The sequence below is a fragment of the Balaenoptera musculus genome, chromosome 2, assembly GCF_009873245.2.
Source record: "Balaenoptera musculus isolate JJ_BM4_2016_0621 chromosome 2, mBalMus1.pri.v3, whole genome shotgun sequence".
NCBI lineage: Eukaryota > Metazoa > Chordata > Mammalia > Artiodactyla > Balaenopteridae > Balaenoptera > Balaenoptera musculus.
The window spans coordinates 54122936-54376600 of NC_045786.1; the positions used below are offsets into that span (position 1 = coordinate 54122936).

The 253665-nt window shown below is 39.9% G+C and overlaps 1 pseudogene; it reads right to left on the reverse strand.

The window, feature by feature from the left end:
* Positions 1-669: 669 nt before the first annotated feature.
* LOC118889816 lies at positions 670-151820 on the reverse strand (annotated as a pseudogene).
* Positions 151821-253665: the final 101845 nt, after the last annotated feature.

Here is a 253665-nt window from a genome sequence, read left to right on the forward strand (position 1 = left end):
TCAATAAGCCTTGTTCCCTGCCAGGAACGCTTGTCAGCCTTGCCCTCTTCACCTCCAGCAAAGTCCTCACTCTGAGTGTCTCATCTCCCCTTGAAGTTCCCATTGACAGCCAGGCCTCCTCATGCTCCCATGGCCCCTTGTGCACACCTCACAGGGCACTTTTCATTCTGAATTGCAATGAACTGCTTTCTGACTGTGTTCTCTTATCAGGAGTAACCCACACAAGAACACTGTTCTTTCACCATCAGCACACGAAGAACTTCCGAGTGCAAGAAGTCTCCCTCATAAACACCATCTTGAAGCCTCTGCTCAAAAGTTACTGTTCCATCCAATTTTTGCTGACCAACTACTGAAGCCTCCCTGAACTAATCCTGGAAATTTACAGTCGATCTAAAACTTGCTACCAAGTGAATTGTTTCTACTTCTAAACAAATTCAAAATATAAAAAATCTGGGTTTACATAATGGACCTATTGGCAGGAGGAAACATGATGTACATACAATTATTTTCTTCTCCAAAAGTTCATTCTGGAAGCTTTCTAGGCTACTGTGACACAGCAGCCTGACAGCTTTGTGAGGGAATGGGATATATTCACTCCTTTATGTTTCCCGGAAGCTAGCACAGTGCCCAAGGTGGAGTAGGTGCTCAGTTGACATTTCTGAACTGAATTTAGTGAGTAAGAAAAAAGTGCCTATGAAAGTAAAAGTCCTGTGTGTCGCTCCTCCAGAGAGTAAGGTTGTCTTGCAGCAGCTGCATGAGGAGCATGGAGTCCTTGTAAGAATCCTTGTTTAGAGTGTCCAGCTTGGCTATGACATCATTGAAGGTTGTTTGGCTAAGAGGAAGGCCTGTTTGGGCACATTCTGGATGGCCTAGTAGAACATGGAGAAGTTGAGGGCCAAGCCCAGCTGGATGGGGTGTGTCGGCTGCATATGCTCTTTGTTGATTTCAAAGGCTTCCTTGTAGGCCACCTCTAAAGCTTTGACTACACTATTTTTCTTCTTTCTGGAAGCCACCTCTGCCAGGTAGCGCTAGCAGTCACCCTTCATCTTCAGGTAGAAGAAGTTGCTCTTGTACTGGAAATCACTTCAGTTCTTAATGAGGAACTTGTCCAGCAGAGCCAGCATGTCATCACACACTGCACCAGCTCCTTCTTGATCTTCTTCCAGTTTTGGTTGAAAAGAATGGTGAAGAGAAGCCAGCAAGGCATTTTGAGGACACTGTCAAGGGAAAGGAAACCAATAGATATTATATATTGACTTACTACTAAGAAGAATGAAGATTTACTTCCATTAAATTGGACTACTGCCTAGGTGTCAAAATGCAATCTCCCTTTACCATGAACCTGTGTGCCTCCTGTAATCATGAACATCCCTGAAATGAATGAAAATTGGAAAGCCTCAGCAAAGAAATAGAAACTGTCAACAAAGAAATAGACGATATAAAGAAGAAGTCAATGGAAATTTTAGAGTGGAAAAGTGCAGTAACCAAAATAAAAAAACTCAGTGGATGGACTGAAGAGCAGAATGAATGGGACAGAGGAAGGAATCTGTGAACTAGAGGATAAAACAATAGAAATTACCCAAATTGAATAATAGAGAAAAAAATGACTGGAAAAATATATGAACAAAGTCTGCCTTGGGGACCTGTGGGATGATAATAAAAAATCTAACATTCATATCATCAGATTCCCAAAAGAGAGAAAACAAGGAGGCCCTGAAAGAGTACTCAAAGAAATAATGGCTGAAAACTTCCTAAATTTGGCAAGAGACAAAAACCCACAGATTCAAGAAACTGAGTGACCCTCAAACAGGATAAATCCAAATAAATCTATGCCAAGACACATCATAATTAAACATCTGAAAATTAAAGACAAAGAAAAAATTGAAAGCAGAGAGAAAAGTGACACCTTACCTAAAAAGGAAAAGCAATTCCAATGACAGTGGATTTCTCATCAGAAATCATGGAGGCCAGAGGAATTGGCAAAATATTTTTCCATTTGTGAAAGGAAATAACTATCAATAAGAATCCTCTACTCAGTGAAAATATTTGTCAGTAGTGAAGGGAAAGATATTCTCAGATGAAAGAAAACCAAGGAATCTGTTATCAGCAGACCTTACCTAAAAGAATGGCTAAAGGAAATTCTTTAAACAGAAATCAGTAAAACTGAAAACAGAAAAACAATAGACAAAATCATTGAGACAAAGAGCTGGTCCCTTGAAAAGATCAATAAAATTGACACATCTCTAGGAAGACTGACAAAGAAAAAAATTGAGGACACAAATGACCAATGTCAGGAATGAAACTGTATCAGTATAGAGGGGGAGGAGGAGGGGGAGGAGGGGAGGAAGGAAGGAAGAAAGGAGGGGAGAAGAGGGGAGGAGCGAGGGCCGGAGTGGGGAGGGGCAGAAGATGATGATGACAAATAATCCACAGCAGAAAACTGAGGGAAAATTGTGAAAAAGCACTGCCCGACCCTGATACACCTTTTAACCCCGACTGCGAGGCCCTCCTTATCTACAGCCCTGCACCGGCCCTGGGAGCCAATGCTCCCACTGTGCAGTGATGAAGGGAATAGGCAGGGGCAGTGGGGCAGCTTGGTCCAGGGCTTAGGTCCCGAGTGAGAGCCAGGACAGCCTGACCCAGAGCCGGCACTCTGTGTGCTCCAATGCTTCCTCTGCTCCCAGAGCTGAGCTGTGATTGCCAGGTTCTGGCTTCTACCTAGGGGTTCCAGTCTGCAGTGGAGAGACCACTGTGAAGTCCCATCATGGTGGAAATTGGCTCACCCACCCAGCTCAGAGGCAGAAGAAAAGGCTGGTGAGGTGGCCCCTTTAAACGTCCATGCCTGTGACCAAACTCCCAAGGCCGGCCTCCTCCAGCTCCAGCTGGTCCTGGAGTGGGTGGTACACCCTGCTCTAAGCCCAGGGTGGCCCAAGGCCTGCAGTGGTCTGTGGGATCAGGGAGGAGCAAGTTGCCACCCCCAACTTTTATTTTTATTGAGGTATACTTTTCATACGGTAAAATGCACAGATTTTATATACCCAGTTCTTTAATTTTTTATAAAGACATAACCATGTAAGCACTGTAATCAAGATACAGAACGTATCAGTCAGCCTCGTAGGTCTCCACTTGCCCACCTTTATCAGTGATCTGATTTCTGTCACTATAGATTAGTTTTGTGTGATCTTGAACTCTGGAATCCCACGGTGCTTACTGTTTGGTATCTAGCTTCTTCTCAATACAATATTTTGAGGTTTATCCATGTTGTTAATGTGTATCAGTAATTCTATTCTTGTTGCTGACTTGTGTTCCATCACATGACTCTGTCAACACATGTTTATCAGTTCTCTCACTGGTGAATATTTAGGATTTTTCCAGTTCGGAGCTATGATGGATAACCTCACTAGAAATATTCCTGTGCAACTCTTACTGTGAAAGTGTATTTTTATTTCTCTTGGGTCAATACTAAAAGTGACTCTGCTGAGTGATAGAGTGAGTGTATGTTTAAGAAAGCATCAAACTATTTTCCAAAATGGTTGTACCATTTCACACTCCCACTAGGAGTGTATAAGTTTCCAGGCTGACCCTTGCCAAATTTTGGAGTTATCAGTATTTTTAATTTTAGACATTCTAGTGGATGTGAAGTGGTGTCTTATGGTGTTTTCATTGACATTTTACTGATATGTATGATAGATCACTTATTTATATCTTCACTGGTCATTCGTTTAGTCTCTTCTGTAAAGTGTTTATTCAAGTCTTTCAGTCAATTTTCAAAAAAGAAATTAAGTTCTTTATCATTGAGCTATAATAGTTCTTTATATATTCTGGATATAAGTTCTTTGTCAAATATGTATTGTAAATATTTTATCTCCATTTGTGTCATGTCTTTTCATTTTCTCAAAAGTATCATTTGATGAGCACCTTTTTTTTATACCATAAACCCATTTATTTGCACTATTTAATAATAATAGGGGTATTTTTTGATGTTTTTTTTTTATTTTTATTTTTTCTTATTAGTCATCCATTTTATACACATCAGTGTATACACGTCAATCCCAATCTCCCAATTCATCATACCACCACTCCCACCCTCTGCCACTTTCTCCCCTTGGTGTCCATACGTTTTTTCTCTACTTTGATTTCTGCTCTGCAAACTGGTTCATCTGTACCATTTTCTAGGTTCCACATATATGCATTAATATACAATATTTGTTTTTCTCTTTCTGACTTACTTCACTCTGTATGACAGTCTCCAGATGCATCCACATCTACAAATGACCAAATTTCATTCCTTTTTATGGCTGAGTAATATTCCATTGTATATATGTACCACAACTTCTTTATCCATTCATCTGTCGATGGGCATTTAGGTTGCTTCCATGACCTAGCTATTGTAAATAGTGCTGCAATGAACATTGGGGTGCATGTGTCTTTTTGAATTATGGTTTTCTCTGGGTATATGCCCAGTAGTGGGAGTGCTGGTTCATATGGTAATTCTATTTTTAGTTCTTGAAGGACCCTCCATACTGTTCTCCATAGTGGCTGTATCAATTAACATTCCCACCAACAGTGAAAGAGGGTTCCCTTTTCTCCACACCCTCTCTAGCATTTGTTGTTTGCAGATTTTCTGATGATACCCATTCTAACTGGTATGAGGTGATACCTCATTGTAGTTTTGATTTGCATTTATCTAATAATTAGTGATGTTGAGCAGCTTTTCATGTGCTTCTTGGCCATCTGTATGTCTTCTTTGGAGAAATGTCTATTTAGGTCTTCTGTCCATTTTTAGATTGGGTTGTTTGTTTTTTTAATATTGAGCTGCATGAGCTGTTTATATATTTTGGAGATTAATCCTTTCTCCGTTGATTCATTTGCAAATATTTTCTCCCATTCTTAGGGTTGTCTCTTCATCTTGTTTATGGTTTCCTTTGTTGTGCAAAAGCTTTGAAGTTTCATTAGGTCTCATTTGTTTATTTTTGTTTTTATTTCCATTACTCTAGGAGGTGGATCAAAAAATATCTTGCTGTGATTTATGTCAAAGAGTGCTCTCCCTATGTTTTCCTCTAAGAGTTTTATAGTGCCCAGCCTTACATTTAGGTCTCTAATCCATTTTGAGTTTATTTTTGTGTATGGTGTTAGGGAGTGTTCTAATTTCATTCTTTTACATGTAGCTGTCCAGTTTTCCCAGCACCACTTATTGAAGAGACTGTCTTTTCTTCATTGTATATCCTTGCCTCCTTTGTCATAGATTAATTGACCATAGGTGCATGGGTTTATCTCTGGGCTTTCTATCCTGTTTCATTGATCTATATTTCTGTTTTTGTGCCAGTACCATACTGTCTTGATTACTGTAGCTTTGTAGTATAGTCTGAAGTCAGGGAGTCTGATTCCTCCAGCTCTGTTTTTTTCCCTCAAGAGTGCTTTGGCTATTTGGGGTCTTTTGTGTCTCCATACACATTTTAAGATTTTTTTTGTTCTAGTTCTGTAAAAAATGCCATTGGTAAATTGATAGGGATTGCATTGAATCTGTAGATTGCTTTGGGTAGTATAGTCATTTTCACAATATTGATTCTTCCAATCCAAGAACATGGTATATCCCTCCATCTGTTGGGTATCATCTTTAATTTCTTTAATCAGTGTCTTATAGTTGTCTGCATACAGGTCTTTTGTCTCCCTAGGTAGCTTTATTCCTAGGTATTTTATTCCTTTTGTTGCAATGGTAAATGGGAGTGTTTCCTTAATTTCTCTTTCAGATTTTTCATCATTAGTATATAGGAATGCAAGAGATTTCTGTGCATTAATTTTGTATCCTGCAACTTTACCAAATTCATTGATTTCCTCTAGTAGTTTTCTGGTGGCATCTTTAGGATTCTCTATGTATAGTATCATGTCATCTGCAAACAGTGACAGTTTTACTTCTTGTATTCCAATTTGTATTCCTTTTATTTCTTTTTCTTCTCTGATTGCCATGGCTAGGACTTCCAAAACTATGTTGAATAATAGTGGTGAGAGTGAATATCCTTGTCTTGCTCCTGATCTTAGAGGAAAAGCTTTCAGTTTTTCACCATTGACAAAGATGTTTGCTGTGGGTTTGTCATATATGGCCTTTATTATGTTGAGGTAGGTTCCCTCTATGCCCACTTTCTGGAGAGTTTTTATCATAAATGGGTGTTGAATTTTGGCAAAAGCTTTTTCTGCATCTATTGAGATGATCATATGGTTTTTCTTCTTCAATTTGTTAATATGGTGTATCACATTGATTGATTTGCGTATATTGAAGAATCCTTGCATCTCTGGGATAAATCCCACTTGATCATGGTGTATGATCCTTTTAATGTGTTGTTGGATTCTGTTTGCTAGTATTTTGTTGAGGATTTTTGCATCTATATTCATCAGTGATATTGGTCTGTAATTTTCCTTTTTGTAGTATCTTTGTCTGGTTTTGGTATCAGGGTGATGGTGACCTCATAGAATGAGTTTTGCAGTTTTTTGGAAGAGTTTGAGAAGGATGGGTGTTAGCCCTTCTCTAAATGTTTGACAGAATTCACCTGTGAAGCCATCTGGTCCTGGACTTCTGTTTGTTTGAAGATTTTTAATTACAGTTTCAATTTCATTACTTGTGATTGGTCTGTTCATATTTTCTACTTCTTCCTGGTTCAGTCTTGGAAGGTTATATCTTTCTACGAATTTGTCCATTTCTTCCAGGTTGTCCATTTTATTGGCATATAGTTGCTTGTAGTAGTCTCTTGGGATGTTTTGTATTTCTGCCATGTCTGTTGTAACTTCTCCTTTTTCATTCTAATTTTATTGATTTGAGTCCTCTCCCTCTTTTTCTTGATGAGTCTGGCTAATGGTTTATCAATTTTGTTTATGTTCTCAAAGAACCAGCTTTTAGTTTTATTGATCTTTGCTATTATTTTCTTTGTTTCTATTTCATTTATTTCTTCTCTGATCTTTATGATTTCTTTCCTTCTGCTAACTTTGGGTTTTGTTTGTTCTTCTTTCTCGAGTTCCTTCAGGTGTAAGGTTAGATTATTTATTTGAGATTTTTCTTGTTTCTTGAAGTAGGCTTGTATAGCTATAAACTTCCCTCTTAGAACTGCTTTTGCTGCATCCCATAGGTTTTGGATCGTCGTGTTTTCATTGTCATTTGTCTCTAGGTATTTTCGGATTTCCTCTTTGATTTCTTCATTGATCTCTTGGTTATTTAGTAACGTATTGTTTAGCCTCCATGTGCTTGTGTTTTTTACGTTTTTTCCCCTGTAATTGATTTCTAATCTCATAGCGTTATGGTCAGAAAAGATGCTTGATATGATTTCAATTTTCTTAAATTTACTGAGGCTTGATTTGTTGCCCAGGATGTGATCTATCCTGGAAAATGTTCCATGTGCACTTTAGAAGAAAGTGTAATCTGCTGTGTTTGAATGGAATGTCCTATAAATATCAATTAAATCTATCTGATCTATTGTGTCATTTAAATCTTGTTTCCTTATTAATTTTCTGTTTGGATTATCAGTCCATTGGTGTAAGTGAGGTGTTAAAGTCCTCCACTATTATTGTGTTACTGTCGATTTCCTCATTTAGAGCTGTTACCAGTTGCCTTATGTATTGATGTGTTCCTATGTTAGGTGCATATATATTTATAATTGTTATATCTTCTTCTTGGATTGATCCCTTGATCATTATGTAGTGTCCTTCCTTGTCTCTTGTTACATTCTTTATTTTAATGTCTATTTTATCTGATATGATTATTGTTACTCCAGCTTTCTTTTGATTTCCATTTCCATGGAGTATATTTTTCCATCCCCTCATTTTCAGTCTGTATGTGTCCCTAGGTCTGAAGTGGGTCTCTTGTAGACAACATATATATGGGTCTTGTTCTTGTTCCATTCAACAAGCCTGTGTCTTTGGTTGGAGTATTTAATCCATTCAGGTTTAAGGTAATTATCGATATGTATGTTCCTATGACCATTTTCTTAATTGTTTTGTGCTTGTTTTTGTAGGTCCTTTTCTTCTCTTGTGTTTCCCACTTAGAGAAGTTCCTTTAGCATTTGTTGTAGAGCTGGTTTGGTGGTGCTGAATTCTCTTAGCTTTTAGATGAGCTAATGACATACATATATTTCCAGCAAGACAGAAGCCATTTGGCATCATATCTACCACAAAATCACTGGCCTAACACAAGAAACATTAGGATTATGTAGACCAGTGCCTTAATTTTACAGATGTCAAAAATCCAGAAATGGCAAAAGTAAAACCATGAAATCAATAGATAGTATTTACTAAGAGTTTATTGTGCTTATAAAAACAGTTCACTGGGAGCTTCCAAATTCAAACTGATATGAAGCTCAGGGCCATGAAGTTACAGGTTGGCTTATAAAGTAAAAATGAGGATTGTTTATTACAATGGGGGTTTCCAGATAGCAGGAGATTGGTTAAAAGTGATTATCTCATACCATTTTTAGGAAGATGACAAGTTTCTTTTAAAATTCTCAGAGCCATTTACCAGAAATAACCTAATTAAGATTTTTGCTTTTGTTCATGAAATATCTAGATTTAGTTTTACTTACATGGCTTAAATGACTTTGTCTGCTCAGAGAATTCTCAAGTCTGCTCTCCATTTTGTATTTAATTTTAACATAAAGGAGAGATTAAAGTTCAGAGAGGTTAAGTGCCTTGTCTGAAGTCACACAGCTTTGCAAATGGTGGAGTCAGGTCTAGACTCAAGAGTTTGGACTCCTGGTTTACTCTGAAAAAAAAAAAGAAGGGTGGAAAATAAGAAAACAGAGAAAGAGACAAAAAACCATAAAGCTACATAGTATATGATGAATGGCTAGAAAACTGGGGGGTCAAATAATCTGGAAAAATATGTGTAAAATGAAGTTACCTGAAATGTTCCCTCAGAAGACTTACCACATATAACTGCAGAAATCCATGGGCAAATTCTGAGCAGTCCTGTTCCTGAGCCTGTAAATTGAGCTTTTATTCATATGCTGCATTTATCTTCTGAGGCCTTGCAACGTTTGTCACCTGTGACATTTCTCTAGACTGTACATGCCATGACCCCACATTGCCTGTGACCCCACTGGGCCCTACTCAAGAGCAATCTTGGGCATTTCAGCGATGCATTATGAGAAGGTCTACCCAGTGAAATGTTGAATCATGTCCAAGAGAAAGGGGAGGCTCTCTTCAAGGGCTGGCTTCATTTTGGAACCCACGTGTGCCTGGATCTAGTTCCTGAGAGTGCCAGGCATGAACTAGAAAAACATGTGCTGATGGCAGCTGCACTGCCACTATCGTGGACAGCAGAGCCTATCTGTGGGTTATACAGACACACTTCATGTAGCCCTTCAGTCCTTAGGAAACAAAATCATGTGGGAAAGCTTAATGGCAGAGCACAGAGAAGAGGGGTTTAAGTACTCCTTCATAAAAGTTCCATAGTACCCTCAAGACAATGGTATTAGGAAGTGTGGCCTTTGGGAGGTGACTAGGTCATCAGGGTGGAACCCTCATGAATAGGATTAGTGGCCCTATAAGAAGAGATACCAGAGAGCTTGCTCTGCTCTCTGCCCCCCTCCCTGTCCCACCACCATATGAGGACAGTGTAAAAAGGTAGCTGTCTGCAAGCCAGAAAGAGAGCTCTCATCAGGAACTTTCCATGCTGATACCTTGATCTTGGACTTCTAGACTACAAAACTGTGAGGAATAAATTTTTATTGTTTAAACCACCAAGATTATGGCATTTTGTTTTGGAAGCCCAAGCAGACTAAGATACTAGGTCATATCAAATTGGCTTCCAATTTATATCAATACATCCACCAGAAGAATCCATACTTTTTTTAAGAGATATTTTTCAGCGAAAAATATGGTCTTTTTGATAGTGTTCCCATTTTCCCATTTTGATTGGCAGTTTTTCTGGTCTGGGGTAGTGGGTCTTCCCTCCCTCACCTGATCCCCTGACAAGGCCTGGAGGACCCCTTGCCTGGTTCTCTCTGGGGTAGCCTCCAGGGAAATCACTGCCAAACCCTGCTGGTCATGACTGACACTTGTTTTATTTGTCTCAGGGGCTCTCACACGATGCCTTTACGAACCCAATAAAAGCAACAATTCCTGTTGCTGGGAAAACACACATATGCACACAGCTTTCATTTAATTTCACGAGATCCACAGCCTTCCCAGCCCTACCCCAACTGAATAAGCTGTATTGAGTCTCGAGGAGAAGCCTGTGTGAGCATTTGGCCCTGACTAAAGCTGGGGCTACATTGCAAAGTAAATGATGAATAATAAGTTCTTATGCACTTTTAACAGAGAAGAAATGATGGCAAGATGCAGAGTGGCAGTAGGTTTCAACAGCAGAGCAATCTTTGAAGTATGTTCACTTATTCCATAAAAAGTTACTTCCTAGCTCCATGAACCAGGCACTGTGCCTGGATACAGAGCAGGCTGTGATCAACACAGAAATGGAAGCAAGTGTGTTTCTTTAAGGAGGAGGGCACCAGGAACGCAGCTCCTGGAGGTTCCATCTGCATTGTCTGGCAGTGGGAGAGGTTTTGAGAATAGTGAAGGGTCCTTGCAAGCTAACAAGTTAGCCTGCCACTGTTCATAGAAGCTGAAAGATGACTTCTAGGTCAGAGAAAAAGGACCTCATCACTCATGGCAACTGTTCCCTTTGTCCTCAAAGTCCCATGGGGGTGATGTGATAGGCCCAGGAGGATGCTGCCCACATGGTGGGTCTATATCAGCTGAGGAACTCTGAGCTTAGGAACCTCCCAATCTTATAAGGGGGTTGCTAACAAACTTGCTCAAATTGCATCATTATCCTCTCTTGGTCAGGAAATGAATCTACCCTCTGCCCCAAAGGGAGACACTATCTCTATCTCCCAAAGCTGTTTGTTATACAGACATCTTTGGAGTGATAGCTCAGAACAAAAGGTGATGTAAGATGTGCAGAAATACATGAAAAATTATCTCCTATCAAAAGGGGATGGCATTATGGTTCCCGGATGTAGACAAGGAAACTAGAGTGCAGAGAAGTTAAGCTCTTACACGGGAACACACATTGATGGGCCCTGGACTTGAAGTGGGCCATGAGCCTCCAGAATACAGAGTCTGCCCATTCTAACAGTAAGACTGGGCTGGTTTGGAGTTAAGGGTGGAGGATTTCCCTGGGAGGAGTGGGGTGGTGGGGAGAGAAGGTACTGAGGCAGACAGAGCATGTTCTTAACCATTGCATTAGGAAGTAGGTGGGGTGGTGAGCTGCAGCCGGGACAGTGGGGACAGGGAGATGGGGGGAGGGCAATGGTGGAGGCAGGCGGGAAGCTGGGCCAGCATAACATGTAGAGGGCTAGACTTGATCTCCTGCACAAAGAGCAGGCAGGGAAAGCTGTGCATACACAGCCCTTCACAAGCAGGTGTTCCATGACAGCCATCTGGATCCTATTCCATCTCAGGAAGGTAAAGGTGGAAAATAAGAGAGGTCAACTTTTTAAAAAAGGTGTTATATTTCAGATCACCTTTGAGATATAGGCAAGGAAACACATCTCCTGTCCTGCATCTCTAGTACACAGAGATGAAGGGATCTGAGAGAAACTTCCAGAAACTAGAAGGAACTCTACTAACTACACAGTATCCCAGAGGGGAGGGGCAACTCATTTGACATCAATTGTCTGCTGCAGATGATGGGCACGACTTCTCCTGAGTACCACACTGGTTGAATTAAAGTGATGAATAAACAAGTAAGTCCCCATACAACATTATTGAAATTGAGGACAGTGAAATCCAGACACTTTTTTTCTAGTGTGGGAAACACAGAGAGAACTTCACAGGAATAAACCCACAAAAGCAGTGGGTTGAGACAAATTCTTGGCTGCAGGCTCAGAAGGTCTCTTTGCTTCCTTCTTTGTCTCTCTTTCTCAGGACCACTGGCCAGTGCAGCCTCAGAGGACTGGGTGACAGGACGAGCTAGGTCCCTGGAGGGGAGACTTGACTAGTGGGTAATGGAGAGGGTGAAGCTCAGGACAGTTCTCCAAAAGCCCCCCCCTTGCCATGGGTCCATCTCAATGCTTCAAGAGTAGGTCCACTGGCCGAATGGAAGAGGCGCTGAGAACTATAGTGTCTTCATGGTGAAGTGTGGACAGCATGTGGCATCTTCCTTGCTTTACCATCCATAACTTTCCATATGATCATTGCACTCTGGTCCTGGTTTGCAGATCTATTTTCTCTAGGACTTGCATTTGATTGGAAGGAAAAAGCAGGGATGGATAAACATCTCTGTATTCCTTCTTGGGCTGGTGTAGATGAACACATGTGTATCAAGAAAAAGACATTACTCCCGGCTCTCTGGCCTTTTCTGGGTGGGCCTTCTCTCTTCTCTGAAGACCCTTCTTCTCTCCCCAACACCAACAGTCTCGGAAGTCTGCGGCTCTCTTCTCCCTTTGCAAACAACCTCCTAGGAAACATCTTCACTTGAGTCATGAATACTTTGCTGTGGGTACTAGCAGATCTGTGACCTCTCAGAGGTGTTTTCCATTGAAAACCTTATTGCTGATGATGAACTGTGTTGTTCATTGGTAGCTGACATCATCTGGGGAGGGATGGAGAAATGGTTTAGGACAGGAGCCCATTTCCTGAGAGGCACGGTAAAAGAACAAATCCTTTGAGTCCTTGCTTTGCTTCCTGCAAGTGCTGTGATTTTGTGTGTTATTTAACACAGATGTCATGACATATTCCCATCCATAAATCAGAAATAATTATATCTTTACCTGTTCAGGAGGATTATTGTAAGGATGAAATGAAATAATTTGGAGATGGAATGCTTTGTGTGACCCACACAGAAACTGCTACCAAATCCATTCACCTATCAATCTATCTGTCCCTCTTTCTTCTTGTGTGTATGTGTATCCTTTCATCCATCCATCCATCCATCCATCCGACTCTCCGTCTCCCTACTTACCCATCCACTTAGCCCTCACCATCAGGCAGACAGCAGACCCCAGACTGTGGGATGACATATCAGTTGTCCAATGGCATAACCTGCCACCCATGGTCAGAGGAGTTGCTAAAAGTGGGAACAATATGATTAATAAACTGCTTGGCAGGTTTCAAGGAAAAAGCTGCCTCAATAGATATCAGAACTGGGATGTTTTAGTGGCTCTGGGGGATTCGCTGATGCACCACTTTTCAGTGTGATCGCTTGTCCACAAATCCAGTTGATTGTGTTTTCTCTAGGTGCCTCCAGGGGGGAAATACAACTGCTGATGTCTTGGTTGAAGAGTTCACTCTCGATTGTGGAAGGAGTAGGAGGTGTATGTGTAGAGGCGAGGGCAACGATTCTGTACCTGATGTTGAATTTGGGAGAACCACTGCCAAAGAGGCCTTAATAGATGACAAATCCACAGGCACATTAAAAAAATCACCATATATCACAACTTTTCTGTAATACTTTCAGAATTTATGCTAAAAAAATTAATCCTCCAAGAGAGCACTTATTTAGGAGCAAAGTTGGTTAATTGTCGCCATCCATGTGACTGTGACATTGTTGCAGGGACCAGAAGCCTAGGGCTCTCCTTTCCTTGCTCTTTCTCTGTCCACACCTCTCCCCTTCCTGTGTGGAGTAAGCTTCTTTTCTGTGCACACCTGGCCCCGGCAGAGCTGTGTGTTGTTCCTTGGATCCAGGTGCTTCTCTCTCACTCTTCTCACAGGAGGGAAAAAGCATTCCTTCCAGAGCCCACCTCTTGCCCTATTTCATTTGCTGAACTGTCCTGTATGATCTTGTGTCCTGTCAAGAGCTCGATCAGAGGGCTTCCGTACTAGGTAAGGTCAGATGCTGCCCTGGAAGCTAGTGATTCTCACTCAGTCTTGATTGCCTGTCACAATCACCTGGGAGCTTAAAAATATCCACCAGCCCAGGTGCCCTGCAAACTCTGGGTGGGGCCTAGTGAGTTCCAGAAGCCCTGTCCTTGTTCAGCTCTTCCATCTTTGCGTTCAGCAAACCCTGGTTTCTGTCAACAAGACAAACATGTCCACCATGAAAACGGGGTCGTATTCATTTTTTTGTCAAGTTAAGCAGAAAACAAAAAATAAAGCTAGTGTATAGAATTTTCTCAAATTTAAAATTCCTCCTGTAAGTTTTCTTAAAACTTCAAGGTCTAATATTGCTTATGTGAATTAAAATATAGCCAAATATATTGTGTCTGATTTAGGCTGCATTATATTTTATTATTTTACATGAAATATAAAAATTCTTCATGATGTTAGGACAGAACCCCATGTGCTTTGTCAGTGGAACACATTTGGAATGATGCTGACACTTGCTTCTGGAATAGGATATTCGTCAATGTCCTCTAAAGAAATAGAGCCAATAGGATGGAGGAGGGATGGGGAGGGAGAGAGAGAAATCTGCAGTGGGCCAGCAGGCTAGAGACTCAGGGAGGGGTTGATACTGCAGCTCAAGTCCAAAGGGTGTCTGAAGGCTAAACTCCTTCTGGTTCAAGGAAGGCCAGCCTGTTCTTTCTTGGGGCTTCAGTTGATTGGAGGAGGCCCACCTACATTACAGAGGGTCATCTCCTTTACTCAAAGCCTACTGATTTAAATGTTAACCTCATCCAAATAGACATCTTCACAGAAACATCTAGACTGGTGTTTTGACCAAATATCTAGGTATCGTGGCCCAACAAAGTTGACACATAAAATTAACCATCACAGATGGAACATGCATTTACATCATACATTACAAACTGAGCAACTGTCTTTGAGGAGGGCTAGAAGCGGGAGGGTGTGGCAAGCTGCCGTCTAAGCTGTGGAGCCCATGAGAGATCAGCAGAGCCAGAAAGGTGTTGTGGGGGGGGGGTGGTAAAGAAAGGAGGGCTGCAGCGTTGCCTTGGAGGGGTTATTCAGATACACCAAAGGGCTGTCTTCCCACCCACAGAAGGTGGGCTGTGATGTGCCTCCCAGGAGAGTAAAGGCAGCTCCCTCCAGGGAGGGGCCCATCAGCAGGTGTCATCATGCATCCGTGGGTGGTGTTACTGCTATTTTCATCCCCAACTCACAGGTGAAGTTGCTAAAGCTCAAAGTGAACCCACCATCCAGGTGCACACAGGGACCATGTGAGGAGCCAGGACTATGCCCAGGTCTGCCTGCTCCGAAGTCGGAGATGCTTTCCCACTTCACCATTCAGCCTCACTCCACATGACAGTGAAAAGAGCCCTAAGAACTCGAGTTTGACATGATCAAGACCTTGGGGGGAGGAAGTAACGAGCTGCAGTCTTTTCTCACTCAACACTGGTAGCTCAGCAAAGGAAAGGAAATCTGGCTCTCCAAGCCTGAGACAAAGGCACCCACTTCCATGCTTGTTCAACTTAAGAGGAGGTTCATTTGTCCTTTATTACCTGATAGATTGTGACCTCAGTGAGAAGCATCTGATCCATCCATACTTGATGACTCCCCATTACTGGAATTTCTCCAGCAATAGTTTCCCTTTCTCACAGAGGTCCATTTCTTGTTCTCCGGGTCTGGTTACCTGATTGCCCTGAGAGAGCACGTGCTTGGAAAGGACACGTGTGGTGGCAGCAAACTGAGGGGAGGCTTCCTGGAGCCTCAGGGAAATGGGAGATGCGTGTCCCAGGTAGAGCAGCTTCTCTGCAACCCCTAATTGCCAGGGGAAGACCAGGAAATGTCCTTGGCTTTGAAGGGCCAGCCTCTCTTGTGTTTGCTCAGGGGCTCTGTGGAGTTAGCAGGCCTCGTGTTGCCCTTGACACCTACAAACCTGCACAGGGAGAGGGAAATAGTCCACTCAATTTGGCACTTTAAAAGCTGACAAGGTTCTGGGTCAAGATGGCAGAGTGGGAAGATGCAGAGTTTGCATCCTAATTCTTACAACTGGGGCACCTACCAGGCACTGGTGGGGGACTTCGTACACATAAAGGGATGGGAGGAATCCCCAAGTGACCAGGTAGGACACTGGGGGGAAGAAAGAGGGGAGGAAAAGTGGAGGTGGGACAGGACCAGCACCCCTGGGGGAGGAGAGGGGTTTCCATGCTTGAAAGGGCCCACCCACAGAGAGGGATCAGCAGGGATGGGGAGAGACCTTTGGGGGATCAGGGGATCAGAGGGGAATGAGGCTAGTGTCTCCCTTGACTGCTCGAACCCCAGCAAGGCTGCTGGGGTCCTGGGCCTAAATCTCAGCCCTCTGGGGCCCCCTTGGTCCATGCTGAGCCTAAGACCCGCCCCCATTCCCCCCCAGGGCCTTTTCCGGATGTGTGGGTCTAGAGCCTAGGCTCTGCCCCCACCCAAGCCCCATCCCACCTAAGCCCCACCCCAGCCTAAGCCCAACCCCCCAAGGCCCTTTATGTACTTTTTCTTCATTTCTTTTCTTTGCTGTTGTGGTTCTGTTTTGCCTTGTTGTTGTTCCATTTATATTTTTATTTTTTCTGATATATTTTTGATTTTTCTAATTTAATTTAATTTAATTTTATTTTATTTTGTTATTGTTCTGTCTTTATTTATTTATTTATTTTTTTGCCACACTATGTGGCTTGTGGGATCCTGATTCCCAGGCTGGGGGTCGGCCTGAGCTCATGTGGTGGGAGCACCAAGTCCAAACCCTGGACTAACAGAGAACCTCAGACCCCAGGGAATATTAATTGGTGTGAGGTCTGCTGGAGGTCCTCATCTTGGCACCAAGATATGGCTCTACCCAAATGCCTGCAAACTCCATTACTGGATGCCTCAGGCCAAACAACCAGTAAGACAGGAACACAGCCCCACAAAAAAATATTAGAGGACAAAAAAATATGTTATAGATGAAGGAGCAAGGCAAAACCCCACAAGACCAAATAAATGAAGAGGAAATAGGCAACCTACTTGAAAAAGAATTCAGAATAATGATAGTAAAGATGATCCCAAATCTCAGAAATAGAATGGAGGCAAAGATTGAGAAAATACAAGAAATGTTTAACAAGGACCTAGAAGAACTAAAGAACAAACAAACAGTGATGAACAACACAGTAACTGAAAGGAAAAATACACTAGAAAGAATCAATAGCAGAATAACTGAGACAGAAGAACGAATAAGTGAGCTGGAAGACAGAATGGTGGAAATAACTGCTGAGGAGCAGAATAAAGAAAAAAGAATGAAAAGGAATGAGGACACTCTCAGAGACATCTGGACAACATTAAATGCACCAATATTTGAATTACAGGGGTCCCAGAAGAAGAAGAGAAAGAGAAAGCATCTGAGAAAATAATTTAAGAGATTATCCTTGAAATCTTCCCTAACCAGGGAAAGCAAATATCCACCCATGTCTGGGAAGCACAGAGAGTCTCACACAGGATAAACCATAAGAGAAACACACCAAGACACATGTTAATTAAACTAACAAAAATTAAATTCAAAGAAAAAAAATTTTAAAGCAGCAAGGGAAAAGCAACAAATAATATACAAGGGAATCCCCATAAGGTTATCAGCTGATTTTTCAGCAGAAACTCTGCAGGCCAGAAAGGAGTGGCAGAATATATTTAAAGGAATGAAAGAGAAAGACCTACAACCAAGATTACTCTACCCAGCAAGGATCTCATTCAGATTCGATGGAGAAATCAAAAGCTTTACAGACAAGCAAAAGCTAAGAGAATTCAGCACCACCAAACCAGCTTTACAGCAAATGCTAAAGGAAATTCTCTAGGAGGGAAACACAAGAGAAGAAAAAGACCCACAAAAACAAACCCAAAACAATTAAGAAGATGGTAATAGGAACATACTTATCGATAATTACCTTGAATGTAAATGGATTAAATGTTCCACCCAATGACACAGACTGGCTGATAGATGCAAAAACAAGGTCCACATATATGCTGTCTACAAGAGACTCACTTCAGACCTGGGGACACATACAGCCTGAAAGTGAGGGGATGGAAAAAGATATGCCATGCAAATGGAACTCAAAAGAGCGCTGGAGTAGCAATTCTCATATCAGACAAAATAGACTTTAAAATAAAGACTGTTACAAGAGATAAGAAAGGACACTACATAATGATCAAGGGATCAATCCAAGAAGAAGATATAACAATTATAAATACTTATGCATCCAACATAGGAGCACCTCAATACATAAGGCAAATGCTAACAGCCATAAAAGGGAAATCAACAGTAACACAATAATAGTGGGGGACTTTAACACCCCACTTACACCAATGGACAGATCATCCAGACAAAATAAATAAGGAAACACAGCTTGAAATGACACAATAGACCAGATAGATTTAATTGATATTTATAGGACATTCCACCCGAAAGCAGAAGAATACACTTTCTTCTCAAGTGCACACAGAACATTCTCCAGGATAGATCACATCTTGGGTCACAAATCAAGCCTCGGAAAATTTAAGAAAATTGAAATCATTTCAAGCATCTTTTTGGACCACTAAGCTCTGAGATTAGAAATCAATTACAGGGAAAAAACTGTAAAAAACACAAACACATAGAGGCTAAACAGTATGCTACTAAATAACCAAGAGATCAGTGAAGAAATCAAAGAGGGAATTTAAAAATGCATAGAAACAAATGACAATGAAAACACAACAACCCAAAACTTATGGGATGCAACGAAAGCAGATTTAATAGGGAAGTTTAAAGCAATTAAAGCTCACCTCAGGAAATAAGAAAAATCTCAAATAAACAACCTAACCTTACAGCTAAAGCAACTAAAGAAAGAAGAAGAGGAAAAACAACAAAAAAACCCCAAAGTTAGTAGAAGAAAAGAAATCATAAAGATAAGAGAAGAAATAAATGAAATAGAAATGAAGAAAAAAATAGTAAAGATCAATAAAACTAAATGTTAGTTCTTTGAGAAGACAAACAAAATTGATAAACCTTTAGCCAGACTCATGAAGAAAAAAAAAGGGAGAGGATTCAAATCAATAAAATTAGAAATGCAAAAGGAGAAATTACAACTGACACCACAGAAATACAAAGGAACATAAGAGACTACTACAAGAAACTATATGCCAATAAAATGGGCAATCTGGAAGAAATGGACAAATTCTTGAAAGGTACAACTTTGCAAGACTAAACCAGGAAGAATTAGAAAATATAAACAGACCACTCACAAGTAATGAAACTGAAACTGTAATTAAAAATCTTCCAGCAAATAAAAGTCCAGGACCAGATGACTTCACAGGTGAATTCTATCTAACATTTAGAGACGAGCTAACACCTATCCTTCTCAAACTCTTCCAAAAAATTCCAGAGGGAGGAACATTCCCAAACTTGTTCTAAGAGGCCACCATCACCCAGATACCAAAACCAGACAAAGATATCACAAAAAAAAGAGAAAATTACAGACAAATATCACTGATGAACATAGACGCAAAGATCCTCAACACAATTCTAACAAACAGAATCCAACAACACATTAAAAGTATCATACACCATGATCAAGTGGAATTTGTCCCAGGGATGCAAGGATTCTTCAATATATGCAGATCAATCAACGTGATACACCATATTAACAAATTAAAGAATAAAAACCATATGATCATCTCAATAGATGCAGAAAAAGCTTTTGACAAAATTAAACACCCATTTATGATAAAAACTCTCCAGAAAGTGGGCATAGAGGGAACCTACCTCAACATAATAAAGGCCATATATGACAAACCCACAGCAAACATCATTCTCAATGGTGAAAAACTGAAAGCATTTTCTCTAAGATCAGGAGCAAGACAAGGATGTCTACTCTCGCCACTATTATTCAACATAGCTTTGGAAGTCCTAGCCATGGCAATCAGAGGAGAAAAAGAAATAAAAGTAATACAAATTGGAAAAGAAGAAGTAAAACTGTCACTGTTGGCAGATGACATGATACTATATGTCGAGAATCCTAAGGATGCTACCAGAAAACTACTAGAGCTAATCAATGAATTTGGTAAAGTAGCAGGATACAAAATGAATGCAGAGAAATCTATACACTAAGGATGAAAAATATGAAAAAGAAATTAAGGAAACACTCCCATTTACCATTGCAACAAAAAGAATAAAATATCTAGGAATAAACCTACCTAAGGAGGCAAAATACCTGTACTCAGAAAACTATAAATTGCTGATGAAAGAAATCAAAGATGACATAAACAGTTGGAGAGATATACTAAGTTCTTGGATTGGAAGAATCAACATTGTGAAAATGACTATACTACCCAAAGCAATCTATATATTCAATGCAATCTCTATCAAATTACCAATGGCATTTTTCACAGAACTAGAATAAACAATTTTACAATTTGTATGGAAACACAGAAGACCCTGAATAGGCAAAGCAATCTGGAGAAAGAAAAACTGAGCTGGAGGAATCAGACTCCCTGACTTCAGACTATACTACAAAGCTACAGTAATCAAGACAGTATGGTACTGACACAAAAACAGAAATATAGATCAATGGAACCGGATAGAAAGGCCAGAGATAAACCCATGCACATATGGTCACCTTATCTTTGATAAAGGAGGCAAGAATATACAGTGGAGCAAAGACAGCCTCTTCAATAAGTGGTGCTGGGAAAACTGGACAGCTACATGTAAAAGAATGAAATTAGAACACTCCCTTACACCATACACAAAAATAAACTCAAAATGTATTAAAGACCTAAATATAAGACCAGACACTATAAAACTCTTAAAGGAAAACACAGGGAAAACACACTTTGACATAAATCACAGCAAGATCTTTTTTGACCCACCTCCTAGAGTAATGAAAATAAAATAAACAATAAACAAATGGGACCTAATGAAACTGAAAAGCTTTTGCACAGCAAAGGAAACTATGAACAAGATGAAAAGACAATTCCAAAAATGGGAGAAAATATTTGCAAATGAAGCAACTGACAAAGGATTAATCTCCAAAATACACAAACAGCTCATGCAGCTTAATATCAAAAAATCAAACAATCTAATCAAAAAATGGGTGGAAGACAAAAATAGATATTTCTCCAAAGAAGACATACAGATGGCCAAGAGGCACATGAAGAGGCACATGAAATTAGTGATGCTCAACATCACTAATTATTAGAGAAACGCAAATCAAAACTGCAATGAGGTATCACCTCACACCGGTCAGAATGGCCATCATGAAAAAAATCTACAAACTATAAATGTTGGAGAGGGTGTGGAGAAAAGGGAATCCTCTTGCACTGTTGGTGGGAATGTAAATTGATACAGCCACTATGGAGAACAGTATGGACGTTCATTAAAAAACTAAAAATAGAACTACCATATGACCCAGCAATCCCACTACTGGGCATACACCCTGAGAAAACCATAATTCAAAAAGACATTTGTACCCCAATGTTCATTGCAGCACTATTTACACTAGCCAGGACGTGGAAACAACCTAAATGTCCATTGAAAGATGAATGGATAAAGAAGATGTGGTACATATATACAATGGAATATTACTCAGCCATAAATAAGAATGAAATTGGGTCATTTGTAGAGATGTGGATCGACCTAGAAAAACAAATATCGTATATTAATGCATATATGTGAAATCTAGAAAGATGGTACAGATGAACTGGTTTGCAGGGCAGAAATAGAGACACAGATGTAGAGAACAAACGTATGGACACCAAGGGGGGAAAGTGGTGGGGGCGGTGGGGAGATGAATTGGGAGATTGGGATTGAAATATATACACTAATACGTATAAAATTGGAAACTAATAAGAACCTGCTGTATAAAAAATAAGTAAAATTAAAAAAAAAATAAGTAAAATTAAATTTTTTAAAAATCAAGAAAAAACAAGGAATGAAGTTGGGTCCTTGTAGAGATGTGGATGCATCTAGAGTCTGTCACACAGAGTGAAGCAAGTCAGAAGGAGAAAAACAAACATCATATATGTTAACACATATAGGTGGAATCTAGAAAAAATGGTACAGATGAACCAATTTGCAGGGCAGGAATAGAGACACAGACACAGAGGATGGACATGTGGACACAGGGGAGGAAAGGGGAGGGTGAGACGAATTGGGAGATTAGGATTGACTTACATACACTATCATGTGTAAAATAGATAGCTAATGGGAACCTGCTGTATAGCACAGGGAGCTCAGATCGGTGCTCTGTGATGTCATAGATGGGCGGGATGGGGGGAAGATGGAGTGGGAGGGAGGTCCAAGAGGGAGGGAATATATGTATACATATAGCTGATTTACTTCATTGTACAGCAGAAACTAACACAACATTGTAAAGCAACTATACTCCAATTAAAAAAAAAGAAAACTCCTGACTTTGGCTGCCCCAGGGATTTGGATGTAATTGGGAGGGAGGGGGTGCAGCCTGGTCAGTGGGGTTCTAGGTGCAGCCCACTTTGAAGAGTGCTGATCTGCACCAGGGGCTGTCGCATGGTGCATCCCATGGACTGCAGCATCACACTGCCAAGAGCTTGTCAGCCACACAGAACCCCACGTCCACCCAAACCCGCTGAATCAGTACCTGCATTTCCACAGGTGATGAGTTTGCATGTGGAGTTTGAGAAATGCAGCTCTAACGTGGAGCAATCCTGTTGCTTCTCCAGAAACAGGCGGTAATGAGGTGGAGCTCAAAGCAGGTGCACAAGTAGATTTCAGAAAGTCAGGGAGCACAGCAACACAACCAAGCCTCTTCCCTCCTCTGCCTGTGCCCTGGAGCCTCAATCTTGCAGCCAGCCTCCTCCTGCCATGGGGAGAGCCACGGCCCGGGGATGGGGACTGTGACACCCGCAGGTGCTCAGGCAGAGTCTGGGACAGACACAAGCTCCAGGATGCCCCCAACAGCCCCATCCTCTCCCTCAGCCCTTCCCGTGCTTTGGGTGTAGGAAACATTTTCATTAATTTTTTTTTTCACACACACAAACTGTATTTTATTTTTACAAGAGATAAATAGACTGACACCAAGCATTGTACATGGATGACCACAACAAAAGCAACAATGATTGCAATTACCAAACATGAAACACACTCATACTATGTCATAATATTGACATTCAGTCGAGTAATCCTCCACTGTAACAGCTCCTTTACTTTGCAGTGAAAATTGATTTGTATATTCTTTGCCTCTGAGTCCTTGTGGGATTTTTTTTTTTTAATTCAGACAGAAAGTCACAAAAATTATACTCATCCTCATCAGTTCACTCAGTCCCATGTAATTAATTTTTTTTTCATCTTGATCTTTTGTTAGCACTTTTATGAGTTCATCAGTTTTTCATTAGAGTTCTGAAAATGCTTATTCATTCAGTTCAGCAGTACAGTCAGTTACCAGAAACCTGTACTTGTCAGAGTCTTTTCCATGAATTTCTTGAAGATGAAACCCTTTTATAGGAACATATTTGCAAAATCATCAGAGTACACCCAGAACTGTCTGTAAATGACAAAAGACTTAAAACTGACCACGGTTAAAGATTTGATGAGGGGCTTCCGTGGTGGCGCAGTGGTTGAGAATCTGCCTGCCAATGCAGGGGACACGGGTTCGAGCCCTGGTCTGGGAAGATCCCACATGCCACAGAGCAACTGGGCCCGTGAGTCACAATTACTGAGCCTGCGCGTCTGGAGCATGTGCTCCGCAACAAGAGAGGCCGTGACAGTGAGAGGCCCGCGCACCGCGATGAAGAGTGGCCCCCGCTTGCCACAACTGGAGAAAGCCCTCGCACAGAAACGAAGACCCAACACAGCCAAAAATAAATAAATTAATTAATTAAAAAAAAAAAGATTTGATGAAAGTTCATAATAATGCAGTTTACAAGAAAATTAGTTATTTCTGAGATATACATTTTAAAGTAATAACTAGGATTATTACTTATAACATTATACCAGAACATACAAGATTTTTAGAAATTTCATGTAATGTCTGAAACATTTATATTAACATATTTCCATACAAATAATCCAATGAAAGTTTAGTATTAGTTGTTTTGTTTGTTTTTTTATACTGCAGGTTCTTATTAGGCATCAATTTTATACACATCAGTGTATACATGTCAATCCCAATCGCCCAATTCAGCACACCACCATCCCCACCTCACCGCAGTTTTCCCCCCTTGGTGTCCATATGTCCATTCTCTACATCTGTGTCTCAACTTCTGCCCTGCAAACTGGCTCATCTGTACCATTTTTCTAGGTTCCACATACATGCATTAATATACGATATTTGTTTTTCTCTTTCTGACTTACTTCACTCTGTATGACAGTCTCTAGATCCATCCACGTCTCAACAAATGACTCAATTTCATTCCTTTTTATGGCTGAGTAATATTCCATTGTATATATGTACCACAACTTCTTTATCCATTCGTCTGTTGATGGGCATTTAGGTTGCTTCCATGACCTGGCTATTGTAAATAGTGCTGCAATGAACATTCGGGTGCATGTGTCTTTTTGAATTACGGTTTTCTCTGGGTATATGCCCAGTAGTGGGATTGCTGGGTCATATGGTAATTCTATTTTTAGTTTTTTAAGGAACCTCCATATTGTTCTCCATAGTGGCTGTATCAATTTACATTCCCACCAACAGTGCAAGAGGTTTCCCTTTTCTCCACACCCTCTCCAGCATTTGTTGTTTGTAGATTTTCTGATGATGCCCATTCTAACAGGAGTGAGGTGATACCTCATTGTAGTTTTGATTTGCATTTCTCTAATAATTAGTGATGTTGAGCATCTTTTCATGTGCTTCGTGGCCATCTGTATGTCTTCTTTGGAGAAATGTCTATTTAGGTCTTCTGCCCATTTTTGGATTGGGGTGTTTGTTTCTTTAATATTGAGCTGAATGAGCTGTTTATATATTTTGGAGATTAATCCTTTGTCCGTTGATTCATTTGCAAATATTTTCTCCCATTCTGAGGGTTGTCTTTTTGTCTTGTTTATGGTTTCCTTTGCTGTGCAAAAGCTTTGAAGTTTCATTAGGTCCCACTTGTTTATTTTTGTTTTTATTTCCATTACTCTAGGAGGTGGATCAAAAAAGATCTTGCTGTGATTTATGTCAAAGAGTGTTCTTCCTATGTTTTCCTCTAAGAGTTTTATAGTGTCCAGTCTTATATTTAGGTCTCTAATCCATTTTGAGTTTATTTTTGTGTATGGTGTTAGGGAGTGTTCTAATTTCATTCTTTTACATATAGCTGTCCAGTTTTCCCAGCACCACTTATTGAAGAGACTGTCTTTTCTCCATTGTATATCTTTGCCTCCTTTGTCATAGATTAGTTGACCATAGGTGCGTGGGTTAATCTCTGGGCTTTCTATCTTGTTCCATTGATCTATGTTTCTGTTTTTGTGCCAGTACCATATTGTCTTGATTACTGTAGCTTTGTAGTATAGTCTGAAGTCAGGGAGTCTGATTCCTCCAGCTCCATTTTTTTGCCTCAAGACTGCTTTGGCTATTCGGGGTCTTTTGTGTCTCCATACAAATTTTAAGATGATTTGTTCTAGCTCCGTAAAAAATGCCATTGGTAATCATTAATTTTTAAACTGCCCTACATATTAAATACATATTTCTAAATATGCTGACATAACTCACCTCTGCAATCATTATCCAGATGTGATGATTAAATGACCACTGCAGTGGTGCTTCAAACAGGGGTGTTCTTAGAGGGCTTAGGTGAAGATAAGAGGGAAAGGTGGGGTCAGGAACGGCTGTTGGCTTGTGTTGTATTGTGATTTTGTTGGTTTAGGAGGCGACACTGGTGGAGAAGAGGGTTATACACTGGCTGCAGGTGTGTGATCCTGGGGCCGGCTGGGCACCCACTCCGCTGGGCCTCAGCTCTGAGGGGTGACACTGAGCTGACCCTGCCCTAGCCTGTGGCTGCCCTGAGGCTGTGAGTCTGCCTTACTGAAACCACTAGAAGGAGAACCAGGGGTTCTCAGAGCAGCCAGCGTTGGGGCAGCACTGGCTGCTGGCCATGATGTCTGCAGCCCTATGGACAGGATGGCAGTTCAGTCCCCAAAGGCCATGGTCCTGCTGGGAACTGTTCTCAGGCAGAGGACAGGACCTGTGGCTCTGTGAGCCTGAAGCTCAGCCCCACTCAGGGGACAAGTTATCCTGAAGGAGGACAAACAGGACTTTCATAAAGGAGGGCAATACTCCAAGGACCCCACAACCACACTTGCTTTCTAGTCCAGGAACACCGGACTAGGTTCACAGGAAAGAGGCAGCAAGTACCTTTCCCCACGGTCCTGTGGTCTGGTTGATGGGATGAGGCCATTCAGGGACTCAGGACTCAGCTGCAGATGCCAGCCTCCCCAGGCAGCACTGCTGCTCTCAGTCAAACACAGGAGACCAGGAGGCCTGCCCACATCCGGCGAGGGGCTCAGAGGCCAAGAAGGATGTGCAGGAAGAAAGGCTATCAGCCCTGGGATCTGTCTCCACCCTCCTCGTGGCCACCTTCTAGGATGCAGGCTGTTTGTGGGAGACTCAACCCCACCCACCTGTGGGAGGAGAATGCAGGCTTTCTGGATCTCCAAAGAAAAAGAATAAAAGCATGTTTTAGTATACCCACTGTCTTGACCATGCCCTGTCTTACACCCACACACAACCACATGGCCACATGTGTTCACCCACGCCCACACTTACACACTCACCATGAATCACCCAGATCACTACCTTGAGAAATCATGTGTCATCCCATCCACACACACTTCCTGAGGCCCCCTGTGGCAGTCAGACAGTGAGCGGCACTCTTGGAAGAAGGCAAAGACAATGGCTCAGGTCTCCAGGAGTCCTGCACTCACCCCGTATCAGACCATGGAACCTGGGTCCCTTGTGCATGGAAGCTGAGGGCTCTGGTTAAGGGAGGGGTCCTGGCCCTAAAGGGCTCCCAGCTTGGCCATAGCAGCTCAGCTGCCTTAATTGACACAAGCTGACAGAGAGAGAGAGAATGCAGAGCAAGACCCTTCAGCCATCTAGAAGCTCCCTCAGGCCCTGCTCAGAGAGAGGGTGCTGAGTGCTGGGACAGAGCTGGGCTGGGCTGCTTCCTGGGGGGGTCCCAGTACTCAGCTTTGAAAAAAGTGACTCTTGGGTCAGGTTCAGTGGTGGACAAATTCTGAAACCAGCAGACACTCAACTCCCCTGGCTCTTAAAGGGGGGCACGGGGTGTACTCATCAGGAATGTAAAAGATAAATACCTGTCAGATTCCTATTGCAAAAACAAACAAATAAAATCTATGCAACTTCTTTGCTAGAGTCAGTCTCCCTGGATGACTCACGGGAGGCCCAACTACAAAGTCACAAACACGAAAATGTGGGAGCAGCCAGAACTGTGAGCAATCAGACTCCTGTCCCTTTCACAGGCTCCCCTGAAGTCCCTCCCTTGGGCAGCCCTGCCCTCCAAACCATTCTTCTCAGCTTGACACTTAAAATGTAGATTTAGGGAAATTCTTGGTCGCTTAAAAAAATCTCCTGCTCCCTTTTTGGTTGACCCCAAATGGAAAACCTATCAGACATATCAAGGGCACCAGTGTGACCACACAGTCTGCTGCCCCATTGGTTCCCTGCGTGATGGTGGACATATAGCTTGTCCTGCTCCTGGACTGCAAAGCTCATGCTTCCCCTCCAGGCCCCCGCCCAGTTTGTGTGCTCATGTGAAGCAGGGGCTCATAGAATACTCCCAGGTGATGAGCATCAACACAGCAGATATGCTGCTCTGCATTTTTGCAACAGAGCTGCCCTTTAATCAGGATCTCACTATTGGCCCAGTTTAGAATTTTTCTAAAAGGAGTTTTGCCCTCATGGAAACTCAGAAATTTAGGTTTTACCTATTCTTGAGTTTTTGAGCTAAAAAGAAAAAAAAAATCAAGGAAGGATATTGTCTTTTGCATTGGAGCACCAAGCACTGTTACATCGACACTATTATGGACCAGAAAAGCTAAAATAAGCTCACTGCAAACCTTCTAATCTATTTATAAGGTCCTCCCTGCCTGCCTGGTTGTCACTTCCTATTATTACAAAGTTATCTTTGGTCTCAGTTTGTATAATACCAAGAACTGCCCACCCACAGTTATTGAGTTCTTGATATTGTCCCAGCGGTGACTTTTATGAACTGTGCTGAGGGATTCAGCCTTCCAGAGGAGTGCAGATTTAAAAGGAACTGGAGACACAAAGGGAGGGTGACATCACAGGCCTTTCCTTTGTTCAGAGCTGCCCCCATTCCCTGCCCACCTGGAGGGAAGGCTCTGTCTCCACTCCGGGTCCCTGACCTTTCTCTCATCCCTCCCGCCAGCCTCAGTGCTGTGAGGCCAGTCCTGGTGGGTTTTTACAAAGGAGGAAAAGAGGTCCCAGTGCAACCCTGGCTTATTTCCCCTGAAACAGACAAGGCCTGGGGAGAAGCCCCTGGCCTCACCGTTATCTCCACGCCCCTCCCTTCAGTTGACAGGCAGAGTGCCAAGGCCAAAACTGCCCCCAGGGTCCTGGAGGTCACACCCGGTCAGGTGGTCTCCTCTTTTCCTGCCACCTGACTGGTGAGTCCCCTCTGAGTCTGAGCCGTCTGAGCTGAGGACTGCAGGCCACGCATGGCCCATGGGTCAGTGTCTCCATCACCTCTGGCCTCCATTCCCCCATCCATATTTTCTCTCCCTTCCTCTTCACAGAGTCCTAGTTTTCTTCTGATATTTTATGGAAAGTCTTATACTTTTACATTTTGCATTTAATAAGGTTTTTTTCCCCCTCTTTTCAGTAGCACTATTTAATTTTATCATCACAGAAACATCATCTGTGAGGTAACATGAAAGCAGGGACCCTTACCCCCATTTCACAGACTGGGGCACCTAAAACCAGCAAAGAAGGTAAACATACTAAGTCCACACAGTGAGGAATAGCCTGGGCTCTTTCTTCTAAATCAGGGAAGGAACTATGGGCTGCAGATCTCAGGAGCCCCAGAGTTTCAGGGGACTTCACACTGGTGACAGTCCCTCCTCAGCTTGCACTGCTGTTGTCATGAACATAATGCCCATTCACTCTGAATTCATAGTAGCTTGCTTGTTTTATATTTTCTCAATTGGCAGATAATGAAAGAACAATCACCGTCTAGAGGAAGTGTACAAAATTTTTTCTCTTTTCATTCAAAAGACCTCCTTATAATGGGTTAAGAATCGCTGAGAAGGGCCAGACACCATCACCATTTCCCAAAGTGGGGTGGACATTCTGCTGCTGGTGCACAAGATAATTTTCAGGGCTACACCGACATTTTTTATTTAAATGTGTTAGCCTCCCTTTGTGACAGTAGCATTAAATATTTTTTGGAGAATATTCAAGTAGAAAAGTATTGATAGGTTGATGTAAAGAAAAGGCTTGTAGGTAACTGGCTCATTGGTTCTGGGGACTTGCTAATTGCAGGAGTGAAGGATATTTGTCCAACCCGACACTGTACTGAGCTAGGCAGTCAGGATATTGAAAAGAGAATCACTGGTGAAATGAATCCATTACCAACCATCAGGAGTGAGGTTTCCTATGCCCAGGTATCCGTGTGAGGTGAGGACAACCGTCAGGGGGCTGAGAAAGTCCCTGCCCTGTAATTCTTGCAGCCTTTCCAAGAAGGCCCCCATGAGGACAATGCAGCAAAGAGAAGCCCTGGGACAGTTCTGCCAATTATTCCTCTCCCCGCAGGGATGCCTGCCCTGTGCCCTGGGATCCCCCTGCTCCCACAGGCCAGAACTGGCTCAGGGCCTGCAAGCCCCTGGGGCTGCCTTCCCCAGTGGTCACAAGCTGCTCACCCCCACATCCCCACGTGAGGGCCACATCAAGGGAAAAGTTCTCTTTCTCCTCAAGGACATGCCATTTTCACCATTATCAGGCTTCAAAATCCAAAATTCATTCTCGGAGTTTTGATCACTGTAGGAGCCTCACTTTTCCTTACATTGGAAGAGTTGTAGTCTTCTGAGTGATTCAAAGTTTGAATGCAGATCTCCAACAGTGGTTCCAGTGGATTTCATTCATGTGGACAACTTGATGCTGCTTGGGCCAGAGGAAGGATTAAGGCAGACAGAAACAATAAAAGCAGCTCTGCCTGTACAACCCCACAGATGTCGGCCTGCACAGGTGCAGGTGCAAAGAGTTACAAAGGTCCAGCCCAAAGTAGAAGAGCTGGAAGGACCAACCTGGCAAAAACCTGTGCCCTGTGGTTACAGAGCACAGCCCAGAGGAGCAGCAAGTGGTCCGGGTGAGGAGATGCACAAAAGCCCCAACAGAAGATTCTTTTGCTGCCAGCTGGGTTTCCAGGTGGACTGTGGAAGGTTTGCAGGTTGAAAAAAGAGGCTTGTTTTAAAAAAATTCTTCCTTTCTTGTTTTGTAAGAATAAAAATATGAGGTAGAGCTTTGTTATGAGTTGAATTGCTCACCCCCCCACTCCCCAATTTATGTATTGAAGTCCTACTGCCAGTACCTGAGAATCAAGTCTACAGTGACCCAGGGTGATTAGTGAACATGAGGTCATACTTGAGTAGGGTGGGCCCTCACCCAATATGACTGTTGACCTTATGAAAAGAATGCCATGTGAAGAGAAAGAGACAATGCACACAAAGGGAAGAAGATGGAGAGAGACACAGGGAGAAGGCAGCCATGGGCAAGCCAAGGCTTCAGAAGGAACCAGCCTTGCCCACGCCTTGATCTTAGACTCCCAGCCTCCAGAACTGTGAGACAATATCTTTCTGTTGTTTAAGCCTCCACATCCGTGCTACTTTGTTATGGCAGCTCCTAGGCAACAAATATATGCTCCATGTAAATTCTTTATGCTACACATGAAGAAAAAATTTTTTTAATTTAAAACAGAAAACAAGTACAATAAAAAAATTTGCCTTTCCCACAGTAACCTAGGATCCATTTCTATCATATAATCTAAAATTAAAATAAATTTCATTCCAAAACACCTCTTGATTGAGAAGCTTTATTCTGGTAGATGCTGTGCAAAAATGGATTAGACACAGCCTCTCTTTCGAGAGTTTATTCAGGTATAATTGGTGTACAATAAGCCTCACGCATATAAAGTATACAATTTATAAGCTGTGAAAGCTTCAGCACAACCAGGACAGTGAACAGATCCATCTTTTCCAGAAGTTTCTTCTATTGCCTCTGTAATCCTATTCCCGTCCCCTTCCTTCCTTCTCTCTCCACCCCTCCATCCCCAGGAAACCAGTGATCTGCTTTCTATCCTTGCTAAAATTTTACATAAATGGAATCACAGCATGTCATTTTAAAAAATTTGCTTTGCTTCTTTCAGCATAATTATCTTGAGATGTTTTTCTCCCATGTGGTTGCATGTATCAGTAATTCATTCCTGTTTATTGCTGAGTAGTAGTCTATTGTGTGGCTATGATTGTGTTTATTCATTCACTTCTTGATGGGCATTTGGATTGTTTCCAGCTTTCGGTTATTACAAATGTGCTGCTGTGAACATTTGTGTGTAAGTCTTTGCGGGGACATACGCTTTCTTTTCTCTTGGGTAAATACCTAAGAGTGGAATGGCTGGATCATATGGTAGGCGTATGTTTAACTTTTTAGGAGATTGCCAGATGGCTTTCCAAAGCCCTATACCCTGTTATGCGCCTAACAGAGGTGCATGAGTGTTCCAGTTGCTCCACACCCTCGCCCATGATTGCAGGGTCAGCCTTTTTTACCTACTCTGTTCTCATACGTGTGCAGTGGTGTCTCACTACATGGCCTGGAGGCTTTGGCGTGAGCCATGCCCTGGAACCTTGTAACACAGAGACCCTGTGGAACCAGGGTCACAGGGTAAATGACTGACATGCCTTTGCTAACTCATGAGGGAATAATGAAGATGGTGCTAAAAAATCTGATTAGCCATTTGATTCCTTTCCTTCTGACACACAAAATAAATTCCAGGTGGATTAGACGTGCATTTAAAAAACATCTCAGGATAAACAACAAGGTCCTACTGTATAGCACAAGGAACTATATTCAATATCTTGTGACAAACCATAATGGAAAAGACTATGAAAAAGAATATAATATATATATATAAAAAACTGAGTCGGGGCTTCCCTGGTGGCGCAGTGGTTGAGAATCTGCCTGCCGGTACAGGGGACACGGGTTTGAGCCCTGGTCTGGGAGGATCCCACATGCCGCAGAGCGACTGGGCCCATGAGCCACAGCTGCTGAGCCTGCACGTCTGGAGCCTGTGCTCCGCAACAAGTGAGGCCGCGATAGTGAAAGGCCCACGCACCGCGATGAAGAATGGCCCCCGCTTGCCGCAACTGGGGAAGGCCCTCGCACAGAAACGAAGACCCAACACAGCCAAAAATAAATAAATAAATAAATTAAAAATCCTTCCCAAAAAAAAAAAAAACAAAAAACAAAAAACTGAGTCACTTTGCTATATAGCAGAAATTAACACATTGTAAATCAACTATACTTCAATAAAATTTTTTAAAACTTAAAAAAAAATCTCAGGTAAAAAGTACTATTGTTTGTTTCATAGCAAAAATACATGAATGCATAAAGAGAACCTAACTAAATATGCAAATGTGTGATGCTGCAATCCACACTACCTGCTCCAGCTGCTCCCAGGCTCCTCCCGCCTCCCCTCTAGGCCTAAGGCATGAGCCGGACTCCAGTCATGCAGGGCTGCTGACCATCCCTGGGGACACTGAGCCCTTCCACACATCAGCAGCTTTGCCCATGTGTCTCTGCCAAGAAATGCTTCCCCCTATTATCCACTAGGCAAACTCCTCCTCACTCTGTAGGACCCACAGTGAATAGATACCTCGTCCCTGTGAACCAGCAGCTGCCTGCACAGTTGGACCCTCCCACCTATGTGTTCTTACAGCACCTGTCATGTCGCTTGAAATGAGCAGGTTACAGGTTGGCCTCCATGCACCTGTGAGTCCCTCTTGGGTGAGGACTTTGTGCTTGGGGGACTGTGTTTCCAGTACCCAGCAGAGAGCAGGTACCAAGCAGTGTGTGCCTAGTGAAAGGAGTAAGCATGTGCATCTGTTTAAAACATACACGACGTTGCAGTGGGTAGTCATCCAACTCTGAGTTTAGCTCGCAGTCACAGCCCTCGCAGGAGCCTCCCTGGACCCCCTCGCTGGGCTCTCCCAGCTTCACCTCCCCTCAGCAAATCCATGGGTTGCTGTTGAAGATCCGGGGCCCTTGATTGATCCTTCAAGACACATGCCTCCCTGGAGTCAGCGGCATTGCTGTCTAGCCTTTGTACTTTAATTAAACACTACATAATCCCATGAAATATGAGTGGGAAAAGAGAGTGGTTGTTTCTATGAAAAACAAGTTAAAAACTTTGGAAAGACTCAATAATGGTAAATCATGGGGAAAAAAATGATGTTCCATTATGTGTGCATGGGGAAACTCTTTACAGATGGGCAGGGGAGTAAAAATCCATAAGAATCTGCATTTAGAGTCTTGTGCAAATGTCTTAGTTTCTCACATCACTTTAAATAAGTTGAAACTGGTGTATACATACTGGTGTATATATAGAAAATGCATTATGGCTGTGTGTGTTTTGGACAGGGAATGTGGATTGGAAATCACCAAATCAGATGATCAGCACATACGTCTACGTATTTAGGCTTCAAGTTAAAATAAAATGTTATGTATAGACATACATATATATACATACACGTATGTGTATACACACTCATATACATACGTGTGTACATATATTTGTGTGGGCATGCATGTACACACACACATGATTTTCTGCTTTAAGTGATTTTGGCTATTCACTTATCACCTACTGGTCTCATAGGCGTTAGATAAGAGAGCTCCTACTAAATACATAATTAAGTATGTGTGTATATGTGTATAGATTTTAAATATTTGTTTTCTATACATTAAACATCTGTGTAAATATATTTTGTATATTGAATACTTTTTTTGCATATAGACACATAGTATATAAATTGAACATTTGTTTTTGCTTTTTTTTAAATTTTTATTTTATATTGGAGTATAGTTGATAAACAATGTTGTATTAGTTTCAGGTGTACAACAAAGTGATTCAGTTATACATAAACATGTATCTATTCTTTTTCAACATTTGTTTTTTTAATTTGAATTTCCTCCATCCTTGGCCTTTAAGCATTTCTAGGACAGACGGTTGTCACGACTGGGTTCCCAGGAAGCCAACTCTGAGGTAGAGTTGGATGTTTATTAGGGAAAACCTTTGGGATCATCCCCTGTGGAAGGCAGGACAGGAAGCAGGATCAGGCAGAAAAGGAGTTAGATAAGAAGGAGCGCAGCAGACTTGGCTGGCCCTAGGGGCTCTGAGATTATAATGGTCAGAGTTGTCTTACCTGGATGGAGATGGTAAGACTTGGATCTGCCACAGGATGTGGACCGCCCCAGGGAGGGAGGTCATCCTGGGTGGGAGGTGCTGAGGCCAAGGGGCTGAATGCTGGAGGCCGACTGCCCACTTCTCCCCCAAGGCCAGGCAACGAGCCCTCCAAGGAAGGGACTCTGGGCAGCGCGGCCCAGTATCCACAGCAGGGGTGGTTGGCTTTGCTCTAGAATGAGTTTCCTCCATCACATGGAAGAGATTCTAAAGTACCTACAGGAGCATCTGGATTGAAAACCTAGTCTTTTACTTATTTTCATGGGATTTCTCCTTTCCTTCACCTCAAAATGCCACATAGGACAGATCCAGCCCCCCACGGGTGAGCACACTATAGGGTGCTGTGAATAACTTCCTTCTTACAAAGGGGCTGAGGAATATTTGGACCAAAGGCTCAGCAGTCCCTGTTCACCAGAAACTAGAGCACACACAATGACCCACACATAAACACATACGTTCGGCATCGCAAAGTGGCTGTGCCCTGTTAATGATACACAGGTTCTTAAAGGGGCTAGGAGAAGGTAAATTCTAGTCTTCTAGCTCCCCATCATACTCAAGGATTCCATGAGTCCACAGTCTTAGAGATGGGTGGCTGCTCTACTGTTAGTTGGGAGACAAAACACAACGACAGTGACAACAGGTTACCAACAATGTCAAAAGCCTGGGTATAGGTCTGGGTGGGAATCCTGGTTGCGTGGGACAAGTTTCTTTACCTCTCTGAGCCTTTCTTTCTATTTCCCAGCTCTACACAGTGAACAGTGAAATCACATGTATTAAAGTTCTTGTTGCTCAAGGCCTGGTGAGACCCAACTTTAGAAAAGTAGTAGCTGCATTATCAGCTATCATTCTGTGCTCAAATATGCATAAATACATAAATACGTGTGCACAGAAAACTAAAGTAAATATTGGTATTACTGGATGGGGAGATATGGGTGAATTTTTTTCCATAAATTGTTTTCCATGAATGTTTTAGAGTAAAGAGATACTACATTTGTATTCAGAAAGAAAAATAATTTTAAAAATAAAATTAATTAATGTTAAAAATCATACTATTTTCTACAGTGGGTGAAGTCAACAGAATAGTCAATTTTGTGGCCTGACTGCCCCACCTCAGGAGGGAGAGAGTATCAGGAAGTCAAACTTTTACCAGAAGATCCCAGAGAGGCTGGATTACTTAACTTAGCTCTGGAAGAGTGGTTGACATGCTGTAGAAGACAGGTTAACAACGTTTTTGGCCCCAAGTCATCAGGTAAACACACACTTTTCCCCCAACTCATATATAAATTCCAGCACCCAATTACTTCTCCCTTAATAAAGATCCAATAAAATTTTTTCAAAGAATGGTACCACTTACCCATCACAGAGGAGGTCTGTCTGCTGCTGCCACTGGGATAGTCTGGCCCCAGGAGAGCTCTTCTGGTCATCTTGTGACCTCAGCTGCACTCCCGGCTACTGCCTAAGAGGAATGATTGGTGTTCAGACGGGGCTGCCCAGTTGTGTTGGGAACTCCTGGTGACCTTGAGGTAATGAGGATCATGAGGTCTCATACCCCCAAATTTGGACAAACTTGCCTTGAAGACCACCTCTGTGCTGTGCACATGCAACTTTGCAAACAGCATTCTGTAGCTTGGATTGGAAGCAGCAGACTGTGACTCGGGGTGAGGTTGCCCTCAGGTCTCTGGATGTCCCCACCTTCTTCATAAGGCAATCCATAATCACATCACCTCACCTTCCCTTCTTTTTCTCTTTTAAAAATTTGTGTTCATTTTTCTCCCTTCCAATTTTCCTTATTTTTCTTTTTATTTAACAAAACAAACTTCTTGTAAAAAGTGATCCAGAAAAAAGAAAAACCATAAAGCAAAAGTTAATGGTTCACCACCATCCACATGCCCTCACCATTTTACCCTGAATTTGAAGGTTTGCTCATAGTTGTCATGTCATCCCCAGGAATCAGAGTACAACCACCTAGGCCAACGCATTTTTATTTAATTCATTAACATTTTGTTCCTAGTTATGATGATGAAGCTCTGTTAATTTCCAGTCATTCAGACAGAGAGGGAATCATCATCATGGCAGCATCCCCCCCATGGGTTAAAGTCTAGTCACCCACCCTCTGTGTTTCAGATTTGTGCCACTCGGGACATCTTGAATGATACTTGTTCTGAAGTGGAATAGAAACTCTGTACCGAGCCATGGAGGGCAGGCTGGGGAGGGCCAGGCACACTCCTTTGCTCAGTAACTGTTCACAGATGCAGGTCCTGAGTCTATGGGGATGGCAAGGCCCATTCATATTTATGAATATCTCCTCTGGAAATAGTTTTCTCTGAAACTTCAGCAATGTAAGTTAGAAGAGTTTTCTTAAAGTCATACCACCTTGAGGAGGGAAAGAAGGAAATAAAGAGAACTAAAGTGTGCCCAGACTGTGCTTATCTCAAACCATCATAACCTTTAGAATCTCATGTCTCCCCCTGCCCTACCCTACCCTGGAGACCTCATCTCACTGCTTAGTAAATTAAACAGGCAGGAAAGATGGCTGATGTTGTAAGCCTGCAACTCGCCCTTCAGTCAATTCTGGGCATGGCTGTGGTGGCTCAAATCCACCATCCTGCTGTGCAGGCACCTTCCAGAGTCTCCTTGGACTGGAAGATGGCAGGCCTTCATGGCATCAGCCATGAGCCTGAGGCCACAGAGGTGACCTAATGATCCAGAGTGCCTGACAGGTAGTGGGGAGCTGGCACAAGACCACAGACAACACAGAGCGACATGAGGTGGGCAAAGCAAATGTTAATTCTGCTGAAGTCAAATTCAGCGTGCTTGCCCCAGAGCACATCCTCCTTTTACCCCAGAGCTGAGCTCAGCTGTTCTCCACTCCACCCTCAGTCCCTGAGCCAAGCTAGACCTGAAGCTGAAGACACTTAAACTCACTCATCCCTACCCTGCATGATCCCTCAGCTGTGGGTCCATAACCCCGAGCTCCACTTCCTTCTGCGCAAACTGCTGCTCCAGGTTTCCCTCGCCAGCCTCCCATCCATGTCCTCTTTAGAGTGAGACCCTCCTTTTTCTTGTCTGTCCTCTTCCCAGAGATCGGAGCCCTTCCCTACCACTCAAGACAGCAACAAGGACAACAACATTCAACACAATATGTTCAAGAAGAACATTTCTCTGTTTGTGAAACCACATCGACCTAGAGCTTCATAGCTCAGGGCTGAGCCGGTGGTAATGAGACAGAAAAGCTGAGGGCCATAGCCATCCCTCCCCATGCCACCTGGAAAGCAGGGACCGGCTCTTACTTGCCTTGAGGTGCAGAGCCTGATGCCTTATCCAGAGTCCATGAGCAGCAGAAATAAATGCAGTTGGTACCCTGTTATTCAATCTTTTCTCGTATCTCCCTCCTGGATTGTTTCCAATCATTGCCGAGTTTCTGTTGGCCTGAAAATCTGCCCCACATGTCCAGGCACTGAGGTGGCCTTGCCTATGATGACATGTGATCCAAGTGTCTACCAGCCTGCTCCCAATCAGTCACCAAAAACAATAAATCTGTGAATGTGCCAAGAGCTGTTCTGGTTGAAGTCCCTGTAACGGCACAGTCTCTGTCCTTCAGGACTTGTTGGTCTAGCAACTGGAGAAACCAGAGATAGCCATGGAGTCCCCAAGCTCTAGGTAAGCATGTTCTTGCTGAGGACAAGTGGATGGTGTAGAGAACTTGTGAGTGAGGGGTGCGGCAGAGGGGCCAGCGATGAAGGGTGGCAGGAAAGAGGATGGCCAGGTTGGAAGGAGCAGAAGGCAGGCAGCAGAAGTCAGGATGAAAGAAGGAAGGATGCAGGGCATATCCTGGGACACAGCAAATGACTTCCCCCAGGCCTGTCCAGGGTCACCCATGTGGCCTGAAGCCATAGTTTTGTGCTTCCTTGATTAAGTCCCTGACAAATAGTTGGCTCCCAAAAACATTTGTTGGATTCAATTCTAACCAAAGTAAAAGTGAGAGAAGCTTTTTTGCAAGATAATCACAGCAAAGCAGATGACAAATGGCGAGCATATGGAAATGAGGGTCCTGTTGAATCATGCAGTTCCCCTGTGAGCGCAAATGTAAACCCATGGAAGCAACCCAAGTGTCCATGGACAGATGAATGGATAAAGAAGATGTGGTACATATATACAATGGAATATTACTCAGCCATAGAAAAGAACGAAATATTGCCATTTGCAGCAACATGGATGGACCTAGAGATTATCATACTACATGAAGTAAGTCAGACAGAGAAAGACAAATATGATATCACTTAAAAGTGGAATCTAAAAAATAACACAAACTTATTTACAAAACAGAAACAGACTCACAGATATAGAAAACAAACTTATGGTTACCAAAGGAGAAAGCGGGGAGGGGAGGGATAAATTAGGAGTTTGGAATTAACAAAGACATTAACAGATACACACTACTATATAAAAAATAGATAAACAACAAGGTCATACTGTATAACACAGGGAACTATATTCAATATCTTGTAATAATCAATAATAGAAAAGAATCTGAAGAAAATAGATATATATGTATAACTGAATCACTTTGCTGTACACCTGACACTAACACAATATAGTAAATCAACTATAGTTTAATTTAAAAAAAGTTTAAAAAAAGATGTAAACCCAGACTTCAGAGGCCTTCTGCTGTGCCTTTCACAGCAAAACCCTCAACGAGCCCCTGCTCAGCACCTTCAGTCTGAAAGACCATCTTGCCCCCCTCCTCAGGCCTTGACATTGTCTGTTTTTACACTTTGCCTGCTGTGAATTAGCAGACTCTTGTTTCCCAAAGTATATCCCTGTGACTGCTTGCCCAAGGTGGTTCACATAGAACCTGTAATTGTCAGGATCCTGCAAGACTATTTCCCTGGAAGCAGCTTCAGGAAGCATCCAGGTGTGAAAGGAAACATTTCCACTTGCAGTAGCACCTTCCAAGGAGCCATTCAAACTCCACACCATCTTCCATCACAGCTGGTCCCAGCTGTGAACAGTGAACTTCCCCTCAGCACAAAGGACTCGCCCCAACACTGTGCTCAGAGTCCTAACCAAACTCGCGCCTGGCTCCAGCCCGCACTGGGCCGGTCCCTGAAGGTGACCTCAGCCTCTGTGTTGAGTCTTTGCTCAAGAAAACACAATGCTGCCAAACTGCAAAATGTTCATCATCCCAACCCACATTGCCAAACCACTTTCAGTAATTATTCACTTATCCTTTCTGCAATTTTCCATCTCCTCAGAACCCCCAGTCTCCTTTTTGGTTCCCCAACTTTCCACTTCCCACGACCCCTTTTTGTTCCTTCTTGGTCCTCCCATTAGGTCTTGGCTGGTGTTGAACTCAGTTTATACTGAAGTCTCTCTCCACTACCGCAATAGTCTGAAAAAAATCCATCTTGCTGCCTTTATCAGGTTTCCAGAGCTGTTTCTCTTTGACACAACCAGCCAAATCTGGGCAGACAGACCCTCCTGGGTACTTAATGAAGATGCTTCCTGACCAATGAGCCATGACACTTGGTGTGACCAATCATTTAATCCACCATGCCAGCCTCAGTCCTCATTAACATAACCACAATAAAACTGCTTTCCTGAAACATAAACACTACTGACTCTTTCCTCTTAGAGCCACAGGTGAGCTGACTCCCTCCCTGGTGTGGGCGCCCTTGCCTGCCAAGTAAATGACCCCAGTTCCCACCACCTGTGCAGATAGGAGGAGGTCAGACCCCCCAAGTTCATGATCAAAAACCAGAGATCTACACCAAACTGCAAACCACACCACTCAGAGCTGCCATTGACCGAATTCCTATGTGTGTGCCACACTGCAGGCTATTCACACATCATCTATTTTTGTTTGATCCTGCAAGACCCCCACTTTACCCACGAGGAAACCAAAGGGTCAGGTCATGGGCAGGCCAAGCTCAAAGTTATGTGTTCCTGGTTCCAAACACACGACCAGGAATACTGTCCAGTGGCCCATGAATTCAAGGGAGTGGACATTCGAATAAGAGAGCTTTACCAGATGCACCACAAGGCTCGAAGCAGAAGGTAGGAGCAACTTGAAGAATGAGGCAATTCCGGCCAGGGCTGGCTCCCAGAGACCAGAGGCCCCTGGGTTAGCAGAATGGAACAGGAAGCTTGTCTGCTCCAATAGCTGGTGAAAGGGTCTGCTGCCGACACGCAAGCCAGGATGGAGAGGAACCAGCTACAGAGAGGGTGGGACCTCTAGGAGCTGGACAGCATCCTCAGGGTGGTCCCAGCGCAGCCCAAAGCCAGAGAAAGACTCTCAGGCCCTAGATACGGAAGTATCTCCTTCACACCTGAGCACAGGGCAGAACTCATGGGGGCTGGCAGTGCCTTCGAGGGGGAGCTGGCTGTGGCCAAGGCCTTCTAGAAAGAAGAGAAGGCAGATTGACATGCTTGGTGTCCACCCCATCAGGTCTGCATCCAGGCACAGATGGCTTGGCCTTGCTTCCAGCCTGGGCCCCAGTCAGGGCAGTCTGGGCAAGGTCTTGGCAGATTTGCCACCTCAGAAATTCACTCTTTCCTCCTTAAATTCTAAAAAACATTTAATTTTTCCCATAGCTTTTTAAAAATGTATTTTTAATTTTAAAACTGTGGCAAAATATACATATCATAAAATTTACCATCTGAACCATTTTTAAGTGTATACTTCAGTGATTTTAAGTACATTCACATTGTTGTGCAACCATCCCCTCCAGCCACCTCCAGAAAGTTTTCATCTTCTCAAGCTGAAACTCATCCCCATTCAACACAAACTCCATTCTCCCCTCCCCCAGCCCTTGGCAACCACCAGTCTACTTTCTGTCTCTGTGAATGTGACTACTCTAGGGACCTCATATGAGTGCAATCAAACAGTATTTATCCTGTTGTGACTGGCTTATTTCACTGAGCATAATGTCCTCAATGTTCATCCATGTTGTAACAAGTGTCAGTATTTCATCACTTTTTAAGGCTGAATAATATTCCATAGTATGTATAGACTACATTTTGTTTATCCATTCCTCTGTTGATGGACACTTGGATTGTTTCCTCCTTTTGGCTTTATGAATAATGCTGCTATGAACATATACAGATATCTGTTTGAGTTCCTGCTTTCAATTCTTTTGTGTTTATATCCAGAAGTGAAATGGCTGGATCATAAGGTAATTCTATTTTTAATGTTTTCAGGAACTGCCCTATTGTTTTCCACAGTGACTACAACATTTTATGTTCCCACAAGCAAAGCAGAAGTGTTCCAATTTCTCTACATCCTCACCTATACTTGTTATTTCTGATTTTTTAAAAATAGTAGTAGCCATCTTAATGGGTGTGAATAATGTATATTTTTTTAATCCCTAAATAAAGGAAGTAGGGAAGTGCTTACGCTTAGGGCCAAAGAACTCAGATGAACAGAGTGCTGGGTAGACACAGAAGTACCTTTCTCAGTACAGTATTTCATGTTCCTGAGATACATGCTTGCTCACATGTATTTGCATGTTTGACTCTGTCTCAGACTGAGAAGGCTATGAGGCTTGTCACTGTAATCCCTATATTCCTAGGTCCTAGTAAAGAGCCTGGCACACAGCAGGGGACACTGGGAATGGTGTGTTTCCTGGAGCTCTTGACCCCAGACACGCTTTCTCCAGACACATCCACCTACCACCCCTGAGTCAGCAAGCTCTCCATACCCTTCTCATCCATACATGGGCTTTCCACACAGAGCAGAAAAACCCTTTATCTTCTCTTGCTACATTGCCTCATGAGATTTGCTGTGGACTGCTGGATGAGCCATTTCTCATGTCTGCTGACCAGCTCTATCTCTGCCCTAACTCCCACAGAGATACATAAATAAATCTCCTTCTAAGCTGGATGTTTCCAAATCCCCACAGGCAGGTTAGTGAAAGGTAGGAACGTGTGTTAAGAAAATGAGCCTGGTGTGGAATAGTGAGCTGTGGAGAATGCAGGGAGCACGTCTGAACAGTGACAGGGGAGGGCTGTCTCTCCATGTCTCACATGGCTAATGAGCACTAGTCTGCGCTTTCAGGGTTGATTTTCAAATCAAAGCTAAATAAGTTCAGGAAAATGTCCGGAATAGAGTGTCAGCTCAGATTGTGACTCGTTTCCACTTGAGAGACCTTACAGCCTGGATGTCCAAATCCTCGAATTTCTGCAAAGAAAAGGCTGGTGCTGCCTGAGCAGGGCCCTGGTTTTGAGACTGGAGTGCAAAGAAGCAGTCAGAGGATCTGGGGCTGGATTGGGGGTCCCCACCTGACACAAAGGAAAGAGCAAGTTTGGAGGAGGAGAATTGTAAAACCATGTGGGAAGGCCAAGTTCTCAAATCTCAGAAAAGTGTAGGAGCTAAATGTCCATTGACAGATGAATGGATAAAGAAGATGTGGTGTATATATATATACATACATATATATATATATATGTATATATATATATATATATATATATGGAATGAAATATTACTCAGCCATAAAAAAGAATGATATAATGCCATTTGCAGCAATGTGGATGGACCTAGAGATTATCATACTAAGTGAAGTAAGTCAGACAAAGAAAGACAAATATCGTATGACATCACTTATAGGTGGAATCTTAAAAAATGATACAAATGAACTTATATACAAAACAGAAACAGACAAAACTCACAGAGAGTTATATACAAAACTCACAGACAAAGAAAATAAACTTATGGTTACCAAAGGGGAAAGGTGGGTGGGAGGAATAAATTAGGAATTTGGGAATAACATATACACACTACTTTATATAAAATAGATAAACAACAAGGACCTACTGTGTAGCACAGGGAACTCTACTTAATATTCTGTAATAACCTAAATGGGAAAAGAATTTGAACAAGAATAGGTATATGTATATGTATAACTCAGTCACTTTGCTGTACACCTGAAACTAACACAACATTGTAAATCAACTATACTCTGATGAAAAAATTAATTTATTTAAAAAAATCAGAAGAGTGTAGGTTGGTGGGCATATATAAGCCCAAGGCATGTATCTAACGCAGGGGTGAAGCCCAGAGCCTGGAGTATGAAGTGAGGCAAAGTAAGTGAACCATCAGGAAAGAGGTGTGTGTTGTAGTGTGTGTAGAGGGCTGCGGGAGCACAGTGGAAAGAGGCGGGACTACTGAGCAGACGGCTGGAACATCTACTGATGTTCTAAGTACAGTGGGTTGGCTGGTGCGTGGGTGGGTTGTGTGTGTGAATGAGCACACGAGTGTGCATATGAGTTTGTATGAATGTGTATGTACATGTGAGTGTGAGTGAGTGTGAGCATGTGTGATTTGTGTATGGGTCACATGGAGAGGTATGGAGTCTGGCCTGAATTAAAGAGTTAGGGTTTGAAGGTCTGTGCCTCTTTGGGCAATTTAAGACCCTTCACCTTAGGACAGTTCACAAATCCTTACAGCTGGATTACCTTCATCTTTACATGCCTCCTTCTCAGAATTAGAAAGTCGTATGCACAAACACAACATCTAATTTGTGGTCGCCACCTTCCAAGATGCTCCCCCACCCCACAAGTATCCTTGCCTCCCAGTGTTCACGTCCTGTGTAGTCTCTGCTTATACTGAAGGGCTGGCCTGTGTGACCCATCAAATACAGCAGAAGTGACGATGTGTAACATCCATAAAAGGCTTTGTGGCTTCCACCTCAGCCTCAGGAATCACTTGCTCTGGGGAAGCTGGCACCATGCTAGGAGGACACTCAAGAAGGCCTGTGGAGTGGCCTTGAAGAGGGGCAATAAGGTTTCCTGCCAGTGGTTAGCACCAACCTCCAATCATGTGAGTGGCCAGCTTGGAAGCAGCCCTCTGGCCCCAGTCAAGCCTTCAGATGACTCCAGCCCTGGCCCACACCTGACTGCAACGTCATGAGAGACCCTGAGCCAGAACCACTCAGCCAAACCAACCCCAGATTCCTGAACCACAGACATTGTGAGATAATAAATGTATATTGCTATGTTAAGCCACTAAACTTGGGATGATTTTTTATGAAACAATAGATAACTAATATAGTATTATACAAACATGAATAAAAGAAGGATCTTTGGGAAATTTGTGTTTTCCAGGATAGACTATTCAACGTACAACAAAATAGCGCCATTTATCTTGTATATGGGTGACTACATTTTGATGGTGCCTCTCTAAGGATTGTCAAAGGATAAGAGATAGAAGGGGGATATTAATGGGAATTCTGTATTCAAGGGTCATCTCGTTTAGTTCATATTTTTTCTTTCAGGTCAGCAAAATTTTATAAATCACTTGAAAATATTAACATCACTGCAATTGCATTTTAAAATCACTTATCTGAAACTATGCATTTTTATATGTATGCATAGTTTTTGAACAATGCAGGCACCCAGTGGAAGTCCAGTGGGGTGGCAAGGTTCTTGTGCCCTGGAAGCCCTCCTGGAGACTTCCAAGAAGCCCTTGAGAGAGGGTGGGTAAGGGCAGAGCCAGAAAAACATGACTCCATGGTTGTGAATACCACATAGAGCATCTCTGGCATGCTGCATGCTGTCCACCTCAAAGCACGTGTGGAGTGTTTGTTTTGTAAGGGAGACTCAAAAGAATCGAAATTGTTAGAACTAGACTGCGCTTCCCATGTCGGTAGTGAGAGCCTGGAGTAAAATCTGTTCTGATTAAAATGTGTCCCCTTTGCTCTCATGGGAAGAGCAAGAACAGCACTTGTCATCTCGTGTCCCTTACGTGACAGTTGGCAATCTCCTTCAATAAGAATTAGAATGTGAAGGCTCAGTGCCATCTTGGTGCTCGATGGGTTCTCTGGTTCCAGACATGAGGGGTGTGCCTTGCACCTTTGTCCTGGGAATGACTTGTACCTTGGCTGCTCAGTGACTCAGTGTTGGTGGGAGGGCTGCCCTGAGCTAAGGACAAAGGTGCCAACTCCTCTCATCTCACTTGATAAGGTGACCCCCTCCATGCCCTGGGACTGTGTTGAGAATGTCCTGACATTCAGAAAAGAGTTATGACAAGAGATAGATCTCTATGGCCTACGTCCATCATGGCACGACAGGTCCATCCACATTCGATACAGGCTCCTGCTTCACTTTGGTTACACCTCTTGAAGTTCAAGGGTCTCACAAGGCTAACAGAATTCCCCCAGGTGTCTACAATATAAATTCCAAAAGGTGATGAAATGATGAAAGGGTATTTATTTTGGGATATCCTGACATTCGCAAAAAAATTTTGATTGTTGACTTCAGTACTTCTAAAACTAGTAACTTAACATTTTCCTTAAAAATGTCAACAAACTTTCAAAAATCACTGCAGTTTCCTGGCCTGTCTGAGCTACAGTAAGCTCCAAGGTGGGCCAAGAAGATACACATTGAAGCTGTCTATTGGCTTGTCAAGATTTATCTGATCAAAACAAAGTCACAGGGGCTTCCCTGGTGGCGCAGTGGTTGAGAATCTGCCTGCCAATGCAGGGGACACGGGTTCAAGCCCTGGTCTGGGAAGATCCCACATGCTGCGGAGCAACTGGGCCCGTGAGCCACAACTACTGAGCCTGCGGGTCTGGAGCCTGTGCTCTGCAACAAGAGAGGCCGCGACAGTGAGAGGCCCGCGCACCGCGATGAAGAGTGGCCCCCGCTCGCCACAACTAGAGAAAGCCCTCACACAGAAACGAAGACCCAACACAGCCAAAAATAAATAAATAAATAAATTTAAAACAAAACAAAACAAAACAAAGTCACAGAGAAGACATCCCTGCCAGGAGTCTCAGTGTAGAGAGGCGTGTCTTTGATGGATTCTGTGGGAGAGGCCCTGATTCAAGCTTTTGAGTGCATGTATTGTTTTGGGGAAGTGATGCAGGAAAGACTGCTGGGGGGTGGGGAAGTCAAAAGGGAGGGAAGACAGCCAGCAGGATGGGGGGTGGGGGGGAAGTGGGGTATCATCAAGCAAGTATCCATCCCACTGGAGCTCATCCCACTGGGGGTCTCTACCCACAATGGAGAAGACATCTCAAAGTTATTCCAACGAAGGGACAAGGAAGAATTGTAAATTATTACCATAAATTTTAATGTTCATCTTTATACTATGCAGTGTCAGTTTTAAATGCAAATAGCAGCATTTAACTCATGCAGAATTATCAAAATTATACAATTTGTATTTGGTAGTTCACACATTTATATCTCTTACCAGAACAGTGGCCACACAAAACTAACTCATCTGGTTTTATTTCTCCATAGGTGTCCTTTCCCCCCAACCCCACTCCCCGCCCACCGGCTACCTTTGGCTCACTGGTGAGTAAAGACAGCTTGAAGGGAAAGGTGGGTTGGCCTATCTTTCCCTTTCCTTCTATCTCTTTACTGTTGGCATAATTGATTGGCTAATACAGGGAAGTAGCAAGAGTAAGAAAGGATGTGATAGGGTTTGTTCCCTAGTTGTTTCCAAATCTGCTCTCTGCATGTGAAACAAGTTCTGATGTGATCAGAAAGTGTGGCCTCTTGGGGCTGTTTGCACCCCTTTACTCAGTCATGAATGTGACACACTTACCTTGTGCTCGCTTTCTCCCGGTATCCTGGGTCCCTAAATTCTGGGCCTGTGGGACATTGGGAATGCTCTGTGGGAACTGGGGAGGCAAGGAATGATGGTGGGGGCCACATACATCATGAGAATCTCATCTACTCACACACATGACCCAGGTCTCATTGCCTTCACTTACAAAATAGTAGCCCAAGATAGAACAACTAGAATTTCATGACAAGGACAGCAAAGCATTAACTGAGGCACAGGGCCCTTCTCAATGTGGGGCCCCCTGGGACGCTGGTCCTGGCTGGGGTTTTTATCCATCACAGCCCACTTGTGGTGCATTCATGCCAAGCCAGATAGGGAAACTGAGTGAAAGCCTTGGGCAGAGATGCAGGTGTTGACCACCTTCATTTAGTGTGTAAAGGTGGGTACCGGAGTACATGTAGGGTGCTGATCAGTCTCCAAAGACATCTCTGAGACTTAAACAGAAGAAAGTTGTACTTCAGGGTTTGCTGAGTGCTCTGGACTCACCACTCCCTGTAATGTAAATCAAAGTCAGGAGATTTGTCACCAGGGATTTTTTTTCTGTGTTAGTCCCACCAAAATGAAGGTCACGCATGTTTCCCTCACCAACTGACCCCTTCCTACATTTTTTTAAAAATTGAGGTATAGTTTATTTGCAATATAATATTAGTTTCAGGTATACAACATAGTGATTCACAATTTTTAAAGATTATACTCCATTTATAGCTATTATAAAATACTGGCTATATTCGCTGTGCTGTACGTCACATCCTTGTAGCTGTTTTATTTTATACATAGTAGTTTGCACCCATATGTTTTCGTTTTGCAGCCTGTTTGAGATTGTCACCGGCTGACAGCTGCTTGTGAGGTGCCTGCAGGACTTGGCTGGGTAGAAGAGAGATAGGGGACATTCTCTGTGTGGAAGGAACACAGAAGCAGAGGAGCAGATGGAAGCTGGAGAGGACAGAGCCTGCTGGGTTCCCAGAATCTACCCAGCTTAATTGGAAAGCAGAGCCTACATGGGGAGGAATGGATGTGGCTGGAGAATGTTCTCTCTGTTCTAATTCCAAGGGCTAGAGAGGCGTTGGTGAATTGGGCTGACTGCAGAGAAAGTGTAAATGTTGATAGCTTCTGGGTAAGCAATTTGGCAACATGTATTTAGAATTTTAATAATGTTTATACCCTCTTCCCTGGAATTACACTCTTAGGAACTTATTCTAATACACATTTATTGAAATATCATTTACCTTAGAAAAAAGGTACACAGTTCAATAATGAAAAAATCTTCCAAATTTCCAGATGAAGGAATGCTGTGCAGCTAAAAGATTATTATGCTTTGGAATAATAATTATAAATCTGGCAAAGAGTTTAAAATTAGACTGACATACATCCCCATTTGTCCATTAGAGTCCAGGTCTATGCATGTGACCCTGGGAGAATCACTATGGGTGTGCCTTTCACTGTCACTCCACCATAACATGGCGACTGCACAGAGCTGGCCATGGTACATTACATGCTGATTTAACTGGGACTCTCTGGGAAACTGGCTCTGATTGCAGCATCTTCCAATTTCCATGGTGTAAATACTCCCACTGTGGCCGATTTCAAGCTAAAACAGGAGGTCCCTGAAGGCAGATTTGGGCTGAGATGAACACAGTCGCTCTCCTGAGCCATCCAAGCAGACTCAGCCCACCTCTGGGGAAAAGTGACACTGTGTGGTGGGAACTCCACAAGGACAAGGGTGGCTGTTTTTGTTTGCGTGGTTGGAAGTAGTTCTCTGCTCTTCTCTGTGTGTGGTGAGGGAGTCTGACACCCACTGGGCACCACCTCTAGAGAGGGCGACTCCTGCATTTGGTGCACGTGGGGGTTGGAGGGTCCTGCTGCTCTTTGAGGAGGGGGAGCCTCTGAGTTCTGGCCTCCCTGCCTGCCCATCAGGCGCTCCCCTCCCCACCATGAGCCCCACCTCAGGGCAAGAGGACTAGCTCTGATCTCTGGCTTTGCTCCTAGCCCTCCAGCCTTCCAAGGATAAGAACGGGAGATAGCAGGGACAGACAGACTTGTTAGGAGGCTTTAACAGTATAGAGAAGAGGAAACGAGGGCCTAACGGAGAGGAAGGGCAAGAACTTGCAGAGGAGGGGGAAGCTGCAGGAAGCACTGGATGTTCCTGTGCCCTGTCCTGATGTATGGAAGTAGGGGTGGGGACGGCCAGGTCTGGGAGCCTAGTTTATTGACAAACTTCACCATCCAACGTTTTCAAGGGATGCAGCCACACCATGAATGTGGATTAAGCGGAACACAGTGCCAGCTGGTGGAAACTCCATGAAGAGAGTGGTCACGTGCCTTTCCTTGTCTGTCATCCCCACTGGCTCCTGCCTCGGAGCTGTAGTCACAAAGCCCATCGCCAGCAGGGCCCCACAGCCTCAGCCATGAGCAGGGCACACCTGGATGGGGATCCTTCTCAGTGTGACCAAAGTGTCTGAAGTTATTTCCAAACTCAGATTATATTTTCATACTGTTATGGTCTGAATTTTATTTCTCCCCAAAATCATATGTGAAATCCTAACACTCAAAGATGATAGTATTAGGAGGTGAGGCCTTTGGGATGTGATTAAGCCATGAGGATGGAGCCTTCAGGAATGGGACTGGACTTTTATAAAAGAGCAGAGAGATGTCTCTTCCATCATGTGAGGACACAGCGAGAAGGTGCAAGCTATGAACCAGGACACAGAACCTCAGCAGAAGGAGATCCTACTCATACCTTGATCTTGGACTCTCAGCCTCCAGAACTGTGAGAAATAAATTTCTGTTGTTTATAAGTCATCCGTTCTGTGGCATTTTTTATAAAGCCCAAACAGACTAAGACACATACATTCATTCCCTCATGAAATATTTATTAAGCACCTACTATGTGCTAGGCCCAGCTATAGGCACTCGGGGTACACCAGTGAACGGCAGCAACAAAAAATACATTAAAATCCCCACCTTTGAGGATCTATTTCTTGCAAGGAGAAGACAGACGGTCAATGATGTGGTGTGTTGAACATGGTCAGTGCTTGAGAAATAATAGAGCAGGGCAAGGGGGATGGGAGTACAGTCTGCCCTCAGTATCCACAGGTTCCTGTTTGCAGATTCAACCAAACTTGGATCACAAATATTCTAAAAAAAAATTCCAGAAAATTCCAAAAAGCAAAACTTGAATGTGCCACATGCGTCAACTATTTACATGTCATTTACATTATATCTACAACTATTTACATGGCATTTACATTGTATCAGGTATTATAAGTAATCTAGAGATGATTTATAGTATACGGCAGGATGTGCACAGATTATAAGAAATACCACACCATTTTATAAAAGGAGTTTGAGCACCCATGGATTTTAGTATCTTTGAGGGTGGTGGTAAGGGGGAGAGGGTTCTGGAACCAGTCCCCTGTGGATACTAAGGAACGACTGTACTTGATGGGCACCAGGGAGGAGAGCCGAAACTCTCCCTTAATTCTGGTGCATTTCCCATCAGTCAACTACATAATTTAGTGAACTGATGTGTTGGTCTAATCAATCTCCAGCACAGAGCCCACTGGGTCCTGTCTAACCCCATGTTCACCCTCCTTTGTCTGCATCCGAGTCTCACTGCTTTGGAAATCAAGTCCTCTCTAAGGGATTTACTGGAATGTCCCAATGACACAGGTCACTAAGTCACTGTGAGATATACTCCCTTCATTTGTGAAGGAGACAGAAATCCTGATCCCCAAGGAGCTATGCTTGTGGGGGAAATATGCAAACTGTCCCGAACAAGGGAGTAAGGGGCTGAAGACAGCAGAAGGTTCTGGAGTGGGTAGGAGGGTGTGGGCAGGGGAGGAAAGTCAAGAGAAGTGCTACAGGGGAAGATGAGTGGTCTTCAGGTGGACAAGGGAGAGAAGGACCTTCCAGCAGAGGAAACACTTGAACCCTTTTTCCGTTCTTGTCTGACCATCCCCAGATGGCCAAGTCTCCATTTACCTTACCCACCCCCTCCTTAGTCCCTACAGGATGAGGACACAGCCGGTGCTAGGTAAATACTTATTGTGAGGAAGAAGAGAAGGAAGAAACACAAGGAAAGACCCTTCAGCTGGGAGAGTGGCTCGTCTAATTAATAGACCTGAGGTGGAGAAACCAAGGGAAGAGGTGAAATTAGAAGTTAGGGGAGGCAGATGCAAAGAGCCTGGTGTGACATAATAAAGAGTCTGGGCTTCCTCCTGAAAAGGTGATGGGGAATCTTAGAGTATTTTAAGAAAGAGAGAACACATGATTGGCATTACATATTAGAAAGATTGGTCTGGAAGCGGTAGGCCAGATGGACGTGAGGCAGGGAAGGGGGTTGGAGGGTTGGACAAGGGATGAGGCTGTAGACCAGTGGAAAACTGGGGAGAGCTGGAACAGGGTGGGAACGTTGACTAGGGTGGCCAGGCCAAGCAGGCAGGGGTGGGAGGAGGGCAGGGCAGAAAGAATGCACATCAGGTTGCTTAAAGATGCATTGTGTTTCTTCAAGAATCAAGATTGCACTTTGAAAATATTTTTTCATCCATCCTAATTGGCACTCCCCCAGTTACATTTTTTTCAGTTTAGAAATTTGTGGTAAAGGAAAACACCAGCTTAGCATGTGCAAAAAGACCCCAACAGCAGTGATAGGACTGCGTTAGTTCAGTCCCCGGCAAAATTGCAGAGACCCTCAGCCCTGCACCCTCCCTCCCAGACACTGCCCACAGGAGGGTCTCTCCCCTGTTCTGATCATGGTGTAAGCTCAGTCCCCTATAGATTTTAAAGACAGGGCTCTGGGTTAACGTCTCCTCCCATTCAGACTTGGAGTGAAAGGACAATGAGAGTAACCCCACGTTTCCACACTCCAAATTCTTTTTTTTTTGTTCTGAGTTTCAGGTCTTAACTTGCTTGTGAGCTTCACTTCTCTTGCTTAAATTGAAGCAAGAGAAGTTCATCTTTATGTCAGCAAACAGGTTCTTCAGGAGGCCAGAAAACAAACCTGGACTTGACTACCTAGCAAGGGGTCTGTGGCTTATGCCGACTACATGATTGTAACTTGATGATCAATTTTCCTCCCAAATTTTTATTATGAAAAATTTAAACATAAAGAAGATTTGAAAGAATACTACAGTGAACATTCATATATCCACCAACAATATTCAATATTGCACATTTTGTCATGTGTACTTCTCTACCTAACCTATCTGCACTTTTTTTTGAACCATTAGAAATTATGTTACCTTTACCTTTACCTCTTCAGCATGCATCTCCCAGAAAAAAGAAATTCTCCTCTGTGACTATAATAGCATAATCACACTTAACCTCAATTCCCTAATATCCTCTCTATATTAGCATTTCCCAGTTGTCTCCAAAATGTTTTTTATAGCTCAATTTTTAAAAAATGTAGATACAACCAAGATTCACATGTTGCATTTTGCATTTGGTGGTTGCATCTTCTTAGTCCTTTTTGATCATGACGTTTTGAAGAGACCAGGACAATTGCCTCGTGAAATGTCCACATTCTGGATTTGAGGATGATATCATTGTGGCATCATTTGATGCTCCTCTGTAAACTAGAAGTCAAGACAAAAGCTTCCTTTAGATTTAGTGTAAACATTTTCATCAAGAATACTTTAACTTGACTAAAATATTTCCCAAGTTTTCAAACCATACCAAATTGGGTTTGATAGCTCCAAGAATACGAGGTCATGTTGTAGCCATGTGGAAGGGTCTTCCTCACTCCTCTGTATTTGTCTGGGTGTCAGAACTATGATAAGTTACTTCACTGAATAATCCATGAACATCACCACTGTTAATCAGGTTGCAGATATGGATTCAAAGATGATTTTGAATCAAAATAACCCTGGAGCTTCAGTTTAGCACTTTGGTTCATTGAGCTTTCTTTAACAAGAAACCCTAAATGGAAGACTTTTTCAGACCTCTCCTTTTCACTTTCTTCTACATTGATACCTTCTAAGGTTACTTGAAGAAGTAAAATCAAAGCCAATACAAAACTCACTCTTTTCTTCTGATGTTGCAATAAATACTATAGGCAAATGAAAATTAATTTCCTCCAAACTATAAAAAATAAATCAATTAGGACAAGAGAGTTTCAGCAGTGGCATATTAAACTGGTTGGTAACAGTGGCAAAATGATATAGTAGTTCTTTCAAGATGATGCAAATAAGCCTCATGCTGTGTACACGGGCAATTCTACAGATGAATGTAACCCAGGGTGACTGCAGGCAGCCTAAAAACCTCACATCTAGGTCTTTCCCTTCCAGAGCAAACTCTAGCACTGTAGGTAGAGCATGGTTTAATGTGTATAAATCCAAATTAATTATAATTTTTATTGTGGTAAAATATACATAACATAAAATTTAACATTTTAACGATTTTTAAGTATACAGTGTAGTGGCGTTAAGTACACTCACATTGTCATGTAACTATCATCAACATCCATCCATCTTCCAACTCTTCAGCTTCCCAAGCTGAAACTCTGTATCCATTAAACTACAACTCCCCGTTCTCCCCTCACTCCCTGGCCTGTGGCAACCACCATTCTGCTTTCTGTCTCTACAATTTTGATTCATTTAGATACTTCATATAAGTGAAATTATACAATATTTGTCCTTTTGTGACTGGCTAATTTCACTTAGCATAAAGTTCTCAGGGCTCATCCATGTTGTAGCATGTGTCATTCTATTTTAAGGCTGAATACTATTCCACAGTAGGTATAGACCACATTTTGTTTATCCATTTATCTTTCAACGAACTTTTGAATTATTTCCTTTTGGTTATTGTGAATAATGCTGCTATAAACTTAAATGTACAAATGTCTGAGTCCCTGCTTTTAACTCTTTTGGGTATATACCCAGAAGTGGAATTGATGGATTATATGGGTAATTCTATGTTTTGTTTTAATTTATTGAGAATAACCATAACTTTTAAGTGTGGCAAATAAAAATACGGTGAAATTTCCATATATAATACTAAAGAAATCAGAAGGACAATTTACACATTTCAGTTAAGATCACCCTTTCCTCAGGTAAATAGAACCTATGAAGCAGCTTCTTGCTCTCAGTTTCCAAGACCATCATCTCAGTGAACAGTGCATAATCTTCATTAGGACCCATGTAAACACTTCCAAAGTGGGCCAATCTGCAGGAAATAGTCCAGGCAGATGGACAGTGAATTATAAGAACCAATAGAATAGATGACAAAAACATTCATCAAAGCTTCCAGATCCAGCAAGGTACAAATTCCAGAGATGTTATTAATAGGAAGAAAGGAGGTAAATTTTAGACACTGGTCCAGGTATGCTAACTCAGGAAGAAATCATTCTGGCTTTGAGGCTGTAGAACACAGCTCTCTTTGTTGTACTAGCCATCTTTTTTTAATCAAGGCAACAGAGAACACAGCATGTCAGAAACTGGGCCAGTCTCCTTTTTTTCAATTCTTTTTTTGGTTTTCATTCCTTTCCAAAGTCAGACTAGAAGTCTGAGGAGAATTTACACTTTGATGTTGGTGATAAAATGGTTTCTGAAGAAGAAGAGACAGAAATCTGAAGAAGGAAAAAAACAACAAAGAAAGCAAAAGAAATGGAGGTGAACCAGCAGCTAATGAACAGATGGATAGCTTTACATACATGTGTATATATATATATATATATATTTTTTTTTTTTTTTTTTTCTTATCTGGAATCAGTGGGTTCTGTTGCCAGCAGACACTTAGAAAGCTGTCATTGAACTCTGGAGCAGGAAGGTAGGGAACCATCAGCCAGTCCTCTGAATGATGTGGAGGAGGTCCTGGAGCCCAGGGACAGGAAAGGGAAGGCCAGCAGCCTGTCTCTGCAAATAGGAGATGAATTATTCACTCTGGAAACTAGAGCCATCCAGAGACACTCGGCTTCCCCAGCTCAGGACCTGATCTGAGAATCTGAGGTTGGGATGTTCTCCAGACAGAGTGCTTGGGGAGCTGTTGGTCCACATACCATCCCGATAGAACACTGATTCTCCATGGACAGCAGAAATCACCAAGCAGACCCTGGGTGACTGAGAAGAAGGACTACAAACAGAAGTCACTTCAGCATGAGAGGGTTTTCCTCCTGAGACAAGATTAGATCACAAACACCAGCATGGCTTTCCTCTGCTGTTTTAATTTCCATTCCATTGCCCACCACATGGACAACAGTTAGAGTCGTGCAGAGGAGCTGCTGTTCACACAGATGCTGCACCACCCACAGACCCCTTCACATGCCACCCTTTCTGTCATATGGAATCAGCAACAGAGACCAGATGGGACCCCGTGTCTCTTTTCAACAAAATTAGACACACTTTTGCCTAACTGTTCCTACTCTTCTGGACCTCTGGCCTACAATGTTCCCATTCAGCCTTGGGGACCATCATAGCATGGAAATTCAGGTCTAGAGAATAAGGCTAAGGGTCTGAAGTGCCTGTTTCTGGGGTCCACGGAGCCCAGGATGCTGGTGGGGATGGATGTGGCTTGAGTCAGTTCTGTTCTCATCGTGCTTCCTCCCCCCTCAATGACTACTGATGACACTCCCTTCAGCTCTCCCGGGAAACAACTGTCTACACTGTGGGGCTCATGTCTCTCACCTTTCTTGTCCCAGCCACAAATGAACTGGACAAAGGGCCTTTCTGCAGAGGTCATTCATCTGACTTTTAAAATCAAGTGTTACAGCATCTCCTGAAAAGGGCCTTAGTGTAGAAAATGGGGTGCATAATTGGGCTCATGATAATTGCATTCATAGTCCACGTAAATTGTCCTTGATGTCTCAGTGACCATTCAGATCACAGTGTAACACTGGGCTCCTTACCAAGCTCAGGCTTAGAAACAGGTGATCTCTGATTTGTACATTCTTTCATTTATCTGTTCATTCCCTCATATCTCTATTTGAGAGATGATGGGTGGGCTCTGGGACTATACCTTGCTTCTGCAGTCTCCCTCTCAGCTTGGGATGATGAGATTTGGGTGTATTAGAAGGTTTTCTTTAAAAAGATCTTCAGTACCTCCCTACAGATCATGGTCCATTAACCTGTAACTGCTTTTGGAACATCCCAAGGCACACATAGAAGCTTTATCTTCCAAGGTGTTTAAGCTTATGCTATTGGAAAGAATATTATATACACAAAGGGGGAAAATGCTAATGCTAATATGATATTTTTGGTTCAGTATCCATAAGTCAAAACTGACACTGATAGCCCAAATTATCATGAATGTTTCTTTTTAATTTTTTTCCCCAACTATGAAAGTAACAAATGGTTCCAGTAATGGCAGACTGAGCAATTCAGACCAGCCCTTGCTCTAAGAAAAACTAAACTATCTGGATGATGCTAAAATATATCATCTTAAGTGCATCCAAACATTGACATATATACACTAACTAATATGTATAAAATAGATAACTAATGAGAACCTGCTGTATAGCACAGGGAACTTTACTTCACTTCGCTGTATAGTAGAAACTAACACAACATTGTAAAACAACTATACCCCAATAAAAAAATAAAAATGAAAACTAAAATAAAATTGCATAATTGTATACCAATGGGAAGGCCTTATAAATATAGATATAATATTCATCTAATATAAATATAAGCCACTACATCTTATGAAATATTAAAAGTCTGCAAGTTTAAAATCTCTATGTGTGTGTATATATATATACATGCATACATATATTAACATACCTGGAGACAAAAAAAAAAAAAATGTTGCCTGCCACTCCAGTAAACAACGAATGTTGCCCAGCCACCAAGCCATCAGCCACTGTAGCCATCCCCAACGGTAGGCCCCTGAGGAAAATTCAGGATGAAGAAAAACAAGACATACTGAGAAGGCACCAGCAATGAATCAGGAAGAGAACCTCACGTGTCTATTCTGGCGACTTGATCTTGGACTTCTTGCCTCCAGAATTATGAGAAATAAATTTATGTTTTTTATAAGCTAAAAATAAATAAATAAATAAATAAAAGCATCCAAGAGCCAACAAGAGAGTAAAGAACCATTAGACCACACTTTAAAAGAAGACAAAAACCAGAAAAAGTAAGCCAAAGACTCAGAGGTATTTTGCCCCAGGAATTTTCTCTATAAACAAAGAAACAGCAGGAAAACTGATTTTAGGTCAGAAGGAATTAAAGTCAAATCTCCAGGCCTCCTAAAATAGGGCTGCAAATAGACTGTACTGATGGGGAGTTAGGACTCCAAAGGCCAACACTCTCAGTGTGAGAGTGAAGTGGACATAAATTAGCCTGTGTCTAGACTTGCAGCCTGGCTTTGAGTTCTTTGTGTGGCCCAAGGAGCCTCAGGCTTTGAACTTGGATTGAAGGAGTCCTAGCTGAGTGGTGCACTCAGATTCTGATGCATAAATTAATGGTACATCCAGAAACTGGAGTACTATGCCACTGTTAAAAGGAATTCTGCTGGAGAGTGAACTCCAGGATATATTGTTAAGGGAAAAAGAAACATGGAAAAAGTTTGTAGCATTGTAGCATGCCTTCATTTATCTGGTCAGGGTAGGGGTAATATATACATGTATGTATGTATGTATATGTGAACTTGTATTTTTAAATACAAAATAAACAATAGATTGGTTCAAAATGACAGAGTAGAAGGACATGCGCTCACTCCCTCTCGTGAGAGCACCAGAATCACAACTAACTGCTGAACAATCATCGACAGGAAGACACTGGAACTCACCAAAAAGGATACCCCACATCCAAAGACAAAGAAGAAGCCACAGTGAGACAGAAGGAGGGGCACAATCGCAAAATCAAATCCCATAACTGCTGGGTGGGTGACTCACAAACTGGAGAACACTTAGACCACAGAAGTCCACCCACTGGACTGAAGGTTCTGAGACCCATGTCAGGCTTCCCAACCTGGGGGCCTGGCAACAGGAGGAGGAATTCCTAGAGAATCAGACTTTGAAGGCTAGCGGGATTTGATCACAGGACTTCTGCAGGACCTGGGGGAACAGAGACTCCACTCTTGGAGGGCACACACAAAGTAGTGTGCACATCGGGACCCAGGAGAAGGAGCAGTGACCGCACAGGAGACTGAACCAGACCTACCTGCTAGTGTTGGAGGGTCTCCTGCAGAGGCGGGGGGTGGCTGTGGCTCACGGTGAGGACAAGAAAACTGGCAGCAGAAGTTCTGGGAAGTACTCCTTGGTGTGAGCAATCCCAGAGTCCGTCATTAGCCCCACCAAAGAGCCTGTAGGCCCCAGTGCTGGGTTGCCTCAGGCGGAACAACCAACAGAGAGGGAACTCAGCCCCACCCATCAGCAGACAAGTGGATTAACGTTTTACTGAGCTCTGACCAACACAGCAACACCTAGCTCTACCCAGCAACAGTCCCTCCCATCAGGAAGCTTGCACAAGCCTCTTAGATAGCCTCATCCACCAGAGAGCAGACAGCAGAAGCATGAAGAACTACAATCCTGCAGCCTGTGGAACAAAAACCACATTCACAGAAAGATAGACAAGATGAAAAGGCAGAGGTCTATGTACCAGATGAAGGAACAAGAAAAAACCCCAGACAAACAACTAAATGAAGTGGAGATAGGCAACCATCCAGAAAAAGAATTCAGAATAATGATAGTGAAGATGATCCAGGACCTTGGAAAAAGAATGGAGGCAAAGATCGAGAAGATGCAAGAAATGTTTAACAAAGACCTAGAAGAATTAAAGAACAAACAGGGATGAACAATAAAATAACTGAAATGAAAAATACACTGGAAGGAATCAATAGCAGAATAACTGAGGCAGAAGAACGGATAAGTGACCTGGAAGGCAGAATGGTGGAATTCACAGCTGCAGAACAGAATTAAGAAAAAAAAAAGAAAAGAAATGAAGACAGCTTAAGAGACCTCTGGGATAACATTAAACACAACAACATTCACATTATGGGGTCCCAGAAGGAGAAGAGAGAGAGAAAGGACCTGAGAAAATATTTGAAGAGAGTATAGTCGAAAACTTCCCTAACATGGGAAAGGAAATAGCCACCCAAGTCCAGGAAGCACAGAGAGTCCCATACAGGATAAACCCAAGGAGAAACATGCCAAGACCCATAGTAATTAAACTGGCAAAAATTAAAGACAAAGAAAAATTATTAAAAGCAGCAAGGGAAAAATGACAAATAACATACAAGGGAACTCCCAGAAGGTTAACAGCTGATGTCTCAGCAGAAACTCTACAAACCAGAAGGGAGTGGCATGACATATTTAAAGTGATGAAAGGGAAGAACCTACAAACAAGATTACTCTACCTGGCAAGGATCTCATTCAGATTCGATGGAGAAATCAAAAGGTTTACAGACAAGCAAAAGCTAAGAGAATTCAGCACCACCAAACCAGCTTTACAACAAATGCTAAAGGAACTTCTCTAAGTGGGAAACACAAGAGAAGAAAAGGACCTACAAAAACAAACTCAAAACAATTAAGAAAATGGTAATAGGAACATACATATCGATAATTACCTTAAACGTGAATGGATTAAATACTCCAACCAAAAAACACAGACTCACTGAATGGATACAAAAATAAGACCCATATATATGCTGTCTACAAGAGACCCACTTCAGACCTAGGGACACATACAGACTGAAAGTGAGGGGATAGAAAAAGATATTCCATGCAAATGGAAATCAAAAGAAAGCTGGAATAACAATACTCATATCAGATAAAATAGACTTTAAAATAAAGAATGATACAAGAGACAAGGAAGAATAATACATAATGATCAAGGGATCAATCCAAGAAGAAGATATAACAATTATAAATATATATGCACCCAACATAGGAGCACCTCAATACATAAGGCAACTGCCAACAGCTCTAAAAGAGGAAATCGACAGTGACACACTAATAGTGGGGGACTTTAACACCTCACTTACACCAATGGACAGATCATCCAAACAGAACATTAATAGGGAAACACAAGCTTTAAATGACACGATAGACCAGATAGATTTAATTGATATTTATAGGACATTCCATCCAAAAACAGCAGATTACACTTTCTTCTCAAGTGTGCACAGAACATTCTCCAAGATAGATCACATCTTGGGTCACAAATCAAGCCTCAGTAAATTTAAGAAAATTGAAATCATATCAGGAATCTTTTCTGACTACAACGCGATGAGATTAGAAATCAATTACAGGGAAAAAAACGTAAAAAACACAAACACATGGAGGCTAAACAATATGCTACTAAATAACCAAGAGAGCACTGAAGAAATCAAAGAGGAAATCAAAAAATACCTAAAGACAAATGACAATGAAAACACGACGATCCAAAACCTATGGGATGCAGCAAAAGCAGTTCTAAAAGGGAAGTTTATAGCAATACAAGCCTACTGCAAGAAACAAGAAAAATCTCGAATAAACAATCTAACCTTACACCTAAAGGAACTAGAGAAAGAAGAACAAACAAAACCCAAAGTTAGCAGAAGGAAAAAAAAAAAATTTCAACATTCATTCATGATTAAAATTCCCCAGCAAATAAGAAATAGAAATGAATTTACTTAACATGATAAAAAATCTATTAAATATTATATCTTTTAAAATACATATTAAATATAAATATATTAAATATTGTATTTGTTGATGATACATTGAAAGCTTTATCTTTGAAATTAAGAATAAAATAAGAGTGCTTTCTATCACCACTTTTTTTTTTTTTTTTTTTTGCCATGCTGCAAGACTTGTGAGATCTTTGTTCCCCCTACAGGGATTGAACCTGGGCCACGGCAGTGAAAGCACCAAGTTCTAACCACTGGACCACCAGGGAATTCCCCTATATCACCACTCTTATTCTGCATTTTATTGAAGGTGCTAGACAACAAGAAAAATATATCAAAGATATAAAAACTAAAATAAATAGATAAAACTTTTATTATTCACAGAGTATATGATTGTGTATGGGAAAATCTATAAAAAATATTAGAGTTTGTAAAAGAGTTTGTCAGGATTGTCGTATTTTAAGTAAAGATATAACAATTGTTTTCTATATATCAGCAACAAATATTTATAAAATGTTTTTCAAAATATATAATTAGCAACACATCTAAAACAGCAGGAACCTAGTAACAAATTTAGTGAATTACATTGTAAAATACTATGAGAAATCACAAAATTTTATTGAGAGATGTCAAAGATGATTAAGAATATAGAGAAATATCATCTTTATGAATTGGAAGACAGACTGTTATAAAGATCTCATTTCTCCCCAAACTAGCTTATAGATTAAATGCAAACCCAGTCAAAGTCCCCAAGGGATTTTGTGGAATTTAACAAGTTGATTCTAAAATATGTATTCATCTGCAAAATGCCAAGACCTTTAAAGACCCTCTGGAAAAATAAATGCAAGATGAGTTTATTATAAACTTACTATAAAGCCATAATAATTAAAATGGTGTGGTATCAGTACAGAGACAGACAAAAAAGACCAAAGAGCCCCTGAAACTGATCAGAGTTGTGCAGATGACCAAACAGTTTGACAACCTTCTGACCCCTCTGTAGTCTAGATTATTCCTTCTTTTACCCCCAGTGCAAGTTCTTGAAATTGACCATTACCAGGTACAGAGGCAAGGCTGCCTCCTTCCTCCTTCCTGGTCCTTATGTGAACCTGAATGACTCTTGGATTCCCTCTTTGCCACACAAAGCTCTCTGTGAACTGGTTCTACTCTTTCCACTCTCTCCTTCAACCTCATGTCAGAGTACAGCCAACTGAGTCCCCTCAGTGGGGAAGACATCTTCAACTGCCCACCATAAGTCAATTTTCCCATTTATTTCTTCCTTGCTGCCTTAGCCCACATTCTACCAGAGACAATAAAAGTACCAAGTCTTTACTTCCCCACCCCCTGCAGCCAGAGCATGGGCATGAGATCCAACCCTAGTCCACAGAATCTGAACAGAAATGTGATGGAAGCATTTTCCCCCCCATCCCCCACACCACCCCACCCCCCGCACACACACACATGCTCACACACCACCCCAGTGTTTCTCTTCTTGGACAGGATATGGCTGTGTCTACCTTTGAATTTGTAGCTGAACCAACCCTAGAACAATCTACTTCCAGAATTCTTATTGTGAGTTAAGGTATAATTCAAGATCTTTGCAGAACATAGACCACCCTCAAAGGGTTCACTGAAGAGTTTCATAAAGGGGCTGGTGGCAGATGTGTGGGTAGAATGAAAGGAACTAGAAAAGGTTGTTGAAGCATCCAGAAACTGGCAACAGTAGGAAGCCATTATGACTCTAAGTCTGCAAGGACAGGGAGTGGGTGGTTACTGGACCTTGGAGAGAGGATGAGGCTGGGAATAGAGTAACTCAGATACTTTCAAAACCACAGCCCAGTGTGAAAAGGGTGGAACTAATACTGCAACCTCTCTTTCCTGGTGCCATCTGATCTCCTGCCAATGCCTCCCACTAGCTGAAACCCAAAGGTGGCCCAGGTGATGGAGCTCAGCTTCCCAGGGCACAGAGAAGTGCAGTGAATGGACCTAGAAGGGTGATCAGAGAATAGCTAATACTTAAAGCAAACCCCTCTCCATCAGGCCACTTTTAGTGAGTCTTGTGCTACTTTTGATCAAAGCATCCTGACTGATGAATTACCCTTTCCCACCTCTGTGCTTCTGGGAAGGCTGTTCTGATCTCTCCCTAAAAGGTTTCTGCCACCCCTGAAAGCCCCCCATCAACCAAGGACTAGGCTCATATGTTGCTTCCACAACTAAATCGTTCCCACCTCTGCAGGGCCGTTACTCCATTCTCTGTGTTTTTCAAACTTTTAATTTTGAAATAATAGTAAACTCACAGAACCTTGCAAAGATGGCAGAGTAGTCCTATGTATGCTTCACTCAATTTCCCTTCTGGGTTATATCTTACATAATTATAGTACACTATCAAAACCAGAAACTTGACGTTGGACAATGTGAGTGTACAGTTCTGTCATTTTATAATGTGTAGATTTGTGTGATCCTCATCACAAGAACTTTCTTTACCACAAACATTTCTCTGAGCTACCCTTGAGCAGTCACACATTCTCCCCCCTTCCCCAATCATCCCTAACCTCTGGAAACCACTAACCTATTTTCTCCATCTTAATATTTTTGTCATTTCAACGAGGTTATACAAATGGAGTCATATAATGTAATGTTTTGAGAGTTTTTTTGGTTTTTTTTTAAATCACTTAGCAAAATGCCCTTGATATCCATCAAAGTTTGTGTATTCACTCCATGGTATGGATGACAGATAAACCACAGTTTGTTTAACCATTCACCTATTGAGGGATATTTTTGTTGTTTCCAGGTTTACAAATAAAGCTGCTATTAGCAATCACCTACAGGTTTTTGTGCTGACATAAGTTTTCATTATGAGCATAATTGCTGAATTGTATGGTGAGTTTATGCTTAGTTTTTTAAGAAACTGACAACCTATTTTCTTTTTTTTTTTCACACACACACACTGTATTTTATTTTTACAAGAGATAAATAGACTGACACCAAGCATTGTAAATGGATGACCACAACAAAAGCAACAATGATTGCAATTACCAAACACGAAACACACTCATACTATGACAACCTATTTTCTAGAGTAACTGTACCATCTTACATTCTCAACTAGTAATATATAAGAGATTCAGTTTCTCCATACCCCCTGCAGCATTTGGTATTGTCGCTGTTTTGTATTTTACTTGTTTTAATAAATGTATGATGATATCTTATCATCATCTTAATTTGCATTTCTCCAATGATTAGTGGTATCATGATATTGAATATCTTTTCATGTGCTTATCTGCCATATATAAATTCTCTTGAGTGAAATGTCTGTTCATGTCTTTTGCCCATTTTCACCTTCTAATTGTATTGTTTCCTTTTTAAAAATTCTCACCTTTGAGAATTACTTATATATGCTAGATATGATTACTTTGTCAGATATTCAGTTTGCAAATATTTTCTCTCTGTCTATAGTTTTCATTCTCTTACCAGAGTCTTTTGAAGAACAAAAGATTTAAAATTTGATAAAGTCCAATTTATCATTTACTCCCTTTTATGGATTGTGCTTTCAAGTCATCTCTAAGAACTCCTCACTTAGACCCAGGTTTCAAAGATTTTCTATTATGTTATCTTCTTAAAGTTATATAGTTTTGCAATTTACACTAAATCAATTATCCTTTTTTGAATTAATTTTTGTCTAATGTGTAAGGTTTAGGTCAAAGGTTATTGTTTTGCCTATAAATATCCAGTTGTTCCAGGACCATTTGAAAAGACTATTCTTCTTCCTTTGAATTTAAAAAAAAAAAAATCTTGTCAAAAGTGAGTAGCCGACTTTTTTGGGACTGTTTCTGGGTTTTCTATTCTGTTCCAGTAATCTATGTGTCCATCGCTTTACCAATACCACACTGTCTTGATTAGTGTAGCTAATATTGGGTTAAGTGATTTCTCTCACTTTACTCTTGTTTTCCAGACTTGTAGATAGATAGATAGATAGATAGGTAGATAGATAGATAGATAGATAGATGATAGATAGATAGATAGATAGATGATAGATAGATAGATGATAGATAGATAGATAGATAGATAGATAGATAGATAGATAGATATACAATCTTGTTGAGATTTTGATAGGAATTGCACTAAACCTGTTTATCAATTTGGAAAGAAGACATCTCTACTACATTGAATCTTCTAATCCATGAACACAAAATATCTCTCCAATTATTTAGATGGTTCACTTAAAAAAATGCACAACGTGCAAGTTGTGAGTTAAGTTTTGTTTGGGGCAAAATGAGGACTGCAGCCTGGGAGACAGCATTTCAGATAGCTCTGAGAAACTGCTCCAAAGAGGTAGTGGGTCAATATATATGTGATTTTGGTGAAGGGGGAATACATGCAATCAAGCACATATTTTTGCAGAAGGTCTCGTGAGGGTTAATGTTAGTCACAAGGAGCAGTCTTCACCATGAAGGAATTTAGTGCTTTTCTAGAGGGGATGCAAGAAATGGGCTCATAAAATCAGCTCCTGAAAATATCTAACTATCTGAAGACCTGTTCTGCTAGTTTTACTCAGAGCACCTAGTGCCTCATTCCTGATCTCCGCCCTGAATTCCTTTCAGGGAATGTTGAAGGTCAGCAGCTGCAGTGGCACTTGGTTTAATCCTAGTAGAGGTAGATGGCAAGTGCCCATGGCAAACACCAATTTGTAGTTGACAAGATCTTTGATTTCTTTCATCGGTATTTCATGGTTTTCAACATACAAGTCCGTACATGGTTTGTTAGATTTATACCTATTTCAGATTTCCTCCTTCTGTCTTCTGTGGACAAAGAATATCAGTAAACAAAGGATACTGTGGCCATCAAGCCATCAGCCACTGCAGCCACCTCCAACAGTGCACCCTGAGGGGACTCAGGATGGGAAATAACAGGACACTGGCCCCATATAGCTAAGGTGCATATCAAAGGAATGATTTCAATGAGCCCAGACACTTGCATCTTCCCTTACATGGAAAAGTGCTAAATTCATTAACTTGAGATGTCTGGTTTTCTTTAACAGTAATCTTTTGATATTCTGACTACCTGGTTTTTGTTGCAAAACTCCTGTATATCCTGGCCCCTCCCTTACCTCTTTGGAGCCAGACCCTCAGAGCGATCTAAGAGGCTGCCTCCTGGGCTTGAAGTCCTCAGAAAGTCTGCCAAATAAAACATAATTCTCAACTTCTGGTTGTGCTTTTTTTTTTTCAGTTGACGCTTCTTTCAAGAGTTTGTCTTTGGTTTTCTGATGTCTGAATATGACATGCTCTGGTGTAGTTGTTTTAATATTTGTACTGCTTGATGCTCCCTGAGCGTCTCAGATCTATGGTTTGGTGTCTATAATTAATTTTAGAAAAATCTCAGACATTATTACTTCAAACATTTTCCTGCTTCTTCCTCTCCTTCTTCTGCCTCTGGTATTACAATTATGCCTATGTTATACCTTTAGGAATTGTCCTGTAATTCTTGAATATTGTGTGGTTTTTTCTTTGCACTTTAGTTTGGAAGTTTCTATTGGCATATCATAAGTTTACTGATTCTTTCTTCAGCCATGGCCGGTCTACTGATGAGCCCAAAGGCATTCATCATTTCTATTACAGTGTTTTTGATTCCTGACATTTCCTTTTGATTTTTTCTTAGAATTTCCATCATTCTGCCTACATTACTCATCTGTTCTTGCATATTTCTACTTCCCCCCTTTTTATTAATCATAGTTATTTTAAATTCTTCATCTGATAGTTCCAATATCTATGTCATAGTCTTGTTTTGATGCTTGCTTCGTCTCTTCAGACTATTTTTTCTTGCTGTTATCATGCCCTGTAATTTGTTGACTTTATTAGGAAATAGTACCTGAGGTAAATAGGCCTTAAGTGTGAAGTTTGATGTTAATCTGGCCAGGAAGTGGGTGTTGTTTTATGTTTGCTGTAGCTGTAGGAGCATCAAATTCCTTGTTTTGTTTCCCTTGTCTTTGGGCTTCTCCTTAGATGGAGCCTATGTCTTGTGGCTCCTTCATTTGTAATCCACTGATATTATGCTACAGCCCTGTTGATGTGGTGATCAGGTGTGGGAAAGGAAAAGCATTCTATAGTCTTATGATTAAATCTCAGTCTTTTAGTGGGTCTGTGTCCCCAGGTTATTACTTTCACAATTGTTTCTTACCTTTTCTCCTCCCTTGGGTGAAATAAGAAGGCTCTGGTAAAGACTTTCCCCATAAAGAGCAGGTATTTGTTATGAAGAATGCTCTGGGCATATTTCATAATTTTTTTTTTGCACCCCCTGCCAAAGACATGAGGGAATTTGCCTTGGCTTTTCACAGTGAGAACCTGGTGGGGTTAGTGGAGGTTAAAACCCATAAATGTTTGGGGTCCACCAAATCTATAACCCCAGGAATCTCTTAACTCTCACAGTAGTCCATATTCAGCCTTCAGCAATTCATCAGAATTACCGTTTAAGTGTTCCTATCGGTAGCTTCTGCTACAGGTAAGCTGATCTCCATGTGATTCCTTGTAGTCATCTACTTCTCCAGATATCAGGGTGGTTGTTTGCCCTGTGACCTCAGTTCTCTAATGAGTCCAAGATAACTCATTGGTTTTCAGTTTCTTCAGGTTTTTTCTTGTTTAAGAAGGGAGTGAGGACATCCAAATCAATTTTTTTATTCCCCTTGAGGCATTCTATTTGATCCATAGTGCATTATTTAGCTTCTGAGTATATGGAGATTTTCCTGTTATCTTTCTGCCACTGATTTCTACTTTGTTTCCATTATGGTCAGAAAACATACACTGTGTGATCAATTCTTATAAATTTATTAAGTTGTTTTATCACACAGACTAAAACAACCTACCTGCTTATCTTTGTACACGTTCTGATCTATCTTGGTATATGTTCTGGAAGCTCTTGGAAAGAATGTATTTTCTGCTATTGTTTAATTAAATGTTCTCTAAATGTTAACTAGCTTGTAATTGTTTGTTCAGTTCTTATATATCTTTTCTGATTATTTTTCTGGCTGTTCTATCAGTTGTTGAGAAAGTAATGTTGAAATCTCCAATGTAAATGTGGATTTGTCAACCTCTCCTTTCAGTTTTATCACTTCTTGCTTTGTATATTTTGCAGCTCTGTGGTTTGATGCATATATATTTAGAATTGCTATGTATTCTTGGTGGATTAATTCTTTTATGTAATGTCCATCTCTGTCCTTAATTTTCTTTGCTCTGAAGTCTAATTTATCTGATATTATTATAGCCTTTCCTGCTTTAAAAAAATGTATTAGCAAGGTATGTTTTTCCACCTTTTTCCTTTCACTTTGCCTATATCATTATATTTGAAGTGAGCATAAGGGAGTGGATAAAGTTACTGGATGAGAAGTCTGGATGCAGGCAGTCCCAAGATTCTGCCTGAAGAATCATTCTAACCGCAGACCTAGTTCTGTGGGTCCACAAAGTCACCAGTTGTGCGTACCCTTTAATATGTCACACGTTGGGCACACCTCTCTCTTCATCAACTTAGGTGACTGCTTTTTCAAGCATCTACATCTTTACAGAAGCATCCAAAGCAGAAAGCAAGGGGAAGTGGGAAAATCTCTCTCTATCTCCATATTCATAACTATTATCAAGTAGGAAAAAATTCCCAATGTGCTCATCACATTCTCCTTCATGTCTCATTGACCAAAATTGGGTCACATGCACACCTCAGGCCACTCACTAGTGGAGGGGATGCCAGTCCTCCAAGACTTCCATGACTGCTATTCTGGCAAACACCAGTCATTACCCACCCAGTGAAGTGAGGCAGATGCTGTCAGAACAACAGTGGACTTCTTCTGTTCACAAGCAAGAGAGGAAGAAACATTAAAAAGGAGCTTTCATTGGGTAGATAAGATGGTCAATTCTTCTGTAGAGGTGCGAAGGCTAGCACCCAAGAAAAATTACCTGAGGAAATTCATGAGAGTTCTAGATTAAAATCCATCCTAGGGATGCATATTTGGCAGGACAAGGTAAATTTAATGAGGAAAAATGAATGTTCTAAAGGGGAAAAAAATAAAAGAGGAAAAAACAGAGCCAAAGACTGAAACTTGGGATGATTTCCATTGTAAAGAGATGAAAAAGAAGTGGTGGTAATCAGCAAAGAATGCAAGGAGGAAGGCAGACCACCAATATGGAATCTTGACAGGGAGGTCTTGAAAGAAGGATTTCAGGTGCAGGCAGTAAATGGTGTCAAGTGCTGCAAGAAAGGTGTGAGTGTTCATATAAGGAAGTCACCTTCAAGAGTAAAGCTCAGCTACATAGTGAGGAGAAATCTCAATGCAGAGGGCTGAGGAGGGCATGACTGTTTATGACAGAGTCCAGTAAGTATAGCCCAGATGGCAGAATTTTGAACAATGAATTAATGTGGAAAAAGAAAAAGCTAACTTGGGAAATGACAAGGTCAAATAAATACTTTTAGGGAAAAGGAAGATGACACACAGTTGAAGGCAAACGCAGAAAAGTTAGTGGAGAGAATAAAGTTCTGCCCTGGAGAAGGAGAGACTTGGTTATTCAGAATAACCCTTCTGCTAAGCCAGATGAGAAAGCTGAAAGAAATAAACCAGCAATACCTGGAAGTACAGACAGAAATGAAGCAACAGCATTCTGAAAGAACAACCTTTGTTTTCTCAGAATTGTAAAGGAGAAAATTACATGTCCTCAGTGGAATAAGTGAGATATGGAACTCAAGGAAGATGAAGAAGGAGCAAGTGCTAAGGGAAGTGGGGTCCAGAACCAATAAGACATGCTTGCAGGGTAGACAGGAAACACGGTGTAATTTATATTCCATGAGTTGAAGGGCTTTGTGGATTCCTATAATCAGGCTAGTTTGGGGCTGGTAATAAATGTATATAAGTCAAAAAATCAAGGAAATAGTGGTAGACAGAAATTTTTGTGGGTGTTATCTAAATTGTATTGATTCCTGAAAATATTTTCAACATGACTTTTCAGAAGCCATTAGTTTGAATGTAAAAAATAGTAATGCATTCCTAACCCTACCCCAAAACTCCAAACGATTTCCCCAAATATGACTAAAACACATTTTAACACATACATAGCAATTCATCATGCATTTCTGCAAAATGCATGGCATTTAAAAGACCAAGTAGTAAATAATCTAACACTTAGAGACTCACTAATGAGTATGCTTGTGAGTACTGTGTATTAATCCTGTCTGTATAAAACATAGATTACATTTACTTCTTACACAAGCATGTAAAGTAAATAAATAGTGAAGTAGCATATTAAAGATATACAATGAATGCAATAACACCGGGCAGAAAAAAATAACAAAGAAAACAATTTTTTAAAATGGGCTACTTCCTGATTTCCTAATCCATTTCTAAAGTAGCTGGTATGAGATATCCTCCTGTTTTAAATAATTATAAAAGCTAGACAAAATATATAAACAAAATGTATAAAAGAACTGGACACTGGACAGTAGTCTTGGACATCAGTCAGTGCAAAACTTTCAAAAATCTTTGAAAGAAGGAGAGCACAAGAAATGAGCCTACATTCACCTGTAGTACCCTGAGTTCATCTTCCAAATGGAGGCACAGAGAAATGGAACTCAGGCAGAGAGCAGCAGTCTCAGTGGGTGACAGAAGCTTTGAGCTTTGAAGGCAGTGGGATGGTGGGGGAGGGTACTGAAAAAGAGGGCACCTCTGAGAAAATACACCCAAAGATCTCAGCCAATGCATCTTTGGCTTCTTGTCCTAATTTGAAGCTGCACAAGTACAGGGTGAGACTCCAGGATACCTGGCAGAGAACAGTTGTTGGAAAAGAGCATGTGAGGCAGAGATTTCAGAGATCCTACAGTGCTGGAGAGACATGGGAATTCCATCTCAGCCAGTGTTGAGATACTTTGGTGAAAATCCTGGACATTCAGTACAGACTCCAGAAAGGCCATGCTTAGGAGTAAGAACTATGTCTGAGGAATAAGAGCTATGCTCCAGGACTAAAACAAAACTGAAATACATCAACTTAACAAAGCCTAAAACTAAGCCTTAATAGAAGCCACACATCAAGAAATAAATAGTCAATGAAGAGACACATTCATGTTGGGTCTTCATAGACAGAACTCATTCATGTTGGAATAAATAGAAAGGATGTCAAGATGACTGTGATTAATATGTTAAAGAAAATAGAATTAAACATTGGGAACTGATGAAAAGACATATTTCAAAAGAGAATTCAAATCTACAAAAAAGAACTAAATGAACATTCTAGGACTTCGAAATATAATATCTGATGTTAAGAACTTATTAAATAGCTTTAATAGCATAGTGGACACGACAGAATACAGCATTAGTATATACAAAGATATGTTAGTAAAACTATCCAAACTGAAGTAGAAAGAAAAAAAGATTGAAAAATAAAACAGTATGAGAGATGTAGGATGCATTCAAAAGGTCTGAAATAGGCATGATCAGGGTACCAGAAAGAGAAAATAGAGAGAATGAGACAGAAGCAAAATTGGAAGAAACAATGGCTGAGAACTCTCCAAATTTGATTATATACATCAACTCACAAATTTAAGAATCACAGAGGACCCCAAACAGGATTAATATAACACACATACATGTGCAAATATCCATAAGCATGCTATAGTCAGAAATACTGAAAAAGAGAAAGAGGAAATCTTAAAACACCATGAAAAAAAGACATTATCATTGGAAAAAAGTAACAACAGAAGCAAGAGACATTAGAATATAATCTATAAGAAATTTTTTATAAGAAAAAAACCTATCAACCTAGAATTCCATACCCAGTGTAAATATTCTTCAAAAATAAAGATGCAATAATGATGTTACTTACAAATGAAAGCTATGAGAATTCATCTCCAGCAGACCTACACTTCAAGAAATACTAAAGAAAGTTCTTCATGCTGAAGGAAATTGATCTCAGATGGAAAAATAGAAGTTTAAGAAGTGAACAGCATTGGAAAGGGTAAATATATGTATAAATATAAAAGATTATTATGTTTAAAAAACAATAAACAGCATATTTTGTGAAGTTTGTAATCTATGTAAAAGTAAACCACACAACAACAATAGAAAGGAGGAGATGGTAAATAGAGTTAAATTGTTGCATGGTTGTTTTATTGTTGAGAAGTGTTAAAATGCTAATTTAAGGTAGACCATAACAAGGATGCATTTTGTAATTTCTAGTAACCATAAAGAGACTGATACTAAAATGTATTACAAAACGCTGGTAGATAAAACAGAATATTAAAAAAAAAAAAACTTGCTTAATATATACAATGGAAGGCAGGAAAGGAGGAAAAAGGAAATAAATGTCAGAACAAATAAAAAATAAATAGTAAAGTGATAAACCTAACATATAATACTATATTAAATATGAATTGAACAAATACACCAATTAAAATACAAAGACAGATTTTTTTAGAAGCCCAAACTATATGCTATTTACAATAAAAATATTATAAACTTACAGAAATAAAATTACAGGATGAAAATAAAAGACCAAAAAGACATACTAATTAAATGAAATCTAGCATGGTGAAATTAATATTAATTAAAATAAACTCTAAGGTAAGAGACATTGTGAGAGGGGCTTCCCTGGTGGCGCAGTGGTTGAGAATCTGCCTGCAATGCAGGGGACACGGGTTCGAGCCCTGGTCTGGGAAGATCCCACATGCCGCGGAGCAACTAGGCCCGTGAGCCACAATTGCTGAGCCTGCGCGTCTGGAGCCTGTGCTCCGCAACAAGAGAGGCCACAATGGTGAGAGGCCCGCGCACCGCGATGAAGAGTGCCCCCCACTTGCCGCAACTAGAGAAAGCCCTCGCACAGAAAAGAAGACCCAACACAGCCATAAATAAATAAATTAATTAATTAATTAATTAAAAAAAAGAGACATTGTGAGAGATAAATGGTGACATTTCATAATGGTAAAGGGTCAAGTCAAAAGAAAGTCATAACAATCTAACATCATAGTTTCAAAATATGTGAAGCAAAAATTGACAAAACTAAAGAGAGAGAGATGAACCCACATCAGAGTTGATATGTTAACTTGCTTCTCTCAGTAACTGATGAAACATATAGATAAAATAAAAGTAGTCTGCCTTTTTCCCCAGCCACCCCTGTCATTGCCCAATGGGGTCATGAACAAAGTAGCCAGAATGACAGACAAGGAGGTTGTATGTGAGCTCAGCAACATGGACTTCCCCTCAGCGAGGCTGGCCTGGCTATGCCCACTGCTGAGAGCCCAATCTGCCAGCAGTAGAGAGCAACACTAAATCCCCAGTATGGCACCATTTCCCATGGTGACCAGGCAGCTACCTGAAAAAGGTGGTATTTTGTTCTCACTGGAATAGACACTTACTCTGGACACAGATTTCCTTCCCTATGTGCAATGCTTCTGTCAAAACTACCATCCATGGAGTTACAAAATGCCTTATTCACCATCATGGTATTCCACACAGCTTTGATTCTGATTCTGGAACCCACTTCATAGCAAAAGTAGTGCAGCAAGGGCCCATGATCATGGAATTCACTAGTCCTGCCATGTTCCCCATCATCACGAAGCGGCTGGCTTGATAGAACTGTGGAATGGCCTTTTGAAGATTACAGCGTCAGCTAGGTGACAACACCTTGCAGGGCTGGGGCAAGGTTCTCTAGGAGTCTATATATGCTCTGAATCCATATATAGTGTTACTTCCCCCATAGTCAGAATTCATAGGTCCAGGAATCAAGGGGTAGAAATGAGATTGACACCACCCACTATTACCTCTAGTGACCCACTAGCAAAATTTTTGTTTCCGGTTTCTATGACTTTATGCTCTGTTTGCCTAAAATCTTAGTTCCAGAAGGAGGAATGCTTCCACCAGGATACACAGCAATTATTTCATTGAACTTGGAGTTAAGATGGCCACTGAACCACTCCAGGTTCCTCATGCTTCTGAATCAACAAGAAGGAAGTTACGGTGCTGGCTGGGGTGATTGATCTTGACTACCAAGAGGAAATTAGACTACTAATCTACAATGGAGGTAGAGAAGAGAATGTTCCTTGGGGCATCTCATGCCCTGTGGTTAAGGTCAATGTAAAACTACAGCCACCCAATTCAGGCAGAACTATTAATGGCCCAGACACTTCAGGAATTGAGGTTTGGGTTATCTCTCCAGCTGAAAAAACCATTATCATGTGAGGTAGTCGCTGAGGGCAAAGAACAAGTAGTGGAAGAAATACTAGCTACAACCACCTGACGAGTTACCAAAATGAGGTCTTTAATTGCATGAGTTTTTCTTCCTTATTTTGTTCTGAATATGTTTATGTGGGTGTGTATATGTGTATAGCAAATATCTTTGACTTCTTCCCTCTCTTATTTCCTTATCACATAACATAAGATGTGTTGACTTTATATCAGTATATTTAAGTATTGTTGACTTTACATGATAGTATTTAAATTATAAGATATCAAGAAGAATAGTAAGCATCACTCAAGGACTTTGTGTCCTCTTCTGGGGAAAAGGCATTTTTGGTTGTATGTAGGATAGTTTTATAGTATTAGGCAGAGTATGACCTTGTTATTATCTTTATCTGGAGATTAAATATTGTTTAAGGAGATGCATATGGGTGCCAAGTTGACAGGGTGGACTTGTGATGAATAATTTTATGTGTCAACTTAGCTGCACCACAGTACTCAGATATTTGATCAAATATCTGGATGTTTCTGTGAAGGTGTTTTTTGGATGATATTGACAATTAAATTGGTGGTCTTTGAGTAAAACAGATTACACTCCGTAACATGAGTGGGCTTCATCCGATCAGTTGAAGGCCTTAATAGAACAAAGACTGACTTCCCCTGAGCAGGAAGAATTTCTGCCAGATGACTGTCTTTGGACTTAAATTGCAACCCCTCCCCTCCCTGGGTCTGTAGCCTGCTGGCTAACCCTGCAGATTTTGGACTTACCAAGCTTCACAATTTCATGAGTCAATTCCTTAAAATAAATATCTTTCTCTATATGTGTATACACACATATATATCTCTCTATATATACATCTTGTTGGTTCTGTTTCTCTGGAGAATCCTGACTAATACACTAGAAAAATCTCACTGAAGGAGATGAAAAAAGACTGAAATAAATGGAGAGATATTCTATGTTCGTAAGATTGAAAAGCTCACATTGTTAGTATGTCAATTCTTCCCATATTGCCTGATGAATTCAAATAAATCTACTAGTTTTTTTTTAATGAAGAAAATTGACAAGCTAATTCAAAAATATATGTGGAAATTCAAAGGACCTAGAAGAAACAGAACACTTGAATAAGAAAAGCAAAGTTCAAGAATTTCAAGACTTACTTTAAAGCTACAGTAATTTAGACAGAGTGGTATTGGAGGGAGGACAGACAAAGAGAAAAGTATAACAGATACACAGTCCAAAAATAGACACACACATGATTTATGTCAAAGGCGCTGCTGCTAGTCAGTCAGAAACAGATGGACTTTCTAATAAATAAAGCAATTGGCTATCTGTCTGAGAAAAAAATAAACCTTAACTCCTATCTCACACTCTAAACAAAAATTAATTTAAGATGGATCATATATCTCAGTGTGCAAGCTAAAAAAACCTCAAGATTTTAGGAGAAAACATAGAATGTCTTCATGATGTTATGATAGGCTAAGACTCTCTAAAAACAGGATATAGAAAGCACTAACCACAAAAGAAAAATATGGTAATTTGGACTCTTAAAATGGAGACCTTTGTTCAACAAAGGACATCATTAAGAAAATGAAAAGTCAAGACACAAACTGGAACAATATATTTGCAATAAATAAATATGACAAAAGACTCCTCTAGAATATATAAAGAATGCCTACAAATAAATAATAAAAATATAAACAACTCAAATAAAAATGAAGAAAAGACTTGAACCTGCAATTTACAAAGGATATCCAAATGCCCAATAATCATATAATTTAATGTTCATCATCATTACTCATCAGTGAAATGCAAAGTCTGGCAATACCAATATTGGTGAGGACTTGAGGAAAGTTACACTTTCATACTTTGGTGGAGAGTAAACTGTCTCTTAATAACTTTTGAAAATTTTGCAAATACCTATTAAAACTTGACATTGCCTACTCCAAAACCCCTCTAGGTATATACCCAAGATATATGAATGCCCCTCTATACATATATCCAAGAGAAAAGACATGTACAAGAATGCCTATAGTACTTTTATTCATAATAACCAAAGGCTAAGAGTAACCCAAATATACATTAAAGAATAAATAGAGATATTTATAATGGAAAATTGCACCACAGTAAAGAACACATTGTTGATATGTGTAACTAGGTGGATAAATCTCAAAAAGAAATATACTGAGTAAAAGAAGCCAAACACAAAAACAAATATATCTGAATAATTCCATTTATATGAAGCTCAGGAACAGGCAAAACTAATCTCTGGTAATAGAAGTCAGAATAATGGTTACCTGGGAGGTAGATGGTATTGACTGGGAAAGGGCAGGAAGGAAGCTTCCAAGTGATGGAAGATTCTTATCTCCTGATCCATGTAGTGGTTACATGTATGCATATGTAAAAAATTCACCCAGCTGTCAACATTTGTGCAATTTACTACATATAATTTATACCTTAATAGAAAGTAAAAACTGAATTTCTTTCTGTATTAGTTTTCTGTTGCTGCTATAATAAATTACCACAAAATTGCTGGCTTGAAACAATAGAACATTTTTATCTTTTAGTTCTGTAGTCTAGAAGTCTGGCAGGGGTCTCATTGGACTAAAATCAGGGTATCAGCAGACTGTATTCCTCTGGAGGTTCTAAGGAAAAGTCCATGTCCTTGCCTTCTCCAGTTTCCTGAGGCCACCTGCATTCCTTGGCTCGTGGCCTCTTACTTCATCTTCAAAGCCAGCCACATTACCTCTCTCTGACCCTGCCTTCCAAAGGCATACCTCTCTCTAACCACAGCCAGGAAAAGGTCTCCACTTTTAAGGACACGTGTGATAGAGTGGGCCCACCTGGACAACAGGATAATCTCCCCATCTCAAGGCCCACAACCTTAATCACATCTGCAAAATCCCTTTTGACATTGAGGGTACCATATGCACAGGTTCCAGGAGTTAGGGCATGGTATCTTTAAGGGACCATTACTCATCAACCACACTTTATTCCTTAATTGAAAAGTTGCTTGAGTAACGTTTGACGGCAAGAGGAAGGAGATGGATCTGTGGTCTCTGATAAGCTGGTAGGTGAAGGTGGTCAGGAGAGTGGGTTGTAAAGGAGGGTACAAAATAGTAAAGGCCTGAGGGTATGCATGTTTGAATCCAGGGAATTGGTGGGCTGTCTGCTTTTCTTGGCACTTAAGACTCCAAGAGATGGCCTTGAACCCTAGTCTGAAGCCATAAACAAAGCATCGGATTAAAAAAGAACAGCCCTCAAATAGGACCTGTTGTATTCCTTTTTCTTTCATTGTACAGCTGCTGCTAACACAAGGCTGTAATATAACTTCATTTGTGAATGTGATGTTTTTATCATGATCACACTCATGTGCCACAGCAATCATTTTGTCTGTACCATTTAATATTTCTTTTAAATATTTGTCATCCAGTATTTGTGACTTCTTTTCCTCTTTTTGCCCTTCCTTACCATTTCCTACTTTTATTCTAATGCTTCTTAGGCTCACTTACCTTCTTCATAAACTTTGTCACTAAGGTAGAAGACGTTTTAAGCTCATAAAGTGGGGAAGGTGATAGCAGTAATGCATAGTAGCATATTTAAACAAGCTTGAGACACCATCCTGATGGAAGAACAGCTGAGATATCCAACAGAGCACTCCATTTCTTCACACCTGTTCTCAAACTAAACTCAGTTTTGTTGACAGATTCATTTTATAGGAATTTCAAAATGGATAGTAAGTTTTGGGGAAAAGAAAATTTGCAATCCATTATATAAAACATACAGACAGGAAGGGTACAATTAAAAAGAGATAACTTGGGCTTCCCTGGTGGCCCAGTGGTTGAGAATCTGCCTGCCAATGCAGGGGACACGGGTTCGAGCCCTGGTCTGGGAAGATCCTACATGCCACGGAGCGACTAGACCAGTGAGCCACAACTGCTGAGCCTGCGCGTCTGGAGCTTGTGTTCCGCAACAAGAGAGGCCGTGACAGTGAGAGGCCTGCGCACCACGATGAAGAGTGGCCCTCGCTCGCCGCAACTAGGGAAAGCCCTCGCACGGAAATGAAAACCCAACACAGCCAAAAAATAAATAAATAAAATAAAATAAATAAAAATTTAAAAAAAGAGATAACCTAAGGAGGGACTAAAACTGAAATATTACTATTGGTATCTAGGTATTCATGGTAATATTCTAAAAACGAGTATCTTCCAATTTATGCCATCAGTTAAGTGGGTTTAGTATTTTTACATGAATCTTTCTTGTTTGCTACCTTCACACTACTCCTTATTCCTCTCATACTTACATCACCAGTCCCATAAAAATAGGTATCATTAATAAGACTTTATGATATTGCACTTGATTTATATGCTACTCCTTGAAAAACTGCACAGCTTAACTTTTTTTTCTTCTTTTCTTAATGGACTCAGAATAGCTTTTGTTTTTTAAAGGTCTACTCTGAATTCAGTTCTCTGTTTCATTGATATTGAGAAAAATGAAACCTCTACTATGCTGCAGGGGAGTCAGGGAGACACATAGGTTAAATCCTAACTGGGCACTTAGTGACCCTGCAAGTGACTCAGCCTCCACCTTAATCCTTACCTTCTTCCACTCTCTCCCACATCCCCATCCCTAGACCCAGGGGCTGACCTTGATTAATCTAACACAGTTAGTGTAATTCCATGCTCCAGTCTTGCCCCATGGTTAACTCTTTACCTAAGTCTATGGCATTCCCTGAATAATAAGCTCTGTTCAGGAACTGGGCCAATGTGTTGGAAGGAGAGTTGTTGGGGGCCTTCTGGATGGTGGGATTAAAGGTCTGGTACTGCAGTAGGCATGATGACACTGTTGAGTCCTGAATTAAACCCATTCTCAAAACTGTACAGCCAGGATGGGCAAGAATACATGATCACCCTAAACCACTATTTCAGTGTTGATTTGCAGAAGTTTGTTTCTCATGCGCACATTCAGCTGTGGGCCTAGGTGATGCTCCGGGACACCATCCTTTAGTGGTGGTTCAGTATTCCTGGCTGCTTTGATTTTGTGTAACCCTCATATCAACACAAGAGAGCACGGAGACTCACACACTTCTGTTCCCCCAGAAGTAAGCACACATCATGTTTGCTGTCCGTAATGTGACATGTCCAACGCCAAGAGGTCACATGCCTGAAAAGGAGATTTTGAGTTCTAGTGGTGTCGATCATTCTACTTTATCTACAGACTGTCACTCAAGACAATACTTCCCTTTACGGTTTAGGTAGCTAGAATCTGAATTTATGTTTTTAATTTCAACCAAAAGTATCGAACATCCTAACTGAAGCAATTGCTACCATTTTCATTCAAAGGGTGAGGAAATTTCTCAATATGCCGAGAGTTCAGCTGCGCATCCATTTCTGGCTTCTCAAGCAGGGAGAAAAATGCAACTACATGGGATTGGCAACAGCCACAAGCCAGCTTGGTCTTCAGGTCACAGTGACAAGTTTCAAACAGAAGCCTGGCATCCAGAAATGTACAGCGTTGACCATGAAAGCATAAAGATATTCCAAAGTATTCTGAGACAGGTCTTGCTGGCACCCACATTCTGAGGCCTGTTTTAAATAAGAGTCCTGGAAGCAGGCCCCTGAGCCTCAGAAATATACCCTGGTTCCTCCAACCAGTCACTCACCCATCTCTCTGAATGCTGTCACATCTGGGCATTCTCTGCAGTTCAGTTATTCTTCAAACTATCCTTTGTGCGAGCAGCCAAGTAATCTAACTTTCTAAATAAGGATTTAAAGGTGCCCCTCCTGATGAAGGTAAAATGTCTGCAGGCTTGAGTGTCTCTGCTGTCCTCAAAGGCACCTGGACATGTCGTCAGCCTTCTACATGTGCATGCCAGTGTTCAGTTCTTTCCAAGGCCCCAAGGGCAATGACTTTCTGTCCAAGTGGCAGACTATCTTCACAATGCTGCCAAGAAAATATGCAACAGGGAGCTTGCAAAAGCACCTTTTGGACTTCTCCCATATGTCTTTTTTCCCACCTAACTTCAGAAATACATGTATGCACATGCAAACGTGACTTAAAAGGAGCAAGATTCTGTGATGTGCTGTCCAGATGATATATCAAGTAATGGATATGTAGTAGAATTTAGGACCATGGAAATGACTCCTATGTCTCCAACACTGCTCATTTAATTCCCTGCAAGCTCAGCTGTCCACACACTGGCACTGTCTCATGCATGTTGCCCTCATGTTCCCCTTAGTCTGGACAGCCCCGCAGGACACTGATTGGAGATGAGCTTGCAAACTTCAGCTTCCTCTGTAGAGCTGACAGCTCACTTAGGAACACACAGGGCACTGCCTTGAGAGCTTTCGTGGGTCCTTCTGGAACTCCTCCCTGCATCTTAATTCCTTTACATCATTACAAGTTGAAAGCACCATTAGATCAAAGGGAGCCATTTCCATGTCAAAAGGCATCAGTCTGCCTTTTGTCTCTTTAGGTTAAAGTTCAAGTCTCTGCCAAGATGCTCAGTCTCTCTTGACACCCACAGGGGAAGTGATGACCCAATTTCAGATCTACGGATTTTTCACTCCCAATGCCTCCCACCCCGCAATATTATCTCAGAAACTTCCTGTAAATTGTAACTGACTCTAAATTTTTAAAATTCAGTTTTTAAAAATTCCATGGGTTGCAAGTTGGCAAAAGAACAAAACCATAAAATTTGGGACAGTCTTTGCTGTCCTGAATGTGTGAATTTTCGGCAGGTAGTAGAGTACCTTCCCTGATTTGGGATTCATGATACACCCAGTCTATTTGTCCACTTTTCAAGTGATTTCAAGGACAAAATACAGCCACTTCAAGAAAAAGAAGGAGATCACAAACCTAAAATGATGATGTGGAAAACACAAATTGATGGAGCACCGTCAGAGTTTCTTGCCATAATTATACTAGTGTGGAAAGGGAAGATCCTTTAACTGCAAACAATTCCTAACTTTTCTTAAAAAATAAAGTAAAATGAGGCCCAGAAAAGTAGAGATTAAAAAAAAATAAGCTTGCATTTTCTCACACACACACACACCCAAGTGATTAATTCCCATCAGGAGCATCATACCAAGGATGGTGCCAGCATATCACCCCATTGCACAGTCTGGGGAAACTCCTTTCCCAGTGAGAATCTGGGCTGAGAAGAGATTGACCAAGACTATGACAAGCAGGGGTCAGAACCGCCCCCTCCAAGCTCCTGGAGCCAAAAGATTGCTCATCACAAACAGCTGGGCTGGAGTATGGGAGTTGAGAGTGTAGCCCCACTTGTGATACCACCGCATACCCTGGAGGTGTTGCCACCTTCAGGACAATTGGTACCTTTGTGTGTTCTTAGACATCCACGCTATGCCGGGCACTGCTGTAGGCACTGCTGAGTCTTACCCCTCATGGGCCAGCAGTTTAGCTGGGATAGTCAGACCATAAACCACTTAACAAGTGATTATGCCCAGCACACACACCCTTTAATTGCATGGCTCTTGCTGCCATTCATCATCCTCTCTGCTCAGACCTTGGCCTGCTCCTCAGAGGTCTTCCCTGGATGCCTGACTTCAGTGAAATGTCATGACTGTTACAACACGGGGACAATACGCAATAAAGCAAGTCACCAGAGGACTTCATCTGCTCCTGGCGCTCACAGCCAGTCTAGGATGGGAGAAGCAGAGCCCTGGGGGTGGCTCCTGGCACTGAGGAATAGACAAGCTTCCTCCTTCTCGCTCCATTTCACAAAGACCAGTTTTTGCTCCATGGACTTCCAAGGAAAGAACTCAATGGGAACTCTTGCACACACTGCGAGGAGCTCATGGCTCTTAGGGCAACGGAGAGGCCAGCAGCCGTGCACTCAGCTGGCAAACACTGGATGAAAAGTGTAAGAAGAAAGTCCAGGCCTCCACAGTTTCCTTGCTCAATCCACTTGGGTCAATTTGCTTATATTTTAGCATTATGGACATGCAGTTTCTGATGTCTCCTTCTTATCTGCCTTTATATTAACCTTTTTAAAAGAAATTAAAAGAAGGCCTTTAAAAAATTAAATTGGTTCTGTAATTAATAAACATTTAATTTATTGTGGTTAAACTACAAACAGGAGACATTAAGCTGAGTCAGCTGGTGTCGCCCAGAAAACATGCTGTTCTTTGGGCTTCTCTTCATGGCTAAAGCTCCAGTTGATTGTCAGCTCCACCTATGCCAAATTAGTGGGGCCCTGCCAGGTTAGCAGGGAAAGTCCTGAAAGAAACCACAGTGCCAGCCTAAGAGTGACCAGTAAAAGAAACCTGACTAGCCACTTCCTGCCAGGAGACTGCTGACCCCAGGGCAGGAGGAGTGTGAAAGAGGGTTTGCCTCATCTCTGGTGTGGACAGAGCTACAGTCCCAGAAATGTGAATGATCCATTCAAGGAGCACAGTTGAATGGTTCCAGGGTTGCTCCAGAGTCAGGCACACTGGATGGGTGTCCAAGTGTGCCACATATGAAATCTGAGCCTGAATGAATCTGAGTCCTGGATCCCGGGACTGGGCTGGGATCACATGAGGCCACAGGGCACAGAGCACAGCCCCAGTGATGGATGTCATCCCAGCACCTGCCACTTCCTTTCTCGGCTGACATCTGTGTCCCTGAGTTCATTCCCTCATCGCAGAGATGAAACAGTGATAAGTAACTAACAGTGCATATTGGCAATTTCTAAGTTAATAGATGTTATTTTTCAGATCAGTTTTAAGTTCACAGTATAATTGAGGGGAAGATACAAAGATTTCTCGTATGCCCCCTACTCACACACATGAATAGTGTCTCCCATTAACGACGTCCCTCACCAGATGGGATATTTGTTGCAATCCACGAACAAACATTAACACATCATTACCACCCAAAGTCCATAGTTTGCATTAGGGTTTACTCATGGTGTTGTACATTCTATGGGTTTGACAAATATATGATTCCATGTATCCACCATTATAGAATCATATAAAGTAGTTTCATTGCCCTAAAAATTCTGTGCTCCACCTATTCATCTCTCCCTCCCCCCAACCCCTGTCAACCCCTGATCTTTCTACTGTCTCCATAGTTTGCCTTTAACAAAATGTCATAGAGTTGGAATCATATAAAGATTTTTCAAATTGGCTTCTTTCACTTACTAAAACGCATTCTAGTTTCCTCCATGCTTTTCACAGCTTGATAGCTCATTTCTTTTCATCACTGAAAAATATTCCATTTTCTGGGTGTATCACAGTTTCCTTATCTCTTCACCTACTGAACGACATCTTGGTTGCTTCCGAGTTTTGGAAAATTATGAATAAAGCTGCTGTAAACATCCATGTGTGGGTTTTTGTGTGGACATAAGTTTTCATCTCCTTTGGGTAAATACCAAGGAGTACAATTGCTGGATCATATGGTAAGAGTATGTCTAATTTTGTAAGAAATCACCGAACTGTCTACCAAAGTGGTTGTACCAGCTTGCATTCCCATTTATGAACATTTTTAACATATAAAGAACTCTCAGATATACTGTTTCATCCAATCATCAAGATAAAGTCATCAGGTGGTATAATTAACCCAACTGTGTAGCTGGAAATGGTGGCTCTGAGAGCCAGGATATTCCCCCAGGGCTGCACAGATAGGGCGGGCAGGCCCTCTGAGAAGTGAGTCAGATGGCTTAATGAAGGTTACAAGGCAAGAGTCCTTACAAAAATGGAGGATTCGTATCCCAACTTGACTAGAATTTAAGGAAGACACTGCAACAGGATCCACAATGCAAGAAAAGTCACTATCAACTAAAATGGTAGTGTTTTGTGTGTGTGTGTTTTTAATTAATATCATGTCAAGGTTCACCAAATGAAATGCTTCTCTTCCTCACTGTGATTGCTTTGGCAAACTGAAGATATTTTGTTTCCTCCTCAACCATTTCATGAGCTGCTGGATATGGAGTGCCCCAATTGGTCCCCACACCAAAGGCTACCCAGGAGGAGCTGGAAGCTACTGACTCCAGGCTGGATGCTTACACTTTAGCCTCTGCTCAGGCTAAACACCCCTCTCTTCTCAAGATGTGTGCTTCTGAAGGACAGCAAATATAGTTTCCAATTCTTTTCTGGGCCTGCTTATCAGGATCGCTGCAGTTTTCTGAGTTCTGCACGTAATGGGTTCCAGCCTGCAGCTCTGACTTCCCTGAGCTCCTGTGGTACCTGGAAGCCCTGGTCTCAGAAACCCAAATCTCAACAACCTTTGCAGGACAAAGGGTGATTCCCCAGGACCAGAGGCAGACATCTCTGCCCTCTTCCTAATTGGTTTAAGAACTTTGATTTCGGGGTTGGGGAGAAGATGGTGGAAGAGTAAGACGCGGAGATCACCTTCCTTCCCACAGATACAGTAGAAATACATCTACACGTGGAACTGCTCCTACAGAACACCCACTGAACGCTGGCAGAAAACGTCAGACCTCCCAAAAGGCAAGAAACTCCCCCCGTACTTGGGTAGGGCAAAAGAAAAAAGAAATAACAGAGACAAAAGAATAGGGACGGCACCTGCACCAGTGGGAGGGAGCTGTGAAGGAGGAAAGAATTTCCACGCACTAGGAAGGACCTTCGCGGGCAGAGACTGCGGGTGGCAGAGGGGGGAAGCTTCGGAGCCACGGAGGAGAGCGCAGCAACAGGGGTGTGGAGGGCAAAGCAGAGAGATTCCCGCACGGAGGCTCGGCGCCGAGCAGCACTCACCAGCCCAAGAGACTCATCTGCTCACCCGCCGGCGCGGGCGGAGCTGGGAGCTGAGGCTCGGGCTTCGGTCGGATCCCAGGGAGAGGGCTGGGGTTGGCGGCGTGAACACAGCCTGAAGGGGTTAGTGCACCACAGCTAGCCAGGAGGGAGTCCGGGAAAAAGTCTGCAGCTGCCGAAGAGGCAAGAGACTTTTTCTTCCCTCTTTGCTTCCTGGTGCGCGAGGAGAGGGGATTCAGAGCGCCGCCTAAACGAACTCCAGAGACTGGCGCGAGCCGCGGCTATCAGCGCGGACCCCACAGCAACAGGGGCGCAGAGGAAAAAGCGGAGAGCCTCCCGCACAGAGGATTGGCGTCGAGCAGCACTCACCAGCCTGAGAGGCTTGTCTGCTCACCCGCCAGGGCGGGCGGGGCTGGGAGCTGAGGCTCGGGCTTTGGTCGGATCGCAGGGAGAGGACTGGGGTTGGTGGCGTGAACACAGCCTGAAGGGGTTAGCGCACCACAGCTGGCTGGGAGGGAGACCGGGAAAAAGTCTGCAGCTGCCGAAGAGGCAAGAGACTTTTTCTTGCTTCTTTGTTTCGCGGCGCGCAAAGAGAGGGGATTCAGAGCGCCGTCTAAACAAACTCCAGAGACTGGCGCGAGCCGCGGCTATCAGCGCGGACCCCAGAGGCGGGCGCGAGCCGCGGCTAACAGCGCAGAATCCAGAGACAGGCGCGAGCCGCGGTTATCAGCGCGGACCCCAGAGACGGGCGTGAGACGCTGGGGCTGCTGCTGCCGCCTCCAAAAATCCTGTGTGTGAGCACAGGTCACCCTCCACACCGCCCCTCTCGGGAGCCTGTGCAGCCCGCCACTGCCAGGGTCCCGTGATCCAGGGACAACTTCCCCGGGAGAATGCACTGCGTGCCTCAGGCTGCTGCAACGTCACGCTGGCCTCTGATGCCACAGGCTCGCCCCGCCTCCTCTATACCCCTCCCTCCCCGCGGCCTGGGTGAGCCAGAGCCCCCGAAGCAACTGCTCCTTTAACCCCGTCCTGTCTGGGCAGGGAACAGACACCCTCAGACGACCTACATGCAGAGGTGGGTCCAAATCCAAAGCTGAACCCCGGGAACTGTGCGAACAGAGAAGAGAAGGGAAAATCTCTCCCAGTAGCATCAGAAGCAGTGGATTAAAACTCCACAAACAACTTGATGTGCCTGCATCTGTTGAATACCTGAATAGACAACGAATCATCCCAAATTCAGGAGGTGGACTTTGGGAGCAGGATATATTAATTTTTCCCCTTTTCCTTTTTTTGTGAGTGTATATGTATATGCTTCTGGGTGAGATTTTGTCTGTATAGCTTTGCTTTATAATAGCTTTATTTTACTTCACTATATTATAGCCTCTTTCTTTCTTTCTTTCTATTTTTTCTCCCTTTTACTCTGAGCCATGTGGACGAAAGGCTCTTAGTGCTCCAGCCAGGCATCAGGGCCATACCTCTGAGGTGGGAGAGCCAACATCAGGACACTGGTCCACAAGAGACCTCCCAGCTCCACGTAATACCAAACGGCAAAAATCTCTCAGAGATCTCCATCTCAACATCAAGACCCAGCATCACTCAATGAACAGCAAGCTACAGTGCTGAACACCCTATGCCAAACAACTAGCAAGACAGGAACACAGCCCCATCCAGAGAGGCTGCCTAAAATCATAATAAGGCCACAGACACCCCAAAATACACCACCAGACGTGGACGTGCCCACCAGAAAGACAAGATTCAGCCTCATCCACCAGAACTCAGGCACTAGTTCCCTCCACCAGGAAGCCTACACAACCCACTGAACCAACCTTAGCCACTGGGGACAGATACCAAAAACAACGGGAACTACGAACCTGCAGCCTGTGAAAAGGAGACCCCAAACACAGTAAGATAAGCAAAATGAGACGACAGAAAAACACACAGCAGATGAAGGAACAGGGTCAAAACACACCAGACTTAACAAATGAAGAAGAAATAGGTAGTCTACCTGAAAAAGAATTCAGAATAATGATAGTAAGGATGATCCAAAATCTGGGAAATAGAATAGACAAAATGCAAGAAACATTTAACAAGGACGTAGAAGAACTAAAGGGGAACCAAGCAACGATGAAAAACACAATAAATGAAATTAAAAATACTCTAGATGGGATCAATAGCAGAATAACTGAGGCAGAGGAAAGGATAAGTGACCTGGAAGATAAAATGGTGGAAATAACTACTGCAAAGCAGGATAAAGAAAAAAGAATGAAAAGAACTGAGGACAGTCTCAGAGACCTCTGGGACAACATTAAACGCACCAACATTCGAATTATAGGGGTCCCAGAAGAAGAAGAGAAAAAGAAAGGGACTGAGAAAATATTTGAAGAGATTAAAGTTGAAAACTTCCCTAATATGGGAAAGGAAATAGTTAACCAAGTCCTGGAAGCACAGAGAGTCCCATACAGGAAAAACCCAAGGAGAAACATGTCAAGACACATATTAATCAAACTGTCAAAAATTAAATATAAGGAAAACATATTAAAAGCAGCAAGGGAAAAAAAAAACAAATAACACACAAGGGAATCCCCATAAGGTTAACATCTGATCTTTCAGCAGAAACTCTGCAAGCCAGAAGGGAGTGGCAGGATATACTTAAAGTGATGAAGGAGAAAAACCTACAACCAAGATTACTCTACCCAGCAAGGATCTCATTCAGATTTGATGGAGAAATTAAAATCTTTACAGACAAGCAAAAGCTGAGAGAGTTCAGCACCACAAAACCAGCTTTACAACAAATGCTAAAGGAACTTCTCTAGGCAAGAAACACAAGAGAAGGAAAACACCTACAATAACAAACCCAAAACATTTAAGAAAATGGGAATAGGAACATACATATCGATAATTACCTTGAATGTAAATGGATTAAATGCTCCCACCAAAAGACACAGGCTGGCTGAATGGATACAAAAACAAGACCCATATATATGCTGTCTACAAGAGACCCACTTCAGACCTAGAGACACATACAGACTGAAAGTGAGGGGATGGAAAAAGATATTCCATCCAAATGGAAATCAAAAGAAAGCTGGAGTAGCAATTCTCATATCAGACAAAATAGACTTTAAAATAAAGACTATTACAAGAGACAAAGAAGGACACTATATAATGATCAAAGGGTCGATCCAAGAGGAAGGTATAACAATTGTAAATATTTATGTACCCAACATAGGAGCACCTCAATACATAAGGCAAATACTAACAGCCATAAAAGGGGAAATCGACAGCAGCACAATCATAGTAGGGGACTTTAACACCCCACTTTCACCAATGGACAGATCATCCAAAATGAAAATAAATAAGGAAACACAAACTTTAAATGATACATTAAACAAGATGGACTTAATTGATATTTATAGGACATTCCACCCAAAAACAACAGAATACACATTTTTCTCAAGTGCTCATGGAACATTCTCCAGGATAGATCATATCTTGGGTCACAAATCAAGCCTTGGTAAATTTAAGAAAATTGAAATCGTATCAAGTATCTTTTCTGACCACAACGCTATGAGACTAGATATCAATTACAGGAAAAGATCTGTAAAAAATACAAACACATAGAGGCTACACAATACACTACTTAATAACGAAGTGATCACTGAAGAAATCAAAGGGGAAATCAAAAAATACCTAGAAACAAATGACAATGGAGATACGACGACCCAAAACCTATAGGACGCAGCAAAAGCAGTGCTAAGAGGGAAGTTTATAGCAATACAAGCCTACCTCAAGAAACAGGAAACATCTCGAATAAACAACCTAACCTTGCACCTAAAGCAATTAGAGAAAGAAGAACAAAAAACCCCCAAAGCCAGCAGAAGGAAAGAAATCATAAAGATTAGGTCAGAAATAAATGAAAAAGAAATGAAGGAAACAATAGCAAAAATCAATGAAACTAAAAGCTGGTTCTTTGAGAAGATAAACAAAATTGATAAACCATTAGCCAGACTCATCAAGAGAAAAAGGGAGAAGACTCAAATCAATAGAATTAGAAATGAAAAAGGAGAAGTAACCACTGACACTGCAGAAATACAAAAGATCATGAGAGATTACCACAAGCAACTCTATGCCAATAAAATGGACAACCTGGAAGAAATGGACAGATTCTTAGAAATGCACAAACTGCCGAGACTGAACCAGGAAGAAATAGAAAATATGAACAGACCAATCACAAGCACTGAAATTGAAACTGTGATTAAAAACCTTCCAACAAACAAAAGCCCAGGACCAGATGGCTTCACAGGTGAATTCTATCAAACATTTAGAGAAGAGCTAACACCTATCCTTCTCAAACTCTTCCAAAATATTGCAGAGGGAGGAACACTCCCAAACTCATTCTACGAGGCCACCATCACCCTGATACCAAAACCAGACAAAGATGTCACAAAGAAAGAAAACTACAGGCCAATATCACTCATGAACATAGATGCAAAAATCCTCAACAAAATACTAGCAAACAGAATCCAACAGCACATTAAAAGCATCATACACTATGATCAAGTGGGGTTTATCCCAGGAATGCAAGGATTCTTCAACATACGCAAATCAATCAATGTGATACACCATATTAACAAATTGAAGGAGAAAAACCATATGATCATCTCAATAGATGCAGAGAAAGCTTTTGACAAAATTCAACACCCATTTATGATAAAAGCCCTGCAGAAAGTAGGAATAGAGGGAACTTTCCTCAACATAATAAAGGCCATATATGACAAACCCACAGCCAACATTGTCCTCAATGGTGAAAAACTGAAACCATTTCCACTAAGATCAGGAACAAGACAAGGTTGCCCACTCTCACCACTATTATTCAACATAGTTTTGGAAGTCCTAGCCATGGCAATCAGAGAAGACAAAGAAATAAAAGTAATCCAAATCGGAAAAGAAGAAGTGAAGCCTTCACTATTTGCAGATGACATGATACTATACATAGAGAATCCTAAAGATGCTACCAGAAAACTCCTAGAGCTGATCAATGAATTTGGTAAAGTAACAGGATACAAAATTAATGCACAGAAATCTCTTGCATTTCTATACACTAATGACGAAAAATCTGAAAGTGAAATTAAGAAAACACTCCCGTTTACCATTGCAACAAAAAGAATAAAATATCTAGGAATAAACCTACCTAAGGAGACAAAAGACCTGTATACAGAAAATTATAAGACACTGATGAAAGAAATTAAAGATGATACAAATAGATGGAGAGATATACCATGTTCCTGGATTGGAAGAATCAACATTGTGAAAATGATTATACTACCCAAAGCAATCTACAGATTCAATGCAATCCCTATCAAACTACCACTGGCATTTTTCACAGAACTAGAACAAAAAATTTCACAATTTGTATGGAAACACAAAAGACCCCGAATAGCCAAAGCAATCTTGAGAACGAAAAATGGAGCTGGGGGAATCAGGCTCCCTGACTTCAGACTATATTACAGAGCTTCAGTAATCAAGACAGTTTGGTACTGGCACAAAAACAGAAATATAGATCAATGGAACAGGATAGAAAGCCCAGAGATAAACCCACACACATATGGTCACCTTATCTTTGATAAAGGAGGCAAGCATATACAGTGGAGAAAAGACAGCCTCTTCAATAAGTGGTGCTGGGAAAATTGGACAGCTACATGTAAAAGTATGAAATTAGAACACTCCCTGACACCATGCACAAAAATAAACTCAAAATGGATTAAAGACCTAAGTGTAAGGGCAGACACTATCAAACTCTTAGAGGAAAACATAGGCAGAACACTCTATGACATACATCACAGCAAGATTCTTTTTGACCCAGCTCCCAGAGAAATGGAAATAAGAACACAAATAAACAAATGGGACCTAATGAAACTTAAAAGCTTTTGCACAGCAAAGGAAACCATAAACAAGACCAAAAGACAACCATCAGATTGGGAGAAAATATTTGCAAATGAAGCAACTGACAAAGGATTAATCTCCAAGATTTACAAGCAGCTCATGCAGCTCCATAACAAAAAAACGAACAACCCAATCCAAAAATGGGCAGAAGACCTAAATAGACATTTCTCCAAAGAAGATATACAGATGGCCTACAGACACATGAAAGAATGCTCAACATCATTAATCATTAGAGAAATGCAAATCAAAACTACAATGAGATATCATCTCACACCAGTCAGAATGGCCATCATCAAAAAATCTAGAAACAATAAATGCTGGAGAGGGTGTGGAGGAAAGGGAACACTCTTGCACTGTTGGTGGGAATGTAAATTGATACAGCCACTATGTAGAACAGCATGGAGGTTCCTTAAAAAACTACAAATAGAACTACCATACGACCCAGCAATCCCACTACTGGGCATATACCCTGAGAAAACCATAGGTCAAAAAGAGTCATGTACCAAAATGTTCATTGCAGCTCTATTTACAATAGCCAGGACATGGAAGCAACCTAAATGTCCATCGACAGATGAATGGATAAAGAAGATGTGGCACATATATACAATGGAATATTACTCAGCCATAAAAAGAAATGAAATGGAGGTATTTGTAATGAGGTGGATGGAGTTAGAGTCTGTCATACAGAGTGAAGTAAGTCAGAAAGAGAAAAACAAATACAGTATGCTAACACATATATACGGAATCTAAGGAAAAAAAAAAAAAAAAAGGGCCATGAAGAACCTAGTGGCAAGACGGGAATAAAGACACAGACCTACCAGAGAATGGACTTGAGGATATGGGGAAGGGGTGGGGTGAGATGTGACAGGGTAAGAGACTGTCATGGACATATATATACTACCAAATGTAAAATAGATAGCTAGTGGGAAGCAGCCGCATAGCACAGGGAGGTCAGCTTGGTGCTTTGTGACCACCTAGAGGGGTGGGATGGGGAGGGTGGGAGGGAGGGAGATGCAAGAGGGAAGAGAAATGGGAACATACTGTATATGTATAACTGATTCACTTTGTTATAAAGCAGAAGCTAACACACCATTGTAAGGCAATTATACTTCAATAAAGATGTTTAAAAAAAAAAAAGAACTTTGATTTCATGAATGGATAAAGAAGATGTGGTATATATATACAATGGAATAGTATTCAGCCATCAAAAAGAATGAAATAATGCCATTTGCAGCAACATGAATGGACCTAGAGATTATCATACTAAGTGAAGTAAGTCAGATAGAGAAAGACAAATATCATATATCACTTATACATGGAATCTAAAGTATGGCACAAATCAACATATCTATGAAACAAAACAGACTCACAGATATAAAGAACACACTTGTGGTTGCCAAGGGGAAGGGGTGGTACGGGAGGGAAGGAATGGGAGTTTGGGATTAGCAGAGGCAAACTATTATATATAGGATGGATAAAAAGTAAGGTCATACTGTATAACACAAGAACGATATTCAATATCCTGTAATAAACCATAATGGAAAGGAATGTGAAAAGAATAGGTATATGTATAACTGAGTCACTTTGCTGTATAGAAGAAATTAACACAGCATTATAAATCAACTATACTTCAATAAAATTAAAAATAAAAAAGAACTTTGATTTCCTTGGGAAGCCCTGTTGAGTGGGGGTGGGCCCTCCCTGAGACCCTGAGACTCACCAAAGAACCAGAGTCCGTGTCCCTGGCCTACTTCCTGGCCACACCCTGCAGCTTCTCCCTTAAAGACCCCACCCCAGGACTTTCTCTGGCAGCAGGAGGGTGAGAACTTTCTCCCGTCTCTGGCCTTGCTCTTGGGAAAGCATACTTGCCTCAGTTACTACGTTCCTATCTCCCCAGCCACTGGAAATGTGCATAGTTTAAGATATGTGTGTATCTGAGGGGGAGGAGGTGGCAGGCTGATGTAGACAAAAATTACATACATACTTGAAATTAGACAATATCTTGCCAACGATAACAAAAGGACTACAGGTCGAGGAAGAAAGATTAGTGGCCACATAGGTGGCTTTCTAGGACAAGATTACCTTTCCAGGCTGATAAAACACTATCAAGACTTCTCTAGCTCAATAACTACACAATGTATAACCCAAACACATTACCCCAAATAGAATTTTACCCATCACATTAGTAGTTTCCACACTTTCACAAAGCAGCATATTAAAAGGTGGTGGATGGTGTCTTTTAATTTTGCCAATAAGAATTTAATTTTTTTAAAAATACCATTTATTGTCACTATCATTTGATTAGAGAAAGAATATTCTAACACCAAAAAGTAAGAAGGACATAATCTCAACTTGATTATATTTTGTTTTCTGCAAACTCATTGTCTTGCTTTATCTGTTTTGACAGAGGCCCGGGAAAACCTCACCAATGTTAGGCACCACGCAGGTACTGGCACCTGGGGACTATTGCTTTGGACATTTGGTTTTTTTAATATACAAATTTATTTATTTTATTTATTTTTCTTTTTGGCTACATTGGGTCCTCATTGCTGCGTGCGGGCTTCCTCTAGTTGCGGCGAGTGGGAGCTACTCTTCATTGCAGTGTGCGGGCTTCTCATTGTGGTGGCTTTTCTTGTTGCGGAGCACGGGCTCTAGATGCACAGGCTCCAGTAGTTGTGGCGCACAGACTTAGTTGCTCCGTGGGATCTTCCCGGACCAGGGCTCGAACCCGTGTTCCCTGCATTGGCAGGCGGATTCTTAACCACTGTGCCACCAGGGAAGCCCTGGACATTTGTTTGTAATTAAAAAATATAAACAGCTAAAAAAGATTATATGTATATATATATAAAGCTATCTTCAGGTCAGGTGGCTGTAAAAGGACCAAGGGTCAAGCAGGTTTGCTTGCTCAAGGCCAGATTCTATCTATGGGCGGTCTGCCTGGATCTCAGCACATTACATATACTATGTATGGTGGATGCCCACTGTATAGCCTGCTGTGTGCACACCCATGAGTTTCATACACATCCCTGACACATGGGGGCAGCAACCCCACAGACCTCTGTGTTCCTGTGCCATAGATGCACATCCCTATCTAGGCATGGAAAATGCAGCAGTTGCCTGAGCCTTTTCTGCAGGCTGGACAGCCCCCCAGCACTGGTGCACCTCCTCCTAAGGCAGCAGAATCATCATGTTTCCCATGTCTTCCTTGTGAGTGTGAAGCAGAACCCGCCACTGCCTTTGGCAGCACACATTTCCAGTTGGAAGAAAATCTGAAATGATTCAGGGAAAGGGTGCAGAGTCGGCTGGGTGGGAAGACGCCCTATTCTAGAGTCCCTCTGTCATTGGAATTCTTTCTTCTAAACAGGGCTGTTTTTCACCAGCCTGCCCAGCCCACAAGGAGAAGACAGGGAGGAATAGGAAGCCCAAACTGCCAACCAGGACTGAGGAGAAGGAGGGGTACTCAAACCCCTGGCAGGAGCTGGACTCAGCCAGGAAAGTGGAGACACAGCCAGCACCCTCATGACTCAGGGGGACTTTGGTAGCAGTAGAGGGTGGGGGTCTTGGGGGAGCAGTTGGCTATTCCAGCAGTCAGGCAGCTGGGATCAGAGGCTCCTGGAGCTAGAAGGTGTCAGGAGGACACAAAAACAGCTCGAGGGACCCAAGCCAGGCAGTCCTGGGCAGGTCAGACATGGTCCCAGTTCTGAGTCCAGGGACCTCTCCAAGCTGCCTCCTTTGGGGACGTGCTCACTCCAGCTCCTCCGTGAAGCTGTCCTTGAGTGATGTCCTGTGACTCAGGCCCACTGTTCACACAGCCCTTGCCCGGATCCCAGAGCCCATATGTATACAAGCAGCCCCTGGAAAGAGACTTGTTTTCCAGGACTTTGGGAAGCACTGCTCCAACCTCCTTGTAACACATCACTAGACATATTTCTTATTCTTATGGTTTCTGACAGATATTTTATTTTCTTGGCCTTGGCACTTAAGTGGTTCTTGACTTTTTCTGCTCCAATCTGCTCGAGGAACATGATCTATCACCCTAGTCAATAACAGAAAGACCCACCTGGTAGGGAGAGGCAGTGGAAAGGCCTTCTACATGATGTGCACACCTATCTCCTCCCCCAGCTGCTACTGAAAATCACTAATCTGAATGATAATAGAACATGTGTCTCATTTGTATGCCCAGGGCTTTAGCATGTAGTATTGGGCACATAGTAGGTACTCAATAAATGTTTGTTTAAATAAATATAAGTGATAGATGAGCAAAATATTTACTGAATGAATTGAAGGGTGACCAAATATAAAATTTTAGGTACAATTTAAGGGCATTCTTCCCAGCTTGGGAGGTACCAGGTAGGGTTCTTTATCCCAGTGGCTGAGGGCCAGGTATACAGATGCCTGCAAGGGGATCAGGACCCTCTCCCCAAATGCCCAGCTCTTCCAGAATGGGGTCTTGGTCATCTTTGACTGCTCCTGTCAAGTTGCTCCCCTTCTCCAAGGCCTTGATGATTGCCCAGACTAAGAGCTGAATTGCCTACAGAAATTGGAAGGTTCCATTTGAGAATGAAATCTTGAAGGAGGTGCACCAAACTTGCACAGCCTCCAAACTAAGGGGCCAGAAAGGGCTGCACCTGACCACAATGTGAGATTGTATGTAACTGGGGTGGGGGGGGTTGTCAGGGGGCCTGAGATGATGGATCTCTGCTGGCCTGTCATCACCAGTTTCCATGTCTCTATCCTTTAGATGCTGGGTCCCACCCTGAAGTATGAATCTGCTTCCTTATCTTCCAAATCTCCCTTTTATCTGCACTATCTGAAACCCATACCTGGGGGAAGCCTAGGAAGCTCATTGTTGGTTTTTCCACCTCCTTTAAGCTTTTCCATCTGATAGGGACAGGGTAAAGGGACAAAGTAGGTGATTAAATAGCTAATCCCACTAGGGGATTGTAAGTAAAGAAAAAGTATGGAAGACCCCTGTAAGTTAATGATCACTCAAGAAAGCAGGTTTGCTTAACCACAAAACCAAGCAGACTTGCTTAGCAACAAAACCATGCAACAGAAGCATGAGATATGCTCAAAAACAATAAAACAATGGTGGAATGAGACTCACATCCTGCCCAGTGAGTTCGGTAAGTTAATGACTCCTAGGACATGCTTCTCTGTGCACACTAAAAACAAAAATATAAGGAAAAGGTGACATTATACTGAAACCTGAGATGATTTACCATATTTTCGTATATGTTACCACCTTTTTGTTCATTTCCATTGCACCATGAAAGTCCCAGTTTGACCATGTAGGTCAAGAAAACTCCCCCACCCAACGTGGAGGAGGAGGAGGAGCTGATGATAGAAGCTTGACATCTACTTGAGAACGAGGAAGAAGGTTCATTGGAGCACTATTTATAATAGCCAGGACATGGAAGCAAACTAAATGTCCATCAAGGGAGGAATAAAGAAGATGTGGTACATAAATACGATGGAATATTACTCAGCCATAAAAAGGAACGAAATAATGCCATTTGCAGTGACATGGATGGACCTAGAGATTGTCATACAGAGTGAAGTAAGTCAGAAAGAGAAAGACAAATATCCTATAATATCACTTATACGTGGAATCTAAAAAAAATGGTACAGATGAACTTATTTGCAAAGCAGAAATAGAGTCATAGATGCAGAAAACAAACTTATGGTTACCAATGGGGGAAGGGGAGGTGGGATGAACTGGGAGATTGGCACCGACATATATACACTACTATATATAAAATAGATAACTAATGAGAACCTACTGTATAGCACAGGGAACTCTACTCAGTGCTCTGTAGTGACCTAAATGGGAATTTAAAAAAGAGTAGATATATGTATATGTATAACTGATTCACATTGCTGTACAGCAGAAACTAACACAACATGGTAAAGCAACTATACTCCAATAAAAATTAATTAAAAAAAGAATGAGGAAGAAGATATTCTTCTCCCCCTCCCCACTTTTTCTTTGATTACAAAACTGTAGCCCACTAAGTTCTTGGGGTGGCACCCTCCTGCCTCTGCTTGTAAACCTCACATGCATCCTATTCTAATAAATCACTTCTTATCTATCACTTTGCCTCTTGCTGAATTCTTTCTGTGCTGAGACATAAAGAACCAGGACTCCTCAGAGCCCCCTGAAACACATTTCTGTGGTTTCACATCCAGGGCAGGATCCAGTACTCCTGGAATTCTTGGGCCCTTTTTATCAGGGTCTCCAGAATAGGGTCTGTCTGGCAGAGAAGGGTCCTCTGTCCTGGGCTGCCCTAGACTACAGATCTTCCCCATCTCCCTGAGCCCACCAAATTCGGAGTATTTATTTGCAATCTTAATTAAAGGCAAGACAAGTTGAGAAAGAAATTGGTTTTATGAATGCCAAATTTCATTTCTCACAAGTTGACTCTTCTCTGGCACAACTCTTCCTGAGCATCCTTGGGATGAGTCGTCCTCCTTGGAGAAGGCTTCAGTGACTCCCCCCATTCCCTCTGTCTGTGCTGTTGGGAGGCTGAGATCTAACAATCTTTTTACATGCCTGCAGCCCTTAGAGACTGTGAACACCCTAGATGCAGTGGTGGGACAGAGCGACATCATTCATCTTGCATCCGCTCCTGTGTCTGGCATACAGCAGGAGCCTCTGACTAAATGTTGGCAGACAAGTAACTTTTTTGTTGCCTTTTACATCCCCATAAGAATTATATCCCTCATGATAAATCAAAATGGGAAATATGTGGTTTCCTATCATGCATACCCACAGATTATTTTGCCAAGCAAAACCAGAAATTAGGTGCAAGCTTTCTACTGGGAGAAAATCCTTCCCCTGAATAATAGCAAAGGCTATTATTCAGAGCTTCTAAAGCAAGAGAGTCAGTCAATCACCGTCATCTGTGTTTGACAGACTCAAAGGCAGGCAGAGGAGGAGAAAAGCTTTATAATGGAAAAAAGAGAGGGCTTCATGCCCTGTCGGCCTGGGGAGGCTGGAGGTGGGCCCACTGGAAGTAGGGTGTCCTGTGTGGTTGGGTAGGGGTGCATATTTGGTTTTCTCAGGATGGTTCTGAATTGGAATTGGGGGCAAAAATTAGGGAAACTGCCAGTCATTAATCAAGTCCTGGCCAATTCCAGCCGATTGTTACAGAAATTATTGTTTAGCTTCCTGGATTGTCACAGTGACTAGAGATGGCAGTCTGGCCTCCTGCAAGTCTGACTGACAGCAGGCTGCTTTCTGGACTGGTCACTGTAGACCAGGGCCTTGGTTAGTTAGGTTGCTGCCAGCTGTGGGTCTAAGTTCTATTTTTATTATTCAGTTTCTCAGCATGTGAACATGCTGCTCCAGAGCCACAGAATTTGGGAACTGAAAGAAAACCTAGAATCCTCTGCTCCAGCCCTAATTGTCATGTAAATACACACACACACCCCTCTGTCTCCACTATTCAGGGGGATGTTCTCTCAGGCAGCCCCTCTTCCAAAAGTTACACAAAATCCCAACACATCCGAGAATGCCCTAAAAGGCAGACAAGCTATCCTAAATGAAAGTTGCTCCTCCACACCCACACGCTTTCTTAAAGAAGGGGCAGAATCAGCACTGCTTGGGCTGTATTCTCACATCCCACTCTGCATCCAGTCAACAGCAATTAGATCCCACTGTCTTTCCAGGGAGCCCTGTGTGTGCTTAAACTGTCCTTAGCGCTTCTCAGAAGTCAGACGGGGACTACTTTGGTCTTCTGGTATTAGTCTTTTCAGAAGAATTTCGAGATCCATAAACCCAGAATCTTCTCAAAAGAGCTACGCATTAAGCCCATAATAGAGGGCTAGGGATTCCGGTCACTGACGTTGACAAAGCCGTTTTTTGAACCTAGAGCCCAGAAACTAAGGACGGGAGGCGAGCACTGCCCACGGCAATCCTCGCCTTGCCCGAGCCGGCCCAGGATGTAATTGCCCTGCAATCCTCCTCCCTCCTCGGTGGCTGGGTCTGTGCGACCTGGGCTGGCAGCCGCGTGATCCTTGCGTCCTCTGTCCTCCCAGGCGCTGAGCCTGGTGGGGCTCAGCCTCCGCAGCTCGGCCCCCGCTGCGCTGCTATTTTTAGCCTCCCTGGCGCAGGAGCTCAGCTATGGTCTGTGATGATGTGCCCGTGACGCAGAGAGTGCGCATCCCGGCAACATCCGAGGGACCGCAGACCCTCCCCACCCAGAGGACGCTCCTTCTGCAGCTCTGTCTGCCTCCCTCGGGACCCAGTGAGGGTGGAAGTGTGCCTGAGAGGGTTGGTATTATCGTCATTCCATCTTAAAGTGGTTTTATCAGACTAAGAGGGAGGGGCGCCAGGAGAGGAAAGGCTCTTCCCCCACGGGAACCCTGCTCTGCTGCTCGGCCAGGGCCAGGCTTTTCCAGGAAGGGTCAGCTCTAGGGGTCTCGCCCTCCCTAACCGAGGGACCCCATTTTTCCACTCTACCAACTTACTCCTGCAGGTTGGGTCCCCTCGATCCACCTGGAGGCGCCCTTCAGACCCTTGATTGGTGGGAGCCATCCCCTCCCTCCACCCCCCTCCCTCGGGCTCCCTGTCCTGTGTCTGCTGGGCGTCCTCCCAGGACTTGGACCGGTAGGCCAAGCTCTGCCCCAGCACAACCTGGGGCCCCACACACCACATTTTTGGTTGTGGTCTGCTGTGGAAACTTCTTTCTTAGCAGTCCAAGTCAAATATCATTAATCAGGCAAACAAAGCCAAATTGTGTAATGTACTCTAAGGTCACTTGGAAATGTCTTGTGAATTTGCTACTGTTTTGCATTATAGAACCAGCAATTCTTTGGGGGCATAGATTGAGATGGTCTATGAATTAAAGGGTAATATATATATATATATAATTTTTGGCCGAGCTGCCGCGGCTTGCGGGATCTTAGTTCCCCAGCCAGGGTTGGAACCCACAACCTCTGCAGTGAAAGCACAGAGTCCTAACCACTGGACCGGGAGGAAATTCCCTAAAGGGTTTTATATTGTATTTCCAACAAGACAGATTTTATTCTTAGATATTGTATTAGTAGATCTAAGGACCTAGAAGGCAGAGGAAAGTGGTGGGGGGAGGTTTACAGTTACAGAATCCAGGGTGGGTAAGAGATAGCAGATAAAGATGCCAAGGAACCTTTATTCATACATTCAGCTATGTATTGAGGCCGGACTGTGGGAAGGCTCTGGCCAGAATTTGTAGATAAAATGGCAAACCACTTTGTACTTTCTATTCTCCAGAAATTTAAGGACTAAAAGGAAAGACTGATGGAGGGGTCTTTGCTATCCAGACGCATGAGTGTTGGAAACACATGGGCAGTATTTCTGTTAAAGAGAGACGACCTTGATGGGTGAAAACACAGATTGTCAAGCTGGCTACATAATTGGTATGACTCAGGGCAGAGTAAAAGTGGGAGACACCCTTCCATCAAAAATTATTAAAAATTTCAAAATGGTGACAGGAGAGCTTTAAACCGAGGGTGGGCCCTGTGTGACTGCCCAGGTCACAGACTGTGAAGCCGCTCGGGGAAGGTGTGGAAATGCTGGAAATGCAAAGATTCACCAGAGTGGCCACAGACTGTTGTGCTATGCTTAGCAGGTATCAGGAAGCAGTTCTGCTCAGGGAAATATTCTAGCAGCTGCAGGGGGAGATGTGGAAAGTAAGGTTTGTTTCAAGGTATATTCATCAGGGAAATATGGTTCTGCTGAGATGTCCAGGTGAGGGTAATGTCAGCTCTCTTTTTCTTAGTAGTCCCAGGGAGACTAGTCCTTTGGGGGACACATCCCACCCAGAAGGAACAGGTTGACAATGAGCCCGTGCTCTGGGGTAAAGTCATTCTACCTCTGACCCGTCTCCAATCCAGTGATCAAGCAGGTCAAGCATGGGTTGTTTATAGCTATTATAAGAGGTATGGCAAGGACAGAGGGATAAGACCATAACTATGAGTGGATGTAAGAAACCTTCCCCATAACCTCACTCCTACCTAGAAGTTTCCAGAAGTGACTTTCTTATACCTCCAAATGTGTTGTTCTGATGGTAGCAATTTTTCAATAAGCTGATAGTAGGAGCTAACATAGGTGCATTCTGATGCTTACCCCTAAAAGAATACTGGAACTTGCTGTATAGTCTCTGGTCTTTCATCCAATATGTTAAAAATGGACTCTCTGAAATACCCTGCTGCATTTTGTTTATACTGATACAAAAAGCCCATTCCTTCACATCAGTTTTCTACAGTAATATACAGAAAGCAGTTTTGCTTTAAAAAGTATCTGGGCCATTGCTTTTCTCATGATCAAAAACACTAGAATAAGAATTTCATTTAAAAGAATGAAATAATGCCATTTGCAGCAACATGGATGGACCTAGAGATTATCATACTAAGTGAAGTAAGCCAGGAAGCGAAAAACAAATATTATGATATCGCTTATATGTAGAATCTAAAATATGACACAAATGAACTTATTTACAAAACAGAAATAGACTCACAGACAGAAAACAAACTTATGGTTAAACAAAGGGGAAAGGGGAAGGAGAAATAAATTAAGAGGTTGGGATTAACATATACACACTACTATATATAAAATAGATAACCAACAAGGACCTATTGTATAGCACAGAGAACTATACTCAATATTTTGTAATTACCTATAATGGAAAATAATCTGAAAAAGAATATATATGTATAACTGAATCACTTTGCTGTATACCTGAAACTAACATGATATTGTAAATCAATTATACTTCAATTAAAAAATTAAAAAATAAAAAAAAAAAAGACTTTGGTTTAAGAAGAAATTGTTCCACAAATATTGGCTCTTATAAGTGTATGAAAGAATTATGTAAATGGTTTACTTTTAATATCTTTAAAATAACTAAGCTAACCCTCTGGGCTAAAAGCCTCCTGTAGATCACTCCTGACAGAGCAGATGGAGGAAAGTCCAAATACCTATTCCCTCCACAGCATTTACTGAGCAGTCATTTATGAAGGATCCTGAGAAATGATGAATTCTCACTCAGCTGCTCACTTCTGGAAGACTAGACTTTGCTGCGTGGACAAAAAAGTTGAAAGGTATTTGTGAAGGTCTGTAGGAGAGAACTCACTATAAAGATGAAAATCTTATTTGTTTATATCAAATATCTTCATGAGGTTCATTGTTCAATACAAACATTCAAGTGGACAAGGTGGTGACCCATCATCAACTTCCAGGCTGTTCTTGAGAATCTCCTGCTCCTGACACACAATAAAATATCTCTGATTTCATGTTTTACTTCACCTGATGCTTCCTGGCTCAGACTTAGTGTTAATTTAGATAGGAAAGAGTCAGAGTAGTAGCAGAATGAGAAACTAGGTGGTCATGGAATTAAAAGAAGAGGATTCCAAAGGAGGAGGGTACTCAGACAGAAAATTTGCGAAGAGGCCAAGAAACAATAATGATAATGGCAGTTAAGCTTACTCTGCCAAGCACTTTCTGACACCATTATTATCCCCATTTTACAAATGTGGAGACTGAGGCAAAGACAGGTTATGTAACTTGCCTAAAGTTGTGGGCAGGTAAGTGGGTGGGCCAGGAGGTGGAGCTGGACATTCTAATCTAAACCACCCACTGTCCCCCCATCTGGGGTAGCAGCACAAATACCAACAGCTCTGGGATGCAATGAATGAAGAAAGGGATTTGTTTCCAGCCTAGTTGAAATGTCAAAGACTGAGAATTTTAGCCCCAGGTGGGATTTTAAAATGTCAGTACTTGATTACTTTTGGTTCCACCAAAGCAGAGCAACACCATCCCTCCCAGGTCTTCCCCTCGCAACTATAAATCCCTGGATGTAACTCAACAAATGCACCTGAGAGGGCTAGCAGGTAGGAAGAGGGGAGGTGCTGGCTAGGGGCCTGGGGCCCCACATGTGTTGTTGCTTCCCAGAGCCCTGGTAGGGCTACAGAGCCACCCCTGGACCATTGCAGGCATAGACACAGAGAGCCTTGAGCAGGCTGGCCCTCCAAGCCAAGAGCTGGGAAGGCTGAAATAAGGATGGAAAACCTTTTGGCAATATCCACATTTCTTCAGCCAAATGCCAAGGGAAAGAACTGCTCCTTCCCTGGTTTCAGTTGATTTTCCACCTACTCCCTGCACCATGGAGCAGGTGACTACCATCCTGTCATAGGGCTGAGTGGTGCGCTCACTGTCCATCCCTTGCCCAGGGATGCAGGCAGGACACCAATTTCCCCCACTGCAGTCTCTTCAGGATAAGCTGTCTCTACCCCAACAGTATGAGTCAGCTCTCTGCTTCCCTTCCCTCGGGTCAGCACAGCATAGCCAGGAGCTGAGCTTATATACCTCACCCCACCCCCCAACTAGGAGGCAATGCACTGGTGTGAGTTATACAACATTTTCCCCCAGAAGGGGTCAACGGTGGAAGGGAGGCTGAACTTTCACCCATACCTCCACAGGGAGGCAGGTGACTCAGTGTGCTCTACGTTTGTGGTGAAGCATTGGCAGGACTCAGTGGAAAGATGAATACACACAACCAGCAGGACTTTGTGCTGCACCTCTATAGGGAGATGCCTACTAAAATGATGACTAAATAGGATTCAGAGCCTCGTAATATAATATCGCAAAAGGATAGGATACAAGTGAAAATCGTGCATCAGACTAAGAACTAGGAAAATCAGAACTTGAATGAGAAAAGGCAATCAACAGACCAATACCAACATGAATCAAATGTTGGAATTCTCTGACAAGGATTTTAAAGCAGGCATCATAAAGATGCTTTAATAAACAATTACTGATTCTCTTGGAACAAATTGAAAAAAAAATAGAAAATTGCCAAAAAGAAATAATAGTTATTTAAAAAAGAATCAGGTACAAATTACAGAACTGAAAAAAATACAATAACTGAAATAAAAAACTAACTGGATAAACTTAATAGTAGAGTGGAGATGACAAAAAGTAGAATCAATGAACTGGAAGACAGATCAGTAGAATTAACCCAAGTTGAATAAGACTAAAATAGACTGAAAAAAAAAAACAGAGACTCAGAGAATTGTGATATGGTAATAATAAAAAGAGCTAATGTGCGAATCATCAAAGTCCCAGAAGAAGAGGAGAGAGAGAGAATGAGACTGATCTTGGGTGGCCTCCACCTGCAGCAGCTTGAAGCAGGATTTCTGTTCCCCAACCAGAGACTGAAGTCAGGGTGTAGCAGTGAGTGCGCTGAATCCTAGCTACTAGACTGCCAGGGCCAGTGGCCAGTGACAAGGCCCTAGGCCATCGGCTTTGTAGATATGAATTCCCACAAAGAGATGGAAAGTAGTGAAACAAGTAAAGTGTTTATTAGGAGGAAAAAGAGTACATGTGAATAGGCACACAAAGATGGTCTCCAAGAAAGAGTCGCACACCTGTAGTAGTTTGAATCACTTATATGGGGCATTTCTTCTGGGCTTCCTTTGGCCAATCATCTTGCTTTGCCTGGCTCTGAGTCTGTATTTGGTTTATCTCAGAGTTCTCCCATGTGTGCGTGCACATCTCTTAGCCAAGATGGATTCTAGCAAAGAGGACTATGAGTAGGTTGACATCACATACTATGGGGTGACACCCCCTCTCTTTTGGTCTCTGAGGAACCTTTCTGTGCATGTGTAGTTGGGAAGGTCTCCTTGACCTTGAGAATGAAGAATATGTGGTCTCTTGTCTGGGCAGGGCTCAGCTCCTCCTCCTCTTCATCTTGGAATATCTGTCCACAGGAGACAAACTCCAGCTGCTCAGCCTGGGGCCCATCTATCTCCTGCCTCAGGACTGAAAAGCATTCAAAGAAATAATGTCTGATAACCTCTCAAATTTGAAAAAAGGTGTACATCTATTATATTAGTTTCCTGTGGTTGCCATAAGAAATTACCACAAATTTGATGGCTTAAAAGAACAGAAATTTGTTCTCTCACAGTTCTAGAGGTCAAAAGTCCAAAATCAGAATCGCTGGACCAAAATCAAGGTGTTCGCAGGCTGCAGAGGCTCCAGGAGAGAACCCATCTCGTCTTTTCCAGCTTGTGAAGGCTGTCAGTGTTCCTTAGCTTGTGCCTACATCACTCCAATCTCTGCCTCCATGGTCACACTGTCTTCTCCTTTCTGTGTCTATCTTCTCCTCTTTTTTCTATAAGAATATCTTATAGATGATTTACAAGGATTTAGGACCCACCTGAGACAATCTAGTATTATCTCTTCCTTTCCAAATCTTTAACTTACAGGTGCAAAGACCCATTTTCAAATTAAGGTAATGTTCACAGGTTCCAGGGGTTTGACGTAGATCTCTTTTGGAGGTGGGTATTTGTCAGTCCCCCATGCCTACAGATTCAAGAAGCTGATTGAACCTCAAATAAGATAAACCCAAGGACACCATGGCAAGATGCATCATTATTAAACTTCTGAAAACTAAAGACAAAGAAAAATCTTCAAGGCAGCTAGAGAGAAATGACATATTACTTTTAGGGGAAAAACAATTTGAATGACAGTGGATTTCTCATCTGAAATCATGGAAGCCAAAGTGAAGAATTCAATATGTGAAAGCCAGAGTGTAAAAGAGCAGCACTGTTCTTGCTTTTGTCAGGGGTAGATACCACGCCTCACCTGCTCACCTAACCAACTCTTACCTCCCACCCCCAAGGACTGTCACCAAGACCTCTTTACAACACATAAGATTTAGTCAAGCACTTTTACACAGGTATCTAAAAATATAAAATTTTAAACCATCTCCATTTCTGTTTTCAAGATCTGCTGTTCAAAATGACTTTCATTTGTACTTTAATGTACCAACTTTATCTCATTCATAGTGTGGTCCAATAACATACAGAGTGAATATGGAACTCATAGAAACAACACATTGGGCAGTGAGCACAGTGCTTCTCAAACTTTAATTTGCTAAGCAACTCCTGAATCTCATCTAATTCAATGGGTCAGGAGGGTGGTGGAGCTGGGAGCTGAGTCTGCTTTTCTTTTTTTTAAAAAAAATCTATGTTTTATTTAAGTGTAGGGTTAGAGTTTTACTTTATTTACATATTTTGCATTTATAAACCCAGTAAAGTCAGACGCATGTATACAAATTAGGAGTGATCTAAAATTAAAACAAAAAACCACAATTGGAAAAAAAGGTTATTTCTTTGATATTAACTATTTAATATAAGCCTATCAACTCCATATAAAAAATTTTACCAACAACAAAAAGGCAGTACATATTTTTGCTATAATTTATACCTTTAATTCATTATCTGAATGTCAACAATTAAATTAAAATCTGTTGAAAACTTGTTAACATGATATTTATAATTCCATAATAGTGGCATCTTCGATTTTTTTCTTGCATAATTTTCTAATTTTATAATTCAATGTTGCTTTTTTCTATGTATTTTTAGCTTTATTGTGATATAATTGGCAAATACAACTATAAGATATTTAAAGTGTACATTGTGATTATTTGATATATGTATAAATCATGAAAGGATTCCTCTCAGCTGATTAATTGACACATTCATCACTATATATATTTGGTGAGAACATTTAAGTTCTACTCCCTTAGAAAATTTCAATTATACAATACAGTGTTATCAACTGTAGTTGCTCTGAACTTATTCATTGTGTAGCTAAAAGTTTGTACCCTTTTACCAACTTCTCCTTATTTCCCCCAACCCCCAGGGCCCTGGCAAACACTTTTCTACTCTCTATTTCTATGAGTGCCTGTTTTTTAAGATAGATTCCACATTAAGTTATGCCATGCACTAGTTATTTTTCTCTGTCTTACTTATTTCACTTAGCATAATGCCCTCGAGGTAAATCTATGTTGTCTCAAATGGCAGGATTTACTCCTTTCTCATGGCTGAATAGGCAAATCTGATATTGAATCTTACCTTTAGCTCTTATTAGCTAACTGGCCTTAAATAAGGTATTTATCTCTCTGAGTCTCAGTTCCAACATACATACAATGAAGATATTTCAATAAAAACTCATGGCACTACCTGATTTTAAGGCTTCATATAAAATATCCATTAAAAAGATATATAGATCAATGGAACAGAATGGAGAATCCAAAACTACCCACACATATATCTTCAACTGATTTTTAAAATTTTTTATTTTATTTTTATTTAATATCTTCATTGGAGTAAAATTGCTTTACAATATTGTGTTAGTTTCTGCTGTATAACAATGTGAATCAGCTACATGTATACATATATCCCCATAGACCCACCCTCTTGCATCTCCCTCCCACCCTCCCTATCTCACCCCTCTAGGTGGTCACAAAGCACCGAGCTGATCTCCCTGTGCTATGCGGCTGCTTCCCACTAGCTATCTATTTTACATTTGGTAGTGTATATATGTCAATGTTACTCTCTCACTTCGTCCCAGCTTACCCTTCCCCCTCCCCATGTCCTCAACTCCAGTCTCTACATCTGCATCTTTATTCCTGTCCTGCCCCTAGCTTCTTCAGAACCATTTCTTTTTTGTTTTTTTTTTTATAGATTCCATATATAAGTTTTAGCATACGGTATTTGTTTTTCTCTTTCTGACTTACTTCACTCTGTATGACAGACTCTAGGTCCATCCACCTCACTACAAATAACTCAATTTTGTTTCTTTTTATGGCTGAGTAATATTCCATTGTATATATGTGCCACATCTTCTTTATCCATTCATCTGTCAATGTACACTTAGGTTGCTTCCATGTCCTGGCTATTGTAAATACAGCTGCAATGAATATTGTGGTACATGACTCTTTTTGAATTATGGTTTTCCCAGGGTATATACCCAGTAGTGGGGCTGCTGGGTCATACGGTTGTTCTCTTTTTAGTTTTTTAAGGAACTTCCATACTGTTCTCCATAGTAGCTGTATCAATTTATATTCCCAAAAAAAGTGCAAGAGGGTTCCCTTTTCTCCACACCTTCTCCATCATTTATTGTTTGTAGATTTTTTGATGATGGCCATTCTGACTGGTGTGAGGTGATACCTCATTGTAGTTTTGATTTGCATTTCTCTAATGATTAGTGATGTTGAGCATCCTTTCATGTGTTTGTTGGCAATCTGTATATCTTTGGAGAAACGTCTATTTAGGTCTTCTGCTCATTTTTGGATTTGGTTTTGTTTTTTTTTTAACATCTTTATTAGAGTATAATTGCTTTACAATGGTGTGTCAGTTTCTGCTTTACAACAAAGTGAATCAGTTATACACATACATATGTCCCCATATCTCTTCCCTCTTGCATCTCTCTCCCTCCCACCCTCCCTATCCCAACCCTTCCAGGTGGTCACAAAGCACTGACCTGATCTCCTTGTGTTATGCGTCTGCTTCCCACTAGCTATCTATTTTACATTTGGTAGTGTATATATGTCCATGCCACTCTCTCACTTTGTCCCAGCTTACCCTTCCTCCTCCCCGTATCCTCAAGTCCATTCTCTAGTAGGTCTGCATCTTTATTCCCATCTTACCCCTAGGTTCTTCTGACCAGTTTTTGTTTTTTTAGATTCCATATATATGTGTTAGCATACAGTATTTGTTTTTCTCTTTCTGACTTACTTCACTCTGTATGACAGAATCTAGGTCCATCCACCTCACTACAAATAACTCAGTTTCATTCCTTTTTATGGCTGAGTAATATTCCATTGTATATATGTGCCTCATCTTCTTTATCCATTCATCTATTGATGCACACATAGATTGCTTCCATGTCCTGGCTATTGTAAATAGAGCTGAAATGAACATTTTGGTACATGACTCTTTTTGAATTATGGTTTTCTCAGGGTACATGCCCAGTAGTGGGATTGCTGGGTCATATGGTAGTTCTATTTTTAGCTTTTTCAGGAACCTCCATACTCTTCTCCATAGTGGCTGTATCAATTTACATTCCCACCAACAGTGCAAGAGGGTTCCCTTCTCCCCACACCCTCTCCAGCATTTATTGTTTGTAGATTTTTTGATGATGGCCATTCTGACTGGTGTGAGATGATATCTCATTGTAGTTTTGATTTGCATTTCTCTAATGATTAATAATGTTGAGCATTCTTTCATGTGTTTGTTGGCAATCTGTATATCTTCTCTGGAGAAATGTATATTTAGGTCTTCTGCCCATTTTTGGATTGGGTTGTTTGTTTTTTTGATATTGAGCTGCATGAGTTGCTTGTATGTTTTGGAGATTAATCCTTTGTCAGTTGCATCATTTGCAAATATTTTCTCCCATTCTGAGGGTTGCCTTTTGTCTTGTTTTTGGTTTGCTTTGCTGTGCAAAAGCGTTTCAGTTTCATTAGGTCCCATTTGTTTATTTTTGTTCTTATTTCCATTTCTCTAGGAGGTGGGTCCAAAAATATCTTGCTGTGATTTATGTCAAAGAGTGTTCTTCCTATGTTTTCCTCTAAGAGTTTTATAGTGGCTGGCCTTACATTGAGGTCTTTAATCCATTTTGAGGTTATTTTTGTGTATGGTGTTAGGAAATGTTCTAATTTCATTCTTTTACATGTAGCTGTCCAGTTTTCCCAGCACCACTTATTGAAGAGGCTGTCTTCTCTCCATTGTATATTCTTGCCTCCATTATCAAAGAAAAGGTGACCATATGTGTGTGGGTTTATCTCTGGGCTTCCTATCTTGTTCCATTGATCTATATTTCTGTTTTTGTACCAGTCCCATACTGTCTTGATTACTGTAGCTTTGTAGTATAGTCTGAAGCCAGGGAGCCTGATTCCTCCAGCTCCGATTTTCTTTCTCAAAAATGCTTTGGCTATTCGGAGTCTTTGCGTTTCCAAACAAATTGTGATTTTTTTTCCTACTAATTCTGTGAAATATGCCATTGGCAGTTTGTTAGGGATTGCATTGAAACTGTACACTGTTTCAGGTAGTGTAGTCATTTTCACAATGTTGATTCTTCCAATCCAGGAACATGGTATATCTCTCCTTCCGTTTATATCACCTTTAATTTCTTTCATCAGTGTCTTATAGTTTTCTGCATACAGGTCTTTTGTCTCCTTAGACAAGTTTATTCCTAAGTATTTTATTCTTTTTGTTGCAATGGTAAATGGCAATGTTTCCTTAATTTCTCTTTCATTTTTTTCATCATTAGTGTATAGGAATGCAAGAGATTTCTGTGCATTAATTTTGTATCCTGCTATTTTACCAAATTCATTCATTAGCTCTAGTAGTTTTCTCGTAGCATCTTTAGGATTCTCTATGTATAGTATCATGTCATCTGCAAACAGTGACAGTCTTCTTTCTTCTTTTCAGATTTGGATTCCTTTTATTTCTTTTTCTTCTCTGATTGCTGTGGTTAAAACTTCCAAAACTATGTTGAATAATAGTGGTGAGAGTGGGCAACCTTGTCTTGTTCCTGACCTTAGAGGAAATGGTTTCAGTTTTTCACCGTTGAGAACAATGTTGGCTGTGGGTTTGTCATATATGGCCTTTATTATGCTGAGATAGAGTCCCTCTATGCCTACTTTCTGGAGAGTTTTAGAATAATAACAGTGAGAGTGGGCAACCTTGTCTTGTTACTGATCTTAGAGGAAATGGTTTCAGGTTTTCACCACTGAGAACGACATTGGCTGTGGGTTTGTCATATATGGCCTTTATTATGTTGAGGTAGATTCCCTCTATGCCTATGTTCTGGAGAGTTTTTATCATAAATGGGTGTTGAATTTTGTCAAAAACTTTTTCTGCATCTATTGAGATGATCATATGGTTTTTATCCTTCAATTTGTTAATATGGTGTATCACACTGATTGATTTGTGTATACTGAAGAATCCTTGCATTCCTGGGTTAAACCCCACTTGATCATGGTGTATGATCCTTTTAATGTGCCGTTGGATTCTGTTTGAAGTATTTTGTTGAGGATTTTTGCATCTATGTTCATCAGTGATATTGGCCTGTAGTTTTCTTTTTTGGTGACATCTTTGTCTGGTTTTGGTGTCAGGGTGATGGTGGTGTCATAGAATGAGTTTGAGAGTGTTCCTCCCTCTTCTATATTTTGGAAGAGTTTGAGAAGTATAGGTGTTAGCTTTTCTCTAAATGTTTGAGAGAATTCACCTGGGAAGCCATCTGGTCCTGGGCTTTTGTTTGTTGGAAGATTTTTAATCACAGTTTCAATTTCACCACTTGTGATTGGTCTGTTTATATTTTCTATTTCTTCCTGGTTCAGTCTAGGAAATTTTCTAAGTTGTACTTTTCTAAGAATTTGTCCGTTTCTTCCATGGTGTCCATTTTATTGGCATATAGTTGCTTGTAGTAATCTCTCATGATCCTTTGTATTTCTGCAGTGTCAGTTGTTACTTCTCCTTTTCCGTTTCTAATACTGTTGATTTGAGTCTTCTCCCTTTTTTTCTTGATGAGTTTGGCTAATGGTTTATCAACTTTGTTTATCTTCTCAAAGAACCAGCTTTTAGGTTTATTGATCTTTGCTATTGTTTCCTTCATTTCTTTTTCATTTATTTCTGATCTGATCTTTATGATTTATTTCCTTCTGCTAACTTTGAGAGTTTCTTTTTTTCTTCTTTCTCTAATTGCTTTAAGTGTAAGGTTAGGTTGTTTGTTTGAGATTTTTCTTGTTTCTTCAAGTATGATTGTATTGCTATAAACTTCCCTCTTAGAACTGGTTTTGCTGCATTCCCATTGATTTTGGGTCGTCATGTTTTCATTGTCATTTGTTTCTAGGTATTGTTTGATTTCCTCTTTGATTTCTTCAGTGACATCTTGGTTATTTAGTAGCATATTGTTTAGCCTCCATGTGTTTGTATTTTTTACAGTATTTTTCTTGTAATTGATATCTAGTCTCATAGCATTGTGGTTGGAAAAGATACTTGATATGATTTCAATTTTCTCAAATTTATCAAGGCTTAATTTGTGACCCAAGATATGATCTATCCCGGAGAATGTTCCATGAGCACTTGAGAAGAAAGTGTGTTCTGTTATTTTTGGATGGAATGTCCTATAAATATCAATTAAGTTCATCTTGTTTCACGTGTCATTTAAAGCTTGTGTTTCCTTATTTATTTTCATTTTGGATGATCTGTCCATTGGTGAAAGTGGGGTGTTAAAGTCCCCTACTATTGTTATGTTGCTGTCGATTTCCCCTTTTATGGATGTTAGCATTTGCCTTAAGTATTGAGGTGCTCCTATGTTGGGTGCATAAGTATTTACAATTGTTATATCTTCTTCTTTGATTGACCCCTTGATCATTATGTAGTGTCTCTTGTAATAGTCTTTATTTTAAAGTCTATATTTTCTGATATGGGAATTGTTGCTCCAGCTTTCTTTTGATTTCCATTTGCATGGAATATCGTTTTCCATCCCCTCACTTTCAGTCTGTATGTGTCCCTAGCTCTGAAGTGGGTCTCTCATAGACAGCATATATATGGGTCTTGTTTTTGTATCCATTCAGCCAGTCTATGTCTTTTGGTTGGAGCATTTAATCCATTTACATTTAAGGTAGTTATCGATATGTATGTTCCTATTACCATTTTCTTCATTTTTTGGGGTTTGTTTTTGTAGGTCTTTTCCTTCTCTTGTGTTTCCTGCCTAGAGAAGTTCCTTTAGCATTTGTTGTAAAGCTGGTTTGGTGGTGCTGAATTCTCTTGGCTGTTGCTTTTCTGTAAAGGTTTAATTTCTCCATTGAATCTGAATGAGATCCTTGCTGGGTAGAGTAGTCTTGGTTGTAGGTTTTTCCCTTGCATCACTTTAAATATGTTCTACCACTCCCTTCTGGTCTGCAGAGTTTCTGCTGAAAGATCAGCTGTTAACTTTATGGGGATTCCCTTGTATGTTATTTGTTGCTTTTCCCTTGCCGCTTTTAATATTTTTTCTTTGTACTTAATTTATGACAGTTTGATTAGTATGTGTCTTGGCATGTTTCTCCTTGGATTTATCCTGTATGGGACTCTCTGTGCTTCCTGGACTTGATTGATTATTTCCTTTCCCATATTAGGGAAGTTTTCAACTATGGTCTCTTCAAACATTTTCTCAGACCATTTATTTTTCTCTTCTTCTTCTGGGACCCCTATAATTTGAATGTTGGTGCATTTAATGTTGTCCCAGAGGTCTCTGAAACTGTCCTCAATTCTCTTCATTCTTTTTTCTTTATTCTGCTCTACGGTAGTTATTTCCACTATTTTATCTTCCAGGTCACTTATCCGTTCTTCTGCCTCAGTTATTCTGCTATTGATTCCTTCTAGAGAATTTTTAATTTCATTTATTGTGTTGTTCATCATTGTTTGCTTGCTCTTTAGTTCTTCTAGGTCCTTTTTAAACATTTCTTGTATTTTCTCCATTCTATTTCCAAGATTTTGGATCATCTTTACTATCATTACTCTGAATTTTTTTTTAGGTAAACTGCCTATTTCCTCTTCATTTGTTTGGTCTGGTGGGTTTTTACCTTTCTCCTTCATCTGCTGTATATTTCTTTGTCTTCTCATTTTGCTTAACTTACCGTGTTTGGGGTCTCCTTTTTGCAGGCTGCAGCTTCATAATTCCCATTATTTTTGGTGTCTGCCCCCACTGGGTAAGGTTGGTTCAGTGGCTTGTGTACGTTTTCTGGTGCAGGGGACTGGTGCCTGTGCTCTGGTGGGTGGGGCTGGATCCTGTCTTTCTGGTGGGCAGGGCTACATCTGGTGGTGTGTTTTGGGGTGTCTGTGAACTTAGTATGATTTTAGGCAGCCTCTCTGCTAATGGGTGCGGTTGTGTTCCTGTCTTGCTAGTTGTTTGGCTTGGGGCGTCCAGCACTGGAGGTTGGTGGCCGTTGGGTGGACCTGGGGCTTAGCTTTGAGATGGAGATCTCTGGGAGAGGTCTTGCTGACTGATATTATGTGTGGCCGGAGGTCCCTGGTGGTCCAATGTCCTGAACTCAGCTCTCCCACCTCAGAGGCTCAGACCTTACACCAGGCCGGTACACCAAGACCCTGTCATTGACATGGTGTAGAAGAAAAGGGAGAAAAAAAAGAAAGAAAGAAATAATAAGAAATAAAAAATATTAAAAAAATAAAATTATTAAAATAAAAAATTTAGAAAGTAATAAGAATAAAAAGAAAAAGCAGAGATCAAACCAGTAAAGAAATCCATCAATGATAACAAGTGTTAAAAGCTATACTAAGGTAAACATAAGAATCAGAAAGAAGTCAGCCTCAGACAGCAAACCCCAAGTTCTACAGCTTCTCCCAAAGTCCACTGCCTCAATTTGGGATGATTCTCCACTTATTCAGGCAAGGGTAGATTCAGATATCTACCCTTACACAGATGCAGGGTACATCAAGTTGATTTTGGTGATTTAATCCACTGCTCTTGAGGCTGCATGGGGAAATTTCCCTTTCTCTTCTTTGTTTGCACAGCTCCTGGGGTTCAGCTTTGGTTTTGGCCCCATCTCTGCATGTAGGTCACCCTCAGGCATCTGTTCCCCTCTCAGACAGGAGGGGGTTAAAGCAGCAGCTGATTAGGGGACTCTTGCTCACTCATGCTGTGGGGGAGGGACGAGCACTGTAGTTATAATTGGAATGCAGGGCGAGCCTGTGGTGGCAGAGGCTGGCATGACTGTTGCAACAGCCTGAGGCACACCATGTGTTCTCCCAAGGAATTTGTCCCTGGATCACGGGACCCTGGCAGTGGTAGGCTGCACAGGCTCCTGGGGGGGGGGTGTGGATAGTGACCTGTGTTTGCACACAGGATCTTGGTGTCTGCAGCAGCATCATTAGCATTTCATGCCCGTCTCTGTTGTCTGAACTGATAGTCGCAGCTCATGCCCATCTCTGGAGCTCGTTTAGGCCGTGCTCTGTCTTCTGTGGGCAGACAGGTAAGGAATCCCCTCTCCTCGCACACCCCAAAACAATGGTCTCTTTCCTCTTAGGCAGGTCCAGACTTTTTCCTGGATTCCCTTCTGGCTAGCTGTGGCGCACTAGCTCCCTTCAGGCTGTGTTCACACAGCCAACCCCAGTCCTCTCCCTGAGATCTGATCTCCAAAGCCCTAGCCTCAGCTCGACCCCCCACCTACCCCGGCAGGTGAGCAGACAAGCTTCTCAGGCTGGTGAGTGCTGGTTGGCACTGATCCTCTATGTGGGAATCTCTCCGCTTTGACCTCTGCACCCCTGTTGCAGGTCCCATCCCTATTCTTTTGCCTCTGTTTTTTCTTTTTTCTTTTGCCCTATCCAGGTACGTGGGTATTTTCTTGCCTTTTGGGAAGTCTGAGGTCTTCTGCCAGTGTTCAGTAGGTGGTCTGTAGGAGTTGTTCCACCTGTAGATGTATTTCTGATGTATTTGTGGGGAAGAAGGTGATCTCCACGTCTTACTCCTCCGCCATCTTGAAGGTCTCCCTTCAAACTTTTCATTTTAAAATAGCGATTTGCAGAAATTTGCAAGGGCACTACAAAGATCTCATGTAATGTTAATCCAATTTCCCCAAATGGGCACATCTTACATTATTACAGTGTAAAAGAAAAACCAGGAATTTGACATTGATATGATGTGACTGTATAGTTCCATGTCATTTTATCACATGTGTGCATTTGTGTAACCACTACCACATACAAGGTACAGAATTTTTCCACTACTACAATGATATCCTTTTTTTCTACATTCTCCTCGCCTGTCATCTGTTTGCTATCTCTATAATTTGCTGTCATTTCAAGAGCGCTACATAAGTAGTATTATACAATGTGTAACCTTTTGATGTTGGCTTTTTTTCACTCAGCACAATGCCCTTGATATACATCCAAGTTATTATATCAATAATTCACACCATTTATTGCTAAATAGTATCCCATGGTATGGATTTACTCCAATTTGTTTAGCCATTCACCTATAAGGAATATTATGGTTGTTTCCAGTTTTGGGCTATTACAATATAATGATGCTGCTAAGAACAATTATGTGCACATTTTTGTGCAAATATAATCTCCATTTCTCTGGGAAAAATGCTAAGCATTTTGTGGTACTGTTATATTTATTTTTTAAAAAAACCATCAAAATGTTTTCCATAGTAGTTGTACTATCATACATTCCCACCAGCAACATATGAGAAATCCAGTTTCCCTGCATACCTTGCAGGATTTGGTATCATCACTATTTTTTATTTTAACTGTTCTAATAGGTATGTAGTGACATTTAATCGTGATCTTAACTTTCATTTCCCTAATAGCTCATGATGTTGAACTCAGTTTCATGTGCTTATTTGCATCTCTATATATCTGTGTACTTTTTTTTTTTTTTTTTTTTTAGTGCAATGTCTCTTCAGGTCTTTTGCCCATTTCCTAAATGGTTTCTTTGTCTTTCAATGTTGAATTTTATATATTCTAGGTACGATTCCTTTGTCAGATACATGATTTGCAAACCATGTACTTTCTCCAGTCTTCATTTCATCTTTTCATATTTTTAACAAGGTCTTTCCCAGGTCAAAATTTTTAATTTTTTTATGAATTTCGGGTTTTTTTTTAAAAAATTTATTTATTTTTTTATACAGCAGGTTTTTATTAGTCATGAATTTTATACACATCAGTGTATACATGTCAATCCCAATCACCAATTCATCACACCACCACACCCACCACCCCACCGCTTTCCCTGCTTGCTGTCCATACATTTGTTCTCTACATCTGTGTCTCAATTTCTGCCCTGCAAACCGGTTCATCTGTACCATTTTTCTATGTTCCACATATACGCATTAATATATGATATTTGTTTTTCTCTTTCTGACTTACTTCACTCTGTATGACAGTCTCTAGATCAATCCACGTCTTAACAAATGACCCAATTTCGTTCCTTTTTATGGCTGACTAATTTTCCATTGTATATATGTACCACATCTTCTTTATCCATTCGTCTGTCAATGGGCATTTAGATTGCTTCCATAACCTGGCTATTGTAAATAGTGCTGCAATGAATATTGGGGTGCATGTGTCTTTTTGAATTATGGTTTTCTCTGGGTGTATGCCCAGTAGTGGGATTGCTGGATCATATGGTAATACTATTTTTAGTTTTTAAAGGAACCTGCATACTGTTCTCCATAGTGGCTGTATCAATTTACATTCCCACCAACAGTGCAAGAGGGTTCCCTTTTCTCCACACCCTCTCCAGCATTTGTTGTCTGTAGATGTTCTGATGATGCCTATTCTAACTGATGTGAGGTGATACCTCATTGTAGTTTTGATTTACATTTCTCTAATAATTAGTGATGTTGAGCAGCTTTTCATGTGCTTCTTGGCCATCTGTATGTCTTCTTCGGAGAAATGTTTATTTAGGTCTTCTCTCCATTTTTGTATAGGGTTGTTTGTTTTTTTAATATTCAGCTGCATGATCTGTTTATATATTTTGGAGATTAATCCTTTGTTCATTGATTCATTTGCAAATATTTTCTCCCATTCTGAGGGTTGTCTTTTCATCTTGTTTATGGTTTCCTTTGCTGTGCAAAAGCTTTGAAGTTTCATTAGGTCCCATTTGTTTATTTTTGTTTTTATTTCCATTACTCTAGGAGGTGGATCAAAAAAGATCTTGCTGTGATTTATGTCAAAGAGTGTTCTTCCTATGTTTTCCTCTAAGAGTTTTATAGTGTCCGGTCTTACATTTAGGTCTCAAATCCATTTTGAGTTTATATTTGTGTATGGTGTTAGGGAGTGTGCTAATTACATTCTTTTACATGTAGCTGTCCAGTTTTCCCAGCACCACTTATTGAAGAGACTGTCTTTTCTCCATTGTATATCCTTGCCTCCTTTGTCATAGATTAGTTGACCATAGGTGCGTGGGTTTATCTCTGGGCTTTCTATCTTGTTCCATTGATCTATGTTTCTGTTTTTGTGCCAGTACCTTATTGTCTTGATTACTGTAGCTTTATAGTATAGTCTGAAGTCAGGGAGTCTGATTCCTCCAGCTCCATTTTTTTCCCTCAAGACTGCTTTGGCTATTCGGGGTCTTTTGTGTCTCCATACAAATTTTAAGTTTTTTTGTTCTAGTTCCATAAAAAAATGCCATTGGTAATTTGATAGGGATTGCATTGAATCTGTAGGTTGCTTTGGGTAGTATAGTCATTTTCACAATATTGATTCTTCCAATCCAAGAACGTGGTATATCTCTCCATCTGTTGGTATCATCTTTAATTTCTTTCATTAGTGTCTTATACCTTTCTGCATACAGGTCTTTTGTCTCCTTAGGTAGGTTTATTCCTAGGTATTTTATTCTTTTTGTTGCAGCGGTAAATGGGAGTGTTTCCTTAATTTCTCTTTCAAATTTTTCATCATTAGTGTATAGGAATGCAAGACATTTCTGTGCTTTAATTTTGTATACTGCAACTTTACCAGATTCATTGATTAGCTCTAGTAGTTTTCTGGTAGCATCTTTAGGATTCTCCATGTATAGTATCATGTCCCTGAAAACAGTGACAGTTTTACTTCTTCTTTTCCAATTTGATAAATAAAATTCCTTTTATTTCTTTTTCTTCTCTGATTGCCATGGCTAGGACTTCCAAAACTATGTTGAATAATAGTGGTGAGAGTGGACATCCTTGTCTTATTCCTGATCTTAGAGGAAAGGCTTTCAGTTTTTCACCATTAAGAATGATGTTTGCTGTGGGTTTGTGATATATGGCCTTTATTATGTTGAGGTAGGTTCCCTCTATGCCCACTTTCTGGAGAGTTTTTATCATAAATTGGTGTTGAATTTTGTCAAAAGCTTTTTTGGTATCTATTGTGATGATCATATGGTTTTTATTCTTCAATTTGTTAATATGGTGTATCACATTGATTGATTTGCATATATTGAAGAATCCTTGCATCCCTGGGATAAATCCCACTTGTTCATGGTGTATGATCCTTTTAATGTGTTGTTGGATTCTGTTTGCTAGTATTTTGTTGAGGAGTTTTGCATCTATATTCATCAGTGATATTGGTCTGTAATTTTCTTTTTTTGTAGTATCTTTGTCTGGTTTTGGTATCAGGGTGATGGTGGCCTCATAGAATGAGTTTGGGAGTGCTCCTTCCTCTGCAATTTTTGGGAATAGTTTGAGAAAGATGGGTGTTAACTCTTCTCTAAATGTTTGATAGAATTCACCTGTGAAGCCATCTGGTCCTGGACTTTTGTTTGTTGGAAGATTTTAAATCACAGTTTCAATTTCATTACCTGTGATTGGTCTCTTCATATTTTCTATTTCTTTCTGGTTCGGTCTTGGAAGGTTATACCTTTCTAAGAATTTGTCCATTTCTTCCAGGTTTTCCATTTTATTGGCATAGAGTTGCTTGTAGTAGTCTCTTAGGATGCTTTGTATTTCTATGGTGTCTGTTGTAACTTCTCCTTTTTCATTTCTAATTTTATTGATTTGAGTCCTCTCCCTCTTTTTCTTGATGAATCTGGCCAATGGTTTATCAACTTTTTATCTTCTCAAAGAACCAGCTTTTAGTTTTATTAATCTTTGCTATTGTTTCCTTTGTTTCTATTTCATTTATGTCTGCTCTGATCTTTATGATTTCTTTCCTTCTACTAACTTTGTGTTTTGTTTGTTCTTCTTTCTCTAGTTCCTTTAGGTGTAAGGTTAGATTGTTTATTTGAGATATTTCTTGTTTCTTGAGGTAGGATATATTGCTATAAACTTCCTTCTTAGAATGGCTTTTGCTGCATCCTGTAGGTTTCGGATCACTGTGTTTTCATTGTCATTTTTCTCTAGCTATTTTTTGAATTCCTCTCTGATTTCTTCAGAGGTCTCTTGGTTATTTAGTAACGTATTGTTTAACCTCCATGTGGTTGTGTTTTTAATGTTTTTTTCCCTGTAATTGATTTCTAATCTCATCGTGTTGTAGTCAGAAAAGATGCTTGATATGATTTCAATTTTCTTAAATTTACTGAGGCTTGATTTGTGACCCAAGATGTGATCTATCCTGGAGAATGTTCTGTGTGCACTTGAGAAGAAAGTGTAATCTGCTGTTTTTGGATGGAATGTCCTATAAATATCAATTAAATCTATCTGATCTATTGTGTCATTTAAAGCTTGTTTCCTTATTAATTTTCTGTTTGGATTATCTGTCCTTTGGTATAAGTGAGGTGTTAAAGTCCCCCACTCTTATTGTGTTACTGTCGATTTCCTCTTTTATAGCTGTTAGCAGTTGCCTTATGTATTGAGGTGCTCCTATGTTGGGTGCATATATATTTATAATTGTTATATCTTCTTCTTGGATTGATCCCTTGATCATTATGTAGTGTCCTTCCTTGTCTCTTGTAACATTCTTTATTTTAAAATCTATTTTATCTGATATGAGTATTGCTACTCCAGCTTTCTTTTGCTTTCCATTCGCATGGAATATCTTTTCTCATCCCCTCACTTTCAGTCTGAATGTGTCTCTAGGTCTGAAGTGGGTCTCTTGTAGACAGCATATATATGGGTCTTGTTTTTGTGTCCATTCAGCAAGCTGGTGTCTTTTGGTTGGAGCATTTAATCCATTCAGTTTTAAGGTAATTACTGATATGTATGTTCCTATGACCATTTTCTTAACTGTTTTGGGTTTGTTTTTGTAGGTCCTTTTCTTCTCTTATGTTTCCCACTTAGAGAAGTTCCTTTAGCATTTGTTGTAGAGCTGGTTTAGTGGTGCTGAATTCTCTTAGCTTTTGCTTGTCTGTAAACCTTTTGATTTCTCCATCGAATCTGAATGAGATCCTTGCCGGGTAGAGTAATCTTGGTTGTAGGTTCTTCCCTTTCATCACTTTAAGTATATCATGCCACTCCCTCTGGCTTGTAGAGTTTCTGCTGAGAAATCTGCGGTTAACCTTTTGGGAGTTCCCTTGTATGTTATTTGTCATTTTTCCCTTGCTGCTTTTAATAATTTTTCTTTGTCTTTAATTTTTGCCAATTTGATTACTATGTGTCTCAGTGTGTTTCTCCTTGGGTTTATCCTGTATGGGACTTGCTGCGTTTGCTGGACTTGGGTGGCTATTTCCTTTCCCATGTTAGGGAAGTTTTCGACTATAATCTCTTCAAATATTTTCTCGGGTCCTTTCTCTCTCTCTTCTCCTTCTGGGACCCCTATAATGCGAATGTTGTTGTGTTTAATGTTGTCCCAGCGGTCACTTTGGCTGTCTTCATTTCTTTTCATTCTTTTTTCTTTATCCTGTTCTGCAGCAGTGAATTCCACCATTCTGTCTTCCAGGTCACTTATCCGTTCTTCTGCCTCAGTTATTCTGCTATTGATTCCTTCTAGTGTAGTTTTCATTTCAGTTATTGTATTGTCCACCTCTGTTTGTTTTTTCTTTAATTCTTCTAGGTCTTTGTTAAACATTTCTTGCATCTTCTCAATCTTTGCCTCCATTCTTTTTCCGAGGTCCTGGATCATCTTCACTGTCATTATTCTGAATTCTTTTTCTGGAAGGTTGCCTATGTCCACTTCATTTAGCTGTTTTTCTGGGGTTTTATCTTGTTCCTTCATCTGGTACATAGCCCTCTGCCTTTTCATCTTGTCTGTCTTTCTGTGAATGTGGTTTTTGTTCCACAGGCTGCAGGATTGTAGTTCTTCTTGCTTCTGCTCTAAATTTTTAATGAATTTCTATTCATCAATTTATGTTTGCAATAGCCTACAACTTTGCTAAAGTCACTTATTAGTTCTATGAATGTTTAGTGTATTCTCTGAGCTTTACTATGTAGATGATGTCTTCTGCAAATAGGACAGTTTTATTTCTCCCTTTCTGATGTGTATAGTTTTAATTTCCTATTCTTGCCTTATTGTGCTGCCTAGAATTTCCAGTACTATGTTGAGTAACAATGGCAAGAGTGAACATCTTTGCTTTGTTCTCAAACTTAGAGAAAGAATTCAGTATTCACCATTGCATATGGTATTAGTTACAACTTTTTTGTAGATGATTTTTAACAAGTTGAAGAAATTCCCCTCTATTTCTATATTTCTGAGGGTTTGTATCCAAAAAAGGGTATTGAATTTTGTCAGATGCTTTTTCTGCCTTAACTGACATGATCATGTGATTTTTCTTCCTTAGCTTATTGATATGATAAGGTTTAAATATTGAAGGAACCTTGCATCACTGGAATAACTCCCTTTTGGTTATGGTTTATAATTCTGTTTATATATTTTTGAACTACAATTTGATAATTTTAAAGAATTTTTATATCTATATTCACGAGGGTTATTGGCCTGTAGCTTTCTTTTTGTACTGTGTTTGGCTGGTTTTGGTAACAAGGTAATACTGGCTTTATAGTTTAAGTTAATAAATTTTCTGAAAAAGACTGTGTAGAATTGGACTTATTTCTTCATTAAGCTTTTAGTAGAATTCCCCAGTGAAGCCATCTGTACCTACAGATTTCTTTTGGGGAGGTTTAAAAATATGAATTCAGTTTCATTAATAGTGATAAGGCTATTCAAATAATTACTTCATTTTGGGTGAGTTGTGGTAGTTTCATATGGTCTGTTTCACTTAAGTTGTAAAATTTATGTATGTCGAGTTGTTTCTAGTATTCCCTATTAGTCTTTTAAATCTGCATGGTTTGTAGTGATATCACTTGTTTCATTCCTACTGTTAATAATTTGGATCCTCTCTCTTTTTTGCTGCATCAGTCTTACTATATGATAGCAAATTTTATTGATCTTTTTCAAAGAACAGATTTTGGGTCTTTTGATTTTCTCTATAGTTTTTCTGTTTTAATTTCATTGATGTCTCCTTTTATTATTTTCTACTTCTGCTTGCTTCGAGCTTATGTTGCTCTTCTTTTTCTAATTTCTTGAAGTGGGAGCTGAGATTAATGACTTGAGACCTTTCCTCTTGTCTAAGTATTTAATGCTATAAATTTCTCTCTTCTTGCTGTATAGCTGTTTTCCACAAATTCTGATGTGTGGTATTTTCATTTCTATTCAGTTCAATGTGTTTTTTAAATTTCAATGAAAGTTCCTCTTTAACCAATAGAATATTGAGGAGTGTGCTCTTTTGTTTCTATGTTTTGAGATTTTCCTTTTATCTCTCTGTTACTGATTTATAGTTTTGTTCTGTTATGGTCATAGAACATACAGGCACACCTCAGTTCCAGACCACCACAATAAAACAAATATTGCAGTAAAGGTAGTCACATGAGTGTTTTTGTTTTCCCAGTGCACATAAAACTTATGCTCCTGATCTTAGAGGAAATGCTTTCAGTTTTTTACCATTGAGAATTATGTTTGCTGTGGGTTTGTCATATATGGCTTTTATTATCTTGAGGTAGGTTCCCTCTATGCCCACTTTCTGGAGAGTTTTTTTTTTATATATATATAAATGGGTGTTGAATTTTGTCAAAAGCTTTTTTCTGCATCTATTGAGATGATCATATGGTTTTTATTCTTTAATATGTTAACATGGTGTATCACATTGATTGATTTGTGTATACTGAACCAGATTTTGGGTCTTCCATCCCTGGGATAAATTCCTCTTGATCATGGTGTATGATACTTTTAATGTGTTTTGGATTCTGTTTGCTAGTATTTTGTTGAGGATTTTTGCATCTATGTTCCTCAGTGATATTGATCTGTAATTTTCTTTTTTATGATATCTTTGTCTGGTTTTGGTATCAGGGAGATGGTGGCCTCGTAGAATGAGCTTGGGAGTGTTCCTTCCTCTGCAATTTTTTGGAAGAGTTTGAGAAGCACAGGTGTTAGCTCTTCTCTAAATGTTTGAAAGAATTTGCCTGTGAAGCCATCTGGTCCTGTACTTTTGTTTGTTGGATGATTGTTAATTGCAGTTTCAATTTTATTACTTGTGATTAGTCTGTTTACATTTTCTATTTCTTCCTGGTTCAGTCTTGGAAGGTTATACCTTTCTAACAATTTGTCCATTTCTTCCAGGTTGTCCATTTTATTGGCATATAGTTGCTTGTAGTAGTGGCTTATGATCCTAACAAGGATGTCCACTCTCATCACTATTATTCAACATAGTTTTGGAAGTCTTAGCCACAGCAGAGAAGAAAAATAAATGAAAGGAATCCAAATTGGAAAAGAAGAAGTAAAACTTTCACTATTTGCAGATGACATGATACTATACACAGAAAGTCCTAAAGATGCCACCAGAAAACTACTAGAGCTAATCAATGAATTAGGTAAAGTTGCAAGATACAAAATTAATGCACAGGTATCTCTTGCATTCCTATACACTAACAATGAAAGATCAGAAATAGAACTTAAGGAAACAATTCCATTTACCACTGCAACAAAAAAGAATAAAATACCTAGGAATAACCCCACCTAAGGAAGTAAAAGACCTGTACTCAGAAAACTATAAGATACTAATGAAAGAAATCAAAGACACACACAGATGGAGAGATATACCATATGTTCTTGGATTGGAAGAATCAACATTGTAAAAATGACCATACTACCCAAAGCAATCTAAAGAGTCAATGCAATCCCTATCAAATTACCAATGGAATTTTTCACAGAATTAGAACAAAAAATTTTACAATTTGTATGGGAACACAAAAGACCCCGAATAGCTAAAACAATCTTGAGAAAGAAAAACTGAGCTGGAGGAATCAGGCTCCCTGACTTCAGACTATACTACAAAGCTACAGTAATCAAGACAATATGGTACTAGCACAAAAACAGAAATATAGATCAGTGGAACAGGATAGAAAGCCCAGAGATAAATCCATGCACCTATGGTTACCTAATCTATGACAAAGGAGGCAAGGATATACAATGGAGAAAAGACAGCCTCTTCAATAAGTGGTGCTGGGAAAATTGGACAGCTACATGTAAAAGAATGAAGTTGGAACACTTCCTAATACCATACACAAAAATAAACTCAAAATGAATTAAAGACCTAAATATAAGTCCAGACACTCTAAAACACTTAGAAGAAAACGTAGGCAGGACACTCTGACACAAATCACAGCAAGATCCTTTTTGACCCACCTCCTAGAGTAATGAAAATAAAAACAAAAATAAACAAATGGGTCCTAATTAAACATAAAAGCTTTTGCACAGCAAAGAAAACCATAAATGAGACAAAAAGACAACCCTCAAAATGGGAGAAAATATTTGCAAATGAAGCAACAGACAAAAGCTTAATCTCTAAAATATACAAACAACTCATGTAGCTCAATATCAAAAAAACCAAAACAAAACAACCCAATCAAAAAATGGGTGTAAGACCTAAATAGACATTTCTCCAAAGAAGACATACAGATGGACAAGAGGCACATGAAAAGATGCTCAACATCACTAATTATTAGAGAAATGCAGATCAGAACTACAATGAGGTATCATCTCACACTGGTCAGAATGGCCATCATCAAAAAATCTACAAACAATAAATTTTGGAGAGAATGTGGAAAAAAGGGAACCCTCTTGCACTGTTAGTGGGAATGTGTATTGATACAGCCACTATGGAGAGCAGTATGAAGGTTCCTTAAAAAATTAAAAATAGAACTACCTTATGACCCAGCAATCCCACTACTGGGCATATACCCTGAGAAATCCATAATTCAAAAAGCCACATGCACCCCAATGTTCATTGCAGCACTATTTATAATAGCCAGGACATGGAAGCAAGTCCATCAACAGAGGAATAAAGAATATGTGGTACATAAATACAATGGAATATTAGCCATAAAAAGAAATGAAATCATGCCATTTGCAGTGACATGGATGGACCTAGAGATTGTCATACAGAGTGAAGTAAGTCAGAAAGAGAAAGAGAAATATCCTATAATATCACTTACATGAGGAATCTATAAAAATGGTACAGATGAACTTATTTGCAAAGCAGAAATAGAGTCATAGTTGCAGAAAACAAACTTATGTTTACCAATGGGGGAATGGGAGGTGGGATGAATTGGGAGATTTGGATTGACATATATACACTACTATATATAAAATGGATAACTAATGAGGACCTACTGTATAGCACAGGGAACTCTACTCAATGCTCTGTGGTGACCTAAATGGGATGGGAATCTGAAGAAGAATGTATATACGTATATGTATAACTGATTCACTTTGGTGTACAGCAGAAACTAACACAACATTGTAAAGCAACTATACTCCAATAAAATTAATTAAAAAAAAAAAAGAATGAGGACGAAGATAGTCTTCTCCCCCTCCCCACTTTTCCTTTGATTATAAAACTGTAGCCCACTAAGTTCTCGGTGCAGCACCCTCCTGCCTGCCTGCTTGTAAACCTCACACGCGTCCTATTCTAATAAATCACTTCTTATCTATCACTTAACCTCTTGCTGAACCTATTTGCAGGACAGGAATAGAGATACAGTCATAGAGAATGGATGTGTGGACACGGTGGGGGGAAGGGGGGATGAATTGGAAGATTGGGATTGACATATATATTGACATAATTACACTACCATGTGTAAAACAGATAACTGTTGAGTACCTGATGTATAGCGCTGGGAGCTCAGCTCATTGCTCTGTGGTGACCTAGATGGGTGGGATGGGGGTAGGGTGGGGGGAGGTACAAGAGGGAGGGCATATATGTATACATATAGCTGATTCACTTCATTGTACAGCAGAAACTAACACAATATTGTAAAGTAACTATGCCCCAATTTTTTAAAAAAAGTTGTGCTTATACTATTCTGTAGTCTATTAAGTGCACAGTAGCATTATATCTTTAAAAAACAATGTATAGGGCTTCCCTGGTGGCGCAGTGGTTGAGAATCTGCCTGCTAATGCAGGGGACACGGGTTCACGCCCTGGTCTGGGAAGATCCCACATGCCGCGGAGCGACTAGGCCCGTGAGCCACAACTACTGAGCCTGCGCGTCTGGAGCCTGTGCTCCGCAGCAAGAGAGGCCGCGATAGTGAGAGGCCCGTGCATCGCGATGAAGAGTGGCCCCCGCTTGCCACAACTAGAGAAAGCCCTCGCACAGAAACGAAGACCCAACACAGCCAAAAATAAATAAATTAATTAATTAATTAAAAAAAAAAAAACAGATGGTGCTTTTCTTTAAAAAAAAAAAACAATGTATAAACCTTAATTTAAAAATACTTTATAGCTAAAAAATATTAACCATCCTCTGAGCCTTAAGCAAGTCATAATCTTTTTGCTGGTGGAGGATCTTGCATTAATGTTGGTGGCTGAAGACTGATCAGGATGGTGGTGGTTGAAGGTTTGGGTGGCTGTGACAATTTCTTAAAATAAGACAACAGTGAAGTTTGCTGCATTGATTGACTTTTCATTTCACAAATGATTTCTTTGCAGCATGCCATGCTGTTTGATAACATTTTACCACAATAGAACTTCCAAAATTGGAGTCAATCCTCTCAAAGTCTGCTGCTGCTTTATCAACTAAGTTTAGGTAATATGCTAAATCCTTTGTTGTCATTTCATCGATTTCACAGCATCCTCATCAGGAGTAAATTCCATTTCAAGAAACCACTTTCGTTTCTCTTTCATAAGAAGCAACTCCTCATCCATTAAAGTTTTATCTTTAGATTGTAGCAATTCAGTCACATCTTCAGGCTCCACTTCTAATTTTAGTTCTCTTGCTATTTCCACCACATCTGCAGTGACTTCCTCCATTTAAGTCTTGAACCCCTCAAAGTCTCCCATGAGGGCTGGAATCAACTTCTTCCAAACTCCTGTTACTGTTGATATTTTGACCTCTTCCAATGAATCACAAATGTTCTTAATGGCATTTAGAATGGTGAGTCCTTCTAGAAGGTTTTCAACTGACTTTGCCTAGGTCCATCAGAGGTATCACTATCTATGGCAGCTATAGCATTATGAAATGTATTTCTCAAACAATAAGACTTGAAAATTGAAATTACTTTTTGACCCATGGGCTGCAGAATGGATGTTGTGTTAGCAGGCATGAAAACAACATTCATCTCATTGTATATCTCCATCAACATTCTTGGGTGACTAGGTGCACTGTTGATGAGTAGTGATATTTTGAAAGGGATCTTTTTTTCTTAAGCAGTGGGTCTCAGCAGTGGGCTTAAAATATTCAGTAAATCATGTTGTAAACAGATGTTCTGTTATCCTGGCTTTGTTGTTCTATTTAGAGAGCACAGGCGGAGTTAGCAGAGTAGACTTAGCATGATTCTTAAGGGCCCTAGGATTTTCAGAATGGTAAATGAGCATTGGCTTCAACTTAAAGCCACCAGCTGCATTAGCCCCTAACAAGACTCTAGTCAGCCGTCCTTTGAAGCTTGGAAGTCAGGCATTGACTTCTCCTCTCTAACTATGAAAGTCCTAGATGACATCTTCTTCCAATAGAAGGCTGTTTCATCTACATTGAAAAATCTGTTGTTTAGTGTAGCCACCTTCATGAATTATCTTAGCTAGGTCTTCTGGATAACTTGCTGCTGCTTCACCTTGAACTTTATATTATGGAGATGGCTTCTTTCATGCATATGAGAATAATTTTCCCTTCATTTCAGAATATTTTCATTGGATATAGAATTGTGGGTTTAAAATTTTTTTCTTTTAGTACTGGAAAAATGGTGTGCCACTTCCCCCTGGCCTCCATGGTTTCTGATGTGAAATGAAATCTTCTGTAATTTGAATTGTTTTTCCCCTATATGCATGCATCATTTCTCTCTGATTGCTTTCAAGAGTTTTTCCTTGTTTTTCAGTTTCTACTGTCTGACTATGATGTGACTTGGCAGGGACTTATTTGGGTTTATCCTGTTTGAGGTTGTCTCTGTTTAATGAACCTCTAACTTTATGGTTTTTACCGTTTAGAAATTTTCCAGCCATTAATTCTTCCACCCACATTATCTTCTTTCTCTGGGACCTCTAATGACACGAAGATTACACTTTTTTTCTTATAGTCTCACATGTCTATGAGGTTCTATTTATTTTTATCTTTTCTATCTATTTCCCCTATGTTGTTCATACTGGGTAATTTCTTCTGTTCTGTCACCAAGTTCACTGATTCTTTTCTGTCTCCTCCTTATTCTGCTGTTGGGATATTCCTGGTTCTTGGTACAATAAGTCATTTGTTTATTGATACTTGGATATTTTGGTTATCATGTTATGAACCTGTGGATCTTATTTAAACTTTCTGTTTTAATTAGCTTTCTTTGACATCACTCCAGCAGGGGAAGAAGCGACGCTACCTCATTACTGTCAGAAACGAGCAAAATGCAGATTTATTACTTGGCCTCCACTGACACCTGAGGAAATGACTCCCCTTTACTACAGGATATTTGTGGGGGTACCAGATGCCAAACAGGCTTCTACTAGTATGTCCCTAGCTGGGAAGGAGTGGAACATCTTGTTACTGCCCCTCTTGTGACCTCCACTGAAACCATGTGTGGGTGTGGCCTTCATACCACTGAACAGTGGTGAAAGTTCTGACTCTTATCTAGGCTGTTTCTGACGCCACCCCCGTGAGGAGGGGTAGAGTTGCCTCGTCAGCACCAGGTGAATGAAGATGGACATCTAGGCACCTATATGGTCTCCACTGACACTGTGGGGGAGTGGTGATCTGGATCTCTGCTTGGCCGTCTCTGACACCACCGTGGAAGAGGAGTTGGAATGCATATGTGGAAGTCTAGACTCTTCATTCTATATTTGCTGGTGAGGATAAGGGTGGGGCCTCACTTTTTTTTCCTGTATTGTATGACTGCAGTAAAGTGTTTATTTTCTAAAAGTTTTTGGTCTGGCAAGGTTCTAATCCTTTGTCTAGAAATCAAGCTTTTCTTGGGCTTTTGGTTGTTGTCCTGTGACAGTCGGTATTTCTGGGTTGCCAGCTTCTCCAGTTTTTAGTCTGGGATGTATGAGGCAAAAATAAAACCCAGGTAACTAACTATCATGTCCCCTTTCCCGAGTTTTAAGCTGTGCTTAATAGGAGAAATACAGAAATGTACATCTATCCCATCATTCAAGAGATGAGATAATCAACTGATTGAGATTGATTGACCAAAAATGCCAAGGTAATTCAATAGGGAAAAGATAGTCTTTCCAACGAATGGTGCTGGAACAAATGGGCATCAAAATGAAAAATGAACCTTGACCCTTACTACACCATATACAAAAATTAACTCAAAATGGATACTAGACTTAAATGTAAGATCTTGAACTACAACATTCCTTGAAGAAAAACTAAGAGAATATTTTAGTGACTGTGGATTTGAGATTTATTAGATACAATGCAAAAGTCCAAACTGTAAAAGAAAAAAATCAGTAAGTTGTTCTTATTCAAAAATTTTTTTTTAATTTTGCTCTTCAAAGATACAGTTAAAAAATGAAAAGGTCATCCAAGTCTTTGCAAAACCTATATCTAACAAAAAAACTTTTATTTAATATATATAAAGAACTCTCATAACTTAATAAGAAAAGACAAACATCCTAGTTAAAAATGAGCAAAATATTTGAGCAAGCACTTCACCAAAGAAGATACACAAACGGCCAATAAGCACATGGAAAGAGGTTCAACCTAGTAAGTCACAGGGAAATGCAAATAAAGACCACACAGAGATAGTACTACATACTCACTAGAAGAGCAAAAATGAAGGAGTCTAATCATAGCAAGTGTTGGCAAGGTTGTGAAGCAACTCTCCATACACTGCTGATTAGAATGAAAAATGAAACGACCACTTTGGAAGACATTTTGGCTATTTCTTAAAAACTTCAATATTCCCCAACCATATGACTCAGCAATCCAACTCCTAGGCATTTACCCAAGAGGAATGAAAGCGTATGTTCACACAAAAAAATTGCAAAAACATTCATAGACACTTATTTGTAATAGCCCTAAACTGGAAACAACCCAAATGTCCATCAAGAGGTGAACAGATAAATAGAATTGTGGTTCATGCATATGACAAAATATCACTCTGCAATAAAGATAAATGAACTATGGATGCACACAGCAACATGGATAAATCTCAAAATAATTATGCTGATTTAAAAAAACAGACCAAAAAAATACATAGATTATGATCGCGTTTACATAAACTTCTAAAAAATACAAGCAAATCTACAATGACAGCATGAAAATGAGGTTGCCTGGGGATGGGGAAAATTGTTGCTAGAAGAGGCAAAAAGGGGTTTACCAAGGAACATGAAGAAATTTTTGTGGATGGATATATTCATAATATAGATTGAGCTTATTGTTTTATCAGCTTCATCAAGTTGTACAATTTAAATTTGTGCAGTTTAATATCAGTCAATTATACCTCAATAATGCCAACTACAACACAGTTAGCTCGTGGGTTTGGGCTGAGGACCAAATGCGACAACATGCAAAGAAACTAGCTAAATGTTTCTTGCCTCTTTTCATTTTTATTCTTCTCTTCCTCCACCACTTCTTCTCCCTCTCTCCCCATATTGGAGATTCAATAAAGTACAAGAAGAGTGTGTTTTCCTTCATTTTCTGTGGGATCTGATAGAACGTTCTGAATACTACAGATAATACATCAAAGCTGAAACAACTGAGTGAGTGAAAGCACATTCATTATGCTGGTTTATAATAGGAGTCACAGAGTAAGTAAAACATCACTGTTCGGACTTAGCCTCTCATTAAAGCATTTTAATTTAAGGACTTATATTTCCTTTTTCTCACTTTTAATTCCTTTCTGCTGACTTAACTTCTTTAAGTCCTCATCTTCATTTTTCTTTCCAATTCTACAGCTACGCTACTGGGTTCTGTTGGGATTTGTCTCGATATCCTTTTAAATTCTTCATTCCTGATCTATTTTCCAAGTGCTTGTCACAGGAGACTTTAAACAAATAACATTTAATTTTACAGCACAGTGCTAGTATCTTATTCACTGACATACAGCCTTTTTCCCCATACCATTCATTATTCTCTTTATCGACTTTGTCCTCTCTTGGCTGCCCTCTCTTTCCTAGTGAAGCATCACATGGATGTGCAGATGCCCTCTGAAACCTCAGAACAGCAGCATGTAGGAGGGAGGACAGTGACTCATTGGCCCATGAAGAGTGAGTTCCGAAAAATCAGATGAGTGGTGCACAGGTGGGCGTTTAATCAACACTACTGGAAAATAATCCAATCTGGTTAATTGATGCACTAGGTAGAGTCAGCCATCCTCATTTATTAATCACCTGCTTGAGATGAGCCGGCACTGTGACAAACTCTCAGGAGATGCAAATCATATAAATGTCCCTAGAATTTTTAATATGTTCATATTGTCACAAAGTATGTACATTTAAAAGCAGGGTTGTTTGTTTGTTTGTTTGTTTGTTTGGGGCTGTGTTGCATAGCATGTGGGATCCTAGTTCCCCGACCAGAGAACAAACCCATGTCCCCTGCACAGGAAGTGTGGAGTCTCAACCACTGGCCCACGAGGGAAGTCCATAAAAAGCAGTTTTAATCCTTTGCACCATCAGAAACCTGGAGGTTATAGTTGAAGGGGATTGATTGGGATACAATTTCCCAGCAAAATCAGTAATTCTATGGATCCTAAACCAAAACGCATAACTGCATAGAGTAACTGTGTTGATTTTGCCAGGAAATTTCATTAACTTGACAGTGTACTATATGACATATTCCTTGATAAATGCAGAAGGTTCCTGATAGGGTTACAATATTTATTGTTTAAATGGTTCAACAAAATAATTAAATTGTTCAAAAGTTACTTTCTCTGAAAAGGAAGCCTCCTACACAGTTGGTGGGAATGTAAATTGGTGCAGCCACTATGGAGAACAGTATGGATTTCCTGAAAAAAACTAAAAATAGAGTTACTATATGATCCTGCAATTCCACTCCTGGGCATATATCCAGAGAAAACTCTAATTTGAAAAGATACATGCACCCCAATGTTCATAACAACACTATTTACAATAGCTAAGACATGGAAGCAACTTAAGTGTCCATTGACATGTTAATGGATAAAGAAGATGTACTTATACCTGATGGAATATTACTCAGCCATAAAAAGAATAAAATAATGTCATTTGCAGCAACATGGATAGACCTAGAGATTATCATACTAAGTGAAGTAAGTCAGACAGAGAAAGACAAATATCATGTATCACTTATATGTGGAATCTAAAAAAAAAAAAAAACAAACTTATTTACAAAACAAAAATAAACTCACAGACAGAAAACAAACGTATGGCTACCAAAGGGGAAAGGGAGGGGGAGGAATAAATTAAGAATGTTGGATTAACTTATACACACTACTATATATAAAATAGATGGGCAACAAGGACCTACTGTATAGCACAGGGAACTATATTCAATATCTTGTAATAACCTATAATGGAAAAGAATCTGAAAAAGAATATATATATATCTGAATCACTTTGCTGTACACCTGAAACTAATGCAATATTGTATATCAACTATACCTCAATTTAAAAAAAAGAAAGAATAGTTACTTTCTCTGAAAGGATAACAGGGCCATCTGAGTCCCGGCTCACTTCAGACCTTATCTAAAAATTTCAAAAGACGGATAAAGGTTGCATCATATGAGTATATTTAAAGGCTTGTGGAAAGTCTTACCTCATTATAAAAAGTCATTTAAAGAATTCTGTGTAAACTTCTGAAAGTGGCCTCAGGTCACCTATGAGAGAATATAATTCAATTGGGATCCCATCCAGATATTCTCTATTCTAATTTAATTGTAAACTTTTTGGCCTAGAACTGTTTCTTGTTGCTTGTGGTAATGATCAAATTACTGGGCATTTGCTAAAATCATTTAATGACTGTATGTGTCAATGCTACATCCCACACCTATTGCCCTTGTTTATTTAAAATATATGAGGATTGAGGAGACCTTCAAGATGGCAGAGAAGTAAGATGTGGAGATCACCTTCCTCCCCACAAATACATCAAAAATACATCTACATGTGGAACGACTCCTACAGAACACCTACTGAACACTGGCAGAAGACCTCAGACTTCCCCAAAGGCAAGAAAAAACCCACATACCTGGTTAGGGCAAAAGAAAAAAGAAAAAACAGAGACAAAAGAATAGGGACAGGACCTGCACCTCTGGGAGGGAGCTGTGAAGGAGGAAAAGTTTCTACACACTAGGAAGCCCCTTCACTGGTGGAGATGGGGGTGTGGGCAGGGGGGAAGCTTTGGAGCCACGGAGGAGAGTGCAACAACAGGGGTGCAGAGGGCAAAGTGGAAAGATTCCCACACAGCAGATAGGTGCCGACCAGGACTCACCAACCTGAGAGGCTTGTCTGCTCACCTGCCAGGGTGAGTGGGGGCTGGGAGCTGAGGCTAGGGCCTTGGAGATCAGATCCCAGGGAGAGGACTGGGGTTGGCTGCGTGAAAACAGCCCGAAGGGGGCTAGTGTGCCACAGCTAGCCGATAGGGAGTCCGGGAAGAAGTGTGGACCTGCCTGAGGCAAGAGACCATTGTTTTGGGATGTGCAAGGAGAGGGGATTCCTTCCCCATCTGCCCACAGAAGGCAGAGCACTGCCTAAATGAGCTCCACAGATGGGTGCGAGCTGCGGCTATCAGCTCGGACCACAGAGACGTGCATGAAACGCTACCGCTGCTGCTGCAGCCACTAAGAATCCTGTGTACAAGCACAGGTCACTATCCACACCACTCCCACACCCGGGAGCCTGTGCAGCGCACTACTGCCAGGGTCCCAATATCCAGGGACAACTTCCTGGGAGAACACATGGCATGCCTCAGGCTGTTGCAACATCAGCCTGGCCTCTGCAGCCACAGGCTAACCCCGCATTCCAATTATAAGTACTGTACCCCTCCCTCCCCCGGGCCTGAATAAGCAAGAGAATCCTAATCAGATGCTGCTTTAACCCCCTCCTGTCTGGGCAGGAAACAGATGCCTGAGGGTGACCTACACGCAGAGGTGGGGCCAAAACCAAAGCTGAACCTCAGGAGCTGTGTGAACAAAGAAGAGAAAGAGAAATTTGTCTGTGCAGCCTCAGGAGCAGTGGATTAAATCCCCACAATCAACTTGATGTACCCTGCATCTGTGGAATACCTGAATAGACAATGAATCATCCCATAATTGAGGCAGTGGACTTTGGAGCAACTGTAGAACTTGGGGTTTGCTGTCTGCGACTGATTTGTTTCTGATTTTTATGTTTATCTTAGTTTAGTTTTTAGCGCTTGTTATCATTGGTGGATTTGTTTATTGGTTTTGTTGCTCTCTTCTTTTTTAAAAATTATTATTTGTTTTATTTTTTATTTTAATAATTTATTTATTTATTATTTTTAAAAAATTTTCTTTCTTTGTTTTTTTCTCCCTTTTCTTCTGAGCTGTGTCACTGACAGGGTCTTTGTGTTCCGGCCAGGTGTCAGGCCTGAGCTTCTGAGGTGGGAGAGCTGAGTTCAGGACATGGGACCACCAGAGACCTCCCAGCCCCACATAATATCAATCAGCAAGAGCTCTCCCAGAGATCTCTGGCTCAATGTTAAGACCCACCTCCACCCAACAGCCAGCAATCTCCAGTGCTGGACACCCCATGCCAAACAACCAGCAAAACAGGAACACAACCGCACCCATTAGCAGAGAGGCTGCCTAAACTCATACTAAGTTTGCAGACACCCCATAACACACCAGCAGATGTGGTCCTGCCCACCAGAAAGACAAGACCCAGCCCCACCCACCAGAACACAGGCACCAGTCCCCTCCATCAGGAAGCCTACACAAGCCACTGAACCAACCTTACCCAATGGGGGCAGATACCAAAAACAATGGGAACTATGAAGCTGCAGCCTGCAAAAAGGAAACCCCAAACACAGTAAGTTAAGCAAAATGAGAAGACAGAGAAATATGCAGCAAATGAAGGAGCAAGGTTAAAACCCACCACCAAACAAATGAAGAGGAAATAGTCAGTTTACCTGAAAAAGAATTCAGAGTAATGACAGTAAAGATGATCCAAAATCTTGGAAATAGAATGGAGAAAATACAAGAAATATTTAACAAGGGCCTAGAAGAACTAAAGAGCAAGGAAACAATGATGAACAACACAATAAATGAAATTAAAAATTCTCTAGAAGGAATCAATAGCAGAATAACTGAGGCAGAAGAATGGATAAGTGACCTGGAAGATAAAACAGTGAAAATAACTACTGCAGAGAAGAATAAAGTAAAAAGATTGAAAAGAATTGACGGCAGTCTCAGAGACGTCTGGGACAACATTAAAAGCACCAACATTCGAATTACAGGAGTCCCAGAAGAAGAAGAGAAAAAGAAACGATCTGAGAAAAAGTTTGAAGGGATCATAGTTGAAAATTTCCCAAACATGGGAAAGGAAATAGTCAATCAAGTCCAGGAAGCACAGAGAGTCCCATACAGGATAAATCCAAGGAGAACCATGCCAAGACACATATTAATCAAACTATCATAAATTAAATACAAAGAAAAAATATTAAAAGCAGCAAGGGAAAAGCAACAAATAACCTACAAGAGAATCCCCATAAGGTTAACAGCTGATCTTTCAGCAGAAACACTGCAGACCAGAAGGGAGTGGCAGGACATATTTAAACTGATGAAAGGGGGGGCTTCCCTGGTGGCGCAGTGGTTAAGAATCCACCTGCCAATGCAGGGAACATGGGTTTGATCCCTGGTCCGGGCAGATCCCACATGTCACGGAAAACTAAGCCTGTGTTCCACAACTACTGACCCTCCGCTCTAGAGCCCATGTGCCACAACTACTGAAGCCTGCACGCCTAGAGCCCATGCTCTGTAACAAGAGAAGCCACAACAATGAGAAGCCTGCACACCGCACCACTCGCCGCAACTGGAGAAAGCTCGCATGCAGCAATGAAGACCCAACACAGCCTAAAATAAAAAATAAATAAATTTATAAAGTGATGAAAGGGAAAAACCTAAAACCAAGATTACTCTACCGAGCAAGGATCTCATTCAGATTTGACAGAGAAACTAAACTTTAGAGACAAGCAAAAGCTAAGAGAATTCAGCACCACCAAACCAGCTTTACAACAAATGCTAAAGGAACTTCTCTAGGCAGGAAACACAAGAGAAGGAAAAGACCTACAAAAACAAACCCCAAAAAATGAAGAAAATGGTAATAGGAACATACATATCGATAACTACCTTAAATGTAAATGGATTAAATGCTCCAACCAAAAGACATAGACTGGCTGAATGGATACAAAAACAAGACCCATATATATGCTGTCTATGAGAGACCCACTTCAGAGCTAGGGACACATACAGACTGAAAGTGAGGGGATGGAAAACGATATTCCATGCAAATGGAAATCAAAAGAAAGCTGGAGCAACAATTCCCATATCAGAAAATATAGACTTTAAAATAAAGACTATTACAAGAGACACTACATAATGATCAAGGGGTCAATCAAAGAAGAAGATATAACAATTGTAAATACTTATGCACCCAACATAGGAGCACCTCAATACTTAAGGCAAATGCTAACATCCATAAAAGGGGAAATCGACAGCAACATAACAATAGTAGGGGACTTTAACACCCCACTTTCACCAATGGACAGATCATCCAAAATGAAAATAAATAAGGAAACACAAGCTTTAAATGACGCGTGAAACAAGATGAACTTAATTGATATTTATAGGACATTCCATCCAAAAATAACAGAACACACTTTCTTCTCAAGTGCTCATGGAACATTCTCCGGGATAGATCATATCTTGGGTCACAAATTAAGCCTTGATAAATTTGAGAAAATTGAAATCATATCAAGTATCTTTTCCAACCACAATGCTATGAGACTAGATATCAATTACAAGAAAAATACTGTAAAAAATACAAACACATGGAGGCTAAACAATATGCTAATAAATAACCAAGATGTCACTGAAGAAATCAAAGAGGAAATCAAACAATACCTAGAAACAAATGACAATGAAAACATGACGACCCAAAATCAATGGGAATGCAGCAAAACCAGTTCTAAGAGGGAAGTTTATAGCAATACAATCATACCTGAAGAAACAAGAAAAATCTCAAACAAGCAACCTAACCTTACACTTAAAGCAATTAGAGAAAGAAGAAAAAAAGAAACCCTCAAAGTTAGCAGAAGGAAATAAATCATAAAGATCAGATCAGAAATAAATGAAAAAGAAATGAAGGAAACAATAGCAAAGATCAATAAACCTAAAAGCTGGTTCTTTGAGAAGATAAACAAAGTTGATAAACCATTAGCCAGACTCATAAAGAAAAAAAGGGAGAAGACTCAAATCAACAGTATTAGAAATGAAAAAGGAGAAGTAACAACTGACACTGCAGAAATACAAAGGATCATGAGAGATTACTACAAGCAACTATATGCCAATAAAATGGACACCATGGAAGAAACGGACAAATTCTTAGAAAAGTACAACTTAGAAAAGTTCCAAGACTGAACCAGAAGGAAATAGAAAATATAAACAGACCAATCACAAGTGGTGAAATTGAAACTGTGATTAAAAATCTTCCAACAAACAAAAGCCCAGGACCAGATGGCTTCCCAGGTGAATTCTCTCAAACATTTAGAGAAGAGCTAACACCTATACTTCTCAAACTCTTCCAAAATATAGAAGAGGGAGGAACACTCAAACTCATTCTATGACACCACCATCACCCTGACACCAAAACCAGACAAAGATGTCACCAAAAAAGAAAACTACAGGCCAATATCACTGATGAACATAGATGCAAAAATCCTCAACAAAATACTTCAAACAGAATCCAACGGCACATTAAAAGGATCATACACCATGATCAAGTGGGGTTTAACCCAGGAATGCAAGGATTCTTCAGTATACACAAATCAATCAGTGTGATACACCATATTAACAAATTGAAGGATAAAAACCATATGATCATCTCAATAGATGCAGAAAAAGTTTTTGACAAAATTCAACACCCATTTATGATAAAAACTCTCCAGAACATAGGCATAGAGGGAATCTACCTCAACATAATAAAGGCCATATATGACAAACCCACAGCCAATGTCGTTCTCAGTGGTGAAAACCTGAAACCATTTCCTCTAAGATCAGTAACAAGACAAGGTTGCCCACTCTCACTGTTATTATTCTAAAACTCTCCAGAAAGTAGGCATAGAGGGACTCTACCTCAGCATAATAAAGGCCATATATGACAAACCCACAGCCAACATTGTTCTCAACGGTGAAAAACTGAAACCATTTCCTTTAAGGTCAGGAAGAAGACAAGGTTGCCCACTCTCACCACTATTATTCAACATAGTTTTGGAAGTTTTCGCCACAGCAATCAGAGAAGAAAAAGAAATAAAAGGAATCCAAATCTGAAAAGAAGAAAGAAGACTGTCACTGTTTGCAGATGACATGATACTATACATAGAGAATCCTAAAGATGCTACGAGAAAACTACTAGAGCTAATGAATGAATTTGGTAAAGTAGCAGGATACAAAATTAATGCACAGAAATCTCTTGCATTCCTATACACTAATGATGAAAAAACTGAAAGAGAAATTAAGGAAACATTGCTATTTACCATTGCAACAAAAAAAATTAAATACCTAGGAATAAACCTACCTAAGGAGACAAAAGACCTGTAGGCAGAAAACTATAACACACTGATGAAAGAAATTAAAGATGATATAAACAGATGGAGAGATATACCATGTTCCTGATTGGAAGAATCAACACTGTGAGAGTGACCATACTACCTGAAGCAATCTACAGATTCAATGCAATCCCTAACAAACTACCAATGACATTTTTCACAGAATTAGAAGAAAAAATTCTCAATTTGTATGCAAACACAAAGACTCCGAATAGCCAAATCATTCTTGAGAAAGAAAAACGGAGCTGGAGAAATCAGGCTCCCTGGCTTCAGACTATACTACAAAGCTACAGTAATCAAGACAGTATGGTACTGGTACAAAAACAGAGATACAGATCAATGGAACAAGATAGAAAGCCCAGAGATAAACCCACACACATATGGCCACCTTCTCTTTGATAAAGGATGCAAGAATATACAGTGGAGAAAAGGCAGCCTCTTCAATAAGTGGTGCTGGGAAAACTGGACAGCTACATGTAAAAGAATGAAATTAGAACAGTTCCTAACACCATACACAAAAATAAACTCAAAATGGATTGAAGACCTCAATTTAAGGCCAGACACTGTAAAAATCTTAGAGGGAAACATAGGAAGAACACTCTTTGACATAAATCACAGCAAGATATTATTTGACCCACCTCCTAGAGAAATGGAAGTAAAAACTAAAATAAACCAATGGTACCTAATGAAACTGAAAAGCTTTTGCACAGCAAAGCAAACCAAAAACAAGACAAAAAGACAACCCTCAGAATGGGAGGAAATATTTGCAAATGATGCAACTGACAAAGGATTAATCTCCAAAATATACAAGCAGCTCATGCAGCTCAATATCAAAAACACAAACAACCCAATCCAAATATGGGCAGAAGACCTAAATAGACATTTCTCCAAAGAAGATATACAGATTGCCAACAAACACATGAAAGGATGCTCAACATCACTAATCACTAGAGAATTGCAAATCAAAATTACAATGAAGTATCACCTCACACCAGTCAGAATGGCCATTGTCAAAAAAGTCTACAAACAATAAATGCTGGAGAGGGTGTGGAGAAAAGGGAACACTCTTGCACTGTTGGTGGGAATGTAAATTGATACAGCCACTATGGAGAACAGTATGGAAGTTCCTTAAAAAACTAAAAAGAGAACTACCATATGGCCCAGCAGTCCCACTACTGGGTATATACCTTGGGAAAACATAATTCAAAAAGAGTCATGTACCACAATATTCATTGCAGCTGTATTTACAATAGCCAGGACATGGAAGCAACCTAAGTGCCCATCGACAGATGAATGGATAAAGAAGATGTGGCACATATATATAATGGAATATTACTGAGCCATAAAAAGAAACGAAATTGAGTTATTTGTAGTGAGGTGGATGGACCTAGATTCTGTCATACAGAGTGAAGTAAGTCAGAAAGAGAAAAACAAATACCATATACTAAAACTTATATATGGAATGTATAAAAAAAAAAGAAATGCTTCTGAAGAATCTAGGGACAGGACAGGAATAAAGACACAGATGTAGAGAATGGAGTTGAGGACACGGGGAGGGGGAAGGGTAAGCTGGGACAAAGTGAGAGAGTGGCATGGACATATATACACTACCAAATGTAAAATAGATAGCTAGTGGGAAGCAGCTGCATAGCACAGGGAGTTCAGGTCGGTGCTTTGTGACCACCTAGAGGGGTGGGTTAGGGAGGGTGGGAGGGAGATGCAAGAGGGAAGGGATATGGGGATATATGTATACATATAGCTGATTCACTTTGTTATACAACAGAAACTAACAGAACATTGTAAAGCAATGATACTGCAATAAAGAAGTTTAAAAAAAAAAAGCATGAAGACTAATTGGGCAACTCTGGGAGAAAGGCCATAAGAATAAACTTAATGTCCTTCCAGAAGAAGTAACATCTTCATATTTGTATTCCAGCACCTGGTACAGAGTCTGGAAGAAGCAGGACTCAATCAGTATTTAGCAAGGGGAATTAATGAAACAAATGCATGGCCACAATCATAACTTTGATTTATTATCATAATCCTTCCAGTGGCCTGTCTTCATGACGTTGGTCTGGGCTTCATGATCTTTTGGTTCTTGTTCCCAAGCACCAGGTAGAGGCTGATTTAACTGTCTCCAGAGGTCTCTGATGATTCTGAGATTCCATATTTCCTTTAAGGTCCACGAATGATACTAGCAGCTCTAACGCACAAAAACAGAGAAAGATCAAAGAGCAAATGAGAAGAATAGAGAATCAAGGGGAAGGACCATGAGGAAGGAGGGGAAGGGAAAGAAGACCAGAAACAGGGAAAGGGAGGGACACTAAACTGGAAAGATAGATGGGAAGAGGAGAGGAAATGTAAAAACTGGATAAATACTGGCTTGAAGGATGAGAAGTTGAAATCTGATAGGGGGCCAGGGGAAAATAAAAAATCAGGGAGCAGGTTTAGGGAGAAACCAGTGGGTGACTGGGTAATGGGACTGTCCCATTGGCTCATGAGCAGACTAGGGTCCCTTGTTAACTCTATTTCAAAGGCTAGCAACATAGCAGATAAATGTGTCCTCTTTGCCTTATCTGCCACTTACAGCCAGACCCAAACGAAACAGCGAGGAGGAATGAGACTCTTTCCTCTTGAGTTACATTTTACCAAATCTTGGCTCATAGCCCAGATCTTAGAAATAGGCCATCTTTGATAAAGCAATACAGCCTGCAGATGAAGAACAGATCTGAGGATCTGGCTAAACTAGAGGGACACAAAACAAAGGCAATAGGGATATGCAGTCAATCAATCAGACAATCAATCTGTATCCTTCAAGTAGTTCAGAACACTGCCCCCTTAGAATAAATTCAGAAAGAAGCACTCTTGTTCCTACTTCAACTCAGGCATTGTGAGATGGAAGAGTCTACCTAAAGTTTGTACAGTTAGTGATGAAAGTAGAAAAGGAGGTCAAGAGTCCTCAATTCTAAGCCATGTTTTTTTTCCCCTTTTCTTTTCCTTTCTTTCTTCCTTCCTTCCTTCCTTCCTTCCTTCCTTCCTTCCTTCCTTCCTTCCTTCTTTCCCTCCTTTCCTTTGTAAAATTGATCAACTCTCTCTCCTCATCACAAAGTCATGCTGAGTTTAAAATCACCACCATCAATTATCCACTTCATGAAAAAACTCAGAGGATTTTGAGATATCACCCTGACTTCATGTTACCACCAGGCAAAGACTCCTCCTCTCTGTCCTTGTGGAACATGCAATCTAAATTATCCTTGTGCTCCATAAGTTGATGTGAAAAGCATGTTGAAAACCCCATGTGAACAGCCGCACTCCAGTCCTGCATTTTTATACTCTCTTCTGTGGAGGGAAGAAGATTCATTCTTTGAAGTAGTTGCTTCTGACTGGGTCACAGATACTCATGAGACCAAATTCTTGATTAAAAGGAGAGGTGGGGAGAAAAGATGCGAGGTACTATGCTGATGACCAGCATAAAGAAACTTTATACTTTGTGAAAACTTTAATCCTGAGATAGTTTTCAAAGCTCAGGTAATCGATCTACATTTTGTTTGTCACTTAATATAAATGATTTTATGCTTTCATTGTCCATCTTTATCCAATGTCTGTATCAAAGACATCATTTCTTTGCCCTACTTTTACATAAACTCAATTGAAATCAATAAATGTTTACTGATCTTCTGTCTAGGACTCTGCTGCGCTGATTTCTGTGGGGAGTTACAGAGATAAACACAAGAAGTTCTCTGCTTTTGGAGTGTCAGAGCAAATTTCCCAATGCAAATTTCTGATGAATCAAATTAAGTTTAATTTAAATAAAGAACCAAGAAACTTCAAACTTTTCACTTATAGTAAGAGACTCGAAATTTTTGAGAAGAACTAAAAGGAAATGGTAGTTTTCAGCAATCACCAAGTTACAGTCCATTCTAATGTGAGGTTTTGTTGCGGTGCCTGCTAGAGACCTGGCACAAGTCTTGGAAGTTGAGACCGACTCTGTGGAGATGCTCGAGTACATCACCTCCCTTCTACAGTCTCCCTCCTTCACCAGTACTACAGAAGAGCAACTTTTCTGGTAGAGGGACATGTTTGCCTGTTGCAGGTAGTGTGTGTGGGGGGGAAACCATCCCTATTAACAAAACAGACATTGCTGGTACCACCCTTTCCCTCACTTTGTCCTGCCTGCCATGCAGATGGCATGAAGCCTGGCAACCATCTTGTGAACATGAGAGAAAGACTAAGATAATGACAGAGATACAAACTGTGACCTGGAAATTCTGAAGCACTGCCAGCAGCTGCCTACTTCCAGATTCCTTTTTCATTGAGAAAAAAATAAATCTTAATTTGTTTAAGAAAAATGTTAAAGGCAATGCTGTGTAAATGGCTCAGGAAAGCCACTCTTAAGCCAGACTTCCCAGCTTCAAATACCAATACCATGGTACCCATGGATCTATGTGTAAAGTCAGGGTCTCTTTTAGTGATTTAGAATTGTGGTATTTTAGATATTATTGACATTTTCTCCTTTATTTCAAAACAATCTCATATTGAAAAATAAAATACTGTTAAAAATGTAAGTTCTTCCTAAAATGATTTATGAAATCTCAATAAAAACCCCAGCAAATTTTGTGAAGGTCATTAATAATATAATTCTGAAATCTAAATGGAAATGCAAAGAGCCAAGAACAGGTAGCACACTCTTTATTTTCTGTTTGTTTGTGTTTTTTTGTTTGTTTTTTTTATACTGCAGGTTCTTATTAGTCATCAATTTTATACACATCAGTGTATACATGTCAATCCCAATCGTCCAATTCAGCATATCACCATCCCCACTCCACCGCGGTTTTCCTCCCTTGGTGTCCATACGTTTGTTCTCTACATCTGTGTCTCAACTTCTGCCCTGCAAACCGGTTCATCTGTACCATTTTTCTAGGTGCCACATACATGCGTTAATATACGATATTTGTTTTTCTCTTTCTGACTTACTTCACTCTGTATGACAGTCTCTAGATCCATCCACATCTCAACAAATGACTCAATTTCGTTCCTTTTTATGGCTGAGTAATATTCCATTGTATATATGTACCACAACTTCTTTATCCATTCGTCTGTCAATGGGCATTTAGGTTGCTTCCATGACCTGGCTATTGTAAATAGTGCTGCAATGAACATTGGAGTGCATGGTAGCACACTCTTAAAACAAAACAATGAGGGAGGATTTCCTTTTGCACATTTCATAATTTACTATATAGCTGCAGTAGTTAAGGCAGAATGATCTTGTTCCAGAGATAGACAGACTAATGAAGCAGAATAGAAAGCCTAGAAACAAACCAATGCATATTTTAACACTTGATTTTTGAAAACTTGGTACAGCAAACAATGAAAAAAAAAGGATAGTATTTTAGATAAATGGTGCTGAGTCAACTATATATCCTTTTGAAGAAAAAAATTCAAGTCAGCCACTTTACACAAAAATCAAGTTGCAGTATATTGTAGACCTAAGTAGAAAAGGCAAAACAATAAATCATCAAGAAAGTAATAAAGGAAGATATTTTCATGACCTTTTGGGCAGGGAAAGATTTCCTGAATAGGACACAAAATGGGCTAATTATATAGGAAAAGATTGATAATTCAAAATACATTCAAATTAAGAGTGAAAAAGCAAACCATAGACTGAGAGAAGATATTTGCAATTCATGTAAACAACAAAAGGCTCATACCCAGAATATGAAAAGCATTCCTAACAAATCAATAAGAAAAAGATAGATGAGTCAATTGAAAAATGGGAAAGTGATTCAAACAGGGATTTCCTGAAAGATTTATTGTTCCAAATGGACAGTAAGTATATGAAAAGGTTCTCAACCCTATCAGTAATCAGGGAAATGCAAATTCATTTTGCATTTTGAAAGATGGTTGATCATAAGTGTTGGTGAGGATGTGGAGCATAAATTACAGTCAGATTGGAAACTATCTGGCATTATTTCTTGGAGTTGAAAATAAGCATTCACTATGACTAGGGTGACCATATTTTGGAGAGCGAAGGGAGTCTCTAACTGGATAGGACACTAGGACAGCAGGCATAAATCAGGACGGTCCCAGGCAAATCAGGGTGTATGTTCACATCAGTTGTGGTGTTTTCTCTCACCCAACAATGCCACTCATAGAAACACCAAGACACAGGCTCAAGAAGGTGCAGCATATATAAAAGCACAGAACTGGGCACAACCCAAATATCCATCCACTTAAAGTATATACATAAACTGTGGTGTATTCACACAGTAGAATATTACAGTAAGGAATCAATGAACTAGAGTTACAGAATGAATCTCACACCACGTTGAGAAAAAAAGGCAGGCACACACACAAAAAGAGCATACAGTGTAATTTCAGGCAACACAAACTATAATGCAAAAAGTTAGGATAGTGTTAAGGTGGTTGGCAGAACCATGGCTCCCCAAAGATGTCCATGCCCTAATGTTCCAACACCTGTGATTTTATAAACATGGCAAAAGGGACACTGCAGATGTGATTAAGGTTAAGGAACCTGAGGTGGGGAGATTGTCCTGAGTTATCCCACAAGCCCTATATAATCACAAGGATCCTTAAAAAGTGAAAGGAGAGTCAGAATCAGAGAGGTACCAAGAGAAGCAAGGTCAGAATGATGTCCTAAGAGAAATACTCAACTGGCCATAGCAATGGCTTTAAAAATGAAGAAGAGGCCATGACCCAAGGAATGCAGGTGTCCTCTAGAAGTTGGAACAGGCAAGAAATAGATTCTCCCTTAGAGCCTCCAGACAGGAAGGCTGTTCTGCCAACACCTTGATTTTAGGACTTCTGACCTCCGTAACTATAAGATAACAAATTTGTGCTGTTTCAAGCCACTGAGTTTGTGATAATTTGTGACAACAGCAACAGAAAACTAATATAGTGTCTTTTCCAATGGAGGGAGTGTAGGGGGAGGAGGTTTGGGGATGTCATGGAAGTATTCTATTTTCGGATTTTAGATGCTCCTTACAAACTTTTGCTGAATCCTACATTTATTTTGTGTGTGCTTTTCTCCAAGTGTGTTATATCACACACACACACACACACACACACACACACACACACAACTTCTACTTAATGAGGAACAGAGGCAAGATACTCAGAGCCACCCCCACAAGAAGTTTACTGCCTGAGACCCAGGCATATATTTGTCCCAGGAAGGCACAGTTTCCCCAAGGATTCAAGTTAGATGAAAGCAGCTCAAACCTGCCTGACAGACAGAAGAGTGTGGATGCCTCACTTCAGAGCCTCCAGCAAATGACTACCTTATAAGAAGATCCAGGGTCTTGTCTTTCTGTTATTAATTGGCTCCCCTCTGTAGGAAGTCAGGTTGAAGTGCCCCCCGCACACTAACTCCCAATGGCAAATGTAAGAGTTTGGATTTTTTTTTTTTCTGCTTTGGGATCCTATAAGGCAGGAAGTCAGCACTTACACCTCAATTTACCAACAAAATAATAAGTGCACTGTGTTCGCCACACTGGTTTCTAAAAACCCTTCTCTGTAGAAATTACCTGACTGATGCACGTTCCACATAGAAGATACAAAATGGAAAGGTTCGCAAGAGGCCATTCTTATGAACCAGAGGAAGGCATACAGGAACTAGGAAACATTATGCCACAGTGGTTGGCTCCATTGAAACAAACTCAAAATATAAAAAATATAAAAAATTCAGATAGGACATGAGATACACTGGTAATAATAAAGGAATTCTCTGGCCTAGCATACTGCTCCTGGGAATTTAAGAAACTTATTCTACAGAAGACATAAAAAGGATGGGGAGGTCTTTTCATTTGCAGCCAAGTGTTTTCTATGTATCATCTTGGTGCCCCACTGAGCGGTCTTAGTATATTCATGAAATGACCATGCTGAAACCATTGCTTCTGCTGTGAGCTAATTACAGGTGGGGGCGGGGTTTGGGGGGCTTAAAACATTCACCACATTTACTACCATGGTAACAAACTATAAACAAGTTCAATGTATAATAGTAAAAAAGTGGATACTACTTAAGGTATAATGAAATACTTTGGGGGAAAAGAAAAACCTGATGCTAATCGATTCTGTCATTTCAATTAAGTAAAACATATACATCTACTACACAAAAGTTAGAAAAAAGCATAATTGAAATGAGTCACATTTGAGTTAGGAGATGGCAGATGATTAATTTTTATCATTTTTGACACTTCCTGTAAGACTCTTGTATGGATTTTACAGTCAAATAAACATAAAAGATGTATTGCTTTATAAAGAGATCTTATCATAAGATTTATTTTAATAATAAGCTCCCCATTTGCAAAATAATTTAATGGCAAACATTTAAATTCAAAAACAGTGTTTAAGTCGTGCATATATCACATGCAATAAGGGGTACCTTGTCCCCTGCCCAGTTCTATAAAGAAAGAATCTGACAGGGGTGATACTCCAGCCATCACACCATTTGCTGTATCCAGGGCTTAAATACCTTGTTTGGGATTTGGAGGTAAGACATCTGCTTATCTTGGCTCAGCCTGTTCTATTTTTGGTGCTCAGGAGAGAATTGGGGACTGTATCATCTGGGACCTACATAGAGAAAAATGTGGGGTTTTTTTGCCAGCAATGGAGCTGGCAAATTTTCTTTAAGCAGTCTAGTCCAAAAGGAAAAAAGTCCTGTCTAATACACATTGCATGCTCTGATTATCCAGTAGATTTCAAAAAGGATAAAAGGATATCGTAGACTCAAGTCAGCAGATGCACTTTGTAATGCACAGCTAGCTCTGTAAATATGTTGACACTGTTTTCTGCAGGGAAATGAAGACAGCCCTGTGGAGAGGTGTTTCCTGCTCACCCTGTCTATCCAATGGCCTGGCGTCATTTTTTGTTGACTGTGTGGAGGCTAATGGCATGATTGCCTTAGGGAAATTAGGAGCATAATGTGGAGGATGGGGAACTAATTGGCCAATATGTGAGCAAAGTGCCTACTGCCAGCTCCTTCCTAATAGCCAGAAGCAAGACCACAAATCAAAAAGAAAACAGTTCAGGAATCTCTAGGTCCCTTTAAAAATAAAGACTAAGAGAAAGCAGTGGTAGCTTAATGGGCAGCAGCCAGCTATTTTACATCTGCGGGATTTCTTTCTTAGAGGCAGATTCAATGAAATGAATGTGAAAATGCAGACTTGGTCAGGGTGGGCTGGCCGGGTGCTGTGTTCCTCACCAACTCCCAGCTGAGGCTGCATTATAAAGACATGTAGTAGGAGCTCAAAAAACAGTCATAATACTAAACTAAACAAGAATTTTTTTTTAATGTACGTGGCATTTCTTATGGAAAAAAAAGTGAAGACGTTTTGAAAATGTGCTTAACAGAGAAAAAGAAGAGGATAAATACCCAGAAGTGGGATTGCTGAATCACAGCAGATGGGTGGATAAAGAAAATGTGGTATATACTTACATGGAATATTATCTAGTCTTAAAAAAGAAGGAAATTTTGCAATATATGACCACATGGATGAACCTTGAGGACATTATGCTCAGTGAAATAAGCCAGTTACAGAAGGACAAATGCTGTATATTCCAGTTACATGAGGGATCTAAAGTAGTCAAATTCATAGAATCGAAGAGTGGAATGGTGGCTGCCAGGGCTTGGGGGGTGGCGGGGAATGGGGAGTCACTAACCAAGAGACATAAAGTTTCAGCCAAGCAGGATGATTGAGTTCTGGAGATGGGCTGTGCAGCATCGTGCCTGAGACAATGACACTGCATTGCACAGTGGAAAATGCGTTAAAAGGGAAATCCCATATTACCACAATAAAATACAATTTAAAGAAAGGAGAGAGAGAAGGAAGGGAGGGAGGGCGGAAAGGGAAGGGAAAGGAAGGGAAGGGAAGGAAAAAGGGCCTGCAAGAAAGACATTTAAGGTTTATGAGGGAGAAGCTTGTGTGTTGTATGTGGGGAAAGAACAAATGGCTGAGTCCTGCTGTCAGGCAGGGGCAGAGGGAAGGCTAGTGGGGCTCATATTGAAATGCTGAAGGGGAGCTGACATATAGAGCCCCCTCCAGGGCATAAATACCACATACCCCAATACTGTGTGCCCTCAGTCACTTCAATGGATCACTCAGAACCTACAGAGGTTTGTCAAGACTGTCTCTTTAAATCCAGCTCAGGGTTCTCCCCAGTAGTCTAGCCTCTTTCCACTGAAGGACCGAGTTTCTTTTCTTCTCACTCCAGGTTGGCAGGAAAAAGAAGGATCTTTTGCAATGTAAGAAAAGAGGGTCAGGCAGAGAGGTGCTTATTCCAGCCTCTGCTTTGACTCTTTTCAAAAGAAAGAAACAAATAGATAAGATGAAATGGACTCAGCAAGGAAGCAAAAGGTTTATCCTTTGATGGAATAGATTTCAAATAGCATCCTAAAATAGGAACAGGCTGTGCCTTATGTGGGTTATAGAGTTCATGTGCTTAAAAGAAATGTTTAATTCTATAACTACTTGAAAAAGTGAGCAGAAAGGAATCCATTTCTCTCACAGGCACCAAAGTTCTTTGCTTTTCATCCACATTTAGCATACATTTATTTCTGAAACTTCAAGGGTGGTGCAACCCCCCAGGAAGCACAGATGAGCAGAGAATAGACAGTAAATTTATACTGTGTGTGGCTCATCTCCTCTGAAAAATGGAAAATGTACCATGCTCTCTCAGGTCAGACTGGCTTGATTATCCATCAGTCTAAGCTGATTGTGGACCCAGCAATAGACCAGACCCTAAGGGGCCTGCAGGGATGTCCAGAGACAATGTGCTGGTTTGGAAATAAGGACAAGAGCTGGAAGAAAGGATGGTTGTGTTAAATGGAGACATGAGTCAAACCCAACATGGTGGGCCAATGAATCTACTCGTTGCTGTGTCTCCCGGGCCTCTCCTTCCTGCCCCTCCTGTGAGGCTCCAGGACCACCATGTCAAGCTGAACTGGGGTTCACCCAGGTGCTGTAGGAGACAGCCTCCCCCAGCCCACACCTGGCCTTGCCACTGCCCACCTGGAGTGATTGCCGCCATCTCACTTACGTGTTTACTCACCAGCATCTTCTTGGCTTCCTTGCCCATCTCCTTCCCCGTTTTCCATTTTATTAATAACTTTTCTTTGTTCCCATGTTATTCCAACTGGTTTGGAAGTTATATATCCCATTTGTATTCTTTGAGAGATTATTTTTAGCTGTTTAACATGGTTGTTTAACACAGTTGAAAGCTAATAGAGATCTCTTTTCTGGCCCCATAGAATATAGGACTCTCAGAATTTGTTCCCTATAAAGTCCTATATTTATCGTTTCCTAATATTTTAGTTTTACCACCTTTTAAAAAATAAATGCAAATAACCGAAGTCTGCAGCAAAGTAATTTTACTCTTCAACCACATTGCTGAATAGAGAAGTCACAAATATTAACCTTTCTGTAATAAATAATAACAATTTCATAAAGAGACACTAGATTAATCTTTTATCAAAAATAAGCTGGATATTTCCTTTTACTATTTTTTTCACCTAGCTAGAAAAGTCGTCTGACTTAAGAATCAGTTTAAAGCAGGTACTTCATTATATGCTTCCTATTTTTTCAAAATACAACTAATTTTATTTATTTATATAAGCTAGTGAGTAGTTGCCACAGATGTTGATTTTGAATTTCTCTCAAGGAATCTCCTTTTTTATTTTATGAGTATTAATAAAACCATGGTGCCTTGGATAATTCAATTTCAGATTGTTTTCCACTTGGAGAGCTTTAGAATTCTTCTAATTTTGGAACATAAGCATTGTTCCATTGGACAGGTTTTTTTTTTTTTTTTCTTACTGTAGTTTCATACAATAAATATTCTCAAAAGAGACTTAAGGACAGGGAAGCATTACAGTGTCTCCACACAAATCATTTTTGAGGAAAAGAAAGTAATGACCTTTCTTAAAAATCTTCATGATGAGTTTTGTCTGCGAATCACATTAAAAGTTGAATGTGTCTTCGGGAATAATATTAATCTCTGCAGGAAATTAGAAAATACTAGATTATTTCTTCCTCTCTGTACTCATCAGATTGACCCATCTCTATAAACAACATTTTTAATATTATCTCAAAATATTGACATACTCTTTTTGTACAGTATTAATAAATGTTTTACTTTGCCACAAATAAAAGCTTACTGCAATGCCAAAAAAACAAAACAAAACAAAACAAAAACCTACCCAGATCAGTTTTTAATGTTATTATTTTTAATTAATACATATTTGGATTTTCCAACATGTTCATGGAGCTCTTTCTTCATCATTTTCAGTGTTCCACTCTCTTCCTTTCAGATGAATTTCTTTTTTTTTTTTTTTTTTGCTGAAGTTCAAGCTATAGTTATTTTTTATATTCAAATGGAGACCTTGTCTAGTGTTCACACTTGAAGAATCTCTGTGCCTGAAAATATCTTTTGTGCCCAGGAGTTAGTTTTCCCCCAGCACTTGTAAGATCTGATTCCATTTTTCTTCTTGAATCTCTAGTTGCTGGTCTTCTAGGAGCCACCGTCCTTGAAAGCCCGCCGGCCTCCTTTCACCAATCTGTCATGTATCTCAGTGGCTTTTCTGATTTCCTCTGTTTTTGAAATTTGGAAATTCCACTACAGTATAACTAGGTATGGATTTGTCTTTATTCATTCTGTTCAGGACTAAGTGAGTTCTTTTTTCAATATTCTCTTTCCATGATCTCAATTCTGTCCTCTCCAGGTCTCTTTTAGGTCTTAAATCTGGGTCTTGGGATGCAAATTCTCCCATTTGTGTTGTCTACTGACTCTCCTTCATATAATTTATTTCCTGCTACAGTTTGTCACTGTTTTACTATGAGCGCATACTCAGTGGAGACAGTGCTCTGTGGAGGTGCACCCTGGAGCACAGAAGATTTCTTCAGGATTCTTTTGTGTTCACTCTGCTGCAGCCTTACAGGTTTCACCTCCACCTTCAATACCACCACTGCCTTTACCTCCACCTCTGCCAAGCCCACCACCTTCATCACCGCCACCTCCACCAATACCTCCACTTCCACCAACACCACCGCCACCTCTACCACCTCCCCTAACTCTATAACCACAAACACTTCAAACACCACCACATTCATCAATATCTCCACCACCAGTACAACCATTTCCACCATCACCACCACCCAAACATTTCACCTTGTATGACTGCAAAGAAAACTCCTGAGATTCAGTAAGTTGTGTGACATGAGAAACCTTTGTATACCTGTTAAGAAGGAGTATCACAAGCAACATGGTGCTAGGTCAGAAGTTGACAGAACTATGACAAGAGATGGTAAGACACAGTCCTGAGCAATGAGGACAAGAAAAACAGCAACTAGATTAGGGGTGAAGGGAATACTCAGTAGGGGCTTTCTAGAGGTGAATTTCAGTGGTACAAGGTCAGTAATATTTGGTATAATCTTGACTGAGCAAAAGAAAAACATGGATAGAGATATATATGCTTCTGTAATATGGTGTTAAGCTGGAACTGCTTTTGTCTTAGTTCCAGCTGAAGAAAATAGAATAAAATGGCAAATACCCTTATAACCTAGACCGAGGTGCTAAAGCACCAATGCTGAATTTACTAAGTGATTTTAAAATCAGTTCTGCTAGCAGGAATCCTTCACCCTTCTCTTGGCTATGAGTGACTACAACTAAATGGAGAGAGAGAGAGAATTCCCATGAGGATGCTGGGATGCTTCTCTCTATCCCATGGTGGCAGAAAAAAGTTTCATCTCCCCCATCTTTTGCCAAGTGAGAGGTGCTTGGCACCAAGGAGAGCACATGGATAGCATATGTCTTCTGGAGTCTGGGAGAAAAGGACTTATACAGGAAAGAGACTTTGTCTTCAAAAACCTGAGACCAGGGAGAGAGAGAGGTTTCTTATTTATTTATTTGGTTACACTGTGTGGCTTGCGGGATCTTAGTTCCCCAACCAGGGATTGAACCCAGGGCCATGGCAGTGAAAGCACTGACTCCTAACCACTGGACCACCAGGGAATTCCCTGAGAGAAGTTTCAATGGGAGCAGCTCATTTCTCCAGTGTGCACTTTTCCCAGGGACTAAGCATGGGATCCACAGAGGCAACTGGCCTGAAGCCACTTGAAGGATACTTTGCCCAAGAAGGCCATCAGGAGGGGTAAAATGAACTAGAAGAGGAAGGTGGCAGAGGTAGCTGAGAAGCCCAGAGAACAAAGCACTGAAAGTGACTGCACGTGGATGCATATCCTGCATTACAAGATGCCCTGAGAGTTCTCCAAAATAATCCACAAAATCACCCATGAGAGAGTCAGCAGAGCATACAGTCACCTAGAAGTTCCAATGCCAAAATGACACCTGCAGCCAGGCAAGCTGTGCATTTTTCATTTGCCCTGGGCACTACCCCGGGGGTGGGGGTCAGAAATTACATCTTGCAAAAGATATGAGGCCCCTGCCCACACTGCAAACTTCCAAGCCTCAAGCAGGTATGAGCTCTAGCCTGGATGGAGTTCACAGAGTTGATTCCTACACAGGATTAGACATTTTAATTATTGAAATGAAACTCTTCTAGGTATGGTCAGAGGACATATCATAACAGAAACACATTCCATTGTTCCCAACAACAGAAATGTATGGTCAGTGAAATGTTCAGACCTAACCCTGAGAATAGTAAGTGTTAAGAGCTCATTATCATAGACAAGTCAAAATAGAATGTCTCTTCTCTCAGAAACACACTTGATAAGGAATGTAAACCAGATGGTTTGTTTTTTTCTTTTTTGACAAGAATTGCACAAAAGAGTATTAATCAGAATTCCTATATTTATAAGCTTGTTTCAGTCAGTACCGGAAACAGGATATCTGTATGTAGAGTTGCATGTTTTATGCATCCTGTTTTATGCATCCAGTAATAAATAAAAATGTAAATCAATGAGAAGAAATGCTGAATTATCTTTTTAAACTCTCTATACAAATGGCATTACAAAATTTATCAAAGAGCATGTAGTCAAAAAATGTAGGAAACAAATATGATACAGGTATGACAGGGGGTTAATAAAAATATGATGTTTTCCTGGATTTTGTGATATTTTTCAACTTCTTAAAATGTGTAATGTGTTGAAATTTATTTTCTCAACATAAATAAATATTCTCTTTTGTACCTAGTTTTGTATTTGTAATTTTCTATTCTTTTTGTTAATGAGGATTACAAAAATTGTATGAGCTACAGGCTTCCCAAAACTTGGATCCACCCTGAATAAAAACACTGTAGCAATATGAGGTATTAAATTATACATTTTCAAATAAAGAAAAGAAGTTACTACTCGATAGAGGAATATGCTGAGTAAGGCTTCAACCAAAACATCTCCAACCTTCTGGGCTGATAAATAGACTTTGGCCTTTAGCCCTTGGCAGAAAAAAACCTGTATCCCAGGCGTTGCTGTGTGGTAGAATACATCTTTCATATTACAGGTCCATCCAGGCAGCTGCATATGGGTTATTATACTAATTCTTCACACCCAGCCATGCACACACCAGGCTACAATACAATTTTGTCTAATGTTTAATAAACTAGGATGGCTAGTTTATTTTCCTGTAAAATCAGCACTTAAAAAAATAAAGACATAATTTATTTAAATGGATAAATTGATTTTATGTACAAAAAGTTGGGATACAGAGGGCTTATTCAATTTCCCCTGACTTTTTTCTTTTCTAAACAAAACATTCTTTCCTTATATTGCTGCCAGTTCTTGGTCAGGTCAGAATGTCTATCACATTGCTCTGAATCAATTGCTCTGAATCATTGAGAAGCAACCTTCTTTAGCAACGTTCAGATGAAATGGTATAGTCTGTATGAATACAATTTGAAAAATGACTGAATTGGACCAGATTATCTTTATGGGTCCTTTCAAGAGTCAATGGTCTATCACTCCTTCCTAACATTGTTTCTGGCTATTTTTGTTGTTGTCATTCAAATAGGTATATATTTATATTAAAGTTTGTTGAAGAAACATAACTAGCACACCAAACCAGTGAATTCAAAGATATTATATAATCCCTTTTGAAAGGAATTAGATGATTTAAATGAAAGTATTAAGTAATGGTGGTTGGACATCAGGTGGTACATAGATGGGGCAAGCAATCATGCTGGTAGTACAGGAATAACTGAATCATGGAAAACAGGAACAACTGGAGCCTGCCTGGATCTATCATAGTGATACCTTTTTTTTTAAACTTTTCAATATACATACAGTAAAATTTACTTTTGGCGGTTACAGTTCTTTGAGTTTCTACAGATGTATAGCTTCTTGTAATCACTACCACAGACAGAATACAGAAAAAGTCTAATACTCCAAAGAATCCCCTCATACTACCCCTCTGTATTTATACCCTCACCCTAACTCTAACCCCAGGAAACTACTGATCTATTTTCTATTTCTGTTTTTTTTTTTTTCCTTTTCCAGAACACTGTATAAATAGAATAATACAGTTTGCAATATTTTGAAACTGGCTTCTTTCACTTAGCAAAATAAATTTTAAGATTCATTCATGTTATTCTAAATACCAGTAGTTCATTTCTTTTTATTGGTGGGTAGTGTAACATTGTGTGGATGTACCACAGTTTGTTTGGTCAGTGGCACATTGAAAGACAGTTGAATTGCTTCCAGTTTGGGGTGATTATGAATATAACTGCTATAAACATTCACAAAAAAGTTTTTCCATGAACATAACTTTTTATTTCTCTGAGAAAAATACCTGGAAGTGGAATTACTGGGTCATATTATAAATGTATGTTTAATTTGTAAAATTTATTAGACTTTATTTTTGGCACACTATTAAGTTCACAGCAAAATTAAACAGAAGTTATGGAGATTTCCAATATCCCCTTGACTCTACACATGCATGGCCTCCCTCATGAGTAATAACCCCCACAAGAATGGTATGTTTGTTACAATTGATGAACCTATACTGACACATCATTATCATCCAAAGTCCATAGTTCACATTTGAGTTCACTCTTGGTGTTGTATATGTTTACCATTTTAAGACATTTCCAAACTGTTTTCCAGAATGACTATACCATTTTGCGTTCCTATTAGCAGATTCCCGTTGCTTCACTTGTCAGCCCTTGGTATTATCAGTATTTTTTATTTTAGCCATTGTAATATGTACTTAATGGTTCCTTATTTTGGTTTTAATTTTTGTTTCCTAATGACTAACGATTTTGAGCATCTTTTGTGTGATTTTGAACTCTTTTAACTTTTAATTTTTTTCCAGGATCTTATTGTATTTATTTATTTATAAAATAACTTTATTCTATTATAGTCTGTAATAGTTCCTCAGTCTTGTTTACTTTGATCACTTGGTTAAGTTGGTGTCTGCTAGATGTTTCCACTGTAAGGTTACTGTTTTTCACTTTGTAGTTGGTAAGCATATTGAGGGAGATGCGTTGAGACTATACAAATCCTCAGAGTTTCTTCTCAAACTTTTGCCACTAATTTTAACATCCACTGATGAATCTCACTTTTAATTCTGTGGTGTTTGCCTAATGATGATTCTCTATTTCCCTCTTTCTGTCTACATTAATTAATTGAAATTCTATGGTAAGGAAGAGTTGTCTCTTCTCTTCTATTTATTTATTTGATTACACATTTATATCAGTACTGACTCATGAATAGTTTACTCTATGGGTTGGGTCACAAAAAAAGAACATTAGTAACTTTCATGCAGAAATATTTCACACAACACACTCTGATCACAATACAATAAATCTGAAATTTACTAACAAAAACAAATAAACAAATAAGAGAAAGTCTTTTTCTTGGAAATTTAAAAACCAAGGAGCCAACCTGAAGGAGCCTCTAATTGCCAAAGCCAGAACAATTTGAACAACAAAATTAATAATAATAATAGTAATAATAATAATGGATTTTAACCCATAAAACAAGATAAAACATATAGTCATGAATCAATGCTGATATATATATATATATATATATATATTCAAATAAATAAATGAGAGAGAAGAGACATCTTTTCCTAATAGTAGTATTCCAATTAATTAATGCACACAGAAAAAGAGAAGTAGAGAATCCTTGACTCATACTTTCTTTCATTAAGCTTTTAAAAGATACTGCTCCATTATTGCCTGGTTTTACAAGTTGGTCTTGAAAAGTTTGTTGTCAGTCTAATTCTTTTGCTCTTTAAAATTATTTGTCCTTTTTGCCTGCAGATCTTGAGGATTTTATCTTTATATTTGAAATCTAATAGTTTTACTAGAAAATGCCTCAGAGTTGATCACTCTTTGTTAATTTTCTGAGGTAGCCAGTCAGTCTTTTCAATACATGGAACAGGTCTTTTTATAATTCTGGAAATATTTCTTGGGTTATAGCTTAAATATAGTTCTGCTCTGTTGATTTGTTCTTCCTGCTTCAGGGACTTCACTGATAGGAATATTATTTCTTCTTTGCCTGTTTTCCATTTCCACTACTTTTTCTCCCATCCATTTCAGTTCTTTCTTTATGCCATTTTCTTTGTATGTGCTGTATTCCTGCTTTTCTCTGTTGCCCCTATTAAATTTTCATTTGAGTCTGTTCTTTCATATCTTGTAATTTATTTTTCATTTCTGAGATAATTTTGTATTTTTATTCCATTTCTTTCCTGAATTCAATCAACTTTAAAAAAATTTCTCCTTGTTTATGGTCTATTTATGTTCTTAGTTTCTGAGTTGAAATGTAGATTTACAGTTTTTTTTCTGCTTTATGATTCTTTTCTGAGGACAAATTTCTGTAAAAATTTATTTCCTGATTTTCTGCAAATCCATAGTTCTCTATGGATTTAATTTTCTTCTTGCCCATTTTTTATGATATTGAGGTGTCTTACAAGATTTCTAGCTTAGTGGCACTTTTTTTCTGTCTAGCAAAGGCTGAGTACTTTAATAGGGTTTTTGTTTCTTTGACTCCTTGTTTCTATGGTGGTGGAGGGTTTACGAGTCCTCAGATATTGTGATTATCTGTTGTCTTGCAGGCAAAGCTATTTTTTCCCTTTTATTTCTTTCCCCCCTCATTGTTTAAGTGCCAAGATGCCCTTCTTTCTTCTTTTTTTCTTTTAATCTCCCCCAGTAGCTATGTATTTGGAAGACTATCCCTTTAATCATGTATTCTTCATTAAACTGAGTCTATCTTTTTAAATCATTTGCCTGACCCATTAAATGGTAGGTACTTTGTGATTCCTTTCCTACATCTGTTCTGATGTATTTCCTGCAGTTACTTTTTAAAGTATTTTCATATTTAGGGTGGATTTAATCCCTCTGTCAGTGTCTTCACTTCTGGTGGGCTCCCTCCGAGCCCCTGTCTGCATCCCTCCTTTGTCTCCCTAGCAGTTTATCTTATCTGTCTGACTGTATTCTGCATGTTTCATTTGCTCTCAATGAAAGTGCTGATTCCTAAAATGTAGAGGCTGAGGCTGCTTCTGGTTCTCCTACAGCAGCTCCTGCAGTTCTACGCATAAAGTTAGTAAAGGACTTCTAAAAAGTCTCTTTTGAACTTGTAAAATCTCTTGATTCTAAGAGAACAGATATTCCTTCTATATCTCTACTCTCTGCTGTAAGAAAACTATAACCAATTGAAAATATTGTCCCCTTAGAGTTAACAGAAGCATAGAGTATTGTGCCAGTTTGGGGAGAAAAGTAAATGAGAGATTAGATTGGGTACTGAGTGCTTTGTTTTGATAAAAGCCTAAGAAGATTATTTTCACCTTCTCTCTGCCTGGACCCTAAGTTGGAAGAATAACAAAGAATATCAGAGACAGTTTAGGTGGAGAGCAACTTTAAAAAATGAATCTTCACTGACTTTTATAAGAACTGAGATCTTGGTAACTCATTGGTATTTTCCTGTGCAGTGTCCTAAGTCTCTGCTTGTACAGAGTTGAGAAATCTGAATGTGGAAGAGAAACAATTTTTACAAGTCAAAGTTTTAGAAACATCTTCCAGTCTTTCCTAGGTGATCCCCCGGCCACCATTAAACACTGAACTGCAAAGGGATGAATGGTAAATTTCTGCTGCAAACTCATTTCCCACCAAGCCCCCTGTTTTGAATTCTCATTAGCAAGTCCCACCTCTTTATTCATTCTATTTTTTAAAATACTTAAATCTATACTTCTGAAGTAAGATCAAAGCCAAAAATAAACCAGGAACCCACTCAGGATCAGAGAGTTTTTAAAGCTGTTACTGGCCCAAGTACACGGAATTTAATCTTCTGAAATCTGAAAAGCTGTTAGAATCACAGATAATTTTATCAGCTTTATCCTGGGAAATAAAGCTGGCAGCTCGAACTGTCCGCAGCAAGCTGGGGCTATATCCACCCCTTAACAGTAACTCCAGCACAGGGCTGTTTCACATTCGTAGGTTAAAATAGGCCTCTCTCAAAGTCTAAATGCAGTTGAGCATGCATGCCTGGTGGTAGAATGCTGTATGAACCACCTGGAATTCTCCTACTGTCAGCTGATTTTAGAACAGAAAATTAGGAAAATATTTTTTTCTTTTGTTTGTGATCATACTACCTCTGATTCCAAGTTCAGCCACTACCTTGTAAATAACATGCCTGGGACATAGTTCCCCTCTGTAGTGAATAATATTTGCCCATTAACTGGTAAATTTGTTGACACCTGTTCATTATAATCTCTAAGAGTAAACTCATCTAGCTGGGTGTGAAATGAGTCCTTTCAAATCAAAGAGGTGTGTTCCCAATTTCTCACCCAATAATTTGCTACATCTTATAAATTATAAAATGCTAATAAGTTTAATGTGAGAAGCAGACTCAGTGTCAGTGAATTTCACAAGAGAATAATAACAAAAGTGACATATTCCAGTTAGCCGTTATTTAACAGGTTCTAATTCAGAAGGTTGAAAGGCAGTAATATCACTTAACCATCTATTCTATTCTAGTGATTTTAAGGGGTTTTAAGGGATTGCACAGTTCTCTTTATATTGAAGAGTGAAGTGCTCATGGCAAAAAAGACCAACCTAGAAAAATATTCCAGTTGTGTTACATTCAGATACTTCAGAGATGAACAAGAAAATTGTTATGGACTGAATGTCTGCATCCCCCTCAAATTCATATGTTAAAATTCTAACCCCAATATGATGGTGTTAGGAGGTAGGGCCTTTGCGGGATAATTGGGTCATGAGGTGGAGACCTCATGAATGGGATTCATGTCCTTGACCCTTCAAGGTTCTTTGGTTAAACTGACATGAGACAGATTAACAGGAGAATATCAAACAAAAGTTTAATAACATGTATACATTGGAGAGATCCAGGAAAACTAAGTAACTTGCCCAAATGACTGAAGCCCTCACCTTAAATACCATCTTCAGTTAAAGACAAAAGAGGATTTGGAGAGGGGGTGTAGATGTTTGGAACTTCAAAGGGGAGGAAGGCAGTTGACATGGAGATGGAAAAGTAAGTATCTGGTATCCAAGTGTTTGCTGGGCCAGGCAGAGACAGTGGGACTGTTGATGAATAAGTAATCAGTCCCTGGCTCCTTACACCTCAAATGACAGGCTTTGCTGCATCTGTGAGGACACCTTTGAAAGAGGTCACCGTATTTCTCCAGTAAAATATTTAAGATACCTAAAGAGGTCACTGAGTCTGCCCAGGAAAGTAAGACATTAGGAGTCTCCCCATTAGCCTAGATTCATAGTGTTTAGGACACATGACCACAAGTTGTATTAATCACGGAGGCTGCATACCTTCCCCAGGCAAAGTTGCACGCTGTTCACCCCTGTCCTATTCAGCTCTGCATCCCCAGCACTGAGAAGACTGCCTGGCACATGATATGACTCATAAATATTTGTTGAATTCATTAACATTAACATTGTTGAATTATCTTCTATAAATAAACTGGATGCATAGGAAATGGGGGGAGATCTTTAGCGTTAAAGAAGGCTACAATTAAATGTATTTGCTCTTTTTAAAATTTATTTTATTGAAGTATAGTTGATTTACAATGTTGTGTTAATTTCTGCTGTACAACAAAATGATTCAGTTATACATGTATACACATTCTTTTTTTTTTTAAACACACACCACTGTTTTTTTTTTTAAGTCTTTTGAATTTGTTACAATATTGCTTCTGTTTTATGTTTTGGTTTTTTGGCTACAAGGCTTGTGGGATCTTAGCTCCCCCACCAGGGATCAAACCCACACCCCCTGCATTGGAAGGCGAAGTCTTAACCACTGGACCACCAGGGAAGTCCCTATACACATTCTTTTTCATATTCTTTTCCATTATGGTTTATCACAGGATATTGAATATATTTCCCTATGCTATCCAGTAGGACCTTGTTGTTTATCCATCCTATATATAATAAATGCATTCCCTCTTTACTTAACAGACAGATGTGTAGAAGGAGGTGGTCTGGAGAAGCCCCTTTTCCCCATCTCTAAATATAAATGAAATGGAGCAGGAGCAACTCAACTCCTAGGGACACTGAGGAAAGCTGTGTGACTCCCGTGTGTGAAGGGCGGATGGGAAGGTCCTGGTTCTGTGTCTCACACGTGGGCCCCCTTGTGCTGCATTTCACTCTCTGGGTTTCCCTGGCCATTGCTAACAAACAAGGGACTGTACCAGTTACCGTCCCCACCTGGGTCCCAGGCGTTAGGACGGTGGCAGCACCTGGCATTTAGGAGCAGGGTGTGGCGGGACACGTTGGCTTCCCCTTACAAAATTTTCCCCAAAGAAAGTCCTTAAAGAAAACTACCGTTTGGACCCCAGAGAAATAGCCACTTGCCACCTACGCACTTTTCGCTTTCCGGTACTGCAAGATGCATCAGGGCGAACACATCACATGAGGAAGAGGCATCTGGCAGGATTTGTCATGGGCACTTACCCCGCCGGGTCACCATCACAACCGCTGCTTTGCCAGAGCAGGTGAGAAGCTGCAGGGAGGCAGAAACTCGTGTGCAGCGCCCCCCCTCCCCCACCCCGGGCCAAGCCTGAGCAAACAGGAGGCCCAGGGTGGGTAAGTGCCCGTGACAAATCCCCCTATTGGCCTGGCCTAGTCGCTCTGGATCCCACACTTTCTGAGTCAGGTTTTGTCCAGTCTTAGGGGAACAAATAGCATTACCCTAATGCACGAGCATTAACAAGCTCATAAACATGACCCGCGCCACTGAGCCCTTGACTGTTTACCGAGAAGCTCATTTGAGCACACACCCCGAGCCCGGCCAGGGTCTCCAGCAAAGGTGGGCATTTACAGCTGGACTCATTACTTCCTCTATTGGTATGTAGCGCTCCGAGTTCAATATTGACTGCAAGCATTTGATTCCGATTTAATTATCCTTTCCAACAAGTGCAGCTTGGGCTTGACGGGCGACAGAAAAGGAAAATTCATCACAGGCATCTGTCATTAGCATATTCTTCCCATAATGACTGCGGTGCTGCCACCGCAGCTGTGCCCGCCCTACAGGTGCAGCACCGAGAAGGGGCACTGGAGGGGCCCCAGGAGGGTACTGGGTTGGCTGGGGGAGGGGGGAGCCCACTCAGAACTCATCTCAGGGCCAAGGGCAATGCCCAGGAGCACAGATGCCTACCTCTGCCAGCCTCAAAGAGGAAGCTGTTCCCAGTGCCCTTAGTGGGAGGGGGAGGAGCCCAGGCCCCACCCCCACCTGTATTTGCAACCCCTGAGAGCCCACCTGGGCCTGTTCTCCTGGTGCCGAGGAAAACCTGTCTCATCAGTTTTCTTTGCTCCACCTTTGATCTTGTGGTTAAAAACAGACCAGCCTATAGCTCTTCAGCCCTCTTCTTGCTAGATCTTTTGATTAAAACACACACACACACTTTAAAATATTTTCAAGATATAGAGAACAAACTAGTGGTTACCACTGGGGAGAGGGAACGGGGGAGGGGCATGACAGGGGTATGGGATTAAGATGTAGAAACTACTATATATAAAATAAATAAGCTACAGGTGGGTTCAGCCCCACCTGACCTTCCTCGGTTCATCTCCCACCACCCTACTTCCCGCACTTGTGCTCAAACACAGTGCCACAGGGTTCCTGTTGTTTGGCAACAAGCTACTTGGAGGCAGGATGTTTTATATTACTCATCTTTATCCCCTGCAGAATGCTGGCACAACTCTGGGAACATAGAAGGCTCTGAAACCCACTGGTTGCATGAAGAAATGAATGAACAAATTGCTGGGGTGTTTGTCCGCTGCACAGAGAGTTTAGGAGCAAAAACAGAGGGCAAATCCAAGACTGCTCCCCAATTCCACAGTTACTGCAAGGAACCCAGACCTCTTCATTAACCATGCTGCCTTTTGATCACAATCACAATAGTCTGCCATGGTTTAGGGAAAGAAAGATATTCTATGCTCTTATAAGTACAGTTTAAAGCGTCCTGTCCTTGTCAAAACAGAAGCATATTCAGTTACCTTAATAATTTGCCATTTTGGACCAAGTAAATCAATTGTGATAGATTCATACAACAAAATGTTTACACAATTGTTTAAAAAGAATGAGGAAATACCTGTATATACATATGGAAAGATCTCCCAAAATTTAATTTTTAATGAACAAAAAGGAACTGTGTGATGTGAATGAATGATCTGGTTTGTGTCTAAATGAGTAGATGTAAATACACTTCTATTCATAATAATTTAAAGAAGAATATAAATACAGCTAGAGGACTGCCCTCTGGGAAATGAATAGAGGACACACTTTGTACTTTACTGTAGTGTTTGGCCTCTTTTTCTATGATGAATGTATTTTACTTTTATAATAATTTTGAAAACTATTTTTAAAGATTCTCTTCTTAGTTAGCAGAATGTGAATAGAATGTAGTTATCACCCCAGTAGCATCTGTGTAGGACACAAGCTTGTACCTGACATTGTAACAAGGCGGAGTTTGGTTGTTGATGAGGAAATGGCTATGTCTTCTGTATTTGTTTTCTGTGGCTGCTCTAACAAACTACCACACACTTGGTGGCTTACAACAGCAGAAATTTATTCCTCACAGTCCTGGAGGCCAGAAATACAAAATCGGTTTCACTAGTCTGAAACCAAGGTGTCAGCAGGTCACCTTCCCTCCTGGGGCACTGAGGAGACTCTCCCCAGTTTCTGGTGGCTGTCGGCAATCCTTGGCTTGTGGCTGCTGCATTACTCCAGTGCCTGCCTCCCTTTCCACATCACCTTCTCCTCTTCTATCTGTAGTTAAATCTCCCTATGTCTCCCCTCTTATAAAAACACATGCATATAAAAACTGAACTTAGGGTCCACTCCATAATCTAAGATAATCTTCTCATCTCTTGATTGCATCTCCAAAGACCCTTTTTCCAAAAAGCCAATAGGTACAAGTTCCAAGGATTAGGATGTGGATATCTTTGTGGGGGGGTGCATTTTTCAGCCTACCACATCTTCTATTTGCTAGAGTACAGGTCCAAAGGCATGCATAAAGTCATTCATGAATTCCACAAATATTTAAGTGTCTGCTCTATCCAGAAACTGAAAAAGCTCAGACCTTGGACTTCAAGGAGTTTGGACAGGTGAACTTTCATGAACTGACATCCCCCCACAAATTTCCTGGAAGGAAGCAGCATCTAACTCTAGAGGGACCAGGAAAGGGACATCTGATTTAGTGATGGCCACCGGCCCCTCCCAGCACACAGGAGGTAAACTGGGACTTCTCGGTCATCCAGCAGAGGAGGGTGCAAAAGGTCATCTGAGCTTTCCTGGGGCTACTCACTCATTTCCAACCTAACGGGGCTTCACGTACCCAGTCACTATTAAAGGGAGCTAGCTACACCCTGGCCTCCCTTCACAGGGTTGCTTCACACCTCCCCATCCTGCAGGGGCTGGTGGATGGCAAGGTCTAAAAACCACAAACACTCAGGGCTCATGCATGTATGGGGTTTTTGTTTCATCTAAAAAATCATTGTATAAGCCAAGTACTCCTCTGTGGGAGAAAAAAAAATGAGAGTTTTGAAAGGGGTTCTTATTATCTCCCTAGCAACAGTTTGCTATAAATAAAAGTGCCCTGTTTTGCTATTTTATGATTAATAGCCCAACATTCTCACAAAAACATTGGCTTTGCTGGCATCCCAATTTCTTGTTTGCAGTGGGCCTGGACGATTCCACAACCTTCCTCTGAATGCAAATTGAGTACACAGTGTTTTAAACAAAAGAAATGCTGCCTCTTACTACACGCATAGGCTATGTGATCAAAGCTGTGGTATTCATGCTTATAAATTTCTTATCTCTGGTCAAATATTTAACTTGCATTTTCACTAATTATGCCAAATGCAGATTTACTGTGGGATTCTGTCATTTGCACTCTGCACCCTTCCCCATACCCACCCAATGTGAAAACCAGAAAATTGGTGCTAACGCATATGACTACTAACCATGCACCCCCGCTGGGCTTGACATGTCTCACTCTTTACTCCACCCTGAGAGGTAGGCATTATTCTTCCCATTCTGCAGTTGAGCAAACTAAGGTACAGATCTATTCAGGCGCTTGTCAGGTTCAGAGAGTGAATCAGTAGAAAATGTAGGATTAGAGCTGAATTTCAACCCAGTTCTGTCTAACTTGAAGGCCCAGTTTCTCAATCATCAACCCTTACTGCTCCATCATCAGTTGTCACAGAACCCATGGGCATGAGATTGCCATCCTGCGATAAGAACATGGAAACTAAGATCCAGAGCAAATAAGCTTTTCCTCACTCTCTGAACAGAAGAGGCTGATCACCTCACTTCTTTACAGAAGTAAAAATATGTTTCTTCCAAGATAGATAGAAAATATGTCTAATAGTGAACAATTATAACATCAGATGCATAATTTTAGGAAGTCTTTATTGTCCTTAGGGCTGCTCCCAGCAAAAACCTGGAGGTATAGTATTACTAGAGAATTATGAGCATTTTGTGGAGAAAGTTGACATAATCTTTGCATCCTGTAGGTGTTAGCTGACACTGATTAAATATAGTCAGCCTTCCATATCTGCAGATGCAGAACCCACAGATATGGAGGGCCAACTGTAAGGGACTCGAGCATTCATGGATTTTGGTATCCATGGGGGGTTCTGGAACCAATCCTCTGCATGTACCAAGAGATGATTATACTAACAAAGCATTAAGTACTACAGGATGGAGGAGCAGTGAACCTTTCCCAACAGCAGGGCCTGGTAATCATGGAAATGAAGATGACCATCAATCCACTCACATTACTCCCTGATCACATGCTGAGTGCTGCTCCTCTGAGACAGGATCAGATTAGGGGCTTCTCCTTACCTTCCTGTGAGAAGGGTGTTAACATTCAAATAGGAAAAGACATATCTGTGACCTTCCAATGGAAATGGAATTCCATTCCAAGGAAATGGAATCTTAAAAAGAAAGAATCCTTCCTCATAGGATTCAGGAAGTGAACTATATCAAAAACAAGACTTTTCACATTGGATAAGAAGTCACTTTCCCAGAGGTCTGAAGGGGTGAGCAAGTATGATGGGCACCTGATTAGTAGAGGGAACTTTGGGGGTTACAGGTAGTTGTAGTGAAACCCTGGAGTGGGTAGAGGAGTGCAAGTTGAAGGCTTCTGGCTATGAATTCCCATGATATAAATGCAGCAAGGAAAGGGGATTGGAGGGAACATCTGCTCTTAAGAATGCATCCCAGCTTGTTTTCAAAGGTGGAGTAGGAAGACATTGAACTACCTCCTCTCCACAAGCATACCAAAATTACAACTATGTATAAAGCAACTATCCATGAGAACAATCTGATGGTTAGCAGAAAAAAATTTTCCACAACTAAAGATATAAAGAAGGAACTGCAACAAGATGAGTAGGAGGGGTGGAGACACATATCGTCAGGACCCACACCCCTGGGTCAGTGACCCACAAATTGGAGGAATATCACAATAGTAGAGGTCCTGCCCAAAGAGCAAGGGGTCCAAGCCCCACATCAGGCTCTCTAGCCCAGGGGTCCTGCATTGGGAAGATGAGCACCCAGAACATCTGGCTTTGAAAACCAGCGGGGATTATGTTTGGGAGAGTGACAGGGCTATAAGAAACAGATCCTCTGCTCTTAAAGAGCACATGTAAATTCTTACACAGTCTAAGTCCCAGAACAGAGGCAGTAGTTTGAAAGGAGCCTAGGTCAGACCCACTTGCTGATCTTGGAGAGCCTCCTAGGGATGGAGATGCTGGCAGCAGCCATTTTGGGGAGCTCACTCTTCCATAATAACACCATCACTGGCAAGCATCATTTTGTAATCTTCCCTCAAGTGCCAGAGGTTTATCTGCCCACCAGCAGGCTGCACCAGCCCCAATCCCCCTGGGTATATAAGGAACCACACAGAGAACCCAGCCCCACCCTCCAGCAGGTTGGCACCAGCCCATGTCCCCCTACCAGGTCAAGCAGACAGCCATGTGGAGACACAGCCTTGTTCACCAGCAGGTCAGCAAATGCCCTGTGCCATCCTGGGCCACACAGCCAACTACATGGGAAGTCTATTGCACTCTTCAGCAGTCCTGCAGCTACCACATGACACATAACCTCACTGCCAACCAGGCGAGTAGCAAGCCTTACCTACTAGTGTGCCCATAGTAGTCAGCCCTGCCACAACAGAAGGGGGCATGCAGCCCACATAGGGAGCACCCTAGAACATATAGTTTGGTGACCAGAGAGGAGCATGCTACTGGGCCCCATAGGATATTTCCTGCATAAGTCATTTCTCCAAAATTGGGAAACATAACTGGCCAACCTAACACCTAGAAATAAACACAGAGAACTGGGCAAAATGAAGAGACAAAACCTCAGAAAAAAAGAACTAAATTAAGTGGAGATAAGAAATCTGCCTGTTAAGGGTTCAAGATAATGATCATAAAGATGCTCAACAAACTCAGGAGAAAAACAGATGAACATAGTGAGAATGTCAGCAAAAAGTAGAAAATAGAAAGAAGACCCAAACAGAGCTAAAGAATACAATAAATGATATAAAAATACACTAAAAGGAATCAACAGTAGATTAGATGATACAGAAGAACAGATCAGCAAATGGGAAGACAGAGTAGTGGAAATCACCCAAGCTGAACAGAAAAAAGACTTCTGGAAAAACATCAGGCATACTAACACTCACATTACAGGGATCCTAGAAGGACAAGACAAAGAAAAAGAGGGAGAATTTATTTGAAGAAATAATAGTTAAAAACTTTTCTAACCCGGGGAAGGAAACAGACATATAAGTCCAGGAAGCACAGAGAGTCCAAAAAATATGAACCAGGGACTTCCCTGGTGGTCCAGGGGTTAAGACTCCATGCTTCCACTGCAGGGGGTGCGAGTTCAATCCCTGGTCAGGGAACTAAGATCACATATGCCAGGTGATGGCCAAAAAAAATAAATTTAAAAAAAAGAGATGAACCAAAGAGGTCCACATCAAGACACATTAAAATTAAAATGACAAAAATTAAAGATAAAGAGAGAATCTCAAAAGCAGCAAGAGAAAAGCAACTAGTTACATACAAAGGAACTCCCCTAAGACTATCACATGACTTCTCAGCAGAAACTTTGCAGGCAAGAGGAGAGTGGCATGATATATTCAAAGTGATGAAAGGAAAAAAACTTACAAAAAGAATACTCTACCTAGCAAGGTTATCATTCAGATTTGAAGAAGAAAAAGAGTTTAACAGACAAGCAAAAGCTAAACGAGTTCAGTACCACTAAATTGAATCTACAAGAAATGTTAAAGGGACTTTTCTAAGCAGAAAAGAAAAGCCTACAACCAGAAATATGAAAATTAGGAAAACATACAGTAAAAATAAAAAGCTAGTAGGGGGGCTTCCCTGGTGGCACAGTGGTTGAGAATCTGCCTGCCAATGCAGGGGTCACGGGTTCAAGCCCTGGTCTGGGAAGATCCCATGTGCTGCGGAGCAACTAGGCCCGTGAGCCACAATTACTGAGCCTGCGCGTCTGGAGCCTGTGCTCCTCAACAAGAGAGGCCACGATAATGAGAGGCCCATGCACCGCGATGAAGAGTGGCCCCCACTTGCCTCAATTAGAGAAAGCCCTTGCGCAGAAACGAAGACCCAACACAGCCATAAATAAATAAATTAATTTTTAAAAAAAAGCTAGTAGGAAGACTAAAAGACAATAGTAGTAAAATCATCAATATCCACAAAACAAAAAGATGTACAATATGATGTCAAAAACATTAAATTGGGGGGGAGGGGTTGGAGTAAAAATGTAAGGTTGTCAGAATGCATTCAAACTGAAAAGATCATCAACTTAAAATAATCACATATATGTTTATGCTGTTACACATGAACCTCATGATAACCACAAATCAAAAACCCATAATAGATACAGACACAAAAAAGAGAAAGGAATCCAAACATAACATTACAGAAAGTCATCGAATCACAAGGGAAGAGAACAAAAGAAGAAAGGAACAAAAATAACTACACCAATGAGAAAGCAATTAACAAAATGGCAATAAGTGCATACCTGTCAATAATTTATTTAAGTGTAAATGGACTAAATGCTCCAGTCAAAAGACATAGAGTAGCTAAATGAATTTTAAAAAGATTCAAATCTATGTTGCCTACAAGAGACTCACTTCAGATCTAAAGACACACACAGACTGACAGCGAGAGGATGGAAAAAGGTATTCCATGCAAGTGGAAATACAAAAAAAGCTGGGGTGGCAATACTTATATCAGACAAAATAGACTTTAAAACAAAGACTGCAACAAGAGACAAAGATGAACACTACATATTGATAAAGGAATCAATCAAACAAGAAGACATAACAATTGTAATCATATATTCACTCAACAAAGGAACACCTAAATACATAAAGCTAATATTAAGAAACATAAAAGGAGAAGTTAACAGTAATATAATAATAGTAGGGGACCCCACATACATGAATGAATAGATCACCCAGACAGAAAATCAATAAGGAAACACAGGCCTATTGGATCAAATGGAATTAATAGATATATAGACAGAGTATTTCATCCACAAACAGCAGAATGTACATTATTTTCAAGTGCACATGGAACATTCTTCATGATAGATCACATGTTAGGCCACAAAAAAAGTCTTAATAAGTTTAAGAAGATTAAAATCATAGCAACATCTTTTCTGACCACAGCAGTATGACACTAGAATTAAACTACAAGAAAAAAACTATTAAAAAACACAAACATGTGGAGTCTAAATAATATGCTATTAAACACCCAATGGGTCACTGAAGAAATCAAAGAGGAAATTTTAAAATACCCAAAGAGAAATGAAAATGGAAACACAATGATCCAAAATCTATGGTATGAAGTAAAAGTAGTACTAACAGGAGAGTTTATAGTGATACAAACCTACCTCAGGAAATAAGAAAAATCTCAATTAAAACATATAACTTTCTGCCTAAAAGAACTAGAATAAAAGAACAAGCAAAATCTAAAACTAGTAGAAGGAAAGAAATAACAAAGGCAAGAGCAGAAATAAATAAAATATGGACTAAAAAACGATAGAAAAGATCAATGAAACTAAGAGCTGGTTCTTTGAAAAGATAAACAAAATTAATAAAACTTTAGCCAGACTCATCAAGAAAAAGGGAGAGAGGGCCCAAATAAATAAAATCAGAAATGAAGGAAGAGATGTAATAACAGACACCACAGACATATAAAGAATCGTAAGAGATTACTACAAGCACTTATACACCAATTAAATGGACAACCTAGAAAAAATGGATAAATTCCTTTAAACATATGATCTGACAAAACTGAATCAGGAAGAAACAGAAAATATGAACAGACAAATTACCAGTAATGAAATTGAATCAGTAATTTAGAAAACTCCCAACAAACAAAAGTCCAGAACCTGATGGCTTCACAAATGAGTTATGCCAAACATTTAAAGAATTAATGCCTATCCTTCTCAAAATATTCCAAAAAATTGAAGAGAAAAGAATGCTTCTGAACTCATTCTATGAAACTGGCATTGTCCTGATACCAAAATGAGATGAAGACACCACAAAAAAAAACAGAGAATTTCAGGCCAATATTGAAACCAAGCAGGACCATGTGGGGCTCCTGGTCATGGAAACCTTTCTATTCCCTGTTTTCTTATTTGTAGGGAACAGACCCCAGCCTCCATGACCTTCCCTGAGTTCCAAAGGGCAGATAAGAACAGTTGTTAATCAAGGGAGGAGCAGCCAAGAAAACATCTGAGGCAAGATTAAAGGAACCAGAGAAGCTCATCAAAAAGATTACCTGAGACCAATTAGAGGAGTGCAGGCCCTGCACACACCCTAATCTTATCAGCAACCCCACCCTTGAATCATTGTCATAAAACTCCTCACCAAACTCCCTGGGTTGGGACACATAGGTTTCAAGGGCAGGAGCCTGCCGTGTTTCCCTTTGCCTGGCAAAGCAATAAAGATATTCTTTTCTACTTCACCCAAAACTCTGTCCCCAAGATTTGATTTGGCACTGGTGCACAGAGGTGGAGATTTTGACATCAATATCACTGATGAATGTAGATGCAAAAATCCTCAACAAAGTAATAGCAAACCAAATTCAACAATACATCAAAAGGATCTTATACCATGATCAAGTGGGATTTATTCTAGGGATGCAAGGATGGTTCAATACTTGCAAATCAATCAATGTGATACACCACATTAATAAATTGAAGAATAAAAATCATACGATCACCTCAATAGATACAAAAAAAGCTGACAAAATTCAGCACACATTTATGATAAAAACTCTCAACAAAGTGAGTATAGAGGGAACATACCTCAACATAATAAAAGCCACATATAACAAACCCACAGGCAACATCATACTCAATGGCAAAAAGATGAAAGCATTTCCTCTAAGATTAGGAATAAGATGTAGATGCCCACTCTCATCACTTTTATTCAACATAGTATTGGAAGTCCTACCTACAGCAATCAGACAAGAAAAAGAAATAAAAGGAATTCAAACTGGAAAGAAATAAGTAACACTATCACTATTTGCAAATGACATGATACCATACATAGAAAATCCTAAAGACACCACCAAAAAACTATGAGAACTAATAAGTGAATTCAGTAAAGTTACAGGATACACAATTAATATACAGAAATCTGTTGTGTTTCAATACTCTGGTAACAAACTATCAAAATGAGAACGAATAAAATCTAAACAAGGAGGGTAAAGACACAGATGAAAGAAATTGAAGACAACACAAACAAATGGAAAGATATACCATACTCATGGAATGGAAGAATTAATATTGTTAAAATGACCACACTACCTAAGGCCATCTACAGATTCAATGCAATCTCTATCAAAATACCAATGACATTTTTTCACCAGAATAAATAATTCTAAAATTTTTGTGGAAACACAAAAGACCCTGAGTAGCCAAAGCAATCTTGAGAAAGAAGAACAAAGCTGTCACATTTCATGATTTTGAAATATGCAATGAAGTTACACTAATCAAAACAGTGTGGTACTGGCACAAAAACAGACACAGAGATCAGTGGGACAGAATAGAGAGCCCAGAAATGAACTCACATTTATATGGCCAATTAATCTATGACAAAGGAGGCAAGAATACATAATGAGGAAAAGACAGCCTTTTCAATAATTGGTGTTGGGAAAACTGTACAGCTACATGCAAAAGACTCAACCTGGACTACATTCTCACACCATATACAAAAATAAACTAAAAAATGCTTCAGGGCTTCCCTGGTGGCGCAGTGGCTGAGAATCCGCCTGCCAGTGCAGGGGACATGGGTTCGAACCCTGGTCCGGGAAGATCCCACATGCCATGGAGCAGCTAAGCCCATGCACCACAATTACTGAGCCTGCACTGTAGAGCCCACGAGCCACAACTACCGAGCCCACATGCCACAACTACTGAAGCCCGCACGTCTAGAGCCCGTGCTCCACAACAAGAGAAGCCACCGCAATGAGAAGCTGGTACACCACAACGAAGAGTAGACCCCGCTCGTCGCCTCAACTAGAGAGAAAGCCCATGCACAGCAACGAAGACCCAACACAGCCAGAAACAATAAATAAATTAAATAAGATAATAAAGTAAATAAATTTATAAAAAAAAAATGCTTCAAAGACTTAAATGTAAGATGAGACACCTTAAAACTCCTAGAAGAAAACACAGGCAGCATGCTCTTTGACATCAGTCTTAGCCATATTTTTTTAAGTATGTTTCTTCAGGCAAGGGAAACAAAAGCAAAAATAAACAAATGGGATTACACCAAACTAAAAAGTTTTGCACTGTGAAGGAAACTATTAACAAAATGAAAAGACCACCTACTCAATGGGAGAAGATATTTGCAAAAGATATATCTAATAAGGGGTTAATATCAAAACTATACAAAGAACACATGCAATTCAACATCAAAAACCCAAACAACTGTATTTTAAAATTGGCAGAGGACATAAATAGACCTTTTTCCAAAGAAGACATACAGATGGTTAACAGGCACATGCAAAGACGCTCAACATCACTAATCATCAGGAAAGTGCAAATCAAGACCACAATAAGATATTACCTCAGAATGGCTATCATCAAAATTCATCATCAAATGTTGGTGAGGATGTGGAGAAAAGGGAACCCTTGTTCACTGTTGGTGGGAATGTAAATTGGTGCAGCCACTATGGAAAATAGTATGGATATTAAAAATAGAGCTGCCATATGATCCAGCAATTTCACTTCTGGGTATTTACCCAAAGAAAACAAAAACCTATTTAAAAAGATACGTGCACCCCTATGTTCATAGCAGCATTATTTACAATGGCCAAGATATGGAAGCAACCTAAATGTCCATCAACAGATGAATGGATAAAGAACATGTGGTATACATATACAATGGAGTATTACTCAGCCCTAAAAAAAGTGAGGGACTTTCCTGGTGGTCCAGTGGTTATGAATCCACCTTCCCTGTGCTCCGCAACTACTGAGCTCACATGCTCTGGAGCCCGTGCACCCCAACTAGAGAGCCCATGCGCTGCAACTATTGAGGCTGCATGCTCTGGAGCCTGCGCACCACAACTAGAGAGAAGCCTGTGCGCTGGAATGAAGAGCTCACATGCCACAATGAAAGATCCTTCATGCCACAACTAAGACCTGACACAGCCAAAAATAATAAATAAATATTTTTTTAAAAAATGAAATCTTGCTACCTGTGACAACATGGATGGATCTAGAGGTATTATGCTAAGTGAAATAAGTCAGATGGAGAAAGACAAATTTTGTATGATTTCATTTATATGTGGAATTGAAAAAACAAAATAAACAAGCAAATGAATCAAAACAAAAACAGACTCATAGATACAGAGAACAAACGGGTGATTCAAAAGGGAAAGGAATTGGAAGTGGGGGGTGAAACAGGTGATGGGGATTAAGAGGTACAAATGTCTAGTTATAAAATAAGCCACAGGGATGTAATACACAGCATAAAGCATATGGTCAGTGATATTGTAATAACTCTATATGGGGAAAGATGGTTACTAGACTTATGGTGGTGATTATTTCATAATGTATGTAAATGTCAAATCAAATCACTATGCATTACACCTGAACTAACATAATGCTGTGTGTCAACTATATTTTAATAATAAAAAGAAAAAATAACATGCCACACCAGGGAGAAGAATGGCATTTCTAGTTATCTTTCTTCCTAAATATTCCTTATTTATACATGCAATTTAATAAAATGAACTGGTTCCTGAAGACATGAAACTTGGCTACTTTAACTCAATGGAGAGCAATGAGCCTTCGAAGTGGTGATCTGTACTGCTTGGGGGATTTATCTGCACAACAAGAGCCACCCATGCCTCACTCATGAGCCTCCAACTGGGTGAAGACTCTTTGGTGACCCACAGAAAACGTGCAGGCATGCATTCATTCAACAAGCATCTATTGAATACCTACTAAGGGCCTCCCTTTCAGCAGTTGAAGATGAATACCTTTGCTCAGTAAAGCTATTGCAGGTAGGAAGGGGAAGGGACTGGGGGAGAGGATCCTACAGCCCTGGTAGGAATCAGCAAACCTGAATAATGACCCAAAGCCATGTTATGAATATGAACAGTTCCTATACTGTTAGTATACTGTTAGGGCTTAAGTATAAGGTCTTCAGAGACAAATGATCTTCCTTCGAGTCTTGGCTCTGTCACTTATTAGTGTGTGCTGTTAGGCAGGTTGTTTAACCTCTCTTAGCCTCAGTGTTCTCTTCTGTATAATTGGGAGCAGGGATAATAATGTCTATCTCACAATAAAGATTAATGTATGTAAAGCACAATGTCTGACATGTCTGATCAATAAAGTTTACCTCTTTATATTAATAGTAGCAAGGACTAGAGCCAGGTAGAATGGATTGACACTTTCCTAAATGTGAGTTTTCCTACATTGTGTGTCCCTAGGTCCGCCAGTACTGGGCTCCAAGAGAATTGGCATGCCCAATCTCTTCCGTAAGGCAAGTTTCATGCAACCGATATCTAGGGTGTGATGGGGGTGTTAAAGAAATCCTCAGACCAGAAGCAGTTGGATCTGTGACTCAGCGTTCTGAGAGGTGGGATGAGCCTTATGGATGAAGCTGCATGTAATAGAAGGACTGGCATGTCATGCACCCATGCAACCCAAACCAGGGCAGCTCTTAGCATGTAGGGACTGATGGGTCATCTGCTAGATGAAACAATTATCACAGTCATCATTATCATCGTCATCATGGTCAAAAGGCAAGGAGAGTTTTGCAGATAAATCCTGCATGACTAACAGTGTACAATTTTCCCCACAGTACATATACCACATGACAGATGCTGTCATGGACTTCATATGTTTATAAAGAAGGTCCAAAGGGATATTTTTGGAGCTCTCACTTAGTGCTGCTAAATTATAATGCCTTATTCAATAGAGTGCATATGCAGCAGAACACAAGGTACTTTCATGAATGGCATCTTATTTGATTTTGCAATAAACTTAAACTTAAGATCTGGTAACCGATAGCTTCTTTTCAGTTTTCTCTCTTTCTCCCTACTGGATGCCAAATTCAACAGATGTGCTTGTCCCTCTGAAGTAGTTTTGGTTCTTGGAACCATTTTGTCGTGAAACCTCTGTTGTGTTAGTACCTCCCAGTATATAAGCACTCACTGTCAGCTAGCAAGCAGCAAAAATAGTATCTGAATCCAGGGGGAAAACTCAAACTGTCATCCTCTGAAAGCCTCTGAAATATCAGCTGCTGCTGCCATTGCTGCATCTCAAAAACAGGACCAATGTTTGCTCAGTGATTTTATACCCTATATCCTCAGGTTTGGGCAAGACAGGAACCAACATTTTAATTGGGGTCTCCTTTAAAGCCAAGATATCTTTAGCCTCAGAGCACTTTGAGAATATTCAAAGGAACTCAGCTTTGGAAGGAACCTTAACTGTTTTCCAATGCAGACCCTTTGCAATATTTAAACACTCTTGGGTATTCACACTTGGGAGGCAGGTGGCCAATGATAACCCAGTTTGAGTAAGGTCAAGTTTTCCTAAACAGACCAGGATCTTCTAATCCATCTCAATAGCCCTGTGGTGGCGTCTGGTCTCCCACCTCTCTGAGGTCCTTATCAGTGTTAGTCCTAACTTCCTTCCTGGTACCCACCCCTGTCTCCATTTTATGTGTAAACAGTGACATCTGCTGGTGAAAATACAGAAGTGTTTACATGGGGTCTGGAAGCCCATAAAGCAGTTTCCGGTTTAAGAAGCATGAATTTCTGAGTCTTTTCATCATGGCCTTCTCGTCACCAGAACGCCCAAAGGCCCCTTGCGAAACCCCCAGAATAGAGGCGCATATCTGATGTTCATAGCGGTGTTATTCTGCAACATCAAACAATTTAATTAAGACAATGAATGAACCAATAATTAAAACAATTCTTCCTTTATCAGATTCATTAGCCTAGTTTCAGCTTTCATCTTCCTTTGTGATACAGTTTTCACATGGTAGATGCCCACTTGGTTTCACTGGGGGAAGTGGTTACAAGCACCCATCTCCTCACAGTTCAGTCATCATGAGTGAATTTTGTTCCCTAATTGTTTTTCAAGCATGGTTGTAAAGAGTGCCACCAGGGATAAAAGTGTTTGAAACTGAGGACTAATAGCCAAAAGTGGAAAATATGCCTGCTGAGGGCTGTCTTTCCAACACTGCTCCCACCACCGCTGTGTGCCAAGATGAAGCTCTGCTTTCAGGGTAAAGTAAATGTCAAGAGCCACAAAGTAGCATGCCTTCCATTCAAAGCAAAACAAAGGATACTTTTCTGGCCAACCTGGCTTCATGGGAGGAAGCCAAGCAGCCCTGTGTGGTTCGAGCCCTAAGGAAAACCAAAAATCCTTTGCCACCTCAAGCTATAAATCTGGCATCAGATATCAGAAGCTTGTGTGAAAATAAGAACTCCTGGAATTTGCTCTGGCTTCAAAGAAAAAGTCCAGCTCCACAGAAGGACTATTCTAGGCTCATGGCCCCCCTGTGACTCCGTTGAGCTCAGTGCTGCTGGGAAGGCAACCCCAGAATCCTTTTTGGTCACATCTGCTTCCACAGCCCCCTCACCCTACAACCACACCTCCCATCAAACTTCAGTGTCCATCCATCCTTCCTTGTTTCTCAGAGCTGTCCCTGCTTGGGTTCCGTTTCCACTGCCACTGCCTGCAGGCCTCAGGTGCCTCCAGGACCATTGTAGTTCTGTTAACCAGGTTGCCAACCTCCACCACCCACCTTGACAATGAGGCTTCCCAGAGCACTAGTCTCCTAACCCCATCAGAATGCTCCGTCTACAGAGTGTCCCCATGGGTCAGGCCCCCCCAGTGGACACTCTGCACACGTGATTGCACTGAGTTCTCCAAACAAGACCACAAAGCGGCCATCATTTCCTTCAAGTTACAGACATGGGAACTGAGGGAGAGAGCAACTTATCAGTGGACACCACTAAAATACTCTAGCCTGGATCTGTCTGACTCTAAAGAGCATGCTTCTCCCACTAACCCCGTGTCATGGATTTCCCTTGCTATAAAAGCTTTCATGGACCACACTCCTACTGAATTCAGCCTAAGCCATCTACCCTGGTGCTCGAGCCTTCTATGACCTGGCCTTAGCTTGCCTCTTTAACCTTGCTCCAGCTCTTCCCCTCCACTAACATCCCCAAGTCCCACACAAGTCCAAGCTTCCTTTGTTCATCTGGAATGTTCTCTCCACCAGCTCATCAACCCTGCCCATTTATCCAGACCTCTGTGATTCTCCAGGGAGAGCTCATTCTCTCACAAACTCTTCCACAACACTTGCTTACTCTCCCTTATGTTATACAGTCGTCCCTCGGTATTCCTGGGGGATTGGTTCCAGGAGCTCTCGTTCATACCAAAATCCACAGATGCTCAGGGCCCTTATATCAAATGGCATAGTATTTGCATATAACCTACTCACACCCTTCCCTATACTTTATTTATTTATTTATTTATTTTGGCCGTGCCACCTGGCACACAGAATCTTAGTTCCTCAAGCAGGGATCTAACCTTCGCCCCCTGTAGTGGAAGTGCGGAGTCTTAACCACTGGACCGCCAGGGAAGTCCCTTCCATATACTTTATTTTATTTTATTTTATTTTTTAAAATTTTTGGCTGCATTGAGTCTTTGTTGCTGTGCACGGGCTTTCTCTAGTTGTGGCGAGCGGGGGCTACTCTTTGTTGCAGTGAGTGGGCTTCTCTTTGCAGTGGCTTCACTTGTTGTGGAGCACATTCTCTAGGCACCCAGGCTTCTGTAGTTGTGGCACGCAGGCTCATTAGTTGTGGCTCACAGGCTGTAGAGCGCAGGCTCAGTATTTGTGGCACACGGGCTTAGTTGCTCTGTGACATGTGGGATCTTCCCGGACCAGGAATCAAACCTGTGTCCCCTGCACTGGCAGGTGGATTCGTAACTACTGCGCCACCAGGGAAGTCCCTCCCATATACTTTAAATTATCTCTAGATTATTGATAATACCTAATACAGTGTAAATGCTATCTAATTGTTGTAAATACAATGTACATGCTGTGTTAGTAGTTGCTGGCATACAGCATATTCAAGTTTTGCTTTCTGCGATTTTTTTTTTAGACATTTTTGATCTGTGGTTGATTGAATTCATGAATGAGGAACCTGTGGATACAGAGGGCCAATTGCAATGCTCTGTGTAGATGTTCTCCCCCAGCTAGACTCTGAACACCTTTGGAGAAGAAGTAATGCTTGATTTTTAATATCTCTCTATGGCCTTTAATCTTTAGCAAAGGTACTTGAGACTAAGTCAAAATCAACAAATATTTGCTGAATGTATGAATGAATGATGGATAAGTTAATAAGGAAAGTACTATTTAAGTTGTTATCTCTCAGGATTCAGGGAAATATATTTATTCGATTTCAGACATACAAATAAAGAAATTAGTTATGGTATAATAGAGCAATATTGTTTATTGAGTAATAGTAAATGATTAATAAATAGTTATTATTTTACATCAGTGTGTGTCTCTACCATTAGACAAACAAGTCTGTAAGTTTCATGTGGTCAGGAACTACATTTATAGATACAGCTACATCTGCCAAACGAATTTGGAGCCTGTCACTGATTTAGTACCATAAAGTAGGAGCTCTCACTCACCATAGAGGGAAATCTATAAGCTGCTTGCTAGAACCCCTAGGAAGGAGCAGAACTCCCCATCATAGATCAAAGCTTTGGGATCACAGTACCTGAATCCAAACCTGGTTCTGCCGTGTGAGCCTCTCTTGGGTCTCAATTTTCTTTCTGAAAATGGGGATGGGAATCCCAGTCCCATGAATTGTATTGGGATATAAATGTGATAACCACGTGCACTCAGCACAGCAATTAGAAAGGCTCCATGAGTGGCAGCTATCACGTTCCTGCAGTGACTATCATTCATGTCTCAGCTTCTGTCTTACTGGTGATGACTTGTTGGTGATGACTATAACTCTGTTCTTAGAGTGGTCACCAGGCCTTGTCAAAGTAGAAAAATACGGACTTCTGATAAACTCAAAGTTAACCTGTAGGCAATTTTAATAGAGAAATCTGATTAATTGTAGTTTAAAAAATATTACAATGAGATATAATCTAAAAGAGGATTCCATAAGTAGAATAGAGAGCCCAGAAATAAACCCACATATATATGGTCAATTAATTTAAGACAAAGGAGCCAAGAATATACAATGGGGAAAAGATAGCTTCTTTAATAAATGATGTTAAAAAAAACCGGACAGCTACCTGCAAAAGAATGAAACTGGACCACTGTCTCACACCATACATAAAAGTTAACTTAAAATGGATTAAGGACTTGAATGTAAGACCTGAAACCATAAAACTCCCAGAAGAAAACATAGGCAGTAAGCTCCTTGACATCAATCTTGGTGAAGAGTTTTTGAATTTGACACCGAAAGCAAAGGCAACAAAAGCCAAAATAAACAAGTGGCACCACATCAACCTAAAAAGATTCTGCCCAATAAAGAAAACACAACAAAAAGGCAGCCTACCGAGTGGGAGAAAGTATTTGCATATCATGTATATGTTAAGGGATAAATATCCAAAATATATAAAGAAGTCATACAATTCAAATAGCAAAAAAACAAACAATTCAATTTAAAAATGGGTGGAAGATATGAATAGATATTTTTCCAAAGAAGACATACAGCTAGACCATAGACACATGGAAAGATGCTCAACATCACTAATTATCAGGGAAATGCAAATCAAAACCAAAATGAGATGTCACCTCACACCTGTTAGAATGGCTATTACCAAAAAGACAAAAAATAACAAGTGTTGGTGAGGATGTTGAATAAAGGGAACCCTTGTGCACTGTTGGTGGGAATGTACATTTGTGCAGCCACTATGGAAAAAACTGTGGAGGTTCCTCAAAAAATTAAATATAAAACTACCATATTATCCAGCAATTTCAATTCTACATAACAAAAATACTGATTTTAAAAGATATATTCATCCCTCCATGTTCATTGTAGCATTATTTGCAATAGCCAAGATGTAGAAACAACCTAAGTGTCCATCAATGGCTGAAGGGATGAAGAAAATGTGGGATGGATAGATAGATAGATAGATAGATAGATAGATAGATAGATAGATAGATAGATAGATAGATAGATAGAGATATAGGTGTTATTCAACCATGAGAAAGAAAGAAATCCTTCCACTTCCAACAACATGGAGGACTTTGAGGGCATTATGCTAAGTGGAAAAAGTCAGAGGAAGACAAATACCATATGATCTCACTTATGTGCAGAATCTAAAGCAAAACAAAACAAAAACCTCATAGATACAGAGAACAGATTGGTGGTTGCCAGAGGCAGGGTGAGGGGGTGGGGGAAGGAGGTCAAAAGATATAAACTTCCAGTTATAAAATAAACGTCATGAGGATGTAATGCACAGCATGGTGACTACAGTTAATAATACAGTTTTGCATACTTGAAAGTTGCTAAGAGAGTAGGTCTTAAAAATTCTCACCACAAGGAAAAAAATTTTTGTAACTATGTATGATGATGGATGTTAACTAAGCGTATTGTGGTCATCATTTTGCAAAGTATTCAAACCATGATACTGAAACTAATATACTGTTGTGTCATACCAGTGACATATAATGTTATATACCTCAGTAAAAATACATACATACATACACAAAAGAGAATTCCATAGACTTCAAGTCAAAATCCTCATTTAATCCGTTAAAACCCTACCTCCCTCGCCCATATTAAAATATTATATTATATTCCATCCCATAATTGTGTTTTAAAGGCACTGGAGTGCCTGAATACTTCAGGTTGTCCCCCATCTCCTGCCAAGATATCCCCTAACAGCGTAGATCCATGGATGGGGTGGCTACTCTGCACCCACAGTGCCCAGGTCCATCCAGGCACCACATACCAGTGCCGTCAGTTCCTACAAACCAGGCATCTTTGCACAGGGATGGCACTAGAGGGCAGCACAGCCTCAAGGACGCTTCTGGCTTCTCAAGCTCTAGCAGTGTAGAACTGCCTCCATGTGCTGGAAGATGATTATCTCCACAGACTAGCCCTCAATAACTGCTCCTCCAGTACAGAAGGTACTAGAAACAAAAAAGCCACACTCCTCTGGGCATGGATTTAGAGCCATCCATCCCAGGGGAAGGACCTGATGAGCATTTGCACTAGTGATGTGTTCTACGCCATGAAGACTGTGAGTGACAGAGATGCTCTGGCACCAGCAGAGGCAATATGACTTGGAGTGGATGGACTCGGTTCCCGGCAGGCTCATTTTCTATGCTGTCAAATTGTCAAAGAAATGTTCATCCTCTTCCTCAAGCAAAGCTGGAGAGGACATTGTTGACATATGGGACATCCTTAAAGCATCCTCCCCACCCAGCCAGTGTTTGGAGACATGCACTAGGTCTGGAGGCTGGGAATAGGGCATTGCTCATTGCTTTATTATGTCGTCCAAAGCATGAATGCTCAGAAAAAGCATATATATATATATATATATATATATATATATATATATATACACATACATACATACACACACATATGCATACATGCACATACATATATATATACATACACATGCATACAAATAAACATATACGTGTGTGTGCACATGTATGTGTATATATACATATACATATATATATATGTATGTATATATTGCCTGTACACTTAACCTAAGGAGGCTGGTGGTGGTAGAGCTTTGTTATAATTGTTTGGAGTTTTGTTTGGATAATTTCTTTTTTAATGTGACAGCTCCATTTTACAGTTTTCTCAGTACAGTGTTGTTGGTGATATTACCAAAGATGACAAAACAGTACATGCTGATCACTCAGAGTCACTTTGTCGCCAGATATAGAAATGACTTTTTCAAATTCCAGCTATAATCCTCCCAAACCTCTACTGAGGAAATGAATGAATCATCATCACCAAATGCAGAACTTGCTGTTACTCTCCGTGGATGACAAACAAGATCTCTCTTCTGCAGACCTCCTCTGGGGTGGGCCTCATGCTGGTTACACCACTGGCCATTCCCTTCCATCGCCACCGCCTGGAGTCCTCTGAACCCTCTCTTCACTGACAGCACTGGTAAGAGACAAGTCTAGGTAGCTCCCCAAACTTTTTGTAAGGAGAAACTGTTTTTCATTTCTGTGAAAGTTTGAGTGCAGGCTGGCTGCACTCCCTTCCTCCATAGCAAATCTCAGCACACCCAGAAGAGGAGGGTGGGCAGAGAGCAGATGAGTGGCAGTAAAGGGCTATGAGAGCCCACCTACCCCAGGGAAGGTTTTGAGGACAACCTCAAGATTGGTCTGCTGGAGAATTAGCCCTGAGTGAAGTACAGTCCCACTCTCAGGCTCTCATTCTGGCAATGCCCACTGAAGTCTCAACCAAGACTTCATCCTCAGAGAAGAAACCTTAAAGGAATTTCTCCTAAATGGTCCCCTTCCCTGATCTGGTATAAATGAATGGAATAACTGACTAATTGAGTGAAGGGAGGAGAACAGGAGAAAGTGAATAAACTCTTGGTTTTCTGGACATCAAATTTCAGGAAAGAAAATTAGAAATGAGTTCTATAATGACCCCAATCTTTCTTTCTTCAGCAATGCAAGAGGAAGGAATAAAATAGCCTCTACGTTCAGAAATCTCCAATCCAAGGGAAACAAATTCTATCATGCAGTTTTTAACCAGGTAATTCTGCTATTGGTGCTGTGGTCATATCATGCACAGGGTTGAAAGCTCTTGGTGGGTGGGTGCTTGGTGATGTGTATGAGTTTCCAACCGCTCCTTTCTCCCAAGACCTATATGAAATGTGTTTCACCTCATTCAGCTTCTCCACCTGTCCCCACCTCAGAGAAGAGGCTATTTCTCCAAGACTGGTTCTTGGAACTTTGTCATTCAGAATCTAAGAATGGGAAGAGAAATATCTGAGGGGCTAGATGAGAAGGTAAGGACTAAGAAAGAGGCTGAACAAGAGTGAGAATGGGAAGGAGAGAGAAAACAGCCACGCTTGGAGAAGGTGTGGGGAGGGGTGATGACAGAAGAATGGTGGGCCATCAGAGCATGTGGAAAATAGGAAAATAAGATTTGAGGAGGAGAGAAACGGGGCATGGAGTAAGATGTGTTTCCCATGGATTGGTTCTTTTTTCATGCTTTTCAAGAGATGCAGATTGGCATTTCTTCTTAAATTTGTATTTGCTGTTGTGACTGTCATTCTTTGAATGTGACTCCATAGAGAGAACCACGTGGATCTTGAGCTTGTAACATTTTCTCAGTTCTAGTCCAGCCATCTCATCTTATGGCTGAGAAAACTGAAGCCAGAGAAGTAAAATCACTGGCTTCAAAAATGCAGGACAATCTAACAATGGAACTTTGACTGATTCCTCTGCCATTAGTCCAGTGTAGGTTCTACTACCCTGTGTTAAAAATATGGTTGTTCCTAAAAATAGTCACATACAGCAGCTCCTCCTCCACAAGCCTGCCTTCTTACTGAGAAGATAAAAACCTCACACTCTCTCTTCAGCAGAAAGAATTTAAACTTCTGAAGAGAAAGCATCCCACCACAATAGAAGATGTTCGCTAAATAAATTAGGCTCCAGGGCTGGAAGTCAGCAGCCATGCCTCACATCTACAGAGTAAAGGCAGAATCTTTCCTTTGGGAGGCAAGCTGAAGTTAAAAGGAAAGGACAGATATTTGGTTGTTTAAAAGGTCCCTGTGTCTAATTAGCTCTTACGTTCCATCCAACAGATGGCAGTAGCAACATATTTTTTTAAATAAGCACCTAGAAGTCCAAAGTTCAGAAGAAAAGGATTGCCAGTGAAATGAGATGTAAAATCTTCCTGTCCTCATCAAAAACCAAGTTATCCACCCACCCTTCCTGAAGTAACATGGAATTAAAACAAACGAACAACAACAACAAAACACACCTACCTAATCGCTACTAGATAAAATCAACCAACAGCCCAGTAATAACATGTTACTTATTACAAATTATCAATAACAACTGCTTTTGTGTTTTGTTTTTATTAGAAGAATTAGAGGTAATCCTAATTCCCCTTGTCTGTTGAATTTAGCTAGACTTAAATGAATGGTTGTAAATAGCTTGTTTTCCACACACCAGCATTCTTGAAGGGAAAAATAAATGGAACCCACAGGTTGCTAACAATTGTTAAAGAATCACCTGATTCTTGGAGTTTATTACACTTGTGAGCATTACTAGTTTTCAAATTGAGAAAGCATTTATGTTAGAAAGCAGTGTCTCTCTCTCCCTTTGGGATTACACTTCACTTATTATTTGAGTTATAGAAAAGTCAAGTAGATAATGCAATTTATCTCAATTGTAATTGTATTCAATTGAATACCTTGTAAAAAAATATAAGCGTATGTGTGTGGTACTGCATAAAAAATACATTTCTTTAGCTCTTTTTAAAATTCTATTTGTATCCCCCCACCCTGGCCTTTTTTTCCTTTCCTCTATTCCTATCCACGATTTTCTCCATATCTAATATCATCATGTAGAAGAAAAAGGACTACCTACACCTGTTTCCCAGCATTAACAGACCGTGTCCTGGGGTAGCCACCTCAGGGAATTCACAGAGCCTCCTGGATATTTTAAATTTTGGAGGGAAACACAGTGATGGCTGTTGGACACATCGAGAACTGCTAGATCAAGGTAAGTCAGCCTTAACATTATATCTTTTCTTCTGTTTACTTGAGATTTAATTTGCACTTCTTTTTCTAACTTCCAAAGGTAGAAGCTCAGATGACTGATTTTAGGTCTTTCTCTTTTTTTAATATATGCATTAAATGCCATAAATTTTCCTTTAAGCACTATTTTCACTGCATTCCAGAAATTTTGATAAGTTGTATTTTCATTTTCATTTCTTTAAAAATAATTATTTTAATTTCTCTTGAGACTTTTCCATTGACCTATGTGTTATTTAGAAGTGTGTTGTTTACTCTCTATGTATTTGAGGATTTTGCAGCTACTATCTGTTAATGATTTCTAGTTTAATTCCTTTATGGTCTGAAAGCAGACGTTGTATGATTTCTATTCTTTTAAATGTATTAAGGTGTGTTTGGGCCCAAAATGTGTTCTATATTGGTGAATGTTGCATTTGAGCTTGAGAAGTCTGTCTAATCTGCTGTTATTGGATGAAGTATTCTATAGATGTCAACCATATCCAGTTAACTAATGGTACTGTTGAATGCAATTATTTCCTTACTGATTTTCTGCCTGTTGAATCTGTCCATTTCCGATAGAAGGATATTAAAGTATACAACTATAAATGTGGATTCATTTACTAGTCCTGTGGTTCTATCAGTTTTTGCTTCTAGTATTTGGGTGCTCTGTTGTTAGGTGCATACACATTAAGAGTTGTTATGTTGGGCTTCCCTGGTAGTGCAGTGGTTGAGAATCCGCCTGCCAGTGCAGGGGACATGGGTTCCATCCCTGGTCCAGGAAGATCCCGCATGCTGTGAAGCAGCTAAGCCCATGCACCACAACTACTGGGCCTATGCTCTAGAGCCCACGAACCACAACTACTGAGCCCACATGCCACAACTACTGAAGTCTGTGCTCCTAGAACCCATGCTCCGCAACAAGAGAAGCCACCACAATGAGAAGCCTGCTAACCACAATGAAGAGTAGTCCCCACTCGCCACAACAAGAGAAAAGCCCACACACAGCAACGAAGACCCAACGCAGCCAGAAACAATAAATAAATAAAATAAAATAAATAAATTTATATTAAAAAAAGAGTTGTTGTGTCTCTTTGGACATAACACATCACTATGTAATGCCCCTCTTTATCTCTGATAACTTTCCTTGCTTTGAAGTCTAATCCATCTGAAATTAATATAGCTATTCATGTTTTTTTTTGATTAGTGTTAGCATGGTATATATTTCTTCATCTCTTTACTTTTAATCTATATACGACTTTATACTTAAGGTAGATTTTTTTTTGGCTGTGCCACACGGCTTGTGGGATCTGTTCCCCAACCAGGGATTGAACCAGGCCACAGCAGTGAAAACGCTGAATCCTAACCATTAGACCACCAGGGAACTCCCTAAAGTAGATTTTTTGTAGACCATACATAACTGGGTCTTGGTTTTTGATCCACTGTAATGAGCACTGTCTTTAGTTGGTATATTTAGATCAATGAAGTTTAAAGCAATTGCAACATAGTTGGATGAATATCTACCATAGTTATTACTATTTTCTATTTGTTACCAATGTTTTTTGTTCTTATTTTTTTCTTCCACACTCTGCCTTCTGTGGTTTTATTTGAACGTTTTATATGATTCCATTTTCTCTCCTTCTTCACTTATCAATTATGCTTATTTTCTACTTTTTAATTTGTTACTCTAGAGTTTGCAATATACATTTGCAACTAATCCAAATCCACTTTCAAATAACACTATACCACTTCATGGGCAATGCAAGTACCTTATAATAACAAAATAATCACACTTTCTCCAGTTCCTTGTATTATTGCTGTCATTCATTGCACTACATACATAAGCATATATAGAAGCATATACATAAACATACATAAACATGTAATGTATTGTTCATAATATTGTTAATAGTCTAATATATTGTTGCTATTATTATTTTTGAACAACTGTTATCTGTTAGATCAATTAAGAATAAGAAAAGTAAAGTTTTTTATTGTATCTTTACTTACTCCTTCTGATGCTCTTCCTTTCTTTATGTAAATCCAAGTTTCTGACCTATTTCATTTTCCTTCTCTCTAAAGAACTTCTTTCAACATTTCTTGCTCACCTTGTCTACGGGCAACAAATTCCTTCAATTTTTGTTTGTCTGAGAAAGTCTCTATTTCTCCTGCACCTTTGAAGGATAATTTTGCAGGGTACAGAATTGGTGACCTCACTTCTCTGATGGATCTGAAAAGAGTTGTTGATTTTTTTTAATTTGTTCAGCTCTTTCCTTATTGTTAGAATGGACTGGTGACTTCTAAGCTCCTTACATGGAAGTCCCATGCTCTTTTCTAAATGTTGTCTTTCTTTCATAAAAACAGTGTAATGATGATTGACTCAGTTCACAAATCTCTCCTGCCTCAGATTGTCCTAAATGTGCAGAAGTAGTCCTTGGACAGCCTAACCCACACAAAGGGTGGGCACTGACTAAACTGAACGACTAAGAATCTCCACCCTAGGAATTGGGTCAGAGAAAGTCAGTATCCCCTAATAGACTATCTTTCACCTCCTTGTGAAGGGTCAAAACAAAAATTGGTCTCCAGTGATTTTTTTTTTTAATGAATAAATCAGAAAGAAAGAGATGCAAGACAAATTCAGGATGATTTTCCTGTTCTTGGGTCAGTGCAAGCCTGGTCTCCAGCTGTGCATCCTTATTTACTCAGGACATAAAAGGACTCACCTTTTTTACTCAGCTTCCCCAAGAAAATTTCTGTTTCTTACAACGAAGAAGTCAAATTCAGTGAGTCTGAATCTGTCCATAAACTAAAGTGGGCATGAATACCACATTTCCATATTGTCTGAGGTAGTGGGAAAGTCATCCACCATCTGGGTAGCTCAAAGGTCTAGGGTCTTCCCTAGCTCCAGACAATGGGAAAGAGCCAGCTTCCAAGACCAGAGGAGCCAGGGTAGCCACACACACAACTCCAGGATCACCTACTGTGTGAAGTCAGTGGGAGTCATGAACACAGATTGTGTGGCCATCAAATGAACTACTCTGGAGAGAAAGCAGGAAGACTGTTTCCCAGAAGAGAAAACCATTTCTAGAAGGAAACCAGAAGGCTCTGCCTAACTGGACATCTGAGTAATCCTGAAGGTAAGGGAATGTAATTGCCCATGGTTTTGCTGAATCTGAAGAAATAATAGATATACCACGGCAGGTCACATGCAAGAAGAGAATTGCAAGAACTACAAGGGACCTAAGACATCTTGGAGTTTGAAGGTTTAGAAAAATACAGAGACCACAAAGTCTCTCAGTCCCACAAGACTCTAGGCACTGTTTCTCTTCTCTCAGATCAGATACCATCAGCCAGGAAAGGGAACGAGGAAGAGGCTGGTACATGGTGATGCCACCATGCAGGCTGTGGGGCCTGCTCCCTTCCAGCCTCACCCCTAAGTGTCAGGACATTTAATTTAAACATTCATTTGTGTTTGGTTACCTAATGTAATAGTATTTCCTCCCTCTGTTTCAACAGGCAGAGGGGCCCTTAGTCATCAAAAATGCTGGGAGGCTCTTCTCATTTTCATAAGAGCTACACACTCATTGAATAGGTCATTCTTAGGGTCTGAGTGGAGGTGGAGGCACAGAAAAGAGCATGTATTAGTACTTCATTCCTTTTTATTTATTTATTTATTTTTAAAAATGGTGAGTTGGGTTCCTTTTTTAAGAAAAATATTTATTTATTTGGCTGTGTCAGGTCTTAGTTGCAGCACGTGGGATCTTTCGTTGCGGCGCACGGGCTCTTTGTTGCAGCGTGTGGGCTTCTGTCTAGCTGTGGCATGCCGGCTCTAGGCTAGAGCGCGCAGGCTTAGTTGCCCCGTGGCATATGGGATCTTAGTTGCCTGACCAGGGGTTGAACCCGCGCCCCCTGCATTGGAAGGCAGATTCTTAACCACTGGACCACCAGGGAAGTCCCAACTTCATTCCTTTTTAATGCTGGGTAATTTCCATTGTGTGGATATACCTCATTTTGTTTATCTATTCATCACTTGATATACATGTGGGTTGTTTCCAACTTTTGATTATTATGAATAATGCTGTTTTGTGTAAAGTTTTATGTGAACATATGTTTTTACTTTTTCATTTGTAATTTTTCTTGTGTATATATCTGAGAGTAGAATTGGCAGGTCATACGGAAACTATGATTAACATTCTGAGGAACTACCAAATTGTTTTCTGTACTATTTTAAATTATGCCAACAATGTATGAGGATTCCAATTTCTCCTCATCCTTGCCAATAATTTTGTTGTTTTCTTTTTTTATTTTAGACAACCTAGTGAGCACAAATAGGTATCTCACTGTGGATTTGATTTGCATTTCCCTAATGAATAATGACTAATGCTGTTGAGAATCATTTCATGTTTTTATTGGCAATGTGTATATCTTATTTGGAGAAATGTCTATTCAAATCCTTTCCCCATTTAAAAAAATTGTATAGGCTTTTTACTGTGGACTGTAAGATTTCTTTATATATTCTGGACACAAGACCCTTACCAGACATGATTTGCAAATATATTCTCTCATTCTGTGGGTAGTCTTTTCACTTTCTTGATGGTATCCTTTGAAGCATGAAACATAAAAGTTTTATTTTCATGAAGTTCAAATTAGTTTAGGATTTATCTGTGAATGGAAATTATTTTACTTTGTCCTGTCTACTCTGAACACATTTCTTTCTTTCTTTTTTTTAAATTACAAGATAACATGCATGCTATTTTTTTTACTGAAATATAGCTGATGTACAATATTATGTAAGTTACAGGTGTACAATATAGTGATACACAATTTTTAAAGGTTATACTCCATTTTTAGTAATTATAAAATATTGGCTATATTCCCCATGTTGTACAATAAGCTACAATCCTTGTGGCTTATTTTATACATAATAGTTTGTATCTCTTAATCCCCTACCCCTATATTGCCCCTCCCCACTTCCCTCTCTCCACTGGTAACCACTAGTTTGTTCTCTATATCTGTGAATCTGTTTCTTTTTTATTATATTTCCTAGTTTGTTATATTTTTTAGCTTCCACATATCACAAATACTGTGATGTCATACAGTATTTGTCTTTCTCTGTCTGTCTTATTTCACTTAGTATAATACCCTCCAAGTCTTTCTATGTTGTTGCAAATGGCAAAATTTCATTCTTTTTTATGGCTCTGTAGTATTCCATTGTTTACATATACCACATCTTCTTTATCCATTCATATGTTGAGGAACACTTAGCTTGCTTCCGCATCTTGACAATTGTAAATAAAGCTGCTATTGGGACTGACATATATACACTACTATATATAAAATAGGTAAATAATAAGAACCTTCTGTATAGCACAGGGAACTCTACTCAATACTCTGTAATGGCCTATATGAGAAAAGAATCTAAAAAAGAGTGGATATATGTATATGTATAACTGATTCACTTTGCTGTACACCTGAAACTAACACAACATTGTAAGTCAACTCTATTCCAATGAAAATTTTAAAAAAATAAAGCTGCTATGAACACTGTGGTGCATGTATCTTTTTGAATTTGTGGTTTTGGTTTTTTTCAGATATACACCCAGGAGTGGAATTGCTGGGTCATATGTGTCTCTTTCTTGACTAATTGCTGAGGCTCTAACCTCCAATAAAATGTGGAATAGAAGTGGTGAGAGTAAACATCCTTGTCTTGTGCATGATCTTAGGTGGAAGGCATTCAGTCTTTCACCATTAAATATGATGGTAGCTGTGGGTTTTTCATAGGTCCCTTGGTTAGTTAGAGGAATTTGCATTCTTTTCTTTGTTTGTTGAATGTTTTCTCAAGAAAGGCTGTTGGATTTTGTCAAACACTTTTTCTGTGTCTATTCAAATGATCATGTGGTTTTTGTCCTTTAGTCTATTAAGTGGTATTTTATATTGATTGATTTTTAAATTTTAAAACAACACTACATTCTGGGAAAAAAATCTCACTTGGTCATGGTGTATAATCCTTTTTATATATTTGTGGATCCAAACTGATAGTAATTTTGAAGGATTTTTGTGTCAATATTCTTGTGATGTCTTTGTTTGGTTTTAGTATCTGGGTAATAATTGTCCTTGTAGAATGAGTGGAAAAGGTTGCATTCTTTTTATTTATTTATTTTTTGAAGAGTTGGCGAAGGAAAAGTATTATTTTTTGCATGTTTGGTAGAATTCACCAGTGAAGCCATCTAGGCCTGGAATTTTCCTTGTGGGAAGTTTTTAAATCACTAGTTCAATCTTTTTACTTTTTAATAGGTCTATTCACATTTTCTATTTCTTCTTGAATCAGTTTTGGTAGTTTGTATCTTTCTAGGAATTTGTCCACTTCACCTAGTTTATCTAATTTATTGGGATACAGTTTTCACAATATTCCCTCATAATGCTTTTTATTTCTGTAAGTTTGTTTCTGTATTTTAAAACTTGTGTCTTCTCTCTTTTCTCTTGCTCAGTCTAGCTAATGGTTTGTAAATTAGATCTATTTGTTTCACAGTGTTGTTCAAGTGTTCTATTTCCTTGTTGATCTTCTCCCTACTTGTTCTTACCATTATTGAATGTGATACTTCAAAAGAAGTCTCCAACTATTGTTGGATTATCTGTTTCTTCATTCTATTCTGTCAGTTTTGCTTCATGTACTTTAAGGTTTTTTTATTGTGATCTGTTATATATTTGCATATATAGGTAATTTTGTTGTGTCTTCTTGAGGGATTAACACTGTGTCAGCATTAAATCCTTCTTTGTCTTTAGTAACAAGTTTTGTCTTAAAGTCTATTTTGTCTGTTGTTTGTAGAAACACTCCAGCACTATTTTGATTACTGCTTGCATTGTATACATTTTCCCAAGTTTTCATCTTCAATCTGTTAGACTTTTTAGTCTAAAGTTTCTCTTGTAGACAGAATAGTTAGATTATGTTTTTAAATTTTTCTTCTAGACTCTGCCTTTTTTGCTTAGAGTGTTTAATTCATTTTTATTTAATGTAATTACTGAAAAGGTAAGGTTTAGGTCTGCCATTTTGCTATTTGTTTTCTATATGTTTTATGTGGTTTTTGTTCCTGTACTCTTTCATTACTACCTTCTTTTATATTAATATGCATTTTCTAGTGTGCCATTTAAATTTCCTTGTTGTTCCTTTTACTGCATATTTTTTAGTTATTTTTGAGTGGTTAATAACCTGATTACTTAAAACAATCTCATTCAGACTAATATCAACCTAATTTCAATAGTATGCAAAAGGTTTGTTCCATTATAGACCCATTCTCTTTTTTTTGCATTATCATATAAATTATATTTCTACATTATAAGCTCATCAGTACAGTTTTAGAACTGTTGCTTCATAAAGTTGTCTTTTAAATTAGACAGGAAAAGGAGTGTTACAAACTCATGTGGATTCAAGTTACTCTCAAGTGTTTTTTAATTTTAACTGAAAGACTCCTTTCTTATTTCTTGTAGAGCAGCTCTGATAGTGATGTACTCTCTCAGTATTTATCCACGGTTCCCTTAACTGCTCCTTTGTTTTTCAAAAATACTTTTGCTGTATATAGAATTCTTGATTGACATTCTTTTACTTTCAGCACTTTGAATATATCACTTCAAGGCCTTGGTTTCTTATGGAGAGTCTGTCATTAATCTTATTGAGGATCACTTGTATATGATGAATCATTTTTCTCTCTCTCCAAAATTCTCTCTTTATCTTTTAACAGCTTGACTATGATATGTATATGTATCAATTTATTTCTATTTATCTAATTTGATATTTTTGGATGTGTCCATAAGTGCTTTTCATTAAAATTTGTGAGTTTTTGGTCATTATTTCTTCAGATATTTCTTCTACCCTTTTCTCTCTGTTCCCTTCACCTGGGACTCCTATTTGTGGACATGTTGGTATCCTTGATGGTGTCCCATAGATTTCTGCAACTCTGTTCATTTTTTTTTCTATTCTCTTCTCTTTCTTTTTCTCAGACCGAATAATTTCAGTTGCCCTGTCTTTCAAGTTCATTGATTCTTTCTTCTGCCACCTTAAACTTGAAGTTGAATTTCTCTAACGAATTTTTTCATTTAATCTATGTATTTTTAGCTATAGAATTCAATTCGGTCCTTTGTTTTTATAATTTTTGTCTCTTTATTGAGATAGAAATTTGAGGCTTGGTGAAACATTGTTCTCATACTTTCCTTTCATTCTTTAAACATGCTTCTTTCAGTTTTTTGAGCATATCTGTGATTTAAAGTTTTTGTCTAGTAAGTCCAGCATTGAGGTTTCCTCAGAGACAGTTTCTATTGACAGCCTTAGTCATGTATGTGTCATACTTTCTTATTTCTTTGCATGACTTTGTAACTTTTTGTTGAAAATTGATCATTTAAAATAATGTGTAATGTGGTAAATCTAGAAATCCTATTCTCCCCTCCCATACCCCGAGTTTTTATTTTTTGTTTGTTTGGGGGTTTTTTTGCTGTTTGTTGTTGCTGTTTGTTAATTTAGTGACTTCATGGAATAATTCCGTAAATTCTGCATTCCTTGTAGTAGGCAAGGAATGCCATATGCAAAGCGTTGCGTGTGTGTGTGTGTGTGTGTGTGTTGGAGAATGCCTTCTTTCAATGTCTGGCAGTTTACAACTCTTCCTTAGCCTTCACTTAAAGGTCCCAAGGTCTTTCCTGAGCACATGCACATGCTTATACATGTGCGCACATTTTAGATCCCCTAGAACAGAGTTTTTTAAGACCCCTGTGACATCTTCATCTTCCTGACCTTGATCTTCCTTTTAAGTTCTGGCCAGGTTCTTTTTGTCCCAACTTGTTCTACAGTGTTGGGCAGCTGCAATGTTAAATACTTGCTGCTGTTTGTTTTAGACAAATACCCTGGGAATAAGACTTTCTCATGGAGCAGAGCTCCAAGTCAGGTCAAATAAAAATAATACCCTGAAAAATGGGGTTTTCCAGGACACTGTGAGACAAACCAAATAGTGATACTACTCTGAGGATGGGACTTTTTAAGGAGCTCCAAACCTGGTCTCTCTCCTCTAGTGGCTACAAGGTTACTGGCTTTGACAGCTACCGTGGTTGTAAGGCTGCTGGTTTTCAAGTTTACTGCCCAGCTGCATAGAGGGAGATGGGTTTAGATTACCTTACAAAGCCTAAAGCCCTCCTGTTCTTACACATTTTCAGCAGTTTTTCCTGAGTAAATCCTCTTCGCTTAATGCAGGACTCTGGTTAATTTCAAGAGTTCTTTTAAAGGTTGATTTTGACAGTTTTTGTCAGTGCGTTCATCGCTTCTTTGGAGAGGTACATTTGCAGAACTCCTCACTCTACCGCTCCAGAAAACAATTTTTAATTCATTAAATTGCAAGGGAATAGACCCACAAAGAGCATGTAGTTTACTTAATAAATGTTTGTTGAGCAGCTAGTATTTGCTGGGCACTGGGTTAAGTCCTAGAGATTTTAATGTGAGAAAGAAATAGCACTTTCTCTCAAATGTTCACCATTCACAAAGGAAATGGACACATGGATGGAGATAAATGAGCTGAGGAAGGAATCAAGGCTTCTCCTTCCAGATTAAAAGAGCAATAGTCTGACCAGGGAATGGAGTAAAGGGGCTGACATGTCCACTTCTATTTCCATTTTGTGCATGCCAAAGAATAAGAACTATAGGGACATTGTGAGTCTATTTACCTGTTGAACTTTGCCCACATCTTTGTACTTTTCACTTTATTTCTCTTTATTTCCACCTAAAGGATAATAAAATTCTTAAAATTTAAAAGTCTACAATATGCTTTGATCAGAACAGCAGAAAAGGACTGGTAGATGCAGAAAAAGGAATTTATTCCATTGCTAGACTTAGAGGAGACAGAAACCTCAAGAACAAAGAGGAAGTGGCAGCAGCTGTAGACTGCAGATAGAGAGAAAAGGTAATGGGTTTGATGCTCCATGTGTGGAAAACAGCACTTTGGGTTCAGCCATGAATGGGGAGTTTGCTCCAGGGGCTTAGCAGGCCAAAGTATCTGTGGTTCCCTGATTCAGAGGTCCAAGTGCCATCTAATTTCATTTTGAATTGATTTCACTTTCACCAATTCAATATTGTAAAAAGGTGCAGTTTCCTTTGTCACAATTTGACAGAAAGTATTTCTGCATCCTCATAAAAAAACCCAGGCTATCCTTTCCTCAGTACAAATTACATTAGGAGCATTACAGAATATCTCAAGGCCAGCTTAACCTAATAAACACCACCTAGTAATAACATAAATGCTGTGGGTTTACCTAAGGGTTCCTAGAGGAAACTTGATTTCTCTCCTCTAAGATGGTATACACTTTCCCTACCTATGGCTGTGTTCATACCTGGAGGCTGTACTTGTGGTCTGGTACAAGCTGAACTGATCCTGTCACTGACCTATGGAGATCCCAAAACAAGCTATGAGATGGAGACAGAATTTTGCAGAAGAATGACAAAGAAATGCAAATGCTATGGGTGGAAAAAGTTGGGGGATAAGCACAGAGCCACAAAGTCAATGCTGGAGTCCATCCTGGGAGTAGTATCTTAGTCCATTTGGACTGCTATAACAAAATACCAGCGATGGGGTGGCTTATAAACAACAGAAATTTCTGGAGTTCTGGAGACTGGAAGTCTAAGATCAGGGTGCCAAAAGAGTCAGGTTCTGGTGCTGCAGATGCCAACTTCTTGCTATGTCCTCACATGGTGGAAAGGAAGGGAATTCTCTTGGGCCTCTTTTATTGGGGCATTAATGTCATAATTAATGCAGAGCCCTCATGACCTAATCACCTCCCCACTTCTTAATACCATCACATTGGGCTTTAGGGTTTAATATATAAATTTGGTGGTGGGAGGACACATTTAGACCATAGCAGGTGGAGACAGAAATAAAGCTTTCCTGGAAAATAGTCCTGCCCTCCATTCTCCAACTGGAAAACACACTATATTGCAAATGTCTTCATAGACCTCTCAGGGACTCTAACATAGACAGATGTTGCCACACCAAATTTATGGATTCTCATTTCTCTACAGTAAAATCCCATTTGTTATTGTAAACTAAGGAACAGAAGCTAAATTATAAAATGTTTAGTTTATGTAATATTTAAGATGTATGGTTTTATGCATTTCTAATACCCTCCAGGGCTATCAAGATTTGCCTCTTCCCTCAATTTTTTCTTTAAGCAAAATTCACTGCAGAATAAGCCAGGTGACGTGGTGGTGACAAACAATGCCCCAGATCTGCACAGTTCACACACAAATGTTCCTGCTCATTTACATCACTCATATCACATGTCCTCCCAGCCCTGCGGGGGCTCTGCTCTAAGCTGTCATCATCCCCACTCTGGGACGTGGGCTGATGGAACAGCTGCCATCTGAAACATTGTCAGTGATCATGACAGGGAAGAGTACGAAGCGAGCTCCTCCTGGCTCTCAAAGCTTCCGCCTGTAAGTGACATTCATCATTCCTGCTTGCTTCTCATTAAGCAGGTGAGTCACAAGAATAAGCTGAATCTCAAAGAGGCCCTGGGTGTTGGGGAACAATACACAGCCAACCTACCACACACACCATCACACAGTCTGTCCTGTGCCACACACACTGAGGCTACAGCTGCACAACTACAGCCAGACGTGGATTTCCCCACAAGTTTACAGCCCAGGGAAAATGCAAATAAGAGACCCCACTCTGCAGAGACTCACCCAGGTACCTGGTGTGTGGGCAGAACAAGAAGAGGGCTGCTACCATGGCAAGTGGCCCAGCTCAGGAAGCTCCTTTGTCCCCATATACCTGAGACCACCCCCTCCTCCAAGACACTTGGTAGTCCAACTTGGGGAATCCTGTTCCACTCCCTCAGACAGCATTAAGACGGAGAGGGAGTCCCAGCACCAGCAGATAAATCAGGAGACCAAAGATTAAAATATAACTGATTTGGAACCACAGCCTGGAAAAATAAGCCAGAACTTGAGTGCTAAACCTAAACAGGGTGACTGCCTGCTAAAATTAAAGGTTTAAATAGGACCCCGAGTCTCCTAACACTATAGACAAAATGTCCAGGGTACAATAAAAAAAATCACCTGTCATGCCAAGAACTAGGAAAATCACAACTTGAGTGAGAAATGACAATGAACTAACATTAACACTAAGATGAATAAGATGCTGGAATTTTCCGATAAGGATTTTAAGATAGCTGTTATAAAAATGCTTCAACAGTCAATAACAAAAACAATTACAAAAGCTCAGCAGATAAACAGAATTACAAAAAGAGAACCAAATGAAAATCAGAGAACTGAAAAATATAATAGCAGAAAATTTTGAAAAACTCACTGGATGGGCTCAATTGTAGCATGGTGATGACAGAGGATAGAATCACTGAACTTGAGGAAATAATTTGCCCAATTTCAACAACCAATCTAAACAACAGAGGAAAATAGACTTCAAAAAATGAACTGAGTCTCAGAGACCTAAGGGGCTATTAAAACAAACAAACAAACAAATGAACATTTCTGTCATTGGAGTACCAGAAAAAGAGGAGAAAGAGAGTGGAGCTGAAAGAGCATATGAAGAAGTAATAACTAAAAATTTCCCAAATTTGGTGACATGCACAAACCTAGATTCAAGAAGGTGAGTGGATCCCAAACAGGATCCATGAAAGAAACCCATGCAGAAGACAAAGAAAAAAAAATCTTGAAAGAAGCTAAAGAGAAATGATGTGTTATTACCTGGAGGGGAAAATGATACAAATGACAGTAGAGTTCTCCTGAAACAGTGGAGCCAGAAGAAAGGGCACAACACTTTTCAAAGGAAAACAATTCAATCACAAATTATGTCTGGCAACACTATCCTTCAGGAATGAAAGGAAAATAAAGACATCCTCAGGTGAAAGAAAACTAAAAGAATTTGTTGATAAGCAAACCTACCCTTTAAGACTGACTGAAGTAATTCATCAAGCAGAAAGGAATGGATGAAAGAAAGAATCTTGGAGTATCAGGAAAGAAGGAACAACAGAAATAACAGAAATGTGTACACACAGTGAACTATTCTTCTCCTCATGTGTTTTATAAATCATCAATCATGTTTGATAACTGAAACAAAAATGTTAACACCACCTGATATTCAAGCCAATGAAATTTAAAACAGGAGAAAGTAAAGAGATCTAGATGGACGTGAAACTCCACAGTTAACACAAAGTAAAATGTTGTTACTAGTAGACTCTGATAAGTCACATATTTCTATTATAATACCCAGAATGACCACTAAAAAAAAAACTATACAAAGAAATATACTCAAAAATATTATAAATAAATCAAGGTGGAATAAAAAAATTTGTTCAAGTAACCCCAGGAAGGCAAGAAAAGAGAAATAAAGGAACAAGAATCAGAGAAACAAACATAAAACTAATAATAAAATGGCTGACTCAAGCATCAACATATATTTACCTTCAGTATAAATGGTTTAAATAACAGTGATAGACAGAAATTGGCAGAACAGATAAAAATCACATAACCCCTTTATATGTTGTCTGGAAGAGACTCACTTCAAATATAACATAGGTAGCTTGAATGAGTGAATGATTAAAGAAACTGGTTTATCCATATCCTGGATAACTATTCAACAATTAAAAGGAACAAATTATGTATGTTCACAATGACTTGCATGGATCTCAAGAGAATTACGCATGCTGAAAAAAAAAAACAATCTCACATGTTACATACTGTATGATTCCATTTACAGAATAGTTTTTTAAAAGTATTTATTTATTTATATATTTAGGCTGTGCTAGGTCTTAGTTGCAGCACATGGGATCTTAGTTTGCAGCATGCGGTATCTTTAGTTGCGGCATGCAGACTTCATAGTTGCGGCATGCATGCGGGATCCAGTTCCCCGACCAGGGATCGAACCCGGGCCCCCTGCATTGGGAGCTCGGAGTCTTACCCACTGGACCACCAGGGAAGTCCCTACATAATAGTTTTGAAATGACATAATTTTAGAAATGGAGAGCAGGGGTTGCCAAGGGTTAGGGGGCGGCATAAGAGTGGAGAAAGAGGTGGTGGTTATAAAAGGACAACATAGGGGATTTTAGTGATGATAAGGCATTCTGTATCTTGACTGTGGTGGTGGACACACATATCTATACATGTACATGTACAGTAGTCAAACTGTATAGAACTAAACACACACACATAAATGAGTACAAGTATAACCAGGGACTCTGAACTAGATGGTGGATTTTATCAATGTCAGTATCCTGGCTGTGATATACTATAACTTTGCAAAATATTATCATTGGGGAAAACTGGGAAAATGTATATGGGGGGGTCTCTCTGTATTATTTCTTATAATAATTTGCATGTGAATCTATAATTATATCAAATTTTCAATTAAAAGTCATTTGTATGTTCAGTTGTTTTAAAACACATGTGTGCATGTGCTCTCGCACTCCCCATCTTCCCCCTCCCTCCCCCACAGTAAAGCCTGCAATCTTCCCTTCTTATTGAAACAGTATTTTCCCCTTGGGAGTTCACATCTATCTAATTGTCCCTGCCCTCTCCACTCAGGCATCTGTAGGAGTCTGAACAAAGAGAAGCTCTCTAGGAAGTAGGGCTGGCCCAAAGGTTTGGTCCCTTTTCTGTCCTCAGTTCTAGGTACAGTGCTGATCTGGCCCTTTGGTTCTGAGTCAGCATGAGTTGGCTCCTTAAGAGCTGCGGTATTACCACCACAGCACTGACTAAGCCCAAATTTGGCAAGCCAAAAAAGAGGGAAAAAACAGAGAGAGGAAAGCCAAGACAGCAGGGAGGCAGGGTTGAGAATAAGGATTTAAAGCCCAAGCTGCACCAGGCAACAGAGCTGCTTTTACAGGTCTTTCAGGGCTGCTGGCTCCTTTCCTGGTGACAGGAAACAACAGAAGGACTGACACTGTTTGTTCAGCCACATCTTTATGATTAATTATAACCTTCTGTATTTTCAGGACAAGCAGAAGGCACAGGTTTCCCCTCAGGCCACTTAAATTCTCCATAAGTCTAACAGGTTAGATCAGTGACTTGGTGTATATGTAACTATGGTGCAAGACTGTATCCCCAGCAGGATAGGATTGTTATTAATTGCCTTTATGCATTTGGTAGTTTATTAACATTGACAGTCATTATGGATATGGTTTATTCAATCCCTGCCCCTTAATTAGGGCAGTAACCTCTCCTGCAGTACAGACATTGGTATAAGGCAAGGGAGACGCAGGCATTCCAGGGAAACCACCACCAGGAATATGGGCTTCTCTAGGCTGATTCTGGCTACAACCTGCTTGCCACCAACACCTGTGAGGAGGAAGGGACAAGCAGATAAGGGGGAAGGGGAAACATCACTGGCCCTTGAAATAGCATATCTCCTTCCAAGGATATAGAGGTCTTAGTCTCCTAGTCTCCTGTCCTTAAAACCTTTCTTGTTCCCCCCTGGTTTTTCTTGCCCTTTCTGCCATCACTTATCTCCCCAGCCTAGGTCATTTTAAATCCCTAGACTCTTTGGATCCTACAATTTCTGCTCTTCCAGCCTACCATCCTTTTCTTGTCCAAGAGTTTCTGGAGGAAGTCACAGAGCTCTGCTGTTTTGATTCTCAGAATGTGTACCGACTATAATTTGGCCCTCAGAGGAACTGCACAGCTTTGTTCATCTTTTCTTGACTTTCTTGTGCATTGTCTAAAGTGACTGCTCCAAGCATGTGTCACTACCTTCAATACCCCCAGTGACACCTCTGCCCTTTCCATTTCTATCAAATTACCTGTCCTCCCAGTTTTGTAAAGTGATCGAGGACACCCAAGGAAGGCCTTCCCTCTTTTCTCTTATCTCTATCTCATCTCATGTCTTCTTATCTCTACCAATCTTTCTCCTTGCTTTCCACAGCAGTCCAGCCTCCATGTGGAGAATCACCCATCATCTCCCAGCATCATCAGTCTCACTTACTCCCACATCCTCCCTTCCATCCACCACCAACATCGCCCAGACCAGAGCCCTTGCAGCCTCCACCCTTCGAGCCTTGACTCCTTAACCCTTGGCAGAGACTTTTCCCCTCCTCCCTCTGATGAACAACTGTCTCCAGCATCTCTCATCACAACATCAAAGCCATTCTCTGGCCTTGCTGCCTTACCTGCTACTGATGTGTCCTTGTGCCCGAGCTTTCATGGAACTCGCCCTGGCCCTCACAACTTATCTAATGACCTTGGCTTCTTCTCTACTGTTTTATTTCTTCCTGCAGCCCCCAACTCATAAGCTCTATTCAAGTTCTGTTCTCAGGAATTTCTCCCTTTTCTGTGTGAATTTCCTTAGGGAACTAGCACCAACTAACAGAACTTCAGTGACGGCTTTGAGCCTGGCGCCGGAGTCCATCTCAGGCTCTGGCCTCTGTCTCTGATCCAGTCCCTTGTTCCCAGTTGTTTATTGGGCATCACCCTCTGGATTGCTCTTTGGAAATGCAAGTCCTTGGTGTCCAAGTCTGAACTCACTACCTTTCCCCAAAACTCTTTCTTACTCTGTGAATCCTATTTCTGTTCCCATCACCAAATCTGGGAGTTTCGGCACACCTTCCCCTGTGTGTCCCTGAGGTAGCACTGGGTCTTTGTCACTCCAGTCCAGGCATCTAGCACAGGGCCTAATACAGAGCAGTGATGTTAAGTACATTTATGAATGCTCTTTTGTCCTCATTTGATCAGCTATTAAGTCTTAGTAATGGGAATATTTCACTTCCAATAATTCAGATAAAATATATGAAGGACCTGGATTAAGTTGCCAGTGATACTGGAAATTGCAAGAAATATCAAAGACTTACAAGGAATTGACTTGTGTAAGTTTTGAGCTCCTCTATCTGTTCAGCACAATAGAATGATATCTATAAGCATATAGTAAGTAAGCCATGTTATAATGAGTTTTAATATTTGTTTTATTTCACATCCAGCCACTCTACTAAACTAGTTCTAGGCAAGTGATTCTTATGGGTTTTCCAGCCTTGTTATTTAGCAATAGTGGTCATTTACTTTCGTCTTTTGAACAATTATATGTCTTATTTCTGTTTCATTTGTATTACATTTCAAAACATTCCTGAATAATAAAGGAAACAACAAAGTGCCCAGTCTCACCCAGAGTGTCTTATCTGTTAAGAAAGCATCTTGAAGGGCAGTTCTAATGATCTATTAAAGTTTTTGTTGTAGGATGTGTGTGTGCATGCACTTTAGGGATCTAGGCAGGCTCAGCTTTTTTAAAAAAAATAGTTTTTTAAGGGTTCCCTTAAAAATAGCAGTTAAATTCCATCAACATTTAACATTGTTAGGAACACTGATAATGTACATTGCATATGTTATTACCTGGTTGGATATTTTTATTGATAGCAGATTTACATCCCCAAAGAATGAAAGGTAAATGCAGCAAAAATGAGAACCTTGTAGGCACTGCACTTGGGAGCCAGGGTGGCACATGCAGGGATGCTGAGAGTCAAAGCCCTCGAACCCAGCAACTCTTCACTTCTAAGGGGACCATGGGAATCACAGCTCCACATGGGAGGATGGCACCTGGTAGGTGCTGCAGTGCTCCCTTGGTTTCATTCATTCATTCGTTCTGCAAAAACAAGCAAACCAAAATTTCAAAAGATTTATTGAGGTTATCCTGTAATCACAGTGTAACGTCAGCAGTACCATCATTCTGTACAGAGGAAGAAACCAGAATTTGGGATTTTTTTTTTTTTAAGAGTGAAATCATTAAAAACAAAACTCCCAAAGGCTTTTCCAGCTGGGCGGGGGTTGGGGGTTGAGAAGGTGGGGGTGTTGCTGAGTCATGGATTTTCTGCTAGCTCACTTATGCATCCAGGCACAGAACCTGGAAATGATGGGGTCCTTGGTGGCCTCTGACAAAACAGCTTAATTCGCTTGCTCTTTCTACAAGTAAGGCAACTACTGTGTTCTAGGAACCGGGCAAAGTACAGTGATAACCAACACTAATGTAGCCCCTACCCTTTTGAAGTTCATAGTCTAGAAACAGACAGTATAGATGAACAAGTAAAATATATATAAACTAGGAAGTGCACTCTCAAGGAAAAGAACAGGAGCTGAGCTGAAAAAAAGGAGAATAAAAGGGAACCTTACTTTAAATCAGATGGGCAGGCAAGGCCTCACTCTGCTATCCAAGTGACAAGCTGGGAGGAAGAAGCAGGGAGAGGGCATCATAGTCCTGACAGTAGCAGTGCAAAGGCCCTGAGGCAGGAAAGAGCTCTGCACATCAAGAAACTATAAGAAAGCCCAGGACTGTAGGGCAGCAAATGATGGGAAATGGGACAGAGCTGCATGAGGGGAGGTGGCAGGCTGAGTCATGCAGGTCTCTGGGGGCTTCATTAGGGGGGTTGGGTTTGGGTTGGTTGGCAGATTTTGTTTGTTTTAAGTGTATCAAGAATATATGTGAAGTGGTGGGGACAGACACTGGATTGCAGAGAACTGAAGAGTGAATGAGAACTGAAGAGACAAACAACATGGGTTTATTTTTCAATAGATTTTGGCTATAAAAGAATACAGAGCAAAAAGTTTGAGCAAGGATTCTCTTTTTAGTGGGGAAAATTTGAGCATACTTACAGTCCAAGGAATGAGTCAGTAAAAACAAAAAGAATGCAGAATGGATGTTCCCTCTCCGGGGAGCAGGAAGTGTTTCTCAAAGAAGGCCACCAAACTCTGTGTGAGGATCCCCTGAGGGGCTAGTTAAAAATAAAAATCCCTGGGCAACTCCCAATATCTAATGAATTTGATGAGAGTGAAAAAGAAACAAAAGTCATAAATGACTCTAAGATCCCCAGTTTGAGTCACAGGATAGATGATGGAGTCAGTAATCAACACTGGGAATAAGGGACAAGAATAGGTTTGAATGGGAAGTGTCATGAATCGGGGTTTGGATGTGTCGAGCAGGCTTTGAAGCACGAATGCAAGTTGTAAATATGTATCAGGAGCTTAAGAGAGGGATGTGGGCTGGAGCTACAGATTTAGTGTAATTGAAGACAGAAGAGCATATGTTTTAAAAGCTTTGAAACAACGGGATGAAAATACCATATGACTATTCACTTAGAAATACTTCTCAGAACAATTTTTTTTTTTTTAGATTCCGTATATATGTGTTAGCATATGGTATTTGTTTTTCTCTTTCTGACTTACTTCACTCTGTATGACAGTCTCTCGGTCCATCCACCTCACTACAAATAACTCAGTTTTGTTTCTTTTTATGGCTGAGTAGTATTCCATTGTATATATGTGCCACATCTTCTTTATCCATTCATCTGTCAATGGACTTAGGTTGCTTCCATGTCATGGCTATTGTAAACAGAGTTTCAGTGAACATTGTGGCACATGACTCTTTTTGAATTCTGGTTCTCTCAGGGTATATGCCCAGTAGTGGGATTGCTGGGTCGTATGGTAGTTCTATTTTTAGTTTTTTAAGGAATCTCCATACTGTTCTCCATAATGGCTGTATCAATTTACATTCCCACCAACAGTGCAAGAGTGTTCCCTTTTCTCCACACCCTCTCCAGCATTTATTTGTAGAGTTTTCGATGATGGCCATTCTGACTGGTGTGAGGTGATACCTCATTGTAGTTTTGATTTGCAATTCTCTAATAATTAGTGATGTTGAGCATCCTTTCATATGTTTGTTGGCAATCTGTATATCTTCTTTAGAGAAATGTCTATTTAGGTCTTCTGCCCATATTTGGATTGGGTTGTTTGTTTTTTTGATATTGAGCTGCATGAGCTGTTTATGTATTTTGGAGATTAATCCTTTGTCAGTTGCTTCATTTGCAAATATTTTCTCCCATTCTAAGGGTTGTCTTTTCATCTTGTTTATGGTTTCCTTTGCTGTGCAAAAGCTTTTAAGTTACATTAGGTCCCATTTGTTTATTTTTGTTTTTATTTCCCTTACTCTATGAGGTGGTTTGAAAGGGATCTTGCTGTGATTTATGTCATAAAATGTTCTGCCTATGTTTTCCTCTAAGAGTTTTATAGTGTCTGGCCTTACATTTAGATCTCTAATCCATTTTGAGTTTATTTTTGTGTATGGTGTGAGGGAGTGTTCTAATTTCATTCTTTTACATGTAGCTGTCCAGTTTTCCCAGCACCACTTATTGAAGCGGCTGTCTTTTCTCCATTGTATATTGTTGCCTCATTTATCAAAGATAAGGTGACCATATGTGTGTGGGTTTATCTCTGGGCTTTCTATCCTATTCCATTGATCTGTATTTCTGTTTTTGTGCCAGTACCATACTGTCTTGATTACTGTAGCGTTGTGTATAGTCTGAAGTCAGGGAGACTGATTCCTCCAGCTCCATTTTTCTTTCTCAAGATTGCCTTGGCTATTCAGGGTCTTCTGTGTTTCCATACAAATTGTGAAATTTTTTGTTCTAGTTCTGTGAAAAATGCCATTGGTGGTTTGATAGGGATTGCATTGAATCTGTAGATTGCTTTGGGTAGTATAATCATTTTCACAATGTTGATTCTTCCAATCCAAGAACATGGTATATCTCTCCATCTGTTTGTGGGCAGGACAGCAATAAAGACGCAGATGTAGCGAATTGACTTAAGGACACGGGGAGGGGGAATGGACGAAGTGAGAGAGTGGCATAGACATATATACACTACCAAATGTAAAATAGATGGCTAGTGGGAAGCAGCTGCATAGCACAGGGAGATCAGCTCGGTGCTTTGTGTCCACATAGAGAGGTGGGATAGGGAGGGTTGGAGGGAGATGCAAGAGGGAAGAGATATGGGGATATATGTTTATGTATAGCTGATTCACTTTGTTATACATCAGAAACTAACACACCATTTTAAAGCAATTATACTCCAATAAAGATGTTTAAAAAAAAAGAAAAAGAAATACTTTTCACCCTGTTATCTAGCTTGCTATCATAAAATCATGTGAGCTCTTCCATGGTTCTGTCCAGCTCCTCCATGCTATCAGCACAGCACCAGGACTCTACGGTCAGTTCAGAGTTTGGAGCTGGATTTCCGTACCTTTAGGAGCAGAGAAACGTGCAACTGCAGCTGTGGGAGGAGAGGTGGGAGCTGGAGAGAACCAGGTAAGTTCCACTGGAATGGAGGAAAACTAGAACTTGGCTAGTGCACAGAGGGCTTCTCTCCCCACCTGTCTGGGCATTCCTCTCAATGCATATATCAGACTTTTTTGGCTGCAGACTGATTTCATATTTAACCAACTAGCGAAGAGCCTCTTTATACAGACTTAGGATTGGTTATAGTTTTCTCAGGACTTAGATAGGCCTGAGTGAAAATTACAGCTCTCAGTTCCTAGAGCTGAAAGCAGCTGTGGAAAGAAAGAATTCATAATCTTTCCATCAAGAATTTTTTTTCAACATTTTCTGCCAAGTTTACACGCACTGTTTTTGGTTTTCTATTAAAAGACAAAATATGGAAAAATTATATCCAATTCTCATACTGACAGGCTATACTATATTTTATAATTTCTGTTTCTCAGAATGTTTTTAGAAGGAAGAATCAAGGCAATACTTTTAGTTATAGCCCTTTTCTGTAATTTTATTTTATTTTGTCTTTAAACCACTTTATTGAAGTATAATTGACATATAAAAAGCTATACATATTTACTGTATACAACTGGATGACCTTGGGGATAAGGATATACCTGTGAAACCATCACCACAATCAAGGCCATAAACATATCCATCACTTCCCAATGTTTCTTTCCATGCCTTTAGTATTATTATAAGCTTTTGTGGTAACAACACTTAACATAAGATCTACTCTCCTAGCAGAGTTTAAGTGTACAGCATGCTATTGTTAGCTATAGGCACCATGGTATATAGTGGATCTCCAGAACTTATTTATTTTGCATAACTGAACACTTGTAGTCCTTTTTTTTTTTTTGGCTGTATTGGGTCTTCGTTGCTGCACGCGGGCTTTCTCTAGTTGCAGCGAGTGGGGACTACTCTTTTTTGTGGTTCTCTTGTTGCAGCGCATGGGCTCTAGACACACGGGCTTCAGTAGTTGTGGCGCACGGGCTTAGTTGCTCTGTGGCATGTGGGATCTTCCCTGACCAGGGCTTGAACCCGTGTCCCCTGCACTGACAGGTGGATTTTTAACCACTGCGCCACCAGGGAAGTCCCTGTAGTCCTTTTTCTTGATGAACTTATGACAGCACTCCTTCTCTTTCTAGTTTTATTCCATCACTAAAAAATTAGCATTTAAAAATAACCAGAGATTAATGGTGAAAAGCATTTCCTCTAAGATCAGGAACAAGACAAGGATGTCCACTCACGCCACTATTATTCGTCATAGTTTTGGAAGTCCTAGCCACAGCAATCAGAAAAGAAAAAGAAATAAAAAGAATACAAATTGGAAAAGAAGAAGTAAAACTGTCACTGTTTGCAGATGACATGATACTATACATAGAGAATCCTAAAGATGCCACCTGAAAACTACTGGAGCTAATCAGTGAATTTGGTAAAGTTGCAGGATACAAAATTAATGCACAGAAGTCTCTTGCATTCCTATACACTAATGATGAAAAATCTGAAAGAGAAATTAAGGAAACACTCCCATTTACCACTGGAACAAAAAGAACAAAATACCTAGGAATAAACCTACCTAGGGAGACAAAAGACCTGTATGCAGAAAACTATAAGACACTGATGAAAGAAATTAAAGATGATACAAACAGATGGAGAGATATACCATGTTCTTGTATTGGAAGAATCAACATTGTGAAACTGACTATACTACCCAAAGCAATCTACAGATTCAGTGCAATCCCTATCAAATTACCAATGGCATTTTTTACAGAACTAGAACAAAAACTCTTAAAATGTGTATGGAGACAAAAAAGACCCTGAATAGCCAAAGCAGTCTTGAGGGAAAAAAACGGAGCTGGAGGAATCAGGCTCCCTGACTTCAGACTATACTACAAAGCTACAGTAATCAAGACAATATGGTACTGGCACAAAAACAGAAATATAGATCAATGGAACGGAATAGAAAGCCCAGAGATAAACCCACGCACATATGGTCAACTAATCTATGACAAAGGAGGCAAAGATATACAATGGAGAAAAGACAGTCTCTTCAATAAGTGGTGCTGGGAAAACTTGACAGCTACATGTAAAAGAATGAAATTAGAACACTCCCTAACACCATACACAAAAATAAACTCAAAATGGATTCAAGACCTAAATGTAAGACCAGACACTATAAAACTCTTAGAGGAAAACATAGGAAGAACACTCTTTGACATCAATCACAGCAAGATCCTTTTTGAACCACCTCCTAGAGTAAGAGAAATAAAAACACAAATAAACAAATGGGACCTAACGAAACTTAAAAGCTTTTGCAAAGCAAAGGAAACCATAAACAAGATGAAAAGACAACCCTCAGAATGGGAGAAAATATTTGCAAACAAATCAGTGGACCAAGCATTAATCTCCAAAATACATAAACAGCTCATGCAGCTCAATATTAAAAAAAGACACACACAATCAAAAAATTTAAAAAATAAAAAAATAAAAATAAAAATAACCAGAGTATGAATAAATTCTTCAAAATAAAAAATAGGTTGTTTTCCTGTTGTCTCATATTTGATGTATAAAATATCTACATTTCAGACTTATCATCAAGCCATTGTTGCCCAGCTTAGCCATGGTAAGTCACTGTCTGAGGAATTACTCCCTGGTGAAGAACTCATGGGCTGGCTCACTTTATAAACACATCCATCATGCTGCAAGCACTGAAAAGCCCAGATGCGTGCATTTTACCACAGCACCTTGACTACTGCTTGCAGTGTAATTGCAAGCATTCTTTGGATCCAACACATTTGGATTTGAATGTTTTTACTGTTACAATTGTGCTGCTGATAACTAAAAGCCTTATTAAATGGAGAGATTAATAGTACCCACTGGGGTATTGGGAGTCTGCTTTAAAAGCCACAGATAACACATAAGTACGTTAAAGAAAATGTAAGTTTTTTTCTGATACAAGTGTTGTTCGTTAGCAGCATCATTTACAAATATTTTCCATCAGTACAATTTTGTCATCAAAGAGGTGCTTTGAACTGTTTCCTAAGGTTTCACTTCACAGAGAGAAATAACTTTAATTCATGTGTTTTGCTGATAAAGTACTATTCAGTATGAAAAAAATACCTTTTAACTGAGAAGATTTCCACTTAGAATCATTTATCACTGGAAATTTGGGGTAAAAACACATTTCTTTTTCTGGTTAAATAAGACAGAAAATGTCTTATGAATCCAGAGCTACCTGTCCAATATGTTAGCCACTAGCTACATGTGGCTATTTAAATTTAAGCTACTTAAAATAAAATTAAAACTTCAGTTCTTCAGTCTCACTCGCCACATTTCAACTGCTCAGTAGCCACAAGTGGCTCATGCTACTACATTGGACACTACAGTAACAGACCATATCCACCATCTCAGCTCACTGGGCTGCTCCAGACACTACATTTGACATTGTGTCTCTACCCAGGTGGGTTACCTGGGAGGTGTGAGTTGCATCACATTGTGGACACTGCTGCTTTACCGGGCAGTCCTCAACGATAGCTGCACAGTAGAGTCACCTGGGGAGCTTTTGAAAAAGATTGATGCCCAGGACTCACCCCTAGAGATTCTGATTAATCAGTCTGGAATGTGACCCAGGCATCAGCATTTTTAAAACTCCCAGATAATTCTAGTATGTGGCTCTAGCCCTACACAAAATGTGTATGTGGTAAAATCAAGTTAAGTGGAATATCAAGAGCAGTTGTAATGAGGACACAACACCAAAGGTTATAACATTAATAATAGAAATACCAGACAGAAAATTATTAAGAATATAGAAGAACTGAACAACAGCATCAGCCAATGGGACCTAATAGATATCTATAGAACATAATGATCAATAACAACATAACAGTCAATATGGATAAGATACAGATGGTCCCTGACTTACAATGTTTTGACTTACAATTTTTTGACTTTACCATGGTGCAGAAGCTATACACATTTGGTAGAAACTGTACTTTGCATTTTGAATATTGACCTTTTCCTGGGCTAGTGATGTGCAGTACAATACTCTCCCACGATGCTGGGCAGTGGCAGTGAGCCACACCTCCCAGTCAGCCATGCACTCATGAGGGTAACCAACCTATACTTAATAATAATTCTGGTTTTCATTTTCGGTACAGTACTCAGTAAATTACATGAGATATTCAGCACTTTACAATAGGATTTGTGTTGGATGATTTTGCCCAAATGTAAGCTAATGTAAGTGTTCTGAGCACATTTAAGGTGGGCTAGACCAAGGTAAAATGTTCAGCAGATTAGATGTATTAAATGCATTTTCAACTTACGATATTTTCAACTTATGATGGGTTTATCATGGTGGAACATCCACCAAGGTAGACTATAGTTGCTCCTTGCTATAAATGGGGGATTGGTTCCAGATGCCCCACCCCCACACAACAGATACCAGTATCCAAGGATGCTCAAGTCCCTTATATAAAATTGTGAAGCATTTGCATATAACCTACAGCAGCCTCCTATATAATTTACATCATCTCTAGATTACTTATAATACCCAATAAAATGTAAATGCTATGTAAATAGTTGTCAGCCCACATGGCAAATTCAAGTTTTACTTTTTGGAACTTTCTGGAATTGTTTCCTTTTTCTCACATATTTTTGATCCATGGTTGGTTGAATTTGCAGATGCAGAGCCTGTGAATATGGAGGGGTGAATGTATCGATATATCCTGGATCATGAAACAAACCTCAACAAATTTAAAAGAATCAAAATCATGTAGAGTATATTCTCTGACCATAAAGAAATCAAACTAGAAGTCAATAAACAGAAAGATATGAGAAAAATCTCCCCAAACTTGGAAATTAAACAACACACTTCTAAATAATCCATGGATGGAAATGGAAGACACAGAGGAAATTTTAAAAATACATAGGGCTGAATTAAAATAAAAATACATCATCACAATTTGTTGGATGCAGCTAAGGTGTTGCTGAGGGAAATTTATGGCTCTAAGTGAACTAAGAAAAAAAGTTCTCAAATCAATAATAATAAGCTTCCACCTCAAGAAATTAGAAAATGAAAAACAAAATAAACCTAAAGCAAGCAGGAAAAAAGAAATAGAGCAGAAATCAATGGAATTGAAAACAGAAAAGCAATAGAGAAAATCAATACAACAAAAAGTTTGTTCTTTGAACACTTCAATGATGACATACTTCTGGCAAAACTGACAGAAATAAAGAGAGAAAAGATACAAATTACCCACCTCAGGAATGAGGCAGGAAACATCATCATCTTATCCTGATTGTGATACTGTGTCTATTCATACAAGATCTTACCACTGGGTGAAACTGGGTGAGAGGACCTCTCTGTACTATTTTTTGCAGTTTCCTGTGATTCTACAGTTATTTCAAAATTTTTTAAAATTCAGCTTAAAATAAAAATTTCATGACATTCCAAAATACTTTATAATAAGATTAAGATTAATTGAAGATTTATTGAATCAATTGAAGATTAATAAACTTTAGAAAAAGGTGAATGAATTTTCTTCTTTTTCTTCATTTTTTGCAATTTGTCTAGCTGATTAAAGACAGAGTGATGTGCCTCCTTCCCCAGGAGCTGCCTTCCAGTGCAATTCCTGTCCACCAACAACAGGAGACTGAACCCTGAAACACAGGGCCCAGAGGAACCCCAATTCTCCATGCTTGATGCATAACTCTGTCCCAGTGGAAGGGGGTTCGCAGGACAGAGGTGTTCAATGGAACACCCCCCATATGAACCCCTCAAACAGCATAGCTATCAGGAAATCGTGTAGTAGCTATTTTTGTCATAGACCTTACAATTTAGCAGCTGGAAAGGCCTGTCCTCACCCTCAGAAAGTCCAAGACCAAGTCCCGTCTCCTTGGCCAAACCCATCCCCCCAGTCAGGTGGACACTAGACCTTGAAGAGGTGGTTTCCTGCTGTGGCAGTTGTTGGCTAAGCCCTGGACAAGATGTTGCAATAACATGACGATCAGTTAGCCCTGGTCTGTGTCCTGGAGGACGAACAATCACATCAAAAAGACAGAAAGAGAATTAATTACACTCTGTGTTTAGTTCCAGAGGGGAATGACAGTGTGTCTCAGAAAACAATGGGAAAGGGCTTCTTAAGTCCCTACCAGAAAGTGGAGTGTTCCTTGCTATGAGGTGTTTCAAGGGGAAAAAACAAAAACAGAAACTCTGAGCATTTCTGGCTAAATAAGATTTAAGAACATTTCTTAACCTGAGGACTTCTCAGGGCCCACTGTGAATGTCTGAGGAGGCTTCTAATGCTGCGGTCAGTGTTATTTGACAGGATCTACCCCTGGGGCGATCCAGGGGCCACTGGTGTGGAGAACACAATTGGGAGCACGCTGGAGACCACCCCAGGGTCTCCACGGGAGCTCCGCACACCTGGGCTCCGGGTCACCACATCTGTGGGAGGAGCCTAGTGTTGTCAGGCCAACGTGACGTCTACCTGCATTGATTGAACAGTAAATCTCTCTTTTTTTTTTTATCAGCAGCTATATGTCATCTGCATATCATGCCAATAAACCCTGAAACGGGATACAAAGATTGTTTTAAATGCAGTCCTTTCCTGAGTCTAGAAATAGTGTAATGGCTACTGAATCCATTTAGTTGTTAAAACATTGGTTGAACATGTTCTTTCTGAAATTTTATTAATTCTGTCCTGGGGAAGGGGGATCTGAAAATAGTACTCTCTCAGTAAATAAACTCTTTCTCAGGAGAGCAGTCTTTTTGTTGATTTGGTCATTGACTTTAGCACCTGTCCTGAGGAAGCCACCTATGGCCACATCAGGACAGGTCTTCAGATGTCTCACCAAAACCATGGGCATCACATTGACCTCTGGCCTGGTCTGCGTTCAAGCACAGTCAGGCTTCCCCAGTCACATTAGGAAGTTCTTATTCACGTGACAAATGTTTCAATCAATTTTTGCTTCACTTTAATGCACCTGCCCTTAGTTTGAATGGGCTGTAGCAAATGGTCATGACCTTGTCTTTAACAGGGAGGTGTTTTCCTGACGCTGCAAGCCTGCCTCTCCTTAAGTCATCTTGGGCCAGGCAGGCAGTTGGCCCATCTGCCAATTTCCCTCACAAGGACCCCAGCAGCCACCAGCTGCTTTGCCAGCTGTGGTACTTATCGGGACCATGAAACAAACTAAAAACTGTGCCAAGCTTTAGGCTGAATTCCAATGGTTGTAGAATTCCTTGCTCAGTCATAAATGCATCATCTCTCAGGTGTTAGTAACATAACCTCTCACTGAGCCTCCATCAGCCTTTGATCACAAAACAAGGCCACCCTTGAGGGCTTGAAATGGGTTGACCTCAAGGTTTGCCCTGTTATTCTGGGTCCTGAAAGGGACCTCACTCTCACCCCCACAGGAGCTATACCTGCCCTGGTCTTCAGCTGCAGCTCCCACTTGTCCAGACACCTGCCCAAAGGGGCCTCACTCTGACCTTCTCACCGCAGCCTTGCCTATCATCTGACAATGCCCACACCAAGCCTGTGGTCTCAGGATGCTCTGATGCCAGACAATCACTTGGCTTTTGCAGAGGGGAGAGTGGGTTCCTCTCACTGCTGTGCCACCTTCAGTCCCTCAAGCCCATAAACAGTTCTCCTTATGGCAGACCCAACCAAAGTTTTCCTTCGGTAGTTCTATCCACTTCTGACCTCTCATCTCTACTGAGTCTCCCGTGGAAAGTTGCTCTGTCCACTTCTTGTGTCCCTCCTCCAGCTGCAAAAACTCAAATCCAGCCTCTGTCCACTGACTCAACCAAGAACTCCCCTCTAATGATAGAACAAAAACTCTCGTGCATAGCAATGGATACAAATAAATACTTAGGGTTCAATAGTTTAAGGGGCAGTTAGAGAAATAATGGAGATTTTTTTTTCATTTATAGTTCTGGGCTCCAATTCAGCCAGATAAAATTGTCCTCTTATAAAAGTAACAATTTTATGATAAAAATCATTTGTTTTCATCCTAGAAGAAAGGTCTAAAGAAGGAATAAACATTGCTTGTCTCCCACCTCCCAGAGATAAACAAATTTGTTCTTTAATGTGCCTTTCATACATAGACAAAATTAGACTCACACCATCCCCTGCAGGTATCATTTCACTGGGATCACTTTCATCTCCTAATTTTCTTAAACCTCCTCACATTAATAGAATAAAATGTTCTTACTCTTGCACTGAGCCCCTTTATCATCTTTTGTAGAGTTACAATGAGGCAAGCAGTTGCTCAGGCATGAGTATCTCATGGAAACTTGTCCAGCACCTGGCACGCAGAAAATGCTCAGTAAACATCAGCTGTTATTATTTAGCCACAAAATTGACCTATGATTTGGGAGATAGTTTAAACAGATTAAAGAGTGATTAAAATTTGGAGAGAGGGGCTTCCCTGGTGGCACAGTGGTTGAGAATCTGCCTGCGAATGCAGGGGACACAGGTTCGAGCCCTGGTCTGGGAAGATCCCACATGCCACGGAGCAACTAGGCCCATGAGCCACAACTACTGAGCCTGCACGTCTGGAGCCTGTGCTCCCAACAAGAGAGGCCACGATAGTGAGAGGCCCGTGCACCGCGATGAAGAGTGGCCCCTGCTTGCCACAACTAGAGAAAGCCCTTGCACAGAAATGAAGACCCAACACAGCCAAAAATAAATAAATAAAATAAATAAATAAAAATTTTAAAAAAAGATTTGGAGAGAATCCAGGAATTTCTGTCCCAGTACTAGTTCATTATCATCTTATTTTTTTAACTCTGAGTAGTCCCATTTCCTATTAATGATATCTCTCCCATCATTGTCTTCTCTTCAGGTGGGACAGGTATGGTTCCTTGGATGTTCAGCCTGAGGCTGAACATTGAGACACTGTGTTTTTCTGGCTTGTTTTCTGTGTTAAGGTTTCTTTTGGTGGAAAGATGCTAACTGTAGGGTGCAATGGTACTGCTTTGAATTGGGTTGGACACAGAGGCTACCGCAGCTCACACATTACAAAACCCAGATTAGTCAATGGGATTAGGAGCAAAGCCTAGAACAAACCTATGTTCTCTATGTTGGAGAATGGCTATGTCATCTGAGTCATCTGTCAGAAAGTTCACTTTGCATCTGAAATCAGGTTCATGCTCTTGAGCACACAGTGCCCTTCACAAGCTGGCTCTCCTGATTCACTTCTCCATCCTCATCAAATGCTAGTGTCCCTCCTCCAGCCAGAGAAAATGACTGCTTGAACTTGCCAGATTCTCTTGCACCTCCATGCCTTTTCACATGCTGTTCCCTCTGCCTGATGGGGCTGTCTCCTCCCTATCATGTCTCTTCTTTGTAACTTGTTTCAAATTCTCTCTGCCCCAAGAAGCTTCTCTCACCTCTCGCTCTTCTGATCTTCCTCTCTGCTCTCACAGCATGGCCAATTCCAGCCTGTATCCTCTGTAGGATGCACACTTCTGAAAGATGAGAATGGTGTCTTTTAAATTTTGTATCCCAGCATCTAAGAGCGCATCTAGCACACAGTAGAGGATCAGTAAATACTTGTTGAATGTGTGAATGCTCAAATACATTATTTTCTCTATATTAAGGAAGTAGATCTCTTTGAATATATTTTCTTACTTCTTTGGAATGAATTACTGTTCTACTTTTAAAATCAGAAAAGCATAATAATATAAGCCTTTATTGCTTTTCTAATCAGATAAATTATTTTTATAATAAACATCTAAAACTTAACGATAATCATTTATAACATTTACAAAATTTGTCCTAAAACTGGACGATTATTTCAAGGTTTGTGGCATTTTTAACACTTATGCTTCAAAATGTATTCCTCTAAAAATAGGAATATAAAAAATGTTCTGATAACTAAATATTACATGACACAGTCTAAACACATACCCACATAAATCTACCCTTTCCAACCTAAAATTTTCCCGATAATCCTCATTGAGGATAAAGAATTTTGTTCCAAAGTCTATTTTATTTTCTTTGAGCACATCTTTTCTCTTTACTCTTCCATTTATTATTACATGTTCAAGTCATATCCTGGACAGTTCTTTTCAATAAGTGCTCTGAGAAGGTGCATGTTGCTGGGGAATTTTGTGTACTCAGGTAGATGTTAAACTTAGCTAACTGCTTTCTTAGAGTTTCTAAAATAAGTTTCTTTAATTACATCAACATCTTCTAACATGCCCTGATAGACTCATCTGCTGACTCCAGAGCAGACACCAAGATGACTTCCAGGATTCTGATGAGAAAGAACTCCAATTGCTCTGTGCTACAGAAGCTGCTGCTGGTGGGCATGGCCTCTACAATGAGGTCCTCAGGCAAGGGTGACCCTGCCGAGCCATCACTGTGATGCCCCTCGGGGCAGTGATGCCTTTGAGGGCAATCTTATTGCCTCGATTCGGTTCCCTTCCCTGAGATCTACTGATTCCAAGTGCTGTTTGACACGGTCACTGATTTAGACACACTGTGTGCTCTGCGCTGACCTGACCTTCACAAGTCACTGGGCACTGTATCACTCAGGATATGGAGCACTGGAGAGTCGTTTCTGTTTCCAGCAATTCCACTACAGATTTTAGTGTGAGAGTCATAATATATCACTAATCTCTTAACCTCTATTTAAAAATCCACCAGTGGCCAGGCTGCTGTAACCTGTTCCTCATCTAAGAAAAAGTATAATCATCAATACAAGCCACCACAGCCAGGCCTGAAATAACAGCTCAGAGAAAGTGCCAGCAGACACACCCTTCCTGCAGGCTGGTCCTGTCTGCTTTGTGAGCTGCTTCACGCTGGGTCCAGTGGAATTATTTTGGGATTATTTCTGAGGGTGGAGAGAACATTAGACACCCAGCCTTCTCTCCTGGTTTCTGTGCCAGAGGTTGGCTGGGTGCTTTGGCAGTGGATCAAGGAAGTGTGATGCATTCTTAGTAAGCTAAGATGGCTGGGTGATGTCAGGGTTTATTCCCCGGGCACAGTTTTCAGCAATGTGCCAAACTCAATGGCTTCACCTGCTACTTCCTAAAATACATGCTGGGGACTCAGATCTGATTCTAGACCATGGTTAAAGTCACATTCCACATAATAAAAAACATCCCAGGGCTTAGCTGGCAATCTAATGTAATATAAATTAACTTTCAATACTATAGGATTTCAGTCCCCGAAACTAATGTGGACAATACGTTAAGCTTCACTGACTTCCTCAAGACCTTTTCCACTGGCACAACCCTCACATTTTACATTATATAAACTTTATGCTTACTTTTTTTTCCCTATTGGGATATTTAAGATTGGAGAAAATGTTTAGGCCTTATAAAACCAGTCTCCTGGAATCCATGCCCCAGTTATTCTCTTTTTCCCAATTCTCCACCTGTACATGCAAAGCAACTGTCCTGTCCCCTGCTGACAGCAGGTGCTCCTGTCCTATGCCACTCACGACCCTATCAAAGATGCTGGAACCTGCCCCACCATGCACACCATGCCCTGTGGAGATGCTCCCTCCTTCCTCCCTCCCTCCGGTGGTCCGAAGAATAATAATTCATAGTTTATAATCAACACATGTCTCCCTGGTACCATCTCCATGAGGCTGCATGAACAGAGTTATCACATGGGATCTCAGTGCTCACCAGTCAGGGCCTCCCAAGATGGCAGCCTCTGCCAATGGCATTCTCATGCTCTTTGTCAGTCAGTCAAAGCTTTGATGGGAACTTGAACTCTCTCCCTCCTTTTTGTCCAAATATGCCATCAGCCACCCGTGTTGGCAGTTCTTCCATCAAAAACGCTTGTCGTATCTCTTCCTCCAACCTCAGGCTTCCTCTCTAATTCGGAACCGCATCTGTTAGCTCCAGTATCATTCCCTGAGTAGTCCTGACTCCAGCCTCTCCTTTTAAACTATCATGATGATTATTATTTTTTTATAAATTTATTTATTTTATTTTATTTTATTTTTGGCTGCATTGGGTCTTCGTTTCTGTGTGCGGGCTTTCTCTAGTTGCAGCGAGCATGGGCTACTCTTCGTTGCAGTGTGTGGGCTCTAGGCACGCGGGCTTCAGTAGTTGTGGCACGTGGGCTTTGTTGCTCCATGGCATGTGGGATCTTTCTGGACCAGAGCTCAAACCCGTGTCCCCTGCATTGGCAGGCGGATTCCTAACCACTGCACCACCAGGGAAGCCCCTATAAACTGTCATGATTATTATCACTTTCCTCACACCCCTTCTCCATGCAACAATCTGGGCTTCTTAATTTCCACTGCTTACATTTATATAATAATTTCATATCATGAAGAAAAAAATTTAATACCCAATCATTTTGGACCTAGAAACAATTTTTTCCAGGGGCCATTCTACCCTCTCTACAATAGCTTTAATGATTTAAATACCTTAAGGACCTGGAGAAGCTCTGCTATAAACATGTTTTATAAATTGTATGCATACTATGCTGGCCTTTCAACTTAACTATTTAATCTGCTATTCTACATTATTGAATTATCAGCTTGCAATACTTTGAAGCTGTTTTATCAGGTGCACACATGTTTAAAACTGAGATAGCAACCCGGTGTGCTGAAGTTTTTACCATTATTTAGTGACCTTTCTTATCTAATAATATAAGAATAGGGTTTAAGACCATAAATATTAGTGGAGTTGGAGAGGGTCACTATACAATTGTGTCTTTTTTCCATTCTTATATTTTCAGCTTTTACACATCCATGTAGTTTTCACTGTAGGTTTATTTCACTTATATTTATTGACATTATTGATCAATTTGGACATTTGTAGCAGACAATGTCATGTTCTGTCCAGATCCATTCTCATATCAGAGTGTGCTTTGGGGGAATCTGATCTAACAAAACCTATTTTTACAGTCTCAGTGTATTATTTTAGTTCTCTCACACATTTTCCATTATTTTAATTTGTCTCCCTTTTTGGGGGGGATATTGATGTTTACATCTCCTCCACCCCCCAAAAGAAAGAATTTTAACACACTTTCAAATATTCCAGACTCTTCACTCCTTATGTTGGTAACACCTAGATTTAAAATTCATAGTTATTACGATACATTTTTTTCTTTCTCTTTGATCTTATTTTTAAAGACAAATATTACCAAGGCATGAAATATCTTGTTCCCTCATATATCTCCTATAGCATCTCCTAGACTTTTCTCTCCACTTATACAAATATTTCACCCTAGTTTCCAATGCAGGTCTTTGTTTGGCAAACCTTCTAAGACCTTCTATTCAGAGAATATCTTATCATGTCTCCAAGTTTGAATGACAGTTTATTTGGACATAAAATTCTAGATCCTAAGTTGTTTCCCTTCAATATGTTGAATATACTACTTCATTGTCTTCTTGCAACTAGTTGGTAGTGAAAAATAAATCTAATGTCAATCTGATTCTTGGGCTCATCTGTGATTTGTTTTGTCTGTGAAGCCTTCTAATTTCTCTTTACTTTTGATATCTTATGTTTTACTATAAGGTACCTACATGTCAGCTTTTCTTTACCTCTCTTTGAGAGCACTCTATGAGGCCTTTGAAACGGAGGTCTTTCATCTTTATTTAATTTGGGAAAATTTAATCTCCATTATTCCTTCAATTATTTCCTCATCTCCATTTATATTTTCTCTTTCTGGGACTCCTATTATCTGGATATTGGCACTTCTATTTTTCTCTCCTTCATATATTTAAAAAAAAATTTTTTTGGCTTTTCTTCCAAGAGATTTCCTCAGTCTGTCTCCTCATTCATTAACTCATTCCTCAGACACATCCCATTGAATGTGTTCTTTATTGTAAGTATTATTTTTGTTACCTAATATTTCTGCTTATTTTCAGACTTTTTTTGTTCTTGTTTCACATTGCCAATTTTGTCTTTTGTCTCACTGAGTATGTTTATTGGGATAATTTAATTTATTTGTCCTCTTTTAATATTTCTACATCTGACACAATCTATAATTGAGTATGTTATTTTTAGTTTTGAAATAATTGTGTCCCTCAAATGACTTCTTTTGGTGTAAGTACATGTAACATTAAAGTTTTAGCTCATCTACCAGGCAATGTGAAAGGTAAAACCCTAACTTGCCTCAGCCCTGGTATGGGAGGGAGATGTGTCCAGAGTGGAGAATCCTGGGTACTAATCACTTCACACAGTCAGGACTTCACCACTGTGACCAGCAAGAAGTACAGTTGGTTTTCTTGTAATCTTCCTACATCTTTTTGGTCTATTATGGTTTTCTCCTCCTGTTTTTGCTTATTGACAGCTCTGCCACAACAGGGTCCAAAGAACACTTGCGCTGATGTCTCCTCTGGGTGCTTGTTAAAAATGTGTTTTCTGGGCTCTACCTCAGACTTGCTGATCCAGACTCTGAGTAGAGCCTGGGAAGCTGAATGTCAGCAAACTATCCAGGTGAATCTTACAGATGTCTACAATTCAGTCATTGCTAGTTCTTACTATTAATTTTGCTCTCAGAAGCTTTATTGAGAAAGTTGGAGGAGAATATACTGTATGACTGAACTGTATGACTGAAATGAGATTTTAATGTGTTGATATCATGTATCTGTCCTACACCTGGATCCCATTAGTATAAATAAGCAGGGAGTGAATCTAGTGCATGTCTCCCAAGGGGCTCAAAGGACTTCAAGAATCTTAAATCTCCTTAATTCTCAAAATATTCTCTAGTGGGCAAACATATTAATAGAACAATAAGGAAAATAAAGCTTATTTTGTGTTGATGAATTATGCTGTCTATGGAAGAATATAGTCAGTCAAATAGCTATTGAAGATCATAAAACTGGATGGTAAGCCTGGAGAACCTGGGACACTCTTTCTGTGGCAGAAGAGTCCTTTTGTCATGATTCAAGCAGAAGCAGTTTACATCCACTTCAAGAATCTTCCTAGCAGCATATTCATTATATCCAAAAATAAGAAAGAACTCAGATGCCCATCAACAGTAGAGTGGATTAGCAAAATGTAGTATATTTGCAGTGTATGACAATGGAAATAAACTACAGACCCATGCCACAACATGAATGAATTTCACGGACATAGTTTTGAGTGAAAGAAGATAGGATTCCAATTCCATTTATATGAAGTTCAAAAAACAAGAAAACTAAACTACAGTGTTTAGGAATTCAAACTTGGGTAGCTAAAGTATAAAGAAATGCACGGAAATTATCTCCATAAATGTCTCCTTTAGGGAAGAGAGAGGGTTATGTCAAGTTTGTCTATCATTCCATACTGGCCTTTCCTGGACAGGGATCTTGCCTGTTTATGCCGATGGGGGAGCTGAGGATACTGTGTTTGGGCTATATCAGCAATTCTCAGTGAATGTCCTCCTGACTGGAAAGGGAATTCGAGTCCTCCTTTCCTTGTATAAAGGAGAGCGCAGGTTTGAAGTGAGCAGTCAAAAATCTGCCATGGTTACCACAGAGCACCGAGTAGGGTTCCCTGTGCAGTGTAAAGCAACTATACTCCAATAAAAAAAATACATATATAAAGAAAGAAAAAAAAAATCTGCCAGGGTTTACTTATCATGTCCCACTTCTGAGGCCACATTTCTTACAGAATGATTGAAAGTGACTATGAGTTGTTCTTCATTCATGCACATAACTTAATGTCACTTCTGGGGCTTTTAGGACTTTCTAACTTAAAGTGCTCTTCCCCATCATTTATTCACAGACTCGACTGATAGTTATGAGCACCTACCCAATGCCAGGCAGTCTTCTGGCTGTGCTAAAGATACAGCATTGGAAGAGACAAAATTTCAGCCTTCATAGAACTTGCAATTGAGATGGGAAGATAAAAGGCAAATAATAAATAATAAAAATTATGTATGGATGTAATTTAAAGTAGTAGTTAGACTAGAAAAAATGTACTAGGGAAAAGGGGTAGAAGTAAAAGTGTGTGGGGGGAATATGATTTCGATTTTTACAAGCCAGGGGATACCTCTCTGAGGAGGCAATGGAAGTTTTCCATGATTTCCTTGTATATGCTATGAGGTGATTTTGTTCATTTTTTCGCCCTAGTCCTTAGGGTTGGTCAGATAAACTGCTTTAGATCACTAGATCTAAAAAGTGTGCATTATTCATAGTTCTTTTTCATATTAGCCTGCAAACTATGGCCTGTGGGCCAACCACCTGTCTCCTTAATGTCTATGAATGTTCTTACTCTACAATGGCAGAGACGAGTAGTTGAGACCGAGATCATACGGCCCAAAAGCCTGAAACATTTACTATCTGGGCCTTTACAGAAAAATTTTGTTGGTTCCTGGCTCAGATCATTGATTTTCAAATTTCATTGTATTTAAAGCCATTAATCTCCCTCTAAGCATTGCTTTAGCTGCATTTAACTGGCTTTGTTATGACCTACATGTTACCATTCAGTTTAAACTATTTTTTAAATATTCACTATAATTTATCCTTTTTTTTTTTTTTTTTAAAGAAATTCACGTTCTTTTATTTATTTATTTATTTATTTATGGCTGTGTTCGGTCTTCGTTTCTGTGCGAGGGCTTTCTCCAGTTGAGGCAAGCGGGGACCACTCTTCATCGCGGTGCGCAGGCCTCTCACCATCGCGGCCTCTCTTGTTGCGGAGCACAGGCTCCAGACGCGCAGGCTCAGCAATTGTGGCTCACGGGCCCAGTCGCTCCGTGGCATGTGGGATCTTCCCAGACCATGGCTCGAACCCGTGTCCCCCGCACCGGCAGGCAGCCTCTCAACCACTGCACCACCAGGGAAGCCCCTAATTTATCCTCTTAATCATGAGTTAATTAGACGCAAGTTGCTTAATTGCTAAACTATTAAGGATTTGTCTATTTATCTTTCTGTTCTTTACTTCCAGTTTAAATTCAAAGTGGTCAGAGAGCACACCTTAAATTTTTTCATTTATTTTTTTTTTCTGAGACTTTGATTGAGGGACCAGCATATGGTATACTTTGGTAACTGTTCCAACTAATAAAAAAAAATGGATCTAAGTCTCCAATAAAAAGAAAATTGATATGCAGCTGTTACGCACGGTATTTTACATAGGTAAATTTGATTAAGTTGATTAATTATGTTGCTCAAATATTTTATATCCTTGTTGATTTTTTGACTGCTGTTCTAATACTTACTTAGAGATATGTCTCAAAATCACCAACTGCTATTACATGATTTTAGCTGTTCGTTCTTTTAGTTCTGTTAAGTTTTGCATTGTATATTTTTGAGTTATTAGGTACACATATGTGAAACATTAAGTACAGAAAATTTTAGAATGACTACCTGTTTAGTTGATATTTTTATTATAATGAAATATTTCTCTTTGCTGCTAGTGATTTTTTTGCCTTAAAGTCTATTAATTTGATATTATATACAAACAACCAGTTTTCTCTTGGGTACTGTTTACATGATATAATTTTTTCTATCCTTTTACTTTCCATTTACCTGTGTCCTTATATTTAAACTTCTTCTCTTATAGATAGCACATACTCAAGTCTTGGTTTTGTATCCAGTGTGACAATCTCTGTCTTTAGTTGGAATATTTAGTTATTCATACATGATGCAACAAATAAAATAAATGGATCTAAGTCTCCAATATTGCTATTTATTTCTGTTTATACTATCTGTTCTTTGTTTCATATTTTTTCTTAGCAGGCTTCTTTTGTATTAGTTAAAAATTTTTTTGTTATTCTATTATTCATCTCTATTAGCTATTCTCGAATATTTTAGTAGTTACCTAGAGATTCAATATGAATCCCTCATTTACTACAGTTTGCCTTAAGGTAGTTATTTTTACCACCTGAGCAATGCAAAAACTTTGTAGCATTTTTAATCTATTTAATGTTCTTGTTTATTGTGCTATTGTTGTCATATATTTTTATTTTTATTTATTCTGCTTGAGGTACACCAATCATCAATCTGTGGGTTGATAGCTTTCAACAGTTTGAAGAAATTGTTGCTAGTCTATTTTCAAGTATTCATTCTGCTTCATTTTTTTCTCTTCTTTTCTGCTGGAATTCACATTAAACATATAGTAATTAGTTGACTGTTTAGATTATTTGATTACTTATTTCACATATATTTTATGCTCTTATCTTTATTTCCGTTCTTCTTTTCTCTGTGCACTTTAGTTTGGATACATTTTATCGACTTATTTTCAACTGCATTGTTCCTGTCTTCTGCTATGTCTGGTTTGCTGTTAAAACCATCCAACTAGTTCTTAATTTTAGACGTGGTATTTTTCATTTCTAGAATATACATTTTTCATCTCTAGAATATTCATTTGTAGAAATGTATATATATTTTAGAGTTTCAGGTCTCCGTTGAAATTATTCCTTCTATAGTTTCAATTCTCTGTTGAAAAGCTCCAATTTTTTGGTCTTTTCATCTCTTACTTTTTAAAAAAAATCTATTAATCATAGATGGTCCTCCCAACGCTTTGATTAAGAGACTGTAAAATTTTCCATCTCCTCAAACCTGGAAATTTTGCCCTTTGTAGGTTTTGAACTTAGCTATTATTTTACCCTGCGCAGGGTCAAAATCTGGCCAATGTCATGAGGTTCAAAATCTAGACCAATTATCTGTTTATTGCAGGCCTCTCTCTCTAATGGAATTTAGCACCATGAGACCATGGGAGACTCCATTCTGCCTTTCAGGCTCAAGTTTCCAGTCACATACATTGCCTCATAAATCAGCAACTGTCCTGTGAGGAAAACCAATATATATGTCAATTAGGTTGGATTTGCTAATTGTGTTATTCAAATCTTCTATATGCTTATCAATTTTTGGTCTACTTGTTTCATGAGTTACTGAGAGGAGTATATTAACATGTTCCACTCTGATTGTGGATTTATCCTTTACATATTTTGAAGCTCTATTATTAGATACATAAATATTTAGATCAGTTCTACCCTCTGGGTAACTTGATATTTTATTGTCATGATGTATCCCTGTTTATCTCTATTTAGGATTTCGCCTTAAAGTTTATTTTATCTGGTATTAATATGGTAATATTAGCTTTCTTTTCATTAGTGTGTATGAGTTTTCCTTCCTTTAACTTTCTCCTATTTCTTTTTATATGTATTCTTATATTTAAGATAATAGCATAAGTTGGGTTTTATTTTATTCAGTGTGACCATTTTTTTCCCCTTTTCTGAAACATTTGGTCTATTTTCATTTAATGTATTTACCAACAAAATTATTTTTGTTCTCCCATCTTTTTTTTCCATCTTTTCTGCTTCTGTTTACTCTTTTTTTCTTATAATTAATTGGTTGGTTTTATATTGCATTTTTCACTCTAAATTTTGAAGTGTTTTTTTTTTTTTTCAACTATTCTGTAAGTAGTCATGCTGGAAATAATCCTCCATCCTTGCCTTGTAACTTATTTTTTGTTTTGGTCATCTTTCTGGACTCTACAGGGATTGTGGAACACTTTAACTCCATTAACCCTCTCCAAACCTGTAGGTATTGTTGTCATGTATTTTAATTCTGTACATATTTTTAAACCCCACTAGATTTTATTATTTCTTTATTAATTCATCATCCATTTAGATTTGCCACTTGCATTATATTTAAATCCTTCCTGAGGATACTAGTAATCCTTGGTCAACTTAATTAAATTTCAGGCTTGCAATTTTATGGAATATCTTAGTTTACTTATGTTTGCCCTTACATGTAAGGTTCCATCCTTCAGGGTCTCATCTCAAAGCATGGTGACTCCATCCATGATAGGCCCTGGATTCTAACTTTTGTCTCCCAGGCTTACAAGTTTTTAAAAAGTGATGCTTATTTTCAGCCACTTCTTCTGGTATAAAAGGTTCCCTGGTAAGAAGTTCAAAATGCCAATTTTACCTCTCTAGATTTCTGTTTATTCCCAGATACTTCTCAGCCCTCTGATGCCTTCAAGAATACACTCTTCCACTATAAAAGAATTTGGGGAGACTGTGAAAAAGATTGCAGATTACTAGAGGAATTTTGGGAGAGAGCTGTTGGTAGGCTGCAGAGCACTGCATCCCACTTCATCATAAGTCAAGAGATGAGCTTAATGTGTCTCCTCACAGTCTCACAGAGTGACCTGGTAGCTAATTGTTATGCATTGAGTTGTGTCCCCTCCAAAAAGATATGTTGAAGTCCTAACCCCAGTACCTTAGAGTGTGACCTTATTTGAAAATAGGATCATTTCAGATGTAATTGTTAAGATGACGTGATACCAGAGTAGAGTGGTCCCTTGGTCCAATATGACTGCTGTCCTTATAAGAAGACGACCAACTGAAGACAAAGACACATAGGAGGAGGCCATGTGAAGACAGAGGCAGAGACTGAATTATGCTGTCACCAGCCAAGGAACACCTGGGGCTACCAGAAGCTCAAAGACTCAAGGAAATGTCTTCCCTTGGAGACTTCAGAGAGAGCACAGCCCAATCAACACGTTGATTTCAGACTTCTAACCTCCAGAACCATGAGAAAATAAATTTTTGTTGTTTTAAGCCACTCAGCTTATGATATTTTGTCATGATAGCCCTAGGAAACTAATACACTGATTCATACCTAAAAATCTTAAAAGGGAAAATGGTTGGCTAGCCACTCTGTGTGGCAAGAAAGTGTGACTGGGTTGGACAACCTTCAGGCCTATATTTGTCAGGGAAAAGAATGGATAAACATTTCCCAGGGATTAGAGATGGGTCGTACCTGAGAAAGAGCGGTTGTGGAGTTATCTTAGATCCTGTCCAAGAGAGCCACCAATATGTTAGGAACTCAACAGCAGAGCAAAATTTCAAAATCTCAGAAGCTAAAAAACAATCAGTCACAGAAGATCTATTTTCCTATATCAAGGGACCTACAGGGGAGAGATCCTCAATGATGTGGATCAACGGTCTCAAGGCAACCCACTGAAACATCCCTGAGATACTGACTTAAAAAAATCCACGTATCTCAGGAAGCACTAATGCCATCTCATAACTAGTCAGGTAAGAACTCCCTGCTCCTTTTGTCTGAGTGAAGTAAAAACATATTTGAGAGATGGAAGGAGGGACAGTAGAAGGAGGATCAGTAGAAGTTCAAGGCGATGAAGACAGAAGATGGAAATCACACCCCCTTTTCCAATGCAGTTGGTCAGTCTACAATAAACCTAAGTTGAAGAAGGAGGAGAATATGCCAAAACAATAAAGTTTGGCATTTCTAATTACTACCTTGGATTAGACATTTTAATTATTAAACTGAGCCTTTGGAGGAACTGGAGTGATCGAGGAATATTTTCTTACCCAAGAAGTCATTGAATCTTCCATAAATTTCATCCAGGGACAGGGGAGAAACAACCCTACATTAAAAAATGCAAGGAGAGAGAGAGAGAGATAAAAATAAAAGTAAATTTGCCTGCTTCTTGAATGTAACACCTACATGAAGCAAGTAGAAAATTTTGGAGTCAGCCTACTGAGAGAAGTAGGTAAGAGACAGAGTCCAGTGACATTTGAATTTCAGCTTCTGGTTGTCCCTGCTTCTAAGTTATGCCCCTCCCACCTTGGCGCAAGATAATTGTTCAAGTGGTCACAAATAATCTATAATAATTTTCCTCTTTGGGAAATCACTCCTTTTCTGTTATGGACTGAATTGTGTGCCTCTCCCCACCCCTCCACCCGCCATTCATATGTTGAAGCCCTAACACCCAGGACCTCAGAATGTAAATTTACTTGGTGATAGAACCTTTAAAGAGGTGATTAAGTTAAAATGAGGCACTAATCCATTATGACTGCTGTCCTCATAGAAGAGGAAATTTGGACAGAGAGACACCAGGGATGCACATGCATGGAGGAAAGACCTTGTGAACACACAGCAAGAGGATGACCATCGGCAAACCACAGAGAGAGGTCTTGGCAGAAACCAAACCTGATGACAACCTGATCTGGAACTTCTAGTCTCCAGAACTATGAGACAATAAATTTCTGTTGTTTAAGCCAACCAGTCTTTGGTACTTTGTTATGGCAGCCTGAACAAACTAACACATCTTCAATGATTCTATCCATGTGGTCTGAATGGCAGCTTTCATTTTCATAAAGATCTTATTCTCTTAGTCACAGACATAAGACATGATGTGGGCCAATCATGGTATTTCATAGGCCCCAGTGATTAAACCAGGATATGAGTTTGTGATCCAAATTAGGACAATCAGGGACATTTTCTGTAATTTTTCAAACTGGAGCTGTGACAAAGGATTTCCAATTTCCTTTCAAAAGTTGGTATCTAATCCACTATTCATTTTCCTCTCCATGATGGAATAGGACAAATATATTTTATTGCCATCAGGTGGCTTTTGCCTTTTTGCGGGGCTCAAAGTTGTTCAGTTTTTCTTTGCTGCTGACAGATTAGGCACTCATTACTAATTATAGCCAGACAGCCCTGGTGAGGATAATTTCATGTTGTTGGGTCCATGCATAACGTCCACCCTTGCTACATTTGCTGATTGTTCATGAGTCCATTGAGGAAGCACTTGAGGTGGCTGAGGAGAGAGGAAGACTGACTTCTACAGAATAGTTCGCTGTGTTCACCAGGTCGTTGACAACTTCTCCTAGGCCTACGATTTATTGCCTCTCAGCTCCAAATTTACTCTTTTTGGCCTGCTCTGTGAAAATGGATCTGGACCCTTTAAATTTTCTTTCTTTTCTCTTCCTTTTATTTATTTATTTTTTTGCCAGCTGGTACATGTTAAGCTTTGTCAGTAAAGGGTACTGAAGAGATGTTTCAGGAGGACAGGCTTCTAGTGCTGACTCGTTGGGCTCCTGCAATGTGGGCAACTTTTCCATTGCCCAGTTTCTGCAGTGCTTTGTGGTCAGCAGCCCAGCAACTTCCATCAGCATCACTCTCCATTAGGTGGTGCCTCTGGTTAGACACCTTTCCTGAAGAGCAGAAGGTTCCATCAGCACAGCACCACAGCAGCTTCTCTGCTCTCCAGTGAGCCATGGCCATGCCATCTCCAACAAGGTCTGCATCCTCAGTCCCTGGGCTCTTTGTCAGCCCAGGGTCAGCAGATCTTCTCTTTATCCACTATCCCTGTATACTTTAGTGTTCTTTTTACTTCTAATTAGCCAATTCCTCAGTACTCCAATCCCCTATATAGTTAATAATTCTTTACACTAAACTTTCCCTGTTCCAATTATTAAGTGGATTCTCTCCTGATTGGACCCTGACTGACACACTGCACAAGGAGTTTCTTTGGTGGCATTCACAGGGGACACTGACATGCTCACAATGTAGATGCATTCTTAGAGTTCCACCTTCAAACCAAACAGTCTTGTCACTGATATATCCATGTTGTTCCTTACAAGTCCCTGGCCATCTAGCTATCCTTTAGCCACTGCAATTGGCTCTATAAGTAGAGGAACAACTCAGTGAGCCACTCAAGCTTCTTCCCATCTGAAAGATTTATTTCCCACTAATCTTCAGAGATTCTCTGAAGTAGAGATAAAACAATGCAATGATCAATCATTTCTGGCTGGTAAGAGCATCTCATGCAGACAAACTGTGTACTAGGCTCAGATCAACTGGTAATGGTAAAATCTCCATAAGTCCATAGGTGAGAATTGAATGAGAGGTGGCAATGGGTCAAGAATTGGCCTACTGGGAATGTGAGCCAGCTGCTCAAGCAACTTACCAAACCCTCATGGGCTGCTTGAATTCATTGTCCTGTAGACCACCCATTTGGTGGAACTTTATTGTTTAGTGGGCCAGATAACATGTAGTACAGGAAGGCCACTCAGAATGCATGGACATATGATGTCCCATCTACCTAAGCTCAATTACAAGAGAAGAGCTCTTTCTGAAAGGGAGAATATTTACCAAAGAAAACTTAGCTTTGTTTCAAAACCCTGGGTTCTTGGCAGTGATTCTCTAATTGTGAGTTGCCACAGACTCCATGTAGTATCTAGTCAATCACAGGCACTTCAAGTTTAACTGGATCCATTGCCTCTTAACGGCTAGATGGCAGAGATGCTTTCTTGAAGACTCCAGCTGGAGAGCCTTCTCTTGCTCAAGATCACTAAGAGCTGGCAGCCTAATGGATTCCTCAGTAAATAGTTTTTGGAGCAGCATGCTCAAATGTGGCATATGTTGCCTCCAAAACCCAAAGAAGCCCGACAACCACTCTTTCATCATAGCCCTTCCAGTTAGGAGATTATTTTCAGAAAAAGCAGATAGTCAATAAACATACAAAAAGATGCTCAATTTCATTAGCAATCACAGGAATGCAAAGCAAAGTCATAATGATATAAAATTACTACCCTGCCAACTTGGCAAAAAATTTAAAGTCTGAAAAAAACAAGAATTGGAAAGGCTGTAGACTAATGAGTATTTTCATGCTTTGCTGGAGGGAGTATAAATTGGTAAATGACTTTGAAAACAGTATGTCATCACCTAGTGATGTTGGACACGTACATAACCTATGAACAAGCAATTCTACTTCTGGTTACTTATCATAGAGAAACTCTTGCACAAGAAGTTTGTAACAAGACCTGTAAATAAGAATGTTCATGGTAACTTGTTTGTCATAATAAAAATCTAGACAATAACACAATTGTAAATCAACAGTAGAATGGTAAATGAATAATATAGATATAATGGAATAACACAGCAATTAAAATAAATGAAGTATAAATATCATGTTTAGTGCAGTAGGCAGAATTCTAAGATAGCCCCAAGATTCCAAACCTCTAGTATACACACAATAGTCCCCTCCACTTGAGTGTTGATGGGACTTGTGAATATGATGGGATAGTCACTCCTTTTATTATGGTGTGTAATATGACTCCACTGTAGCAGACTGGTGAGAAATTCTCCTGCTGGCCTTGAAGAAATGAGCTGTCATGTTGTGAAAGGAGGGACCCACATGGCAGGGATGTAAAAACTGAGAGTTGTGTCCAGTTGGCAGCTAGTAAAACAATGGGAACCTCAGTCTTATAACTGCAATAAACTGGATTCTGTCAATAACCTGTGAGCTTGAAAGAGGATTCTGAATTTCAGATGAGACTGCAGCCCTGGTTGACACCTACATTTCAGCCTGGTGAAACCCTGAGCAGATGACTCAACTAACTCAGATGATCTGACCCATGGAAACTATGAGATAATAAATGTGTGTTTTTAAGTCACCAAGTTTGTGGTAATCAGATACAATGCAATAGAACACTAATATATTAAGGTAAAGAAAGAAATCACAAAGCAAAATATATAGTATGATTTTATTTCTGTAGTGTTCAAAATACTATGTTCCCTGGAGGCACATATATGGATAACAAACCTATAAAGAAAAGCAAAGGCATGATTGTCACTTAAGGCAGCGTAATGATTCCCTCTAGGTTAGAGGGAAGGTTTACCATTAGAGAAGGGCATGTGGGAAACTTCTAAGTTTCTAGCACTAGTTCCTATACTATCTTGGGTAGTGTTTACATGGGGATACACTTTGTTATCACTGATGAAACAGTGCTTATAGCGTTTATACAATTCTCTGTAGGTATGATATATTTTACAATGTAAAATTTTAAAACGTGAGAGAAGGAATGGAGGAAAAATTAGGTAGGAGAGAGACAAGGGAGGGAGGCAGATAACCATTTTAGGAATGGCAACTGCAATTGAAATCACCATTTGATTAGACCTATTATAATCACAATGTGACTCCCCAATATCCATCTGATTTTTGCACAGGACATACAGGCAAGTTAAATGGGAGAGGTGGTAGAAATTAATACTTCTGTATCCTTCAAGTTTTAGGTGGTAGCACTAACCACCAACATTCCCATTGTAAAATGGCACTACTTTGGGTTTATTTTTTGAATACAGGGTAGGTGCATATGTTTATACCACAATAGCCCCTCACTCCATGGGTCAGGGAGCTGATGTGAGAATCCTGCCAGATGACAAGCATGCTTATTACAACTGACATTCAGAATCTGGAGAATTAATCTCAGGATGGCTTGTGGACCTACTGGAACCACTGAGAAATGATGCAGCTGGTGCACACAAGTCCCCATTCTGATTGAGGGACCATAGTGTCTTTCTAGGAAGTATGTTGCCTCTATTGAGATGGCATCAGTCAAGCTTTGGTTAACCAGAACTAGCACTGTACTTATCAAAAAAGGCATAGTAGACTGCACAACTATTTCAGTCCTTCGTATTTTCTGACCAATTAGCCTCTGTTAAATATCCATGTAGGCCAAACCATTCAGATTTCTATTCTAGCTCTTTTGTGTAAGACTTCTTCTCTTAAGTTGGACTTTGTAAATGTCATCTAGGAGCCCTCTTAATGATATGGACAAAGAATCTCTTGGTTCATCAAAGTCTTTTTTTCAATACCCACTTTAGTCCAGTTGACTACAGGCTATCATTTAAGTAACTACTTGGTTACTAGCTGCTGTGGACTACTGTCCCATTCTCTAACACTACCTAGTGTTATTACTGCCTTCAGCCAACCATTTCAGACACTAGTCCCAGATTTCTATTTCTTTGAGGATCTTTCTGGATCAATTCTGTGTCAGTAATAGTTCTTGACTGAAGACAACAGAATCCACTGTAACCAGTTTAGGCAGGTGTGTCAGAGTTTCCCTAGACTACCCTCAGTCTCAATGATTTGCTACAAGGACTCACAGGACTCAGAAAACCTGTTATATTCATGGCTACAGTTTATTATAGCAAAAGAATACAGATTAAAATCAGCAAAGAAAAAAGGAGATGGGACAAAGTCCAGGAGAAACCAGGCACAAACTTCCAGGTGTCCTCTCCAGTGTATTCACATGGGGATGTGCTTAATTCTCCCAGCAACGATGTGCGACAACACATATGAAATATTGTCAACCAGAGAAGCTCAGCCAAGCCTTAGTGTTCAGAATTTTTATTCAGGGTCTGTCATGTAGACATGTAATGCCTTAAAATTCAGAGTGTTACAAGGGCTCAAAGATTATTTCCCAGGGTTCCAGTCAAGGGTTAGTCTTGAAAGCAGACCCTTCTTTAGAATGTGCAGTGTTTGAACTACCCAGGCTTATTGAGTTAACCCATTCCTGCCCAGCAGTTAAAGATTTATAAAGAAATATTGCAAAGATCACAGTACAATCAGAAGGGACTGCCTCTAGGTTAGGTTTCTGAGAACATTTCTCAGAACCATATCATAGAAATGACCTGCTAATGGAGATGCTGTCCCAGACAAGACTATTTTTGCTGCAAATGGAAGGCTACCACTATCTAATGTGTACAGCCTAAGTACCCCTGCACAGAAAAACAGAAGACTGGGGAATGTAAGATTGTTTCAATTCCACTTTGGGAGGTAGAATTCAAAATGTCGGAGCATATCAAAGTGACCGTAGGGAGTTCAAAAGAATTGGGGGCAGCCATTAATGATTAATGACAGTTGTTCTCTGAAGCGAGTTATGATTGGGGGGGATGAGTGGTGGGGGGTGTCTGGATAATTACCATTGAAATCACCTAAAGCATTTGGCAAAAATTCAGGTTCCTGAGATTCATCTAAGACCTACTGAATCCCAATCTACTGCGTTAAACTCCCCCGTTCCCAAATATTTTAGTAAGTTAGTCCAGTACTACAGTGTTTGAATTTCTGACTTCACTAATTCTCTGCTTTCACTCAGATACTTATTATAGCAAAATGATAAAGCAGAGGCAGAGTAGCAGCAACTCACTGCCAGAGACAAGGTGAGTGTGGAGCTACAATATGTAACAAGGCCAGAATGATAATTAGCAAGGCTTGCCTACAGGGTGTCTTTAGTGTTGGGCAATCAATCACAAGGTACATAAAAGAAAAATATAAGAACAATCCATGAAGCAATTTAACTTAATCCACATTGCAAAAGGAATTCTTAGTTGGGGAACAAATACCATGAGGATTCAAAATCCTTCACCAAGTCCCAAGTTGTAGTTATTTCACAGACCCAGAGCCCCTTGAATTGCTTGAGGAAACAATTTCTGATAATATCACAAGTACAAATGGTAAATATTCCTCCTAATATTTCCCAGTCTGAGTAGCAGACAATTACAAGGCCAATTGTGTGCTGAAGAAAGAGAAAAACCCAGGTCTTCTGTGGACACTTGGAATTAATTCTGTGGTTCACTAAACAGATAAGGAACACTAAGGATCAAAAAAAAAAAAAAAAAAAAGACTTTGAGCCTGTGTCTAAGTCTCAGAGGATCATGAAAACAAGCTAAAATTATTTTCCTAGATCTTGAGAGTATGATTGGACTAACCTTAGCAATTGACAGAATCCTCAACTGGTTCCCTAGTCAGTGGAGCAAAGCATATTATTGGATGAAAGACCAAAGGAAACTATGGAGCTGCCTCTCTAACAAAACAGAAAAACACATGCTTGTGAAAATTTCAAAGATCATACCACTTTCAAAGGCTTGAAATATATAGTAGTTGGTGATTCCTATCACATCTCCGTAGATCAAATTGTTAGGGGAACCACTGACTGAAACTTCCTACCCTTTCCAGGCCCACAGTAACCATTTGCATGAGTTATCTTGTGACAGGAGGTCCTGGTAAGGAACGCGGAACTAAGAAGCCACCACCAACCGTAAGAATTCAGGAAAGGTCAAAAGGAGAGAGAAGAGGCCAGTCCATATGTCCTACCAACCTCCCAGAATCCTTCTTGCTGGAATCCATCTTGGCTGAGTGATGTGCGGGCCACCAAGAAGGACTCTGAGTCAGAATGATTGGCCAGAGACAACCGGGAAACTAATCCCATCACCATAAAACCTGAGACTGCAAGCCATGTGGCAGAGCAGTCCTCCTGGGTTCCCTTATCCTGCTGCTCTCCACCTGGGTGCCCCTTCCCAACAAAGTCTCTTGCTTTGTCAGCACATGTGTCTCCTTGGACAATTCATTTCCGAGTGTTAGACAAGTGCCCACTCTCGGGCCCTGGAAAGGGTCCCCCTTCCTGCAACAAAATGGGTCTTGAAGAATGACAGCAGATTACTGTAATGTCAATCAAATAGTGATTACAATTACAGCTGCTGTCCCAGGTATATTTTCTTTACCAGAGCAAATAAGTACAGTTCTTGGTTACTGGTACATAGTGATGAATCTGCAAGATGATAATTTCTGTGTCTCAATGACCAGAAAACATCTGAATGAATTCACTGTGTCTGGCAGGAGTAGTGAGACTCCTTATTTCCCTTACCTCATGGCTACATAACCTCTACAACTCTGTGCCAGAACAACCTGCAGAGGATTTGCTTATCTTGTCATTCTACAGGAAATCACCCTTGTCTGCTACACTGATGACATTTTACTGAGAGACACTGGAAACCTGGGAGTGGCAGATACCAAAGATGCCTGGATAAGACATAGAGATAATAGAGTAGATAAGTGAGATTTCATTTAAAAAGGAAGGCCTTTCCCAACATTTATCACCTTGGGAGGTGCATGTTCTCAGTCAGGAACTGTAAGCCATGGTGACTCTTGAGTAGACAGCAATGATATTTATCCTATTCTGAAATTTTCCAATTAGCTTGCTACTTGGTTCCAAAAGAGACTAAATGCCTGATAAGGGGACATCAAGTGACTTCATGAACTGAAATTCCCATGGTGGACTATTATTTAATCTACCAAGCCATAAAGTTGGCCGTGCCCAGCTGCACTCCATCAGAAATTGGAAGCAATTTATATAAGATCAAAAGCCTGATAAATTAATCTTCCTGCAAATAATAGTTATGAACTCTGAACAGTAACAACAATACCAAAATGCCTGAGGGCTCTAGAGACTGAACAAATAGATTTGGGGAAAGAGCTGAAATTGGGAACAAGTGACCTGAAAGGAGAGAGTTCCCATGTTTTCCAGCTTTGCCCCGAGGGCAACCACAGTTAGGGAGATGACAATGTGGGGCAGGTAACATTTGATAGAAAGGTTGCTATCTTCTGGAGAGAGGAACCAATGAAAGGAGACCAAAGTAATCAGGGTCATCAGAGAATAAGGAGGAACCCCATAAAGAAGAAAGAGAAGGTGAACTGCAAATTCCATGTTTAAACTCAGCCAAACTTTCTTGCTGATCACTGAAACAAGAATGGATGAAGCAAACTGAAAACAGTGTGCACATGCTCCCCACATCAGCTATGACAGCTTTCAGTTTGAGTATAACCAAGTTAAATGCCTGCGCTATTCAGAACAATATAACATGAACCAGAGTCTCCATAACATAAGTCTTCCTGATGTCCAGGATATAATACAAAACTATTTGATACATGAAGTACCAGGAAAATATGACTTAGCCTCAGGGGAAAAGAAGTTGACAGATGCCAACCAGAGATGACCCAGATATTATCAAACAAGAATTTAAAAGCAGCTGTTGTACCTTTGCTCAGTGAAGTAAAGGAAAATACACTTGCAATGAATAAAAAAAAATTTAATTTTTGTTTGAAAAAGAAAACTTTAGAACTGAAAAAGTACAGTATATGAAATAAATTAACTACATGGGTTTAATAGCAGAATGGAGATGACAGAGTAAAGAATCAGTGAACCTGAAGATAAATCAGTAGAAATCAGCTAATATGAAGAAGAGAGATGAAAGAGATTGGAAAACAAATGGATAGAGTTCCAAAGAGATGAAGGGTAATTTCAAAAGGTTTAACAGAAATGGAAAGATATCTGGTGCTCTTGGATTGGAAAAATTAATATTGTTAAAATGAACATACTACCCAAAGCAATCTACAGATTTAATGCAATCCCTATCAAAATGACATTTTTCAAGGAACTAGAACAAATAATTCTAAAATTTATTTTGAACCACAAAAGACTTTGAATTGTCAAAGCAATCTTTTTTTTTTTTTTTTTTTTTGAGCAGAAGGAATTCAGCAAGAGGCAAAGTGAAGGCAAGAAGTAGATATATTAATATAGGACGCTAGCGAGGGATAAAAGCAGGCAGGTGAGAGGGCTCTGCCTGCCAAAGCAACCTTGAGAAAAACAGAAGAAACCTTCCCAGACTTCAGACTATACTACAAAGCTACAGTAATCAAAACAGTATGGTATTGGCACAAAAAAACACACAATGGAACAGAACAGAGAGCCCAGAAATAAACTCACACACCTATTGTCAATTAATCTATGACAAAGGAAGCAAGAATATACAATGGAGCAAAGACAGTTTCTTCAATGGTGCTGGGAAAACTGGACAGCCACATGTAAAACAATGAGCAACCCAAGCGCCCATCAACCGATGACTGGATTAAGAAAATGTGATATATATGTGTGTGTGTGTGTGTATATATATATATATATATACCTCCAAATAAAGATAGCTCTAGGCTAAGGCCATGAACCATTGAGGTACAATCTCACTCTACTCTCAAAATGAAGGTTCTTTCTTACTAATCCAACCCTAATTATGTACCTGCTGGTGCCACTAGCAGTCTCAACTTCTCATCTTGGTACTTGTTTCCAAATGCCAGTCCCTATGCATGTATCTTCTCAGCCCAACATTGTGGTTAAGAAGGATATTATGGTGTTTTCTCATACTATATCTCTTAGGAACCCAGGCATGCCCAAATCCTGCCTTACCAATCTCCCTTGCCTGAATACTATTTTCCTACTGTGGTAATCAACAATGGAATCCTAACTAAAATAGAATCATAGTGTGTCTTTATTAACACACCAACATATTCCTAATAACTCTCAGTATAGATTCCAACAAATGCTATATTAAAGAATGAAGCTTAGACTACCTATTGTCCTTTATATTTAAACTCCTGTGACCAGTTTGGTCAGGCTATAAGCAAGCAAGTATAAAAGCAAGCATATATACAGAGTATGATGGCTGGGACCCCAGAGGATCCCCAAGTGAACGTATATACCGTGGCACATGGAATGAGACACAGAGACAGAGAGAAAAAGAGAGAGAGAGAAGCAACTTTTAACATACAATGACCCTGGGACTTCCCTGGCAGTCCGTTGTTAAGACTTCACCTTTGGGGCTTCCCTGGTGGCGCAGTGGTTGAGAATCCACCTGCCAATGCAGGGGACACGGGTTCGAGCCCTGGTCCGGGAAGATCCCACATGCCGCGGAGCAACTGGGCCCGTGAGCCAAAACTACTGAGCCTGCGCGTCTGGAGCCTGTGCTCCGCAACAAGAGAGGCCGCGATAGTGAGAGGCCCGTGCACCGCGATGAAGAGTGGCCCCCGCTTGCCGCAACTGGAGAAAGCCCTTGAACAGAAACGAAGACCCAACACAGCCAAAAATAAATATAAATAAATAAATAAATTTATTTAAAAAAAAAAAAAAAAGACTTCACCTTCCAATGCAGGGGGTGTGGGTTCAATCCCTGATTGGGGAGCTAAGATCCCACGTGCCTCGTGGCCAAAAAAACAAAACATAAAACAGAAGCAATATTGTAACAAATTAAATAAAGACTTTAAAAGTGGTCCACATCAAAAAAAATCTTTAAAAAAATACAAGGGCTTTGCCTACTAGTAAAAATAATCTAATGATTGTCAAATATTTTATGTTTTCATGTCTCTTTACTGAAGTATAATTTACATACGTGAAATCCACTCATAAGTGTACAGTTAAACAATTTTTAGTAAATGTATACAGTTCTGCAAACATCACCACAGTATAATTTTAAAACAATTCCATCACTCCATGAGGTTCTCTCATGTCCGTTTGCAACCAATCCCTGCTCCCACTCCCAGCCCTAGGCAGCCTTTGATCATCTTTCTGTCTCTTCAGTTTTGCCTTTTCTAGAAATTTTATATAAATGGTATTCTATATAATTTATATAAATGGAATATACAGTGTCTTCTGTCTGGCTTCTTCCACTTTAGCATAATGTTTTGACATTCATCCATGTTGTATGTATCAGTAGTTTGACCCTTTTTATTGTTGATTAGCATTCTGTTGTACAGATATACCAATTGGGGGAGATTTGCACTGCTTCCAGTTTTTGCTATTATGAATAATGCTATACAAGTCTTGGTGGGTTTGTATGTTTTCATTCCTTGTGGATAGAAACCTAGAAGAATTGCTGGGTTATATGACAAGCACATGATTAACTTTTCAAGAAAGTTCCAAACTGCTTTCCAAAGTGACTGCACCATTTTATATATCCACCAGAAAATTTTCCACATCCTGGACAACAGCCTTATATTATCAGCCTTTGTGATTGTAGTCATCCTAGTGGGCATGAAGTGGTACCTCTTTGTGGTTTTAATTTGAATTTCCCTAGTAACTAATGATGTTGAATATCTTGTGTTAATTAGCAATTTGAATATTATATTTGGTGAAAGGGCTATTCAAATATTTGGCCAATTTCAAATTGGATTGTCTGTCCTCTTATTATTATTTATTTATTTATTTATTTATTTTTTGGCTGCACCACAGCATGTGGGATCTTAGTTCCCTGACCAGGGATCAAACCTGTGCCCCCTACATTGGAAGTGCAGAGTCTTAACCACTGAACCACCAGGGAAGTCTCTCTGTCCTCTTATTTTTGATTTGTAAGAGTTCTTTATATGTTCTGAATATATCCTCTATTAGATTGATAATCTTCAAATATTGTCTCCAGTCTGTGGCTTTTCATTTTACTAATAGTGTAGTTTGATAAAAAAATTTTTAAATTTTGATGATGTTCAATTTGTTGTGTTCTTTTATGGATTGTGCTTTTGGCATTGTCACATCAAAGAAATCTTTACCCATGCTGGGGACAAAAATTTTTCTTCTATGTTTTCTTCTAGAAGTTTTATAGTTTTAATTCTTACATTTAGGTCTTGGTTCATTTTGAGTTAATTTTTGTATTTGGTATAAGGTAAGAGTATAAGTTCATATTTTGCCTATGACTATCCAATTGCCCCAGAATCCCATTAGTTTAAAAGACTATGCTTTCCCCACTGAATTGCTCAGGCACTTTTGTTGAAAATCAGTTGACCATAAAAGTGAATTTATTTCTGGACTCTCTATTCTGACACATCCATCTATAAATCTATCCTTATATTAATACCAAACTGTCTTGTTTACTTTAGCTTTATCATAAAATTCAAAATCAGGTAGTACACAAAAAAAACAAACAGAAGAACCATTTTTCAAGAAATTATTTTGGCTATTAGTTCCATATAAATTTTAGAATAATCTTGTTAATTCTACAAAAAAAAGTTTCATTGCATCCATAGATTAATTTGAGAGAGACTTGACATCTTAAGAAGATTGAACCTTCCAATCCATGAACATGATATATCTCTCCCTTTATTTAGTTCTTGTTTAATTTCTTTTAGCAGTGCTTTGTAGTTTTCAGTGTACATGTCTTGCACTCCTTTTGTTAAATTTATCCTAAATATTTTATTCTACGTGAATTTTAAAATCAGTTTGCTAATTTCCACAAAATAATGCTGAGATTTTAAAATCACACTTGCATTGAATCTGTACATTGATTTAAAGATAATTGACGTCTTAAAAATAGTCAATTAATCTATAAAGATGGAATAAATTTCTATATATTTAGGTCTTTAATTTCTCCCAGCAATGTTTTGTAATTTTCTATGTTAAGGAGTAGTATATCTCTTATTACACTTATTACTAAGTATTTGTTGCTTTTTCAATGCTATAATCAATAATGTTTTCAAAATTTTTCATTTTCTAGTTTCTTGTTGCTAACATATAGAAAAAAACATTGATTTTTATATATTGGCTTTGTTTCAAACAATCTTGCTAAATTCCTTACTAATTCTAAAGGTAGGCTTATAGATTCATTTGGATTCTCTTTATTATAGCAGAGTATATAATTTTGTCATCTATGAATAATAATAGTTTTACTTCTTCCTTTCTAATTTGTATGTTTTCTATTTCTTCATCTTGCCTTATTTCACTGGCTAGGACCTCCAGAAAAATATTGAATAGGAATAATGAGAGTGAAAATCCTTATCTTAATTTAGAGGGAATGCTCCTAGTCTCTTGCTATTTAGAACAATTTTGTCTATAGCCCCTGCAATCAGCTAAGTCATTTGCTATTGCCCACGAGTCCAGGTGTATCTCTCTCCCCCAAAATGGATGACATACCACCCAAAGCTCTACCCATTGAGAGGCTTTCCACTACCCTACACCACTGTTTTTCATTTTCTGATCATACCAACCTCACAAGTTGACCCATAGTGAATCAAGCTCAGGTCTTTTTCTTCTTTGCTAGCTGGCTATAGGGAATACTTTCCTGGGTCAAAGGTGTGAGCTCAGGGAGTGGGAACAGTGCAATAGTGTTGAATAACATGGGGGTGAGAGACAGATATTCTTTCAGCTTATTTGTGATGTTTGGATCTGCTTAAGACTGATCTTGGATGTATCACTTCCACTGTTGTGATGAATTGATGCTAGTCCTATCTGACCCTATGACTACATTTTAAAAAAATATTATGGAAATAAAAGAAGATCTGAATCTGTATGTTGAAAAGGGCTTCACTGTGAACTTGGAAAACTGGTCATCTCCAAATCATATCTTAGTAAAACTTTTAGACATTAAAAATAAAGAAAAATCTGGACTCCACACTAAAACACCAGACAAAGGACAGAGAATCCAGTTGCCATCAGATTTCTTAAAAGCAACAAAAGCTAAGAAGGAGTGGAGCAACATATACATGAAGATCAAAGATAAAATGTGAATAAATGAAAAAGAAATGAAGGAAACAATAGCAAAAATCAATGAAACTAAAAGCTGGTTCTTTGAGAAGATAAACAAAATTGATAAACCATTAGCCAGACTCATCAAGAGAAAAAGGGAGAAGACTCAGATCAATAGAATTAGAAATGAAAAAGGAGAAATAACCACTGACACTGCAGAAATACAAAAGATCATGAGAGATTACTACAAGCAACTCTATGCCAATAAAATGGACAACCTGGAAGAAATGGACAGATTCTTAGAAATGCACAAACTGCCGAGACTGAACCAGGAAGAAATAGAAAATATGAACAGACCAATCACAAGCACTGAAATTGAAACTGTGATTAAAAACCTTCCAACAAACAAAAGCCCAGGACCAGATGGCTTCACAGGTGAATTCTATCAAACATTTAGAGAAGAGCTAACACCTATCCTTCTCAAACTCTTCCAAAATATTGCAGAGGGAGGAACACTCCCAAACTCATTCTACGAGGCCACCATCACCCTGATACCAAAACCAGACAAAGATGTCACAAAGAAAGAAAACTACAGGCCAATATCACTGATGAACATAGATGCAAAAATCCTCAACAAAATACTCGCAAACAGAATCCAACAGCACATTAAAAGGATCATACACCATGACCAAGTGGGGTTTATCCCAGGAATGCAAGGATTCTTCAATATACGCAAATCAATCAATGTGATACACCATATTAACAAATTGAAGGAGAAAAACCATATGATTATCTCAATAGATGCAGAGAAAGCTTTCGACAAAATTCAACAGCCATTTATGATAAAAGCCCTGCAGAAAGTAGGCATAGAGGGAACTTTCCTCAACATAATAAAGGCCATATATGACAAACCCACAGCTAACATTGTCCTCAATGGTGAAAAACTGAAACCATTCCCACTAAGATCAGGAACAAGACAAGGTTGCCCACTCTCACCACTGTTATTCAACATAGTTTTGGAAGTGTTAGCCACAGCAATCAGAGAAGACAAAGAAATAAAAGGAATCCAAATCGGAAAAGAAGAAGTAAAGCTGTCACTATTTGCAGATGACATGATACTATACATAGAGAATCCTAAAGATGCTACCAGAAAACTCCTAGAGCTAATCAATGAATTTGGTAAAGTAGCAGGATACAAAATTAATGCACAGAAATCGCTTGCATTTCTATACACTAATGACGAAAAATCTGAAAGTGAAATTAAGAAAACACTCCCGTTTACCATTGCAACAAAAAGAATAAGATATCTAGGAATAAACCTACCTAAGGAGACAAAAGACCTGTATGCAGAAAATTATAAGACACTGATGAAAGAAATTAAAGACGATACAAATAGATGGAGAGATATACCATGTTCCTGGATTGGAAGAATCAACATTGTGAAAATGACTATACTACCCAAAGCAATCTACAGATTCAATGCAATCCCTATCAAACTACCACTGGCATTTTTCACAGAACTAGAACAAAACATTTCACAATTTGTATGGAAACACAAAAGACCCCGAATAGCCAAAGCAATCTTGAGAACGAAAAATGGAGCTGGGGGAATCAGGCTCCCTGACTTCAGACTATACTACAAAGCTTCAGTAATCAAGACAGTTTGGTACTGGCACAAAAACAGAAATATAGATCAATGGAACAGGATAGAAAGCCCAGAGATAAACACACACACATATGGTCACCTTATCTTTGATAAAGGAGGCAAGCATATACAGTGGAGAAAAGACAGCCTCTTCAATAAGTGGTGCTGGGAAAATTGGACAGCTACATGTAAAAGTATGAAATTAGAACACTCCCTGACACCATGCACAAAAATAAACTCCAAATGGATTAAAGACCTAAGTGTAAGGCCAGACACTATCAAACTCTTAGAGGAAAACATAGGCAGAACACTCTATGACATACATCACAGCAAGATTCTTTTTGACCCAGCTCCCAGAGAAATGGAAATAAGAACACAAATAAACAAATGGGACCTAATGAAACTTAAAAGCTTTTGCACAGCAAAGGAAACCATAAACAAGACCAAAAGACAACCATCAGAATGGGAGAAAATATTTGCAAATGAAGCAACTGACAAAGGATTAATCTCCAAGATTTACAAGCAGCTCATGCAGCTCAATAACAAAAAAACGAACAACCCAATCCAAAAATGGGCAGAAGACCTAAATAGACATTTCTCCAAAGAAGATATACAGATGGCCTACAGACACATGAAAGAATGCTCAACATCATTAATCATTAGAGAAATGCAAATCAAAACTACAATGAGATATCATCTCACACCGGTCAGAATGGCCATCATCAAAAAATCTAGAAACAATAAATGCTGGAGAGGGTGTGGAGGAAAGGGAACACTCTTGCACTGTTGGTGGGAATGTAAATTGATACAGCCACTATGGAGAACAGTATGGAGGTTCCTTAAAAAACTACAAATAGAACTACCATACGACCCAGCAATCCCACTACTGGGTATATACCCTGAGAAAACCATAGGTCAAAAAGTGTCATGTACCACAATGTTCATTGCAGCTCTATTTACAATAGCCAGGACCTGGAAGCAACCTAAATGTCCATCGACAGATGAATGGATAAAGAAGATGTGGCACATATATACAATGGAATATTACTCAGCCATAAAAAGAAATGAAATGGAGGTATTTGTAATGAGGTGGATGGAGTTAGAGTCTGTCATACAGAGTGAAGTAAGTCAGAAAGAGAAAAACAAATACAGTATGCTAACACATATATACGGAATCTAAGGAAAAAAAAAAAAAAGGCCATGAAGAACCTAGTGGCAAGACGGGAATAAAGACACAGACCTACTAGAGAATGGACTTGAGGATATGGGGAGGGGGTGGGGTGAGATAGGACAGGGTAAGAGAGTGTCATGGACATATATACACTACCAAATGTAAAATAGATAGCTAGTGGGAAGCAGCCGCATAGCACAGGGAGATCAGCTCGGTGCTTTGTGACCACCTAGAGGGGTGGGATAGGGAGGGTGGGAGGGAGGGAGATGCAAGAGGGAAGAGAAATGGGAACATATTGTATATGTATAACTGATTCACTTTGTTATAAAGCAGAAGCTAACACACTATTGTAAGGCAATTATACTTCAATAAAGATGTTTAAAAAAAAAAAAAAAAAAAAAAAAAAGATAAAATGTGAACCAAAGAATTTTTTAGAGCCAACCAAGCTGTGCTTTGAATATCAAAGCTGTAGGAAAACAGTTTTAAACATAAACAAACTCAGGGAATACTGTATGCCTGATCTCTTCCTGAGGAATTTACTAAAAGACAGCCTTTATTAAACCAAGATACGACTGAGGAAACGTCAGTAAAAGGACTGATTATAAGATTTAAATGTATTTAATTATAGCTCTAACCCTAAAACAAACTGTTGATTAGGTGTAAGAATAGTATGTAAAAATATGTTGTTACAAAGTAGAACTAACACCATTTTTAAAATAAGAAGAGAAGGGAGAGAGAACAGGGAAAGAAGAATATGCTCATTTATTGTTACATAGACATGTAACATATGTTACATTTATTGTTACATAGACAATAGGTAGAATTCAAAGGATATTGCATAGCTGTTGAAATAGTAGAAATCAAATAGTAGAAATCGCAATAAAGGATCCTAAGGGGATTATATAAAGTATGAGTGTAAAGTTTTCTCTGTCATAATTTATGTTTCTTAAATACCAAAAGAGATAAACTTAAAAGGGACAATAATTTTAAGGATATATACATATATATTACATATACATATAAAAATGTGTGTGTTTGTAGGTTTATTTCTGTAAAAGGAAACTCAGGAAAGATAACCTTAAAAAAATAAAAGTGGCTACTTATAGAGAGTGGGTGGGAATGGGGTTGAAGGGGTGGGAATTAGAGTGAAACATCTCCAGGTATATCTTTTATGTAGTTTTCATATTTGAAACATCAAAATGTTTTACATATTCAAAAACTAAAATTAAACTAATGTAGATGAAAGAATCAAGCCCTAAAATTCCTACATACAGAAACAAAAAAATCTAATTATGTATCAAACTAATAAGAATTAATTCAAGAAACTACTGAACGTAATACTCTGAACATCTTTATGGGAATTTAGTTTAAGGACTAAAAGAATTGCAAAGAAATCTTGAACTTAGTAGATTTGTTGTTGATAGTGGTATTGGTAATTTGTGTGTATTGTAAGATAGAGCATGTGATAAATATATCGGGTTCTCACTGTGGGAGAAGAGAGATAAATATGGAATGAGAGGAAATGCAAAAGAATCCAGCACTGTTGGATATGAAATATCATTATGAATATATATATATATACTCCATAAGTATGGCCATTGAAGAAATGACAAGTTAGATGCAATGACTAGTGCCCAGATTTACTAAAAGGAACCAGGTTTCTGAGAAATGACTGAAATGGGGCAAAATAAGTCTGAACATTATATTGTGCCAAAACCAAAGAAATGCTCAGGCGGATAAGGACATGTCAAAAGGATACACAGTTGGCTTGAGGGGCCCCAACTGGACAAATCTGGGACAATTTGAGCACCAAAAAGAATAATGATGTAATGTATTATGCCATATGGATAAAAAGGGAAGCTATGAATCCATATTAATACTAAAGAAAAGTGGTGGTTAGGTGGACAATTTCTTCTTTTCTGAAGAACATGACTAATAAACCTAGAAGGAATGGAGAAAAATTTATCATTGTGCAATCACCAGTGTAAAGTTAATTTAGGCAATGATCACCCATGGATGCTAAAACTAGTGGGTAAAATACTGAAATATTTACTCAATTCTCAAAGTATCACCACTCAGATTACTTATTAATTACAACATATACATACTAGTTGCCCATACTGGATGCTTGATTGATAATCCACCCTTTATTGGTTGTCTCCCTTCCCTAAGTTACTTCCTTACTTCCCTACTAATGTTTTTTGGGGATCAGTTCCCAAATAAACTACTTGTACCCAAATCATTTTCTCAAGATCTGTTTCTGGGGCAATCACAAATTGAGACAAGTTCATCCATTCACCCATTTATTCATAAACATTTATTGAGCATTTATATTGTGCTAGGCACTGAGCCAAGTCATTAGCAGCACATTGTCTCTTTAATCATCACAATATCATCCCCTTTATAGATGAAGAAATTGAGGCTTAAAGAAGATAAGCAGCTGGCCCCAAATCACACAATTAGGACTGAGTACTGGAAGGGAGTGGTGGCAGTGCTGGCTGGCTGAGGCTCTCAGAAGCCCAGTTTTGAACTGAAGAGTATGGAAAAGGAGCTTTCTATTCAGGTAACAATTTGAGAATATTGTTCTTATAATACTTTTAGGAAGCAATGAATAAAAGTGATGACTGGAAAATTGAGAAAACACTTCAATGAAACATATTTTTGAAATTCAAAAAACTTATCTTTGTCTTCTGGGAAAGCAGCAACACACACACACCACCCCCTCACCCCCTGCCCACGGATTTACACCCTAGCTCTACTAGGTTTTATGTGTGGGACATGGGGAAGTTACTTATTTTAAGCTCAATTTCCTAATCCATGAAATGCATAATAGCAAAGATTGTTGTCAGAATTAGTACAATTTATTTAAGCAACTAGCACTTAATAGGTGCAGAAATGCAATTTGTGGAAATAAATTCATTTTCAGGAACTTTGCATTAAGTACTGAAATATAGATGCAATCACTATCTTGCTTAGCAGGAACTAAAAAAAGAAGCAATATAAAATATTTTATGTCAAGAATAATATCAGCGTTAGAATTTTAAAAAACATTTGCCTTTTTATATTGTAATGATGGTTTACTGTCACAAAGAAAAAATAAAAACAACAAAAAGAAGGCAAACTTTGTTTCAAGGAATACCAAAAAATTCCAATAGTAAATTTTATCATTTTGATAATTTTTTATTCTCTTGTGTCAACCAAGAATAAAAAAATATTGCTTATCAATTGCAAACTATATTCATGATTCTTCCCTTGCTAGATATTTTCTTTAGTTGAGGTATCCCAAAGAAAAACAGTAAGTATAGTTGTCTACATTATTTTTACTAACCAAGATTTTATTTAACCAACGCACTTCCTTAGATTTAAAAAATTGTTAGAGTTCCTGTTAGAATCAGTATGATATGTCTTAAAAATGGTATTGGATGCATGAATTCAGTGTGAATGCAGCAACCGCTGTTCAATAAAACTCCTCTTTTCCATCTACTCTCCAGTTGGGTAAGGCAGGCACAAAGACTGAAATGACCATAGTCAAAGCATGATTTAATGACTTGCAGGTTTTTGCTTGAATGACTTCTTAAGTAGTCTTGGATATATGTGCAATTAGTGAAATTTAGTGGTTGAATAAGTTGTAGATTTAAGAGAATTTTGTAGGTTATCTTGCTCACTATCTTAATTTTATACAAATAATACTAAGGTCCCAAAAGATTAAAAGATATATATTGTTGCTTACTTAGTTGCTGGAGTTCACAACAAGTTAAAATATCTTACTTTGATAATTTATCAAAACAAATTTATTTGCCTGATTTTTCTGTCCCCACTAAATTGTATAGGCAGGCATTTCTGCACCTTGTATCTCTGCTTGGCACAGTTGAAAAGTGAAATATCCAAAGATACACTACTTTACCATACATTAGCTCATTCATTCAAACACTTTTTGAGGACTTGCCAGGCTTTAGCTACGGAGGTAGATACTGGGAACAAAAAGCAAACCAAAGGCACTCTCCTCTCTCAAGGAACTTCTTAAGGGGAGACAGAATTGTAAGCATAGCACATAAACCAACAGTATGTGAAAAGTGACATGATAGGAAGAAGTGGCATGAGCAACAAGCCTGCCTGGAAAGATTAGAGAGGCTTCTCAGAGGAGGTGCTTTAAATTGTTTAAAAGACAGAACGAATTGCAGGCAAAAGGGCTCCAAATGACTGTAAAGTACCGCTCCAGGAAGGGATCCATGAGGGGAGTGGAAGGAAACGGGGCTGGGAGGCAGGGTCCACCTCCAGTGGGCCTTGTTCTTGGAGTTTGAACATTTTCCAGAAAGCTATGAAGAGCCACTGCTATATTCAAGCAAGGGAGCAATAAGATTCACATTTGTTTCTTTAAAGAACATTCCATGATGAGATGCTTCAGTAGGAAAGTATTGGACCAGCATTGGGGTGTTGGGGATACAATAATGAGTAAGATAAAATGGCCCTGCCCTTCTGGAGTTTATATTCTGGTTCAAGTAAGAAACACTAAAGGTCTAAATTATGGTAGCAGCAGTGGGATTATATAGAAGGAAATGGATGTTATAATAATAATGACAATAACACCTATTAATAGTAATAATAGTGCCTATTCCCATTTATTGGACGCTTCCCATATGCCAGGCACTAAACACTTCACATGTACTGTCCCTGTTCACTCTCCACAGTAGCCGGATGAGGTCAGTACTATCATTTTTCCTGCTTCACTGATGAGGAAACAGAGAGATTAATTGAATATTTAATTTAAGTTTCTATATCTGGTAAGCGGCAGAACTGGAATTTGCATGGGATTAAAAAAAAGCTCACCTTTACTGAGCTTGTACTACGTACCCAGCATTACTCTAAGTGCTTTTATGTATACTAACATGTAATCCTTACAGCAACCCAATTTTACAGATGAGAAAACCAAATCACAGAGGAGTTTATGATTTTGCCCAGCATTTTTGCAGTTGTTAATAAATTGTGAACCTATGCTCTTAACCACTCTGCTATGCTACCTAATTCTAAAATCAATTCTTTAAGGAATATATAACTTTGCCTCCTAAGTGTCAGGAGAGTGAGGAAGAGGAAGAAATCTAGGATTATTAACATTATGATTGGGGACTGCCACAGATGGTAAAGTCATCAATCAAGTCAAAGAATGTAGTGTGATTTGGTTTCATTCACCCCTAGCTCCAGATGACTATGTCCACCTGCTTCCTTGATTTCTTCATTTGGATATTAGGATACAAGGTCAGCTGCAGTGAAAGGTATCTAGAGTAACCATGGCAGATTATAGAAGTTAGTAGCTGTCTCACACCAAAGTTCACTGGTATACAAACTATGACTCAGGAAGTCCTCAGGGACACATATTATTGCTCTAGCTCACAACCCCACCACATTCCAATCATCAGAAAGGGACAAAGGGAAAGGAGCATCTCATTTCTTTTAGAGTATGATTTGGAAGTTGCTCACATCATTTCTGCTCACATCTCACTAGCCAGAACTTAGTGACATGGCCACACTTAGAGAGTTTATTACAGTCAACTGTGTATCTGGCTAGATATTCCATTATCATGGATGAAGAGTAGAGTGCATATTAGGAGCCAACTAGCAATCAGTCTGTACTACAGACATATAGGCATCTCAAATTTAACATTTGCAAAAACCAATTCCTGCTTATTCTTCCAAAACCTGCTTCTCTCCACAATTATCCACATCTCAGTTAATGATGATAAATGGGACACAGTCAGCAGTTCGATTTCAGACATGGATGAATTTGAGGTGCCTGTAGGATATTCAATACAAATTTTCAATAAGGGGCTGAAGATACATGTCTCAAGTTTCTGAATGAGGTCAGTGTTCAAGATTCAGATTTCATTCCTGACTTATATAAGTGATAGAGAAAGAGTATACATAAACAGTTCTGTGAGAGACTGTAATAATGGAGGGTGAAGAGAACCAAAAGTAGAGAGAACAAGCATTCTGTAAAGAAGAGAAAGAGTGGTCCAAGACACAGAAGATGGAGAATTCAGGGTGATGGAACCAAGGGAGCAGTTTCCAGTAGGTAGTGGTTAGCAGTGCGGAAGGCTGCAAAGTGGTCAGATACCATGAAAATTGAGAAGCAACTTTTAAATTTGATCATTATGCCATTACTGACATTAATACTAGCAATGTATATATTGATAGTAAAATGGGGGCACATGCTAAATTTCAGTACTTGAAGAGGGACTTGGAAGGAAATGGCAATCTGATAGCATTTCCAAACAGAAAAGACAAAGTTAATAGGAGAATTAATGAACAGGAGAGGGAATGACTGAGGGATTAAGTCTTGAGGAGCACCTTTCCCCATATATATATAATATATATATTAGCTGTAGAAAGGAAGAAAGATGGCTCATACTTTAGGACAGGAGATCAGGGGGAGTACAGATTTGGGTAATCTGTAGGAATAAGGGTGAAGGTGTGAAGGAGTTAATGCCTGAAGTCCGTAATGATAAACAATGATACAGATAATGCTAATATCACTACAGCTATTACTAAGCACTAACATTTACTGAGCACTTGTCATATGCCAGGCAATGTTTTTCATGGAATTAATTTTGCTACAACAGTATTTCTTAAATACTGAGAGCTACTCATATACTGAAAGCCTAGTCTTTTTCAATAGTTGAGTGTGTAACATTTTGATGCAACCTAAATATAGCAACAGTAACTTTTATCCCACCATATCCGACCATTTTTTGTTCCATTCTTTCAGCTTCTTCCTGATCCCAGGGGCATGCTAGGTAATAAAAAATTGTGTTTTTGCATTTTGATTCATCTGTTGTGACTCACATCAAAAAGAAATCTTGAGCAGCAAAACAGCCCTGTTGAAAAACCAACTTCATCAGCAATTTGGGGCAAACTGTTCCATAAAAACTGTTGGGTTACTCTGAAATAAATTTCGTTTTACTGGTGATTTCCTCTTGGACTGTGAGTTCTTGAGGGCAAGGATAGGGATTGTTGATCTTTTATTGTTTTCCAAAGCCTGGCACAGTTCTGGGTAAATAGTAGAAGTTCAAAGTTTGTTAAAGGAATTAATGCACTATGCTAAAAAAATTAAACTGCTCCTTTCACTTTACACCTGAAATGAGAAACTTAGAAACTACTGGGTCTCATTTTGCCTACAGTAGTCTAACAAATTTACTACTTAACTTGGTAGCTACTAAGTTGTTTCTCTGGGAAAACGTACCTGAAGAAAAATATGGGTTTGACTTGGGAAAAAAAATTATTCATAAAAACTGATATATATGGAGATGGAACACTATTATTCTAAGGATTCCTGACAATGTTCCATACTGGTAATTTTTACCAGCAAACATTTTGAAATTTGAACATGGACAAGGCAAACAGCACAGTGGGTTCTTGAAACAAGTCTGACACTAGCATCACACGTAAGAATGCCTATTTAATATTAACGAGCTAAAAGGGCTATGGGTAATTTCTCCAGATTTCAAGGAGGAATTGGGATCCTCTTTGATCTTAGTAAAGAATTGGCATTTAACTGACATTTAATTAAGAGGTTTATTTCTCTTGTCTTTAATTTTCTTGGAACTCATGGTTTTCTGCCACATTTGATATACCAGGTTATTACAAAATAAAATTACATTTAATTATTCAGACAATTTTTACTTAAGAGGAAGTAGAATCGCTAAAAGACTCTTCATATGCTAGATGTTGTAGTAATATTTTACTTTACTCTAATAAAGTCTTTAAAGATTTACACTTGCCTATTTTGAAAATATGCAAAGATAAATCCTTAAGAGACTGATTTTAACTAATCTCTCCCATAAAACATAACTGCAAAGTTTCCAAATGAGAATCTGTAATGGAAGAAAATGAAAAAAGAATAAGGAACTGAGTTAAAATTGGTCATGATTTAATACTGTTATCATCAGTTGTCCTAGAATAATTTAAATTCCACTAGCTTATTTTTTTTAGTTGGGAAGCAGTATATATATATATACATATATATGTGTATATACATATATATACACATATATATGACTATATAAAAAAGATGTTCTAAGAATGACAGCTAAATTCACTGCTATGTATTATTGTTGATATAAAAAGTTTCAATACTAAATGAATGGGATCTCATATGGTATTCTATGGACTTATCAGCAAAAGCCACAAACCGTAAGGATATGAATTGTTAGTGACCCCATTACAGATTTGCTAGTAAGTGTTGCAGAGCCATAAAAAAATCCTTTTAAATAAGATGGTGACCTTGGTGCTAAATATGAAGGCGCACGGCTTTAAATGGATTCAGTCGTCATACGGATCAGAATTAGCCTGTATCCAGCTGGGGTCAACTAAGGGGCCACTTTCTCTTTATCGACAACCTACTGAAGGTCAAAATTGCAGGAGACAGGCTTTCACCTTCATGTAAACTAGTGACACATCGTGTGTTGGCAAAAGTCCTAAGCATATGACCTTGGTCCCCTGAAAGCTGGTCCGCACTCTTGGGCTACCTCTGCAATGTTTACAAAGCAGCTCAGGGCGTAAAGGGGTTGGGATCGGAGACCTAGAATATGGAGTGTTCTGCCCGACCGCGGGGCTGGCAGCTATCAAAGCCCCCTTGGCGCAATTTCGGAGCCGATTCATTCCCCAACAAAATCGGGAGCGTCCAAGTTCAGGCACGTTCCTCGGTTGGGTAGACCACAGGACTCGCCAACACTCCAGAGGGCTCCAGGGGGTTTCCGGAGTGTACCGCCTGCTTTCTGTCGGGCCACAGACCACGGTGGCTCAAAACAGGCATCGCCCCCACTTCCCAGTGCCAATATGGCGACC